The sequence below is a fragment of the Salvelinus alpinus genome, chromosome 37 (assembly GCF_045679555.1).
Source record: "Salvelinus alpinus chromosome 37, SLU_Salpinus.1, whole genome shotgun sequence".
NCBI lineage: Eukaryota > Metazoa > Chordata > Actinopteri > Salmoniformes > Salmonidae > Salvelinus > Salvelinus alpinus.
Window position 1 is genome coordinate 18549031 of NC_092122.1, and position 261882 is coordinate 18810912.

A 261882-nucleotide genomic window follows, 5' to 3' on the forward strand; every position below is an offset into this window, starting at 1 on the left:
CTCACTCAGTAAAGACAGTACTGTAGCTGTTTACCTCACTCAGTAAAGACAGTACTGTAGCTGTTTACCTCACTCAGTAAAGACAGTACTGTAGCTGTTTACCTCACACAGTAAAGACAGTACTGTAGCTGTTTACCTCACTCAGTAAAGACAGTACTGTAGCTGTTTACCTCACTCAGTAAAGACAGTACTGTAGCTGTTTACCTAAAACAGTAAAGACAGTACTGTAGCTGTTTACCTCACACAGTAAAGACAGTACTGTAGCTGTTTACCTCACACAGTAAAGACAGTACTGTAGCTGTTTACCTCACTCAGTAAAGACAGTACTGTAGCTGTTTACCTCACACAGTAAAGACAGTACTGTAGCTGTTTACCCCACACAGTAAAAACAGTACTGTAGCTGTTTACCTCACACAGTAAAAACAGTACTGTAGCTGTTTACCTCACTCAGTAAAGACAGTACTGTAGCTGTTTACCTCACACAATAAAGACAGTACTGTAGCTGTTTATCCTACACAGTAAAGACAGTACTGTAGCTGTTTACCCCACACAGTAAAGACAGTACTGTAGCTGTTTATCCTACACAGTAAAGACAGTACTGTAGCCATTTACCCCACACAGTAAAGACAGCACTGTAGCTGTTTACCCCACACAGTAAAAACAGTACTGTAGCTGTTTACCCCACACAGTAAAGACAGCACTGTAGCTGTTTACCCCACACAGTAAAGACAGTACTGTAGCTGTTTACCCCACACAGTAAAGACAGTACTGTAGCTGTTTATCCTACACAGTAAAGACAGTACTGTAGCCATTTACCCCACACAGTAAAGACAGTACTGTAGCTGTTTATCCTACACATTAAAGACAATACTGTAGCCGTTTACCCCACACAGTAAAAACATTACTGTAGCTGTTTACCCCACACAGTAAAAACAATACTGTAGCTGTTTACCTCACTCAGTAAAGACAGTACTGTAGCTGTTTACCTCACACAATAAAGACAGTACTGTAGCTGTTTACCCCACACAGTAAAGACAGTACTGTAGCTGTTTACCTCACACAGTAAAGACAGCACTGTAGCTGTTTACCTCACACAGTAAAGACAGTACTGTAGCTGTTTACCCCACACAGTAAAGACAGTACTGTAGCTGCTTACCCCACACAGTAAAGACAGTACTGTAGCTGTTTATCCTACACAGTAAAGACAGTACTGTAGCCATTTACCCCACACAGTAAAGACAGTACTGTAGCTGTTTATCCTACACAGTAAAGACAGTACTGTAGCCATTTACCCCACACAGTAAAGACAGCACTGTAGCCGTTTACCCCACACAGTAAAAACAGTACTGTAGCTGTTTACCCCACACAGTAAAGACAGTACTGTAGCTGTTTACCCCACACAGTAAAGACAGTACTGTAGCTGTTTATCCTACACAGTAAAGACAGTACTGTAGCCATTTACCCCACACAGTAAAGACAGTACTGTAGCTGTTTATCCTACACAGTAAAGACAATACTGTAGCCGTTTACCCCACACAGTAAAAACATTACTGTAGCTGTTTACCCCACACAGTAAAAACAATACTGTAGCTGTTTACCTCACACAATAAAGACAGTACTGTAGCTGTTTACCTCACACAATAAAGACAGTACTGTAGCTGTTTACCCCACACAGTAAAGACAGTACTGTAGCTGTTTACCTCACACAGTAAAGACAGCACTGTAGCTGTTTACCTCACACAGTAAAGACAGTACTGTAGCTGTTTACCCCACACAATAAAGACAGTACTGTAGCTGTTTACCCCACACAGTAAAGACAGTACTGTAGCTGCTTACCCCACACAGTAAAGACAGTACTGTAGCTGTTTATCCTACACAGTAAAGACAGTACTGTAGCCATTTACCCCACACAGTAAAGACAGTACTGTAGCTGTTTATCCTACACAGTAAAGACAGTACTGTAGCCATTTACCCCACACAGTAAAGACAGCACTGTAGCTGTTTACCCCACACAGTAAAAACAGTACTGTAGCTGTTTACCTCACACAGTAAAGACAGCACTGTAGCTGTTTACCCCACACAGTAAAAACAGTACTGTAGCTGTTTACCCCACACAGTAAAAACAGTACTGTAGCTGTTTACCTCACTCAGTAAAGACAGTACTGTAGCTGTTTACCCCACACAGTAAAGACAGTACTGTAGCTGTTTACCCCACACAGTAAAGACAGTACTGTAGCTGTTTACCCCACACAGTAAAGACAGTACTGTAGCTGTTTATCCTACACAGTAAAGACAGTACTGTAGCCATTTACCCCACACAGTAAAGACAGTACTGTAGCTGTTTATCCTACACAGTAAAGACAATACTGTAGCCGTTTACCCCACACAGTAAAAACATTACTGTAGCTGTTTACCCCACACAGTAAAAACAATACTGTAGCTGTTTACCTCACTCAGTAAAGACAGTACTGTAGCTGTTTACCTCACACAGTAAAGACAGCACTGTAGCTGTTTACCTCACACAGTAAAAACAGTACTGTAGCTGTTTACCCCACACAGTAAAGATAGTACTGTAGCTGTTTACCTCACACAGTAAAGACAGTACTGTAGCTGTTTAACCCACACAGTAAAGACAGTACTGTAGCTGTTTACCCCACACAGTAAAGACAGTACTGTAGCTGTTTATCCTACACAGTAAAGACAGTACTGTAGCCATTTACCCCACACAGTAAAGACAGTACTGTAGCTGTTTATCCTACACAGTAAAGCCAGTACTGTAGCCGTTTACCCCACACAGTAAAGACAGCACTGTAGCTGTTTACCCCACACAGTAAAAACATTACTGTAGCTGTTTACCCCACACAGTAAAAACAATACTGTAGCTGTTTACCTCACTCAGTAAAGACAGTACTGTAGCTGTTTACCTCACACAGTAAAGACAGCACTGTAGCTGTTTACCTCACACAGTAAAGACAGCACTGTAGTTGTTTACCTCACACAGTAAAGACAGTACTGTAGCTGTTTACCCCACACAGTAAAGACAGTACTGTAGCTGTTTAACCCACGCGGTAAAAACAGTACTGTAACTGTTTACCCCACACAGTAAAGACAGTACTGTAGCTGTTTACCTCACACAATAAAGACAGTACTGTAGCTGTTTACCCCACACAGTAAAGACAGTACTGTAGCTGTTTACCTCACACAGTAAAGACAGCACTGTAGCTGTTTACCTCACACAGTAAAAACAGTACTGTAGCTGTTTACCCCACACAGTAAAGACAGTACTGTAGCTGTTTACCTCACACAGTAAAGACAGTACTGTAGCTGTTTAACCCACACAGTAAAGACAGTACTGTAGCTGTTTACCCCACACAGTAAAGACAGTACTGTAGCTGTTTATCCTACACAGTAAAGACAGTACTGTAGCCATTTACCCCACACAGTAAAGACAGTACTGTAGCTGTTTATCCTACACAGTAAAGACAGTACTGTAGCCGTTTACCCCACACAGTAAAGACAGTACTGTAGCTGTTTACCCCACACAGTAAAAACAATACTGTAGCTGTTTACCCCACACAGTAAAGACAGTACTGTAGCTGTTTACCTCACACAGTAAAGACAGTACTGTAGCTGTTTAACCCACGCGGTAAAAACAGTACTGTAACTGTTTACCCCACACAGTAAAAACAGTACTGTAGCTGTTTACCTCACTCAGTAAAGACAATACTGTAGCTGTTTACCTCACTCAGTAAAGACAGTACTGTAGCTGTTTATCTCACACAGTAAAGACAGTACTGTAGCTGTTTACCTCACACAGTAAAGTCAGTACTGTAACTGTTTACCTCACACAGTAAAGACAGTACTGTAACTGTTTACCTCACACAGTAAAGACAGTACTGTAACTGTTTACCTCACACAGTAAAGACAGTACTGTAGCTGTGCATCATGAATGAAGTGAGGGAGGAAATTTCTTTTACGGCCTGTTTTCTTCCTCAAGAGGTGTTTTTTCAAAGCATAATTTCCAGTAAGCAACAATTATCCCTGCACTGCAGCAGATCACACACACAAAGAGACAGAGAGAGAGATTAGGCTCAACCAACCATGGGGGTTTTACAATGGCTGAGAAAATGACAGGCTTGATATTGGGGCAGCGTGGTGGTACTGTAAACAGAGACTCTGAATGAGCTGATTTTCTACCACACAGATACACACAATGTCCAACTAATGGAGACTGGATTTTCTTTTGTCTTTGAGACTATTTGGCTATTTGCGTTGACATGATGTGCGGTTGGCAATTATGTTCTCTATTCAAAACACATGAATAGTTTCTAAAGCAGTGTGGAATCATCATCTGACTTGTGTGTTCTGTTAATGAAATGCTCTATATAATGGATTGAATTGGCCAGTATCACAAATTGAGCTGGCGTTCCTATTTGGACAGCTGTAGCCAAACAGTGCTCTATCTCCATATATGCTACTTCCTGTAGCATATGCTATTTGATACTCGGTGCAGGTCCTGGGCAATAGATGAAAACACATGAATGCACGTATGAACACACACACCACCATGTGGTACCACTTAGAGTGGTGGTTCCAATGTCACCTAAGTAACGCTAAGGCAAAACACACTGTGTTTTCATTCAGTCTATCAGCCATTTAAACTTCTGCTCCCCGACCCTGTCAATCTCTCAACACACACACGTTTACTGATCTTGTGTTTACTGGGAGGGGGGGACCCCGCCTCTGCTCCACTATCACCAGGTGTTTCAGTGTTCCTGTTGGAGGCCTGAGGAGAGAGCTAGATCTCAGATAAAGATGCAAAACAGCACGCTCACAGAGGTCAGGGACCTCTGCTCTCAACACAGCCGAACGTCAACAACAACTGGGTGTGACACGGCAGAAATGGAGCAGGACGCCGCAAAGACACACACACACACAGAGTGACTTGAGATTAGTCAGATATTTTCTATATACACAGACAATAATAAAAGTTGGGCTACATTCCCCTGTTCCACTGTCCTGTTTTACAAAATAGGCCTAAAGTCAAAGACTGATTGTTTGATACATCTCCTAGTTAATCTTGTTTAAATCTAAAAAGCTTTGAAATGCTTCATTCCGTCTCAAGTCGACCTAGTTCTAATTAAAATATAATTCTCAGGATGAATATGTTTAGGCAGTATGTGTGCATGAGTGTACATGCATGTGAACGCAAACACAAGCCAATGAGATGAAATCAACTCGAACTGCAAGTCAGTTGATATTTAAGGGGCCCGTGGCTGGGAAGCGCTAGGGGTTATTTTTACGAAAGCCATAGGTAACTCATCTGGCACGACAAGGCAACAGACCCTCAGGAGGGTTGAGTGTGTGTGTCTGAGGGGGAGACATGGAGGTGGGTTACAGGAGGGTGTAGGCACAGGTTAAACTCACACACCTGGCCTTATTTTGGAAACCAAAAGAAGGGACAGAAGACAGGGGCACTTTTGTGCTGAAGGGGGCTGTGAAATGCCATCAACTAGTCTACACTTTAGATACCCACGGACCTCCCGGTCGCGGCCGGCTGCGACAGAGCCTGGGCGCGAACACAGAGTCTCTGGTGGCACAGCTATCGCTGCGATGCAGTGCCCTAGACCACTGTGCCACCCGGGAGGCCCCACTTACAACCTCTTGATAATCGCATTAGCCAACATTAGCTCAACTGTCCCGTGGAAGGGACACCGATCCCGAAGAAGTTGACTGGCCTCAGATTGCGCTTCCTCAACTTCCTGGATTGAAAATCTTTGATTAGAAGAGATCTGTGTACTGTCACAATATTAAAGCAAAGAATGATGAGGGGCTCCAGACAATAACAACTTGGCATGCATCACTCTGAATAAGGCTAGTCAATACCAGGCACGAAATGGAAGCAAACAGGCCAAAACTGGGAAGCAGGCTCTCTATGTGAACTTTTTTGTTCTGGTGCACTTAAATGATTAGGACCCTGGAGTGTAGCACAGGAAAGACTGAGCCTAGCTTCCTGATGAAGACATCATAGCAGACACAGATGGACTCCAGGTTTCATACCACTGTGTGTTGCTACCAAGTGGAGTCCACATACTGTATGTACTTTAAGCTATAGCCAGTAGTTCCAGGAAGTAAATTCACAACTAATAATAGTCAGTCTGGAGCCCCCCTCCCTGAAAATAGGCTTAAAACTTTTTGTAACTCTTGGGACCAACCAAAACATACACTGGAAAAATGGAATTTTAAAAAAATCTGGAAAACTAATCTGATTGTTTGTAGAGCTAAGGACCCGCTGAGAATATGTCAGGAAGTGACACCATTTCATGGGGTCTGTGTTTCCATGAAATATGTTTTTGGCTGAGTTTCTGCTCCTAGAACTAAATAGAATGGGCTGAGTCCAGCAATCCAAATAAACCGATCACTGTCAATGTCTCCTCCAAGGCATGTACTTCACTCAACCTCCCCATTTGGACACCATAGCCAGACCACCCGACACATGACATGGAACAACACACTAGTAGAAATGTTGGCACAACGCTGAGGAAATGTTACTGGATGGGGCCCAAATGCAGAACCGCCACTAGGGAGATCGAACTGGAGCGTAATCCAACCTGTGTCTCACATGGGGACCAAGAAAACCGCCGGCGCGGTTCTATTTATGGGAAAAGACCGAACTGCTTCCCAGAAACTGCTTCCCAGTTCTGCTCTCACAACTTATTCAAGACAGTAACGCCATTATGGTCTCAGAAGTAAATAAATGGGACAAATGATTGTCTTGCCGCTGTCATGCCACATAGATCAGAGCAATGACTAATGAAACTCATCCACTCTGTCCTCCAAAATACATCAGTCATCAGTAACTCTTATGAATCCCTCTCGATCACTAGAGTCTATATTTAAAGATGCAGTCCAGGATCTTAAGCACAACAAATTCATAACGTATAGCGTCAAATGGATTCGTAACACATCATACAAATTGCACCAATAAATGTAATAATGTTTTTTGCAGGACGTAACATATATACAAAAATGGATAATGTAGTACAGAAGTTGATTGTGAGCACCACTTTCAAACCTACTGGCTGAAATTATATAAAGGTTTGAGAGCGCATCTTTAACTCACTTGCAAATGGGCAGATATTCACTATGGGCAGATATTCACTATGGGCAGATATTCACTATGGGCAGATATTAACTATGGGCAGATATTCCCTATGGGCAGATGTTCACTATGGGCAGATATTCACTATGGGCAGATATTCACTATGGGCAGATATTCACTATGGGCAGATATTAACTATGGGCAGATATTCCCTATGGGCAGATGTTCACTATGGGCAGATATTCACTATGGGCAGATATTCACTATGGGCAGATATTCACTATGGGCAGATATTCACTATGGGCAGATATTAACTATGGGCAGATATTCCCTATGGGCAGATGTTCACTATGGGCAGATATTCACTATGGGCAGATATTCACTATGGGCAGATATTAACTATGGGCAGATATTCCCTATGGGCAGATATTCACTATGGGCAGATATTCACTATGGGCAGATATTCACTATGGGCAGATATTCCCTATGGGCAGATATTCCCTATGGGCAGATATTCACTATGGGCAGATATTCACTATGGGCAGATATTCACTATGGGCAGATATTCACTATGGGCAGATATTAACTATGGGCAGATATTAACTATGGGCAGATATTCACTATGGGCAGATATTCACTATGGGCAGATATTCACTATGGGCAGATATTCACTATGGGCAGATATTCACTATGGGCAGATATTAACTATGGGCAGATATTAACTATGGGCAGATATTAACTATGGGCAGATATTCACTATGGGCAGATATTCACTATGGGCAGATATTAACTATGGGCAGATATTAACTATGGGCAGATATTCACTATGGGCAGATATTCACTATGGGCAGATATTCACTATGGGCAGATATTCACTATGGGCAGATATTCACTATGGGCAGATATTAACTATGGGCAGATATTAACTATGGGCAGATATTAACTATGGGCAGATATTCACTATGGGCAGATATTAACTATGGGCAGATATTAACTATGGGCAGATATTCACTATGGGCAGATATTAACTATGGGCAGATATTAACTATGGGCAGATATTAACTATGCCCAAATAGGGTTGTTATTTAATCTCCACTCTGTCACTGCTCTGAAAACATTGGATAGGTGACATTCATCTGGTGAGAATCCATCAAGCCTTTCATCTGTTAGCGGTCATGAAGGAAAAGAGAGCGAGAGGAAAGGAGGCCATCCAAGAGTATTGGAAAGTGGCTGCTAAGGAGTTCCACAATGAATGTAAAAATACCTTGTAGCCAAAGGGGAGGTCAATGGGGAACTAAATGTAACACCCTTGTCTGAAGGCACCATTCTGTTCTCCACGCACCCACGCACGCACGCACGCACGCACGCACGCACGCACGCACGCACGCACGCACGCACACACACACGCACAAACACACGCACGCACGCACGCACACACACACGCACCCACGCACACACGCACGCACGCACACATGCACGCACGCACGCACGCACACACGCACCCACGCACGCACGCACGCACGCACGCACGCACGCACGCACGCACGCACGCACACACACACACACACACACACACACCCACCCACGCACGCACACACGCACGCACGCACACACACACGCACCCACGCACACACACACGCACGCACGCACGCACCCACGCACACACACACGCACGCACGCACGCACGCACACACGCACACACACTAGAGCTGGGAAGATATACCAAAAATGATTGACACCGACCATACCGATCACTTATCGCAGGCATTTTGCTGATATCGTTCATTATGATAAGTAGCCTATACTATAGACATGTGAAGTTTGAAATGAAATAAGTTTGCTAATATAGGTTAATGGGACAAATGATGGCTACAACCATCAAACTAGTAGTAGTACTTTAAAGGATAATAAAATAAAACGGCAGTGCACATTGTTATAAATGTATAGTTCTATTTATCGTTATCGCATGAATTCAGGCAATTTATCACAATATGGATTTTTTTTTACATATCGCCCTGCTCTAAACGCACACAGATGTCGTTTCCAGGAATTATTAAGTAGAGGACAGTGGACACTAGCCTCTAAAACAGGGTTCACCAACTGGCAGTCAGTGAGTGTTTTTTTGGGCCCCTTAAGTTTTCAGAGCAATTTTAATTAAAAAATGTTATCTTCATTGTTGGACATAAAAGACTGTAAAAACCCCAATGAAATCAGCTCCAAGTGATTTTGGAAATCTGTTCCCAATATTCCCACGGATAGAGACACGTTATGGTATTCAAATGTAATCAAGGTTTTAAATTATTATATTTTAGTCAAATATTATATCTGTGTGGGCTTCCTGTGGTCAATTTGCAGTCTACAAATGATTTGTATTTATGTTCTGGCCCCCCAACCATTGGCGGTTAAATCTAATTGACGGTCCCTGTTCTAATACAAATACATGATGTATTGCTGCACTCTCTCCAGTCTAACCACTGACCATCTCCCCTTGCAGTTCCTCTTCTTGGTGAGGCAGGGGGAGCACCGAAAGAGGAAGTGAGGCAGTTTCTACTAGTAGAACTGCAGATGCTGAGATGGGGGATGGACAGGGCTATTTTCAGCAGGCCCTGAGCCACTTCAACTTCCTGACCCTGTTGTTTACATCTAAGGTAAAGTCGACTGGGAGACCAAAATGTCAGACGTCAATGAGATCTTTGTTCTGTGCATAAGAGTAGAGGCCTCTGTTTGTGTGTGTTTACGTGTGTGTGTGTTGTGTGGAGAGAGAGAGAGAGAGAGAGAGAGAGAGAGGTCAGAAATGTTCATGTGTCAAGAGGGCAGCACTCTGAAATGATTAGCGGGAAATTAGTGTAACTCTGTTAAAACCCTGGGTTTATCAGAAAAAAAAACTAAAAGGAACTTACGGGAATGATGTAGGGCCTAACCAGGATCAAAACACAACACATATGGTTTCCCATTGAGTGGGGAAAACAGTTATCTGCTAGCGTACTTCAAACACTATAACACATAGACCTGTGTGTAGCCTATATGCTACGGTTGCACTGCAGAGCGTGCATGTGCTTGCCTGACAGTGACACAATGCACATATGTGAACGTATATACACATGGTCACTCATTGATCTGGTGTGGGGCTGAGAGAGAATAAGCTGGGGCTGTGCAGAAGTCAGCAGAATCTCCCAGAGAAACACAGGGAGCATTAACACAGCTGGCTGAATCAGGGGCTTTGGAGGGCGTCACGTCTGAGGGAGAGGGGCAGAGGGGGAAATGGCAGAAGGGTGACGGGGTAGATAGAGGTGGAAGGGGTGGCGTAAAGGAAACATGAGTGGTATTAAGAGGTTGGGGAGAGAAGAGGCAATGGAGTTGGAAAAAACTGCCTTATGTTGTGATCAGGAGTCACATGTTTATTTTGCAAGCTACAGCACACAATGTTTTACAAAAGTAGGTTATAAAGGACCATAGAAATCAATTTGCTTCCTTTTTAATTTTTTGCCTAGGAACATCTGGTATCGTAGTGTCCCGATACTGGTACCATGCTACATGAATCCACTGCTGTTTAAGACATGCAAATACACTTGAAGTCGGAAGTTTACATACACCTTAACCAAATACATTTAAACTCAGTTTTTCACAATTCCTGACATTTAATTCTAGTAAAAATTCCCTGTCTTAGGTCAGTTAGGATCACCACTTTATTTTAAGAACATGAAATGTCAGAATAATTGTAGAGAGAAGGATTTATTTCAGCTTAAATTTCTTTCATCACATTCCCAGTGGGTGAGACGTTTACAAACACTCAATAAGTATTTGGTAGCATTGCCTTTAAATTGTTTAACTTTTGTCAAACGTTTCGGGTAGCCTTCCACAAGCTTCCCACAATTTTTTTTTTTTTGGCCCATTCTTCCTGACAGAGCTGGTGTAACAGAGTCAGGTTTGTAGGCCTCCTTTATCGCACATGCTTTTGCAAACTGTAGTCTGGCTTTATTATGCCGGTTTTGGAGCAGTGGCTTCTTCCTTGCTGAGTGGCCTTTCAGGTTATGTCGATATAGGACTCGTTTTACTGTGGATATAGATACTTTTGTACCCGTTTCCTCCAGCATCTTCACAAGGTCACTTGCTGTTGTTCTGGGATTGACTTGCACTTTTTGCACCGAAGTACGTTAATCTCTAGGAGACAGAACGCGTCTCCTTCCTGAGCGGTATGACGGCTGCGTGGTCCCATGGTGTTTATACTTGCGTACTTTTGTTTGTACAGATGAACATGGTATCTTCAGGCGTTTAGAAATTGCTCCCAAGGATGAACCAGACTTGTGGAGGTCTACAATTTAATTTCTGAGGTCTTGGCTGATTTCTTTTGATTTTCCCATGATGTCAGGCAAAGAGGCACTGAGTTTGAAGTTAGGCCTTGAAATACATCCACAGGTACACCTCCAATTGACTCAAATTATGTCAATTAGCCTATCAGAAGCTTCTAAAGCCATGACATCCTTTTCTGGAATTTTCCAAGCTGTTTAAAGGCACAGTCAACTTAGTGTATGTAAACTTCTGACCCACTGGAATTGTGATACAGTGAATTATAAGTGAAATAATCTGTATGTAAACAATTGTTGGAAAAATGACTTGTGTCATGCACAAAGTAGATGTCCTAACCGACTTGCCAAAACTATAGTTTGTAAACAAGAAATTTGTGGAGTGGTTGAAAAAATAGTTTTAATGACTCCAACCTAAGTGTAAGTAAACTTCCGACTTCAACTGTACATCTCTTACGTGTTTACAATAGGCAGTGTACAACCTACTGGTGGCAAATGGCATCATACACTTAAATAGGACGCACACTCAGCGGCACTCATAGGCCTAGTCATATACAGTAATAAACGTATCCCGTCACCATAAAACTAGACATGTGCCTCCTACAACAGATGATGCCTGCTAGCAACCCCAACAGCAGAGCCTCAAGGAAAGTAGTTTACAGGCAGACCATTAATAGGTCAATGGTGCCCCCTGTCTTACAATACTGCCTGGACGAGTTGTTAGGTCTGAGAGACACGTTTTTTAAACAACTAATAAGAGGCAAATCAGATCCAGTCTGAACTGTGCGATGTATTACGGAGTTGTAGTTTCCAACAGGCCAATGTTCTAAATAGTTTAGCGCATAAAACGTGGTAATTAACTACAATGACGATATTCCATTGTCTGATCTGGGTTTCTTTTATGCCTGCTACGGAAGAAGCAGGGGGGATATATAGAGCAGCTGTTGCTTCGCGAGGTATCTCTACCTGAAAATCCATGATCTAAGTGGTTTATAGTTGGTATTCAGCAGTCATAAAATTATGCCTTATTTACTTTGAATAACTACAAAATAGTGATTGTCAGACAGCATAGACAGAACATGGCAGTTAACCCACTGTTCCTAGGCCGTCATTGAAAATAAGAATATGTCCTTAACCTAGTTAAATAAAGGTAAAATAAAAATAAATACAAATATGCAGCAGTTCTAGAGATGAGATGACTTGGAATGAAATAAGTCATCAAATAAAACAAACGTAATATACACAACTGGAAAATGATTAAAGTCATGTGAATAATTATGGTTAATAAGTGATAAGCTGTAATGGGCAGTCAAAACTCACTACCACCATGGGACTTTTATTAATTGTTTGATTTTGTGTCACAGCATTCAACCCAAATAATCGAAACCCGTGATTTAAATAATTGAACCGAAACCGAATCGACCTCAAAAAGCACTAATCGCTCAGCACTAAGTGAGTCACAGGCCCATAACATGTCAAAATGTCGAAGAGAAGCCAAGTATTTGTTCCTTGCTTTTCAAGTGGGAGCAACAAACTGGAAAAATGTCGACCTTGAACAACCATAGCTTGAACAATATCATTAGCTAAGTTTTGTTACACAGTGGTTGTGGTTTGTTACTTGTGCATGTAAAAATAAACATGCCTATTTGCAACAACACTTTATTATGATTGACCAGCGACAAACATTGGGAGAAAAACACAATATGGAGCCAGATAGCTGCCAAAAGGTTGAACGTACGTATTGTTAGAATCATAAGAAAACCCATACTTAAATTGTTAAGATAATAAGAAAAACCATGCAGTAACCGTTAAATTAGATCTGTAAATGTTATAACTATGAAAATCAATTCTTACTTTACATCTTCCTTTACTCGCTTACAGATCTTTTTATACGTACAAACTTTTGTCAGGGATGTGGCATCCACAAAGGACATGAACTGAACGTAGCTAGTCGAACGTAGCTAGTCAATCAAGCAACTCTAGCCCAGACTTTAGAGTTGCTTTTCAATTTCCGGTTTAATTTTCCTAATAAAAGTTTAGAGCTTGTTGTAGAACGGCATTCGATAACGACGTTATACCAGTAGATGGCGTAGTATAGGCTTGGGCCTTCAGCAAATGACTTTAAAGATACAGAAGAGCCTTGTCTAGAATAACCGCCTGAGCTGCAAAATAGAAAGTTAATATGATTTAGGCCTATTCCCCAATCTAAATATGCCATGCTATGATGTGTTATTTAATGGCCATATAATCGCATAATTTATTTATAGCCGCGTAGTGCTACTGTAGTGATCATGTAACGCAGGTATTCCCAAACTGGAATGCCATCGGGGGTACGCCAAATATATATATTTTTTCCCCCACATTTTCAAACAGTCCATTTATATTTTCCAACAGGGCTATACATTTGGGTGAGGTTTTCTTCTCGCCTGAGTAGCCTCGTTTCACTGCCAAAAATAAAATGAAACCATCTAGTGTTCAGCGACATAACATCAATGTCAAATACAGGTAGCCCAATCACATTAACAGTTACTCTCTCGCAGGAATTCCACTAACGGTCCGTATGTAGCCAAACGTATCTACTGCTCATTCCATTTGCTAGAAAATTGATGAATTGTAAAAAATAAATAAAAAGTAAGGCCCGCGTCCATAGAGACACATACCAGCTCTACTGGTAGTACTACTACTACCAGTAGTACTACACCTGCACCGGTTGACGACACAAGTTGTTCTGCTTCCATGAGCACATCCAATGCTTGCAAAAGTAATTCTACATTTGTTTTTAGCCCAGCTAGCATGGACACTGACAGTTGTGAATCTGATGCAGCCGAAGAGCTATCTCACAACTCGATGACACCTTCACTCTTGCGCAGACATTTAGAAACAAAACATGCCAATTTGAAAAATAAACCAGTTTGTTTTTTGCGAGAATTAAAACAACTTTCGAGTAGTAAGACATGTATTAAAGCAACATATACCATTAATAAGAAGGTGCTAGAAGCATCTTATATGGTGAGCTACTGAGTAGCTAGGATAGGCAAGCTCCATACTATTGTGGAGGACTTAATTCTTCCTGCTGCCGCAGATATGGCTGGGACAATGCTGGGGGAAAGGCCAAAAAAACTATACAGACAGTGCCTTCATCAAACAACACTGTTTCACGACGCATCAGTGACATGGCAGGAGATGTTTTGAAACAATTACTGCTTCGCATACAAGCCAGTGAATTCTATACGTTACAGCTGGATGAGTCAACAGACATGGTGGGCCTGGCACAGTTCCTGGTATATGTCCGTTATGTTTATGGGAGGTCAATTAAGGAAGACATCCTCTTCTGCAAACTACTGGAAACCAGGACAACAGGAGAGGATATTGGACAACTTTGTATTGGACAGCTTTGTGACATCAAATGGACTTTGGTGGTCAAGATGTGTTGGTATCTATACTGATGGTGCAAAAGCCATGACAGGGAGACATAGTGGAGTGGTAACGCACGTGCAAGCAGTTGCTTCCGATGCCACTTGGGTACACTGCAGCATTCACCGAGAGGCTCTTGCTGCCAAGGGAATGCCTGACAGGTTGAAAGATGTTTTGGACACTACAGTGAAAATGGTTAGCTTTGTTAAAGCAAGGCCCCTGAACTCTTGTGTATTTTCAACATTATGCAATGATATGGGCAGCGACCATGTAACGCTTTTACAACATACAGAAGTGCGCTGGTTATCAAGGGGCAAAGTATTGACACGTTTTTTTTAATTGAGAGACGAGCTTAAAGTTTTCTTTACTGACCATAATTTTCACTTGTCTTACCGCTTGCATGATGACGAGTTTCTCACACAACTGGCCTATCTGGGTGATGTTTTTTCTTGTCTGAATGATCTGAATCTAGGATTACAGGAACTCTCCACAACTATATTCAATGTGTGGGACAAAATTGAGGCTATGATTAAGAAGTTGTAGTTCTTCTCAGTCTGGCAAACACAACATCTGAGAGTGCGCTGACCCTGGTGCTAGAGGGGGTACGCAGCTGGAGGTTGAATGTTTGAAGGGGTACGGGACTATAAAAACTTTGGGAACCACTGATATAACGGAATGAATCATACTTTTTCCAGTATTTGGGAGCACAGACTGTAGGCCTTACATTAGGCATTTTGACTGTTGTATTTGCTTAATTCCACCCTGTATTTAGGCTTGTTATAGCCATCTGCGTTGCACAACTCTATCACGCAGAGGCTATATCCATAACAATAAATGAGACAAAACAAAATATTAAGCATGGACTATAACCTGTCTTAATAGTCCTGCTAAATAGTCTTGAGCATTTGGGACCCCTTGGCTATCTACAGCCTATTCTTATTGCCAGATCTGTTTTCCCTATCCACCCCTGCATGTGCTTCAACTATTTTGTTTAACATTTATTTAGAGGTTATATGCTTACAAGTTGCAGGCTTATGTTTTATTTGGGTTGGCCTAAATTAAAGATTGAATTATTAAAGTGATCAGCTAAAGAACTTTGGAGAATGTATCTAATTTTGAATACACACATGGATTTCAATAAACAAATGGTTAAGACTGTTCTATTCTCTTTGATTTAGTTCCTATTGCAACTCAGACAAATGACTGAATGGATGGCATACTGACTGACTGAATGAAGGATGAATTAAATGTTCAAATATGTTGGAATGATGAGTTGCACGCATCATGCATGCTCTGCCTTTTATTTGGCTAGTAGACAAATAGGCCTACATTACAGTATGACTCTATGGCTGCATGGCTCCAGAAGGACATCTTCTGAGACTGAGCGGTGCTTTTCCGAAGGTGCTGTGGTGCAGCATGGAAATCACAACCTCTTGAATTGGGCAGCAGTGTCACGATGGAGGGGATAGCCTATACAGAGACTACCTAAGACCGCTGCAACAGAGTTATTGTAAAGGGTGGAAATAAGCTGATGCCAGATTTAGCCTAGGTTTAACCTCTCGCTTGTTAATTTCAAAATCCATATGTTCATGACACGATTCATATAAATCATGTCAAATTATTTTAAATTCATATTAACCCCTCCTACAGAATATGATTTGACAAGACTTTGATTGATGAAATACATTTCAAAATATTCTATAAAATAATATTTTGAGTGCCCATGCTGTAGAAACCTAGCAGACTGAAACTTCACTGTTGTAGACATAATACAGATAGCACTATCTAGACTTGCCCTGGCAAACACATCCATTACATTAGCTACCTAAATGTGAACTCAACTGACGAGTAATAGAGAATGGAGACTTAACTTGAAAATGTGCAAGATATCTTTCTGGTTTCCCTGTTCTTTTATACTGCGTTATGCTTGTTCACGTATCACTCCTCACAGGCCGTTTGGTGTACTTTTTTTTGTTGGTGAGATGAAACTGCCAAAACTCTGAAAGGTATTACTGTACATCAGAATTGCAACACAATATTTATTCATGCCTAAAATGTTAGTCCGTAGTCGTAACATGCCGTTTGTTCACAGATTAAATTTTACGTTTACGTTTCATGCATGGCTTTTCTTACGATCCTAACAATATACGTATGGATTTTCTTACGACGTTCAACCTTTTGGCAGCTATCTGGCTCCATAGACAAAGCACTCCCCAAATTGTTAAGAAAATGGCATATGCCTACAGTTGAAATATATTTTGCATCTTACCAGTGATTCTTCTGCTTTGTACATTGTTTTCACTGTCAAATGTATTGTTTTAATTATTTACTAGTTACAATGTTTTTGCTTGTCAACATGACACTTGAAAACACAAACTTTATTTTACAGAGGTTGGGCGCAAGGTCAGTAACATCACGTGCATGACCTGCAAGTGATCTGATTAGAGCGTTGTTGGCGTGGAAACCACACAGGTGTGTAGATGTGATGTGCATTGTGTACAAGTATGCATTCAAAATACATGCCAACAATAGCCACAGTCAGTCATATATTTAAGCAATAAGCCCCGAAAGCATGTGGTATATAGCCAATATCAGCTAAGGGCTGTTCTTAAACACGACACAACATGGAGTGCCTGGATACAGCCCTTAGCAGTGGTATATTGGCCATATAGCACCAACTCCTGAGGTGCCTTATTATAACAGCAAACTGGTAACCAATATAGTTAGAGCAGTAAAAATAAATGTTTTGTCATACACATGGTAGACGGTCTGATATACCACAGATGCTCAAACCACCCAGTTTATAATTCTTATTAAAAACCAGGTGGTAAATTATTGCTGACCTTTTACAAAGAGAATAGGGTATTTGGTTATTATATAATAGAATCACGACAACCTTGTGGAAGGTTCTTAGTTTAGAAACATTAGGCTATGTAGAAAAGACAGTGTCACAGTAACAAAACAGAGAGCTATATCTATTCATGCCATTTCCATCTGCAACATGGAGTATGATGCAACCTCCTGAAAACAAGCCAGATTGATGCAGATGACTATACTGACCAAAAATATAAAACGCAACATGTATCAATTTCAAAGATTTTACGGAGTAAAAGTTCATAAGGAATTCAGTCAATTGAAATAAATTCATTAGGCCCTAATCTATGGATTTCACATGACTGGGCAAGGGCCCTGTGGAGCCAGGTACAGCCAATCAAAATGAGTTTCCCCTACCAACAGGGCTTTATTACAGACAGAAATATGCCTCCGCACCCCCTCATACGACCACACAGGTGAAGAAGCCGGATGGACTCCTTTCAGCCCTAAAATCAAGTCAACTTCCTGCCAACATATAGGATTTAAGATGTTAAAGGCATTGAGAGAAATACTTACCAAATTCAGGACTTCTGTCTAAATAAATGTCACACATACAATGAAGACAGGTTGAGCTTTATTAATCATACTCATGAATGGTAAGTTGTTTGAAATGTTTCACGATACAGATGTAAGACATTGCAACAAAATGAGTCACAATTATCAGAATTGTTCCCCATTTAACTCCCTTGCAACAACAAATATGATTAACAAATCAGTAGTTTAGTAGAGATGCAGAAATAGGGAATATTACATAGACTGTCTATGGATTTGTAAGTCAGACAAGGCACATTGGTGGGATGAATTCCATTAAGAGCAGGAAGGGCACACTTGTTTTTGGAATGGCATCGATGGGGTATCGATTTGGCCTTTTCACTTCACTCAAGGTCTTCAAATGAAACCAAAAAACAGAACACAGATCTTTTTTAAAAGGCAATGTGGAGGATTCATTGTGTTAAAATATCTTGCCAATGTCAAGACAAAAGGGGAAATCCTTCAATGACTCCATAGACAAGTGGATGGGGGAACAGGTTTCAGAATAGCCTCCACAATCATATTGTGTTAGATTACATGTACTGCCCTAAATGCAAACAGAACTGGAACCAGGATTGTATTCCTGCCATTTGAGACCGAGGTGAGATGTTTCAGGCAACAAGAGTTTTACATTACACTCTGAAACGTGTGCTGCTTTCAGCACCAGCTGTTACCGTAGTTAAAGCACATGACATAATTGCCTATGCAAAAATCTCCCAATGGATTCAACTTCACACAGAACAGGAATTAATCCACTGTGTGGTGCAGCGGTCTAAGGCACTGAATCTCAGTGCTTGAGGAGTCACTACAGACACCCTGGTTCCATTCCAGACTGTATCACAACTGGTCGGTAATTGGGAGTCCCATAGGGCGGCGCACAATTGGCCCAGCGTCGTCCGGGTTTGGCCGGTGTAGGCCTTCATTATAAATAAGAATTTGTTCTTAACTGACTTGCTTAGATAAATAAAACCTCAAATGTATTATTTTTTATATATGTAGCTTACTCCATTCCAAGTGTGACAAAATGACAGCTGTGTTGAATTGTAGCTAATATGACCACAGCTAATGAACAGTGGTAGTGGTACTGAGACCGCTCATTGAAGATCCAGGGGGGACATGATGCAATGTGGCAAAAGCCAGCAGTAACTCAGCTAAAAGCTATGTGCTTCAGCCTAGGCAGTTCTTGCATTATATGATAAGAACAAAAAAGTCAGTCGCAATGAGGTAATCAAAGCTTTAGGAGAGCCAAGTGGAAGAGATGTGATGCAGAGTTAGTAGTCTTTAAAGTACACCAGAGATACTGGGGAAAGTAAGATCTAGCCACAAAATCAAAACCTAGTCATCTTTGTAACGTATCAATCTATTTCTTGAATGGTTTTTCCAAGGCTGTCAAGGTGCCAATAAAATCCCAAGTGATTTGTTTATCAAATCAGCAAAACCAGCTAAATATTTCCCTCAACTATCTATAGATTTTTACTGAAACACTTACGTACACGACCCCCATCCATGACCCCCAAGTCAAAATCCCCACTAACAAGCTTTAGCTATATGCTTCCTCATTCATTCCACTCCCAAACCACACAAAAAATAACAATTTAAAAAAAGACCAATCACTAAAGATAAAAAGCTATAATATAAATTCACTCTTAACAAGGATCTTAAGCCATATTGCTTTCCTAGATCTTATATTACAATACGGATGTTCAAAAGTTTGCTACTTTTTTCTAGTTCTATTTACAAATTTCACAGTGATCTTGGTACATTCTGCTGAATAACCAATAACAGGAATTTCTGCCATACCAGCTACCCTTCCATTCCTCTTTCTATAAATAGACAATACCTTGACACACACAAACACAGGAAGATACAAGGATGCTCCCTGACGTCAAACACTGATTGCTGCAAACATTGACAGCTGCAACGCAGAGGGACAGTCTCTAAAATACAAAGGCTGCGTTGGTGTTAGCATTGGGTGGAGGGAGGTTCCACCATTATTAGAGCCATCATAGGAAAGTCTGCAAGTATACTATTTTAAGAGAAGAATGGGAGACGCATCCAAAGGCGTGAAGGTGTCGGCTATGAAGGGAACTTTCGAGGGTTCAAGTGAAAAGATCACTCCTGTCTTTGGGGTATGCAGCCTTCCATCTCCAGCACCTCGGGCCAGCCCTCGTACTTGTTGGTGTCGGCGTTGTTCTTTATGTGCTGTAGAGGCAGAGAGAGGTTTTGGATGAGACCCAATGTCAGCATCCCAAATGGCAGCCTATTCCCTATATAATGCAAGTGTTTTGTGCACTACAAAGGGAATAGGGTGCCATTTGGGAAGCACAATGCATGGCCCCTCTTGTCTGATAAGGCTGTGTGTGTACCGGCACAGCGATCACAAACAATGTCCCAAGGACACATAAGGGAGGATGGAAAGTCAATATTGAAGGAGTGCCTGTTCACTCTGGGACAACATGTTCAAGGGTCAGATGGAAATGTATAAAGACAGTATTCTCAAAATTGTCTTCTCTGGTGTATCTCAGATAATGAAATCAATAGTTCAGAACGGTAAAGAACCAAACCTAAAATCATGGAGCGGCTGTGTTTTACATATCTTATAGAGCAATTTTGTTGTTTACAAACAAACGTCACGTTCGAGTGATTCACTCGTGCATTCTCGCGTCAAATAGCCCCGTTGCAGGATAGTTATACGCTGATGTCGGGACCTTGACAAACTGAACAGTGAGTGATGACCATGATCACCAGACTGATGACTAGAGCTATGCTCAACAAGTAGATTGTTCTGGCTTTATCTAGCTCCATTTGGGATATTTCACCTTGCCTCGCTAGGTAATCAATCCTCCGATGACATCTGTGACGTTGTAGACGAGGGGTGCTCAACTCTTGCCCTACAAGGTCCGGAGTCTGCTGGTTCTGTTCTACCTGATAATTAATTGCACACACACACACTGTGTCCCGAGCCTAAATCAGTCCCTGATTAGAGGGGAACAATGAAAAGATGCAGCGGGACTGGCTTGGAGGTCCAGAGTTGAGTCTGAGGGTTGTAGACGATGACATGTATGAACTGCATCTGGATGTCGAGCAACTCTTTATGACAGGGCTGGAAAATTAGTCTGTATTATGATAAATCATGACAAAGTTCCATCGGTTGTGCTCCACTGAAGCCATGATATTTCAACGGGGAGGTGAAAAAGTCCCATGTGAACAGACCAGAAAGAAAAAAATGTGAACAAACCAGGTTAAGGAGGATAAAGATTTAAAAGGGGGGGTTAAAGTTACCTGCTCAAAGGGACTCTTGGTCTTGATCCCTTTGCCTCCCACAAAGATCCAGTTGTCCCTGAAGCCTAATGTGCTGATGCTGGAACTGCCAAGTTCACCAATCATCTTCTTGGACTCGTCGTTCAGCCTGTGGACCGCAAAGCAGGGTCGTATTCATTTGTGCACACCGTAGCGAAACGTTTCACAGTAAAAATAAAACATTTCTTATTGGACAAGTTCAGGTAGTCCCTCCCCATTTGATAGTGAATACACAGCTAGAATGTCATGGAGAGTCTGTAGACTAGACACTTAAATATCTCTACCTACCACTCTTTCCTTTACTAGAACCTTTTCTCTTAGTCACCATTGTTATACATCAGTAATTGGTGACTACTCCTTTAATATCAGCAGTTATGGTGAAATTCATTTACATTTCCCCGCAGTCAGCTAATGGGTTTATTTAAGTGATAGTCATTTGTCTACAAGGGTTCAATTCAGTCCCTGGAGGAACGAAACAGATTGATCAAGACACAACTGAAGTATTTGCCTAAGCTTAAAATTATAATCTAAGAATTCATGGAGAAGTTAAATGCTGAATGTGTATCTTTTTTCAGTTAGGAACACCTACTTTGAGGCCGAATCGTCAAACGTGGCCATCATCACTACTGTTCCTTCTTCAATAGTCTTCAGGAATGTGATGAGCGTGTTGACATCTGCCCACACAACAAATACAAGACTGGTTTGCCTAGTCCGCCTGCCTAGTCAAGAGCACCATGACACGGAAACAACACAGGAAATCTAATTGAAACTAAGGCCTCACCTCCCGCCCACATGTCAAAGTAGTCTGTCTTGATGAGGTCCCCTGTCTTTCCTGTGGAGAACAAACAACTTGTTCACGACAAGGTAATGTACGCTCACAGGCTAACTCCTATCATGAATAGTACATGCATAGTAGTACATTAGTGAATAGTACATTCAACGACAATGGAAAGTACTGTTTACACTGAGTGTACAAAACATTAAGAACACCTCTTTCAATGACCGACTGACCAGGTGAAAGCTATGATCCCTCATTGATGTCACTATACTACTTCAATCAGTGTAGATGAACAGGAGAAGACGGGTCAAAAGGATTTTTAAGCCTTGAGACATGGATTGTGTATGTTTGCCATTTAGAAGGTGAATTTGCAAGAGGAAAATATTTAAATGCCTTTGAACGGGGTATGGTAGTAGGTGCCAGGCAGGCACACCGATTTGTGTCAAGAACTGCAACGCTGCTGGGTTTTTCACACCAAGTTTCCAGTGTGTATCAAGAATGGTCCACTACCCAAATGACATCAAGCCAACTTGACAACTGTGGGACCACATTGGAGTCAACATCCCTGTGGAACGCTTTGACACATTGTAGATTCCATGCCCTGACAAATTGAGGCTGTTCTGAGGGCAAAAGGGGGTGCAACTCAATATTAGGAAGGTGTTCTTAATGTTTTGTACACTCAGTGTGTATGAACAGCGGTATGGACGGGTTAGTATTGAAGTAGTTAACCAAGGCAGGGATGGGCAACTACAGTCCAGAGGGGCCATGTTGTATGCAGGCTTTTGTTCCAGCCCAGCACTAACAGCCATCTACGCATTCTACACATCCTCGAAGGACTCGAGCTGCCAATCCCTGAACAAAGTAAATGTTTCACACACCAGATGTCATTTTCAAATGTCATATTACTCACAGATGTAATCATGTAAAACAACCGATTTGACTACAAGGAGAAGTACTGTTTGTCTATGGTATGTAGCAGTGACAAGGCTGGTTTACCGTTAACCAGGGCGATGTTAATTCCTCTGCCCACGTTGTTCTTGACGCCACTCATCAATCTGAAAGGACAAAAGAAGCCTTGTGACAGTGAGCCTGCATCTATTTTATTGGGTACTTTGTGGTTAGGTTAGTCCCATCCTGGTCGTGTGGCTTTCTTCACCACTGTACTGAGACTTGTCACACCCTGGTCGTATAGCGTCGACACAAAAATAAATAAAAGCCTTATTCCTAACCAGACTTGATTCCCTTCAAGCAATGCCTGAGGAATTGGAATTCAATAACATGGATGCAGAATGCCACAAGAGTCAACAGTTAATTAAATAGAGGGTTAACAGTCAACAGGTTGCTTCAGGCATGTTTAAATTGAATCCCCACCTCAGTTACGAGATAGTTCATACCGGTCTACGCTAGTCTGTCTAGGAATCTATAAAATAAGAATAGAAATGCATCCTGTAGAACAGACATGGATAATTGTGTTGTAGAATATCCTATTGTGTCAGCCTTGCACTCTAGATATCTAGAATCTACCTGGCAATAGATGTTTACATTTTAGTCATTTAGCAGACGCTCTTATGCACAGCGACTTACAGTTAGTGCATTCATCTTAAGACAGTTAGGTGAGACAACCACATAAGTCGTAGTAAGTGCTGTAAATTCTTTCAAATAAAAGGTAGTAATCAGCAAAGTCAGTGCTAGTAGGAAAAGTCAAGTGCAAGGTTATTTGTGTGCGTGTGTGGGGGGGGATAAAACATGTCTTATTTAAAAATACTTTTTTCTAATTAGGCCCCTGCGTATAGGTTGAGAGGAGGTGGGTCTTTGATTGTACTGTTAATATGGGTTGAGAGGAGGTGGGTCTTTGGTTGTACTGTTAATATGGGTTGAGAGGGATGTGGGTCTTTGGTTGTACTGTTAATATGGGTTGAGAGGGATGTGGGTCTTTGATTGTACTGTTAATATGGGTTGAGAGGGATGTGAGTCTTTGGTTGTACTGTTAATATAGGTTGAGAGGGATGTGGGTCTTTGGTTGTACTGTTAATATGGGTTGAGAGGGATGTGGGTCTTTGGTTGTACTGTTAATATAGGTTGAGAGGGATGTGTGTCTTTGGTTGTACTGTTAATATAGGTTGAGAGGGATGTGGGTCTTTGGTTGTACTGTTAATATGGGTTGAGAGGGATGTGGGTCTTTGGTTGTACTGTTAATATAGGTTGAGAGGGATGTGGGTCTTTGGTTGTACTGTTAATATAGGTTGAGAGGGATGTGTGTCTTTGGTTGTACTGTTAATATAGGTTGAGAGGGATGTGTGTCTTTGGTTGTACTGTTAATATGGGTTGAGAGGGATGTGTGTCTTTGTTTGTACTGTTAATATAGGTTGAGAGGGATGTGTGTCTTTGGTTGTACTGTTAATATAGGTCTATCATGTCTCTTACATGTTGTCCTCCAGGCAGATTTTGGGACCCACAACACTGGCTGCTCCGCTGGCCATCTTAAAGGAGAAGTGTCCCTCAGGACATGGCTTGGAGAGGCCACACTTGTAGCGGTCCAGTCTGGTAGCTGTGAATGGAATTCCAAATAGAGTATACAATACCAACACACTTTAGCACCCCCCCCCCATCAAACACACACCCAATATCAGCGAACACGTACATATCTAGGCCCTGCAAACACAGTCTACTATTACACACACAGCTTGAATCTCTCACACGCACAATATAACTCACACACCTACAGAACAAGCCAGACTATTTACATAGGACTCAGCAGCTAAAGAACCAAAACACACAATAAAGGCCAGGTGGTAACTATACAATACACACAGATTAACTACTTAGCTCCTAACACTTAAGCATACATGGTAAGGTGTTGCCATGGTTTGTTAAGAGAAGATCAGCCCTGATTATCAAATACCATGGGGAGAAGAAAAAAAAAGAAATGTAACTTGATTGATTGCGGGAATCAGGAATTAGGTTAAAGTGATGAAACAGGAGAAGTTATTGAAGTATACTTACGGCCTTCCTCTACAGGCATAGACCCTGTTGTGGAGGGACAGAAACAGACAAGTTAGACTCAAGTTTCAGAGGTCTTTATGACATTAGCCTGTGAGCTCATGAGTTCCTTATTTAAGAAAGTTAAAACATTGAACTTTGCACAAAATCTGTCTATCTGGCCTTTTAGCATCCCACATCTCCATGTGAAATCAGATTTATCATTTAAAAAAACATGCCCTAGCAAATACTCTTCTACTTGCCGGTGAAACCTAAAACATTATCCCAGTTTGATATCCTGCTTGTGTACTCATTCAGATATCAGCTAAAATAAAAGCACATGGCTAGCTAGTTGGCTAAAGCCGGTTCTACCACTTCACAATAGCCTGGAATCACTGGTTATTACTAATAAACTAAACATTTTGAGAGGGTGGATTCTTGTTGTTTGGTTTACTGTTTGAACAGTCGCAGAGATTATATTTGGTTACAAATAGAAAATAGGCTACTTTAATGAATAACCTGTAGATCAGAACAAGGAACCGAGCGAAAACACTGCCCCCACGGCTGCGGAAGGAATGATAACGAGCGTCTCAATTTCCAGGTAGTACAAAAGTACGCCCGAATGCCAGAAAGTATTACAAGGAGCCACCCCTTTTGTGACGAAAAACAACATTGCGCTACGCACCTTCCGTCTCCGTAGTGTGTGAATTTAGCTTCAACCAGAGACTAAGGGGTGTCGTATGCAGACACAACAAAGCCTTCCTGTCTCCATAGTGTGAATTTAGCTTCAGCCAGAGACTAAGGGATGTCGTATGCAGACACGACAAAGCCTTCCTGTCTCCATAGTGTGTGAATTTAGCTTCAACCAGAGACTAAGGGATGTCGTATGCAGACACAACAAAGGTTCTTCTGAAGGCCTAAATTTAGAATCCCCAGTGAAGAATTAATAATCTATCTATTGACCGATGTATTCGAAATAATAGCCTTTGAAACTAAGTGATTTCTCTTTGGAATTCCATTCAAGATCAGGCAATAGATTGATATGCACAGTTACAACACTGGAAAACACCTGTAACCAAACTCACCAAACACATTCCCCAAATTGAAGTCCATATTAATTTCCAGCAGCTGGAAGGCAAGGAAAACTGCCAGGAAAAAGACCGAAACCAATGCAGCCAACTTCAAGATGCCTGAAGGAAATTAGACACATAGACCAAAGAAAGAGAATGAAGAGATCAATAGACAGAGGGAGAGAGAGAAAATGTAACACCATTTTAACACCATGCCTAATACGTGTGTGATGTCAGATAAGGTCTCTGATGCTAACAGAGAAATTCATTTTCTTGGTGACCTGAACATTGACTGGTTATCTAGTTGTCCTCTCAAGAGGAAGCTTCTTACTGTGACTAATGCCTGTAACATGACCCAGGTTATCACTCAACCAACTAGTGTAAACCAATAGTGTTGGATCTGTGACATCCACTTGTATTGACCCTATCTTCACTAATGCTGCAGAGCTTTGCTCCAAAGCAATATCAGTCCCCATTGGCTGTAGTGACCATAACATTGTGGCAATAACAAGAAAAGCCAAAAGTACCAAAGGTAGGGTCTAAAGTTATGTATAACAGATCATACAAAATGTTCTCAGGACTCTTGTTTAAGATGAAAAACATTTGTTGGCTGATGTGTATAAGGAGGAGGAACCAGATGCAGCACATGGAGTATTTGTAAAATTATTCTTGCCAATTGTTGACAAGCATGCACCTGTTAAGAAACGGAGAACTGTTCGAGCCCCCTGGGTCGATGAACTGAAAAATGGTATGGTTCAAAGAAATGATGAAGAAAAAGGTGACAAACAATTCAGGCTGCTCAGCTGATTGGTTGACATACTGTCAATTGTGACATTTTGTGGCTCAATAAAAAAATTACAAAATAAGAATATTACTAAAAACAAGATAAATTGTTGGGAAAATATTTTGGATCACCTTAAGTTACATTATGGACAGAAACCCCAATTAAATCTACATCGTTCATTGATGTTGATGGGCCATTTTAGCAAAACCTTTTGATATAGCCAAATCATTTCAATGACTATTTCACCGGCAAAGAGGACAAACATTAGTCAGTTAAAACTTTAAACCACCATGTGTGTTGAAGACCTAATAATGAAAGAGCAGGAATGCCGTTCTGAACTTGGTCAAGTTATTGTGGAATAGGTGGAAAAACAGTTACCATCTATCAATGATAAGCCACCAAGTATAGACAACCTAGATGGGAAACTACTGGGAATGGTAAGACGGTATTGCCACCCCAACTTGCCATGTCTTTAACCAGGATTGTGTCCACAGGTGTGGAAGGAAGCTAAAGTAATTCTACTACCTAAAAATAGTAAAGCACCCTTTGCTGTCTCTAACATCCGCCCAGTCAGTGTGCTGACTGTTTTTAGTAAACTGATGGAGAACTGCGTTTGAACAAACGCAATGCTATTTTATAAAGACGACTTTCAGCATGCATATAGGGAAAGGCACTCAACTTGTACTGCAATGACTCATGACTGGCTAAAATAAATTGATTAGATGATAGTTGGAGCTGTATTGTTAGGTTTCAGTGAAGCCTTATGTTATTGATCATCATTTCTTATTGAAAAAAACTCACTTGGAATGGCTTTACGTCACCTGCCATCACACGGTTGGAGAGTTACTTATCCAACAGAAACCAGAGTGTTCTTCAATGGAAGCTTCTCTAACATCAGATATGTGCAATAGTATCCCTCAGGACAGTTTCCTTGGGCCGTCACTCTTCTCTATTTTAACAAATGATTTGCTACTTGTCTTACAAGAAGTTAGAATTAATTACTATGTATGCTGATTGCACACATCACCATCTACAGCCAAGGAGCTCACAGAGACTCTTAGCAAGGACTTACAGTCAGTGTCAGAATGGGAAATTACAATAATCTGGTGTTAAATTCATCTGAAACCAAAAAGCATTGTATTTGGTTCAAAGCATTCTCTTATACCTAAACTGGAGATGTGCATAAAGGTTGTGAACACTTGTAGTGAAATCCTGCACGGAGCCTTCACCGTGGGCTGCCCCTTTAAGAGCACAGCAGCAGTCAGGAGGGAGATAATAAAGATGGCTCTTCCGGCTCTGTATGGAGGCTCTCGGCCGGCGTGGCAGTTTTGACAGTGTGTTTAACTCTTTGCAGAAGTCTTGTTTATTTTCAGCGTGATTAGTTTGTAAAGTGTTGAAGTTAATCGCCGGTGTTAACGCTCTAGGTCGTGTTTGGAATCTTTGGGGACCGCTCCTGTCATTGATCGAATGGATTAGTAGCAACAGTGTTGCGAAGCTTTGACAAACAAACCATCAGGTGTATCAGACTGACAGACAGTGCAACTGCAAGCCTGAAGTCAACAGCTAACCCCCCACCCCCCCACTAATTTCCCTCTATCGCTCCAGCAAACGTATTTTTTCCCCCACTGCGCTCCCTTTGATGTTCAGTGTCGCTGGACTATTATTGCCCTGCCGGATGTATTTGGGTTGACATTTTAGTAAATTTTTAATTTCACCTTTATTTAACCTGGTAAGCTAGTTGAGAACAAGTTCTCATTTACAACTGCGACCTGGCCAAGATAAAGCAAAGCGACACAAACAACAGAGTTACACATGGAATAAACAAGCATACAGTCAATAACGCAATAGAAAAAAAAGAAAGTCTATATACAGTGTGTGCAAATGGCGTGAGGTAGACAAATAGTCCATATATGCGAAGTAATTACAATTTAGCAGATTAACACTGGAGTGATAAATGAGCAGATGATGATGTGCAAGTAGAGATACTGGTGTGCAAAAGAGCAGAAAAGTAAATAAAAACAATATGGGGATGAGGTAGGTAGATTGGGTGGGCTATTTACAGATGGACTATGTACAGCTGCAGCGATCGGTTAGCTGCTCAGATAGCTGATGTTTAAAGTTAGTGAGGGAAATATAAGTCTCCAGCTTCAGCGATTTTTGCAATTCGTTCCAGTCACTGGCAGCAGAGAACTGGAAGGAAAGGCGGCCAGTGACTGGAACGAATTGCAAAAATCGCAAAGCCCCAATCTGGCTTTGGGGATGACCAGTGAGCTGAGATAAGGCGGAGCTTTACCTAGCATAGACTTATAGATGACCTGGAGCCAGTGGGTCTGGCGACAAATATGTAGCGAGGTCCAGCCGACTAGAGCATACAGGTCGCAGCGGTGGGTGGCTTAAGGGGCTTTGGTAACAAAACGGATGGCACTGTGATAGACTGCATCCAGTTTGCTGAGTAGAGTATTGGAAGCTATTTTGTAGATGACATCACCGAAGTCGAGGATCGGTAGGATAGTCAGTTTTACGAGGGTAAGTTTGGCGGCGTGAGTGAAGGAGGCGTTGTTGCGAAATAGAAAGCCGATTCTAGATTTGATTTTGGATTGGAGATGTTTAATATGAGTCTGGAAGGAGAGTTTACAGTCTAGCCAGAAACATAGGTATTTGTAGTTGTCCACATATTTTAGGTCAGAACCGTCCAGGGTAGTGATGCTAGTCGGGCGGACGCGGACAGCGAACGGTTAAAAGCATGCATTTGGTTTTACTAGTGTTTAAGAGAAGTTGGAGGCCACGGAAGGAGTGTTGTATGGCATTGAAGCTCATTTGGAGGTTAGTTAACACAGTGTCCAAAGAAGGGCCAGATGTATACAGAATGGTGAGGTTAAAGTAAGGTTGCGTGACAGTTTATTGTTTATTATTGCTTGAACTGTATTGATTTTGTGGGGAACTATTGACATTTAGCAGAGAATATTTTTGGACATTTCAAAGCCTTTGTCTATGAACACACCCCACAAACCCATTTATACCCCTCCACTCCTCCACTGGGACTTAATACAGAATATTGCAAGTTCTCTAAGGTTAATGACTGAGTTCTTTGTCGTCAATTGTTTGTATGAAGTGGCCTTTGAATTGCTCTGCCATTATTCTAGTATGAGGTATTATTGGTGGGGTTACCCCTGTGATGTAACGTGTTTTAGATGGTGTGTCTTATCTTTTCTCTCCACTGGCTATCTGACAAACAGGCTACAATAGTCTAGGCAGTCTCCTGCTGATGTGTTGGTGTCTGGTAGTGCTACTCCATCCTACTCTTCTCCTTTCGGGAGGGTTAATACCTGCCTGGCGCCAGAACAAAATCTTCATCCCTCTCTAACAATACCGCTACACATTGAAGAAGCTGAACTCCTAGGAGTAACATTGGATGGTCAGTTATCATTGTTGTGAAGATGGTGAGCGGTACAGTATGTATGTTGTGGTATGTTCTGCTTTTTTGACACAAAGATCAACTGTACCAGGCTTTGATCTTGTCCCATAATATGGTCAGGTGCAGCAAAGAAAGACCTAGCAAAGCTGCAGCTGGCTGAAAACAAACGCCTTGCCTTTAACTGCACACACACAACATGATAGTCTTTCATGGTTGAGGAGAAGCTGACTACTTCTAGTCTAAGAAAAAAAATTTTTTTTGAAAATGCCTAACCATTTGCATACACTTCAAAATTACATACCCCAGACACACCACTATGGGTTTCTTCACGGTACCCAAACCAAAAACAGATTTTATGTGTCGCTCAGTTATGTATAGAAACATGTCATCGTGGAATGCTCTGCCACCAGAGGTTACTTAAGGTTACATTTAGAAACATATTGTATCACAGCACCTCACCTCTTTCTGAAGATCTCATTTAACTGTATTGTACATCAGAATGTATATATGAAGTGTGTAAATAGTATTTGCTGTCTATTGGAGTCTTTCTTTCACACACACACACCTCTTATTTCTATATTAAAGTCATATCTTATGTTGTTCTTGTCTATTACCGTTCTGTATTTTGTCATGTATTTGTACATGTTGTGTGGACCCCAGGAAGAGTAGCTGCTACATGAGCGGTAGCTAATGGGGTTCCTAATAAACTAAACAAGTAGGCTATAGGCATAGCTATGTTGTACTGTGATGAAGAATATGGTTTGTAGACAGAATAGCCAAGATAAACAATTGTCACACACTGACCCAAGTAAATGTGATAAAAGTTATGCTAATTGTCAGAAATACAGGTACCTATTATAGCAAAACCTACCTCCAGCTCTCATGTTGGTCCCAAGAATCTGCAGTGAGTGCAACACAATGTATGCCCCTGTTGAAAGACAAAGCAACATGTCAATATTCTCCAGTGTGGAGAGACATACAACGGGAGTGACAGTGGTTCGACAGTAAGGTTGACTAGCTAGTTAACTTTGGCTGGTTAGGTAGGATCATGTCACACTACTAGTTGGACATTAGCCTTCCCTCCTGGGTTTAAAACATGACTCACTAACTTAGCCATCTAACTGAGAACAAGGAAGACATGGTAGTTCATAATGGGACGTCTCATTAAATATTGCCAGGAATACATCCACAGCTAGAGGATTTTTGTTTTAGATTCCGTCTCTAACAGTTGAAGTGTACCTATGACAAATTACAGACCTCTACATGCTTTGTAAGTAGGAAAACCTGCAAAATCGGCAGTGTATCAAATACTTGTTCTCCCCACTGTATGTGAGAATGCTATTCATTGACTACAGCTCAGCGTTCAACACCATAGCACCCTCAAAGCTCATCACTAAGCTAAGGAAACTGGGACTAAACACCTCCCTCTGCAACTGGATCCTGGACTTCCTGACGGGACCGCCTCCAGGTGGTGAGGGTAGGTAGCAACACATCTGCCACACTGATCCGCAGCACTGGAGCTCCCCAGGGGTGCGTGCTCAGTCCCCTCCTGTACTCCCTGTTCACCCACAACAGCATGGCCAGGCACGACTCCAACACCATCATTATGTTTGCAGACGACACAACAGTGGTAGGCCTGATCACCGACAACGATGAGACAGCCTATAGGGAGGAGGTCAAAGAGCTGGCCGGGTGGTGCCAGAATAACAAGCTATCCCTTAACGTAACCAAGACTAAGGAGATGATTGTGGACTACAGGAAAAGGAGCACCGAGCACACCCCCATTCTCATCGACTGGGCTGTAGTGGAGCAGTTTGAGAGCTTCAAGTTCCTTGGTGTCCACATCACCAATAAACTAGAATGGTCCAAACACACCAAGACAGTCGTGAAAAGGGCACGACAAAGCCTATTCCCCCTCAGGACACTAAAAAGATTTGGCATGGGTCCTGAGATCCTCAAAAGGTTCTACAGCTGCAACATTGAGAGCATCCTGACCGGTTGCATCACTGCCTGGTACGGCAATTGCTCGGCCTCTGACCACAAGGCACTACAGAGGGTAGTGCGTACGGTCCAGTACATCACTGGGGCAAAGCTGCATGTCATCCAGGACTACTACACCAGGTGGTGTCAGAGGAAGGCCCTAAAAATTGTCGAAGCCCCCAGCCATAGACTGTTCTCTCTACTACCGCATGGCAAGCGGTACCGGAGTGCCAAGTCTAGGACAAAAAGGCTTCTCAACAGTTTTTACCCCCAAGCCATAAGACTCCTGAACAGGTAACCAAATGGTTACCCGGACTATTTGCATTGTGTGCCCCCAACCCCTCTTTTACACTGCTGCTACTCTCTATCTTATATGCATAGTCATTTTAACCATACATTCATGTACATACTACCTCAATTGGCCCAACCAACCAGTGCTCCCGCACATTGGCTAACCGGGCTATCTGCATTGAGTCCCACCACCCGCCAACCCCTCTTTTTACGCTACAGCTACTATCTGTTCATCATATATGCATAGTCACTTTAACCATACCTACATGTACATAGTACCTCAATAAGCCTGACTAACCAGTGTCTGTATATAGCCTTGCTACTCTTATTTTTAAATGTCTTTTTACTGTTGTTTTATTTCTTTACTCACTCACACACATACAATTGGTTAGAGCCTGTAAGTAAGCATTTCATTGTAAGGTCTACACCTGTTGTATTCGGCACATGTGACAAATAAACTTTGATTTGATCATGGATTACAGTAAATGGAGGGCCGAGCACATCACCATTCACATCGACAGGGCTGTAGTGGAGCAGGTCGAGAGCTTCAAGTTCCTGTGTCCACTCCACTAAGGATCTATCATGGTCCACACACCAACACAGTGGTGAAGAGGGCACAATCACTGGGGCCGAGCTCCCTGCCATCCAGGACCTCTATACCAGGCGGTGTCAGAGGAAGGCCATAAACATTTTCAAAGACTGCAGCCACCCAAGTCATAGACTGTTCTCTCTGCTACTGCACGGCAAGCAGTACCGATGCACCAAGTCTGTGTAACAGTTTAACTTTAGTCCGTCCCCTCGCCCCGACCCGGGCGCGAACCAGGGACCCTCTGCACACATCAACAACAGTCACCCACGAAGCATCGTTACCCATCGCTCCACAAAAGCCGCGGGCCTTGCAGAGCAAGGGGAACCACTACTTCAAGGTCTCAAAGCGAGTGAAGTCACCGATTGAAACGCTATTAGCGCGCACCACCGCTAACTAGCTAGCCATTTCACATCGGTTACATCTGGAACCAACAGGACCTGAACAGTTTATAACCCCAAGCCACTGCTAAGTAGTTAACCAAATAGCTACCTGGACAATCTGCATTTACCCTTTTTGCACTGACCGACTCATCACATACGCTGCTGCCATTGTTTTTTAAATCTATCCTGTTGCCGAGTCATTTTATTCCTAGTTAAATGTACATATCTACCTCCGTTATTGTTACTAATTGTGTATTTATTATTACTTTTCTGTTATTTCTCATGTCTTTCTCTCTGCATTGTTGGGAAGGGCCGTAAGTAAACATTTCTCTGTTAGTCTCTCAGGGCACGTGTCAAACTCATTCTATTAAGGTCACTAATTAATAAAGAACTCCTCTCACCTGGTTGTCTAGACCTCAATTGAAAGGAAAACCCCACAGACACATTCAGGGCAGCTGAATGAAAACGTCCTAGTTTGTACAATTAGTTAGCCAGCAGACCCGACCCGATTGCTCAGCTGCACTAAGGTTGGAGCCGGCGCGAGATATGGTTCGGAAAACATACCTCAATACAGGGATGGGAAATGCCTTGTAGTCCAAATTGTCATACCAAGAAGATTGAATGACTGCTATGTTGTCCACATGCGAGTTAGCAGGACAGCAGCCATTTTGGAACAATTTGGATTGAGGTTGCTAGCTACGCTTTCCAAACCTTATCTCACGCTGGCTCCAGTCTTAATCGACACCGGAAGTTATACATTTCAGCTTTAATCTACATAGGAAGCCTGTCCGACCCTGGTGCAGTTTAAACAATCGTGTCAGCTCTGTTGGCTACACAATTAGTTATGTGTTAGTGTTTGGCTAACATGTGTAGCGAGCTAACAGTAGTCAGCTAACTGTGCAAACTAGACATCAATTTTTCCGAATAAATTACCGTCCCCAAATAAGTAACGTTAAGGTATGGTTAGATTTAGCCATAACTAGCTAGTTATAGCGATTCACAATTTAGTTAGATTCCGTTAACAGTAGCTAGCTAGCCAACCCTATTCAAAATAGTTATATAAACCTGATTGCCCCAGCAGCAAGTCGATTTAATTGGCATGAGCTAAAAAAAAACTGCGAACGTTAGCAAGATAGCTGGCAACTTTACCTGAGAAACGCCACGGTTACAAGCCTTGCCTACACGATGACAGACTCTTCTTCCCTGTTTCAGAAAATCGCTATTTACTCTTCTGGTACTTCAATAATCTACTAAACATAAAGAACGACCAAACATCATTCTTCACCGCCACCTACTGTACTGGAGTGTGAGGCCATTCTCTTCATCTTGAATTCATAGCGGTCCGCAAACAAACGTTTAAGGTGCATACTGTTACGTACTGTCCTGAAGTTTGCGATGAATCACGGTCTACCTAGAAAATAAACAATAAATAAATACCTGCTAAAACCCATCCCAAGCCCCCGAATCCATTCAAATGTATCTATAACCTGCTGAAACAATCCACCATTAGAATTATTCAGCATATCAACAACATTGAAATAAGGGAATGCTATCTGTACTTTTCTAGGCAAAACCTTCTCAAACCTCAGCAGCACTGATACACGTTCACTTCTTTGACCCTCTTTCCTACTGAGCAAACTTTTGGCCTCAATCACTCTGCCTCCCTTCACATTTTCTTTAATATCAACTATGGACATAGATATTGGGGCCCCAGTGATGACTCCCCTCAACCTAGCATAAGCCCCAGGGATATGGCTTTTAAGCTTCATCCCAATAAGCTTTTCCATTTGCAGAATCTTCCTTTTCTGAGCCTGGCTACCACAAAATATTAGCAATTTACCGTTCCAATGAACCGGGATAGTTTGACTTCACCTATCTCTTTCTCCAAGGCATTGGTTAGTCGGATAGGGTGTAAATGAGGCCCTGTGGTATCTTCAAACACCATCACCACTTTCCACTCTGACACATTATGACTCTCGCTTCCAACCGTGGCCATCTTTATGCTTTCTTTCCTAGACGCTCCACTGCTTTCTGTATCATGATCTCTCTTCTTCCTGTGTGTCTCCACTACAGACCATTTCAGTCCTTGACCCTCATTCTCCCGCTCTATATAATCAGAACTGACACCCATATTGTCCTCATTCCAGCACAGCTGTTGCCATTCCAACCTTTTCTCAATTTCCTCCTTTTCATCCACGCTACTCGCTGCCATTTACAACCCGAACATGGCCATCTGTTCCTCTAATCTAGCTCTGTGTTTCCACCTACTGTTCTACAGTGTGAGTGAGTTCTATAACCGCGGGAAGCCCCTGATAAATACAAATAAAAAGTAATAATAGTATATTTTTATTTTACAAAATTAGTGAACTAGGCCTTTATTACTCCTGCATGAAAAATACTCCTCAGTTAAAGTCCCGCAATTAGAGCAACAAAGCTAATATTTGTGTAAATTGTAATTTGTTGGTGTCACTGAATAGGCTGATACCCAATTTCATGAACCCAAGATCCATAGGTAAGGCTGTACATTGCAATTTAAGTATGCCTCCTATGCAATTCTGAAGTCTATATACATCCACAGTGCGATTTCAACTGAATTTTATGTTTTGTGTTAAATTTTCTTTTGTTAAATGTATATACCAACATTATAAAACAACCTTGTATCTAGTCCAATTGTGGCATAATTCCACTATTTACATCCTTTGGCATCAGTTTCATTGGGGGACTTTTATTTTGAAGACAAACAGCCAATTTCACGTTTGTTGCTAGTGCTGTTGTTCATGACACAACACTCGAAGTAACATCAGCTCTAAAGGAGGGGCAAAGCATAGACCATTCGGGAGACGATATGCTGCACAGCGCCCTCTTGTGTGGGGAGAGTAGTTGAATGAAAAGTTCATCCTTCCTCCTGCATCCGGCAATCATTGATTATTATTACAAGATTGGACAAGTAAATGCAAGGGCACCATCACATGGCTTTTACCTTTCCAATTATTTCTAATCAACAAGGAAGGAATTATGCACTTTTAAAGAATTCAAACAGGGATTTCATTTGTGGGTGGTCCTGTCCAGAAAGAACAAGTGGAAGCCATCGGGTGGAGACCTAGTCCATAAGGCACATTGTACAGGTAAGCAATAAGGCAAAACAAAATCCATCTAGGAAGTAAAACAATTAAAGAACATAGACACTTTAGGTGAGGTGCTGACTAACAGAAGATAATCTATTCAAATACAAAACAAGTCGATAGTAATCTTTACTTGCTGTGGATCCACTCTACATGTCAAATCAATCATATGTTATTTGTCACATGCTTCATAAACAAGGGGTGTAGACTAACAGTGAAATGCTTACTCACTGGGCCTTTTCCAACAATGCAGAGTTAAAGATAAAGAAATAGAGAAATTAGGAATAAATTCACAGTGAATAACAGATAACAGTTGATTGTTCCTGCAGAGTAAATACAGAATAATTGAGGTAATCAGGCACTTTATTTCCATTACATCGCTATTCTAACATTACTGTGTTGATTTATTAGGAATGCACATTATTCAGGGCCTCATCAAAATACAGACTAGTGAACAGTGGTAATAACAATAATAATAATAATAATAAATATAGGCCATTTAGCAGATGCTTTTATCCAAATCGAGAATCGAACCCACTATCAATTGCGTTGCAAGCGCCATACAAAATTGTGCAAGTTGAAGACAGTGTTCTACACATAAATAATATCATCAGACAGAGACAAACTGTTAATTCATGAAATACTTAAAAACAGAGCAGTGAAACTTGAAGTAAACTCAATTCAACATCTATTCTACGTTGGTTCAACCAGTGCGTGTCCAGTGGGAAGTGTTCTTCGCTCAATAAATAGCTGGGGACATCTGCATACCATTTACATGACATCCGCAATTTGTTCCTTACAAACCCTAGACATCTATCCATTGAGATGCAACAGGTACGTAATACAACAAGTGGAATGCCATACATCCAAATGGCCAAGCTCTGGAGATCATCGTCAAGATATTTAATCTCATGTTGTTCATTCAATAAGATCCTACAAAACGGGGGGGACAACAGAGGGAAATTATCAATATTTTCCACATTACGTCTTGTAAATGGATCATTGTTCATTTAAAACAATGGACGGGTCAACATCACCATAACGTTGCTCTTAAATGCACAAGTTCACACATATTTTGCCTTTTGCTATGCACCTAACATGCCCTAAAAATCCTGAGTGCCTTTAGCCACCATGCTAAAGCTAATAACACTCACATCATCTGAATCCACTTGGAAGACTGATGTTCCGTTGCTACTGGCAACACTCTCTGGGTCGGCGGCAATGGAGCAGTCGTCGTCCTGAAGCTGCAGGACAGAGAAGCGATACGTTGGCGCCCTGTAGGGGGCGGAGCAGAGCCACAAAGAATGTCATTATTTAGGACCAGAACGGAAGCAGGCATTTCAATGTGCACTTGTACCTGAGCAGTGTGTCTGTGTTTGTGTGTGTGTGTGTGTGTGTGTGTGTGTGTGTGTGTTTGTGTGTGTGTGTGTGTGTGTGTGTTTGTGTGTGTGTGTGTGTGTGTGTGTGTGTGTGTGTGTGTGTGTGTGTGTGTGTGTGTGTCTGTGTTTGTGTGTGTGTGTCTGTGTTTGTGTGTGTGTGTGTGTGTGTGTGTGTGTGTGTGTGTGTGTCTGTGTTTGTGTGTGTGTGTGTGTGTGTGTGTGTGTGTGTGTGTGTGTGTGTGTGTGTGTGTGTGTGTGTGTGTGTGTGTGTGTGTGTGTGTGTGTGTGTGTGTGTGTGTGTGTGTGTGTGTGTGTGTGTGTGTGTGTGTGTGTGTGTGTGTGTGTGTGTGTGTGTCTGTGTGTCTGTGTGTCTGTGTGTCTGTGTTTGTGTGTTTGTGTGTGTGTGTGTGTGTGTGTGTGTGTATGCGTGTTTACTTGCATGCTCGTGCGCCTAAATGTGTATGTGGCTCACCTATTCCCATAGACCATTCTCCTTACAGTATAGACAGCAGCGGCAACAGCCACCAGAATGACAATCCCTAATCCAACACAAACTACGATCAACAGCATCTTCTCTCTCTGAAATACAGACATAGCATTATCATATTTCTGGTCATAATATTCTAAACGCTATAAACTTTTATCATGTGACGCATTGCATCATCTAATATGTGGGGCTGTATTGTCTGATGCGGAAGTACCCAGAGGGTGTGTAGGCTTTTGTTCCAGCACACCGCTGACACAACTGATTCAACTCATCAACCAGTTATCAAGCCATTGATTGATTGAATCAGGTGTGTTAGTACTGGGCTGGAACAAAACCCAGCTCACAATGTGTGACTCCCGAGAATGAAGAACACTGTTACATTATGCCCAGGTAAGTTACACCTTTCACACTGTGAGCAATAACCCAAGCACACACACACTCAAAGGAGACCCACACAAGAACTCGCAGATGCACACGCACACACACAGGTCACACTCACCGGGGTTTCAGAATATGGGCTGGCAGTGGGGGGCTGACTGGAGTTCCCACAATGACTGTTGACTGTTTCCTTTCTGCGCAGGGGAGTGAAACCTCCCTCACACTTATCACTGGGAACCTTACGGTACCTACACATGGAGACCACACGGTGAACTGTGTGTGTGTGTGTGTGTGTGTGTGTGTGTGTGTTTGGTTTGACTATCTTTGTGGGGACCACATTTCGCCGGTCCCCACAAGGAAAAAGGTTATTTTAGGCTTAGGGGTTAAGTTTAGGGTTAGGGATACAATTAGGGTTAGGGGTTAGGAGTTAGGTTTAGGAGTTCAGGTTAGGGGTTAAGGTTAGGGTTAGATTAAGGGTTAGGGTCAGGAAAAATAGGATTTTCAATGGGAATCAATTGTTAGGTCCCCACAAGGATAATAAAACAAATGTGTGTGTGTCATAATTACCCCGACGTCCTAAGCTCCTCCTCCTCTCCATTTAGACACACCTCCAGGGCGTGGTCTGCAGTGTCCAGTTGTCTCATACACTCTGAGCTGTTCTCATGACGATAGTAACCATAGTCACTGTTGGAAAGGACAGACACGTTAGGCCATTTCAACCACAGACACAGCAAATGCCTTGTTGGCAATGTTATGTTTGGGTCTGCGTTGACTCTGCCTTTGCCTCAAAGGCACAATTAGAGAAAAAAATGCTTTTTTTACTAGAAATGAAGCAACAGATTGTGCCTTTGAATGGACAACTCTCAACTTCTGGTTTCCTGTATCTGAATGTATCCCTGACTAGAGGGAGAGAAGTTTAGACTGGACCCCTGACAGTGTTTCTTACCATAGGTAGTCCTCTCTGGTGCAGGGGCAGGGGCTTTTCTGCCTGCTCACCACGTAGTCCCGTCCATTCCTGCAGACGGACAGCTTCCTCAGCCTCCTGAAGATCTCCTTATAGCCCAAGACACACCCCTCTGTGGCCAAGTCCCCGCCCTCTGTGGCATGGGCCAACCACTGAACATAGTCCTGGTTACCACCTATAGGAAACCAACGTTAACCAATAGAGAGAGACTATTGAGACATGCCAATTTTAGTATATATTTATCGATATCAGTATGTTCAATTCCGTTCCTAGTGACCCACAGGGGTGCACACCAAAGGTGGCTGGTGGGAGGATCTATAGGAGGGCGAACTCATTGTAATAGCTGGAATGGAATCAATGGAATGGTATCAAACACATCAAACATATGGAAACCACATATTTGACGACACTCTTTGGGTATTCTCACAATAGAAAGCTAGCTACTGTTTCATTCCTTGTGAAATGTCTGTTGTTGGTTTAATGATTATGATCCTTGGGGATATTATATTTGACAACAAACAAATGACTCACAGGGGGAATCTCAATCATCTTTCCTTGATTCCTTGTGACCACTCTCCTTCACCTCCTTCTCAAAAAGCATTGGAGGAGAAGATCCAAGGTTCCTCCCCTCAGACATTCTCCTCCACTGAGTTTTGACAAGGAGACGAGTAAACACAGGACACAAAGAATCAAGGAAATACAATTGAGATTCACCCACACTCTCTGGTGAGGAGACTCTGGAAGTCAATGGTGACCACAACCCACATGGGCTGGTGGTCGTCCTCGGGCCGGTAGCCCCACACGCTGATGTTCATGGTCTTGGTGCCCGGCTCGGATGTCAGGCCAGCGAAGAAGATGGGCTGCTCTGTAAAGTTGTACACCTTCCAACACTGGCCCTCATCTGTGGAGAACCTGGGGTGATGCACAATGACATACAGGGTCGTTTTCATTCGTGCACAGAGTCACAAAACGCTTTGCAACGGAAAACTAAAACGAGCCTTTCTTATTGGATAAAGTTAAGGTTGATTTCTTTCGTTTGGTGCCTAATGAATACGACCCTGTATAAACATCTGAATGTGAACGTGCAAGCACACACACACACACACACGCATGAAGTACATAGAATTAAAACACACACATACAGAGTTACCGGATAGTGGACTGCTTAGACACATTCACAGCCACAACTTCATAGGGAGAGAAGAGCGTATAGACACACACACACACACTCCAAAGTCAAACACAGACACACACACACACAACACTCAGAGGAGGTCGCTTGCATGCCATGGGTGGGGGTGTGAATAAAAAGCATCTTTCTTACACCCAATCTTTCTACATGCCACCGACTGTGTGTGTGTGTGTGTGCGTGTGGTGTTCAGTACTTGATGGTGTTGATTTGGCCGTCCATGGGGTGGGCCTCCACAGCCACGACGAGCCCCCCAGCATCCAGGATGCTGTAGTGATGGGGCCCCCTCAAGGAACCCCTCCACTTGTACCCCCCGTCATCTGACACGTACACGTCAGGCCGTGTTGACGAGATGGAGTCCCCCACACTGCCTGACCGGTCAAAGCGCAGAGGTCATAGAAAGGTCACACACATTCTGGGACAGCTAGAGGGTGGGGGATGTGTCCGAAAACATGTTCTATCTGTCAGTCATCCGGTCCCAAATTTCTCCTTACCCCTCCGTTTAGCCCTAACCCTCCAATGTTTTCTGACCTGAAGGGCCTGGATAGAGATAACCAGTGTAGTGGAGAAGCTTTCACCATACTGATCCCACATTACTGATATGCAAACATTAAATGCTAAGGGAACGAATTGGGACCGGGCATATAATAGTGCACTATATATGGGATCAGCTATTTTGTGGTGATGACCGAATTATTAGGGGGAGAAGAATTTCCGGTGTAGTCCATTCAAGATTCCCTACAATGCTAAATGTAGTGCACAACATCATGTACACTACGGTAATACAGAAGTATCACAATGCAACATGTAGTGCACAACATCCTGTACACTACGGTAATACAGAAGTATCACAATGCAACATGTCTGTGATATGTATGATTGACAGTTTGGTTACCGTGGGCGATGACAAGGCCAACGGCAGTGGGGTCAGAGAGAGGCAGCATGGGAGTGATGCCGTTGTAGCGACTGTGCTCACCGTGGATGTGCAAGTTACACTGTCACAAACAGAAACACACACACGCACACACACAAGAATCCAGTGTTCACAATCATATAATAAGCATCAACATACTCAACACACTGAATTGTCAGAGGAGGGAATGAAGTTAGTTCTCACATCATTTCTTGAATCCTCACCACACTCAACATTCTGGGGCTTGTTGAGGAGTGTCCACTCTCCCCCTCGGTTAAATGAAATGACTGTCCGAATGCGGCCGTCTGTCAAAAACAATACCCAGGAAAAAACGTTTTAGCTTGGATTAGTAATTGTCAGATTTTTTCCACTAAAGAATACATGCATTCACACTTCAATCAGCCAGTTGAAACCCCCCCTACAAACTACATGCATTTTATATTGGACAAGTTCAGGTATCAATCAATCAAATGGATTTATAAAGCCCTTTTAACATCGGCAGTTATCACTAAGTGCTTAAACAGAAACCCAGCCTAAAATCCCAAAGAGCAAACAATGTAGATGTAGAAGCACGGTGGCTAGGAAAAACTTTCTAAGGAGTTTTTCCTAGCCACCGTGCTTCTAGAATCTAGGAAGAAACCTAGAGAGGAACCAGGCTCTGAGGGGTAGCCAGTTCTCTTCTGGCTGTGACGGGTGTAGATTATACGAGTCCCTCCGCGTTTCGGACTGTTAATGTTCCTAAAGAATACGACCCAGATTGTGTTGATGCGTAGCTGCGTACCCTCCTCCAGTACGTTGGTGAGGTACACTCCTCTCATGGAGGTGACGTTGGTGAAGTCGCTCTTCCCTTCCCCACCAAAGAGGTGGCGCTCTAGAGACTTAGAGTACAGGATGCCCTGGTCATCTGACGTGTACACCGTCCCAAAGTAGCTTTCCTCTGGAGAATAGAAGACAGTAGAGTATGGTACAATAGAATAGAAAGTCAATAGAATCAAACAGTATAATATAGAAGGAATAGTCATTTATCATCTACTCTATCCCGACCCCATGAGACAACACACACACACACACGGATGGAAGAAATAGAGTATCTTCTGTAGGCTTGGGAACAAACCCAACTTTGCTGACACAGCCCTCTATGAGTCGGCATAGCGATAAGGGGCAGTAAACATCAATAAATGGTGTGAAGAAAACTCCTGACATCAAAGATGCAGAAACAACTTACGTCAGCACTTAGTGGTAAATAGTATGCATATGACCTTCTGGCCTTAAAATCCCTTTGTACCATGTGTTGCTGTGTGTGTGTGTGTGTGTGTGTGTGTGTGTGTGTGTGTGTGTGTGTGTGTGTGTGTGTGTGTGTGTGTGTGTGTGTGTGTGTGTGTGTGTGCCCTGATGCCCAGAGCTGTGTCAGCTGTTATTCTAGCCTATCAATGTGTCTGTCTACCTCTAACCTTCCCACACTCAGATAAAACCCCTCCTTCTTATCTCCTCCATTCAGCTGAATGGCACAAACGCCTCGGACCTCCACCCATAGAGACCTACAGCATGCACTGACGCAGAAGACACACACACACACACAGCCTGTATGATCAGATTATTTGTCAGCAATACTGAGAACTTGTGAAACCAGTCTTTCCTCTTTCTCTCTAACAAACTCAAGCTTTTCCATTGCAGCAAACAGGGTAGTAGAACTAAGACAGACATATCAGGGTTAGAGTTAGTAGGACTGAGACAGACATATCAGGGTTAGAGTGGTAGAACTGGAACAGATATATCAGGGTTAGTAGAACTGAGACAGACATATCAGGGTTAGTAGGACTGAGACAGACATATCAGGGTTAGTAGAACTGAGACAGACATATCAGGGTTAGTAGAACTGAGACAGACATATCAGGGTTAGTAGAACTGAGACAGACATATCAGGGTTAGTAGGACTGAGACAGACATATCAGGGTTAGTAGAACTGAGACAGACATATCAGGGTTAGTAGAACTGAGACAGACATATCAGGGTTAGAGTTAGTAGAACTGAGACGGACATATCAGGGTTAGTAGGACTGAGACAGACATATCAGGGTTAGTAGAACTGAGACAGACATATCAGGGTTAGTAGAACTGAGACAGACATATCAGGGTTAGTAGAACTGAGACAGACATATCAGGGTTAGTAGGACTGAGACAGACATATCAGGGTTAGTAGAACTGAGACAGACATATCAGGGTTAGTAGAACTGAGACAGACATATCAGGGTTAGTAGAACTGAGACAGACATATCAGGGTTAGTAGAACTGAGACAGACATATCAGGGTTAGTAGAACTGAGACAGACATATCAGGGTTAGTAGAACTGAGACAGACATATCAGGGTTAGAGTTAGTAGAACTGAGACAGACATATCAGGGTTAGTAGGACTGAGACAGACATATCAGGGTTAGTAGAACTGAGACAGACATATCAGGGTTAGTAGTGAGACAGACATATCAGGGTAGAGACTGAGACAGACATATCAGGGTTAGAGTTAGTAGAACTGAGACAGACATATCAGGGTTAGTAGAACTGAGACAGACATATCAGGGTTAGAGTTAGTAGGACAGAGACAGACATATCAGGGTTAGTAGAACTGAGACAGACATATCAGGGTTAGTAGGACTGAGACATATCAGGGTTAGTAGAACTGAGACAGACATATCAGGGTTAGTTAGTAGGACTGAGACAGACATATCAGGGTTAGTAGAACTGAGACAGACATATCAGGGTTAGTAGGACTGAGACAGACATATCAGGGTTAGTAGAACTGAGACAGACATATCAGGGTTAGTAGAACTGAGACAGACATATCAGGGTTAGTTAGTAGGACTGAGACAGACATATCAGGGTTAGTAGAACTGAGACAGACATATCAGGGTTAGTTAGTAGGACTGAGACAGACATATCAGGGTTAGTAGAACTGAGACAGACATATCAGGGTTAGTAGGACTGAGACAGACATATCAGGGTTAGTAGAACTGAGACAGACATATCAGGGTTAGTAGAACTGAGACAGACATATCAGGGTTAGTTAGTAGGACTGAGACAGACATATCAGGGTTAGTAGAACTGAGACAGACATATCAGGGTTAGTTAGTAGGACTGAGACAGACATATCAGGGTTAGAGTTAGTAGAACTGAGACAGACATATCAGGGTTAGTAGAACTGAGACAGACATATCAGGGTTAGTAGGACTGAGACAGACATATCAGGGTTAGTAGGACTGAGACAGACATATCAGGGTTAGTAGGACTAAGACAGACATATCAGGGTTAGTAGAACTGAGACAGACATATCAGGGTTAGTAGGACTGAGACAGACATATCAGGGTTAGTAGGACTGAGACAGACATATCAGGGTTAGTAGGACTGACACAGACATATCAGGGTTAGTAGGACTGAAACAGACATATCAGGGTTAGTAGGACTAAGACAGACATATCAGGGTTAGTAGGACTGAGACAGACATATCAGGGTTAGTAGGACTGAGACAGACATATCTGGGTTAGTAGAACTGAGACAGACATATCAGAGTTAGTAGGACTGAGACAGACATATCAGGGTTAGTAGGACTGAAACAGACATATCAGGGTTAGTAGGACTAAGACAGACATATCAGGGTTAGTAGGACTGAGACAGACATATCTGGGTTAGTAGAACTGAGACAGACATATTAGGGTTAGAGTTAGTAGGACTGAAACAGACATATCAGGGTTACTAGGACTAAGACAGACATATCAGGGTTACTAGGACTAAGACAGACATATCATGGTTAGTAGGACTGAGACAGACATATCAGGGTTAGTAGGACTGAGACAGACATATCTGGGTTAGTAGGACTGAGACAGACATATCAAGGTTAGAGTTAGTAGAACTGAGACAGACATATCAGGGTTAGAGTTAGTAGGACTGAGACAGACATATCAGGGTTAGTAGAACTGAGACAGACATATCAGGGTTAGTAGAACTGAGACAGACATATCTGGATTAGTAGAACTGAGACAGACATATCTGGATTAGTAGGACTGAGACAGACATATCAGGGTTAGTAGAACTGAGACAGACATATCAGGGTTAGTAGGACTGAGACAGACATATCTGGATTAGTAGGACTGAGACAGACATATCAGGGTTAGTAGGACTGAGACAGACATATCAGGGTTAGTAGGACTGAGACAGACATATCAGGGTTAGTAGGACTGAAACAGACATATCAGGGTTAGTAGGACTGAGACAGACATATCAGGGTTAGTAGAACTGAGACAGACATATCAGGGTTAGTTAGTAGGACTGAGACAGACATATCAGGGTTAGTAGAACTGAGACAGACATATCAGGGTTAGTTAGTAGGACTGAGACAGACATATCAGGGTTAGTAGAACTGAGACAGACATATCAGGGTTAGTAGAACTGAGACAGACATATCAGGGTTAGTAGAACTGAGACAGACATATCAGGGTTAGTAGAACTGAGACAGACATATCAGGGTTAGTAGGACTGAGACAGACATATCAGGGTTAGTAGGACTGAGACAGACATATCAGGGTTAGTAGAACTGAGACAGACATATCAGGGTTAGTAGGGCTGAGACAGACATATCGGGGTTAGTAGGACTGAGACAGACATATCAGGGTTAGTAGGACTGAAACAGACATATCAGGGTTAGTAGGACTAAGACAGACATATCAGGGTTAGTAGGACTGAGACAGCCATATCAGGGTTAGTAGGACTGAGACAGACATATCTGGGTTAGTAGGACTGAGACAGACATATCAGGGTTAGTAGGACTGAGACAGACATATCAGGGTTAGTAGGACTGAGACAGACATATCAGGGTTAGTAGGACTGAGACAGACATATCAGGGTTAGTAGAACTGAGACAGACATATCAGGGTTAGTAGGACTGAGACAGACATATCAGGGTTAGTAGGACTGAGACAGACATATCAGGGTTAGTAGAACTGAGACAGACATATCAGGGTTAGTAGGGCTGAGACAGACATATCGGGGTTAGTAGGACTGAGACAGACATATCAGGGTTAGTAGGACTGAAACAGACATATCAGGGTTAGTAGGACTAAGACAGACATATCAGGGTTAGTAGGACTGAGACAGCCATATCAGGGTTAGTAGGACTGAGACAGACATATCTGGGTTAGTAGGACTGAGACAGATATATCAGAGTTAGTAGGACTGAGACAGACATATCAGGGTTAGTAGGACTGAAACAGACATATCAGGGTTAGTAGGACTAAGACAGACATATCAGGGTTAGTAGGACTGAGACAGACATATCAGGGTTAGTAGGACTGACACAGACATATCAGGGTTAGTAGGACTGAGACAGACATATCAGGGTTAGTAGGACTGAGACAGACATATCAGGGTTAGTAGGACTGAGACAGACATATCTGGGTTAGTAGGACTGAGACAGACATATCAAGGTTAGAGTTAGTAGGACTGAAACAGACATATCAGGGTTAGTAGGACTGAGACAGACATATCAGGGTTAGTAGGACTGAGACAGACATATCAGGGTTAGTAGGACTAAGACAGACATATCAGGGTTAGTAGAACTGAGACAGACATATCAGGGTTAGTAGGACTGAGACAGACATATCAGGGTTAGTAGGACTAAGACAGACATATCAGGGTTAGTAGAACTGAGACAGACATATCAGGGTTAGTAGGACTGAGACAGACATATCAGGGTTAGTAGAACTGAGACAGACATATCAGGGTTAGTAGGACTAAGACAGACATATCAGGGTTAGTAGGACTGAGACAGACATATCAGGGTTAGTAGGACTAAGTCAGACATATCAGGGTTAGTAGGACTAAGTCAGACATATCAGGGTTAGTAGGACTGAGACAGACATATCAGGGTTAGTAGAACTGAGACAGACATATCAGGGTTAGTTAGTAGGACTGAGACAGACATATCAGGGTTAGTAGAACTGAGACAGACATATCAGGGTTAGTTAGTAGGACTGAGACAGACATATCAGGGTTAGTAGAACTGAGACAGACATATCAGGGTTAGTTAGTAGGACTGAGACAGACATATCAGGGTTAGTAGAACTGAGACAGACATATCAGGGTTAGTAGAACTGAGACAGACATATCAGGGTTAGTAGAACTGAGACAGACATATCAGGGTTAGTAGAACTGAGACAGACATATCAGGGTTAGTAGGACTGAGACAGACATATCAGGGTTAGTAGGACTGAGACAGACATATCAGGGTTAGTAGAACTGAGACAGACATATCAGGGTTAGTAGAACTGAGACAGACATATCAGGGTTAGTAGGGCTGAGACAGACATATCGGGGTTAGTAGGACTGAGACAGACATATCAGGGTTAGTAGGACTGAAACAGACATATCAGGGTTAGTAGGACTAAGACAGACATATCAGGGTTAGTAGGACTGAGACAGCCATATCAGGGTTAGTAGGACTGAGACAGACATATCTGGGTTAGTAGGACTGAGACAGACATATCAGGGTTAGTAGGACTGAGACAGACATATCAGGGTTAGTAGGACTGAGACAGACATATCAGGGTTAGTAGGACTGAGACAGACATATCAGGGTTAGTAGAACTGAGACAGACATATCAGGGTTAGTAGGACTGAGACAGACATATCAGGGTTAGTAGGACTGAGACAGACATATCAGGGTTAGTAGAACTGAGACAGACATATCAGGGTTAGTAGGGCTGAGACAGACATATCGGGGTTAGTAGGACTGAGACAGACATATCAGGGTTAGTAGGACTGAAACAGACATATCAGGGTTAGTAGGACTAAGACAGACATATCAGGGTTAGTAGGACTGAGACAGCCATATCAGGGTTAGTAGGACTGAGACAGACATATCTGGGTTAGTAGGACTGAGACAGATATATCAGAGTTAGTAGGACTGAGACAGACATATCAGGGTTAGTAGGACTGAAACAGACATATCAGGGTTAGTAGGACTAAGACAGACATATCAGGGTTAGTAGGACTGAGACAGACATATCAGGGTTAGTAGGACTGACACAGACATATCAGGGTTAGTAGGACTGAGACAGACATATCAGGGTTAGTAGGACTGAGACAGACATATCAGGGTTAGTAGGACTGAGACAGACATATCTGGGTTAGTAGGACTGAGACAGACATATCAAGGTTAGAGTTAGTAGGACTGAAACAGACATATCAGGGTTAGTAGGACTGAGACAGACATATCAGGGTTAGTAGGACTGAGACAGACATATCAGGGTTAGTAGGACTGAGACAGACATATCAGGGTTAGTAGGACTGAGACAGACATATCAGGGTTAGTAGAACTGAGACAGACATATCAGGGTTAGTAGGACTAAGACAGACATATCAGGGTTAGTAGGACTGAGACAGACATATCAGGGTTAGTAGAACTGAGACAGACATATCAGGGTTAGTAGGACTGAGACAGACATATCTGGGTTAGTAGGACTGAGACAGACATATCAGGGTTAGTAGGACTGAGACAGACATATCTGGGTTAGTAGGACTGAGACAGACATATCAGGGTTAGTAGAACTGAGACAGACATATCTGGGTTAGTAGGACTGAGACAGACATATCAGGGTTAGTAGAACTGAGACAGACATATCAGGGTTAGTAGGACTGAGACAGACATATCTGGGTTAGTAGGACTGAGACAGACATATCAGGGTTAGTAGAACTGAGACAGACATATCAGGGTTAGTAGGACTGAGACAGACATATCAGGGTTAGTAGAACTGAGACAGACATATCAGGGTTAGTAGGACTAAGACAGACATATCAGGGTTAGTAGGAATGAGACAGACATATCAGGGTTAGTAGAACTGAGACAGACATATCAGGGTTAGTAGGACTAAGTCAGACATATCAGGGTTAGTAGGACTAAGTCAGACATATCAGGGTTAGTAGGACTAAGACAGACATATCAGGGTTAGTAGGACTGAGACAGACATATCAGGGTTAGTAGAACTGAGACAGACATATCAGGGTTAGTAGGACTGAGACAGACATATCAGGGTTAGTAGAACTGAAACAGACATATCAGGGTTAGTAGAACTGAGACAGACATATCAGGGTTAGTTAGTAGGACTGAGACAGACATATCAGGGTTAGTAGGACTGAAACAGACATATCAGGGTTAGTAGAACTGAGACAGACATATCAGGGTTAGTACGGCTGAGACAGACATATCAGGGTTAGTAGGACTGAGACAGACATATCAGGGTTAGTAGAACTGAGACAGACATATCAGGGTTAGTAGGACTAAGTCAGACATATCAGGGTTAGTAGGACTAAGTCAGACATATCAGGGTTAGTAGGACTAAGACAGACATATCAGGGTTAGTAGGACTGAGACAGACATATCAGGGTTAGTAGGACTGAGACAGACATATCAGGGTTAGTAGAACTGAGACAGACATATCAGGGTTAGTAGAACTGAGACATACATATCAGGGTTAGTAGGACTGAGACAGACATATCAGGGTTAGTAGGACTGAGACAGACATATCAGGGTTAGTAGGACTGAGACAGACATATCAGGGTTAGTAGGACTGAGACAGACATATCAGGGTTAGTAGGACTGAGACAGACATATCAGGGTTAGTAGGACTGAGACAGACATATCAGGGTTAGTAGGACTGAGACAGACATATCAGGGTTAGCAGGACTGAGACAGACATATCAGGGTTAGTAGGACTGAGACAGACATATCAGGGTTAGTAGGACTGAGACAGACATATCAGGGTTAGTAGGACTGAGACAGACATATCAGGGTTAGCAGGACTGAGACAGACATATCAGGGTTAGTAGGACTGAGACAGACATATCAGGGTTAGTAGGACTGAGACAGACATATCAGGGTTAGTAGAACTGAGACAGACATATCAGGGTTAGTAGGACTAAGTCAGATATATCAGGGTTAGTAGGACTGAGACAGATATATCAGGGTTAGTAGGACTAAGTCAGATATATCAGGGTTAGTAGGACTGAGACAGACATATCAGGGTTAGTAGGACTAAGTCAGATATATCAGGGTTAGTAGGACTGAGACAGACATATCAGGGTTAGTAGGACTGAGACAGACATAGATGAGATGTACAGTTTCAGACACAATCGGTGCTGAGCAAAATACATGAGTAAACTTTCATGTTTAATCTAAAGACGGATCCATGTGGCTCATATGTCCTTTGTCTGTACTTGAAAAGCATGTGTGAGTGTGTGAGTTAGAATGTGTGAAAGAGAGAGAGGGAGAGAAATTGAGATAGTAACAGAGACTAGAGTGTATGCGTGTGACAGAGTGTGTGTAAGATGTGTGTGTTTGAGTGAGTTGCGATGACGTTCACTCCTTTCCTCTACAGTACCTCCTGGATTGTCCACATGCATGAAGATCATGTCCTCATCCCCATCCAGAACCGAGTAGAACTGGAAACACACACACATGTATACAGGTGAGAATATGAATCATTAACACATGTGTGCAACTGTTTGCGTTATTGTAATGCCTCCCCCAATTAGTTGCTTACATGAGTATGCATGCTTGCGTGTGTGTGTGTTGTGTGTGTGTGTGTGTGTGTGTGTGTGTTCTCCCATTTCTAAGCCGTTAACGTGAGAGAATATCTTTGTTTCTGTCTCGTCAGCAAGATACAGTTTGGGAGGGAGTTGAGGGAGAGAGAGGAGAGCAGGGGGTGGTATGTGTGTGTGTCTTTGTCTGTGGCTAGACCAGGTGTGTGCATCTGTCGTTACGTTATGTGTTGTAATTGAAAGTTGCCAAACGGTCTCCTCCTGATATGACCAAACGTCTTTCAAACCCCTACTTCCTCTTTCAAGAACTTCTAGACCAGACCCTTGGTGACAGTTACTGTATCTTGTAGTTACTTTGTCACAATGTGGTTTTTAATCTGTACTATGTCTTGTCAATTGTTGTGACAGATTCTTTACCGTGTACTTGACGAAATGCTGTCACCCTGATCTGGAATTTTGAGATATTTTAAAATGAATTTATGACAGAGGGACAGATAGAGGGACAGAGACAGAGGGAAAGGGGGAACAGAGAGACAGGAGAAGACAGGGACAGGAAGACAACAGTACAGAGGAAAAGGAGAGATGGAAAAGGGTAGGATTGTGGCGGTCATGAAATTTTGTCAGCCGGTGATTGTCAAGCAAATAACTGCCGGTCTCACGGTTAATGAACGTTATTAATTGTATTATTTTATAGTATGAAGAATACAATCGAACATAGATTCATAAAATAGAAAGGATCTTTTCTCCAAACGATATCAAAGGAAGTGCGCACATGCGGCTATTCTGTGTTGAGCGGTTAACAAAGAAACTGGTCCTCCTATATTCTTAATTTAGAGTTATTTATGCAACTTTAGTTGTGACACAAACGTTGGGCTATATGTTCAGATTTTTTATACATTCTAAGGCTGTATGATGCGACTCTAATATTGATCAAAAAAATAGTTGCATGAAAGGCATGAGCTCTTATTTGTTTCTTGTTCAAGCTACACACACTTCATCAGTCTCTCATTCACAATTTGACAAGCACTTGATAGTTTTCTCACCAGGCCTCAAATTTCCCGGCGGCATCCCCCTTGTGTGGACGTAATGCCCCCCCCAAAATCCTTGCCTTTGTGGCCAAAGTGGCCATTTGGCTGAAAATAATAATTATAATTCCCCTCTCCCAGCTGCCGTGCTCCGAAGCACCTCTCACTCACATGGTTCTCTCAGATATCTACATTTTTAATATCCAATGCCCGTCACGTGATCGCGTCCTTCTCACAGGCATTTCAGCTAAGAAGTAGGATACAAGTGAATGAAGACAGACACATCGGGGGACGCAACTCCGAATTCCCAAGGCCATATTGAAGATGTTAGAACTGTCCACTACTTTTCATCAGCCAATAAGATGAGTGGGCCTAACGAACAGCAGAACAATAGCCTATGTCAATCTACTATCCCCCATATGTCACGGATTCCCCGGTACTGCTGCCCTTCCGTGTACCAATTCCGGAGGTCTACGTCACCGACATCTAGGCGTCATTAAACTGTCTCATTACGCACACCTGATTCCAATTCCCCTGATTAGTAATTGTATATACAGTGGGGAGAACAAGTATTTGATACACTGACAATTTTGCAGGTTTTCCTACTTACAAAGCATGTAGAGGTCTGTAATTTTTATCATAGGTACACTTCAACTGTGAGAGACGGAATCTAAAACAAAAATCCAGAAAATCACATTGTATGATTTTTAAGTAATTAATTTGCATTTTATTGCATGACATAAGTATTTGATACATCAGAAAAGCAGAACTGAATATTTGGTACAGAAACCTTAGTTTGCAATTACAGAGATCATACGTTTCCTGTAGTTCTTGACCAGGTTTGCACACACTGCAGCAGGGATTTTGGCCCACTCCTCCATACAGACCTTCTCCAGATCCTTCAGGTTTCGGGGCTGTCGCTGGGCAATACGGACTTTCGGCTCCCTCCAAAGATTTTCTATTGGGTTCAGGTCTGGAGACTGGCTAGGCCACTCCAGGACCTTGAGATGCTTCTTACGGAGCCACTCCTTAGTTGCCCTGGCTGTGTGTTTCGGGTCGTTGTCATGCTGGAAGACCCAGCCACGACCCATCTTCAATGCTCTTACTGAGGGAAGGAGGTTGCTGGTCAAGATCTCGCGATACATGGCCCCATCCATCCTCCCCTCAATACGGTGCAGTCGTCCTGTCCCCTTTGCAGAAAAGCATCCCCAAAGAATGATGTTTCCACCTCCATGCTTCACGGTTGGGATGGTGTTCTTGGGGTTGTACTCATCCTTCTATTCCTCCAAACACGGCGAGTGGAGTTTAGAGCAAAAAGCTCTATTTTTGTCTCATCAGACCACATGACCTTCTCCCATTCCTCCTCTGGATCATCCAGATGGTCATTGGCAAACTTCAGACGGGCCTGGACATGCGCTGGCTTGAGCAGGGGGACCTTGCGTGCGCTGCAGGATTTTAATCCATGACGGCGTAGTGTGTTACTAATGGTTTTCTTTGAGACTGTGGTCCCAGCTCTCTTCAGGTCATTGACCAGGTCCTGCCGTGTAGTTCTGGGCTGATCCCTCACATTCCTCATGATCATTGATGCCCCACGAGGTGAGATCTTGCATGGAGCCCCAGACCGAGGGTGATTGACCGTCATCTTGAACTTCTTCCATTTTCTAATAATTGTGCCAACAGTTGTTGCCTTCTCACCAAGCTGCTTGGCTATTGTCCTGTAGCCCATCCCAGCCTTGTACAGGTCTACAATTTATCCCTGATGTCCTTACACAGCTCTCTGGTCTTGGCCATTGTGGAGAGGTTGGAGTCTGTTTGATTGAGTGTGTGGACAGGTGTCTTTTATACAGGTAACGAGTTCAAACAGTTGCAGTTAATACAGGTAATGAGTGGAGAACAGGAGGGCTTCTTAAAGAAAAACTAACAGGTCTGTGAGAGCCGGAATTCTTACTGGTTGGTAGGTGATCAAATACTTATGTCATGCAATAAAATGCAAATTAATTACTTAAAAATCATACAATGTGATTTTCTGGATTTTTGTTTTAGATTCCGTCTCTCACAGTTGAAGTGTACCTATGATAAAAATGACAGACCTCTACATGCTTTGTAAGTAGGAAAACCTGCAAAATCGGCAGTGTATCAAATACTTGTTCTCCCCACTGTATGTGTCCTCTGTTCACCTTTGTCTTGTGGGTTATTGTTCCCATGTCCGTTGGTCTGTGAGTACCTATGCCTTATTTCGGCTTTCGTGCTGTGTGTATTGTGCTCTTGTTATTACGGGTCTCGTCCCGTGTATTGTTGTGGATTTGTTATTACGGATCTCGCCCCGTGTAGTGTACTGCGGGTCTGGTCCCGTGAATTTATTAGAGGTTTTCCCTCGCTCTTTTGTTTGGGTTACATCCCTGTGTTTTTGTGTGTTTGTTTTGGGCTTCGTATTTTTGGGTGGAGTATTAAAAAAAAAGATTACCTATTCCTGCGCCTGTCAACAATCGTTTATACGACGTTACAGAATAACCAACCCTAAATGGAGACAGCGGGAATGGCCCGTCCGATGCTGCTGCAACTGGCCCGTCCGCCGCAACTTTGGCAGCTGCAACTGGCCCTGACCGACCCGCACCGCACCTCGAGGCCGGTGTCGTCGCGCTGCTAATGCAGCGTGTCAGGGGAGGGGTACTGCCCAGAGGAGCGGTGCTGGGTTCCTGCGGTGGACATCCTGGACGCTTCGCTGACCAGGGATTTTCACCACTAGCACACTTACCGACACGCACCGTGTCCTTGTGGTCGTCCTCGAGGCCGGTGTCATCCCGCTGCTGGTGCAGTGCGTCAGGGGGGTACTGTCACAGATTCCCCCGGTACTGCTGCACTTCCGTGCACCAGTTCCGGAGGTCTACGTCACCGGCCTCTAGGCGTCACTGAACTGTCTCATTACGCACACCTGATTCCAATTCCCCTGAAGTTTACATACACTAAGTTGACTGTGCCCTTTAAACAGCTTGGAAAATTCCAGAAAATGATGTCATGCTTTAGAAGCTTCTGATAGACTAATTGACATAATTTTAGTCAATTGGAGGTGTACCTGTGGATGTATTTCAAGGCCTAACTTCAAACTCAGTGCCTCTTTGCTTGACATCATGGAAAAATCAAAATAAATCAGCCAAGACCTCAGAAGAATATTGTAGACCTCCACAAGTCTGCTTCATCCCTGGGAGCAATTTCCAAACGCCTGAAGGTACCACGTTCATCTGTACAAACAATAGTATGCAAGTATAAACACCATGGGACCACACAGCCGTCATACCGCTCGGGAAGGAGACGCATTCTGTCTCCTAGAGATGAATGTACTTTGGTGCGAAAAGTGCAAATCAATCCCAGAACAACAGCAAAGGACCTTGTGAAGATGCTGAAGGAAACAGGTACAAAAGTATCTATATCCACAGTAAAACGAGTCCTATATCGACATAACCTGAAAGGCCGCTCAGCAAGGAAGAAGCCACTGCTCCAAAACCTCCATAAGAAAGCCAGACTACAGTTTGCAACTGCACATGGGGACAAAGATCGTACCTTTTGGAGAAATGTCCCCTGGTCTGATGAAACAAAAATAGAACTGTTTGGCCATAATGACCATCGTTATGTTTGGAGGAAAAAGGGAGAGGCTTGCAAGCCGAAGAACACCATCCCATCCGTGAAGCACGGGGGTGGCAGCATCATATTGTGGGGGTGCTTTGCTGCAGGAGGCACTGGTGCACTTCACAAAATAGATGGCATCATGAGGGGGGGAAATTATGTGGATATATTGAAGCAACATCTCAAGACAACAGTCAGGAAGTTAAAGCTTGGTCGCAAATGGGTCTTCCAAATGAACAATGACCCAAAGCATACTTCTAAAGTTGTGTCAAAATGGCTTAAGGACAACAAAGTCAAGGTAGTGGAGTGGCCATCACAAAGCCCTGACATCAATCCTATAGAACATGTGTGGGCAGAACTGAAAAAGCGTGTGCGAGCAAGGAGACCTACAAACCTGACTCAGTTACACCAGCTCTGTCAGGAGGAATGGGCCAAAATTCACCCAACTTATTGTGGGAAGCTTGTGGAAGGCTACCCGAAACATTTGATCCAAGTTAAACAGTTTAAAGGCAATGCTACCAAATACTCATTGAGTGTATGTAAACTTCTGACCCACTGGGAATGTGATGAAATAAATGTAATCTGAAATAAATAATTCTCTCTACTATTATTCTGACATTTCACATTCTTAAAATAAAGTGGTGATCCTAACTGACCTAAGACAGGGAATTGTTACTATGATTAAATGTCAGGAATTGTGAAAAACTGAGTTTAAATGTATTTGACTAAGGTGTATGTAAACTTCCGACTTCAACTGTATATGTGTCCTCTGTTCACCATTGTCTTGTCGGTTATTGTTCCCATGTCCGTTGGTCTGTGAGTACCTGTTCTTTGTTATTTCGGCTTTCGTGCTGCTTGTATTGTGCACTTGTTATTACGGGTCTCGTCCCGTGTTATGTTGTGCATTTGTTATTACGGGTCTCGCCCTGTGTAGTGTACTGCGGGTCTCGTCCTGTGTATTTCTTAGAGGTTTTACCTCGCTCTTTTGTTTGGGTTACATTCCTGTGTTTTTGTATACGTGTTTGTCTTGGGCTTCGTCCCCTTGCCACTCGCATCAAAAATACGTTTAAAAGCAATGGTGGCAACAGATCAGAACGTTTAGCTTAAAATGTTGATAAACTATTCGGCTATTTCTTCACATTATAAGCGCAGCAATGCGCACACGGCAGTAGGCTATAAGTGCGAACGTTCCAAAATGCAATCAATTAGCGAGAAAACTGTCCTTGAAAGTGACGTCAAATGTGATTATGCATACAATGCTGTATTATAAAGGTGCATTTTTATGGTGAAAATTATCTTCCGCAAACTTGAAACTCACGTGCAGCTTATATATGCCAGTTTGGCTCTATACCAGTTACAGAGCGGATTAATATGCCTAATTTTAGGAAGTTATTTGGCTACTTTAGTTACGATACAAACCTTATCAAAACATATAGGCCTATGGGCTAGGCTACATGAGGTGTGTGACTATGATTTGAAAAAGTCGCAAAAAAAGGCATGCACTGTTTCTTCCCTTACTTACTGCACAAGCTGGGCATCATTCACAACTGATAATATATCATTCACAAGTGATAGGCTTATATTGTCACCCATCAGACTATTGTTAATTTAATGTTGTCTTTACATACTAAATAATATGTCTGAAATTAGGTTTGATTTAGAATGGGCCATTATCATGCACCTGTCTCAGAACAGAGGCATGGGGAAATACTTAAATAGAAGACGCTTTTCCCATGGTTAATTTTCATGCCAGTCAGGTAGGCTATACTCCTGTTGTAAAGCAAAGCAATGTGCTTAATATTAGGCCATCAAAACTCTGTTTTCTCACACAATTGCATAGCCTATAGAAATGTTGCTCAACATGAACTCATGGGCCCTCGTGAAGTGTTTGATTCGATTTTTGATTACGTTTGCATTGATGTCAGAGTGATTAGATGGACAATAGAGTGCTAGTACCAGGCAGGTAGCAATTTTTGTAGACTACTAATGACCATCAGCAGCATCAGAGCTTGGAGAAGCCTAATTACCGTGACTAAACGGTCACGTGGTATTTGACTGCCGTCATTACTCATTACCGGTGTGGCGGTAATACGGTTAGCATAACAACCATAGACAGGGGACAATAGAATGAAGTGAGGACTGAGGGGACATAGTGGGGTACAGAGGGACATGACAGACAGACAGACAGACAGACAGACAGACAGACAGACAGACAGACAGACAGACAGACAGACAGACAGGAGCCTGTCCTACCTGCTCAGTGGAGGCGGAGGGGAGCTGGGCCTTGTTGAAGTGGTCCCCTTGGTCTGAGGACACATAGATGACACGTGGGGCTCCCTAGGAGAGAATCACTTAGTCACAACACAGATCTAACCAAGGCTCCCTGGAAGAGAATCACTTAGTCACAACACAGATCTAACCAAGGCTCCCTGGGAGAGAATCACTTAGTCACAACACAGATCTAACCAAGTAAGAACCACAATGTGGTGTAGAACTGGACCAATGAAAGGCAGAGTGAGTGGAAATAACACAGAATAACACAGAGTGTAAATTATTGTATATGTCAGCTTAAATGTTGATACCCGTGTGTGTTTGTGTGTGTGTGTGCATGTATGTGTACGCTTGCTTGCATGAGTATGCATGCTTGCGTGTGTGTGTGTGTGTGTGTGTGTGTGTGTGTGTGTGTGTGTGTGTGTGTGTGTGTGTGTGTGTGTGTGTGTGTGTGTGTGTGTGTGTGTGTGTGTGTGTGTTTGGTTGCATCAGTGTGTGTGTCTCACCAGTGTCTCTATGACTGAGGTGAAGAGGAAGCTTCCTACATAGCCGAAGGAGAAGATGCTGTGTGCCACGGTGGTGAACGTCTTCCCCAGGTCTTCTGTCCTCTTCAGGAACAGCTCTCCTCTTCTGTCTGCCTCCACTAACGACACAACACATTACTAGACCAGCGCCCAAACAGAAAAAAACGAACTTGTCGCTAATTTTTGGGTTTCAAAATGTTTTGCTACGGTGTGTACTAATGAATATGACCCTGCTCTCACCTGTTCCTTTGGGACTGAAGCTGAAGAAGAGAGTGATGCCGGAGCCCCTGGCAAAATAAGGAGAGAGAGAGAGACCCAGTTAATAATCATATTTATTACATTTTGTTACTGTTTATTACTTAGGGGCAAATCCTATAACTTACACTCAAGTAATTTTCACTTAAGTCTCCCATTGATTGATATCAATGCATGACTAAGTGAAAATGTGCCTTTAGTGACTTAACAAATAGGAGCTTCTCACGCCTACCAAACACCTATAGTTGCCACCAGACCTGGGCTAAACATTCCAATTCAGTCAAACAACAGACAACAGACTGTAGACGTGTGTGCTTTATGAGCTCTGTGGGTTTACTACACTGATGTATTGAAGTCAGTATTTAGATTGAACACGACACACCTCCTCTCTTTGTCTGGGCACGGCTGATCAAACTGAGCTTTGTGGTGTGTGTGTATGTGTGTGTGCCCCGTTTGTTCTCACCACGTGAAAGATTGTGTTCCTTCGTGAACCTTTGTCCACACAGCCCCAAAGTCCAGAGAAAGCCACAGGCCGCCCTGCAAGTGAGAAAAGCATAGGAGAATGTGTATTTAATGCTGGAATATGACCCGACCAAATTCCCATAGAAATGTGAGTTATAGATCGGTAATTCTAATTGAAAGCAAGTCTAAGAAGCGGTAGATCTGTTTTATCTGTGCTATTTCTATGCTTCCTGTTATTAAGTTTAGTTTTTGCGTCTTTTACTTTTGGTTTTGTACACCAGCTTCAAACAGCTGAAAATACTACATTTTTGGTTATGGAAAATATATTTCACAGCGGTTTAGATGGTACAATGATTCTCTACACTATACTTGTTTGTTTTGTCACATAAACTGAAATTAGGTTAACTATTATCATTTTTTCTACCAGGAAATGGCAGAGTGATTTTTACATATGGCACCTTTATGTATGTGTGTATGTGTGTGTGTGTGTGTGTGTGTTTGGGTGCGTATGTGTGAGGTGAGTGTGATCACAAAGAGATAAAGAGCATGTTTGTTTATTTACTCACATCTATGCTGATGACCACTAAGTACTCGGGATTCAAGAAGTGGAAGGTGATTGGCTGGGCCGGGTGAAAAGGCAGCTGAACAGACTTAAACGACACTCCGGCATCAGTTGAGGTAAAGATGACACCACCGGGGTTGTCCAAAACCGGTGTGTCTGCAGTCAGAATCACCTGTCAATCAGAACAAGCACCATCGGTGATGGGAGGTTGCCTTAACGTGCATCTCAATAGTCTAAACTGGCTTCCTCCCCTTGTCTTCTCTATTGTCTTCATATAAATCACCTCCCCCAACATAAAACTATGAGGCCTCATCCTGGGGTGTATTCATTAGATGCCAAACAGACAAAAACAAACTGCAACAGACCTGAATTTGTCCAATAAGAAGTGCTTGCTTTTGTTTCTGAACATTTTCCATTGCAAATTGTTTTGCTACGTTGTGCCCTAATGGATACCACCCTGTTGTGGTTGTTTAGGAGTAATGGGTTTGGTGGTTTTGTTGTTCTCACTGTCTAGTCTTCACACCAGTGTTCTGAGCAGCGTGACCACAGTGGCATGTGGAGGAGTGTTGAAACTGAGCTGTGGTGGCTCAAGCTGATTGGACAGCAAGAACCAAGACGGCTGACGTGTCTGCACATGCACGCCAGACAGTCACTAACACACACACATACACACAGACATGCAGACACACACACAGACTGTCATTCCTGCATGTACACTTGTGATCAGGCAGCTTACCTGTTGAGAGTTCCCTGGTCCAGCCAGAAGTCCAAATTCCTTCCTTATGAAGGTGTTGTTGATGAGATGAGAAATATCATGGAAAGACTTGCCATAGTCTGCACTGAGAGGGGAGTATAACAAGCCAAAATGTCAGAACACTGGCTCAATTCATCTAGAGACACAAACAGACAGACAGACATATTGCCACCATCCACTAACCTGCGGTACAATCGTGAAGAACCGCCCTCGAAGAAGGAATCTAGAGGAGCACTGATTGTAGACAACACCAAGATTACCTGGTGGGACACAAATTAACACTTGACTAAACTTCACCATAACTGTACTATTACCAGTTTATGCACAGTTAGCAATTCCCATTTATCCACTCAATCACTCACTCAATCAATCAATCACTCAATCAACAAATCAATAAATTAACCAATCACTCAATCAATCAATCAACCAAATTAAAAAACTGTTGTCAAAGGTTTAAAAGGTTTCCTCTATCCTCGTCCCCTTTCCTTTCCTTCATCTGCATCGATGTGAGAGAACTGGACAGGTGAAAGCAAATTCCCTGTAGGCATCTATCATGTTTCCTCACTGTCTGGTTACCGCAGGTGAAAGAGAGGAAACGATGGGAGGAAGCTACTCCAGCATACTGAGCTGCACCCCTTTCAGATGCACCCAATGAGTGATGATGACAATGAAGCTACATCCATCATCCATTAAGTGACGACCATACGTACTCCTGTCCCGTCTCCAACCCATGTGACAGTAAAACTGGAGCCATCGTCACCATGAAACCCTGTCTGAAGGGAGAGAGAGAAAGAGAAAGAAAGAGAGAGAAAGAGAGCGTGAAAAATAGAGAGAGAGAGAGAGACAGAGACAGAGACAGAGAGAGAGAGAGAGAGAGAGAGAGAGAGAGAGAGAGAGAGTGAAAGATAGAGAGAGAGAGAGACAGAGACAACGAGAGAGACAGAGACAGAGACAGAGAGAGAGAGAGAAACAGAGAGAGAGAGAAACAGAGAGAGAGAGAGAGACATAAGATGAGGGACAGTGTCTGACAGACCAACCAACCTGCACATGTCCTCTATGCTTATTGTTATTATTCAATGCATGGTTATTTTTACCCTTGGTTATTTGTGTTACTGTTGTCCAGTTGACAATATTGATTATTATTAATTATGTAAATATTGTAAATCTCCAAAGAAAGCTTTGGCACATTGTCACGTCATGCCAATAAAGCAAATTGAATTGAATTGAGAAAGAGAGCGAGTGAGACTCAACTTAATCTTTTTCGTCACATACACCCATAACACCACACCTTCAGAGCTGATGGACCTTATGACAACCCAAGTAGCCCTACCCTCAAAACTATCACACACAAAATCATTAATAAAGCAAGCATTAATCATCATGATGACATATTATGATACATTTCCATTTATTTATGCAATTGCAAAAGAAAACTGCGGTGTTGATGCTATAGTAATTGATAAAGTACGTCAAAAACAGCACTGACATAGCTCTCACCTCGTGTGTATTTTGATCCAACACCATGTGTTCTAATGGTGTGAGAGGGAGTTTACAAGCGGTGAAAGTGGGTCTTGGAGAAGCTGTGGTATCCCTCTCTGGCCGTGAGAGGACTTGGCGTTGGTCCCCATCTTGCTGAGTCTGATGGAAAGACACCGTTCTACGGTTTCGTTGCTCTTTGCACTGACCCCCCACACCCAGAAGAAGCAAGCATGCCCCACCGAGGACCAAAAGTCTCCAAGTCATTTTGATGTGGTGGGCTAAATAATGGTAAAGTCCCAAATCCCACAGTTCGGGTCATGTATGACAGACTAGCTAGCACTGCCTATTGCTTCAGGCGACAAATGACAAGTGTCGCACTTGAATGGCTGGGGGGCGGAGAGACACGTTTGACGAGTCATTTACCTAAAATCTGCTGCCAGTGGGTATATCAACGGTTGTTCGCCTCCATGCCGCATCCAAGTGATGTCCATACATATATATACTACAACACCTCTTTCATATCAGCCACTATAACGCCTTTGCAAATACTAATAGTAAGCTAAGCCTATAGCAGCCTATGACTCAATGTTAACGCTATAGTAGCTATAGGCTAAATTCCCTGTAGCATAACAAGTAATTTATGTATTACAAGTGTGAGAAAGGTATCTCCCACCATAGCAACATATATACAGTAGTCTGCAAAGTATTACTACATAGAACTAAGCAATCTGCCTAATAGATGTAATGTCATCAGCAACTATTTATGCGCTTCTCCCTTGTCCGGCACACAGTAAAACAACTGTTCCAACACCGCGAGATAGCGCAGTTGGCCTATAAGAGAACAGTGTAGCCACTCGTACCAATTCCTTTAGTGTTTTTTTTTTACAAGTTCACGTAGACCTGTTGTTTCTGATGAGTTGACTTGGCTAGAGAGAGAGAGGAGACTTAGTAACATTTACATTCAATAGGTCCCTCAGCGCTCAATAACATTTTTGAGGAGACCATCATTAGACAGGCAAGAAAGATCATATCGGACCTCACACGTGTACTGAACATTGAGTCCCAGCTGATGCAACCAGGAAGGTGTTAAAGGGCAAGATTTCTCGAAGTGGGGTCCGGGGACCACTGGCCAAATCTCAAAATACTATATATATATAGTATTTTGAGATTCACTATGCAAGGGCATTGTACAACATGATGTGACTAGTAGCACCAGTGGCTAATAGCCTGGTGCATTTAATTATTTTATATACATTTAATTATTTTATTAATATTTTATTAATATATATATATAAACTGGGTGGTTCGAGGCCTCAACACTGATTGGCTGACAGCCGTTGTATATCAGACCGTATACCATGTGTATGACAAAACATTTATTTTTACTGCTCTAATTACGTTGGTAACCAGTTTATAATAGCAATAAGGCACCTCGGGGTTTGTGATATATGGCCAATATACCACGGCTAAGGGCTATGTCCAGGCATTCCGCGATGCGTCGTGCCTAAGAACAGCCCCATATACCACACCTCCTCAGGCCTTATTGCTTAAATATATATATATATTATATGTATACACTACCGTTCAAAAGTCACTTAAAAATGTCCTTGTTTTCCATGAAAACATACATGAAATGAGTTGCAAAATGAATAGGAAATATAGTCAAGACGTTGACAAGGTTAATAAATAATGATTTTAAATTGAAATAATAATTGTGTCGTTCAAACTTTGCTTTCGTCAAAGAATCCTCCATTTGCAGCAATTACAACCTTGCAGACCTTTGACACGGTCAAGCTTCTCCCACAACAGCTCAATAGGGTTGAGATCCGGTGACTCTGCTGGCCACTCCATTATAGACAGAATACCAGCTGACTGCTTCTTCCCTAAATAGTTCTTGCATAGTTTGGAGCTGTGCTTTGGGTCATTGTCCTGTTGTAGGAGGAAATTGGCTCCAATTAAGCGCCGTCCTCAGGGTATGGCACGGCGTTCCAAAATGGAGTGATAGCTTTCCTTCATCAAGATCCCTTTTACCCTGTACAAATCTCCCACTTAACCACCACCAAAGCACCCCCAGACCATCACATTGCCTCCACCTTGCTTGACAGGTGGAGTCATGCACCACTCCTCCAGCATCTTTTCATTTTTTCTGCATCTCACGAATGTTCTTCTTTGTGATCCGAACACCTCAAACTTAGATTCGTCTGTCCATAACACTTTTTTCCAATCTTCCTCTGTCCAGTGTCTGTGTTCTTTTGCCCATCTTAATCTTTTATTTTTATTGGCCAGTCTGAGATATGGCTTTTTCTTTGCAACTCTGCCTAGAAGGCCAGCATCCCGGAGTCGCCTCTTCACTGTTGACGTTGAGGCTGGTTTTGCGGGTACTATTTAATGAAGCTGCCAGTTGAGGACTTGTGAGGCGTCTGTTTCTCAAACTAGACACTCTAATGTACTTGTCCTCTTGCTCAGTTGTGCACCGGGGCTTCCCACTCATCTTTATATTCTGGTTAGAGCCAGTTTGCGCTGCTCTGTGAAGGGAGTAGTACACAGCATTGTACAAGATCTTCAGTTTATTGGCAATTTGTCACATTCAATAGCCTTCATTTCTCAGAACAAGAATAGACTGACAAGTTTCAGAAGAAAGTCTAAAGAAGGCCAGTTTTATTGCTTCTTTAATCAGAACAACAGTTTTCAGCTGTGCTAACATAATTTAAAAAGGGTTTTCTAATTATCAATTAGGCTTTTAAAATTATAAACTTGGATTAGCTAACACAATGTGCCATTGGAACACAGAAGTGATGGTTGCTGATAATGGGCATCTGTACACCTATGTAGATATTCCATAAAAAAGCTGCCGTTTCCAGCTACAATAGTCATTTACAACATTAACAATGTCTACACTGTATTTCTGATCAATTTGATGTTATTTTAATGGACAAAAAATTTGCTTTTCTTTCAAAAACAAGGACATTTCTAAATGACCCCAAACTTTTGAACAGTAATGTACAGTGGGGAGAACAAGTATTTGATACACTGCCGATTTTGCAGGTTGTCCTACTTACAAAGCATGTAGAGGTCTGTAATTTTTATCATAGGTACACTTCAACTGTGAGAGACGGAATCTAAAACAAAAATCCAGAAAATCACATTGTATGATTTTTAAGTAATTCATTTGCATTTTATTGCATGACATAAGTATTTGATCACCTACCAACCAGTAAGAATTCCGGCTCTCACAGACCTGTTAGTTTTTCTTTAAGAAGCCCTCCTGTTCTCCACTCATTACCTGTATTAACTGCACCTGTTTGAACTCGTTACCTGTATAAAAGACACCTGTCCACACACTCAATCAAACAGACTCCAACCTCTCCACAATGGCCAAGACCAGAGAGCTGTGTAAGGACATCAGGGATAAAATTGTAGACCTGCACAAGGCTGGGATGGGCTACAGGACAATAGGCAAGCAGCTTGGTGAGAAGGCAACAACTGTTGGCGCAATTATTAGAAAATAGAAGAAAATAGAAGAAGTTCAAGATGATGGTCAATCACCCTCGGTCTGGGGCTCCATGCAAGATCTCACCTCGTGGGGCATCAATGATCATGAGGAAGGTGAGGGATCAGCCCAGAACTACACGGCAGGACCTGGTCAATGACCTGAAGAGAGCTGGGACCACAGTCTCAAAGAAAACCATTAGTAACACACTACGCCGTCATGGATTAAAATCCTGCAGCGCACACAAGGTCCCCCTGCTCAAGCAGGCGCATGTCCAGGCCCGTCTGAAGTTTGCCAATGACCATCTGGATGATCCAGAGGAGGAATGGGAGAAGGTCATGTGGTCTGATGATTCAAAAATAGAGCTTTTTGGTCTAAACTCCACTCGCCGTGTTTGGAGGAAGAAGAAGGATGAGTACAACCCCAAGAACACCATCCCAACCGTGAAGCATGGAGGTGGAAACATCATTCTTTGGGGATGCTTTTCTGCAAAGGGGACAGGACGACTGCACCGTATTGAGGGGAGGATGGATGGGGCCATGTATTGCGAGATCTTAGCCAACAACCTCCTTCCCTCAGTAAGAGCATTGATGATGGGTCGTGGCTGGGTCTTCCAGCATGACAACGACCCGAAACACACAGCCAGGGCAACTAAGGAGTGGCTCCGTAAGAAGTATCTCAAGGTCCTGGAGTGGCCTAGCCAGTCTCCAGACCTGAACCCAATAGAAAATCTTTGGAGGGAGCTGAAAGTCCGTATTGCCCAGCGACAGCCCCGAAACCTGAAGGATCTGGAGAAGGTCTGTATGGAGGAGTGGGCCAAAATCCCTGCTGCAGTGTGTGCAAACCTGGTCAAGAACTACAGGAAACGTATGATCTCTGTAATTGCAAACAAAGGATTCTGTACCAAATATTAAGTTCTGCTTTTCTGATGTATCAAATACTTATGTCATGCAATAAAATGCGAATTAATTACTTAAAAATCATACAATGTGATTTTCGGGATTTTTGTTTTAGATTCCGTCTCTCACAGTTGAAGTGTACCTATGATAAAAATTACAGACCTCTACATGCTTTGTAAGTAGGAAAATCGGCAAAATCGGCAGTGTATCAAATACTTGTTCTCCCCACTGTATATATATATATATATATATTTACATGTCATTATTTTAAGAATGTTACTAATAACAACAGATTAAACACATTTTTGCCAAGGGATCTGTGGATTAAGTTTAGAGTACAAGACATGTAGGCCTAATATTATGAATCTACAATTCAGGTTGGTAGCCCTGTCCTGCAGTCAAATGACTACTGGCCTCATGGGTGGAATGTTATTCATATTTTTCATAAATAAACATTTTTTTTTTTTTAACAACTGGTTTTGTTATATTTCAGTCTTCTGTGATGTATATAAAGTGTACTATTGTGTTGCAAACTCTAAATTCAATAGATTTCAACTCTATATCTGACATGGTACAGGTGTCTCCTTTTTTAAAGCCCATAACCATGTGTGTGAGTTGTATACTTTGGATTTCAAAGTAGATTTGTTTAAGACTGCCAAGAAATACTCTGTGACCCTGATTTAGCCCACTGCAGTAAAGGGTTAACCCTGGGCAACATGGGCATGGGAGGCTCACAGGGATATTGGTATCCACAGTACTCCATCAATTATCAATTATTTATTTTGTACATAAATGCACTGCACTTTTTGAATATTTTTTTATTTAACCTTTATTTAAGTTGGCAAGTCAGATAAGAACAAATTCTTATTTACAATGACGGCCTACCCCGGCCAAACCCAGGCGACGCTGGGCTAATTGTGCGCCGCCCAATGGGACTCCCAATCACCGCCGGTTGTGATACAGCCTGGATTCAATCCAGGGTGTCTGTAGTGACGCCTTAAGCACTGAGATGCAATGCCTTAGACCGCTGCGCTACTCGGGAAAAACTGCACAATGTGTGTAGAATTGCAGGATATTAGCTTTAAAGTTGGAAGAACAAAAAATCTCTCTGCCCCATGATAAAATGTGTAGAACTGCAGGAAATTAGCTAGAAAACTGCAAAATGTCCTCTCCGATGCCAGTAGGTGGGCCTTTAAAATGTTCCATCACAAGGCCTGAGACTTGGTTCGTCCAGCCATGTACAACACTGGGGTTGTGTTCTGATTATCAGGGGGGTCCCTTACAAATTTGCTATTACAAAAGGGTTCCACGGCCCAAAAAAGTTTGAGAACCCCTGTAATGCCGCAATGCAGGCTGAACAGATATAAACATTATTTTGTCCCCATGTCAATAGATTTTGTAAACAGCAGGGGAAACACAGAGGTTGATTAGGGAGATAGCAATAATGGACTGGAGCCTGGCATGTAGGACTTACATCATGTGGAACCTAAGTCACAGCCTTGCTGGCACGAACAACATGTTTTTGAGTGGGTGTATGATGGGGTGTTATTCTATGTATGTTGTGTCAATTGATTGTATGTATTTATGGGGAATCGGCAGCACTCTTTAATTGTCCAAGTCAAATTTCCCCTCTGGGACAATGAAGTATATCAAATCAAATTATATGCAAGATGAGAGAGCAACTTACATCTTAGATGCAAGGGCATAGTACAACATGTTGTGGATAGTAGCACATGTGGCTAATAGCCTGGCATAGAAGCATCGCATTTCAGTCAACAGTAGCATTGTATAATAGCCCCAGTGGCTAAAAAGACCAACCTAAAGACTATAGTGATTCTGAATGATGTAAAGGCCTACATCATTACAGAAGTTGGTCGATATGAAAATGATACATAAACTTTCATTGAACATTGAGAATAGTTAGACATCTACTTTGTCATGTTTTCTCATAATGTAGCATTTTCATTTTATTTTATTCTGTTTCCTGTGTGATCTGTGATGGAAAACACCTGTAGCCTATACTATACCCTATCTGATGCTGTGTGATCAGTGAAGCAGGTTACTCATGTTACTGTATATTTGAAAGCAAAGCTATGTAAGGATATGGCATCCGGCTTGGTTTCTCCTGCATCCTCATTCATTCATACAAAAAAAAGGGAGTGGTCAAAAGACAAGCAATCGTGTCTATTCATTTAATTGACAATAGCCTATAAAAGTGTTTATTCTTTACAACTTTTTTTATGACACAATATTACAATGCATGATGAACAGTCAATTAGTGCATAATGTAGCCCTTTTTCCTTTACCCTTCATGTGATCTTCAATATACAACAAATAGCCTACAAGATATAGGCAATACCATGTATACAGATGAGTACATTTTTGTCATTTAGCAGACGCTCCCATCCAGAGCGATTTAGCGTTTGCTAAATTAAGTAACTTGCTCAAGGGCACAGACAGATTTTCCCCCCTAGTTAGCTCGGGGATTCAAACCTGCGATCTTTCAGTTACTGCCCCAACGCTCTACCTGCTGCCCTACCAAGTATTAGTATAGTATAGAGTGGATAGAACTACATAGTAATAGCTGTCAATATGACCTCGTACTTTAGTAATAGCCTACTATAAACATCAACTAGGGTGTTCTTCAAACGTGCAAAACAAGTTAAACAACTCATCAAACCCGTAGTGACCTGTGTAAATCAAATCCCACGGCGCACAGACGTCCGTTCAACGTCTAGTTCTGAATTGCACAGTTCAACAAAAAATATCACCATGTCATTGGATTCAAGTTAAAAAAGAGAGAGTGCCCATACGTTGATGACGTTGCTGAAATCCAACGTCATCACATAGATTTTTCGGGGGTTGAAATGACGTGGAAACAGCGTTGATTCAACCAGTTTTTGCCCAGTGGGAGTGGTCATTTCAACCAGTTTTTGCCAAGTGGGAGTGGAACACCAACCAGTGAAAGTGAAAGCGAACCATGATGAAAGGCTCAGTAATATTTTGTAAAAAATCTGTGTACACATTTTACAGTGCAAGCAGTAATTGACAAACGAAAACATAACATAAGCCAAGCCTGTTCGTGTTAATTCTACTCCACATGATGTCCTCATCATGGTCCAATGCGTTTGGTACTCCCTGAACCTCTCGAATGGGTTGAAGACATCCGTATGTCAGTACTGCTGTCCAACTGTACATTTTCTGCAGGTTCCGCGTCTTGGACATACATGAGACCCCCAATTGAATCCACCATTCCCATCAGCGCGGCGAGGACAGTGAACGCTGTCCCGATCAAAAACATCTTCAAGACGTCTGTCATCATAGCTTCTCCAGTGAAATGGACGTGGTCTTGGGTTGGACAACCGCAGCGTCACCTTCACAAACAGACATACTATTAATTACATGTGTTTTGTTGTTTGTACTCTTTTCCATGTATTTTCCAAAACGTATACTAAATTACTATTACATAACCGGAAACGCAACCACACATTAACCGCGTGGTGGGAAAGTAGACTACCAAAAGGAACGCTGACAGAAACTGTTAAGTACTTACAATATGCCTGCCGATTTTAAACTTCAACTTGTGCTGAGTAGTTTAACTCCTGATCCAAGGTTGGCGTGGAAGACAGACTTTCCTTGCTAATGATGACACAGGCTTTAGATATTCCTCAAGTTTTCTTTACAACAGTAGAGGTAAATACGTTACTCTCCTCTTGATATCAGACGGCAATGTCAATGTCATGATGCATCGCAGCGCTCTCTTGCTTCAAAGCTTGTGTGTAATGACATCATCAAATAGATGGGAATTTCCAATTCTTGATACATAGGCCTGCAAATTATTTAATTTTAGTCTCTTTCACAGAAGATAACTCACGCAAGATGGCAGAAAAAGGCTACTGAAGTCTGATTGGACTTGGTTGGACTACTTGCCTGTGTGATGAGACAAGTGCTCTACATATTTTATATTTTGCCTATTCCCATCCCACCAAGAAATAAAATGATATAGCAGTTAAGAATGTAACCACCCTAGACTCTTTAGTTGTTTGACAATCCACTCAATAAGTAGCTCCGGGAAGTTAGGAGTTGTTGCACAATGCTTTCTTTCCCACAGTTCTGACACATTTAGCTTTAGGCTACTTTCTGTGTGCGTCAAAGAGAGTGATTACACATACATTAATATGTAATACTCTGTGGTTTGCTTTTACAGTACTATTGACATACACCCACACCCTCCTCTACCCCTTGAGTAACCTTTCGGCTTTCATATATAATCAGACAGATGTACACTGAAAAGGGGACTTCCACATTCGGCTGGTGATTTGGGTACTAGTTTCGCCCAGCAAATTTCACAATTTAAGCTTCAGCTTTCTGTAGAATCAAACAACCAATGAGTATTGTTGTAGGCCTGTCTCTTGCTATTTGCGGTCAGTCAGTCATACACTCTCATGTTTCTCCAAGGACTTGACATTGACCACAGGGAGCAAATGGACGGAAATTCACTGAGCTGCTAAAGGCACTCTGGGTAAAAGTTAACCAAGGATGGGACTTACTGGTTAAATAAAGGTTAAATAAACAAATCATATTCTGAATAATAGCATATAAATTATATGACTTGGCTTTTTTAAGGTCCCCCTTCAGGTCCATTTTTAAATGGGTCACATTGTTTTGTTTCTGGTCACGCCCACTGGGCAAAAACTGGTTGAATCAACGTTGTTTCCATGTAATTTAAACAACAAAACATTTAAATCGCTGATGTTGAATCAACATGGAAAACTGATTGGATTTGCAAAAAGTAATCAAAATAAAATAAGTTTTCCCTTTTTTCAACCTGTCCAATGACATGGTGACATTTTTAGTTCAAGTTGAATTCACGTTAGTTGACAACTCAACCAAATGTAAATAAAAACTAGACGTTGAAATGACATGCCCCTAGAGTGCCCCTGTCTATCCGTAAAAAATGAATACAAATTGTGCTGTCTGGTTTGCTTAATATAAGGAATTAGACTTTAGACTTTTAAGTAGTATTTTACTGGGTTACTTAATTTTTTACTTGAGTCATTTCCTATTAAGGTATCTTTACTTTTATTCAAGTATGACAATTGGGTACTTTTTCCACCAGACATAATATAGAACCCTACAAACTAAAACTAGTAACTGTATTAGTAGGCCTAACGGTATTTTCTATAGGATAGCTCTCCAAAGATGAGTCACATCATATTTAATATTCTTGAAGCTAACAAGGACCTGCCTAAATGACTATCGACATGTAGCACTCACGTCTGTAGCCATGAAGTGCTTTGAAAGGCTGGTCATGGCTCACATCAACACCATTATCCCAGAAACCCTAGACCCACTCCAATTTGCATACCGCCCTAACAAATTCACAGATGATGCAATCTCTATTGCACTCCACACTACCATTTCCCACCTGGACAAAAGGAACACCTATGTGAGAATGCTATTCATTGACTACTGCTCAACGTTCAACACCATAGTGCCCTTTCACCTTTATTTAACCAGGTAGGCAAGTTGAGAACAAGTTCTCATTTACAATTGCGACCTGGCCAAGATAAAGCAAAGCAGTTCGACACATACAACAACACAGAGTTACACATGGAGTAAAACAAACATACAGTCAATAATACAGTAGAAAAAATAAGTATATACAATGTGAGCAAATGAGGTGAGATAAGGGAGGTAAAGGCAAAAAAAATCAAATGTAAAGGCCATGGTGGCGAAGTAAATACAATATAGCAAGTAAAACACTGGAATGGTAGATCTGCAGTGGAAGAATGTGAAAAGAAAGATATAAATAATGGGGTGCAAAGGAGCTAAATAAATAAATAAATAAATACAGTAGGGGGAGAGGTAGTTGTTTGGGCTAAATTATAGATGGGCTATGTACAGGTGCAGTAATCTGTGAGCTGCTCTGACAGCTGGTGCTTAAAGCTAGTGAGGGAGATAAGTGTTTCCAGTTTCAGAGATTTTTGTAGTTCATTCCAGTCATTGGCAGCAGAGAACTGGAAGGCGAGGCGGCCAAAGGAAGAATTGGTTTTGGGGGTGACAAGAGAGATATACCTGCTGGAGCGCGTGCTACAGGTGGGCGCTGCTATGGTGACCAGCGACCTGAGATAAGGGGGGACTTTACCTAGCAGGGTCTTGTAGATGACCTGGAGCCAGTGGGTTTGGTGACGAGTATGAAGCGAGGGCCAGCCAACGAGAGCGTACAGGTCGCAGTGGTGGGTAGTATATGGGGCTTTGGTGACAAAACGGATGGCACTGTGATAGACTGCATCCAATTTATTGAGTAAGGTATTGGAGGCTATTTTGTAAATGACATCGCCGAAGTCGACGATCGGTAGGATGGTCAGTTTTACGAGGGTATGTTTGGCAGCAGGAGTGAAGGATGCTTTGTTGCGAAATAGGAAGCCAATTCTAGAATTAACTTTGGATTGGAGATGTTTGATGTGAGTCTGGAAGGAGAGTTTACAGTCTAACCAGACACCTAGGTATTTGTAGTTGTCCACATATTCTAAGTCAGAACCGTCCAGAGTAGTGATGTTGGACGGGCGGGCAGGTGCAGGCAGCGATCGGTTGAAGAGCATGCATTTAGTTTTACTTGTATTTAAGAGCAGTTGGAGTCCACGGAAGGAGACTGTCTGATTTGTAGGGGTCCAGATTTTGCAGCTCTTTCAGAACATCAGCTGACTGGATTTGGGAGAAGGAGAAATGGGGAAGGCTTGGGCGAGTTGCTGTGGGGGGTGCAGTGCTGTTGACCGGGGTAGGGGTAGCCAGGTGGAAAGCATGGCCCGCCGTAGAAAAATGCTTATTGAAATTCTCAATTATAGTGGATTTATCGGTGCTGACAGTGTTTCCTGTCCTCAGTGCTGTGGGCAGCTGGGCGGAGGTGTTCTTATTCTCCATGGACTTTACAGTGTGCCATAACTTTTTTGAGTTTGTGTTGCAGGAAGCAAATTTCTGCTTGAAAAAGCTAGCCTTGGCTTTTCTAACTGCCTGTGTATATTGGTTTCTAGCTTCCCTGAAAAGTTGCATATCACGGGGGCTGTTCGATGCTAATGCAAAACGCCATAGGATGTTTTTGTCTTGGTTAAGGGCAGTCAGGTCTGGAGAGAACCAAGGGCTATATCTGTTCCTGGTTCTAAATTTCTTGAATGGGGCATGCTTATTTAAGATGGTGAGGAAGGCATAAAAAATAAAAAAACAGGCATCCTCTACTGACGGGATGAGATCAATATCCTTCCAGGATACCCCGGCCAGGTCGATTAGAAAGGCCTGCTCGCTGAAGTGTTTCAGGGAGCGTTTGACAGTGATGAGTGGAGGTCGTTTGACCGCTGACCCATTACGGATGCAGGCAATGAGGCAGTGATCGCTGAGATCTTGGTTGAAAACAGCAGAGGTGTATTTAGAGGGCAAGTTGGTTAGGATGATATCTATGAGGGTGCCCGTGTTTACGGCTTTGGGGTGGTACCTGGTAGGTTCATTGATAATTTGTGTGAGATTGAGGGCATCAAGCTTAGATTGTAGGATGGCTGGGGTGTTAAGCATGTTCCAGTTTAGGTCGCCTAGCAGCACGAGCTCTGAAGATAGATGGGGGGCAATCAGTTCACATATGGTGTCCAGAGCACAGCTGGGGGCAGAGGGTGGTCTATAGCAGGCGGCAACGGTGAGAGACTTGTTTTTAGAGAGGTGGATTTTTAAAAGTAGAAGTTCAAATTGCTTGGGTACAGACCTGGATAGTAGGACAGAACTCTGCAGGCTATCTTTGCAGTAGATTGCAACACCGCCCCCTTTGGCCAAAATGTTGTAGTTAGGAATGGAGATTTCAGAATTTTTGGTGGTCTTCCTAAGCCAGGATTCAGACACGGCTAGAACATCCGGGTTGGCAGTGTGTGCTAAAGCAGTGAATAAAACAAACTTAGGGAGGAGGCTTCTAATGTTAACATGCATGAAACCAAGGCTATTACGGTTACAGAAGTCATCAAAAGAGAGCGCCTGGGGAATAGGAGTGGAGCTAGGCACTGCAGGGCCTGGATTCACCTCTACATCACCAGAGGAACAGAGGAGGAGTAGGATAAGGGTACGGCTAAAAGCTATGCGAATTGGTCGTCTAGAATGTCCTGAACAGAGAGCAAAAGGAGGTTTCTGGGGGCGATAAAATAGCTTCAAGGTATAATGTACAGACAAAGGTATGGTAGGATGTGAATACAGTGGAGGTAAACCTAGGTATTGAGTGATGATGAGAGAGATATTGTCTCTAGAAACATCATTGAAACCAGGTGATGTCATCGCATGTGTGGGTGGTGGAACTGAAAGGTTGGATAAGGTATAATGAGCAGGGCTAGAGGCTCTACAGTGAAATAAGCCAATAAACACTAACCAGAACAGCAATGGACAAGGCATATTGACATTAAGGAGAGGCATGCTTAGTCGAGTGATCATAAGGGTCCAGTGAGTAGTGAGGTTGGTTGGGGTAACGGCGATTCAGACAGCTAGCTGAGCCATCGGTAGCAAGCTAGCATAGGATGGAAGTCTGATTTTAGCCACCTCATGCGTTTCCGACAGTAGATTAGTGGGGTTCCGTGTGGTAGAGTGGATCAATCCAATTGGCAAAATAGATATAGTTATAGTGACCCAAGAAAAATTGTCCGATAGATAGACCTATTCAGATAGCAGCCGATAAGACAGCTAACGATTAGCGGGCCGCAGATGGGCGTTCAGGTAACGTCGCGACGGAGGGGCCAGTTTGGATAACTCCCTCGGGCAGATAATGTCGGTAGTCCAGTCGTGAAGGCCCGGTGGGGCTCCGCATCGGCAGTAAAATGGGTCCGGATAGGTGATTGTAGCCCAGGAGTGGCTGATGGAACTTTTCAGCTGGCTAGCTCTGGAATAATTGATGTGTGCTCCGGGATCGACGTAAGCCAATAGTCACACGGATAGCAGCTAGCTAGCTGCGAGATCCAGGTGTAAATGTCCAGAGCTTGCGGTTGAAATCCGGGGATATGGAGAGAAAAATAGGTCCGGTATGTTCTGGTCTGAGTCGCGTTGTACAAAACTGGCGATAGCTTTTCGAGCTAAAGGATAGCTGATGACCACAAACCGTGGTTAGCTGAATACTAACGTTAGCCAGTAAACTGGCTAGCTTCTGGCTAGCTTCTGGTTAGCTTCTGGCTAGCTTCTGGCTAACTTCTGGTTAGCTTCTGGCTAGCTTCTGGTTAGCTTCTGGCTAGCTTCTGGCTAGCTTCTTTTGTGGATTTCAGATTTGAGGTAAATAATACTTTTTAAAAAAAAATTGGTGAGGCGGGTTGCAGGAGAGTGTTTTGAAGTTGAGTTTTTGGAAAAGAAAATATATAAAAGATATGCAAAGAAAGATGTAAATATATATATACACGGGACACGACAAGACGAGGACAGAGGACGCCTGACTGCTATGCCATCTTGGGACGACAATCAATAAGCTAAGAACCCTGGGACTAAACACCTCACTCTGCAACTGGATCCTGGACTGCCTGATGGGCCGCCCCCAGGTGGTAAGGGTAGGTAACAACACATCCGCCAAGCTGAACCTCAACACAGGGGCCCCTCAAGGGTGCGTGCTCAGTCCCCTCCTGTACTCCCTGTTCACTCATGACTGCACGGCCAGGCACGACTTCAACACCAGCATTAAGTTTGCCGATGACACAACAGTGGTAGGCCTGATCACCGACAACGACGAGACAGCCTATAGGGAGGAGGTCAGAGACCTGGCCGTGTGGTGCAAGGACAACAACCTCTACCTCAACGTGATCAAGACAAAGGAGATGATTGTGGACTACAGGAAAAAGAGGACCGAGCAAGCCCCCGTTCTCAACGACGGGGCTGTAGTAGAGCAGGTTGAGAGCTTCAAGTTCCTTGGCGTCCACATCACCAACAAACTAACATGGTCCAAGCACACCAAGACAGTCGTGAAGAGGGCACGACAAAACCTATTCCCCCTCAGGAGACTGAAAAGATTTGGCATGGGTCCTCAGATCCTCAAAAGGTTCTACAGAGGCACCATTGAGAGCATCCTGACTGGTTGCATCACTGCCTGCTATGGCAACTGCTCAGCCTCCGACCGCAAGGCACTACAGAGTGTAGTGCGTACAGCCCAGTACATCACTGAGGCAAAGCTTCAAGTCTAGGTCCACATCCAATGGTGATGTGGCGCCAAGTCTAGGTCCAAGATGCTTCTAAACAGCTTCAACCCCCAAGCCGTAAGACTCCTGAACATCTAATCAAATGGCCACCCAGACTATTTGCATTGCCCCCCCCCCTCCCTCTTTTACACCTCTGCTACTATCTGTTGTTATAATCTATGCATAGTCACTTTAATAAATCTACCTACATGTACATATTACCTCAACTAACCGGTGCCCCCGCACATTGACTCTGTACAGGTACCCCCCTGTATATAGTCTCGCTATTGTTATTTTACTGCTGCTCTTTAATTACTTGTTAATTAAATTATTTCTTATTCTTATTCATATTTTTTTCTTTAAACTGCATTGTTGGTTAGGGGCTCGTAAGTAAGCATTTCACTGTAAGGTCTACACCTGTTGTATTCGGGGCGCAAGTAACAAATAAAATTTGATTTGATTTGACTAGGGAATGCCCAGACAAATGATTAGTAGCTTGTCCTCAGAAGGAATGTATGGAGGAAATCACAGGGGATATTGCATTAAAAGTCCATGACCACTAGATGGCGATGATTAACAGTAGAACACCAGGGCAGCAACCTGGGCCCGTTTTATAAGCGTCTCAGTGTATTAGGGAAAGGGGAATACCTAGTCAGCTGTACAACTGAACACATTCAACCGAAGTGTGTCTTCTGCATTAAACCTTTCTGAATGAGAGAGGTGTATTTAACAATGCCTCAGAGTAGGAATCAGGATCAGGTATCACTTTTGTCTTTCAGATCACAATGGATCAAATGATCAGGGACAGGGGTAGAGGACCTGCTCCTAGATCCGCACTCCAACTCTGAGACTCTTCATGAATACTGGCACAGGGGTGTCAAAGTCATTTCACTCAGATTACTATATTTCTGTTCCAGCTAATGCCAGCAGGGAAATATAGATGCGCATTGCGGGTAAAACGATGACAACCTAATGGCTGTGCTGTACAAAATAACCCACTGTAACACAATATACATTAAAGCAGTAACTCAACGAAAAATAAAATCGCCAACAACACATTTTAAATACTGTATTCAACGAGGCTATATTGCAGGGGAGGTTGGTGGGAGGAACGGGCTGGAATGGAATAAATGGAATAGAGTCAAACATGTGGTTTCCATATATTTGATGTTTTTGATACTGTTCCATTTATTCTATTCCAGCTATTACAATGAGCCCATCCTCCTATATCTCCTCCCACCAGCCTCCTCTGGTTGAGAGCTGATGGCCACAAGATGGTGGGCCATATTCAATGCCCTACATTAGACTATTCATGGTCAAAGCCGGCAAACATGAGGATCAAGCAGTGAATGTTTGGACAAAATGTTTGCGTCTAATGGCGATCCAGCGTACCAGTACTTGCATTGAGTTTAAAATTGCAGGGCTGCACATCTGCGTACTTTTCGCAACGTCGTTTTGCATCTTGCATTGCATGCATATGTAACTTAGGCTTTGAAAGATGTGAATGCCAACAGATAGGATTATGTCTAGAATAAAAAAGAATAAAGTGAATTTGGCAAAGTAGCCTAGTGTAAAGTAGCCTAGGGAGTATTCTGTGAAAAGAGAGCACTGTTCTATCAAAGTGGCTAAATGTGACATGAGTTAGGCAGGGGGACTCTATATTCAGGTCATCTGGTGGAGGATGTCCTCAGTCTACACACACACACACACACACACACACACACACACACACACACACACACACACACACACACACACACACACACACACACACACACACACACACACACACACACAGCTCAATGTTCTGCTCAATGAGTGTCCACACAAAGACTGGTCTCATACATTGAGTATACAAAACATTAAGAACACTCGCTCTTTCCATGACATAGACTGACTAGGTGAATTCAGGTGAAAGCTATGATCCCTTATTGATGTCACTATACTACTTCAATCAGTGTAGATGAACGGGAGAAGACAGGTCAAATAAAAAAATTTAAGCCTTGAGAAAATTGAGACATTGATTGTGTATGTGTGCCATTCAGAGGGTGAAAGGGCAAGACAAAATATTAAAGTGCCTTTGATTGGGGTTTAGTAGTAGGTGCCAGGTGCACCGGTTTGTGTCAAGAACTGCAATGCTGCTGAGTTTTTCACACTCAACAGTTTCCTCTGTGTATCAAGAATGGTCCACTACCCAAAGGACCTCCAACCAACTTGACACAACTGTGGGAAGTATTGGAGTCAACATGGGTCAGCATCCCTGTGGAACGCTTTTGACACCTTGTAGAGTCCATGCCTCGATGAATTGAGTCTGTTCTGAGGACAAAAGGGGATGGTGCAACTCAATATTAGGAAGGTGTTCTTAATGTTTTGTATACTCAGTGTAGAGTGGACGTAACAGTAAATGTAAATCCGGGGCACTCAAATTAGTATGATATGTTACGTTTGGTGTGGTTACATAAGACAGAAGGTTAATAACCTTTTACTGCAGTGGGCTAAATTAGGGTTGCACACAGTGACACACACTTTGAAACCAAAGTATACACCTCGCACACATGGTTATGGGCTTAAGAAAAAGAAGACACCTGTACCATGTACCATGTCAGATATAGAGTTGACATTTTGAGTTTGCATCCCAGTATTACACTTTATTTACATCACCGTCACGTCTATTCCCGCTAATCCCCTCTGGTATCAATCATTTTAACATCCGGCGCCGACACGAGATGGCCGCCTCGCTTCGCGTTCCTTGGAAAATATGCAGTATTTTGTTTTTTTATGTGTTATTTCTTACATCGGTACCCCAGGTAATCTTAGGTTTCATTACATACAGTCGGGAGGAACTACTGAATATACGATTAACGTCAACTCATCATCGTTCCTACCAGGAATATGACTTTCCCGAAACGGATCCAGTGTTTTGCCTTCCACCCAATACAATGGATCTGATCCCAGCCGGCGACCCTGTGCGACGCCGTAAAAGGGGCAAACGAGGCGGTCTCCTGGTCAGGCTTCGGAGACGGGCACATCGCGCTCCACTCCCTAGCATACTACTCGCCAATGTCCAGTCTCTTGACAATAAGGTTGATGAAATCCGAGCACGGGTAGCATTCCAGAGAGACATCAGGGATTGCAACGTGCTCTGCTTCACGGAAACATGGCTAACTCAAGAGACGCTAACGGAGTCGGTGCAGCCAGCTGGTTTCTTCATGCATCGCGCCGACAGAAACAAACATCTTTCTGGTAAGAAGAGGGGCGGGGGGGTATGCCTTATGATTAACGAGACGTGGTGTGATCATCATAACAACACACAGGAACTCAAGTCATTCTGTTCACCTGATCTAGAACTCCTCACAATCAAATGTCGACCGCATTATCTACCAAGGGAATTCTCTTCGATCATAATCACAGCCGTATATATTCCCCCCCAAGCAGACACATCGATGGCCCTGAACGAACTTTATCTGACTCTTTGTAAACTGGAAACCACACACCCTGAGGCTGCATTCATCGTAGCTGGGGATTTTAACAAGGCTAATCTAAAAACAAAACTCCCTAAATTCTATCAGCATATCGATTGTGCTACCAGGGCTGGAAAAACCCTAGATCATTGTTATACTAATTTCCGCGACGCATATAAGGCCCTCCCCCGCCCCCCTTTCGGAAAAGCTGACCACGACTCCATTTTGTTGATTCCAGCCTACAAACAGAAACTAAAACAACAAGCTCCCGCGCTCAGGTCTGTTCAACGCTGGTCCGACCAATCTGATTCCACGCTTCAAGACTGCTTCGATCACGCGGATTGGAATATGTTCCGCATTGCGTCCAACAACAATATTGACGAATATGCTGATTCGGTGAGCGAGTTCATTAGGAAGTGCATTGACGATGTCGTACCCACAGCAACGATTAAAACATTCCCAAACCAGAAACCGTGGATTGACGGCAGCATTCGCGTGAAACTGAAAGCGCGAACCACTGCTTTTAACCAGGGCAAGGTGACCGGAAGCATGACCGAATACAAACAGTGTAGCTATTCTCTCCGCAAGGCAATCAAACAGGCTAAGTCCCAGTACAGAGACAAAATCGAGTCGCAATTCAACAGCTCAGACACAAGAGGTATGTGGCAGGGTCTACAGTCAATCACGGATTACAAAAAGAAAACCAGCCCCGTCGCGGACCAGGATGTCTTGCTCCCAGACAGGCTAAACAACTTTTTTGCCCGCTTTGAGGACAATACAGTGCCACTGACACGGCCCCCTACCAAAACCTGCGGGCTCTCCTTCACTGCAGCCGAGGTGAGTAAAACATTTAAACGTGTTAACCCTCGCAAGGCTGCAGGCCCAGACGGCATTCCCAGCCGCGTCCTCAGAGCATGCGCAGACCAGCTGGCTGGTGTGTTTACGGACATATTCAATCAATCTTTATCCCAGTCTGCTGTTCCCACATGCTTCAAGAGGGCCACTATTGTTCCTGTTCCCAAGAAAGCTAAGGTAACTGAGCTAAACGACTACCGCCCCGTAGCACTCACTTCCGTCATCATGAAGTGCTTTGAGAGACTAGTCAAGGACCATATCACCTCCACCCTACCGGACACCCTAGACCCACTCCAATTTGCTTACCGACCCAATAGGTCCACAGACGACGCAATCGCAACCACACTGCACACTGCCCTAACCCATCTGGACAAGAGGAATACCCATGTGAGAATGCTGTTCATCGATTACAGCTCAGCATTTAACACCATAGTACCCTCCAAACTCGTCATCAAGCTCGAGACCCTGGGTCTCGACCCCGCCCTGTGCAACTGGGTCCTGGACTTCCTGACGGGCCGCCCCCAGGTGGTGAGGGTAGGTAACAACATCTCCAACCCGCTGATCCTCAACACTGGGGCCCCACAAGGGTGCGTTCTGAGCCCTCTCCTGTACTCCCTGTTCACCCACGACTGCGTGGCCATGCACGCCTCCAACTCAATCATCAAGTTTGCGGATGACACTACAGTGGTAGGCTTGATTACCAACAACGACGAGACGGCCTACAGGGAGGAGGTGAGGGCCCTCGGAGTGTGGTGTCAGGAAAATAACCTCACACTCAACGTCAACAAAACAAAGGAGATGATTGTGGACTTCAGGAAACAGCAGAGGGAGCACCCCCCTATCCACATCGACGGGTCAGTAGTGGAGAAGGTGGAAAGTTTTAAGTTCCTCGGTGTACACATCACGGACAAACTGAATTGGTCCACCCACACAGACAGCGTCGTGAAGAAGGCGCAGCAGCGCCTCTTCAACCTCAGGAGGCTGAAGAAATTCGGCTTGTCACCAAAAGCACTCACAAACTTCTACAGATGCACAATCGAGAGCATCCTGTCGGGCTGTATCACCGCCTGGTACGGCAACTGCTCCGCCCACAACCGTAAGGCTCTCCAGAGGGTAGTGAGGTCTGCAGAACGCATCACCGGGGGCAAACTACCTGCCCTCCAGGACACCTACACCACCCGATGTCACAGGAAGGCCATAAAGATCATCAAGGACAACAACCACCCAAGCCACTGCCTGTTCACCCCGCTATCATCCAGAAGGCGAGGTCAGTACAGGTGCATCAAAGCAGGGACCGAGAGACTGAAAAACAGCTTCTATCTCAAGGCCATCAGACTGTTAAACAGCCACCACTAACATTTAGCGGCCGCTGCCAACATACTGACTCAACTCCAGCCACTTTAAAAATGGGAATTGATGGAAACTATGTAAAAATGTACCACTAGCCACTTTAAACAATGCCACTTAATATAATGTTTACATACCCTACATTACCCATCTCATATGTATATACTGTACTCTATATCATCTACTGCATCTTGCCATCTTTATGTAATACATGTACCACTAGCCACTTTAAACTATGCCACTTTATGTTTACATACCCTACAGTACTCATCTCATATGTATATACCGTACTCTATACCATCTACTGCATCTTGCCTATGCCGTTCTGCACCACCACTCATTCATATATCTTTATGTACATATTCTTTATCCCTTTACACTTGTGTGTGTATAAGGTAGTAGTTGTGGAATTGTTAGGTTAGATTACTTGTTGGTTATTACTGCATTGTCGGAACTAGAAGCACAAGCATTTCGCTACACTCGCATTAACATCTGCTAACCATGTGTATGTGACTAATAAAATTTGATTTGATTTGATTTGGTGTTCGACGTCGCTGGTTTACTAACTACCGGTCCTGGCAACCATCATTACGTGCACCTGCGCTTCATCATGAGGCACACCTGGACTCCATTACCTCACTTATTACCTCCCCTTTATCTGGCACTACATTAGGTTCTCTCCCCAGGCAGTATTGTTTCTGTGTTTCATGTCAATACACTATTCCTGTGTTGTATCGTTCTTTGTTATATTAAACTTACCACCTGCTTCTCGACTCCCAGCGTCTGTTTCTACAGCATTAGTGGATTCCGGAACTTTACTGACCAGACTCTTGCCTCCTCTCTTAACATCACCTCATACCTGCTCTCCTCTCCTTTCCATGTTCAAGCCCTCGATAATCGTCCATTAGGTCCCGGGACCATCACACCAATCACCGACCCACTCACCCTCACCGTGGTCCATCCGTCAGGAGAACATTCCCTCCATCACCAGTGCACCAGCTCACAAGATCATCCTCGGCCTCCCTTGGCTTCAAAGCCATAAACCCACCATCTGATGGTCGGGGATGAAAATCATGGACTGGGCACCCGAATGCCGGAGGGCCTGCATTCCCATCCCCTTTGGTTCCACGTCGGTTGAGAGTCCTGTGGTTGCCCTTCAGCCCAACATCCCAAAGGTATACCAGGACCTGGGGAAGGTATTTTCCAAAACTTGCGCCACCTGTCTCCCTCCTCATCGCCCCTGGGACTTTGCCATTGACCTGCTTGCAGGCTCTGCGCCCCCACCCAGACACATCTACCCTCTGTCGGTGGTTGAAACCAAGGCCATGGAGGAGAACATCCATGAGGCGCTCCAACAAAGTTTCATCCACACCTTCTGCAGGCTTCTTCTTCATGGCCAAGAAGGATGGAGGGTTACGCCCGTGTATTGATTACAAGAGGACTCAATGACATCACCACCAAGTACCGTTACCCTCTCCCATTGGTGCCATCGAACAGCTCCGTGTGGCCCGGTTCTTTACCAAAGTGAACCTGCGGAGTGCATACAATCTCATCCGCATCCGGGAGGGAGATGAATGGAAGACAGCTTTTAGCACGATGTCTGGTCACTACGAGTACTTGGTGATGCCATTTGGCTTAGCCAATGCTCTGTCAGTGTTCCAGGCATTCATCAATGATGTGTTCCGGGATATACTCGGAAGCCAGGTGGTTGTGTATATCGACGACATCCTGGCTACCTTGGAGGATCACATCTCTCACGTCCGAGTAGTCCTGGAACGCCTCCTGGCTAACCAACTGTTTGTCAAGGCTGAGAAGTACCAGTTTCATCAGGAGGCTGTCTCCTTCCTAGACTACCAAATCAGCCCGCAAGGAGTGAAGATGGACGTCAAGAAGGTAGATGCAGTCAGGTTATGGCCAGTCCCAACCACCATAAACGGGTTACATAAACATTTTTGGGGTTTGCCAACTTCTAACGCCATTTCCTCAGGAGCTTTAGCTCCATCGCCGCTCCTCTCTCCTCAAGGGTGGTCCCGAAAGGTTGGTGTGGAGTCCCGGTGTACTAACCACCGGTCCTGGCAACCATCATTACGCACACCTGCGCTTCATCATGAGGCACACCTGGACTCCATTACCTCATTTATTACCCCCCCTTTATCTGGCACTACATTAGGTTCTTTCCCCAGGCAGTATTGCTTGTGTTTCATATCAAGATGCTACTCCTGTGTTGTATTGTTCCATGTTTGTTATATTAAACTTACCACCTGCACCTGCTTCTCGACTGCCAGCGTCTACGTTACAATCACAGAAGACTGAAATATAACAAAACTGTTTGACATAGAAAACACTGGATTTTTGTTGTAAAAAAATAAAATTTATAATAATTAATTATTATTAATAACATTCCACCCATGAGACCAAAGAGGGCACTTTTGATCACTGACTGCAGGAAAGGGGTACGGCCAACACCACCTTGCCACATACTGCACACGAGACCCATTATCATTATGGTAATACAGTGAATGCGTGGGGAGGGGGTCACACACACATGAGCGGAAGGGTCACAGAGTACAAATAATGGACTAAAGTGACCCAACTCCATATGCCATTGTGTGTGTGTGTGTGTGTGTGTGTGTGTGTGTGTGTGTGTGTGTGTGTGTGTGTGTGTGTGTGTGTGTGTGTGTGTGTGTGTGTGTGTATTTGTGTATGTGTGCTTTCGAGGTAAACAACACAGAGGGGCACAACGGAACTTGAATTGACACACATATCACATGGATAGCAGTGCGTAATTTCCACGAAAGTTTAGAGTAACAAGCGTGCTGATCTCACGTTAGGCTTCGGCTCCAGTGTTACCCTAGCTGTGAAAAGAGGGTTCCATGGAAAGGTTGACCGGAGGGGGTTGACTGGGGGGTTGACTGCACGGACAAGGATGGGGCGTTGCTATGCTCTCCACGGGCAGCATAAGAGGATTTTCCGTACTCGAGTCTGAACAACTGTCACAAACACTCAGTCACCTGTTCCTGATCCCTTTCAGACACCAGGTCTCGAGTGGGAGAAAGGGGTGATGGGGAGATACCTCTTTCTAGGTGGTACCTATTTCGTTCCCTTTCTCTTTCTCAGCCTCTTTCTCTGACATTGTTTTTAAAAAATGAAGAGAAGAGCACATTTAAGAGATGTTTTCCCCATTGCAACTTTCTGTCGACATATACAGTGCATTCAGAAAGTATTAAGACCCCTAGAATTTTTCCACATTTTGTTACGTTACAGCCTTATTCTAAAATGGATTAAATCATTTCCCCCCTTATCAATCTACACACAATACCCCATAATGACAAAGCGAAAACAGGTTTTTATAAATGTTTGTAAATTTATAAAGAATAAAAAACAGAAATACCTTATTTACATAAGTATTCAGACCCTTTGCTATAAGACTCGATATTGAGCTCAGGTGCATCTTTTTTCCATTGATAATCCTTGAGATGTTTCTACAACTTGATTGGAGTCCACCTGTGGTAAATTAAATTGATTGGACATGATTTAGAAAGGCACACACCTGTCTATATAAGGTCTCACAGTTGACAGTGCATGTCAGAGCAAATACCAAGCCATGAAATCGAAGGAATTGTCCGCAGAGCTCCGAGACAGGATTGTGTCAAGGCACAGATCTGGGGAAGGATACCAAAAAATGTCTGCAGCATTGAAGATCCCCAAGAACACAGTGGCCTCCGTCATTCTTAAATGGAAGAAGTTTGGAACCACCAAGACTCTTCCTAGAGCTGGTCACCTGGCCAAACTGACCAATTGGGGGAGAAGGGCCTTTGTCAGGGAGGTGACCAAGAACCCGATGGTCACTCTGACAGAGCTCCAGAGTTCCTCTGTGGAGATAGGAGAACCTTCCAGAAAGACAACCATCTCTGCAGCACTCCACCAATCAGGCCTTTATGGTAGAGTGGCCAGACGGAAGCCACTCCTCAGTAAAAGGCAGTTTACAAAAAGGCACCTAAAGACTCTCAGACCATGAGAAACAAGATTCTCTGGTCTGATGTGCAGATGTTTTTTAGCGGGAGGGACTGGGTGACTAGTCAGGATCGAGGGAAAAATGAACGCAAAGTACAGAGAGATCCTTGATGAAAACCTGCTCCAGACCGCTTAGGACCTCAGACTGGGGCGAAGGTTTACCTTCCAACAGGACAACGACCCTAAGCACATAGCCAAGACAACGCAGGAGTGGCTTCGGGACAAGTCTCTGAATGTCCTTGAGTGGCCCAGCCAGAGCCCGGACTTGAACCCGATGTAACATCTTTGGAGAGACCTGAAAAAAGCTGTGCAGCGACACTCTCCATCCAACCTGACAGATCTTGAGAGGATCTGCAGAGAAGAATGGGAGAAACTCCCTAAATACAGGTGTGCCAAGCTTGTAGCGTCATACCCAAGAAGACTCGAGGGAGGTTGCTTCAACAAAGTACTGTGTAAAGGGTCTGAATACTTATGTAAATGTGATAATTACATTTTTATTAGCAAACATTTCTAAAATGCTGTTTTTGCTTTGCAATTACGGGTTATTGTGTGTAGATTGATGAGAGGAAAACCATGTGAATCCTTTTTAAAATAAGACTGTAACGTAACAAAATGTGGGAAAAGTAAAGGGGTCTGAATACATTCTGAATGCACTGTATATGCCTACTATACAGTATTCACTATGTGGGGCCCATGCCGGAATTGAACCCACTACTTTGGTTGTTGCTATAGCTAGCTCCATGCTCCAGTCAACTGAGCCTTTAACATTCTATTCTGTAAGTTGTAAAACACTGTCGGGAAGATGTTAAGAGTACAGACCTCAAACTGTCGTATTTAAAGGTACATCCACACACAGTTTTTGGGAGCAGAATGGTTTGTACTGTGCATATACTGTAGATTGTACTGAACATTTGAGGCCTATTTCAGGGGCTATGTAAGAAGCTGTCACCCTTGTGTTAGCTATACTCTCTCCTGTGGTGCAGTGTGAGCACTGTTTGTATGTCCCTGAACCGGTCTGTGTCCAAGGCAAGCCAGGCATCCTCCTCAGGGCCATACTTTGGCACTATCTCAAGCAGTTTGTGGAATTATTGTATATTACTGTGGGTTTGTCCCACGGCCACACACACACACACAGACACACACGCACATTGGCGACAGTGCTAGTCTGTTTGGAGTGTGTTTAAGTGCCCTCTCTGCCTCCTGCATGTATCTCCTGCCCACTGTATTCTAATTCCCCAATCCTCTTTGTGAAAGCGACGTCTGCCACTGACAGAAAACAGGGTTAAGCTGTACGCAGAGAGAGATTCATAGAGCAGCACTCGACTGGACAAAAACACACTGAGTATCCCATTCTGCTTCTCCTCTATCCCTGCAGGCATTCTCTTTTTTTCTTTCTATCCACCTCTCCCTCCCTCTATTAGTCTAGGCCCTTTCTCTCTGCCATCTCACTCCTCCCATTCCCACCACAATCTCCCTTCAGGTCAGTGAGTATTAGTTCTCTCACAGGGGCAAGGGGAACGTTGGGACGGCGACGACTCCACGACGACAAGCCTCTCCGGCATCATTTCCACGACAACGCCATCTCGGCAGGAGCATTACCACGGTGACACCCTCTGCTGACACGCCTAGCGGACACTGTGGGTTGGTTAGCAGGTGCACCCTGCGCAGAGACGGGGGAGGGAGGGAGGGACATAACTATCTTACTTCTGTCTCTCTCTCTCATATCTCTCTGAGTATTTTTGTATCTGACCTGGGATTCGACAACAAGGTTGACGGTAAAGACAGCACTGGAGCTGTGAGACCAAGATAAGAATGTGTTGAACCAGAGAACGTGTTGTGTCTCTCACAAGTAGCTCTGTTTTTCAAACCCAGGTCCTCAGCTCCTTTGACTCGTCTGGTTGGTTGGCTGAGATCGTTCTAATTCTTTCTGTTCTGTGGGAATTGTTTTGAGCTGGTAGGCCGGTTCAGGGACACCTAGTCCCTACGTGACTTGAGTCCACTTGAGGGACGTCACCGACAGAAGGGTCAGAGGGCGACGGTGAGGTCACCGACCAGAGTGAGAGACTGGAGAAAGAGAGCTTGGCAATTGGACCCAACATGGAAGGGTACGGCTACGAACACTTTGGGGTGGATGGAGAGCGGGACAGCCACCAGATGGACTACCGGAGGATCGTAGGGGACACAGAGCTACCCCGTCCCAGCTCCAACCCCTCACCCCAAGACGCGGAGCACCTCTTCCCCCTCAGCCCCCATGGGCATGGGCATGGGCACGGGCACGGGCATGAGACGGCCGCACAGCGATACAGCGCCACCCGCATCCAGGCTGGCTTTGGCCCCGAGAGGTGAGTCGGGCAAAGCAAGATTATGGTTAAAGCTGTACTAGAGTATTACTTAGTGAAATAAACTGCCATCCATTTGAAAATAACAACATATTAGTGAAGGGCCAGGCAAAGAAGATTTTTAGATACTTGCTGAAATGTAGAATAGTTTTCTTGTGTAGCAACTCTGGAGCTGACTCATGTTGAAATCCAACCTGAGTTGGAGTTGACCACAGGGGGTTGGTGGCACCTAATTGGGGAGGACGGGCTCATGGTATTGGCTTGAGCCAATGGTATCAAATATATCAAACACGTGGTTTTAATGTGTTTAATGCCATTCCATTTACTCCCTTCCAGCCATTATTATGAGCTGTCCTGCCCTCAGCACCCTCCTGTGAGTTGCACCCCGTTTTGCCCTCAGAACAGCCTCAATTCGTCGGGGCATGGACAAGGTGTCGAAAGCGTTCCAAAGGGACGCTGGCCCATGTTGACTCCAATGCTTCCCACAGTCAAGTTGGTTGGATGTCCTTTGTGTGGTGGACCATTCTTGATACACACGGGAAACTGTTGAGCATGAAAAACCCAGCAGCGGTGCACTTCTTGAGACACTCAAACCGGTGGCCTCGCACCTACCAGCATACCCTGTTCAAAGGTACTTAAATATTTAGTCTTGCCCATTCACCCTCTGAATGGCACACAAACACAATCAATGTCTCAATGCTTAGAAATCCTTCTTTAACCTGTCTCTTCCCCTTCATCTACACTGATTGAAGTGGATTTAACAGGTGACATCAATAAGGGGTCATAGCTTTAACCTGGATTCACCTGGTCAGTCTATGTCATGGAGAGAGCAGGTGTTTCTAATTTGTTGTACACTCAGTGTATATTTGACTAGTGAGCATTCAAGCTGTAGCATTAGTTCCTCCCACTTCTTCTGACTACTTTTCATTACTCTGCTTTCACCATGGTTACAATATGTAAATACAGCCCATTGAGTAGTATCAGTTTACATAGCCCTGTGTTTAGCCTGGCTTGTAAATAACCTTGAAGTTAAATCTCCTTGTTAGCCCGTAATGAAGCTCTAGGACGCCTGTGTCTTATATGGTTTATGGCGAGTCATTCTGAGGGCGGCCCCTAAACACATTGAAAAGCTATGATTCAGTGGCGTACTCTGATACCAAAACAACAGAATCTGCCTCAAGGCTATTTTCGGAGTGGCAGGTCCCCCTTATGCCTTGCAGCTTGGGCAGCAGGTGGAGAGCTTAATGGGATCAGGTTTGAATCAATGCTTGAAATAGCCACCGGGTGTGACCCATATTGTGGGTGACCCACATTTAAAGCAATGAACTCACACACAGACACAGTACCCGCCAGATCACCTTGGTACTTGTCAAGGCTGGGAAGGCCCTCTGTGCTTTGCTTAGTACTGGAGGAGGGGCTCCTGGTATAGTGCCACACAGGGAGTAGGCCAAGGGACAATATACATCCCCATGATAAATGTACTTGGGGCGAATTCTGTTTTAATGCAGGGTGGATCACTAGTCACCATTACAAATGCATTTGGTTTTATTTGCTCTGAATATCTGTGTGTTGGTTGAGTGAACACAGCTACAGCAGTCCCACTCCATTTCATGCACAGGATCAAGAGTGCATGGGTTAGAATTCCCCAGGAAACAATGGTGAGAAGGAAGAACAAAACTCGCTTTATTGCGACATTGCTTGCGTGATGGTAGGTTGCAATTGTCTGTCAGTGACGACCGTCAGCCACTGATGGTATTGACAGCAGTGAGCTGGCCGTCCTCCTTTTACAAAAGTGTGTGCTTGTGAGGGTCTACTTCATCTGTCTGTGTATGTCTGTGTACGTGTGTGTGTGTGCTCCTCTTCCCAACCCTGAACCATCACAGACATGGGAGAGTGTGGAACTGTTCGGTACGCAATGCTTGTGGATTCACAGGTCAACATACAGCACAATAGGCCAAGCCTAAATAATTCAGTCTGATTCTCCCAAATCCGTCAGCTTGAATGCCAATGGTCTATTGGCTTTTGTGCTTTTATCATCTGAATGGTCTCGACAGATGATAAAGGAGGGGGCCATTCTCTCTTTCTGTTTTAAACAGTCTGTCCTGTATTTGAAAGTGAAAGTCATACGCCATGATATATAAGATAAGAAGGAGAAAATGAGGGTAAATTCCATCAATGTGTAGCCTCATCTACTGTCAATGTGTAAAATGTGATCTAGGCTATTTAAGGAGGTATGTAGCCTGGCTGGCTCTACTGGTCAGTTGAGATCAATCTAGACTAGAAAATGCCACTGTCATCCGTATAATTGGTTACTAGTAACTGGTTGCATGTGACTTGTAAATATGACAGTGGTGCTGTTCAGTTAATACCCCCAAACGTTGCACCTCACTGAACCATCTGAGAATAGTTGATTTGTGGGTTTTGTCAAAATACAAAAGTCACTTTAGATTGATAAGTAGATAAGCATTATAAAAGTTGATTTCTACACATTTTAATGATTTAAGATTCTTGATTGATCCTGATAATAGAAGCCCAAGGCCTAATATTCCAAAAACGGATGGTAGGAGGGCCTGCTGTTTGTGTGGTTATATGTGGGTTATACAATGATAATATATGGACATTGGCACTGCCAGACTACAGTGCCAATTTCCCTGTAGCCTAAATGCATGATTTTCTCCTCCAAAATATGTATGGTCTGCACTCTGCAGTGCAGATATTAAGTATATTACATAAATTACAAGGACATAATCTCACTAACCTGCAAAGTCTGTGATTGAGTTGAGATTTTTACCCTCGTGTTTTCGAATTCAATGAGCGCCCCACGTGGGAGGAGAGGGGATGTGACGCATCCATTTTCGACGCTTCTGCTAAAATATTATTCCTCATAACGCCGATACACTGTAGCAGCGACAGGCAATCAAATTTGGACCAGCCTCCCATCATCACTTGAGTTTGTAGTAGGGGAATTAATTGTGGCTTGGTTCCCTCCATAGTAGAGAAAGCACACTTTGCTTCCGCATTCATTTTGGACTTGCTAGCTAGCTACAGCTGGAAAGTTCGCATTTCCTTACACCTTCAACGTGGTCTGCTTCAAGAGGTAGAAAACGGGCTGGAATTGATTTTTTGTTTCACATTTTCTTAACGTAACTAACATTAGGTAACTGTAAGTAAGACTAAGAACGTGGTGAGGTGGCTAATTGCATAGAATACAGATCATCTTCAGTAATGAGTTGAAACATGTTAGTTAGCTTGCTAGCTGGCTACCGCTAGCTGACACATGCTCCTGCTGAATAACGCACGCACTCTGATAATTTTGACTTGCGTGGCAATAAATTAGATGGCTAATTTATAGTGCAGCTTTGGTGATAAAATACATTGCAAACGATATGTTAAAGACATGATTGCTGGAAATCTATAAATACTTAGGCTGCGGACAGTTGGCTAGATTCGTCATTAATCGTTAATATAGACATGTTTTATTCTCCCCGCATGTATTTTGTCAAGGCATTGTAACCATTGTTAGGTACTCAGCAGTACAGTAGCCAGTTAACGTTAGTAAGTGCTAGCGAACTACTGTAGCTAGGCATTGCTCACGGTTCCCTTTCAGCAGCTATCAGAACACTGTGTAGGTAGTGTGAATAAATATGTGCTTGAAGGAAACGTTTTTGCTGGACAGATCATTGTTTAACATGACTTATTAGCTCATAGTGTCGCTTGATGGCTGTTTTGTTTGCATGGACAGCCACCGCAAGCAATAAAGATAACATTAGTGTGCTCTATTTTCCTGGTGTTTATCCAGTAAATTGTAAAAAAAAAAAAAATAATAATGTATATCAAACATGAAAAAATGTAAAGCAACGTGTTTTATTTAAACATGTAGCTAACATTAGTGCTGCTGCTATTTTTGGCATGGATATTTACACAACAGTGCATGAAAGGGTTAATTTCGTGAGGCTATATTTTGCCAGCATGCCCCCTCTAATAGAAAGGTTTCTTATAGATGTTAGTGGGTCATCTACATTTTGAAAACGCATAGTCGTTAGTGCGCAGCGATCTGTGCTTGTGAGGTCGGTTAGGTTTCAGTTTAACTATTTAAAAAAGTCATGATTTCGGGTTCGATAATAACAACACATAATGAAACGGTGAATAAAATGTCCATGATGGTAGTGACTGTCATTACTGCTTATCAATTAACAATTTATTCACATTATTTTACTTCAATACAATATTTCAGTTTGGTATATTACGTTTGTTTTATTTGATGACTATTTCATGTCAAGTCATCTCACCTCTATAGAGCTGCTGTCTGACAAAATCACAATTTCAGTATTTCTTCAATGTAAACAGGGCATCCTTTTTTGACTGCTGAATACCAACTATCAATTTCAGGTAGAGATACTTTTGTGTATGTGGACACACCTTCAAATGAGCGGATTCAGCTATTTTAGCCACACCCGTTGTTGAGAGGTGTATAAAATCGAGCACACAGCCATGCAATCTCAATAGACAAACATTGGCAGTAGAATGGCCTTACTGAAGATCTCGGTGACTTTCAACGTTTCACCTCCATAGGATGCCACCTTTCCAATAAGGTAGTTAAATTTCTGCCTTGCTAGAGCTGCCCTGGTCAACTGTAAGTGCTGTTATTGTGAAGTGGAAACGTCTGGGGGCAGAAACGGATCAGCCACGAAGTGGTAGACCATACAAGAACACAAAGCAGGAGTGCTGAAGCGCATAGTGTGTAAAAATTCTGTCCTCGGTTGCAACACTCACTACCAAGTTCCAAACTGTCTCTGGAAGCAACGTCAGCACAAGAACGGTTCGTCGGGAGCTTCATGAAATGGGTTTCCAAGCCTACGATCACCATGCACAATGCCAAGCGTTGGCTGGAGTGGTGTTAAGCTCGCTGCCATTGGACTCTGGAATGATGAATCATGCTTCACCATCTGGCAGTCCGATGGACGAATCTGGGTTTGGCGGATGCCAGTAGAACGCTACCTGTCTGAATGTATAGTGCCAACTGTTAAGTTTGGTGGAGGATGAATAATTGTCTGGGGCTGTTTTTCATGAGTGGAGGCTGTTGTAGCAGCAATGTGTCCGTATAAATGCCCATCATTTTGGAATGAGATGTTCGACGAGCAGGTGTCCACATACTTTTGGTTGTGTAGTGTACCTCGTGAAGCAACTGCTCTCCTTTCAAACGAGCATTCTTGTCTCTTTAATGTAGCAAGCTAAAAGAAACACAGATGGACAAGTAGGCATGCAATGGATTATGGTCATTATAGGTAAATACCACGTTTTCCATGCGAAACTATGTAGAATATTGGCCTTTTGGAAACTACAACTCCCTACTACATCGAACAGTTCGGGCTTGATATCATTTGTCTCTAGAGAAACTGCGTTTTGGGTTAATCACTCAGCACTAATAGTCATTCACAGACGCAAAGCGTCATCACCTTTTAACCCTTCATCTATTGATGGCTAATTATATTTGAAAATGCATTGAATGTTACACTTGGAACGATGGCTACACTCTAATGCCTGCTTGTCATCCTTTTCATTTGACAGCATGGCTGATTTCCTGATCAGTGGTGGTACGGGCTATGTCCCAGAAGATGGACTCTCCGCACAACAGCTTTTCTCCGTTGGAGACGGCCTCACCTACAAGTAAGTTCAGTTCAACCACAATAAAAATGCCAAATAGAACCGTATTGTGCAAGTACGCTCTCGAACTGTCCAAACCTAAGCGCAGGCGATGATGGACGAGATGCGGGCGGCGCTTTGTAATGATGGCCAACACGTTTTGAATCGCAGATCTGCTCAACAACAGTCTGTTGTCGCTGATGGTCAAACGGCAGAAGAGCTATGCTCTAAAGGCGACGGGTTGACTTACAAGTGAGTAAAACGGTTGACTTTTCAACCATTTTGACACTATATACACTATACTGTAAAAACCTCTTGTCAACAAACGATGAGTTCATATAGGGGAAGCAAATGATTGTCCCATTAAAAATAGATTTGAATCAATAAGGTACCTTGTTGATGAATTTGGCAAAAGTAAAAACCACATTCGCCACCAATTGTATTGTAATTTTTAGCTGGCTGAGAAAAACACTGATCTATACGGATGAATGAGTAGGGCAGGGTGGTGGGGGTTGATTGCTTAACCTGATCTGCACCATAGGATGATATTTGCTTCCGGTAATGATATGGCTGCATCTTTAACTGCTCTGAAGAATCATAGTGCATGAACTGCTATTTGATTCTTTGAGACATTCAATCACTATCTAATCTATCTAGTAATGAAATCTGACTGCACTCATATCCTAAGGCCCTTTCTTTATCTGCTCATTTCATATTCACTTGTTTTTACTTTCACTGAATAACCCTCAATTCACTTTCACTCTGTTTAAAACGAACTTTCAACAAGCGAAGCATTGGGATGCCCCAATATGGCAGACGGTCATTGCATTGGTATGTTGCCACAGCAAGCTACTTCACTAATTTCACCCCTTTGCCCAAGACTGTTGCCCAAAACTCTGTGCATCGTTTTGCTTCTTGAACATACCTCTGGCTAGAGGACTTGGCAAAAATGACTAACTGCTATAAAATGCTTCCAACACTTACTTAAAATAGAGTAACATTCACATCCTTGTGTTGATGTTGTAGCCTATGTCTTCTGACTATATGTGGCTCTGTCCCAAATGGTACCCTGTCCCCTACATAGTGCATTACTGGAATAGGGTGCCATTCAGAACGCAACCTATGTTACAGATTAAATGGATACCCTAGGGCCTCCCAAGTGGTGCAGCAGGGCTCTGGCGAGCCGGGCGCCTGCAAGCTGACACGGTCGCCAGTTGTACGGTGTTTCCTCCGACTCATTGGTGCGGCTGGCTTCCGGGTTAAGCGAGCAGTGTGTCAAGAAGCAGTGCGGCTTGGCAGGGTCGGGTTTCGGAGGACGCATGGCTCTTGACCTTCACCTAAACTGAGCCCGTAGGGGAGTTGCAGCAATCGTACAAGACTGTAACTACCAATGTAATATCATGAAATTGGGGAGAAAAAAGGGGGTAAAAAAAAAAACATCAATATATTAAATGGATAGCCTGTTCATTCTAAACCGATTATGTGGCGTTTGTGAGACAAACAATATTTAGACAACAAGCAGGTACTACTCAACCATTTTGTTTCTTACAGTTTAACCCTAATTGCTCCTGTAAGTTGCGCTGGATAAGAGCATCTGCTAAATTACTAAATGTTATGGTTCAGACTTAACAACATCCACACAATAAGGGTATTCACTATTTACACTACACATTTGAATGGAGAGTTAGTCCCAGTTCACAGGGGTTAATTGATTAGGCAATGTATGTGTGTGTGATACCGGCGCGTCCCTCCACTCCTTAATGAAGCACGTCCTGCTTAAAGGCAAGGCAGAGCACATGACTAGCCCGAGGTACTGTCATGTGAGCGTCTCGGGGCACGGCATCAGAGGAAGTGAGGATGCCCTCCTTTGCACCACATCTGGGCCCATATTACCTGTATCATACAGCTGTGTCTCCACCATGGCAACCACAGACAACTGCCTCACAAACATGGCAACCCAGGGCGGTAGCGACAGTGGCTCAATCTCAATTCGTCTTTCCCTATCTCCTCGGCTCCTTTTTAACCGTATTAAAGGAGAAGGTTTAAAGTCACTCCCCTCTGACTTTCTTCTCCAATGTATTTTGAGAGGGAGTCGGGGAGAGAGGATGCAAGGAATCGAAGGCAAGATAAATTGAGAAAGCCAGATGTATTCTCACTGGCTCGAAGGCCTACTGGCTTTGAGGTGTTTGCTTACCTGTTGCTGCTGTAATCTGGCAGGCTTACTGTCCACACCAAAACACGCTGGAGCTGAATACACGCTCCCTTATGAAAGTGTTCGCCAGGGTGAGCTGAGATATTCTGTTGGGGTCTCAAGGCCATTTCACCAAGCTGGATCAATATTCTTTCAGCAACTCAACATTTTCTAGTACAGCAGACGACTGCTGCATGTTATTATCATATATTACCCCTGTCATAAAGAATTAATCAATGCAGTCATTTTTTGTCAATGGCTTCATGGGATGATTCCATGATGATGTCTTATGATCACAGCCACCTAATCATCCTCGGCTTCTAATTAGCCCCATTCAACCCCCTCATCTCTCCAACGCAATTCTCCCCCAGGACATTGGTGTAGAAGACAATGTATTCTCAATCCACTTACGTGGCAAAGGGACGAGAAATGAAAGATTACAATCGTGACATAATTCTACATGTGTAGTGCACTGCCTCTGCAGAAGTGTAGCGTAGAACAAGGTTATGAAGTAGTGCTATCCAGGCTGGTGTCAAAAATGTCTTGCATGAAATGAAGATGAATCAAGTCGCACCCAGCATTACTAGGGCCTGAAACTGTTTTCATAACAGATGTCATGCAATAGATATTTATACATTAATAGTATGCAAGACTAGACAGGTGAGTGCACTCTAAATCAGATCTACCCACTTTCTCTACTTAGTGGTTGAAGGGTCATAATAATGTCTAACTCGGGCAGTTTGTGGTTGTCTACACCACGGGTGTGGCCGAAATGGCATCATGCATTTGTCCACATTCAACATTCGAATGCAAACCATATTGAAAGGTAGCCAGTGTTGTCTTTGGTATTTAAAACCCTAATGTGTCACGTGTGCCAAGTCACACTCTAGTTAGTTCTTCTCGAATGCCGTATATAATTATTTCCTCCAGTGGACAAAACATACATTTGAACCTGGACAAAAAAACTATTTCATTGCGTTTAGGTGGAGTGCCATCTTCACAAGGGAAGTCCTAATCTAGGTCTTAGTCATCAAGATCCCATTTTCCACATATTTTCTGTTGCATTCTGGGTCAACCTGGCCGCTTAAGTATAGGTTACAGGTTAAACCCAAGTGACAACTGTAACTCGCATTCTGTAATGGAAATTGGTGGCAAAACTCTAAAATGGCTGCTTATCAACTGATCCAGTGACACTTTTTACCATTTAGCTCATGCTGGTTAGGAGTTGGTCTGGCTAGTGAGAGCTGATCCAGAATCAGCGGAGGTTTGTGGTTTCCTTAAATGCTGGCAGATGTTTTCCCCTCTGCCTCCCTGTCCCAGACTGTGTTTATGTTTGTGAGGTGTCTGGCGGTTGCAGGAGGACCCCTCCCTGTCCCGTTTGGTAGACATATTTTAGGCCCCATCTTTTCACCCACACAGGCGGAGGAGAGAGGGGAATGGTCTGACGGATGATAAAGGACAGGGGGCCATTTTCTCTTTCAGTTTTTGTTTCTCTCGCTCGCTCCTCCCGTTCTGATTTAGAGCCATTCTCTCCTGCTCTCCATCTTATTCTGGTTTTCACTTTAACCCCCATCTCTCTCTCAGACAAAGACTCACTTATTCGTCTCTCTCTGTCCAGTCTGTTTTCACACCCATCTGCCAAACCACCAGATCCACCCATCTGCGAAAAAGACACATCATCCTTCTTTCTCCGTCTCATTTGCTCTCTACCGCTCTCTCTCTGCCTGCCATTGTGTTCATACAGTCTAAGAAATTAAGTTGAACCCCAGATGATTTTGCTAAGCACTGGACTAACAGGGTGAGACAGTGTTTCTCTTTAGACTAGAGTACAAGGCAAAGGGAAGGGGCAGCTTGATCAGCGATCACTAGAGGGCGAACTTATGAGCGTACAATTTTTGGGATCAAGACATTTTCTATTAGTTCTTAACACAAACTCACGTGTAGTTTAGTTTATTCAAATTTATATCACAGGCAACTTTCGGGTCAGACTCCTCAACCATTGCGAGAACTAGTTTTCCCTATATCGTTACCAGGCTCGGTCGAAGTGGCAGTTCTAGGGGCTAATTTGCACATATTCCCCTTTTGGCTTTCAACACTTCCTGCTTTGGACCCAACTCCAACATGGTGGAGGTACTTGTTAACTGAAATTGGGTGGGGAAAAGGGTGAGGGGTTTTTATAGGCCACTTCTGACCCAGTGTCACCAGTTGGCTGGCAGTTGCATTGCATTTCACTGCACTATGAATCTTGTAGTCCTCTTGTCTTAAGCCATCTTTCTTTAGCCATGACAACCTGTGAACCTTGACCCCTGACCTCTTGCTCTGTCTGTCTTTCAGCGACTTCCTGATTCTGCCGGGCTTCATTGATTTTACCTCAGACGATGTGGTGAGTAGTCCTCTCTTCTCTGACTGTCAAGACCTTCCAGAAAGCTAAGACAATTCAATATGGGTTTTGAGCTACAGACTACCCTTCGACCTACCTTCAGCCTACTGTTCTGTTCATGTGCTCAATTCCACTGTTCCGAGACCCTCTTCCCTAGCCCAGTCCTCTTAAGTGTTCACCGATAGAGTAATGGGTAGGTAGGTGCAAGCCATACGATGAAGGCTGCTCTTAGCCTGTTGAACTTGTTAGTGTTCTCCAGTTTTTTACAGTTTTTTTCATATAACCTTTATATAACTAGGCAAGTCAGTTAAGAACAAATTCTTATTTACAATGATGGCCTACCTGGGAACAGTGGGTTAACTCCCTTGTTCGGGGGCAAAACTACGAAATAAAAAAACTACACTTTTTTACCTTGTCAGCTCAGGGATTCGATCCAGCAACCTTTCGGTTACTGGCCCAACGCTCTAATCACTAGGCTACCTGCCTCCCCAGACTGGTTCTTCCAGATCTCTGAAAACTACAGGGATAATGACTGGGTGCACCAAGGGGGAGCAGTATTGCTTCCTACACATTCCTTATTATTTCAGCAGACACTCCTTGCCAGAGCCACGTCTGAAACCAAAGCCTTTTTACAGTATGCTGTGTCCACACAGATGCACAAACCACCCTCTGCATTCAAAGCCAAAACCTAATTCTGTAATTGCAGCTTTTCCAAAAATACATTTTGCTCTCAGCTTCCTTCGTCATCCCTAACCTCCTAGCCACCCTATTTTTACCAAGATGGCCTCCCACGCCTGGTCTCTCTCTCTCTCCCTCTCTCTTTCTCTCGCTCTCTCTACACAGTTGTGCCTGGTTGGTTGCTCACTCTTCTCTCAGGGGATGATGTGAGCGTTAATCTCAGGCTTTATGTGAAATCCCCCTGCCCTTCTCTCTCGTCCATCAGGAGTTTTTCATCTAATTTCTATCTCTAATCTCCTTTTTTGTCCAGACTAGAACACAGCCTGTCTGCGTTGTTGCCGTGGTGTTGTGGGTACTCCGTAGGGTTGTAACCTGGCCTATTTTCTTGACTGTGGAGTCAGTCTCTGATAACTGGGACGAGGCTGTGTCTGTCTCTCAACTGTGAATACAGTCAAAGTTCATGCAATAATATTTGTTTAGACTGTATTCTAAAATAGACACCCCACCCTCTTCCACACAGAGGTGTTTTATAAGTGTGAGGTGGGCCTCTGTCTGGTGTTTCAATGTGCAGAGGTGGTCTCTCAATTTTAAAGGTTAGTAGAAGTTGGCAGTTGAGCTAACAAAATGGCTGCCAGTGTCCAGTCTTTTTCTTCACCCTCCCATTTCAGAAACACAATAGTTGGTATGGTAGTTTACATTTGCCAAAGATAAGGGAGGAAAGCTCTTGGTGTCATAAAATGCACGCTCTGGTTTTCTCATGGGTGAGGAATGCCATGTTTTCCCTCCCAGCTGAGAAGACCGTGGAAGTGATTTTTATTTATTTTAGAAAAGGGAACTTTCCCAGTGTGTTGGCAGATAGTAACAAGGTCACGGCCTGATTGTGCAAAAACATTTGTCACATGCATCAGTTTAGTCAAAGCAACATCGGTCTTGTCTCTCTGATGACAGATTTTAAAATATATTTTTAATTTTATTTAACTAGGCAGTTAAGAACAAATTCTTATTTACAATAACGGCCTAGCTCGGATGATGCTGGGCCAATTGTGCGCCGCCCTATGGGACTCCCAATCACGGCCGGATGTGATGCAGCCTGGATTCGAACCAGGGACTGAGATGCAGTGCCTTACACTGCTGCGCCACTCGGGAGCCCAGATAAAATGCACCTGATAATTTACGTTCAGTCCAGATGGCGGTCTGCTTTCCAGTTGCATGTCCTTTACTTGCTGTTGCCACTCTCGTCTGAGACTTTGAGACTCATCGTCCAGTCAGCCACTGAAAGCATGCTTGAGAGCGTGACCAAAAGCTGTCATATTCCTTAGGCCAATCCACAAAGGACAAACTTGCTTGTTGGAGCATGTATGCCCCCTAGTGGACAACTGAGAAAGCAACCTTTACCATTACAAGCAATGATGGTCAAGGTTCTCTTTTCTTCATGAAGTAAATACACTCTACTCTGTATTAGAAATGAATAATATTGAGTATATTTCCTCAGTGTGGACATTTACACTCACTGCAACAGATTGTAATACCTCAATTGAGCCGACCAACCAGTGCTCCCGCACAGTGGCTAACCGGGCTATCTGCATTGTGTCCCACCCGCCAACCCCTCTTTTACGCTACTGCTACTCTCTGTTCATCATATATGCATTTTCACGTTAACCATATCTACATGTACATACTACCTCAATCAGCCTGACTAACCGGTGTCTGTATGTAGCCTCGCTACTGTATATAGCCTGTCTTTTTACTGTTGTTTTATTTCTTTACTTACCTATTGTTCACCTAATACCTTTTTTGCACTATTGTTTAGAGCCTGTAAGTAAGCATTTCACTGTAAGGTCGACACCTGTTGTATTCAGCGCACGTGACAAATAAACTTTGATTTGATTTAATATTATCTAGTGTGCTGAGTGACTGATTTCCTGAACATGTTGTGGGTTATTGAGCCAAGATGTCCTCCTTACTTTCTCCACCAGGACCTGACCTCTGCCCTGACCAGGAAGATCACCCTGAAGACGCCTCTCATCTCCTCCCCCATGGACACAGTCACAGAGTCATCGATGGCCATCGCCATGGCGGTAAGACCTTGCCGCCTGACATGCGAGCCAGTAAAACATATATATGCGTGTTTTCTATGCTAGAAATTACTGTGCGCTTTCCACGTCAGTCACATTGGAAGTGTTTTGTGTTGCTGGGGGGGAAACATACCATAAACAGTATTGCGGCTCCCAAAAGTGATTTTTATTTGTCGGATGTTTTTGATGCCTTTAGCTCATGGGAGGCATCGGCCTCATCCATCACAACTGTACCCCTGAATTCCAAGCCAACGAGGTCCGCAAGGTTAAGGTAAGACCCCATAAATGCCTATGAAAACATTTACCCTTTGTAGTTAATGACTTGCATCATTTTATGTTGATTGGTATTAAATGGGTTGCAGTGCATCTATACACATGATGGTTTATTAACAGATATCTGTTGTTTGTCCAGAGGTTTGAGCAGGGCTTCATCACAGACCCTCTTGTAATGAGCCCGCGTCACACGGTGGGGGATGTGTTCGAGGCCAAGACTCGCCACGGCTTCTCCGGCATCCCCGTCACCGAGACTGGCAAGATGGGCAGCAAGCTGGTGGGCATCATCACCTCCAGAGACATCGACTTCCTCTCCGAGAAGGACCACAGCCGACCACTGGAGGAGGCCATGACTAAGAGGGAGGAGCTAGTGGTGGCCCCGGCCGGTGTCACGCTGAAAGAGGCTAACGACATTCTACAACGGAGCAAAAAAGGTGAGCCAGTCGGTACAGTCCACGTCTATTGTCGCCTGTTTTCTGGTACGTTGTTCTATTGTATAATCCTCAACTTATTATTGATGAGGTTTTCTTTGGTTTGCTGTACAAGGTCGTTTATGAACTGTTTGAGGTTAGATGGCAGAATTACTTGGTCACCTTTTAACAAAGTCTCTTCGCTCTCCCCCCACCAGGAAAGCTGCCCATCGTGAACGACAGTGATGAGCTGGTGGCCATCATCGCCAGGACAGACTTGAAGAAGAACAGGGACTACCCCCTGGCCTCTAAAGACTCTCGCAAACAGCTGCTGTGCGGAGCCGCCATCGGCACCAGGGACGACGACAAGTACAGACTGGACCTACTGATGCAGGCTGGGGTCGACGTGGTCGTACTGGTGGGTTTGAGGTTGGGGTTATGGTTAGGATCCAGATGGGGTTTAGGTTGGGATTCGGTTGCGGTAGGTGGGAGGGTTGGGTTAGGGGTTGACCTGCATGCAGTTTAGGTGGACATGGTGGTTAGGGGTTGACCTGCATGCAGTTTAGGTGGACATGGTGGTTAGGGGTTGACCTGTTCATGTAGTTTAGGTGGACATGGTGGTTAGGGGTTGACCTGTTCATGCAGTTTAGGTGGACATGGTGGTTAGGGGTTGACCTGCATGCAGTTTAGGTGGACATGGTGGTTAGGGGTTGACCTGTTCATGTAGTTTTGGTGGACATGGTGGTTCGGGGTTGACCTGTTCATGTAGTTTAGGTGGACATGGTGGTTAGGGGTTGACCTGTTCATGCAGTTTAGGTGGACATGGTGGTTAGGGGTTGACCTGCATGCAGTTTAGGTGGACATGGTGGTTAGGGGTTGACCTGCATGCAGTTTAGGTGGACATGGTGGTTAGGGGTTGACCTGTTCATGTAGTTTAGGTGGACATGGTGGTTAGGGGTTGACCTGTTCATGCAGTTTAGGTGGACATGGTGGTTAGGGGTTGACCTGCATGCAGTTTAGGTGGACATGGTGGTTAGGGGTTGACCTGCATGCAGTTTAGGTGGACATGGTGGTTAGGGGTTGACCTGTTCATGTAGTTTAGGTGGACATGGTGGTTAGGGGTTGACCTGTTCATGTAGTTTAGGTGGACATGGTGGTTAGGGGTTGACCTGTTCATGTAGTTTAGGTGGACATGGTGGTTAGGGGTTGACCTGTTCATGTAGTTTAGGTGGACATGGTGGTTAGGGGTTGACCTGTTCATGTAGTTATGGTGGACATGGTGGTTAGGGGTTGACCTGTTCATGTAGTTTAGGTGGACATGGTGGTTAGGGGTTGACCTGTTCATGTAGTTTAGGTGGACATGGTGGTTAGGGGTTGACCTGTTCATGTAGTTTAGGTGGACATGGTGGTTAGGGGTTGACCTGTTCATGTAGTTTAGGTGGACATGGTGGTTAGGGGTTGACCTGTTCATGTAGTTTAGGTGGACATGGTGGTTCGGGGTTGACCTGTTCATGTAGTTTAGGTGGACATGGTGGTTAGGGTTGACCTGTTCATGTAGTTTAGGTGGACATGGTGGTTAGGGGTTGACCTGTTCATGTAGTTTAGGTGGACATGGTGGTTAGGGTTGACCTGTTCATGTAGTTTAGGTGGACATGGTGGTTAGGGGTTGACCTGTTCATGTAGTTTAGGTGGACATGGTGGTTAGGGGTTGACCTGTTCATGTAGTTTAGGTGGACATGGTGGTTAGGGGTTGACCTGTTCATGTAGTTTAGGTGGACATGGTGGTTAGGGGTTGACCTGTTCATGTAGTTTAGGTGGACATGGTGGTTAGGGGTTGACCTGTTCATGTAGTTTAGGTGGACATGGTGGTTAGGGGTTGACCTGTTCATGTAGTTTAGGTGGACATGGTGGTTAGGGGTTGACCTGTTCATGTAGTTTAGGTGGACATGGTGGTTAGGGTTGACCTGTTCATGCAGTTTAGGTGGACATGGTGGTTAGGGGTTGACCTGTTCATGTAGTTTAGGTGGACATGGTGGTTAGGGTTGACCTGTTCATGCAGTTTAGGTGGACATGGTGGTTAGGGGTTGACCTGTTCATGTAGTTTAGGTGGACATGGTGGTTAGGGGTTGACCTGTTCATGTAGTTTAGGTGGACATGGTGGTTAGGGGTTGACCTGTTCATGTAGTTTAGGTGGACATGGTGGTTAGGGTTGACCTGTTCATGCAGTTTAGGTGGACATGGTGGTTAGGGGTTGACCTGTTCATGTAGTTTAGGTGGACATGGTGGTTAGGGTTGACCTGTTCATGCAGTTTAGGTGGACATGGTGGTTAGGGGTTGACCTGTTCATGTAGTTTAGGTGGACATGGTGGTTCGGGGTTGACCTGTTCATGCAGTTTAGGTGGACATGGTGGTTCGGGGTTGACCTGTTCATGTAGTTTAGGTGGACATGGTGGTTCGGGGTTGACCTGTTCATGCAGTTTAGGTGGACATGGTGGTTAGGGGTTGACCTGTTCATGTAGTTTAGGTGGACATGGTGGTTAGGGTTGACCTGTTCATGCAGTTTAGGTGGACATGGTGGTTAGGGGTTGACCTGTTCATGTAGTTTAGGTGGACATGGTGGTTAGGGTTGACCTGTTCATGCAGTTTAGGTGGACATGGTGGTTAGGGGTTGACCTGTTCATGTAGTTTAGGTGGACATGGTGGTTCGGGGTTGACCTGTTCATGCAGTTTAGGTGGACATGGTGGTTCGGGGTTGACCTGTTCATGTAGTTTAGGTGGACATGGTGGTTAGGGGTTGACCTGTTCATGTAGTTTAGGTGGACATGGTGGTTCGGGGTTGACCTGTTCATGCAGTTTAGGTGGACATGGTGGTTCGGGGTTGACCTGTTCATGTAGTTTAGGTGGACATGGTGGTTAGGGGTTGACCTGTTCATGTAGTTTAGGTGGACATGGTGGTTAGGGGTTGACCTGTTCATGTAGTTTAGGTGGACATGGTGGTTAGGGGTTGACCTGTTCATGTAGTTTAGGTGGACATGGTGGTTAGGGGTTGACCTGTTCATGTAGTTTAGGTGGACATGGTGGTTAGGGGTTGACCTGTTCATGCAGTTTAGGTGGACATGGTGGTTAGGGGTTGACCTGTTCATGTAGTTTAGGTGGACATGGTGGTTCGGGGTTGACCTGTTCATGTAGTTTAGGTGGACATGGTGGTTAGGGGTTGACCTGTTCATGTAGTTATGGTGGACATGGTGGTTAGGGGTTGACCTGTTCATGTAGTTTAGGTGGACATGGTGGTTAGGGGTTGACCTGTTCATGTAGTTTAGGTGGACATGGTGGTTAGGGGTTGACCTGTTCATGTAGTTTAGGTGGACATGGTGGTTAGGGGTTGACCTGTTCATGTAGTTTAGGTGGACATGGTGGTCAGGGGTTGACCTGTTCATGTAGTTTAGGTGGACATGGTGGTTAGGGGTTGACCTGTTCATGCAGTTTAGATGGAAATGGTGGTTAGGGGTTGACCTGTTCATGTAGTTTAGGTGGACATGGTGGTTAGGGTTGACCTGTTCATGCAGTTTAGGTGGACATGGTGGTTAGGGGTTGACCTGTTCATGCAGTTTAGGTGGACATGGTGGTTAGGGGTTGACCTGTTCATGTAGTTATGGTGGACATGGTGGTTAGGGGTTGACCTGTTCATGTAGTTTAGGTGGACATGGTGGTTAGGGGTTGACCTGTTCATGCAGTTTAGGTGGACATGGTGGTTAGGGGTTGACCTGTTCATGTAGTTTAGGTGGACATGGTGGTCAGGGGTTGACCTGTTCATGCAGTTTAGGTGGACATGGTGGTTAGGGGTTGACCTGTTCATGTAGTTTAGGTGGACATGGTGGTTAGGGGTTGACCTGTTCATGTAGTTTAGGTGGACATGGTGGTTCGGGGTTGACCTGTTCATGTAGTTTAGGTGGACATGGTGGTTAGGGGTTGACCTGTTCATGTAGTTTTGGTGGACATGGTGGTTCGGGGTTGACCTGTTCATGTAGTTTTGGTGGACATGGTGGTTCGGGGTTGACCTGTTCATGTAGTTTAGGTGGACATGGTGGTTCGGGGTTGACCTGTTCATGTAGTTTAGGTGGACATGGTGGTTCGGGGTTGACCTGTTCATGCAGTTTAGGTGGACATGGTGGTTCGGGGTTGACCTGTTCATGTAGTTTAGGTGGACATGGTGGTTAGGGGTTGACCTGTTCATGTAGTTTAGGTGGACATGGTGGTTCGGGGTTGACCTGTTCATGCAGTTTAGGTGGACATGGTGGTTCGGGGTTGACCTGTTCATGTAGTTTAGGTGGACATGGTGGTTAGGGGTTGACCTGTTCATGTAGTTTAGGTGGACATGGTGGTTCGGGGTTGACCTGTTCATGCAGTTTAGGTGGACATGGTGGTTCGGGGTTGACCTGTTCATGTAGTTTAGGTGGACATGGTGGTTAGGGGTTGACCTGTTCATGTAGTTTAGGTGGACATGGTGGTTAGGGGTTGACCTGTTCATGTAGTTTAGGTGGACATGGTGGTTAGGGGTTGACCTGTTCATGTAGTTTAGGTGGACATGGTGGTTAGGGGTTGACCTGTTCATGTAGTTTAGGTGGACATGGTGGTTAGGGGTTGACCTGTTCATGCAGTTTAGGTGGACATGGTGGTTAGGGGTTGACCTGTTCATGTAGTTTAGGTGGACATGGTGGTTCGGGGTTGACCTGTTCATGTAGTTTAGGTGGACATGGTGGTTAGGGGTTGACCTGTTCATGTAGTTATGGTGGACATGGTGGTTAGGGGTTGACCTGTTCATGTAGTTTAGGTGGACATGGTGGTTAGGGGTTGACCTGTTCATGTAGTTTAGGTGGACATGGTGGTTAGGGGTTGACCTGTTCATGTAGTTTAGGTGGACATGGTGGTTAGGGGTTGACCTGTTCATGTAGTTTAGGTGGACATGGTGGTCAGGGGTTGACCTGTTCATGTAGTTTAGGTGGACATGGTGGTTAGGGGTTGACCTGTTCATGCAGTTTAGATGGAAATGGTGGTTAGGGGTTGACCTGTTCATGTAGTTTAGGTGGACATGGTGGTTAGGGTTGACCTGTTCATGCAGTTTAGGTGGACATGGTGGTTAGGGGTTGACCTGTTCATGCAGTTTAGGTGGACATGGTGGTTAGGGGTTGACCTGTTCATGTAGTTATGGTGGACATGGTGGTTAGGGGTTGACCTGTTCATGTAGTTTAGGTGGACATGGTGGTTAGGGGTTGACCTGTTCATGCAGTTTAGGTGGACATGGTGGTTAGGGGTTGACCTGTTCATGTAGTTTAGGTGGACATGGTGGTCAGGGGTTGACCTGTTCATGCAGTTTAGGTGGACATGGTGGTTAGGGGTTGACCTGTTCATGTAGTTTAGGTGGACATGGTGGTTAGGGGTTGACCTGTTCATGTAGTTTAGGTGGACATGGTGGTTCGGGGTTGACCTGTTCATGTAGTTTAGGTGGACATGGTGGTTAGGGGTTGACCTGTTCATGTAGTTTTGGTGGACATGGTGGTTCGGGGTTGACCTGTTCATGTAGTTTTGGTGGACATGGTGGTTCGGGGTTGACCTGTTCATGTAGTTTAGGTGGACATGGTGGTTCGGGGTTGACCTGTTCATGTAGTTTAGGTGGACATGGTGGTTCGGGGTTGACCTGTTCATGTAGTTTTGGTGGACATGGTGGTTCGGGGTTGACCTGTTCATGTAGTTTAGGTGGACATGGTGGTTAGGGGTTGACCTGTTCATGTAGTTTAGGTGGACATGGTGGTTAGGGGTTGACCTGTTCATGTAGTTTAGGTGGACATGGTGGTTAGGGGTTGACCTGTTCATGCAGTTATGGTGGACATGGTGGTTAGGGGTTGACCTGTTCATGCAGTTTAGGTGGACATGGTGGTTCGGGGTTGACCTGTTCATGTAGTTTAGGTGGACATGGTGGTTAGGGGTTGACCTGTTCATGTAGTTTAGGTGGACATGGTGGTTAGGGGTTGACCTGTTCATGTAGTTTAGGTGGACATGGTGGTTAGGGGTTGACCTGTTCATGTAGTTTAGGTGGACATGGTGGTTAGGGGTTGACCTGTTCATGTAGTTTAGGTGGACATGGTGGTTAGGGGTTGACCTGTTCATGCAGTTTAGGTGGACATGGTGGTTAGGGGTTGACCTGTTCATGTAGTTTAGGTGGACATGGTGGTTCGGGGTTGACCTGTTCATGTAGTTTAGGTGGACATGGTGGTTAGGGGTTGACCTGTTCATGTAGTTATGGTGGACATGGTGGTTAGGGGTTGACCTGTTCATGTAGTTTAGGTGGACATGGTGGTTAGGGGTTGACCTGTTCATGTAGTTTAGGTGGACATGGTGGTTAGGGGTTGACCTGTTCATGTAGTTTAGGTGGACATGGTGGTTAGGGGTTGACCTGTTCATGTAGTTTAGGTGGACATGGTGGTCAGGGGTTGACCTGTTCATGTAGTTTAGGTGGACATGGTGGTTAGGGGTTGACCTGTTCATGCAGTTTAGATGGAAATGGTGGTTAGGGGTTGACCTGTTCATGTAGTTTAGGTGGACATGGTGGTTAGGGTTGACCTGTTCATGCAGTTTAGGTGGACATGGTGGTTAGGGGTTGACCTGTTCATGCAGTTTAGGTGGACATGGTGGTTAGGGGTTGACCTGTTCATGTAGTTATGGTGGACATGGTGGTTAGGGGTTGACCTGTTCATGTAGTTTAGGTGGACATGGTGGTTAGGGGTTGACCTGTTCATGCAGTTTAGGTGGACATGGTGGTTAGGGGTTGACCTGTTCATGTAGTTTAGGTGGACATGGTGGTCAGGGGTTGACCTGTTCATGCAGTTTAGGTGGACATGGTGGTTAGGGGTTGACCTGTTCATGTAGTTTAGGTGGACATGGTGGTTAGGGGTTGACCTGTTCATGTAGTTTAGGTGGACATGGTGGTTCGGGGTTGACCTGTTCATGTAGTTTAGGTGGACATGGTGGTTAGGGGTTGACCTGTTCATGTAGTTTTGGTGGACATGGTGGTTCGGGGTTGACCTGTTCATGTAGTTTTGGTGGACATGGTGGTTCGGGGTTGACCTGTTCATGTAGTTTAGGTGGACATGGTGGTTCGGGGTTGACCTGTTCATGTAGTTTAGGTGGACATGGTGGTTCGGGGTTGACCTGTTCATGTAGTTTTGGTGGACATGGTGGTTCGGGGTTGACCTGTTCATGTAGTTTAGGTGGACATGGTGGTTAGGGGTTGACCTGTTCATGTAGTTTAGGTGGACATGGTGGTTAGGGGTTGACCTGTTCATGTAGTTTAGGTGGACATGGTGGTTAGGGGTTGACCTGTTCATGCAGTTATGGTGGACATGGTGGTTAGGGGTTGACCTGTTCATGTAGTTTAGGTGGACATGGTGGTTAGGGGTTGACCTGTTCATGCAGTTTAGGTGGACATGGTGGTTAGGGGTTGACCTGTTCATGTAGTTTAGGTGGACATGGTGGTCAGGGGTTGACCTGTTCATGCAGTTTAGGTGGACATGGTGGTTAGGGGTTGACCTGTTCATGTAGTTTAGGTGGACATGGTGGTTAGGGGTTGACCTGTTCATGTAGTTTAGGTGGACATGGTGGTTCGGGGTTGACCTGTTCATGTAGTTTAGGTGGACATGGTGGTTAGGGGTTGACCTGTTCATGTAGTTTTGGTGGACATGGTGGTTCGGGGTTGACCTGTTCATGTAGTTTTGGTGGACATGGTGGTTCGGGGTTGACCTGTTCATGTAGTTTAGGTGGACATGGTGGTTCGGGGTTGACCTGTTCATGTAGTTTAGGTGGACATGGTGGTTCGGGGTTGACCTGTTCATGTAGTTTTGGTGGACATGGTGGTTCGGGGTTGACCTGTTCATGTAGTTTAGGTGGACATGGTGGTTAGGGGTTGACCTGTTCATGTAGTTTAGGTGGACATGGTGGTTAGGGGTTGACCTGTTCATGTAGTTTAGGTGGACATGGTGGTTCGGGGTTGACCTGTTCATGTAGTTTAGGTGGACATGGTGGTTCGGGGTTGACCTGTTCATGTAGTTTAGGTGGACATGGTGGTTCGGGGTTGACCTGTTCATGTAGTTTAGGTGGACATGGTGGTTCGGGGTTGACCTGTTCATGTAGTTTAGGTGGACATGGTGGTTCGGGGTTGACCTGTTCATGTAGTTTAGGTGGACATGGTGGTTCGGGGTTGACCTGTTCATGTAGTTTAGGTGGACATGGTGGTTAGGGGTTGACCTGTTCATGTAGTTTAGGTGGACATGGTGGTTAGGGGTTGACCTGTTCATGTAGTTTAGGTGGACATGGTGGTTCGGGGTTGACCTGTTCATGTAGTTTAGGTGGACATGGTGGTTAGGGGTTGACCTGTTCATGTAGTTTAGGTGGACATGGTGGTTCGGGGTTGACCTGTTCATGTAGTTTAGGTGGACATGGTGGTTAGGGTTGACCTGTTCATGTAGTTTAGGTGGACATGGTGGTTAGGGGTTGACCTGTTCATGTAGTTTAGGTGGACATGGTGGTTAGGGTTGACCTGTTCATGTAGTTTAGGTGGACATGGTGGTTAGGGGTTGACCTGTTCATGTAGTTTAGGTGGACATGGTGGTTAGGGGTTGACCTGTTCATGTAGTTTAGGTGGACATGGTGGTTAGGGGTTGACCTGTTCATGTAGTTTAGGTGGACATGGTGGTTAGGGGTTGACCTGTTCATGTAGTTTAGGTGGACATGGTGGTTAGGGGTTGACCTGTTCATGTAGTTTAGGTGGACATGGTGGTTAGGGGTTGACCTGTTCATGTAGTTTAGGTGGACATGGTGGTTAGGGGTTGACCTGTTCATGTAGTTTAGGTGGACATGGTGGTTAGGGTTGACCTGTTCATGCAGTTTAGGTGGACATGGTGGTTAGGGGTTGACCTGTTCATGTAGTTTAGGTGGACATGGTGGTTAGGGTTGACCTGTTCATGCAGTTTAGGTGGACATGGTGGTTAGGGGTTGACCTGTTCATGTAGTTTAGGTGGACATGGTGGTTAGGGGTTGACCTGTTCATGTAGTTTAGGTGGACATGGTGGTTAGGGGTTGACCTGTTCATGTAGTTTAGGTGGACATGGTGGTTAGGGTTGACCTGTTCATGCAGTTTAGGTGGACATGGTGGTTAGGGGTTGACCTGTTCATGTAGTTTAGGTGGACATGGTGGTTAGGGTTGACCTGTTCATGCAGTTTAGGTGGACATGGTGGTTAGGGGTTGACCTGTTCATGTAGTTTAGGTGGACATGGTGGTTCGGGGTTGACCTGTTCATGCAGTTTAGGTGGACATGGTGGTTCGGGGTTGACCTGTTCATGTAGTTTAGGTGGACATGGTGGTTAGGGGTTGACCTGTTCATGTAGTTTAGGTGGACATGGTGGTTCGGGGTTGACCTGTTCATGCAGTTTAGGTGGACATGGTGGTTAGGGGTTGACCTGTTCATGTAGTTTAGGTGGACATGGTGGTTAGGGTTGACCTGTTCATGCAGTTTAGGTGGACATGGTGGTTAGGGGTTGACCTGTTCATGTAGTTTAGGTGGACATGGTGGTTAGGGTTGACCTGTTCATGCAGTTTAGGTGGACATGGTGGTTAGGGGTTGACCTGTTCATGTAGTTTAGGTGGACATGGTGGTTCGGGGTTGACCTGTTCATGCAGTTTAGGTGGACATGGTGGTTCGGGGTTGACCTGTTCATGTAGTTTAGGTGGACATGGTGGTTAGGGGTTGACCTGTTCATGTAGTTTAGGTGGACATGGTGGTTCGGGGTTGACCTGTTCATGCAGTTTAGGTGGACATGGTGGTTCGGGGTTGACCTGTTCATGTAGTTTAGGTGGACATGGTGGTTAGGGGTTGACCTGTTCATGTAGTTTAGGTGGACATGGTGGTTAGGGGTTGACCTGTTCATGTAGTTTAGGTGGACATGGTGGTTAGGGGTTGACCTGTTCATGTAGTTTAGGTGGACATGGTGGTTCGGGGTTGACCTGTTCATGTAGTTTAGGTGGACATGGTGGTTCGGGGTTGACCTGTTCATGTAGTTTAGGTGGACATGGTGGTTCGGGGTTGCGGGCGGGTTACGGCTGGGTTTCAGTTCTAATTGGCAGTAGACCGTGGCACTGCAGTGCAGACATGACTTGTTTTCTCTGTTTCTGCAGGATTCCTCACAAGGCAACTCTGTGTATCAGGTCAACATGATCAACTACATCAAACAGAAGTACAGCGAGCTGCAGGTGGTGGGTGGGAACGGTGAGAGAGGAGCGCTGGGACAGGATTTCTCACTATATGGCAGTTTCAGATCTTTGAGGGGCTATCAAGATCAGTCTTGGGGGAAAATACTTTAGACACTTACACACGAAACCTTTTTTCCTGCCGTCTGATGATGTTGTGTTCTGTCTCTTGTAGTGGTGACGGCAGCCCAGGCCAAGAACCTGATTGATGCAGGAGTGGACGCTCTGAGAGTGGGCATGGGCTGTGGCTCCATCTGTATCACCCAGGAAGGTAGCGACCCCCTGATACTATCAACGTTACAGGATCAATTCACATCTGAATGCAGGAGAGGATTGTTGCTGGTTTTAAATTTCAACCCACTTGCGGAATTGACTGAGTTGAAATGGAATTGACCCAACCCAGAATGCTACACCTTGAGTGCAGTGTGCGATTTGGAATAGTAGTATTACGACTAAATGTTATGATATATGAGTGTAGTGATATTAAGTAGAAATGTGATAATACGTGTAGGATTCTCTACCCATAGCAGCTGGCTTTGGATCAGTTCTAATGTAAGGTCAACCGCTGAAGCTACACAGCAAAACTGGAGAAGGATCAGAGGAGCGAGTAACCAACCAAGATGCTACGCTGGTTGCTAGTCTCTGTCGTCATGGTGATTTATGAAGGCTCTGTTCTCGGTTACCATGGCGATGACTTTCTCCACAGCATTACTACGTTCAGTAAATGATGGCAAACGTTTTTCAAGCGCAAAACAAACATCCTTATTGGAAGAACTTAGACATATTCAATCATAATTTTTTTTTACTGAACACTTCGATTCTGATAATATTACTTCCGTAAAAAAAATCCATCCATCCATCGGGCCCAACCGAACATCGCCTGACTACACCGGTCATAGGATATGTTACCATGGTAAGGTGACGCATTTCCTGTCTCCGTCTCCCGTAGTGATGGCGTGCGGGCGGCCTCAGGGCACCTCGGTGTATAAGGTGGCAGAGTATGCTAGACGTTTCGGTGTGCCAGTCATCGCAGACGGCGGCATTCAGACCGTGGGCCACGTGGTCAAGGCTCTCTCACTTGGGGCATCCACAGGTACCTTTCATTCACTTATTAATGAATGTGTTCACTCTTTCATAGTCATGCATTCATTACCATTCACTCTTCTGTTGTCACTTATTCACCCATTCATTCATTCGCTTAATCCTTCATTAACCCCTTTTATAGCATGCAGTAGGTCAATGTGGTTAATTTCATAGGCTAGAATAGGTGTATAGCAGGGCTGTCCAATGTCGGTCCTGGAGGGCCCAAACACTTCTGGTTTTCATCCTCTCTTTCTAATCAGGGACCCATTCAGACCTGGGAAACCAGGTGAACCAGGTGAGTGCAATTAACTACCAGGTAGAACCAGAAACCAGAAGTTTTTCAGCCCTTCAGGAACAGAATTGAACAGCCCAGGTCTATAGTCTTACAGTATCTTGATGTCTTAGCGCTAGTTTTCTGTTTACCACTGTTGATCTCATGTCTATTCCTCTAATCCACTGTTGATCTCGTGTCTATTCCTCTAATCCACTGTTGATCTCATGTCTATTCCTCTAATTCATTCAAAGCTGATTTAAAGCTAATGTGAAGCTAATCAATGTAACAAAACACTAGCTGTACTGACAGTTAGTTGGAGAAATGCTTACCAACCAATGACCTTGAGTTATGACCTCTTCCGCCCCTCCCCAGTGATGATGGGCTCGTTGCTAGCGGCGACCACGGAGGCTCCGGGGGAGTACTTCTTCTCGGACGGCGTGCGGCTGAAGAAGTACCGCGGCATGGGCTCTCTGGACGCCATGGAGAAGAGCACCAGCAGCCAGAAACGCTACTTCAGGTAGGGAGGACATCACACACTAGAGCTGCAGCCCAAATCACATCCTATTCCCTGGCCTGTATAGTGCACTACTTCTGACCTGGGGCCATAGGGAATAGGGTGCCATTTGGGACGTAGACTAACTCTTGATCAGACACTAGAACTCATAGGAGGGTTGGAATGAAGACCAGGTTAACCAAGTTGTTGCACATCAACTGTTGCTGACCTGTTACTGCTAGACGTTCCGCTAACGGAACCCCTCGACAACATCTGGTGAAATGGCAGAGCGCTAAATTCAAATTAAATTACTATAAATATTAAACTTTCATGAAATCACACATGCAGTACACCAAATGAAAGCTACACTTGTTGTTAATCCAGCCAACGTGTCAGATTTCAAAAAGGCTTTACGGCGAAAGCAAACCATGCTATTATCTGAGAATAGCACCCCATCAAACAAACACAGACAATCATTTCAACCCGCCAGGCGCGACACGAAACTCAGAAATATAGATATAATTCATGCCTTACCTTTGACAAGCTTATTCTGTTGGCACTCCAATATGTCCCATAAACATCACAAATGGTCCTTTTGTTCGATTAATTCCGTCGTTATATATCCAAAATGTCCATTTATTTGGCGCGTGTGATCCAGAAAAACACCAATTCCAACTCGCGCAACATGACTATAAAATATCTCATAAGTTACCTGTAATCTTTGTCCAAACATTTCAAACAACTTTCCTAATACAACTAGGTATTTTTTAACGTAATTAATCGATAAAATTTAAGACAATTTAAGATAAACTGTGTTCAATACCGGAGGAAAACAAAGTGGAGCGTGCTTTCAGGTCACGCGCCTCTAACAAACAGTACACTTCACTCAACCCTCATTCTGAACAGGGCTACTTCTTCATTACACAAAGGAAAAACATCAACCAATTTCTAAAGACTGACATCTAGTGGAAGGGATAGGAACTGCCTTAGAATTCTAGATTCCCATAAAAAACCCATTGAAAAAGAGAGTGACCTCAAAAAAAAAATCCTGGATGGTTTGTCCTCGGAGTTTCGCCTGCCAAATAAGTTCTGTTATACTCACAGACATCATTCAAACAGTTTTAGAAACTTCTGTGTTTTCTATCCAAATCTACTAATAATATGCTTATCCTAGCTTCTGGGCCTGAGTAGCAGGCAGTTGACTTTGGGCACGCTTTTAATCAGGATGTGAAAATACTGCCCCCTAGCCCGAAGACGTTTTAATCGCTGATGAATGAAATTAATATTTTATGTCTGATTATATACATGTATTTATTGGTTTGTCCTTAATTCAGACGGTTCACATTGTGATACAATATATGACAAATGTAAGTCATTTTCTCAAAACAAATGATGCCAACTTTCCAGGGTTTAAGCTGCTCTCTGTGCTCTCATTTGAGAATTTTGCTGTCCATCAGCAGTGTCTAAACCGTCTCTGTATTCTGACTGGCTGATTCCACAGCAGTGTCTAAACCGTCTCTGTATTCTGACTGGCTGATTCCACAGCCGTGTCTAACCCGTCTCTGTGTTCTGACTGTTTGATTCCACAGTGAAGGGGACAAGGTGAAGGTGGCTCAGGGTGTGTCCGGCTCTGTCCAGGACAAGGGCTCCATCCACAAGTTTATCCCCTACCTGATCGCTGGGATCCAACACGGCTGTCAGGACATCGGCGCCAAGAGTCTCTCTGTTCTGCGGTGAGTTGTGTGTGAGGGAGAGGGGACCAGTGTGTGATCTCTGATAGTAGTGTGTGTGAGGGAGAGGGGACCAGTGTGTGATCTCTGATAGTAGTGTGTGTGTGTGTGAGGGAGAGGGGACCAGTGTGTGATCTCTGATAGTAGTGTGTGTGACTGAGTGATCTCTGATATTGTGTTTTTCCACAGCTCCATGATGTACTCTGGAGAGCTGAAGTTTGAGAAGAGGACCACGTCCGCTCAGGTGGAAGGAGGAGTCCATGGACTTCACTCGTACGTTGGACTCTGTCTCCCCCCCCCCCCCACACACACACACACACACACACAGTGGAATTTAAATGTGTGTAGCAGTAGATAGCCATGACTTTTCTATGACTGATAATGTTGACTTTCTCAGACATCAGTCCTCTTCCTCTCTCTGTCTTTCACCATAGATGTTCTGTTGTTCCATGTAAGTACATAGACCTGTGAAGTGAAGGGTGTGGCCTAGTGGAGGGCCCCACATAGCCATTTGCATGTAGAACAACTCTTCCCTTGTTTCTACATTGAAGGGCTAAGTTTGAGCTTCTTCTTGATTAAATGATCCAGGTGGGAAATGTAAATCTTACCTTTAGAGAAGTGCTTCCCATCTTGATGTTTGAATCTGGCAGCTCGCCTATAATGACGGCTAATATGGCGATGTGACGTTCCCCTTCAGATTATTATCTTGTTAGTGGGAGGAGGAGTGCTCGCCATTACGTATTTCATCTTTGAATGGGTATGAATTATGGGAAGCTTTGTTAGTCTCCTCTCTCTGTCCACTAGCCTCCTTCCCTCCTCTCCTTCCCCAGTTATCCATAGGCCGATACCCCTGTAATAAATGTACTGGCAAGATGATATGGGATTTGTCAACCTTTGTTTTATAGTTGAATCAGTATGATATTGCTTAGACAGATTGATAGCTGATGTAGTAGGAAAGGGTAATTGATAAGTTCTATCCAGTTGTTTTAGAGCTGGTAATAGGAATTGTTTGGTGTTTTAGGACAGGTAATAGGAATTGTTTTGTGTTTTAGGGCAGGTAATAGGAATTGTTCTGTGTGTTTTAGGGCAGGTAATAGGAATTGTTCTGTGTGTTGTAGGGCAGGTAATAGGAATTGTTCTGTGTGTTTTAGGGCAGGTAATAGGAATTGTTTTGTGTTTTAGGGCAGGTAATAGGAATTGTTCTATGTGTTTTAGGGCAGGTAATAGGAATTGTTTTGTGTTTTAGGGCAGGTAATAGGAATTGTTCTGTGTGTTTTAGAGCAGGTAATAGGAATTGTTCTGTGTGTTTTAGAGCAGGTAATAGGAATTGTTCTGTGTGTTTTAGGGCAGGTAATAGGAATTGTTCTGTGTGTTTTAGGGCAGGTAATAGGAATTGTTCTGTGTGTTGTAGAGCAGGTAATAGGAATTGTTCTGTGTGTTTTAGAGCAGGTAATAGGAATTGTTCTGTGTGTTTTAGAGCAGGTTATAGGAATTGTTCTGTGTGTTTTAGAGCAGGTAATAGGAATTGTTCTGTGTGTTTTAGAGCAGGTAATAGGAATTGTTCTGTGTGTTTTAGAGCAGGTAATAGGAATTGTTCTGTGTGTTTTAGAGCAGGTAATAGGAATTGTTCTGTGTGTTTTAGAGCAGGTAATAGGAATTGTTCTGTGTGTTTTAGAGCAGGTAATAGGAATTGTTCTGTGTGTTTTAGAGCAGGTAATAGGAATTGTTCTGTGTGTTTTAGAGCAGGTAATAGGAATTGTTCTGTGTGTTTTAGAGCAGGTAATAGGAATTGTTCCGTGTGTTTTAGAGCAGGTAATAGGAATTGTTCTGTGTGTTTTAGAGCGGGTAATAGGAATTGTTCTGTGTGTTTTAGAGCAGGCAATAGGAATTGTTCTGTGTGTTTTAGAGCAGGCAATAGGAATTGTTCTGTGTGTTTTAGAGCAGGTAATAGGAATTGTTTTGTGTGTTTTAGGGCAGGTGATAGGAATTGTTTTGTGTGGTTGTTATATTGTTGATTATCATTGATCACTGATTGATGGTATCATTATTGTGTTTTCACGATGCCCTCTCTCTCTGCAGTTACGAGAAACGACTTTACTGATGGAGGGGCCAGAAAGAAGCGGACTAGGGCCGCCCCCGACGCCCCCACCCCTGTTGTGACCAAACGTAACCGCCACATCTGACACCCACATCATCACTCTCCCTGCCGACACCCCACACACCCCACGGGAGAGGTCTGGGGGGAACACCTGCAAAACAAACACCATCACCTGGGAAACATGGGATTTTGCACTTACGAAGCGGAACATCAGGGTTTTCACCATAACCCCCTCCCAGAATACCGGTCCCCTTGGTGTGTGTGGGAGTTTGTTGAAGGAAGTATTTGATTGTGTGTGTGTGTGTGTGTGTGTGTGAGAGAGAGAGAGTGTGTGTGAGGACAAACTCAGTGAAGAAGGTGCTGTTGTGCCAACTTCCTCTTCCTGGTGAAACTGAGAGCCATATGCTGTCACCCCTCTGTATTCTTTGGGATCTGCTCGTACCGGCACCTCCACATCAGAAGCCACAAACATCCCAATCAAACTACATATGTGGAAAAACACTTGTCTTGCTACTCTGTGTGCAAGTGTATTGTGGCAATCCTCCTTTATCTATGTAGTTAGCTCTGTTTATGCAGAAAGATGTTAACTGCTCTGAGAAAAGTATTTTGTTCTGTTAAACTTCTGACTGTGATTCAACCGACAGACTCATTGGCTGGGACTATAGACTAGGTGACGTTCCCTCGCCGTAGTGGCCATGTCAAACCCCCCTTAGTCGACGTGAACCAATAAACTAGTGGCCTATCACAATGCTTCTAGTGTGTTGAGAGCACGGTCGGGGCCAAAAGATAGACATCGGCCATAGATCAAGGAACGTGTTTAAAACCACAGTGTCGGTCAACGATGGGTAATACGATCATCTTTTAGACTGGAATGAAACGAGTTTAGAGAGAATTGTTTGATTTAAAAGCTGTAAAGCAGGGTTCCCCAACTGGCAGCCCACGTGGTTTCATTTGGCCCAGTGAATAAATAAATAATTATTATGCTTGGAACAAAAGAGTGTAAAAACACCAGTTAATCAGAACCAAGTGATTTTTATTTTTGGAAACCTGTTCCCAAGTATTCCTACAGATAATACAGAGATGTGATCGTATACAAAATGTAAGCAAGGTTTGCAATGATTGTTTAAGTCATATTATATCTGTTTGGGCCTCCTGCGGTCAATTTGCAGTCTACAAATGATTTGTAATTATGTTCCGGCCCATCCACCCAGGAAATGGTCCGCGGCTGAATGTAGATGCCGATCTCTGCTGAAGAAAGTCCCAGTGGCTCTAAGGAGCATGAAGGCTTTTCATATGCATGCTTTTTAGTTTTTTAAAGCCTCAACACGGCTCTATTTATATTCCGCTTTTTTCTAATTCCGTACATACTGCCAAATGTATCAACATGCTCTCTGTGACACTTTGGTGTTATTCATACTTAAAGCCCAAATTAAAGCTATGAATCGCCAGCAGTGTAGTCCCTCGCTCCACCCCTGTCCCAGGTTGTGGCACCGATTGCTAGCAGCTTTGACCTGTTCTGATTACCAGAGTTATGCCTTGAAATGGGGTAGATGATGACCGCACACGACGGAAAGTCTTAAATTCCCGTAAGAACTGTGTTGTATGTGCATGGCGCTATACGTCCTCCTCACCCCCTTTCTCACTGTTTTGAGATACTGTATCTATATCATTCAGCTTATGTAGGAATAGATTTTTCTAAAGTTTTTCGTAAACAGATGTCCTTTTTGCCAGATGTTTTTTTTAGGATGTCTCTAAGCTGTAGGAGTGACTTTCTTTCCGTTTTGTGCTAATGTACTTTGCCCTACCGGGACCTCACTTGACTAACAGTGCTCTTACAGCTGACATGAATATTAAGTAAATATGTACATGAAGATGTATGGAGAGTTATATACCTGTATCCTGTTTGAAATGGTTGTTTGCCGTCTCCCACCTTTTAGTTATGAAAATCCCCACTGACTATGAAACAGGCCTTGTTTACAATGGGATTACAACAGAAACCAGTTGCTAATGCTGTAAAAAAAAATAAAGTCAAAATATGTTGATTTGTGGGTTGTTATTAAGGCTGGGAATTGCCAGGGACCTCAGGATGCAATATATTATCACGATACTTGTGTGCTGATACGATATGTATTACGATTCTAATGATTCTGTATGTATTGCGATTCAATGTTCCAAACATATTTCTCACCATATGTCTGTTGCAGAGGGACAAGAGTCATGAGTTTTGATCAGTCATGGAAGTAAAAGTGTTGAATACAAATTGTCTACCTTCCTTAAAAAGCTGGAGATCAAGCTATGAAGGAAAAATACTGGTGTTTTGGGGCAGGTACAGCCAACTGGTGCAAAAATAATATTGCCTTGTCAAAAATATCCCCAAATGTAACGATAGAAGATACGTTATACATGACCTGAAACTTGGTGAAAACAAAACATACACACTTAAATGTTGACATTTCTCTTTATTTAATCATGTTTTGAGTAAAGTTTTTTTAAACGTTAATAAAATATTAAGCGGCTCATAAAATGTACTGTGTGTCAGTCAGAAGTTAAAGCACAATAGTATCGGCGCTATTCTACCAGTATAGTTCACTGCTGCTCCACTACAATGTTGCTGTTAGTTCAAATCAAGCTTTCCTTTATTGGATGGATCTTAAAGCACATCTCTAACATGTCTAATTCTTGATGTAGAGGCTCACAAACAATATATTTTACTGAATTGAAACAACTTGGCATTGAATAACAATCTAACTCTATGAAAATGTGAAGTACATTTGTTTTATAAGTCCCGTGTAGCTCAGTTGGTAGAGCATGGTGCTTGCAACACCAGGGTTTGATTCCCACGGGGGACCAGTATGGAGAAGAAGAAAAAGTATGCACTCACAATCTGGATAAGAGTATGCTAAAATGTTAAAATAAGATTTCAGTAGTCGTTTATTAAGTGCTTATTTCAATCACAGTATTATTTATTTGAATGCAAAACGTTTTGTACAAATGTATTTTGCTTTCCTGTTCCCCTCTTGAAATGTACAGGAAAACGCAACTTTTATTAACGTATCAAACTTCATCATCCAATAGCAAATGTGAAAAAAATGTCACAAATTTCTCCTTGGCATGTGGCATTCTGTGCCACTTAAAAGACTCTTGTCAACATTCTCAAACAAACCTTCAGTTCATTTACTCAAACATTTTGCACTATTTTACCTTTCTTGACAATGAAGCCTAGCTCGTTGCTCCTTACAGATTGTCACGCCATCTTGAATCCTTCTTCACAACACCTTATTTCAGTCCAGTCCTCAGTCTTTAGCCCTTGACTGTTGAGAGCTCTGCCTACAGGTCAATTGTCTCACTGCAGATGCTCATCGCATCAATCTGTCTGCAGACATTGATGAACTCCTCTTGTACGGACCGGTCCGCTTCAGACTCTAGGTCAAGACTCTCCTGTGAGGCTGACCCCAGTGTGCGATAGTGTCTCTGCATGTGTGAGCCCTGGTGACTGGAGGCTGTAATGCGGCTTGAGCTAACGCCTAGGGATGGGGGTTGGGCGTGCCCCTCTGGGCTGGAACAGAGGACCAGAGAGGACCCCCCTAGTGAGGGTCTGTACAGGGAGCAGGAGGAGGAACTTCCCCTCCAGCGTTCTGGGGAAGAGCAGCTGGAGTTGGAGGACAGGGAGGGAGATGGTGGAGCACCCAGGATGGTGTCTCCCGCCATAGGTTGGTTTGGTAGAGGGGTTGGGGGCGGAGGGACCATCTCCACGCAGGAGGTCGTCCGGTACAGGCCTGGGGCGGCTGAGAGGGTCTCTCGAAGCACCTGGCCACCATTGGGCAGGGTGGACGTGGAGTAGGGGATGTTGAGTGACAGGTCACTGCAGCAAAAGGGTATCGGTCTGAAGAGGCTTATGGGAAAGAGGTCCTCGCTGAAGAGTGCCTCGTCAATACTACGGCGCAGGTTGATGGGCGATGGCGGCCGCAGGTCAGCCGTGGAGTCGCTGGTGAAGGAGGAACCCCCGGACGCCTCTCCACCACCCCTGTCCTCGGGCTTGCTGGAGCCAGGCAGATCCAAATTCAGGTCCAGGTCTCTGTAAGCCAAGGCCCGGTTGCTGTGGTACAGGAGGTCCAGGCCGTTCAAGCTGCTGCCTAGCCTTTCATCCACCAGCGTGTAGAGGGGCAGGCACTCTGTCTCCCCGTGCCCAATGTCGCAGATGGCCAGCTTCTCCTGCTGGCTCAGGGTCCACTGGTAGGTTCCCGGCATAATGGGCGACTTGATCGCCAGCAGCTCCGTCCAGCAGCTTCCAGGCTGGGGAAGGTGGTCAGAGCAGTAGATTGGCTGGGCCACCACCAGGGCTAGGGTGAGACAAACTCCGGCCTCACAAACCCTGCAGCTGAGCTGGAAGGTCCACCAAGGCCAGGGGCGGAACACATCTGCTCCTCCGGCGAGCCCCAGAGAGTGGAGCATGGCGTACAGCTGCAGCCCGGCGCAAGCCAGGCAGAACAGAGCCGAAAGGCACACTGTCGCAGCCGCACGGTCCCAGTCCCTGCTCTCTGCGAATGGACAGCGGTTGTATCGCTCAGCTGGCGTGGGCGAAGTGTTATTCAGGTGGTAAATGTGCTTTGAGTCCGCCCGTACGTAGCAGAAGAACACAAAATAGGCGACCGATAGAAAAGAAACCAGCGCCACAAACGCTCCCCGGGAGATGAGCGAGATGAAGAGGCAGAAGGGCACCCTCCTTTGGTAGAGCCTCAGCAGTGCGATGGGACCGAAAGCTGCTGCGAAGTGCAGCAACACCAGACAGGCCAGGAAACAGGGTCTCTGGAAGGCTGAGTAGGATAGCTGCATCCTGGAGCGCATGGAGAGGAGCAGGAAGACCAGGCCGAAGGCTGCAGTCAGGCAGGGGAATGGGGCTTCATAGAGCAGCAGGGAGGCCTCGGTGGAGGGCAGCCGGTCCTGGTGGCCGTAGGCATCGTAGAGGAGGGAGAAAGCCCTGGTACACCCTGCAGCCAGGAGGAAGACGCTGACCAGGGCGAAGTAGCCACAGCCGGAAGGGCAGCGCAGGGGCAGGCACAGCAGGTTGAGTGCCGAGGCCAGGGTCACCATGGCGAAGATGGAGCCCAGACCGTACACGTGTGCATCCCAGGCTAACCCCCAGGCGGCCATGGCGCTGTTCCAATCAGAGTGCAGGGATATGAACATGGGCCGGGCCAGAATCAGGAAGGGGTTATTTGATTGGTTAGCGGGGGGGGTGTTGGCGGTGGGGAGGACGTCAGAGGTGGTAGGCGGCGCCCAGGTGTCGGAGATGTTGCAGATTCCCGAACGTTCCTGATTGCAGTCTGGGAGGTAGGTGACTTCACTGCCCGTTGGGTCAGACAGCCAGTCTTCAGGATCAGGAAGGTTACCTGAAAAAAACATTGGGAAAATATAGAATTTCAATTTTGATTCCATAAAATGTTGATCGCTTCCTAAAAAAACAATTTGTCATGAGGTTTGACATGTGAAATCCACCTGTGGCCATCTGACCGTCCAAAATATAGATCAATACCATATGCAGCAGCGTCTATACAGCGCAATGCTGCACAGCCACATCTGTCCTCAGGATGCTGTTTTCTGATAACAGCATAGTAATAGAATTTACCAGCAGAGGGCAACACCCAAGAGAGTCCATCCTAAACAGGCACACATGAGAATACACAACGTTTACTCAACATTCGAGCCTAGACACCAATGGGCTGAGGGCCAAGTCTGCGAAAGCATGTATAAAAGGCAGAGGCTGCAAGGAGGCAACTTCCAACCGGACTGGGCCTAGAAAGGTGGGAAGAGAAAAGGGCAGATCAGTGGGGCCAGAAGACCACAGAGCTGGTTCCTTCTTTCTATGACATAAGCAGCCAGTGAACATCTGTTGTTTCCATACAAACATGGCTGACGATGATTGTATTATAAATGTTATATAGGGCACCGTGGGAGGAAATGGCTGTTTGTGGCTTGGTTTGGGACAGACTGGGAGTGTCCCTTTTTAAATTTTCCATGCGTGTATGTATGAACTCTGGCTTGGCTGCAAGACTCATCTGCACTGTTAAACGTATATGTTTATAAAGGCTACTGGTAAGATCAATGCATGGAAGATGACTTGGATGTGTACCTAGTAGTCATTACACACAAACAAATGCATCACGAATGGGCACCAGCGACGGTTTCCCTCGCACGGTTTTAGGCTCTTCCTTTTCAAAGCGAGCTTTACAGACTTCGCCTGCCAACATCTTACATCACGTCCATAATAGCCATTAGCCAAAGCATTATCCTCAATCAATGCCACTTCAGTAAAACAGATCAGCTAGGACATCAAACAGACCAGTGCGTACCCATTTATTTCCATGCTGCTCCTCACTCCTCCTATAGAAGAGGTGAAAACAGAGAGAAACAGGCCGAATTACATCTTGTATCCAGACACAGACACACAGCCTCATCAGTCATTCAAGCCCAGCCCTATCAGATATAATCTACAGGAGGTTGGTGGCACCTTGATTGGGGAGGACAGGCTTGTGGTAATGGCTGGAGCAGAATCAATGGAATGGTATCATTCCGTTCGCTCCGTTCCAGACATTATTATTATGAGCCGTCCTCCCCCAGGCTCCTTATTGGGCTACAGAGACGGGGACAAACGAGCAGGATATCCAGGTATACAGGGAGGTACTAGCAGTTACAGAGCTGCATGATTTGTAGGCTGATAGATGTAGAGTACCTTGTGACTGTGAAACGTCTGTCTGTGATAGTGGTGTGAAGTGGACTGTGTGGGTGATTTGAGTGATCCAAATGCAGTTTGGATGATAAAGAAGTGGCAAAATGAGAATACGTCATGTCGGGTGGTACATTGATTGCATGTTGGTATGCAACCTCGATTTATGTACAAACTTCTGTGCCACAAAACTAAGTCATGTATTTATACATTTAAGTTGTCCCTTTTCTCTTGTGATATGAGACCCTAGCTCCTCTGATTGTGTTGTGTGGTAGCTGTCTGTTTCCCCGTCTCAGTCCCAGACCCGTAATGGACTGTTTTGTTTGTGACGTCTCTTTTATACTGGTCCTGTTTCCTCCCTCGAAGACCACTCTTCTTTTCTCTTTCTCTGACACACACGCTCTCTCTTCCTCTCATAACCTCTACCCCATATTTTTGTGTCTCTCTCTTCCTCCTGCCTTGCCCCTTCTCACTCTCTCCCTGTCTAAATACATTGCCTGGCAAACGCTGGCTCAATTGAGCTCTAATGTGAATAGCTTTGGGTATGGTGTGCGTGCATGTGGCCCTGCAACCATATTGTGGATGCTGAAACACAAAACCCAGTGCCTTTTTCTCTCTGTTTAATGCAAGAGTGCTTCCTGTTAACATGGTGTGTTGTAGAAAGGTTGTCATTAAGACTGTATTCTCCACTTCCCATCAGCCTCGCTGGTCCCTCTCATTAGCCGACCAAAGAAACCTCTCCACTCTAATCAGGAAGGCCAACCCACAACACTGACTCCTGAACATTTCTATCAAAGACTGACTCGAGTGGCTGATCCTTTTAAAGAGGGGCTTTAACATAAACCTCGGCGCTGTTCTGCAGAGTACTGATTGTTTTCTTTTGGCACTCGTTTAGTCTTCATTCCGTGCTCAGCCACCGACTCCCGAGATGCAGTGTGAGTTGATGACGAAACCGTCAAGCTCTGGGAAATATGAACCTGAGTGAGCGATTTGTCTCGCGGCACGACATCACCATTTATATTTTACCTCTGACAGACGGTTACGAGACGGGCGACCGTGGCTTTAATCATGGCGCCAATGCGGTGAAATACTGACTGACAATGTTTTAAGAGGCTTTGTTTTTCCCTGATGCAGTGTTTTTTAATTAGGCACGCTGAATCTTTAATGGGCAGAAATGAAAAGCGGTTAAAGCGGTTCCACCGTGCATCGTTCCATGATGTTTCTCTATCTCTCTCTAGCCCTCTGTAGGATATAGTATACCCTAGCACAACATGGCTATTGATAAATTCCCTTTAAGTTTTGCACAGTTGCACATTTAATGAGTGTCCGTTCAGCTGAATATATAGCAGACTCTGCAGTTACAACAGTCTTGTACACGTCTAAAATCCACTGAGGTGAATCAGCACACTAACAGCTCTGACACAGCTTATTACTCAACTAATCTGGAGGGTGAACTGAACAATACATTGTATTTGTTCTGCCAGGGTTAGAATTACACTGGCTGCCAGGGGTTCTGGGCACTCCCATAACAAATCACTGCCCCTCCCCAAAAGCAATAACATGGCACCCCCATAGAATATTAGTGTTGGTTCAGCCCACTATTTTTCAGCCACCTGTATGAGTCAGTAACTCATTGGAACCATCCCTGATGATGACACCTACAGACAGTAGTTAAATTGTAATAATGTTATGATAAGAGGTGGTGCCTGATATGTTGCTTATCTGTCTGATATGTTGCTTATCTGTCACTAAAATATTCCTTTTGAAGATGGCTATTACTACAGGAGAGACGAGAAGCAGTGTCGTAACAATAATGATGTAATATTGTCATACCAGACACCCGCCTGCACAGTGTGGGAGATGTGGGCGGGGTAAAACACAAACAGGAAGCGCCAGGCGAGGCAACTGCCACTGATAAGTGCGGTCATGTTGTGACAGGCCAGTCGCTTGTTCCGCCCGTTTGTTTACTTTCCTAGGCGATGCCGTAGCTGCCCCGCGGGCACAGTGGAAAACGTGACTGGCGTTTCTGGACTAGAGCCAAGGGTTCCTGCCTGTCTCGCTCGGGTCAAATAATCGCCCATCGGAGCGTCCAGCAAGTCAGCCAGTCCGCCGGCCTGGATACCCGCCCCCGTTGGAATGTGGCCGTGTGACGGGGACAGCGAAGTCCGGTCCGTTCCATCGCGTGTTGGTTCCTAGTTATAGTCTACATTCCACTTGTGACAAACCCCTCAGGTTTACAGTCAGTAACATATATGGATGTCATGTCACTGCCCCCGATTCAATGCCAATGTATGTATGTATGTATGTATGTATGTATGTATGTATGTATGTAGACACCATCATCAATAACAAGCTACTTTACAATAGCTTGGGCAGAGATTTGTATAGATCATTAGAAAATAGAGAAAAATAAGGAAATTCCAACTCATCAGGTGCAGGACAGAAGGAACGTATTCAAGAAAAAGATGACCTGACGATGATCCAACCCGGATCAAAGTGTTGTATTTTTTGTGCGTCTGATTAAATCGCCATTGAAACATACCAGAGTTGCGAACATACTGTAAGGTTCCCATAGTTCAATAGAAGTTGAGCGATTAGTATCAGACTTACGTCAGACAAACTTTTACTATTTTAATGTTTCCATGGTGATGTATGTCTCCTACCTCAGTAGTTATGCCTTAAATGCCCAATGCATCTGTTTTTATCTCAATATCAAATCATTTCTGGGCAACAATTAAGTACCTTATTGTTATTTTTTTCGATAAAAATTTTACAAAAAAAAGAAACAAATTGCTTCTTAGAAAATACATATTTCTCAAGCAAGAATTTTGCTAGGACTATAGTAGTGGTCTGAGTGAGGGGCCTAAGCTTTATGGGAGGGATATGGAACCTCAAAACTAGCTGTTATTGGCAGAGAGGTTTAAAACTCTCTTTGTTATTGGTCTATGGTCGGCAGATAGCCTCAAGGTTAGTGTTGGGCCAGTAACAGAGCCGACAAGGAGAAAAGTCTGTCGCTGTGCCCTTGAGCAAGGTACTAATTGCTTCAGGGGCCCTGGCCGTGACCCCACTCTCTGTGGGTGTCTCAGGGAGAGTTGGGATATGCAAGAAACACATTTCCATTGTACACTTGTGTGTAACAGGACAAATATAAGCACCCCCAAATGATTATTAACTATTGCCTGTCGCCAGGCAGTCCAAAACTACATCCCAACTGAGCAGGCAGAAATCGCAGCCGGTCTTGTCAAACAAAGCTCTTACGTTAATACGGCATTATCAGCATTTTCACAATTTCACACTATTATTCCAACCTCATAGTGTGGAAATACAGGTAACTGACAAAATAATGGAACCACCAACATAAAGTGTCATAATAGGGCGTTGGGCCACCACGAGGCACCTGAACACCTTCAATGTGCCTTGGCAAGTTGGCGTAGATTCTACAAGTGTCTGGAACTCGATAGGAGAGACACCATTCTTCCACGAGAAATTCCATCATTCTGTGTTTTGTTGATGGTGGTGGAAAACACTGTCTCAGTTGCCGCTCCAGAATCTCCCATAAATGTTCCATTGGTTGAGATCTGGTGACTGAGACAGCCATGGCATATGGTTTACATGGTTTTCATGCTCATCAAACCATTCAGTGACCTGTGGATGGGGGCTCCACTCCCATCAGGATAGACATGATTCACCATAGGTTGAAGGTGATCACTCAGAATGGCTGTGTATTAATTGACAGTTACCTTGCCCTCTAAGGGATCGAGTGGACCTAAACCATGCTAGGAAAATGCACCTCACAGAGCCACCAGAACCTTCATTTACTCAAGGGTTTCCATTATTTTGACAGTTACCTGTATATATAAAACACAGGGAAATCACGTTATGACAGCACTGGGCCTTTAATACTCTTAATATTCCCCCCTTTTATTGATTTTCATCACATCAACTGATAGGTAAATAAGAACATCAGTGGTCATGAAGGAAATAGGAGGAAAGGAACCAGTTGAAGACTCTTTGGTCCAGGATCCCAGTGTAAACCTTGACACCTGACTGCAGAACTCAACTCCCACCGACATCCTCCCCTCCATCTTTCTAATTGGTCTCCTGTTGTCCCCCGCGTCAGGAAAATCCAAGGCTTCATTTAGCTTTCATCTGTTTTCCTTCACTTTCAATTTCACTGTCCTCAGAAAGGCAATTCAGCCGGAACGAGTGTTGGAGGAGCTGTCATGCACATTGAAGAGGAGAGAATTATATTTTGTGGTAAAATGGGTTGAGTGGAAAGATCTGATATGTTCCCAAAACTCCTTTACATCAACAGACCCTGGCCTGCTACAGTCCTACATAGGAACATGTTATGGACTAATTTGATCATTGTTAGGATATTTGATTTGCATGATAGGGAGGCAGCAAATTCTCTCTCTCACACACACAAGCCTCTGTGGTGACACGTCATCTGCAGTAGCACATTTAACTAGTCTATTTTTACTATTCGGCTGAATAGATCTGCTATTTCTGGGCAGTAATGTGGGTTACATCTGCTGCGGAGAAGTGGGTTTCAAATGAACTTCTTATTAACACATGATGAATCATTACTGACCAACCACCAGATGTTTCTACTTCCTCTCTACCTGGGATGTTCTTCTGAAAAGGGTTGCTGCTAATCAAACGAAGAGAGTGGAGAGAGAGGAGAGAGAGAGAGTAGAGAGGAGAGGAGAGAGAGAGGAGAGAGAGAGAGGAGAGAGAGAGGAGAGGGAGAGAGAGGAGAGAGAGAGAGGGAGAGTAGAGAGGTCCTTAGCTAGACTCCGGCTGGTAATTGTTCAACAACACGGTTCCAACCAACAGTCACCTCCCTTTGGAGGCAATTAGAGACTGTAGGAAGGGCTGAGGGAAATGTTTCTGCCTGGCTGCTGTGACTCTCAGACAGATTACAGCAAGTTTGACAGATTGTAACAGTAATAGGCTGCTTTGCTCTTCAAACTGACAGTGTGTTGAGCTAGATTGGGAAAGTAAGTAAGCGAGGAGTGATTGGAGGGCTTGTGATGCATTCAAGTGTGTGTGTGTGTGTGTGTTTCTAAGGCTGTGTGCGTGCGTATCTTTGTGTGTCCAGTATCTTATTTGTGTTTGTGTGATGTTAAGTGCGATCCAGTTACCTGTAATCAGTGGCTTTAACGTTGTCGTCGTAATGACTCCTGGTGGTGTTTGTATTTATTATGGATCCCCATTAGTTCCTGCCAAGGCAGCAGCTACCCTTCCTGGGGTTTATTATGGATCCCCATTAGTTCCTGCCAAGGCAGCAGCTACTCTTCCTGGGGTTTATTATGGATCCCCAGTAGTTCCTGCCAAGGCAGCAGCTACTCTTCCTGGGGTTTATTATGGATCCCCAGTAGTTCCTGCCAAGGCAGCAGCTACTCTTCCTGGGGTTTATTATGGATCCCCAGTAGTTCCTGCCAAGGCAGCAGCTACTCTTCCTGGGGTCCAGCAAAATTAAGGCAGTTATACACTTTTAAAAACATTACAATACATTCATAGCAGATTTCACAACACACTAAGTGTGTGCCCTCAGGCCCCTACTCCACTAAGGTGTATTTTATTTATTTTTTATCAGTTTGTTTTATATGATTCTACTGCTGGCATTAGTTACCTGATGTGGAAAAGAGTTCCATGTAGTCATGGCTCCATGTAATACTGCCTCCCATGGTCTGTTCTGGACTTGGGGACTGTAAAGAAACCTGTGGTGTCATGTCTTGTGCATAGATGTCTGAGCTGTGTGCTAGTCGTTTGAACAGACAGCTCAGTGTTTTCAACATGTCAATACCTCTAACAAATACAAGTAGGGATAAAGTCTGTCCTCCACTTTGAGCCAGGAGAGATTGACATGCATATTATTAATGTTTGCTCTCTGTGTACATCCACGGGCCAGACGTGCTGCCCTGTTCTGGGCCAATTGTAATTTTCCTTCCTAAGTCCCTCTGTGGCACCTGACCACACGACTGAACAGTAGTCCAGGTCGACCAAACTAGGGACTGTAGGACCTGCCTTTTTGATAGTGTTGTTAAGAAAGCAGAGCAGCGCTTTATTATGGACTGACTTCTCCCCATCTTAGCTACTGTTGTATTAATATGTTTTAACCATGACAGTATACAATCCAGGATTACTCCAAGCAGTTTAGTCACCTCAACTTGCTCAATTTCCACATGATTTATTACAATATTTAGTTGAGGTTTAGTGAATGATTTGTCCCAAATACAATGCTTTTAGTTTTTGAAATATAAAGGACTAACTCATTCCTGTGGTGTCCTCTCTACAGGATACACCACATCTTCATCCCCATCGTGCCGCTCCTCATCAGGCACCACTGAGGAGATAGAGTTACGCAATTCAAACTCTGAGACAATAGAAAACAACATACTGTAGGGTACAGTACTGCACATGACTTAAATCACGACCACTCTGAGATCGTTAGAGCAACACAGATTACGGGAATACTCTGTAATCTCCAGGTCGCCGAGAGAAAATGACACAGTTTAATCCTGAACTGGCGTGTCTTGGAAGGCAGTTGAGAGATCTGCATGGCAGAATGGGAGGAAGATTTCATAACCCAGATATGTCAAATGCATCCTTCTCTCATCCGTTTAGCCGTAGCCAGCCATCCGTGGTCCAGTAGCCGGGCCTGTGTAGTCTAATCACACTGACTTCTTCCTCTGTGTGTGTGTGTGCATGCGTGTGTGTGTGGATATGCATCCTGACCTGTTACGGCCTGACATCAATGTCTCTGCCACATCATCCATCTTACAGATGTAACAAGGGCAAAACAACGGCAAACTATTTCCATTTATCTCAAGTCAAAGCACTCATACAGAACAGACTGAACAGACTGAACAGAACAGAGACTGCCTTATTCTAAAGCCATCTCTCTCATTCTCTCTCACACGCTCGCTCCCTCTCTCCTCTCTCCTCTCTCTTCTCTCCTTTCGATGCATCTTAAGCACTTATCTAGTATCAGCGTACCACAACCCAAACTCTTAATTCTTAATCTATCGCCAGTCCTCCATTCTAAACCTCTTGGGCTAAAGGTCCATGCCCTGACAGACTGGGGTCTAAAGCAGAGCCCACCCATTCCCTGACAGACTGGGGTCTAAAGCAGAGCTCACCCATTCCCTGACAGACTGGGGTCTAAAGCAGAGCTCACCCATTCCCTGACAGACTGGGGTCTAAAGCAGAGCCCACCCATTCCCTGACAGACTGGGGTCTAAAGCAGAGCTCACCCATTCCCTGACAGACTGGGGTCTAAAGCAGAGCTCACCCATTCCCTGACAGACTGGGGTCTAAAGCAGAGCCCACCCATTCACTGACACACTGGGGTCTAAAGCAGAGTCCACCCATTCCCTGACAGACTGGGGTCTAAAGCAGAGCTCACCCATTCCCTGACAGACTGGGGTCTAAAGCAGAGCTCACCCATTCCCTGACAGACTGGGGTCTAAAGCAGAGCTCACCCATTCCCTGACAGACTGGGGTCTAAAGCAGAGCCCACCCATTCCCTGACAGACTGGGGTCTAAAGCAGAGCCCACCCATTCCCTGACAGACTGGGGTCTAAAGCAGAGCCCACCCATTCCCTGACAGACTGGGGTCTAAAGCAGAGCCCACCCATTCCCTGACAGACTGGGGTCTAAAGCAGAGCTCACCCATTCCCTGACAGACTGGGGTCTAAAGCAGAGCTCACCCATTCCCTGACAGACTGGGGTCTAAAGCAGAGCCCACCCATTCCCTGACAGACTGGGGTCTAAAGCAGAGCCCACCCATTCCCTGACAGACTGGGGTCTAAAGCAGAGCTCACCCATTCCCTGACAGACAGGGGTCTAAAGCAGAGCCCACCCATTCCCTGACAGACTGGGGTCTAAAGCAGAGCTCACCCAATCCCTGACAGACTGGGGTCTAAAGCAGAGCTCACCCATTCCCTGACAGACTGGGGTCTAAAGCAGAGCTCACCCATTCCCTGACAGACTGGGGTCTAAAGCAGAGCCCACCCATTCCCTGACAGACTGGGGTCTAAAGCAGAGCCCACCCATTCCCTGACAGACTGGGGTCTAAAGCAGAGCTCACCCATTCCCTGACAGACTGGGGTCTAAAGCAGAGCCCACCCATTCCCTGACAGACTGGGGTCTAAAGCAGAGTCCACCCATTCCCTGACAGACTGGGGTCTAAAGCAGAGTCCACCCATTCCCTGACAGACTGGGGTCTAAAGCAGAGTCCACCCATTCCCTGACAGACTGGGGTCTAAAGCAGAGCCCACCCATTCCCTGACAGACTGGGGTCTAAAGCAGAGCTCACCCATTCCCTGACAGACTGGGGTATAAAGCAGAGTCCACCCATTCCCTGACAGACTGGGGTCTAAAGCAGAGCCCACCCATTCCCTGACAGACTGGGGTCTAAAGCAGAGCCCACCCATTCCCTGACAGACTGGGGTCTAAAGCAGAGGCCACCCATTCCCTGACAGACTGGGGTCTAAAGCAGAGCCCACCCATTCCCTGACAGACTGGGGTCTAAAGCAGAGCCCACCCATTCCCTGACAGACTGGAGTCTAAAGCAGAGCCCACCCATTCCCTGACAGACTGGGGTCTAAAGCAGAGCTCACCCATTCCCTGACAGACTGGGGTCTAAAGCAGAGCTCACCCATTCCCTGACAGACTGGGGTCTAAAGCAGAGCCCACCCATCACTGCATCACTCTGTTGACCTCTGCACAGCTGGAGAGAGGCTGAATTATGAGGAGTGCAGATGTGGTGACACACACACTGGTATACACAGAGACACACAGGGCATCAATACACACACACACACACACACACACTGGAATACACAGAGACACAAGGGCATCAATACACACACTCACTGGTATACAAAGAGACACACAGGGCATCAATACACACACACCCACACAAACACTGGTATACACAGAGACACACATGGCATCAATACACACACTGGTATACACAGAGACACACAGGGCATCAATACACACACTGGTATACACAGAGACACACAGGGCATATATACACACATGGCATCAATACAAACACTGGCATACACAGAGACACACATGGCATCAATACACACACTGGTATACACAGAGACACACAGGGCATCAATACACACACTGGTATACACAGAGACACACAGGGCATATATACACACACTGGTATACACAGAGACACACAGGGCATCAATACACACACTGGCATACACAGAGACACACAGGGCATCAATACACACACTGGTATACACAGAGACACACAGGGCATATATACACACACACTGGTATACACAGAGACACACAGGGCATCAATACACACACTGGCATACACAGAGACACACAGGGCATCAATACACACACTGGTATACACAGAGACACACAGGGCATCAATACACACACTGGCATACACAGAGACACACAGGGCATCAATACACACACTGGTATACACAGAGACACACAGGGCATATATACACACATGGCATCAATACACACACTGGCATACACAGAGACACACAGGGCATCAATACACACACTGGTATACACAGAGACACACAGGGCATATATACACACATGGCATCAATACACACACTGGCATACACAGAGACACACAGGGCATCAATACACACACACCCACACAAACACTGGTATACACAGAGACACACATGGCATCAATACACACACTGGTATACACAGAGACACACAGGGCATCAATACACACACTGGTATACACAGAGACACACAGGGCATATATACACACATGGCATCAATACAAACACTGGCATACACAGAGACACACATGGCATCAATACACACACTGGTATACACAGAGACACACAGGGCATCAATACACACACTGGTATACACAGAGACACACAGGGCATATATACACACACTGGTATACACAGAGACACACAGGGCATCAATACACACACTGGCATACACAGAGACACACAGGGCATCAATACACACACTGGTATACACAGAGACACACAGGGCATATATACACACACTGGTATACACAGAGACACACAGGGCACCAATACACACACTGGCATACACAGAGACACACAGGGCATCAATACACACACTGGTATACACAGAGACACACAGGGCATCAATACACACACTGGCATACACAGAGACACACAGGGCATCAATACACACACTGGTATACACAGAGACACACAGGGCATATATACACACATGGCATCAATACACACACTGGCATACACAGAGACACACAGGGCATCAATACACACACTGGTATACACAGAGACACACAGGGCATATATACACACATGGCATCAATACACACACTGGCATACACAGAGACACACAGGGCATCAATACACACACTGGCATACACAGAGACACACAGGGCATCAATACACACACTGGTATACACAGAGACACACAGGGCATCAATACACACACTGGCATACACAGAGACACACAGGGCATCAATACACACACTGGTATACACAGAGACACACAGGGCATCAATACACACACTGGCATACACAGAGACACACAGGGCATCAATACACACACTGGCATACACAGAGACACACAGGGCATCAATACACACACTGGTATACACAGAGACACACAGGGCATCAATACACACACTGGCATACACAGAGACACACAGGGCATCAATACACACACTGGTATACACAGAGACACACAGGGCATCAATACACACACTGGCATACACAGAGACACACAGGGCATCAATACACACACTGGCATACACAGAGACACACAGGGCATATATACACACACTGGCATACACAGAGACACACAGGGCATCAATACACACACTGGCATACACAGAGACACACAGGGCATCAATACACACACTGGTATACACAGAGACACACAGGGCATCAATACACACACTGGCATCAATACACACACTGGTATACACAGAGACACACAGGGCATCAATACACACACTGGTATACACAGAGACACACAGGGCATCAATACACACACTGGCATACACAGAGACACACAGGGCATCAATACACACTGGTATACAAAGAGACACACAGGGCATCAATACACACACACACACACACACACACACACACACACACACACACACACACACACACACACACACACACACACACTGGCATACACAGAGACACACATGGACATCAATACACACACTGGTATACACAGAGACACACAGAGATCAATACACACACACGCGCTGGGTAGAGGGCTCTTGGATCAGAAGCTGACAGCTCTTATCCCTGTCAGGAGAGTATTATCTGCAACCCTCAGCAGGCTGATACAACCTCAGTTAACTATTCAACCCTACACTACTGTCTCACTATAGTTGATACAACCTCAGTTAACTCTATTCAACCCTACACTACTGTCTCACTATAGTTGATACAAACTCAGTTAACTCTATTCAACCCTACACTACTGTCTCACTATAGCTGATACAACCTCAGTTAACTCTATTCAACCCTACACTACTGTCTCACTATAGCTGATACAACCTCAGTTAACTATTCAACCCTACACTACTGTCTCACTATAGCTGATACAACCTCAGTTAACTCTATTCAACCCTACACTACTGTCTCACTATAGCTGATACGACCTCAGTTAACTCTATTCAACCCTACACTACTGTCCCACTATAGTTGATACAACCTCAGTTAACTCTATTCAACCCTACACTACTGTCTCACTATAGTTGATACAACCTCAGTTAACTATTCAACCCTACACTACTGTCTCACTATAGTTGATACAACCTCAGTTAACTCTATTCAACCCTACACTACTGTCTCACTATAGTTGATACAACCTCAGTTAACTCTATTCAACCCTACACTACTGTCTCACTATAGCTGATACAACCTCAGTTAACTCTATTCAACTCTACACTACTGTCTCACTATAGCTGATACAACCTCAGTTAACTATTCAACCCTACACTACTGTCTCACTATAGTTGATATAACCTCAGTTAACTCTATTCAACCCTACACTACTGTCTCACTATAGCTGATACAACCTCAGTTAACTCTATTCAACCCTACACTACTGTCTCACTATAGCTGATACAACCTCAGTTAACTCTATTCAACCCTACACTACTGTCTCACTATAGCTGATACGACCTCAGTTAACTCTATTCAACCCTACACTACTGTCTCACTATAGTTGATACAACCTCAGTTAACTCTATTCAACCCTACACTACTGTCTCACTATAGCTGATACAACCTCAGTTAACTATTCAACCCTACACTACTGTCTCACTATAGCTGATACAACCTCAGTTAACTATTCAACCCTACACTACTGTCTCACTATAGCTGATACAACCTCAGTTAACTCTATTCAACCCTACACTACTGTCTCACTATAGCTGATACAACCTCAGTTAACTCTATTCAACCCTACACTACTGTCTCACTATAGTTGATATAACCTCAGTTAACTCTATTCAACCCTACACTACTGTCTCACTATAGTTGATACAACCTCAGTTAACTCTATTCAACCCTACACTACTGTCCCACTATAGCTGATACAACCTCAGTTAACTCTATTCAACCCTACACTACTGTCTCACTATAGCTGATACAACCTCAGTTAACTATTCAACCCTACACTACTGTCTCACTATAGCTGATACAACCTCAGTTAACTCTATTCAACCCTACACTACTGTCTCACTATAGCTGATACGACCTCAGTTAACTCTATTCAACCCTACACTACTGTCCCACTATAGTTGATACAACCTCAGTTAACTCTATTCAACCCTACACTACTGTCTCACTATAGTTGATACAACCTCAGTTAACTATTCAACCCTACACTACTGTCTCACTATAGTTGATACAACCTCAGTTAACTCTATTCAACCCTACACTACTGTCTCACTATAGTTGATACAACCTCAGTTAACTCTATTCAACCCTACACTACTGTCTCACTATAGCTGATACAACCTCAGTTAACTCTATTCAACCCTACACTACTGTCTCACTATAGCTGATACAACCTCAGTTAACTATTCAACCCTACACTACTGTCTCACTATAGTTGATATAACCTCAGTTAACTCTATTCAACCCTACACTACTGTCTCACTATAGCTGATACAACCTCAGTTAACTCTATTCAACCCTACACTACTGTCTCACTATAGCTGATACAACCTCAGTTAACTCTATTCAACCCTACACTACTGTCTCACTATAGCTGATACGACCTCAGTTAACTCTATTCAACCCTACACTACTGTCTCACTATAGTTGATACAACCTCAGTTAACTCTATTCAACCCTACACTACTGTCTCACTATAGCTGATACAACCTCAGTTAACTATTCAACCCTACACTACTGTCTCACTATAGCTGATACAACCTCAGTTAACTATTCAACCCTACACTACTGTCTCACTATAGCTGATACAACCTCAGTTAACTCTATTCAACCCTACACTACTGTCTCACTATAGCTGATACAACCTCAGTTAACTCTATTCAACCCTACACTACTGTCTCACTATAGTTGATATAACCTCAGTTAACTCTATTCAACCCAACACTACTGTCTCACTATAGTTGATACAACCTCAGTTAACTATTCAACCCTACACTACTGTCTCACTATAGTTGATACAACCTCAGTTAACTATTCAACCCTACACTACTGTCTCACTATAGTTGATACAACCTCAGTTAACTATTCAACCCTACACTACTGTCTCACTATAGTTGATACAACCTCAGTTAACTCTATTCAACCCTACACTACTGTCTCACTATAGTTGATACAACCTCAGTTAACTCTATTCAACCCTACACTACTGTCTCACTATAGTTGATACAACCTCAGTTAACTCTATTCAACCCTACACTACTGTCTCACTATAGCTGATACAACCTCAGTTAACTCTATTCAACTCTACACTACTGTCTCACTATAGCTGATACAACCTCAGTTAACTATTCAACCCTACACTACTGTCTCACTATAGTTGATACAACCTCAGTTAACTCTATTCAACCCTACACTACTGTCTCACTATAGCTGATACAACCTCAGTTAACTCTATTCAACCCTACACTACTGTCTCACTATAGCTGATACAACCTCAGTTAACTCTATTCAACCCTACACTACTGTCTCACTATAGCTGATACAACCTCAGTTAACTATTCAACCCTACACTACTGTCTCACTATAGCTGATACAACCTCAGTTAACTCTATTCAACCCTACACTACTGTCTCACTATAGCTGATACGACCTCAGTTAACTCTATTCAACCCTACACTACTGTCCCACTATAGTTGATACAACCTCAGTTAACTCTATTCAACCCTACACTACTGTCTCACTATAGTTGATACAACCTCAGTTAACTATTCAACCCTACACTACTGTCTCACTATAGTTGATACAACCTCAGTTAACTATTCAACCCTACACTACTGTCTCACTATAGTTGATACAACCTCAGTTAACTCTATTCAACCCTACACTACTGTCTCACTATAGTTGATACAACCTCAGTTAACTCTATTCAACCCTACACTACTGTCTCACTATAGCTGATACAACCTCAGTTAACTATTCAACCCTACACTACTGTCTCACTATAGTTGATACAACCTCAGTTAACTATTCAACCCTACACTACTGTCCCACTATAGTTGATACAACCTCAGTTAACTCTATTCAACCCTACACTACTGTCTCACTATAGTTGATACAACCTCAGTTAACTCTATTCAACCCTACACTACTGTCTCACTATAGTTGATATAACCTCAGTTAACTCTATTCAACCCTACACTACTGTCCCACTATAGTTGATACAACCTCAGTTAACTCTATTCAACCCTACACTACTGTCTCACTATAGTTGATACAACCTCAGTTAACTATTCAACCCTACACTACTGTCTCACTATAGTTGATACAACCTCAGTTAACTCTATTCAACCCTACACTACTGTCCCACTATAGTTGATACAACCTCAGTTAACTCTATTCAACCCTACACTACTGTCCCACTATAGTTGATACAACCTCAGTTAACTCTATTCAACCCTACACTACTGTCTCACTATAGTTGATACAACCTCAGTTAACTATTCAACCCTACACTACTGTCTCACTATAGTTGATACAACCTCAGTTAACTCTATTCAACCCTACACTACTGTCTCACTATAGTTGATACAACCTCAGTTAACTATTCAACCCTACACTACTGTCTCACTATAGTTGATACAACCTCAGTTAACTCTATTCAACCCTACACTACTGTCCCACTATAGTTGATACAACCTCAGTTAACTCTATTCAACCCTACACTACTGTCCCACTATAGTTGATACAACCTCAGTTAACTCTATTCAACCCTACACTACTGTCTCACTATAGTTGATACAACCTCAGTTAACTATTCAACCCTACACTACTGTCTCACTATAGTTGATACAACCTCAGTTAACTCTATTCAACCCTACACTACTGTCTCACTATAGTTGATACAACCTCAGTTAACTCTATTCAACCCTACACTACTGTCCCACTATAGTTGATACAACCTCAGTTAACTCTATTCAACCCTACACTACTGTCTCACTATAGTTGATACAACCTCAGTTAACTCTATTCAACCCTACACTACTGTCCCACTATAGTTGATACAACCTCAGTTAACTCTATTCAACCCTACACTACTGTCTCACTATAGTTGATACAACCTCAGTTAACTCTATTCAACCCAACACTACTGTCTCACTATAGTTGATACAACCTCAGTTAACCTATTCAACCCTACACTACTGTCTCACTATAGTTGATACAACCTCAGTTAACTCTATTCAACCCTACACTACTGTCTCACTATAGTTGATACAACCTCAGTTAACTATTCAACCCTACACTACTGTCTCACTATAGTTGATACAACCTCAGTTAACTCTATTCAACCCTACACTACTGTCTCACTATAGTTGATACAACCTCAGTTAACTCTATTCAACCCAACACTACTGTCTCACTATAGTTGATACAACCTCAGTTAACTCTATTCAACCCTACACTACTGTCTCACTATAGTTGATACAACCTCAGTTAACTCTATTCAACCCTACACTACTGTCCCACTATAGTTGATACAACCTCAGTTAACTCTATTCAACCCTACACTACTGTCTCACTATAGTTGATACAACCTCAGTTAACTATTCAACCCTACACTACTGTCTCACTATAGTTGATACAACCTCAGTTAACTCTATTCAACCCTACACTACTGTCTCACTATAGTTGATACAACCTCAGTTAACTCTATTCAACCCAACACTACTGTCTCACTATAGTTGATACAACCTCAGTTAACTATTCAACCCTACACTACTGTCTCACTATAGTTGATACAACCTCAGTTAACTATTCAACCCTACACTACTGTCTCACTATAGTTGATACAACCTCAGTTAACTATTCAACCCTACACTACTGTCTCACTATAGTTGATACAACCTCAGTTAACTCTATTCAACCCTACACTACTGTCTCACTATAGTTGATACAACCTCAGTTAACTATTCAACCCTACACTACTGTCCCACTATAGTTGATACAACCTCAGTTAACTCTATTCAACCCTACACTACTGTCTCACTATAGCTGATACAACCTCAGTTAACTCTATTCAACCCTACACTACTGTCTCACTATAGTTGATACAACCTCAGTTAACTCTATTCAACCCTACACTACTGTCTCACTATAGTTGATATAACCTCAGTTAACTCTATTCAACCCTACACTACTGTCTCACTATAGTTGATACAACCTCAGTTAACTCTATTCAACCCTACACTACTGTCTCACTATAGTTGATATAACCTCAGTTAACTCTATTCAACCCTACACTACTGTCTCACTATAGTTGATACAACCTCAGTTAACTCTATTCAACCCTACACTACTGTCTCACTATAGTTGATACGACCTCAGTTAACTATTCAACCCTACACTACTGTCCCACTATAGTTGATACAACCTCAGTTAACTCTATTCAAACCTACACTACTGTCCCACTATAGTTGATACGACCTCAGTTAACTCTATTCAACCCTACACTACTGTCTCACTATAGTTGATACAACCTCAGTTAACTCTATTCAACCCTACACTACTGTCTCACTATAGTTGATACAACCTCAGTTAACTATTCAACCCTACACTACTGTCTCACTATAGTTGATACAACCTCAGTTAACTCTATTCAACCCTACACTACTGTCTCACTATAGTTGATACAACCTCAGTTAACTATTCAACCCTACACTACTGTCTCACTATAGTTGATACAACCTCAGTTAACTCTATTCAACCCTACACTACTGTCTCACTATAGTTGATACAACCTCAGTTAACTCTATTCAACCCTTCACTACTGTCCCACTATAGTTGATACAACCTCAGTTAACTCTATTCAACCCTACACTACTGTCTCACTATAGTTGATACAACCTCAGTTAACTCTATTCAACCCTACACTACTGTCCCACTATAGTTGATACAACCTCAGTTAACTCTATTCAACCCTACACTACTGTCTCACTATAGTTGATACAACCTCAGTTAACTATTCAACCCTACACTACTGTCTCACTATAGTTGATACAACCTCAGTTAACTCTATTCAATCCTACACTACTGTCTCACTATAGTTGATACAACCTCAGTTAACTCTATTCAACCCTACACTACTGTCTCACTATAGTTGATACAACCTCAGTTAACTCTATTCAACCCTACACTACTGTCTCACTATAACTGATACAACCTCAGTTAACTCTATTCAACCCTACACTACTGTCTCACTATAGTTGATACGACCTCAGTTAACTCTATTCAACCCTACACTACTGTCCCACTATAGTTGATACAACCTCAGTTAACTCTATTCAACCCTACACTACTGTCTCACTATAGTTGATACAACCTCAGTTAACTATTCAACCCTACACTACTGTCTCACTATAGTTGATACAACCTCAGTTAACTCTATTCAACCCTACACTACTGTCCCACTATAGTTGATACAACCTCAGTTAACTCTATTCAACCCTACACTACTGTCTCACTATAGTTGATACGACCTCAGTTAACTATTCAACCCTACACTACTGTCCCACTATAGTTGATACAACCTCAGTTAACTCTATTCAAACCTACACTACTGTCCCACTATAGTTGATACAACCTCAGTTAACTCTATTCAACCCTACACTACTGTCCCACTATAGTTGATACAACCTCAGTTAACTCTATTCAACCCTACACTACTGTCTCACTATAGTTGATACAACCTCAGTTAACTATTCAACCCTACACTACTGTCTCACTATAGTTGATACAACCTCAGTTAACTCTATTCAACCCTACACTACTGTCTCACTATAGTTGATACAACCTCAGTTAACTATTCAACCCTACACTACTGTCTCACTATAGTTGATACAACCTCAGTTAACTCTATTCAACCCTACACTACTGTCTCACTATAGTTGATACAACCTCAGTTAACTCTATTCAACCCTACACTACTGTCCCACTATAGTTGATACAACCTCAGTTAACTCTATTCAATCCTACACTACTGTCTCACTATAGTTGATACAACCTCAGTTAACTCTATTCAACCCTACACTACTGTCCCACTATAGTTGATACAACCTCAGTTAACTCTATTCAACCCTACACTACTGTCTCACTATAGTTGATACAACCTCAGTTAACTATTCAACCCTACACTACTGTCTCACTATAGTTGATACAACCTCAGTTAACTCTATTCAACCCTACACTACTGTCTCACTATAGTTGATACAACCTCAGTTAACTCTATTCAACCCTACACTACTGTCTCACTATAGTTGATACAACCTCAGTTAACTCTATTCAACCCTACACTACTGTCTCACTATAGCTGATACAACCTCAGTTAACTCTATTCAACCCTACACTACTGTCTCACTATAGTTGATACGACCTCAGTTAACTCTATTCAACCCTACACTACTGTCCCACTATAGTTGATACAACCTCAGTTAACTCTATTCAACCCTACACTACTGTCTCACTATAGTTGATACAACCTCAGTTAACTCTATTCAACCCTACACTACTGTCTCACTATAGCTGATACAACCTCAGTTAACTCTATTCAATCCTACACTACTGTCTCACTATAGCTGATACAACCTCAGTTAACTCTATTCAACCCTACACTACTGTCTCACTATAGTTGATACGACCTCAGTTAACTCTATTCAACCCTACACTACTGTCTCACTATAGTTGATACAACCTCAGTTAACTCTATTCAACCCTACACTACTGTCTCACTATAGTTGATACAACCTCAGTTAACTCTATTCAACCCTACACTACTGTCTCACTATAGTTGATACAACCTCAGTTAACTCTATTCAACCCTACACTACTGTCTCACTATAGTTGATACAACCTCAGTTAACTCTATTCAACCCTACACTACTGTCTCACTATAGTTGATACAACCTCAGTTAACTCTATTCAACCCTACACTACTGTCTCACTATAGTTGATACAACCTCAGTTAACTCTATTCAACCCTACACTACTATCTCACTATAGTTGATACAACCTCAGTTAACTATTCAACCCTACACTACTGTCTCACTATAGTTGATACGACCTCAGTTAACTATTCAACCCTACACTACTGTCCCACTATAGTTGATACAACCTCAGTTAACTCTATTCAATCCTACACTACTGTCTCACTATAGTTGATACAACCTCGGTTAACTATTCAACCCTACACTACTGTCTCACTATAGTTGATACAACCTCGGTTAACTATTCAACCCTACACTAGTCTCACTATAGTTGATACAACCTCAGTTAACTATTCAACCCTACACTACTGTCCCACTATAGTTGATACAACCTCAGTTAACTCTATTCAATCCTACACTACTGTCTCACTATAGTTGATACAACCTCGGTTAACTATTCAACCCTACACTACTGTCTCACTATAGTTGATACAACCTCGGTTAACTATTCAACCCTACACTAGTCTCACTATAGTTGATACAACCTCAGTTAACTCTATTCAACCCTACACTACTGTCTCACTATAGTTGATACAACCTCAGTTAACTCTATTCAACCCTACACTACTGTCTCACTATAGCTGATACAACCTCAGTTAACTATTCAACCCTACACTACTGTCTCACTATAGTTGATACAACCTCAGTTAACTCTATTCAACCCTACACTACTATCTCACTATAGCTGATACAACCTCAGTTAACTATTCAACCCTACACTACTGTCTCACTATAGTTGATATAACCTCAGTTAACTATTCAACCCTACACTACTGTCTCACTATAGTTGATACAACCTCAGTTAACTCTATTCAACCCTACACTACTGTCTCACTATAGTTGATACAACCTCAGTTAACTATTCAACCCTACACTACTGTCTCACTATAGTTGATACAACCTCAGTTAACTCTATTCAACCCTACACTACTGTCTCACTATAGTTGATACAACCTCAGTTAACTCTATTCAACCCTACACTACTGTCTCACTATAGCTGATACAACCTCAGTTAACTCTATTCAACCCTACACTACTTTCCCACTATAGTTGATACAACCTCAGTTAACTCTATTCGACCCTACACTACTGTCTCACTATAGTTGATACAACCTCAGTTAACTCTATTCAACCCTACACTACTGTCCCACTATAGTTGATACAACCTCAGTTAACTCTATTCAACCCTACACTACTGTCTCACTATAGCTGATACAACCTCAGTTAACTATTCAACCCTACACTACTGTCTCACTATAGTTGATACAACCTCAGTTAACTATTCAACCCTACACTACTGTCTCACTATAGTTGATACAACCTCAGTTAACTATTCAACCCTACACTACTGTCCCACTATAGTTGATACAACCTCAGTTAACTATTCAACCCTACACTACTGTCTCACTATAGTTGATACAACCTCAGTTAACTCTATTCAACCCTACACTACTGTCTCACTATAGCTGATACAACCTCAGTTAACTATTCAACCCTACACTACTGTCTCACTATAGTTGATACAACCTCAGTTAACTATTCAACCCTACACTACTGTCCCACTATAGTTGATACAACCTCAGTTAACTATTCAACCCTACACTACTGTCTCACTATAGTTGATACAACCTCAGTTAACTCTATTCAACCCTACACTACTGTCTCACTATAGTTGATACAACCTCAGTTAACTCTATTCAACCCTACACTACTGTCTCACTATAGTTGATACAACCTCGGTTAACTATTCAACCCTACACTACTGTCTCACTATAGTTGATACAACCTCAGTTAACTCTATTCAACCCTACACTACTGTCCCACTATAGTTGATACAACCTCAGTTAACTCTATTCAACCCTACACTACTGTCCCACTATAGTTGATACAACCTCAGTTAACTCTATTCAAACCTACACTACTGTCCCACTATAGTTGATACAACCTCAGTTAACTCTATTCAACCCTACACTACTGTCCCACTATAGTTGATACAACCTCAGTTAACTCTATTCAACCCTACACTACTGTCTCACTATAGTTGATACAACCTCAGTTAACTATTCAAAACTACACTACTGTCTCACTATAGTTGATACAACCTCAGTTAACTCTATTTAACCCTACACTACTGTGTCACTATAGTTGATACAACCTCAGTTAACTCTTTTCAACCATACACTACTGTCTCACTATAGTTGATACAACCTCAGTTAACTCTATTCAACCCTACACTACTGTCTCACTATAGTTGATACAACCTCAGTTAACTCTATTCAACCCTACACTACTGTCTCAATATAGTTGATACAACCTCAGTTAACTCTATTCAACCCTACACTACTGTCTCACTATAGTTGATACAACCTCAGTTAACTCTATTCAACCCTACACTACTGTCTCACTATAGTTGATACAACCTCAGTTAACTCTATTCAACCCTACACTACTATCTCACTATAGTTGATACAACCTCAGTTAACTATTCAACCCTACACTACTGTCCCACTATAGTTGATACAACCTCAGTTAACTCTATTCAACCCTACACTACTGTCTCACTATAGTTGATACGACCTCAGTTAACTATTCAACCCTACACTACTGTCCCACTATAGTTGATACAACCTCAGTTAACTCTATTCAATCCTACACTACTGTCTCACTATAGTTGATACAACCTCGGTTAACTATTCAACCCTACACTACTGTCTCACTATAGTTGATATAACCTCAGTTAACTCTATTCAACCCTACACTACTGTCTCACTATAGTTGATATAACCTCAGTTAACTCTATTCAACCCTACACTACTGTCTCACTATAGTGGATACAACCTCGGTTAACTATTCAACCCGACACTACTGTCCCACTATAGTTGATATAACCTCAGTTAACTCTATTCAACCCTACACTACTGTCCCACTATAGTTGATACAACCTCGGTTAACTATTCAACCCTACACTACTGTCTCACTATAGTTGATACAACCTCAGTTAACTCTATTCAACCCTACACTACTGTCTCACTATAGTTGATACAACCTCAGTTAACTCTATTCAACCCTACACTACTGTCTCACTATAGCTGATACAACCTCAGTTAACTATTCAACCCTACACTACTGTCTCACTATAGTTGATACAACCTCAGTTAACTCTATTCAACCCTACACTGCTGTCCCACTATAGCTGATACAACCTCAGTTAACTATTCAACCCTACACTACTGTCTCACTATAGCTGATACAACCTCAGTTAACTATTCAACCCTACACTACTGTCTCACTATAGTTGATATAACCTCAGTTAACTATTCAACCCTACACTACTGTCTCACTATGGTTGATACAACCTCAGTTAACTCTATTCAACCCTACACTACTGTCTCACTATAGTTGATACAACCTCAGTTAACTATTCAACCCTACACTACTGTCTCACTATAGTTGATACAACCTCAGTTAACTCTATTCAACCCTACACTACTGTCTCACTATAGTTGATACAACCTCAGTTAACTATTCAACCCTACACTACTGTCCCACTATAGTTGATACAACCTCAGTTAACTCTATTCAAACCTACACTACTGTCCCACTATAGTTGATACAACCTCAGTTAACTCTATTCAACCCTACACTACTGTCTCACTATAGTTGATACAACCTCAGTTAACTATTCAACCCTACACTACTGTCTCACTATAGTTGATACAACCTCAGTTAACTATTCAACCCTACACTACTGTCTCACTATAGTTGATACGACCTCAGTTAACTCTATTCAACCCTACACTACTGTCTCACTATAGCTGATACAACCTCAGTTAATTCTATTCAACCCTACACTACTGTCCCACTATAGTTGATACAACCTCAGTTAACTCTATTCAACCCTACACTACTGTCTCACTATAGTTGATACAACCTCAGTTAACTCTATTCAACCCTACACTACTGTCCCACTATAGTTGATACAACCTCAGTTAACTCTATTCAACCCTACACTACTGTCTCACTATAGCTGATACAACCTCAGTTAACTATTCAACCCTACACTACTGTCTCACTATAGCTGATACAACCTCAGTTAACTATTCAACCCTACACTACTGTCTCACTATAGTTGATACAACCTCAGTTAACTATTCAACCCTACACTACTGTCCCACTATAGTTGATACAACCTCAGTTAACTATTCAACCCTACACTACTGTCTCACTATAGTTGATACAACCTCAGTTAACTATTCAACCCTACACTACTGTCTCACTATAGTTGATACAACCTCAGTTAACTCTATTCAACCCTACACTACTGTCTCACTATAGTTGATACAACCTCAGTTAACTCTATTCAACCCTACACTACTGTCTCACTATAGCTGATACAACCTCAGTTAACTCTATTCAACCCTACACTACTGTCTCACTATAGTTGATACGACCTCAGTTAACTCTATTCAACCCTACACTACTGTCCCACTATAGTTGATACAACCTCAGTTAACTCTATTCAACCCTACACTACTGTCTCACTATAGTTGATACAACCTCAGTTAACTCTATTCAACCCTACACTACTGTCTCACTATAGCTGATACAACCTCAGTTAACTCTATTCAACCCTACACTATTGTCTCACTATAGCTGATACAACCTCAGTTAACTCTATTCAACCCTACACTACTGTCTCACTATAGTTGATACGACCTCAGTTAACTCTATTCAACCCTACACTACTGTCTCACTATAGTTGATACAACCTCAGTTAACTCTATTCAACCCTACACTACTGTCTCACTATAGTTGATACAACCTCAGTTAACTCTATTCAACCCTACACTACTGTCTCACTATAGTTGATACAACCTCAGTTAACTCTATTCAACCCTACACTACTGTCTCACTATAGTTGATACAACCTCAGTTAACTCTATTCAACCCTACACTACTGTCTCACTATAGTTGATACAACCTCAGTTAACTCTATTCAACCCTACACTACTGTCTCACTATAGTTGATACAACCTCAGTTAACTCTATTCAACCCTACACTACTATCTCACTATAGTTGATACAACCTCAGTTAACTCTATTCAATCCTACACTACTGTCTCACTATAGTTGATACAACCTCGGTTAACTATTCAACCCTACACTACTGTCTCACTATAGTTGATACAACCTCGGTTAACTATTCAACCCTACACTACTGTCTCACTATAGTTGATATAACCTCAGTTAACTATTCAACCCTACACTACTGTCTCACTATAGTTGATACAACCTCAGTTAACTCTATTCAACCCTACACTACTGTCTCACTATAGTTGATACAACCTCAGTTAACTATTCAACCCTACACTACTGTCTCACTATAGTTGATACAACCTCAGTTAACTCTATTCAACCCTACACTACTGTCTCACTATAGTTGATACAACCTCAGTTAACTATTCAACCCTACACTACTGTCCCACTATAGTTGATACAACCTCAGTTAACTCTATTCAAACCTACACTACTGTCCCACTATAGTTGATACAACCTCAGTTAACTCTATTCAACCCTACACTACTGTCTCACTATAGTTGATACAACCTCAGTTAACTCTATTCAACCCTACACTACTGTCTCACTATAGTTGATACAACCTCAGTTAACTATTCAACCCTACACTACTGTCTCACTATAGTTGATACAACCTCAGTTAACTATTCAACCCTACACTACTGTCTCACTATAGTTGATACAACCTCAGTTAACTCTATTCAACCCTACACTACTGTCTCACTATAGCTGATACAACCTCAGTTAACTCTATTCAACCCTACACTACTGTCCCACTATAGTTGATACAACCTCAGTTAACTCTATTCAACCCTACACTACTGTCTCACTATAGTTGATACAACCTCAGTTAACTCTATTCAACCCTACACTACTGTCTCACTATAGTTGATACAACCTCAGTTAACTCTATTCAACCCTACACTACTGTCTCACTATAGTTGATACAACCTCAGTTAACTCTATTCAACCCTACACTACTGTCTCACTATAGTTGATACAACCTCAGTTAACTCTATTCAACCCTACACTACTGTCTCACTATAGTTGATACAACCTCAGTTAACTCTATTCAACCCTACACTACTGTCTCACTATAGTTGATACAACCTCAGTTAACTCTATTCAACCCTACACTACTGTCTCACTATAGTTGATACAACCTCAGTTAACTCTATTCAACCCTACACTACTGTCTCACTATAGTTGATACAACCTCAGTTAACTCTATTCAACCCTACACTACTATCTCACTATAGTTGATACAACCTCAGTTAACTCTATTCAATCCTACACTACTGTCTCACTATAGTTGATACAACCTCGGTTAACTCTATTCAACCCTACACTACTGTCTCACTATAGTTGATACAACCTCGGTTAACTATTCAACCCTACACTACTGTCTCACTATAGTTGATATAACCTCAGTTAACTCTATTCAACCCTACACTACTGTCTCACTATAGTTGATACAACCTCAGTTAACTCTATTCAACCCTACACTACTGTCTCACTATAGTTGATACAACCTCAGTTAACTATTCAACCCTACACTACTGTCTCACTATAGTTGATACAACCTCAGTTAACTCTATTCAACCCTACACTACTGTCTCACTATAGTTGATACAACCTCAGTTAACTATTCAACCCTACACTACTGTCCCACTATAGTTGATACAACCTCAGTTAACTCTATTCAAACCTACACTACTGTCCCACTATAGTTGATACAACCTCAGTTAACTCTATTCAACCCTACACTACTGTCTCACTATAGTTGATACAACCTCAGTTAACTCTATTCAACCCTACACTACTGTCTCACTATAGTTGATACAACCTCAGTTAACTATTCAACCCTACACTACTGTCTCACTATAGCTGATACAACCTCAGTTAACTCTATTCAACCCTACACTACTGTCTCACTATAGTTGATATAACCTCAGTTAACTCTATTCAACCCAACACTACTGTCTCACTATAGTTGATACAACCTCAGTTAACTATTCAACCCTACACTACTGTCTCACTATAGTTGATACAACCTCAGTTAACTATTCAACCCTACACTACTGTCTCACTATAGTTGATACAACCTCAGTTAACTATTCAACCCTACACTACTGTCTCACTATAGTTGATACAACCTCAGTTAACTCTATTCAACCCTACACTACTGTCTCACTATAGTTGATACAACCTCAGTTAACTCTATTCAACCCTACACTACTGTCTCACTATAGTTGATACAACCTCAGTTAACTCTATTCAACCCTACACTACTGTCTCACTATAGCTGATACAACCTCAGTTAACTCTATTCAACTCTACACTACTGTCTCACTATAGCTGATACAACCTCAGTTAACTATTCAACCCTACACTACTGTCTCACTATAGTTGATACAACCTCAGTTAACTCTATTCAACCCTACACTACTGTCTCACTATAGCTGATACAACCTCAGTTAACTCTATTCAACCCTACACTACTGTCTCACTATAGCTGATACAACCTCAGTTAACTCTATTCAACCCTACACTACTGTCTCACTATAGCTGATACAACCTCAGTTAACTATTCAACCCTACACTACTGTCTCACTATAGCTGATACAACCTCAGTTAACTCTATTCAACCCTACACTACTGTCTCACTATAGCTGATACGACCTCAGTTAACTCTATTCAACCCTACACTACTGTCCCACTATAGTTGATACAACCTCAGTTAACTCTATTCAACCCTACACTACTGTCTCACTATAGTTGATACAACCTCAGTTAACTATTCAACCCTACACTACTGTCTCACTATAGTTGATACAACCTCAGTTAACTATTCAACCCTACACTACTGTCTCACTATAGTTGATACAACCTCAGTTAACTCTATTCAACCCTACACTACTGTCTCACTATAGTTGATACAACCTCAGTTAACTCTATTCAACCCTACACTACTGTCTCACTATAGCTGATACAACCTCAGTTAACTATTCAACCCTACACTACTGTCTCACTATAGTTGATACAACCTCAGTTAACTATTCAACCCTACACTACTGTCCCACTATAGTTGATACAACCTCAGTTAACTCTATTCAACCCTACACTACTGTCTCACTATAGTTGATACAACCTCAGTTAACTCTATTCAACCCTACACTACTGTCTCACTATAGTTGATATAACCTCAGTTAACTCTATTCAACCCTACACTACTGTCCCACTATAGTTGATACAACCTCAGTTAACTCTATTCAACCCTACACTACTGTCTCACTATAGTTGATACAACCTCAGTTAACTATTCAACCCTACACTACTGTCTCACTATAGTTGATACAACCTCAGTTAACTCTATTCAACCCTACACTACTGTCCCACTATAGTTGATACAACCTCAGTTAACTCTATTCAACCCTACACTACTGTCCCACTATAGTTGATACAACCTCAGTTAACTCTATTCAACCCTACACTACTGTCTCACTATAGTTGATACAACCTCAGTTAACTATTCAACCCTACACTACTGTCTCACTATAGTTGATACAACCTCAGTTAACTCTATTCAACCCTACACTACTGTCTCACTATAGTTGATACAACCTCAGTTAACTATTCAACCCTACACTACTGTCTCACTATAGTTGATACAACCTCAGTTAACTCTATTCAACCCTACACTACTGTCCCACTATAGTTGATACAACCTCAGTTAACTCTATTCAACCCTACACTACTGTCCCACTATAGTTGATACAACCTCAGTTAACTCTATTCAACCCTACACTACTGTCTCACTATAGTTGATACAACCTCAGTTAACTATTCAACCCTACACTACTGTCTCACTATAGTTGATACAACCTCAGTTAACTCTATTCAACCCTACACTACTGTCTCACTATAGTTGATACAACCTCAGTTAACTCTATTCAACCCTACACTACTGTCCCACTATAGTTGATACAACCTCAGTTAACTCTATTCAACCCTACACTACTGTCTCACTATAGTTGATACAACCTCAGTTAACTCTATTCAACCCTACACTACTGTCCCACTATAGTTGATACAACCTCAGTTAACTCTATTCAACCCTACACTACTGTCTCACTATAGTTGATACAACCTCAGTTAACTCTATTCAACCCAACACTACTGTCTCACTATAGTTGATACAACCTCAGTTAACTATTCAACCCTACACTACTGTCTCACTATAGTTGATACAACCTCAGTTAACTATTCAACCCTACACTACTGTCTCACTATAGTTGATACAACCTCAGTTAACTATTCAACCCTACACTACTGTCTCACTATAGTTGATACAACCTCAGTTAACTCTATTCAACCCTACACTACTGTCTCACTATAGTTGATACAACCTCAGTTAACTCTATTCAACCCAACACTACTGTCTCACTATAGTTGATACAACCTCAGTTAACTATTCAACCCTACACTACTGTCTCACTATAGTTGATACAACCTCAGTTAACTCTATTCAACCCTACACTACTGTCCCACTATAGTTGATACAACCTCAGTTAACTCTATTCAACCCTACACTACTGTCTCACTATAGTTGATACAACCTCAGTTAACTATTCAACCCTACACTACTGTCTCACTATAGTTGATACAACCTCAGTTAACTCTATTCAACCCTACACTACTGTCTCACTATAGTTGATACAACCTCAGTTAACTCTATTCAACCCAACACTACTGTCTCACTATAGTTGATACAACCTCAGTTAACTATTCAACCCTACACTACTGTCTCACTATAGTTGATACAACCTCAGTTAACTCTATTCAACCCAACACTACTGTCTCACTATAGTTGATACAACCTCAGTTAACTATTCAACCCTACACTACTGTCTCACTATAGTTGATACAACCTCAGTTAACTCTATTCAACCCTACACTACTGTCCCACTATAGTTGATACAACCTCAGTTAACTCTATTCAACCCTACACTACTGTCTCACTATAGTTGATACAACCTCAGTTAACTCTATTCAACCCTACACTACTGTCTCACTATAGTTGATACAACCTCAGTTAACTCTATTCAACCCTACACTACTGTCTCACTATAGTTGATACAACCTCAGTTAACTCTATTCAACCCAACACTACTGTCTCACTATAGTTGATACAACCTCAGTTAACTCTATTCAACCCTACACTACTGTCTCACTATAGTTGATACAACCTCAGTTAACTCTATTCAACCCTACACTACTGTCTCACTATAGTTGATACAACCTCAGTTAACTCTATTCAACCCAACACTACTGTCTCACTATAGTTGATACAACCTCAGTTAACTATTCAACCCTACACTACTGTCTCACTATAGTTGATACGACCTCAGTTAACTATTCAACCCTACACTACTGTCCCACTATAGTTGATACAACCTCAGTTAACTCTATTCAAACCTACACTACTGTCTCACTATAGTTGATACAACCTCGGTTAACTATTCAACCCTACACTACTGTCTCACTATAGTTGATACAACCTCGGTTAACTATTCAACCCTACACTAGTCTCACTATAGTTGATACAACCTCAGTTAACTCTATTCAACCCTACACTACTGTCTCACTATAGCTGATACAACCTCAGTTAACTATTCAACCCTACACTACTGTCCCACTATAGTTGATACAACCTCAGTTAACTCTATTCAACTCTACACTACTGTCTCACTATAGCTGATACAACCTCAGTTAACTCTATTCAACCCTACACTACTGTCTCACTATAGTTGATACAACCTCAGTTAACTCTATTCAACCCTACACTACTGTCTCACTATAGTTGATATAACCTCAGTTAACTCTATTCAACCCTACACTACTGTCTCACTATAGTTGATACAACCTCAGTTAACTCTATTCAACCCTACACTACTGTCTCACTATAGTTGATATAACCTCAGTTAACTCTATTCAACCCTACACTACTGTCTCACTATAGTTGATACAACCTCAGTTAACTCTATTCAACCCTACACTACTGTCTCACTATAGTTGATACGACCTCAGTTAACTATTCAACCCTACACTACTGTCCCACTATAGTTGATACAACCTCAGTTAACTCTATTCAAACCTACACTACTGTCCCACTATAGTTGATACAACCTCAGTTAACTCTATTCAACCCTACACTACTGTCCCACTATAGTTGATACAACCTCAGTTAACTCTATTCAACCCTACACTACTGTCTCACTATAGTTGATACAACCTCAGTTAACTATTCAACCCTACACTACTGTCTCACTATAGTTGATACAACCTCAGTTAACTCTATTCAACCCTACACTACTGTCTCACTATAGTTGATACAACCTCAGTTAACTATTCAACCCTACACTACTGTCTCACTATAGTTGATACAACCTCAGTTAACTCTATTCAACCCTACACTACTGTCTCACTATAGTTGATACAACCTCAGTTAACTCTATTCAACCCTTCACTACTGTCCCACTATAGTTGATACAACCTCAGTTAACTCTATTCAACCCTACACTACTGTCTCACTATAGTTGATACAACCTCAGTTAACTCTATTCAACCCTACACTACTGTCCCACTATAGTTGATACAACCTCAGTTAACTCTATTCAACCCTACACTACTGTCTCACTATAGTTGATACAACCTCAGTTAACTATTCAACCCTACACTACTGTCTCACTATAGTTGATACAACCTCAGTTAACTCTATTCAACCCTACACTACTGTCTCACTATAGTTGATACAACCTCAGTTAACTCTATTCAACCCTACACTACTGTCTCACTATAGTTGATACAACCTCAGTTAACTCTATTCAACCCTACACTACTGTCTCACTATAGCTGATACAACCTCAGTTAACTCTATTCAACCCTACACTACTGTCTCACTATAGTTGATACGACCTCAGTTAACTCTATTCAACCCTACACTACTGTCCCACTATAGTTGATACAACCTCAGTTAACTCTATTCAACCCTACACTACTGTCTCACTATAGTTGATACAACCTCAGTTAACTCTATTCAACCCTACACTACTGTCTCACTATAGTTGATACAACCTCAGTTAACTCTATTCAACCCTACACTACTGTCCCACTATAGTTGATACAACCTCAGTTAACTCTATTCAACCCTACACTACTGTCTCACTATAGTTGATACGACCTCAGTTAACCTATTCAACCCTACACTACTGTCCCACTATAGTTGATACAACCTCAGTTAACTCTATTCAAACCTACACTACTGTCCCACTATAGTTGATACAACCTCAGTTAACTCTATTCAACCCTACACTACTGTCCCACTATAGTTGATACAACCTCAGTTAACTCTATTCAACCCTACACTACTGTCTCACTATAGTTGATACAACCTCAGTTAACTATTCAACCCTACACTACTGTCTCACTATAGTTGATACAACCTCAGTTAACTCTATTCAACCCTACACTACTGTCTCACTATAGTTGATACAACCTCAGTTAACTATTCAACCCTACACTACTGTCTCACTATAGTTGATACAACCTCAGTTAACTCTATTCAACCCTACACTACTGTCTCACTATAGTTGATACAACCTCAGTTAACTCTATTCAACCCTACACTACTGTCCCACTATAGTTGATACAACCTCAGTTAACTCTATTCAATCCTACACTACTGTCTCACTATAGTTGATACAACCTCAGTTAACTCTATTCAACCCTACACTACTGTCCCACTATAGTTGATACAACCTCAGTTAACTCTATTCAACCCTACACTACTGTCTCACTATAGTTGATACAACCTCAGTTAACTATTCAACCCTACACTACTGTCTCACTATAGTTGATACAACCTCAGTTAACTCTATTCAACCCTACACTACTGTCTCACTATAGTTGATACAACCTCAGTTAACTCTATTCAACCCTACACTACTGTCTCACTATAGTTGATACAACCTCAGTTAACTCTATTCAACCCTACACTACTGTCTCACTATAGCTGATACAACCTCAGTTAACTCTATTCAACCCTACACTACTGTCTCACTATAGTTGATACGACCTCAGTTAACTCTATTCAACCCTACACTACTGTCCCACTATAGTTGATACAACCTCAGTTAACTCTATTCAACCCTACACTACTGTCTCACTATAGTTGATACAACCTCAGTTAACTCTATTCAACCCTACACTACTGTCTCACTATAGCTGATACAACCTCAGTTAACTCTATTCAACCCTACACTACTGTCTCACTATAGCTGATACAACCTCAGTTAACTCTATTCAACCCTACACTACTGTCTCACTATAGTTGATACGACCTCAGTTAACTCTATTCAACCCTACACTACTGTCTCACTATAGTTGATACAACCTCAGTTAACTCTATTCAACCCTACACTACTGTCTCACTATAGTTGATACAACCTCAGTTAACTCTATTCAACCCTACACTACTGTCTCACTATAGTTGATACAACCTCAGTTAACTCTATTCAACCCTACACTACTGTCTCACTATAGTTGATACAACCTCAGTTAACTCTATTCAACCCTACACTACTGTCTCACTATAGTTGATACAACCTCAGTTAACTCTATTCAACCCTACACTACTGTCTCACTATAGTTGATACAACCTCAGTTAACTCTATTCAACCCTACACTACTATCTCACTATAGTTGATACAACCTCAGTTAACTATTCAACCCTACACTACTGTCTCACTATAGTTGATACGACCTCAGTTAACTATTCAACCCTACACTACTGTCCCACTATAGTTGATACAACCTCAGTTAACTCTATTCAACCCTACACTACTGTCTCACTATAGTTGATACGACCTCAGTTAACTCTATTCAACCCTACACTACTGTCTCACTATAGTTGATACAACCTCAGTTAACTCTATTCAACCCTACACTACTGTCTCACTATAGTTGATACAACCTCGGTTAACTATTCAACCCTACACTACTGTCTCACTATAGTTGATACAACCTCGGTTAACTATTCAACCCTACACTAGTCTCACTATAGTTGATACAACCTCAGTTAACTCTATTCAACCCTACACTACTGTCTCACTATAGTTGATACAACCTCAGTTAACTCTATTCAACCCTACACTACTGTCTCACTATAGCTGATACAACCTCGGTTAACTATTCAACCCTACACTACTGTCTCACTATAGTTGATACAACCTCGGTTAACTCTATTCAACCCTACACTACTATCTCACTATAGCTGATACAACCTCAGTTAACTCTATTCAACCCTACACTACTGTCTCACTATAGTTGATACAACCTCAGTTAACTCTATTCAACCCTACACTACTGTCTCACTATAGCTGATACAACCTCAGTTAACTCTATTCAACCCTACACTACTGTCTCACTATAGTTGATACAACCTCAGTTAACTCTATTCAACCCTACACTACTGTCTCACTATAGCTGATACAACCTCAGTTAACTCTATTCAACCCTACACTACTGTCTCACTATAGTTGATACAACCTCAGTTAACTATTCAACCCTACACTACTGTCCCACTATAGTTGATACAACCTCAGTTAACTCTATTCAACCCTACACTACTGTCTCACTATAGTTGATACAACCTCAGTTAACTATTCAACCCTACACTACTGTCTCACTATAGTTGATACAACCTCAGTTAACTCTATTCAACCCTACACTACTGTCTCACTATAGTTGATACAACCTCAGTTAACTCTATTCAACCCTACACTACTGTCTCACTATAGCTGATACAACCTCAGTTAACTCTATTCAACCCTACACTACTGTCCCACTATAGTTGATACAACCTCAGTTAACTCTATTCGACCCTACACTACTGTCTCACTATAGTTGATACAACCTCAGTTAACTCTATTCAACCCTACACTACTGTCCCACTATAGTTGATACAACCTCAGTTAACTCTATTCAACCCTACACTACTGTCTCACTATAGCTGATACAACCTCAGTTAACTATTCAACCCTACACTACTGTCTCACTATAGTTGATACAACCTCAGTTAACTATTCAACCCTACACTACTGTCTCACTATAGTTGATACAACCTCAGTTAACTATTCAACCCTACACTACTGTCCCACTATAGTTGATACAACCTCAGTTAACTATTCAACCCTACACTACTGTCTCACTATAGTTGATACAACCTCAGTTAACTCTATTCAACCCTACACTACTGTCTCACTATAGCTGATACAACCTCAGTTAACTATTCAACCCTACACTACTGTCTCACTATAGTTGATACAACCTCAGTTAACTATTCAACCCTACACTACTGTCCCACTATAGTTGATACAACCTCAGTTAACTATTCAACCCTACACTACTGTCTCACTATAGTTGATACAACCTCAGTTAACTCTATTCAACCCTACACTACTGTCTCACTATAGTTGATACAACCTCAGTTAACTCTATTCAACCCTACACTACTGTCTCACTATAGTTGATACAACCTCAGTTAACTATTCAACCCTACACTACTGTCTCACTATAGTTGATACAACCTCAGTTAACTCTATTCAACCCTACACTACTGTCCCACTATAGTTGATACAACCTCAGTTAACTCTATTCAACCCTACACTACTGTCCCACTATAGTTGATACAACCTCAGTTAACTCTATTCAAACCTACACTACTGTCCCACTATAGTTGATACAACCTCAGTTAACTCTATTCAACCCTACACTACTGTCCCACTATAGTTGATACAACCTCAGTTAACTCTATTCAACCCTACACTACTGTCTCACTATAGTTGATACAACCTCAGTTAACTATTCAAAACTACACTACTGTCTCACTATAGTTGATACAACCTCAGTTAACTCTATTCAACCCTACACTACTGTGTCACTATAGTTGATACAACCTCAGTTAACTCTTTTCAACCCTACACTACTGTCTCACTATAGTTGATACAACCTCAGTTAACTCTATTCAACCCTACACTACTGTCTCACTATAGTTGATACAACCTCAGTTAACTCTATTCAACCCTACACTACTGTCTCACTATAGTTGATACAACCTCAGTTAACTCTATTCAACCCTACACTACTGTCTCACTATAGTTGATACAACCTCAGTTAACTCTATTCAACCCTACACTACTGTCTCACTATAGTTGATATAACCTCAGTTAACTCTATTCAACCCTACACTACTGTCTCACTATAGTTGATACAACCTCGGTTAACTATTCAACCCTACACTACTGTCCCACTATAGTTGATATAACCTCAGTTAACTCTATTCAACCCTACACTACTGTCTCACTATAGTTGATATAACCTCAGTTAACTCTATTCAACCCTACACTACTGTCTCACTATAGTTGATACAACCTCGGTTAACTATTCAACCCTACACTACTGTCCCACTATAGTTGATATAACCTCAGTTAACTCTATTCAACCCTACACTACTGTCCCACTATAGTTGATACAACCTCGGTTAACTATTCAACCCTACACTACTGTCTCACTATAGTTGATACAACCTCAGTTAACTCTATTCAACCCTACACTACTGTCTCACTATAGTTGATACAACCTCAGTTAACTCTATTCAACCCTACACTACTGTCTCACTATAGCTGATACAACCTCAGTTAACTATTCAACCCTACACTACTGTCTCACTATAGTTGATACAACCTCAGTTAACTCTATTCAACCCTACACTACTGTCCCACTATAGCTGATACAACCTCAGTTAACTATTCAACCCTACACTACTGTCTCACTATAGCTGATACAACCTCAGTTAACTATTCAACCCTACACTACTGTCTCACTATAGTTGATATAACCTCAGTTAACTATTCAACCCTACACTACTGTCTCACTATGGTTGATACAACCTCAGTTAACTCTATTCAACCCTACACTACTGTCTCACTATAGTTGATACAACCTCAGTTAACTATTCAACCCTACACTACTGTCTCACTATAGTTGATACAACCTCAGTTAACTATTCAACCCTACACTACTGTCTCACTATAGTTGATACGACCTCAGTTAACTCTATTCAACCCTACACTACTGTCTCACTATAGCTGATACCTCAGTTAATTCTATTCAACCCTACACTACTGTCCCACTATAGTTGATACAACCTCAGTTAACTCTATTCAACCCTACACTACTGTCTCACTATAGTTGATACAACCTCAGTTAACTCTATTCAACCCTACACTACTGTCCCACTATAGTTGATACAACCTCAGTTAACTCTATTCAACCCTACACTACTGTCTCACTATAGCTGATACAACCTCAGTTAACTATTCAACCCTACACTACTGTCTCACTATAGCTGATACAACCTCAGTTAACTATTCAACCCTACACTACTGTCTCACTATAGTTGATACAACCTCAGTTAACTATTCAACCCTACACTACTGTCCCACTATAGTTGATACAACCTCAGTTAACTATTCAACCCTACACTACTGTCTCACTATAGTTGATACAACCTCAGTTAACTATTCAACCCTACACTACTGTCTCACTATAGTTGATACAACCTCAGTTAACTCTATTCAACCCTACACTACTGTCTCACTATAGTTGATACAACCTCAGTTAACTCTATTCAACCCTACACTACTGTCTCACTATAGCTGATACAACCTCAGTTAACTCTATTCAACCCTACACTACTGTCTCACTATAGTTGATACGACCTCAGTTAACTCTATTCAACCCTACACTACTGTCCCACTATAGTTGATACAACCTCAGTTAACTCTATTCAACCCTACACTACTGTCTCACTATAGTTGATACAACCTCAGTTAACTCTATTCAACCCTACACTACTGTCTCACTATAGCTGATACAACCTCAGTTAACTCTATTCAACCCTACACTACTGTCTCACTATAGCTGATACAACCTCAGTTAACTCTATTCAACCCTACACTACTGTCTCACTATAGTTGATACGACCTCAGTTAACTCTATTCAACCCTACACTACTGTCTCACTATAGTTGATACAACCTCAGTTAACTCTATTCAACCCTACACTACTGTCTCACTATAGTTGATACAACCTCAGTTAACTCTATTCAACCCTACACTACTGTCTCACTATAGTTGATACAACCTCAGTTAACTCTATTCAACCCTACACTACTGTCTCACTATAGTTGATACAACCTCAGTTAACTCTATTCAACCCTACACTACTGTCTCACTATAGTTGATACAACCTCAGTTAACTCTATTCAACCCTACACTACTGTCTCACTATAGTTGATACAACCTCAGTTAACTCTATTCAACCCTACACTACTATCTCACTATAGTTGATACAACCTCAGTTAACTCTATTCAATCCTACACTACTGTCTCACTATAGTTGATACAACCTCGGTTAACTATTCAACCCTACACTACTGTCTCACTATAGTTGATACAACCTCGGTTAACTATTCAACCCTACACTACTGTCTCACTATAGTTGATATAACCTCAGTTAACTATTCAACCCTACACTACTGTCTCACTATAGTTGATACAACCTCAGTTAACTCTATTCAACCCTACACTACTGTCTCACTATAGTTGATACAACCTCAGTTAACTCTATTCAACCCTACACTACTGTCTCACTATAGTTGATACAACCTCAGTTAACTCTATTCAACCCTACACTACTGTCTCACTATAGTTGATACAACCTCAGTTAACTATTCGACCCTACCTACACCCACATGTTATACAACCTCAGTTAACTCTATTCAACCCTACACTACTGTCTCACTATAGTTGATACAACCTCAGTTAACTCTATTCAACCCTACACTACTGTCTCACTATAGTTGATACAACCTCAGTTAACTATTCAACCCTACACTACTGTCTCACTATAGTTGATACAACCTCAGTTAACTATTCAACCCTACACTACTGTCTCACTATAGTTGATACAACCTCAGTTAACTCTATTCAACCCTACACTACTGTCTCACTATAGCTGATACAACCTCAGTTAACTCTATTCAACCCTACACTACTGTCCCACTATAGTTGATACAACCTCAGTTAACTCTATTCAACCCTACACTACTGTCTCACTATAGTTGATACAACCTCAGTTAACTCTATTCAACCCTACACTACTGTCTCACTATAGTTGATACAACCTCAGTTAACTCTATTCAACCCTACACTACTGTCTCACTATAGTTGATACAACCTCAGTTAACTCTATTCAACCCTACACTACTGTCTCACTATAGTTGATACAACCTCAGTTAACTCTATTCAACCCTACACTACTGTCTCACTATAGTTGATACAACCTCAGTTAACTCTATTCAACCCTACACTACTGTCTCACTATAGTTGATACAACCTCAGTTAACTCTATTCAACCCTACACTACTGTCTCACTATAGTTGATACAACCTCAGTTAACTCTATTCAACCCTACACTACTGTCTCACTATAGTTGATACAACCTCAGTTAACTCTATTCAACCCTACACTACTATCTCACTATAGTTGATACAACCTCAGTTAACTCTATTCAATCCTACACTACTGTCTCACTATAGTTGATACAACCTCGGTTAACTATTCAACCCTACACTACTGTCTCACTATAGTTGATACAACCTCGGTTAACTATTCAACCCTACACTACTGTCTCACTATAGTTGATATAACCTCAGTTAACTATTCAACCCTACACTACTGTCTCACTATAGTTGATACAACCTCAGTTAACTCTATTCAACCCTACACTACTGTCTCACTATAGTTGATACAACCTCAGTTAACTATTCAACCCTACACTACTGTCTCACTATAGTTGATACAACCTCAGTTAACTCTATTCAACCCTACACTACTGTCTCACTATAGTTGATACAACCTCAGTTAACTATTCAACCCTACACTACTGTCCCACTATAGTTGATACAACCTCAGTTAACTCTATTCAAACCTACACTACTGTCCCACTATAGTTGATACAACCTCAGTTAACTCTATTCAACCCTACACTACTGTCTCACTATAGTTGATACAACCTCAGTTAACTCTATTCAACCCTACACTACTGTCTCACTATAGTTGATACAACCTCAGTTAACTATTCAACCCTACACTACTGTCTCACTATAGTTGATACAACCTCAGTTAACTATTCAACCCTACACTACTGTCTCACTATAGTTGATACAACCTCAGTTAACTCTATTCAACCCTACACTACTGTCTCACTATAGCTGATACAACCTCAGTTAACTCTATTCAACCCTACACTACTGTCCCACTATAGTTGATACAACCTCAGTTAACTCTATTCAACCCTACACTACTGTCTCACTATAGTTGATACAACCTCAGTTAACTCTATTCAACCCTACACTACTGTCCCACTATAGTTGATACAACCTCAGTTAACTCTATTCAACCCTACACTACTGTCTCACTATAGTTGATACAACCTCAGTTAACTCTATTCAACCCTACACTACTGTCTCACTATAGTTGATACAACCTCAGTTAACTCTATTCAACCCTACACTACTGTCTCACTATAGTTGATACAACCTCAGTTAACTCTATTCAACCCTACACTACTGTCTCACTATAGTTGATACAACCTCAGTTAACTCTATTCAACCCTACACTACTGTCTCACTATAGTTGATACAACCTCAGTTAACTCTATTCAACCCTACACTACTGTCCCACTATAGTTGATACAACCTCAGTTAACTCTATTCAATCCTACACTACTGTCTCACTATAGTTGATACAACCTCGGTTAACTATTCAACCCTACACTACTGTCTCACTATAGTTGATACAACCTCGGTTAACTATTCAACCCTACACTACTGTCTCACTATAGTTGATATAACCTCAGTTAACTATTCAACCCTACACTACTGTCTCACTATAGTTGATACAACCTCAGTTAACTCTATTCAACCCTACACTACTGTCTCACTATAGTTGATACAACCTCAGTTAACTATTCAACCCTACACTACTGTCTCACTATAGTTGATACAACCTCAGTTAACTCTATTCAACCCTACACTACTGTCTCACTATAGTTGATACAACCTCAGTTAACTATTCAACCCTACACTACTGTCCCACTATAGTTGATACAACCTCAGTTAACTCTATTCAAACCTACACTACTGTCCCACTATAGTTGATACAACCTCAGTTAACTCTATTCAACCCTACACTACTGTCTCACTATAGTTGATACAACCTCAGTTAACTCTATTCAACCCTACACTACTGTCTCACTATAGTTGATACAACCTCAGTTAACTATTCAACCCTACACTACTGTCTCACTATAGTTGATACAACCTCAGTTAACTATTCAACCCTACACTACTGTCTCACTATAGTTGATACAACCTCAGTTAACTCTATTCAACCCTACACTACTGTCTCACTATAGCTGATACAACCTCAGTTAACTATTCAACCCTACACTACTGTCTCACTATAGTTGATACAACCTCAGTTAACTATTCAACCCTACACTACTGTCCCACTATAGTTGATACAACCTCAGTTAACTATTCAACCCTACACTACTGTCTCACTATAGTTGATACAACCTCAGTTAACTCTATTCAACCCTACACTACTGTCTCACTATAGTTGATACAACCTCAGTTAACTCTATTCAACCCTACACTACTGTCTCACTATAGTTGATACAACCTCAGTTAACTATTCAACCCTACACTACTGTCTCACTATAGTTGATACAACCTCAGTTAACTCTATTCAACCCTACACTACTGTCTCACTATAGTTGATACAACCTCAGTTAACTATTCAACCCTACACTACTGTCTCACTATAGTTGATACAACCTCAGTTAACTATTCAACCCTACACTACTGTCTCACTATAGTTGATACAACCTCAGTTAACTCTATTCAACCCTACACTACTGTCTCACTATAGCTGATACAACCTCAGTTAACTCTATTCAACCCTACACTACTGTCCCACTATAGTTGATACAACCTCAGTTAACTCTATTCAACCCTACACTACTGTCTCACTATAGTTGATACAACCTCAGTTAACTCTATTCAACCCTACACTACTGTCTCACTATAGTTGATACAACCTCAGTTAACTCTATTCAACCCTACACTACTGTCTCACTATAGCTGATACAACCTCAGTTAACTATTCAACCCTACACTACTGTCTCACTATAGCTGATACAACCTCAGTTAACTATTCAACCCTACACTACTGTCTCACTATAGTTGATACAACCTCAGTTAACTATTCAACCCTACACTACTGTCCCACTATAGTTGATACAACCTCAGTTAACTATTCAACCCTACACTACTGTCTCACTATAGTTGATACAACCTCAGTTAACTCTATTCAACCCTACACTACTGTCTCACTATAGCTGATACAACCTCAGTTAACTATTCAACCCTACACTACTGTCTCACTATAGTTGATACAACCTCAGTTAACTATTCAACCCTACACTACTGTCCCACTATAGTTGATACAACCTCAGTTAACTATTCAACCCTACACTACTGTCTCACTATAGTTGATACAACCTCAGTTAACTCTATTCAACCCTACACTACTGTCTCACTATAGTTGATACAACCTCAGTTAACTCTATTCAACCCTACACTACTGTCTCACTATAGCTGATACAACCCTACACTACTGTCTCACTATAGTTGATACAACCTCAGTTAACTCTATTCAACCCTACACTACTGTCCCACTATAGCTGATACAACCTCAGTTAACTATTCAACCCTACACTACTGTCTCACTATAGCTGATACAACCTCAGTTAACTATTCAACCCTACACTACTGTCTCACTATAGTTGATATAACCTCAGTTAACTATTCAACCCTACACTACTGTCTCACTATGGTTGATACAACCTCAGTTAACTCTATTCAACCCTACACTACTGTCTCACTATAGTTGATACAACCTCAGTTAACTATTCAACCCTACACTACTGTCTCACTATAGTTGATACAACCTCAGTTAACTCTATTCAACCCTACACTACTGTCTCACTATAGTTGATACAACCTCAGTTAACTCTATTCAACCCTACACTACTGTCCCACTATAGTTGATACAACCTCAGTTAACTCTATTCAAACCTACACTACTGTCCCACTATAGTTGATACAACCTCAGTTAACTCTATTCAACCCTACACTACTGTCTCACTATAGTTGATACAACCTCAGTTAACTATTCAACCCTACACTACTGTCTCACTATAGTTGATACAACCTCAGTTAACTATTCAACCCTACACTACTGTCTCACTATAGTTGATACGACCTCAGTTAACTCTATTCAACCCTACACTACTGTCTCACTATAGCTGATACAACCTCAGTTAATTCTATTCAACCCTACACTACTGTCCCACTATAGTTGATACAACCTCAGTTAACTCTATTCAACCCTACACTACTGTCTCACTATAGTTGATACAACCTCAGTTAACTCTATTCAACCCTACACTACTGTCCCACTATAGTTGATACAACCTCAGTTAACTCTATTCAACCCTACACTACTGTCTCACTATAGCTGATACAACCTCAGTTAACTATTCAACCCTACACTACTGTCTCACTATAGCTGATACAACCTCAGTTAACTATTCAACCCTACACTACTGTCTCACTATAGTTGATACAACCTCAGTTAACTATTCAACCCTACACTACTGTCCCACTATAGTTGATACAACCTCAGTTAACTATTCAACCCTACACTACTGTCTCACTATAGTTGATACAACCTCAGTTAACTCTATTCAACCCTACACTACTGTCTCACTATAGTTGATACAACCTCAGTTAACTATTCAACCCTACACTACTGTCTCACTATAGTTGATACAACCTCAGTTAACTCTATTCAACCCTACACTACTGTCTCACTATAGTTGATACAACCTCAGTTAACTCTATTCAACCCTACACTACTGTCTCACTATAGCTGATACAACCTCAGTTAACTCTATTCAACCCTACACTACTGTCTCACTATAGTTGATACGACCTCAGTTAACTCTATTCAACCCTACACTACTGTCCCACTATAGTTGATACAACCTCAGTTAACTCTATTCAACCCTACACTACTGTCTCACTATAGTTGATACAACCTCAGTTAACTCTATTCAACCCTACACTACTGTCTCACTATAGCTGATACAACCTCAGTTAACTCTATTCAACCCTACACTACTGTCTCACTATAGCTGATACAACCTCAGTTAACTCTATTCAACCCTACACTACTGTCTCACTATAGTTGATACGACCTCAGTTAACTCTATTCAACCCTACACTACTGTCTCACTATAGTTGATACAACCTCAGTTAACTCTATTCAACCCTACACTACTGTCTCACTATAGTTGATACAACCTCAGTTAACTCTATTCAACCCTACACTACTGTCTCACTATAGTTGATACAACCTCAGTTAACTCTATTCAACCCTACACTACTGTCTCACTATAGTTGATACAACCTCAGTTAACTCTATTCAACCCTACACTACTGTCTCACTATAGTTGATACAACCTCAGTTAACTCTATTCAACCCTACACTACTATCTCACTATAGTTGATACAACCTCAGTTAACTATTCAACCCTACACTACTGTCTCACTATAGTTGATACGACCTCAGTTAACTATTCAACCCTACACTACTGTCCCACTATAGTTGATACAACCTCAGTTAACTCTATTCAATCCTACACTACTGTCTCACTATAGTTGATACAACCTCGGTTAACTATTCAACCCTACACTACTGTCTCACTATAGTTGATATAACCTCAGTTAACTCTATTCAACCCTACACTACTGTCTCACTATAGTTGATATAACCTCAGTTAACTCTATTCAACCCTACACTACTGTCTCACTATAGTTGATACAACCTCAGTTAACTATTCAACCCTACACTACTGTCTCACTATAGTTGATACAACCTCAGTTAACTCTATTCAACCCTACACTACTGTCTCACTATAGTTGATACAACCTCAGTTAACTATTCAACCCTACACTACTGTCCCACTATAGTTGATACAACCTCGGTTAACTCATTCAACCCTACACTACTGTCTCACTATAGTTGATACAACCTCAGTTAACTCTATTCAACCCTACACTACTGTCTCACTATAGTTGATACAACCTCAGTTAACTATTCAACCCTACACTACTGTCTCACTATAGTTGATACAACCTCAGTTAACTATTCAACCCTACACTACTGTCTCACTATAGTTGATACAACCTCAGTTAACTCTATTCAACCCTACACTACTGTCTCACTATAGCTGATACAACCTCAGTTAACTCTATTCAACCCTACACTACTGTCCCACTATAGTTGATACAACCTCAGTTAACTCTATTCAACCCTACACTACTGTCTCACTATAGTTGATACAACCTCAGTTAACTCTATTCAACCCTACACTACTGTCCCACTATAGTTGATACAACCTCAGTTAACTCTATTCAACCCTACACTACTGTCTCACTATAGCTGATACAACCTCAGTTAACTATTCAACCCTACACTACTGTCTCACTATAGCTGATACAACCTCAGTTAACTATTCAACCCTACACTACTGTCTCACTATAGTTGATACAACCTCAGTTAACTATTCAACCCTACACTACTGTCCCACTATAGTTGATACAACCTCAGTTAACTATTCAACCCTACACTACTGTCTCACTATAGTTGATACAACCTCAGTTAACTCTATTCAACCCTACACTACTGTCTCACTATAGCTGATACAACCTCAGTTAACTATTCAACCCTACACTACTGTCTCACTATAGTTGATACAACCTCAGTTAACTCTATTCAACCCTACACTACTGTCTCACTATAGTTGATACAACCTCAGTTAACTCTATTCAACCCTACACTACTGTCTCACTATAGTTGATACAACCTCAGTTAACTACACCCTCCACTGTCTCACACAACCTCAGTTAACCTATCAACCCTACTACTGTCCCACTATAGTTGTATACCTCAACCCTACCTAGTCCCCTACACTCGTACTCATCAACCCCTAGCCCACTTATCCCTCAGTACTCCACTATACTGTCACTAGTTGATACAACCTCAGTTAACTATATTCAACCCTACACTACTGTCTCACTATAGTTGATACAACCTCAGTTAACTATTCAACCCTACACTACTGTCTCACTATAGTTGATACAACCTCAGTTAACTCTATTCAACCCTACACTACTGTCTCACTATAGTTGATACAACCTCAGTTAACTCTATTCAACCCTACACTACTGTCCCACTATAGTTGATACAACCTCAGTTAACTCTATTCAATCCTACACTACTGTCTCACTATAGTTGATACAACCTCAGTTAACTCTATTCAACCCTACACTACTGTCCCACTATAGTTGATACAACCTCAGTTAACTCTATTCAACCCTACACTACTGTCTCACTATAGTTGATACAACCTCAGTTAACTATTCAACCCTACACTACTGTCTCACTATAGTTGATACAACCTCAGTTAACTCTATTCAACCCTACACTACTGTCTCACTATAGTTGATACAACCTCAGTTAACTCTATTCAACCCTACACTACTGTCTCACTATAGTTGATACAACCTCAGTTAACTCTATTCAACCCTACACTACTGTCTCACTATAGTTGATACAACCTCAGTTAACTCTATTCAACCCTACACTACTGTCTCACTATAGTTGATACAACCTCAGTTAACTCTATTCAACCCTACACTACTGTCTCACTATAGTTGATACAACCTCAGTTAACTCTATTCAACCCTACACTACTATCTCACTATAGTTGATACAACCTCAGTTAACTATTCAACCCTACACTACTGTCTCACTATAGTTGATACAACCTCAGTTAACTATTCAACCCTACACTACTGTCTCACTATAGTTGATACAACCTCAGTTAACTCTATTCAACCCTACACTACTGTCTCACTATAGTTGATACAACCTCAGTTAACTCTATTCAACCCTACACTACTATCTCACTATAGTTGATACAACCTCAGTTAACTATTCAACCCTACACTACTGTCTCACTATAGTTGATACGACCTCAGTTAACTATTCAACCCTACACTACTGTCCCACTATAGTTGATACAACCTCAGTTAACTCTATTCATTCCTACACTACTGTCTCACTATAGTTGATACAACCTCGGTTAACTATTCAACCCTACACCACTGTCTCACTATAGTTGATATAACCTCAGTTAACTCTATTCAACCCTACACTACTGTCTCACTATAGTTGATATAACCTCAGTTAACTCTATTCAACCCTACACTACTGTCTCACTATAGTTGATACAACCTCGGTTAACTATTCAACCCTACACTACTGTCCCACTATAGTTGATATAACCTCAGTTAACTCTATTCAACCCTACACTACTGTCTCACTATAGTTGATACAACCTCGGTTAACTATTCAACCCTACACTACTGTCCCACTATAGTTGATACAACCTCGGTTAACTATTCAACCCTACACTACTGTCTCACTATAGTTGATACAACCTCGGTTAACTATTCAACCCTACACTACTGTCCCACTATAGTTGATATAACCTCAGTTAACTCTATTCAACCCTACACTACTGTCTCACTATAGTTGATACAACCTCAGTTAACTCTATTCAACCCTACACTACTGTCTCACTATAGCTGATACAACCTCAGTTAACTATTCAACTCTACACTACTGTCTCACTATAGTTGATACAACCTCAGTTAACTCTATTCAACCCTACACTACTGTCCCACTATAGCTGATACAACCTCAGTTAACTATTCAACCCTACACTACTGTCTCACTATAGCTGATACAACCTCAGTTAACTATTCAACCCTACACTACTGTCTCACTATAGTTGATATAACCTCAGTTAACTATTCAACCCTACACTACTGTCTCACTATGGTTGATACAACCTCAGTTAACTCTATTCAACCCTACACTACTGTCTCACTATAGTTGATACAACCTCAGTTAACTATTCAACCCTACACTACTGTCTCACTATAGTTGATACAACCTCAGTTAACTCTATTCAACCCTACACTACTGTCTCACTATAGTTGATACAACCTCAGTTAACTATTCAACCCTACACTACTGTCCCACTATAGTTGATACAACCTCAGTTAACTCTATTCAAACCTACACTACTGTCCCACTATAGTTGATACAACCTCAGTTAACTCTATTCAACCCTACACTACTGTCTCACTATAGTTGATACAACCTCAGTTAACTATTCAACCCTACACTACTGTCTCACTATAGTTGATACAACCTCAGTTAACTATTCAACCCTACACTACTGTCTCACTATAGCTGATACAACCTCAGTTAACTCTATTCAACCCTACACTACTGTCTCACTATAGCTGATACAACCTCAGTTAACTCTATTCAACCCTACACTACTGTCTCACTATAGTTGATACAACCTCAGTTAACTCTATTCAACCCTACACTACTGTCTCACTATAGCTGATACAACCTCAGTTAACTATTCAACCCTACACTACTGTCTCACTATAGTTGATACAACCTCAGTTAACTATTCAACCCTACACTACTGTCCCACTATAGTTGATACAACCTCAGTTAACTATTCAACCCTACACTACTGTCTCACTATAGTTGATACAACCTCAGTTAACTCTATTCAACCCTACACTACTGTCTCACTATAGTTGATACAACCTCAGTTAACTCTATTCAACCCTACACTACTGTCTCACTATAGTTGATACAACCTCAGTTAACTCTATTCAACCCTACACTACTGTCTCACTATAGTTGATACAACCTCAGTTAACTCTATTCAACCCTACACTACTGTCCCACTATAGTTGATACAACCTCAGTTAACTCTATTCAACCCTACACTACTGTCTCACTATAGTTGATACAACCTCAGTTAACTATTCAACCCTACACTACTGTCTCACTATAGTTGATACAACCTCAGTTAACTCTATTCAACCCTACACTACTGTCTCACTATAGTTGATACAACCTCAGTTAACTCTATTCAACCCTACACTACTATCTCACTATAGTTGATACAACCTCAGTTAACTATTCAACCCTACACTACTGTCTCACTATAGCTGATACAACCTCAGTTAACTATTCAACCCTACACTACTGTCTCACTATGGTTGATACAACCTCAGTTAACTCTATTCAACCCTACACTACTGTCTCACTATAGTTGATACAACCTCAGTTAACTATTCAACCCTACACTACTGTCTCACTATAGTTGATACAACCTCAGTTAACTCTATTCAACCCTACACTACTGTCTCACTATAGTTGATACAACCTCAGTTAACTATTCAACCCTACACTACTGTCCCACTATAGTTGATACAACCTCAGTTAACTCTATTCAAACCTACACTACTGTCCCACTATAGTTGATACAACCTCAGTTAACTCTATTCAACCCTACACTACTGTCTCACTATAGTTGATACAACCTCAGTTAACTATTCAACCCTACACTACTGTCTCACTATAGTTGATACAACCTCAGTTAACTATTCAACCCTACACTACTGTCTCACTATAGTTGATACGACCTCAGTTAACTCTATTCAACCCTACACTACTGTCTCACTATAGCTGATACAACCTCAGTTAACTCTATTCAACCCTACACTACTGTCCCACTATAGTTGATACAACCTCAGTTAACTCTATTCAACCCTACACTACTGTCTCACTATAGTTGATACAACCTCAGTTAACTCTATTCAACCCTACACTACTGTCCCACTATAGTTGATACAACCTCAGTTAACTCTATTCAACCCTACACTACTGTCTCACTATAGCTGATACAACCTCAGTTAACTATTCAACCCTACACTACTGTCTCACTATAGCTGATACAACCTCAGTTAACTATTCAACCCTACACTACTGTCTCACTATAGTTGATACAACCTCAGTTAACTATTCAACCCTACACTACTGTCCCACTATAGTTGATACAACCTCAGTTAACTATTCAACCCTACACTACTGTCTCACTATAGTTGATACAACCTCAGTTAACTCTATTCAACCCTACACTACTGTCTCACTATAGCTGATACAACCTCAGTTAACTCTATTCAACCCTACACTACTGTCTCACTATAGTTGATACAACCTCAGTTAACTATTCAACCCTACACTACTGTCCCACTATAGTTGATACAACCTCAGTTAACTATTCAACCCTACACTACTGTCTCACTATAGTTGATACAACCTCAGTTAACTCTATTCAACCCTACACTACTGTCTCACTATAGTTGATACAACCTCAGTTAACTCTATTCAACCCTACACTACTGTCTCACTATAGTTGATACAACCTCAGTTAACTATTCAACCCTACACTACTGTCTCACTATAGTTGATACAACCTCAGTTAACTCTATTCAACCCTACACTACTGTCCCACTATAGTTGATACAACCTCAGTTAACTCTATTCAACCCTACACTACTGTCCCACTATAGTTGATACAACCTCAGTTAACTCTATTCAAACCTACACTACTGTCCCACTATAGTTGATACAACCTCAGTTAACTCTATTCAACCCTACACTACTGTCCCACTATAGTTGATACAACCTCAGTTAACTCTATTCAACCCTACACTACTGTCTCACTATAGTTGATACAACCTCAGTTAACTATTCAACCCTACACTACTGTCTCACTATAGTTGATACAACCTCAGTTAACTCTATTCAACCCTACACTACTGTCTCACTATAGTTGATACAACCTCAGTTAACTCTATTCAACCCTACACTACTGTCCCACTATAGTTGATACAACCTCAGTTAACTCTATTCAACCCTACACTACTGTCTCACTATAGTTGATACAACCTCAGTTAACTCTATTCAACCCTACACTACTGTCCCACTATAGTTGATACAACCTCAGTTAACTCTATTCAACCCTACACTACTGTCTCACTATAGCTGATACAACCTCAGTTAACTATTCAACCCTACACTACTGTCTCACTATAGCTGATACAACCTCAGTTAACTATTCAACCCTATACTACTGTCTCACTATAGTTGATACAACCTCAGTTAACTATTCAACCCTACACTACTGTCCCACTATAGTTGATACAACCTCAGTTAACTATTCAACCCTACACTACTGTCTCACTATAGTTGATACAACCTCAGTTAACTCTATTCAACCCTACACTACTGTCTCACTATAGCTGATACAACCTCAGTTAACTCTATTCAACCCTACACTACTGTCTCACTATAGTTGATACAACCTCAGTTAACTATTCAACCCTACACTACTGTCCCACTATAGTTGATACAACCTCAGTTAACTATTCAACCCTACACTACTGTCTCACTATAGTTGATACAACCTCAGTTAACTCTATTCAACCCTACACTACTGTCTCACTATAGTTGATACAACCTCAGTTAACTCTATTCAACCCTACACTACTGTCTCACTATAGTTGATACAACCTCAGTTAACTATTCAACCCTACACTACTGTCTCACTATAGTTGATACAACCTCAGTTAACTCTATTCAACCCTACACTACTGTCCCACTATAGTTGATACAACCTCAGTTAACTCTATTCAACCCTACACTACTGTCCCACTATAGTTGATACAACCTCAGTTAACTCTATTCAAACCTACACTACTGTCCCACTATAGTTGATACAACCTCAGTTAACTCTATTCAACCCTACACTACTGTCCCACTATAGTTGATACAACCTCAGTTAACTCTATTCAACCCTACACTACTGTCTCACTATAGTTGATACAACCTCAGTTAACTATTCAACCCTACACTACTGTCTCACTATAGTTGATACAACCTCAGTTAACTCTATTCAACCCTACACTACTGTCTAACTATAGTTGATACAACCTCAGTTAACCCTATTCAACCCTACACTACTGTCCCACTATAGTTGATACAACCTCAGTTAACTCTATTCAATCCTACACTACTGTCTCACTATAGTTGATACAACCTCAGTTAACTCTATTCAACCCTACACTACTGTCCCACTATAGTTGATACAACCTCAGTTAACTCTATTCAACCCTACACTACTGTCTCACTATAGTTGATACAACCTCAGTTAACTATTCAACCCTACACTACTGTCTCACTATAGTTGATACAACCTCAGTTAACTCTATTCAACCCTACACTACTGTCTCACTATAGTTGATACAACCTCAGTTAACTCTATTCAACCCTACACTACTGTCTCACTATAGTTGATACAACCTCAGTTAACTCTATTCAACCCTACACTACTGTCTCACTATAGTTGATACAACCTCAGTTAACTCTATTCAACCCTACACTACTGTCTCACTATAGTTGATACAACCTCAGTTAACTCTATTCAACCCTACACTACTATCTCACTATAGTTGATACAACCTCAGTTAACTATTCAACCCTACACTACTGTCTCACTATAGTTGATACGACCTCAGTTAACTATTCAACCCTACACTACTGTCCCACTATAGTTGATACAACCTCAGTTAACTCTATTCAATCCTACACTACTGTCTCACTATAGTTGATACAACCTCGGTTAACTATTCAACCCTACACTACTGTCTCACTATAGTTGATATAACCTCAGTTAACTCTATTCAACCCTACACTACTGTCTCACTATAGTTGATATAACCTCAGTTAACTCTATTCAACCCTACACTACTGTCTCACTATAGTGATACCTGGTTACTATTCAACCCTACACTACTGTCCCACTATAGTTATATAACCTCAGTTAACTCTATTCAACCCTACACTACTGTCTCACTATAGTTGATACAACCTCAGTTAACTATATTCAACCCTACACTACTGTCTCACTATAGTTGATACAACCTCAGTTAACTCTATTCAACCCTACACTACTGTCTCACTATAGTTGATACAACCTCAGTTAACTATTCTATACCCCAGTCAACCTTTCCTACACCTACTGTCCCACTATAGTTGATACAACCTCAGTTAACTCTATTCAACCCTACACTACTACTCAACTCAGTTACTCTTTCAACCTACATACGTCTCACAGTTATACAACCTCAGTTAACTCTATTCAACCCTACACTACTGTCCCACTATAGTTGATACAACCTCAGTTAACTCTATTCAACCCTACACTACTGTCTCACTATAGTTGATACAACCTCAGTTAACTATTCAACCCTACACTACTGTCTCACTATAGTTGATACAACCTCAGTTAACTCTATTCAACCCTACACTACTGTCTCACTATAGTTGATACAACCTCAGTTAACTATTCAACCCTACACTACTGTCTCACTATAGTTGATACGACCTCAGTTAACTATTCAACCCTACACTACTGTCCCACTATAGTTGATACAACCTCAGTTAACTCTATTCAATCCTACACTACTGTCTCACTATAGTTGATACAACCTCGGTTAACTATTCAACCCTACACTACTGTCTCACTATAGTTGATATAACCTCAGTTAACTCTATTCAACCCTACACTACTGTCTCACTATAGTTGATATAACCTCAGTTAACTCTATTCAACCCTACACTACTGTCTCACTATAGTTGATACAACCTCGGTTAACTATTCAACCCTACACTACTGTCCCACTATAGTTGATATAACCTCAGTTAACTCTATTCAACCCTACACTACTGTCTCACTATAGTTGATACAACCTCGGTTAACTATTCAACCCTACACTACTGTCCCACTATAGTTGATACAACCTCGGTTAACTATTCAACCCTACACTACTGTCTCACTATAGTTGATACAACCTCAGTTAACTCTATTCAACCCTACACTACTGTCTCACTATAGTTGATACAACCTCAGTTAACTATTCAATCCTACACTACTGTCTCACTATAGTTGATACAACCTCAGTTAACTCTATTCAACCCTACACTACTGTCTCACTATAGTTGATACAACCTCAGTTAACTCTATTCAACCCTACACTACTGTCCCACTATAGTTGATACAACCTCAGTTAACTCTATTCAATCCTACACTACTGTCTCACTATAGTTGATACAACCTCAGTTAACTCTATTCAACCCTACACTACTGTCCCACTATAGTTGATACAACCTCAGTTAACTCTATTCAACCCTACACTACTGTCTCACTATAGTTGATACAACCTCAGTTAACTATTCAACCCTACACTACTGTCTCACTATAGTTGATACAACCTCAGTTAACTCTATTCAACCCTACACTACTGTCTCACTATAGTTGATACAACCTCAGTTAACTCTATTCAACCCTACACTACTATCTCACTATAGTTGATACAACCTCAGTTAACTATTCAACCCTACACTACTGTCTCACTATAGTTGATACGACCTCAGTTAACTATTCAACCCTACACTACTGTCCCACTATAGTTGATACAACCTCAGTTAACTCTATTCATTCCTACACTACTGTCTCACTATAGTTGATACAACCTCGGTTAACTATTCAACCCTACACCACTGTCTCACTATAGTTGATATAACCTCAGTTAACTCTATTCAACCCTACACTACTGTCTCACTATAGTTGATATAACCTCAGTTAACTCTATTCAACCCTACACTACTGTCTCACTATAGTTGATACAACCTCGGTTAACTATTCAACCCTACACTACTGTCCCACTATAGTTGATACAACCTCGGTTAACTATTCAACCCTACACTACTGTCCCACTATAGTTGATACAACCTCGGTTAACTATTCAACCCTACACTACTGTCTCACTATAGTTGATACAACCTCAGTTAACTCTATTCAACCCTACACTACTGTCTCACTATAGTTGATACAACCTCAGTTAACTCTATTCAACCCTACACTACTGTCTCACTATAGCTGATACAACCTCAGTTAACTATTCAACTCTACACTACTGTCTCACTATAGTTGATACAACCTCAGTTAACTCTATTCAACCCTACACTACTGTCCCACTATAGCTGATACAACCTCAGTTAACTATTCAACCCTACACTACTGTCTCACTATAGCTGATACAACCTCAGTTAACTATTCAACCCTACACTACTGTCTCACTATAGTTGATATAACCTCAGTTAACTATTCAACCCTACACTACTGTCTCACTATGGTTGATACAACCTCAGTTAACTCTATTCAACCCTACACTACTGTCTCACTATAGTTGATACAACCTCAGTTAACTATTCAACCCTACACTACTGTCTCACTATAGTTGATACAACCTCAGTTAACTCTATTCAACCCTACACTACTGTCTCACTATAGTTGATACAACCTCAGTTAACTATTCAACCCTACACTACTGTCCCACTATAGTTGATACAACCTCAGTTAACTCTATTCAAACCTACACTACTGTCCCACTATAGTTGATACAACCTCAGTTAACTCTATTCAACCCTACACTACTGTCTCACTATAGTTGATACAACCTCAGTTAACTATTCAACCCTACACTACTGTCTCACTATAGTTGATACAACCTCAGTTAACTATTCAACCCTACACTACTGTCTCACTATAGTTGATACGACCTCAGTTAACTCTATTCAACCCTACACTACTGTCTCACTATAGCTGATACAACCTCAGTTAACTCTATTCAACCCTACACTACTGTCCCACTATAGTTGATACAACCTCAGTTAACTCTATTCAACCCTACACTACTGTCTCACTATAGTTGATACAACCTCAGTTAACTCTATTCAACCCTACACTACTGTCCCACTATAGTTGATACAACCTCAGTTAACTCTATTCAACCCTACACTACTGTCTCACTATAGCTGATACAACCTCAGTTAACTATTCAACCCTACACTACTGTCTCACTATAGTTGATACAACCTCAGTTAACTATTCAACCCTACACTACTGTCCCACTATAGTTGATACAACCTCAGTTAACTATTCAACCCTACACTACTGTCTCACTATAGTTGATACAACCTCAGTTAACTCTATTCAACCCTACACTACTGTCTCACTATAGCTGATACAACCTCAGTTAACTATTCAACCCTACACTACTGTCTCACTATAGTTGATACAACCTCAGTTAACTATTCAACCCTACACTACTGTCCCACTATAGTTGATACAACCTCAGTTAACTATTCAACCCTACACTACTGTCTCACTATAGTTGATACAACCTCAGTTAACTCTATTCAACCCTACACTACTGTCTCACTATAGTTGATACAACCTCAGTTAACTCTATTCAACCCTACACTACTGTCTCACTATAGTTGATACAACCTCAGTTAACTCTATTCAACCCTACACTACTGTCTCACTATAGTTGATACAACCTCAGTTAACTCTATTCAACCCTACACTACTGTCTCACTATAGTTGATACAACCTCAGTTAACTCTATTCAACCCTACACTACTGTCCCACTATAGTTGATACAACCTCAGTTAACTCTATTCAATCCTACACTACTGTCTCACTATAGTTGATACAACCTCAGTTAACTCTATTCAACCCTACACTACTGTCCCACTATAGTTGATACAACCTCAGTTAACTCTATTCAACCCTACACTACTGTCTCACTATAGTTGATACAACCTCAGTTAACTATTCAACCCTACACTACTGTCTCACTATAGTTGATACAACCTCAGTTAACTCTATTCAACCCTACACTACTGTCTCACTATAGTTGATACAACCTCAGTTAACTCTATTCAACCCTACACTACTGTCTCACTATAGTTGATACAACCTCAGTTAACTCTATTCAACCCTACACTACTGTCTCACTATAGTTGATACAACCTCAGTTAACTCTATTCAACCCTACACTACTGTCTCACTATAGTTGATACAACCTCAGTTAACTCTATTCAACCCTACACTACTGTCTCACTATAGTTGATACAACCTCAGTTAACTCTATTCAACCCTACACTACTATCTCACTATAGTTGATACAACCTCGGTTAACTATTCAACCCTACACTACTGTCTCACTATAGTTGATATAACCTCAGTTAACTCTATTCAACCCTACACTACTGTCTCACTATAGTTGATATAACCTCAGTTAACTCTATTCAACCCTACACTACTGTCTCACTATAGTTGATACAACCTCGGTTAACTATTCAACCCTACACTACTGTCCCACTATAGTTGATATAACCTCAGTTAACTCTATTCAACCCTACACTACTGTCTCACTATAGTTGATACAACCTTGGTTAACTATTCAACCCTACACTACTGTCCCACTATAGTTGATACAACCTCGGTTAACTATTCAACCCTACACTACTGTCTCACTATAGTTGATACAACCTCAGTTAACTCTATTCAACCCTACACTACTGTCTCACTATAGTTGATACAACCTCAGTTAACTATTCAATCCTACACTACTGTCTCACTATAGTTGATACAACCTCAGTTAACTCTATTCAACCCTACACTACTGTCTCACTATAGTTGATACAACCTCAGTTAACTCTATTCAACCCTACACTACTGTCCCACTATAGTTGATACAACCTCAGTTAACTCTATTCAATCCTACACTAGTGTCTCACTATAGTTGATACAACCTCAGTTAACTCTATTCAACCCTACACTACTGTCCCACTATAGTTGATACAACCTCAGTTAACTCTATTCAACCCTACACTACTGTCTCACTATAGTTGATACAACCTCAGTTAACTATTCAACCCTACACTACTGTCTCACTATAGTTGATACAACCTCAGTTAACTCTATTCAACCCTACACTACTGTCTCACTATAGTTGATACAACCTCAGTTAACTCTATTCAACCCTACACTACTATCTCACTATAGTTGATACAACCTCAGTTAACTATTCAACCCTACACTACTGTCTCACTATAGTTGATACGACCTCAGTTAACTATTCAACCCTACACTACTGTCCCACTATAGTTGATACAACCTCAGTTAACTCTATTCATTCCTACACTACTGTCTCACTATAGTTGATACAACCTCGGTTAACTATTCAACCCTACACCACTGTCTCACTATAGTTGATATAACCTCAGTTAACTCTATTCAACCCTACACTACTGTCTCACTATAGTTGATATAACCTCAGTTAACTGTATTCAACCCTACACTACTGTCTCACTATAGTTGATACAACCTCGGTTAACTATTCAACCCTACACTACTGTCCCACTATAGTTGATATAACCTCAGTTAACTCTATTCAACCCTACACTACTGTCTCACTATAGTTGATACAACCTCGGTTAACTATTCAACCCTACACTACTGTCCCACTATAGTTGATACAACCTCGGTTAACTATTCAACCCTACACTACTGTCTCACTATAGTTGATACAACCTCAGTTAACTCTATTCAACCCTACACTACTGTCTCACTATAGTTGATACAACCTCAGTTAACTCTATTCAACCCTACACTACTGTCTCACTATAGCTGATACAACCTCAGTTAACTATTCAACTCTACACTACTGTCTCACTATAGTTGATACAACCTCAGTTAACTCTATTCAACCCTACACTACTGTCCCACTATAGCTGATACAACCTCAGTTAACTATTCAACCCTACACTACTGTCTCACTATAGCTGATACAACCTCAGTTAACTATTCAACCCTACACTACTGTCTCACTATAGTTGATATAACCTCAGTTAACTATTCAACCCTACACTACTGTCTCACTATGGTTGATACAACCTCAGTTAACTCTATTCAACCCTACACTACTGTCTCACTATAGTTGATACAACCTCAGTTAACTATTCAACCCTACACCACTGTCTCACTATAGTTGATACAACCTCAGTTAACTCTATTCAACCCTACACTACTGTCTCACTATAGCTGATACAACCTCAGTTAACTATTCAACCCTACACTACTGTCTCACTATAGTTGATACAACCTCAGTTAACTATTCAACCCTACACTACTGTCCCACTATAGTTGATACAACCTCAGTTAACTCTATTCAACCCTACACTACTGTCCCACTATAGCTGATACAACCTCAGTTAACTATTCAACCCTACACTACTGTCTCACTATAGCTGATACAACCTCAGTTAACTATTCAACCCTACACTACTGTCTCACTATGGTTGATACAACCTCAGTTAACTCTATTCAACCCTACACTACTGTCTCACTATAGTTGATACAACCTCAGTTAACTATTCAACCCTACACTACTGTCTCACTATAGTTGATACAACCTCAGTTAACTCTATTCAACCCTACACTACTGTCTCACTATAGTTGATACAACCTCAGTTAACTATTCAACCCTACACTACTGTCCCACTATAGTTGATACAACCTCAGTTAACTCTATTCAAACCTACACTACTGTCCCACTATAGTTGATACAACCTCAGTTAACTCTATTCAACCCTACACTACTGTCTCACTATAGTTGATACAACCTCAGTTAACTATTCAACCCTACACTACTGTCTCACTATAGTTGATACAACCTCAGTTAACTATTCAACCCTACACTACTGTCTCACTATAGTTGATACGACCTCAGTTAACTCTATTCAACCCTACACTACTGTCTCACTATAGCTGATACAACCTCAGTTAACTCTATTCAACCCTACACTACTGTCCCACTATAGTTGATACAACCTCAGTTAACTCTATTCAACCCTACACTACTGTCTCACTATAGTTGATACAACCTCAGTTAACTCTATTCAACCCTACACTACTGTCCCACTATAGTTGATACAACCTCAGTTAACTCTATTCAACCCTACACTACTGTCTCACTATAGCTGATACAACCTCAGTTAACTATTCAACCCTACACTACTGTCTCACTATAGCTGATACAACCTCAGTTAACTATTCAACCCTACACTACTGTCTCACTATAGTTGATACAACCTCAGTTAACTATTCAACCCTACACTACTGTCCCACTATAGTTGATACAACCTCAGTTAACTATTCAACCCTACACTACTGTCTCACTATAGTTGATACAACCTCAGTTAACTCTATTCAACCCTACACTACTGTCTCACTATAGCTGATACAACCTCAGTTAACTATTCAACCCTACACTACTGTCCCACTATAGTTGATACAACCTCAGTTAACTCTATTCAACCCTACACCACTGTCTCACTATAGTTGATATAACCTCAGTTAACTCTATTCAACCCTACACTACTGTCTCACTATAGTTGATATAACCTCAGTTAACTGTATTCAACCCTACACTACTGTCTCACTATAGTTGATACAACCTCGGTTAACTATTCAACCCTACACTACTGTCCCACTATAGTTGATATAACCTCAGTTAACTCTATTCAACCCTACACTACTGTCTCACTATAGTTGATACAACCTCGGTTAACTATTCAACCCTACACTACTGTCTCACTATAGTTGATACAACCTCAGTTAACTCTATTCAACCCTACACTACTGTCTCACTATAGCTGATACAACCTCAGTTAACTATTCAACTCTACACTACTGTCTCACTATAGTTGATACAACCTCAGTTAACTCTATTCAACCCTACACTACTGTCCCACTATAGCTGATACAACCTCAGTTAACTATTCAACCCTACACTACTGTCTCACTATAGCTGATACAACCTCAGTTAACTATTCAACCCTACACTACTGTCTCACTATAGTTGATATAACCTCAGTTAACTATTCAACCCTACACTACTGTCTCACTATGGTTGATACAACCTCAGTTAACTCTATTCAACCCTACACTACTGTCTCACTATAGTTGATACAACCTCAGTTAACTATTCAACCCTACACCACTGTCTCACTATAGTTGATACAACCTCAGTTAACTCTATTCAACCCTACACTACTGTCTCACTATAGCTGATACAACCTCAGTTAACTATTCAACCCTACACTACTGTCTCACTATAGTTGATACAACCTCAGTTAACTATTCAACCCTACACTACTGTCCCACTATAGTTGATACAACCTCAGTTAACTCTATTCAACCCTACACTACTGTCCCACTATAGCTGATAAAACCTCAGTTAACTATTCAACCCTACACTACTGTCTCACTATAGCTGATACAACCTCAGTTAACTATTCAACCCTACACTACTGTCTCACTATGGTTGATACAACCTCAGTTAACTCTATTCAACCCTACACTACTGTCTCACTATAGTTGATACAACCTCAGTTAACTATTCAACCCTACACTACTGTCTCACTATAGTTGATACAACCTCAGTTAACTCTATTCAACCCTACACTACTGTCTCACTATAGTTGATACAACCTCAGTTAACTATTCAACCCTACACTACTGTCCCACTATAGTTGATACAACCTCAGTTAACTCTATTCAAACCTACACTACTGTCCCACTATAGTTGATACAACCTCAGTTAACTCTATTCAACCCTACACTACTGTCTCACTATAGTTGATACAACCTCAGTTAACTATTCAACCCTACACTACTGTCTCACTATAGTTGATACAACCTCAGTTAACTATTCAACCCTACACTACTGTCTCACTATAGTTGATACGTCCTCAGTTAACTCTATTCAACCCTACACTACTGTCTCACTATAGCTGATACAACCTCAGTTAACTCTATTCAACCCTACACTACTGTCCCACTATAGTTGATACAACCTCAGTTAACTCTATTCAACCCTACACTACTGTCTCACTATAGTTGATACAACCTCAGTTAACTCTATTCAACCCTACACTACTGTCCCACTATAGTTGATACAACCTCAGTTAACTCTATTCAACCCTACACTACTGTCTCACTATAGCTGATACAACCTCAGTTAACTATTCAACCCTACACTACTGTCTCACTATAGCTGATACAACCTCAGTTAACTATTCAACCCTACACTACTGTCTCACTATAGTTGATACAACCTCAGTTAACTATTCAACCCTACACTACTGTCCCACTATAGTTGATACAACCTCAGTTAACTATTCAACCCTACACTACTGTCTCACTATAGTTGATACAACCTCAGTTAACTCTATTCAACCCTACACTACTGTCTCACTATAGCTGATACAACCTCAGTTAACTATTCAACCCTACACTACTGTCTCACTATAGTTGATACAACCTCAGTTAACTATTCAACCCTACACTACTGTCCCACTATAGTTGATACAACCTCAGTTAACTATTCAACCCTACACTACTGTCTCACTATAGTTGATACAACCTCAGTTAACTCTATTCAACCCTACACTACTGTCTCACTATAGTTGATACAACCTCAGTTAACTCTATTCAACCCTACACTACTGTCTCACTATAGTTGATACAACCTCAGTTAACTCTATTCAACCCTACACTACTGTCTCACTATAGTTGATACAACCTCAGTTAACTCTATTCAACCCTACACTACTGTCTCACTATAGCTGATACAACCTCAGTTAACTATTCAACCCTACACTACTGTCTCACTATAGTTGATACAACCTCGGTTAACTATTCAACCCTACACTACTGTCTCACTATAGTTTATACAACCTCAGTTAACTATTCAACCCTACACTACTGTCTCACTATAGTTGATACAACCTCGGTTAACTATTCAACCCTACACTACTGTCTCACTATAGTTGATACAACCTCAGTTAACTCTATTCAACCCTACACTACTGTCTCACTATAGTTGATACAACCTCAGTTAACTCTATTCAACCCTACACTACTGTCTCACTATAGTTGATACAACCTCAGTTAACTATTCAACCCTACACTACTATCTCACTATAGTTGATACAACCTCAGTTAACTCTATTCAACCCTACACTACTGTCCCACTATAGTTGATACGACCTCAGTTAACTCTATTCAACCCTACACTACTGTCCCACTATAGTTGATACAACCTCAGTTAACTCTATTCAACCCTACACTACTGTCTCACTATAGTTGATACAACCTCAGTTAACTCTATTCAACCCTACACTACTGTCTCACTATAGCTGATACAACCTCAGTTAACTCTATTCAACCCTACACTACTGTCTCACTATAGCTGATACAACCTCAGTTAACTCTATTCAACCCTACACTACTGTCTCACTATAGTTGATACGACCTCAGTTAACTCTATTCAACCCTACACTACTGTCTCACTATAGTTGATACAACCTCAGTTAACTCTATTCAACCCTACACTACTGTCTCACTATAGTTGATACGACCTCAGTTAACTCTATTCAACCCTACACTACTGTCTCACTATAGTTGATACAACCTCAGTTAACTCTATTCAACCCTACACTACTGTCTCACTATAGTTGATACAACCTCAGTTAACTCTATTCAACCCTACACTACTGTCTCACTATAGTTGATACAACCTCAGTTAACTCTATTCAACCCTACACTACTGTCTCACTATAGTTGATACAACCTCAGTTAACTCTATTCAACCCTACACTACTATCTCACTATAGTTGATACAACCTCAGTTAACTATTCAACCCTACACTACTGTCTCACTATAGTTGATACGACCTCAGTTAACTATTCAACCCTACACTACTGTCCCACTATAGTTGATACAACCTCAGTTAACTCTATTCAATCCTACACTACTGTCTCACTATAGTTGATACAACCTCGGTTAACTATTCAACCCTACACTACTGTCTCACTATAGTTGATACAACCTCGGTTAACTATTCAACCCTACACTACTGTCTCACTATAGTTGATATAACCTCAGTTAACTATTCAACCCTACACTACTGTCTCACTATAGTTGATACAACCTCAGTTAACTCTATTCAACCCTACACTACTGTCTCACTATAGTTGATACAACCTCAGTTAACTATTCAACCCTACACTACTGTCTCACTATAGTTGATACAACCTCAGTTAACTCTATTCAACCCTACACTACTGTCTCACTATAGTTGATACAACCTCAGTTAACTATTCAACCCTACACTACTGTCCCACTATAGTTGATACAACCTCAGTTAACTCTATTCAAACCTACACTACTGTCCCACTATAGTTGATACAACCTCAGTTAACTCTATTCAACCCTACACTACTGTCTCACTATAGTTGATACAACCTCAGTTAACTCTATTCAACCCTACACTACTGTCTCACTATAGTTGATACAACCTCAGTTAACTATTCAACCCTACACTACTGTCTCACTATAGTTGATACAACCTCAGTTAACTATTCAACCCTACACTACTGTCTCACTATAGTTGATACAACCTCAGTTAACTCTATTCAACCCTACACTACTGTCTCACTATAGCTGATACAACCTCAGTTAACTCTATTCAACCCTACACTACTGTCCCACTATAGTTGATACAACCTCAGTTAACTCTATTCAACCCTACACTACTGTCTCACTATAGTTGATACAACCTCAGTTAACTCTATTCAACCCTACACTACTGTCCCACTATAGTTGATACAACCTCAGTTAACTCTATTCAACCCTACACTACTGTCTCACTATAGCTGATACAACCTCAGTTAACTATTCAACCCTACACTACTGTCTCACTATAGCTGATACAACCTCAGTTAACTATTCAACCCTACACTACTGTCTCACTATAGTTGATACAACCTCAGTTAACTATTCAACCCTACACTACTGTCCCACTATAGTTGATACAACCTCAGTTAACTATTCAACCCTACACTACTGTCTCACTATAGTTGATACAACCTCAGTTAACTCTATTCAACCCTACACTACTGTCTCACTATAGCTGATACAACCTCAGTTAACTATTCAACCCTACACTACTGTCTCACTATAGTTGATACAACCTCAGTTAACTATTCAACCCTACACTACTGTCCCACTATAGTTGATACAACCTCAGTTAACTATTCAACCCTACACTACTGTCTCACTATAGTTGATACAACCTCAGTTAACTCTATTCAACCCTACACTACTGTCTCACTATAGTTGATACAACCTCAGTTAACTCTATTCAACCCTACACTACTGTCTCACTATAGTTGATACAACCTCAGTTAACTATTCAACCCTACACTACTGTCTCACTATAGTTGATACAACCTCAGTTAACTCTATTCAACCCTACACTACTGTCCCACTATAGTTGATACAACCTCAGTTAACTCTATTCAACCCTACACTACTGTCCCACTATAGTTGATACAACCTCAGTTAACTCTATTCAAACCTACACTACTGTCCCACTATAGTTGATACAACCTCAGTTAACTCTATTCAACCCTACACTACTGTCCCACTATAGTTGATACAACCTCAGTTAACTCTATTCAACCCTACACTACTGTCTCACTATAGTTGATACAACCTCAGTTAACTATTCAACCCTACACTACTGTCTCACTATAGTTGATACAACCTCAGTTAACTCTATTCAACCCTACACTACTGTCTCACTATAGTTGATACAACCTCAGTTAACTCTATTCAACCCTACACTACTGTCCCACTATAGTTGATACAACCTCAGTTAACTCTTTTCAATCCTACACTACTGTCTCACTATAGTTGATACAACCTCAGTTAACTCTATTCAACCCTACACTACTGTCCCACTATAGTTGATACAACCTCAGTTAACTCTATTCAACCCTACACTACTGTCTCACTATAGTTGATACAACCTCAGTTAACTATTCAACCCTACACTACTGTCTCACTATAGTTGATACAACCTCAGTTAACTCTATTCAACCCTACACTACTGTCTCACTATAGTTGATACAACCTCAGTTAACTCTATTCAACCCTACACTACTGTCTCACTATAGTTGATACAACCTCAGTTAACTCTATTCAACCCTACACTACTGTCTCACTATAGTTGATACAACCTCAGTTAACTCTATTCAACCCTACACTACTGTCTCACTATAGTTGATACAACCTCAGTTAACTCTATTCAACCCTACACTACTGTCTCACTATAGTTGATACAACCTCAGTTAACTCTATTCAACCCTACACTACTATCTCACTATAGTTGATACAACCTCAGTTAACTATTCAACCCTACACTACTGTCTCACTATAGTTGATACGACCTCAGTTAACTATTCAACCCTACACTACTGTCCCACTATAGTTGATACAACCTCAGTTAACTCTATTCAATCCTACACTACTGTCTCACTATAGTTGATACAACCTCGGTTAACTATTCAACCCTACACTACTGTCTCACTATAGTTGATATAACCTCAGTTAACTCTATTCAACCCTACACTACTGTCTCACTATAGTTGATATAACCTCAGTTAACTCTATTCAACCCTACACTACTGTCTCACTATAGTTGATACAACCTCGGTTAACTATTCAACCCTACACTACTGTCCCACTATAGTTGATATAACCTCAGTTAACTCTATTCAACCCTACACTACTGTCTCACTATAGTTGATACAACCTCGGTTAACTATTCAACCCTACACTACTGTCCCACTATAGTTGATACAACCTCGGTTAACTATTCAACCCTACACTACTGTCTCACTATAGTTGATACAACCTCAGTTAACTCTATTCAACCCTACACTACTGTCTCACTATAGTTGATACAACCTCAGTTAACTATTCAATCCTACACTACTGTCTCACTATAGTTGATACAACCTCAGTTAACTCTATTCAACCCTACACTACTGTCTCACTATAGTTGATACAACCTCAGTTAACTCTATTCAACCCTACACTACTGTCCCACTATAGTTGATACAACCTCAGTTAACTCTATTCAACCCTACACTACTGTCTCACTATAGTTGATACAACCTCAGTTAACTCTATTCAACCCTACACTACTGTCCCACTATAGTTGATACAACCTCAGTTAACTCTATTCAACCCTACACTACTGTCTCACTATAGTTGATACAACCTCAGTTAACTATTCAACCCTACACTACTGTCTCACTATAGTTGATACAACCTCAGTTAACTCTATTCAACCCTACACTACTGTCTCACTATAGTTGATACAACCTCAGTTAACTCTATTCAACCCTACACTACTATCTCACTATAGTTGATACAACCTCAGTTAACTATTCAACCCTACACTACTGTCTCACTATAGTTGATACGACCTCAGTTAACTATTCAACCCTACACTACTGTCCCACTATAGTTGATACAACCTCAGTTAACTCTATTCATTCCTACACTACTGTCTCACTATAGTTGATACAACCTCGGTTAACTATTCAACCCTACACCACTGTCTCACTATAGTTGATATAACCTCAGTTAACTCTATTCAACCCTACACTACTGTCTCACTATAGTTGATATAACCTCAGTTAACTCTATTCAACCCTACACTACTGTCTCACTATAGTTGATACAACCTCGGTTAACTATTCAACCCTACACTACTGTCCCACTATAGTTGATATAACCTCAGTTAACTCTATTCAACCCTACACTACTGTCCCACTATAGTTGATACAACCTCGGTTAACTATTCAACCCTACACTACTGTCCCACTATAGTTGATATAACCTCAGTTAACTCTATTCAACCCTACACTACTGTCTCACTATAGTTGATACAACCTCAGTTAACTCTATTCAACCCTACACTACTGTCTCACTATAGCTGATACAACCTCAGTTAACTATTCAACTCTACACTACTGTCTCACTATAGTTGATACAACCTCAGTTAACTCTATTCAACCCTACACTACTGTCCCACTATAGCTGATACAACCTCAGTTAACTATTCAACCCTACACTACTGTCCCACTATAGTTGATACAACCTCAGTTAACTCTATTCAATCCTACACTACTGTCTCACTATAGTTGATACAACCTCGGTTAACTATTCAACCCTACACTACTGTCTCACTATAGTTGATACAACCTCGGTTAACTATTCAACCCTACACTACTGTCTCACTATAGTTGATATAACCTCAGTTAACTATTCAACCCTACACTACTGTCTCACTATAGTTGATACAACCTGAGTTAACTCTATTCAACCCTACACTACTGTCTCACTATAGTTGATACAACCTCAGTTAACTATTCAACCCTACACTACTGTCTCACTATAGTTGATACAACCTCAGTTAACTCTATTCAACCCTACACTACTGTCTCACTATAGTTGATACAACCTCAGTTAACTATTCAACCCTACACTACTGTCCCACTATAGTTGATACAACCTCAGTTAACTCTATTCAAACCTACACTACTGTCCCACTATAGTTGATACAACCTCAGTTAACTCTATTCAACCCTACACTACTGTCTCACTATAGTTGATACAACCTCAGTTAACTCTATTCAACCCTACACTACTGTCTCACTATAGTTGATACAACCTCAGTTAACTATTCAACCCTACACTACTGTCTCACTATAGTTGATACAACCTCAGTTAACTATTCAACCCTACACTACTGTCTCACTATAGTTGATACAACCTCAGTTAACTCTATTCAACCCTACACTACTGTCTCACTATAGCTGATACAACCTCAGTTAACTCTATTCAACCCTACACTACTGTCCCACTATAGTTGATACAACCTCAGTTAACTCTATTCAACCCTACACTACTGTCTCACTATAGTTGATACAACCTCAGTTAACTCTATTCAACCCTACACTACTGTCCCACTATAGTTGATACAACCTCAGTTAACTCTATTCAACCCTACACTACTGTCTCACTATAGCTGATACAACCTCAGTTAACTATTCAACCCTACACTACTGTCTCACTATAGCTGATACAACCTCAGTTAACTATTCAACCCTACACTACTGTCTCACTATAGTTGATACAACCTCAGTTAACTATTCAACCCTACACTACTGTCCCACTATAGTTGATACAACCTCAGTTAACTATTCAACCCTACACTACTGTCTCACTATAGTTGATACAACCTCAGTTAACTCTATTCAACCCTACACTACTGTCTCACTATAGCTGATACAACCTCAGTTAACTATTCAACCCTACACTACTGTCTCACTATAGTTGATACAACCTCAGTTAACTATTCAACCCTACACTACTGTCCCACTATAGTTGATACAACCTCAGTTAACTATTCAACCCTACACTACTGTCTCACTATAGTTGATACAACCTCAGTTAACTCTATTCAACCCTACACTACTGTCTCACTATAGTTGATACAACCTCAGTTAACTCTATTCAACCCTACACTACTGTCTCACTATAGTTGATACAACCTCAGTTAACTATTCAACCCTACACTACTGTCTCACTATAGTTGATACAACCTCAGTTAACTCTATTCAACCCTACACTACTGTCCCACTATAGTTGATACAACCTCAGTTAACTCTATTCAACCCTACACTACTGTCCCACTATAGTTGATACAACCTCAGTTAACTCTATTCAAACCTACACTACTGTCCCACTATAGTTGATACAACCTCAGTTAACTCTATTCAACCCTACACTACTGTCCCACTATAGTTGATACAACCTCAGTTAACTCTATTCAACCCTACACTACTGTCTCACTATAGTTGATACAACCTCAGTTAACTATTCAACCCTACACTACTGTCTCACTATAGTTGATACAACCTCAGTTAACTCTATTCAACCCTACACTACTGTCTCACTATAGTTGATACAACCTCAGTTAACTCTATTCAACCCTACACTACTGTCCCACTATAGTTGATACAACCTCAGTTAACTCTATTCAATCCTACACTACTGTCTCACTATAGTTGATACAACCTCAGTTAACTCTATTCAACCCTACACTACTGTCCCACTATAGTTGATACAACCTCAGTTAACTCTATTCAACCCTACACTACTGTCTCACTATAGTTGATACAACCTCAGTTAACTATTCAACCCTACACTACTGTCTCACTATAGTTGATACAACCTCAGTTAACTCTATTCAACCCTACACTACTGTCTCACTATAGTTGATACAACCTCAGTTAACTCTATTCAACCCTACACTACTGTCTCACTATAGTTGATACAACCTCAGTTAACTCTATTCAACCCTACACTACTGTCTCACTATAGTTGATACAACCTCAGTTAACTCTATTCAACCCTACACTACTGTCTCACTATAGTTGATACAACCTCAGTTAACTCTATTCAACCCTACACTACTGTCTCACTATAGTTGATACAACCTCAGTTAACTCTATTCAACCCTACACTACTATCTCACTATAGTTGATACAACCTCAGTTAACTATTCAACCCTACACTACTGTCTCACTATAGTTGATACGACCTCAGTTAACTATTCAACCCTACACTACTGTCCCACTATAGTTGATACAACCTCAGTTAACTCTATTCAATCCTACACTACTGTCTCACTATAGTTGATACAACCTCGGTTAACTATTCAACCCTACACTACTGTCTCACTATAGTTGATATAACCTCAGTTAACTCTATTCAACCCTACACTACTGTCTCACTATAGTTGATATAACCTCAGTTAACTCTATTCAACCCTACACTACTGTCTCACTATAGTTGATACAACCTCGGTTAACTATTCAACCCTACACTACTGTCCCACTATAGTTGATATAACCTCAGTTAACTCTATTCAACCCTACACTACTGTCTCACTATAGTTGATACAACCTCGGTTAACTATTCAACCCTACACTACTGTCCCACTATAGTTGATACAACCTCGGTTAACTATTCAACCCTACACTACTGTCTCACTATAGTTGATACAACCTCAGTTAACTCTATTCAACCCTACACTACTGTCTCACTATAGTTGATACAACCTCAGTTAACTATTCAATCCTACACTACTGTCTCACTATAGTTGATACAACCTCAGTTAACTCTATTCAACCCTACACTACTGTCTCACTATAGTTGATACAACCTCAGTTAACTCTATTCAACCCTACACTACTGTCCCACTATAGTTGATACAACCTCAGTTAACTCTATTCAATCCTACACTACTGTCTCACTATAGTTGATACAACCTCAGTTAACTCTATTCAACCCTACACTACTGTCCCACTATAGTTGATACAACCTCAGTTAACTCTATTCAACCCTACACTACTGTCTCACTATAGTTGATACAACCTCAGTTAACTATTCAACCCTACACTACTGTCTCACTATAGTTGATACAACCTCAGTTAACTCTATTCAACCCTACACTACTGTCTCACTATAGTTGATACAACCTCAGTTAACTCTATTCAACCCTACACTACTATCTCACTATAGTTGATACAACCTCAGTTAACTATTCAACCCTACACTACTGTCTCACTATAGTTGATACGACCTCAGTTAACTATTCAACCCTACACTACTGTCCCACTATAGTTGATACAACCTCAGTTAACTCTATTCATTCCTACACTACTGTCTCACTATAGTTGATACAACCTCGGTTAACTATTCAACCCTACACCACTGTCTCACTATAGTTGATATAACCTCAGTTAACTCTATTCAACCCTACACTACTGTCTCACTATAGTTGATATAACCTCAGTTAACTCTATTCAACCCTACACTACTGTCTCACTATAGTTGATACAACCTCGGTTAACTATTCAACCCTACACTACTGTCCCACTATAGTTGATATAACCTCAGTTAACTCTATTCAACCCTACACTACTGTCCCACTATAGTTGATACAACCTCGGTTAACTATTCAACCCTACACTACTGTCCCACTATAGTTGATATAACCTCAGTTAACTCTATTCAACCCTACACTACTGTCTCACTATAGTTGATACAACCTCAGTTAACTCTATTCAACCCTACACTACTGTCTCACTATAGCTGATACAACCTCAGTTAACTATTCAACTCTACACTACTGTCTCACTATAGTTGATACAACCTCAGTTAACTCTATTCAACCCTACACTACTGTCCCACTATAGCTGATACAACCTCAGTTAACTATTCAACCCTACACTACTGTCTCACTATAGCTGATACAACCTCAGTTAACTATTCAACCCTACACTACTGTCTCACTATAGTTGATATAACCTCAGTTAACTATTCAACCCTACACTACTGTCTCACTATGGTTGATACAACCTCAGTTAACTCTATTCAACCCTACACTACTGTCTCACTATAGTTGATACAACCTCAGTTAACTATTCAACCCTACACTACTGTCTCACTATAGTTGATACAACCTCAGTTAACTCTATTCAACCCTACACTACTGTCTCACTATAGTTGATACAACCTCAGTTAACTATTCAACCCTACACTACTGTCCCACTATAGTTGATACAACCTCAGTTAACTCTATTCAACCCTACACTACTGTCTCACTATAGTTGATACAACCTCAGTTAACTCTATTCAACCCTACACTACTGTCCCACTATAGTTGATACAACCTCAGTTAACTCTATTCAACCCTACACTACTGTCTCACTATAGCTGATACAACCTCAGTTAACTATTCAACCCTACACTACTGTCTCACTATAGCTGATACAACCTCAGTTAACTATTCAACCCTACACTACTGTCTCACTATAGTTGATACAACCTCAGTTAACTATTCAACCCTACACTACTGTCCCACTATAGTTGATACAACCTCAGTTAACTATTCAACCCTACACTACTGTCTCACTATAGTTGATACAACCTCAGTTAACTCTATTCAACCCTACACTACTGTCTCACTATAGCTGATACAACCTCAGTTAACTATTCAACCCTACACTACTGTCTCACTATAGTTGATACAACCTCAGTTAACTATTCAACCCTACACTACTGTCCCACTATAGTTGATACAACCTCAGTTAACTATTCAACCCTACACTACTGTCTCACTATAGTTGATACAACCTCAGTTAACTCTATTCAACCCTATACTACTGTCTCACTATAGTTGATACAACCTCAGTTAACTCTATTCAACCCTACACTACTGTCTCACTATAGTTGATACAACCTCAGTTAACTCTATTCAACCCTACACTACTGTCTCACTATAGTTGATACAACCTCAGTTAACTCTATTCAACCCTACACTACTGTCTCACTATAGCTGATACAACCTCAGTTAACTATTCAACCCTACACTACTGTCTCACTATAGTTGATACAACCTCGGTTAACTATTCAACCCTACACTACTGTCTCACTATAGTTTATACAACCTCAGTTAACTATTCAACCCTACACTACTGTCCCACTATAGTTGATATAACCTCAGTTAACTCTATTCAACCCTACACTACTGTCTCACTATAGTTGATACAACCTCGGTTAACTATTCAACCCTACACTACTGTCCCACTAGAGTTGATACAACCTCGGTTAACTATTCAACCCTACACTACTGTCTCACTATAGCTGATACAACCTCAGTTAACTATTCAACCCTACACTACTGTCTCACTATAGCTGATACAACCTCAGTTAACTATTCAACCCTACACTACTGTCTCACTATAGTTGATACAACCTCAGTTAACTCTATTCAACCCTACACTACTGTCCCACTATAGCTGATACAACCTCAGTTAACTATTCAACCCTATACTACTGTCTCACTATAGCTGATACAACCTCAGTTAACTATTCAACCCTACACTACTGTCTCACTATGGTTGATACAACCTCAGTTAACTCTATTCAACCCTACACTACTGTCTCACTATAGTTGATACAACCTCAGTTAACTATTCAACCCTACACTACTGTCTCACTATAGTTGATACAACCTCAGTTAACTCTATTCAACCCTACACTACTGTCTCACTATAGTTGATACAACCTCAGTTAACTATTCAACCCTACACTACTGTCCCACTATAGTTGATACAACCTCAGTTAACTCTATTCAAACCTACACTACTGTCCCACTATAGTTGATACAACCTCAGTGAACTCTATTAAACCCTACACTACTGTCTCACTATAGTTGATACAACCTCAGTTAACTATTCAACCCTACACTACTGTCTCACTATAGTTGATACAACCTCAGTTAACTCTATTCAACCCTACACTACTGTCTCACTATAGTTGATACGACCTCAGTTAACTCTATTCAACCCTACACTACTGTCTCACTATAGCTGATACAACCTCAGTTAACTCTATTCAACCCTACACTACTGTCCCACTATAGTTGATACAACCTCAGTTAACTCTATTCAACCCTACACTACTGTCTCACTATAGTTGATACAACCTCAGTTAACTCTATTCAACCCTACACTACTGTCCCACTATAGTTGATACAACCTCAGTTAACTCTATTCAACCCTACACTACTGTCTCACTATAGCTGATACAACCTCAGTTAACTATTCAACCCTACACTACTGTCTCACTATAGCTGATACAACCTCAGTTAACTATTCAACCCTACACTACTGTCTCACTATAGTTGATACAACCTCAGTTAACTATTCAACCCTACACTACTGTCCCAATATAGTTGATACAACCTCAGTTAACTATTCAACCCTACACTACTGTCTCACTATAGTTGATACAACCTCAGTTAACTCTATTCAACCCTACACTACTGTCTCACTATAGCTGATACAACCTCAGTTAACTATTCAACCCTACACTACTGTCTCACTATAGTTGATACAACCTCAGTTAACTATTCAACCCTACACTACTGTCCCACTATAGTTGATACAACCTCAGTTAACTATTCAACCCTACACTACTGTCTCACTATAGTTGATACAACCTCAGTTAACTCTATTCAACCCTACACTACTGTCTCACTATAGTTGATACAACCTCAGTTAACTCTATTCAACCCTACACTACTGTCTCACTATAGTTGATACAACCTCAGTTAACTCTATTCAACCCTACACTACTGTCTCACTATAGTTGATACAACCTCAGTTAACTCTATTCAACCCTACACTACTGTCTCACTATAGCTGATACAACCTCAGTTAACTCTATTCAACCCTACACTACTGTCTCACTATAGTTGATACAACCTCGGTTAACTATTCAACCCTACACTACTGTCTCACTATAGTTTATACAACCTCAGTTAACTATTCAACCCTACACTACTGTCTCACTATAGTTGATACAACCTCGGTTAACTATTCAACCCTACACTACTGTCTCACTATAGTTGATACAACCTCAGTTAACTCTATTCAACCCTACACTACTGTCTCACTATAGTTGATACAACCTCAGTTAACTCTATTCAACCCTACACTACTGTCTCACTATAGTTGATACAACCTCAGTTAACTCTATTCAACCCTACACTACTATCTCACTATAGTTGATACAACCTCAGTTAACTCTATTCAACCCTACACTACTGTCCCACTATAGTTGATACAACCTCAGTTAACTCTATTCAACCCTACACTACTGTCTCACTATAGTTGATACGACCTCAGTTAACTATTCAACCCTACACTACTGTCCCACTATAGTTGATACAACCTCAGTTAACTCTATTCAACCCTACACTACTGTCTCACTATAGTTGATACAACCTCAGTTAACTCTATTCAACCCTACACTACTGTCCCACTATAGTTGATACAACCTCAGTTAACTCTATTCAACCCTACACTACTGTCCCACTATAGTTGATACAACCTCAGTTAACTCTATTCAACCCTACACTACTGTCTCACTATAGTTGATACAACCTCAGTTAACTATTCAACCCTACACTACTGTCTCACTATAGTTGATACAACCTCAGTTAACTCTATTCAACCCTACACTACTATCTCACTATAGCTGATACAACCTCAGTTAACTCTCTTCAACCCTACACTACTGTCTCACTATAGTTGATACAACCTCAGTTAACTCTATTCAACCCTACACTACTGTCTCACTATAGCTGATACAACCTCAGTTAACTCTATTCAACCCTACACTACTGTCCCACTATAGTTGATACAACCTCAGTTAACTCTATTCAACCCTACACTACTGTCTCACTATAGTTGATACGACCTCAGTTAACTCTATTCAACCCTACACTACTGTCTCACTATAGTTGATACAACCTCAGTTAACTCTATTCAACCCTACACTACTGTCTCACTATAGTTGATACAACCTCAGTTAACTCTATTCAACCCTACACTACTGTCTCACTATAGTTGATACGACCTCAGTTAACTCTATTCAACCCTACACTACTGTCTCACTATAGTTGATACAACCTCAGTTAACTCTATTCAACCCTACACTACTATCTCACTATAGCTGATACAACCTCAGTTAACTATTCAACCCTACACTACTGTCTCACTATAGCTGATACAACCTCAGTTAACTCTATTCAACCCTACACTACTGTCTCACTATAGTTGATACAACCTCAGTTAACTCTATTCAACCCTGCACTGCTGTAACTTATCATCAAGACTGGTATGATTCACATGTTGTTATGGTAAGATAGTATGGAGTGTATTGTTGACATTGTGTAATCACTAAGTTCACACAGAGTGCTCGATCACTGCACTGTTTTTGGTGTGCAGGTCTAAGAGTGTTCCTCTTGCGTTAGCGGTAATTAGCATGAGTAACGAGCTCTGCACAAAGCGAGAGGGGGACAGTTAACGAGAGGCTGGTACTCCCACTACACACAAGTGCACATCCTTAGGATTGGCAGAGTTCTGTGCTTACTCCCAAACCCCCAGGGTGCGAAGAAGGGAATGCACACACAATATTTTCTCTCTCTTTCTCTTTCTCTCTCTCTCTTTCTCTTTCTCTTTCTCTCCTGCACCAGAACACAGAGAGGAGCAGGGCTATTAGAACTGTACTCACACTGCTGATACCATTTTGTCTGGTCATCACAAAGTTACATAAACCACTATATTAGCACCTCACATGGAAGATACTGGTGATCAGTTAATGTTGGGGATAATGAGAGAAAGATGGGGAGAGAGGTGGGGTGGTGGTGTTGAGGGCTGTTATCATCTTATCCTCATGAATATATATCACATTGTGCCTACGTTCTTATAAGCATAGCTTGTTGTATCCATATCATTTCCTGCTTAGTTATTACCTTTACCTGAACTGATCTGTTCTTACGTTGATTGCCTCTAGGTTCTAATGTCCATCTGTCTGTTAGCAGTGCTAAGGTTTATCCCTCTCTCCACTCTTAGAGGACATTTCTAATGTGTGTATAATGAGTGGCAGGATTATTTATAGATCTTGTTTGTGTACCCTCTTGACTTGGTTTTCTCTCTCTCTGTGTGCGTGTGTGTGTCAAAGTTCATATTTTTAGGTGCGATTCGCCACAGCTCCAGTATTAAAAGGATCTGGCTCAGTTGCATGGTTGAATACACAACCATACACGGAGAGGGAGACGGAGAGAGAGACGGAGAGAGAGACGGAGAGAGAGACGGAGAAGGAGACATATACTGTATATAAAGAGAGAGAGATATATACACTGCTCAAAAAAATAAAGGGAACACTTAAACAACACAATGTAACTCCAAGTCAATCACACTTCTGTGAAATCAAACTGTCCACTTAGGAAGCAACACTGATTGACAATAAATTTCACATGCTGTTGTGCAAATGGAATAGACAACAGGTGGAAATTATAGGCAATTAGCAAGACACCCCCAATAAAGGAGTGGTTCTGCAGGTGGTGACCACAGACCACTTCTCAGTTCCTATGCTTCCTGGCTGATGTTTTGGTCACTTTTGAATGCTGGTGGTGCTTTCACTCTAGTGGTAGCATGAGACGGAGTCTACAACCCACACAAGTGGCTCAGGTAGTGCAGTTCATCCAGGATGGCACATCAATGCGAGCTGTGGCAAGAAGGTTTGCTGTGTCTGTCAGCGTAGTGTCCAGAGCATGGAGGCGCTACCAGGAGACAGGCCAGTACATCAGGAGACGTGGAGGAGGCCGTAGGAGGGCAACAACCCAGCAGCAGGACCGCTACCTCCGCCTTTGTGCAAGGAGGAGCACTGCCAGAGCCCTGCAAAATGACCTCCAGCAGGCCACAAATGTGCATGTGTCTGCTCAAACGGTCAGAAACAGACTCCATGAGGGTGGTATGAGGGCCCGACGTCCACAGGTGGGGGTTGTGCTTAGAGCCCAACACCGTGCAGGACGTTTGGCATTTGCCAGAGAACACCAAGATTGGCAAATTCGCCACTGGCGCCCTGTGCTCTTCACAGATGAAAGCAGGTTCACACTGAGCACATGTGACAGACGTGACAGAGTCTGGAGACGCCGTGGAGAACGTTCTGCTGCCTGCAACATCCTCCAGCATGACCGGTTTGGCGGTGGGTCAGTCATGGTGTGGGGTGGCATTTCTTTGGGGCGCCGCACAGCCCTCCATGTGCTCGCCAGAGGTAGCCTGACTGCCATTAGGTACCGAGATGAGATCCTCAGACCCCTTGTAAGACCATATGCTGGTGCGGTTGGCCCTGGGTTCCTCCTAATGCAAGACAATGCTAGACCTCATGTGGCTGGAGTGTGTCAGCAGTTCCTGCAAGAGGAAGGCATTGATGCTATGGACTGGCCCGCCCGTTCCCCAGACCTGAATCCAATTGAGCACATCTGGGACATCATGTCTCGCTCCATCCACCAACGCCACGTTGCACCACAGACTGTCCAGGAGTTGGCGGATGCTTTAGTCCAGGTCTGGGAGGAGATCCCTCAGGAGACCATCCGCCACCTCATCAGGAGCATGCCCAGGCGTTTTAGGGAGGTCATACAGGCACGTGGAGGCCACACACAGTACTGAGTCTCATTTTGACTTGTTTTAAGGACATTACATCAAAGTTGGATCAGCCTTTAGTGTGGTTTTCCTCTTTAATTTTGAGTGTGACTCCAAATCCAGACCTCCATGGGTTGATAAATTTGATTTCCATTGATAATTTTTGTGTGATTTTGTTGTCAGCACATTCAACTATGTAAAGAAAAAAGTATTTAATAAGAATATTTCATTCATTCAGATCTAGGATGTGTTATTTTAGTGTTCCCTTTATTTTTTTGAGCAGTGTATATAAAGAGAGAGAGAGAGATATATATATAAAGAGAGAGAGAGAGTGATATATATATATAAAGAGAGAGAGAGAGAAATATATATAAAGAGAGAGAGAGAGAGAAATAAAGAGAGAGAGAGAGAAATAAAGAGAGAGAGAGAGAAATAAAGAGAGAGAAATAAAGAGAGAGATATGAAGAGAGAGAGAGAGAGATAAAGAGAGAGAGAAATAAAGAGAGAGAAATAGAGAGAGAGAGAGAGAGAAATAAAGAGAGAGAGAGAGAGAAATAGGAGAGAGAGAGAAATAAAGAGAGCGAGAGAGAGAAATAAAGAGAGAGAGAGAAATAAAGAGAGAGAGAGAGAAATAAAGAGAGATATATAAAGAGAGAGAGAGAGAGAAATAAAGAGAGAGAGCGAGAGAGAGAGAAATAAAGAGAGAGAGATAAATAAAGAGAGAGAGAGAGAGAGATAAATAAAGAGAGAGAGAAAGAAGAAATAAAGAGAGAGAGAGAAATAAAGAGAGAGAGAGAGAGAGAGAGAGAGAGAGAGAGAGAGAGAGAGAGAGAGAGAGAGAGAGAGAGAGAGAGAGAGAGAGAGAGAGAGAGAGAGAAATAAAGAGAGAGAGAGAAATAAAGAGAGGGATATTACACAGATCCACAAAGAATTTGAAAACAAATCCAATTTTGATAAACTCCCATATCTACTGGGAGAAATTCCACAGTGTGCCATCACAGCAGCAAGATTTGTGACCTGTTGCCACAAGAAAAGGGCAACCAGTGAAGAACAAACACCATTGTAAATACAACCCATATTTATGCTTATTTATTTTAACTTGTGTGCTTTAACCATTTGTACATTGTTACAACACTGTATATATATAATATACCATTTGTAATGTCTTTATTGTTTTGAAACTTCTGTATGTGTAATGTTTACTGTTAATTTGTATTGTTTATTTCACTTTTGTATAATATCTACCTCACTTGCTTTGGCAATGTTAACACATGTTTCCCATGCCAATAAAGCCCCTTGAATTGAATTGAATTGAATTGAGAGAGAGAAATAAAGAGAGAGAGAGAGAAATAAAGAGAGAGAGAAAAAGAGAAATAAAGAGAGAGAAATAAAGAGAGAGAAATAAAGAGAGAGAGAGAGAGAGACAGGCCGTGAGAAACCCTAGAGACTTCCACAGAGGAATGTTTCATCAGATCTCTGACACCATGCCCAGACGCGCGCGTCCGCCATTGTGCACAAATAGATTTTGTCGCCCTACACCAAACGAGATCACGACACGCAGGTTGAAATATCAAAATATATTAATTTGGGGAGAGGTCGGAAAGCATTAAACATTTATGTCAATTTAGCTAGCTTGCAGTTGTTAGCTAATTTGTCCTATTTAGCTAGCTTGCTGTTGCTAGCTAATTTGTCCTATTTAGCTAGCTTGCTGTTGCTAGCTAATTTGTCCTATTTAGCTAGCTTGCAGTTGTTAGCTAATTTGTCCTATTTAGCTAGCTTGCTGTTGCTAGCTAATTTGTCCTATTTAGCTAGCTTGCTGTTGTTAGCTAATTTGTCCTATTTAGCTAGCTTGCTGTTGCTAGCTAATTTGTCCTATTTAGCTAGCTTGCTGTTGCTAGCTAATTTGTCCTATTTAGCTAGCTTGCAGTTGTTAGCTAATTTGTCCTATTTAGCTAGCTTGCTGTTGCTAGCTAATTTGTCCTATTTAGCTAGCTTGCTTGCTTGGGGGATTGAAAGAAAAACTGAGGTCGGTTGGTCAGTCGTGATAATTCTATGAAAGTTTAGATGCCAGTCACCACATAAAGTCCAAAGAAGAAAAAGCCTGGAAGGAGGAGAGATGACTAGAAACAATTCGGTTGATCATTTTATGTGTGGATTAATTGTCAGAGTAGAGGATCTTGTGCATTTCAGGTAAAATAACAACTCAACGTTTATATCCCAGGACAAATTAGCTAGCAACAGCAAGCTAGCTAAATAGGACAAATTAGCTAACAACTGCAAGCTAGCTAAATAGGACAAATTAGCTAGCAACAGCAAGCTAGCTAAATAGGACAAATTAGCTAGCAACAGCAAGCTAGCTAAATAGGACAAATTAGCTAACAACTGCAAGCTAGCTAAATAGGACAAATTAGCTAGCAACAGCAAGCTAGCTAAATAGGACAAATTAGCTAGCTTGCAGTTGTTAGCTAATTTGTCCTATTTAGCTAGCTTGCTGTTGCTAGCTAATTTGTCCTATTTAGCTAGCTTGCTGTTGCTAGCTAATTTGTCCTATTTAGCTAGCTTGCAGTTGTTAGCTAATTTGTCCTATTTAGCTAGCTTGCTGTTGCTAGCTAATTTGTCCTGGGATATAAACGTTGAGTTGTTATTTTACCTGAAATGCACAAGATCCTCTACTCTGACAATTAATCCACACATAAAATGATCAACCGAATTGTTTCTAGTCATCTCTCCTCCTTCCAGGCTTTTTCTTCTTTGGACTTTATGTGGTGACTGGCATCTAAACTTTCATAGAATTATCACGACTGACCAACCGACCTCAGTTTTTCTTTCAATCCCCCACGTGGGTATTACCAATGAGAGGATGGCACGTGGGTATCTGCTTCTATAAACCGATGAGGATATGGGAGAGGCAGGACTTGCACCGCGTTCAGCGTCACAAATAGAACTGACTTCTATTTTAGAGCTTGGCAACGCAGATGCTTGCGAGCGAGCAGTGTGGGTGCAATGATTGAATAACATGTATGTGTACATTTATTTTGCAACGCTCGCACACGCGATACGAGCGGTGTGGTCAGCATGTGAGACTTCACCCTCCAAGGTGCATGATGTCAGGCAGTCCAATTGACCCTTTGCTAAGCCCTGCCTCAACTTTTGGGGCAACCAATCGCAGCACTCCAATGGATAGCAACTGTCGTTGAGTCCGACACCTCGGACTCACGTTTAAATCTCATGAAAGCCAGTGAGGCCTGTGGCAAAAAGTGACCGTGTTCTTTAGAAAAAGGTTAACCCTAAACCTAACTAACTGAACAGTGATTCCTGAAATGCAGAGCCAGTTGATGGAGTATTTTTCAATTCCGAAATTATACTTTTGTTATATTGTTTGCTAGCTCAGCTGATTAGTTAGCTCTGTCTGATTAGCCACCAAATTATGATATTGCTAGCTAGCTAGCCACTTAATATAACTTTGTTTTCTCAAAATGTCTGTTAGCTAGCTAAGTTAGCAATGCTATGAATACAACTTTCATCTGCTGCCGACATCAGGATACTAGATCACTATACTAGATCACTATACTATAGCACTATACTAGAGCACTATACTAGAGCACTATACCAGAGCACTATACTAGATCACTATACTAGAGCACTATACTAGAGCGCTATACTAGAGCGCTATACTAGAGCACTATACTAGAGCACCATACTAGATCACTATACTAGATCACTATACTAGAGCACTATACTAGAGCACTATACTAGATCAATATACTAGATCACTATACTAGAGCACTATACTAGATCAATATACTAGAGCACTATACTAGATCACTATACTAGAGCACTATACTAGATCACTATACTAGATCACTATACTAGAACACTATACTAGATCACTATACTAGAGCACTATACTAGATCACTATACTAGATCACTATACTAGAGCACTATGCTGGATCACTATACTAGATCACCATACTAGATCACCATACTAGATCATTATACTAGATCACTATACTAGATCACTATACTAGATCACTATACTAGAGCACTATACTAGATCACTATACTAGAGCACTATACTAGATCACTATGCTAGATAACTATACCAGAGCACTATACTAGATCACTATACTAGATCACTATACTAGAGCACTATACTAGATCACTCTACTAGATCACTACACTAGAGCACTATACCAGAGCACTATACCAGAGCACTTTACTAGAGCACTATACTAGAGCACTATACTAGAGCACTATACTAGAGCACTATACTAGAGCACTATACTAGAGCACTTTACTAGATCACTATACTAGAGCACTATACTAGAGCACTATACTAGATCACTATACTAGAGCACTTTACTAGAGCACTATACTAGAGCACTTTACTAGATCACTATACTAGAGCACTATACTAGACCACTTTACTAGATCACTATACTAGATCACTATACTAGATCACTATACTAGATCACTATACTAGATCACTATACTAGAGCACTTTACTAGATCACTATACTAGAGCACTATACTAGAGCACTATACTAGAGCACTATACTAGATCACTTTACTAGATCACTATACTAGAGCGCTTTACTAGATTGCTATACTAGAGCACTTTACTAGATCACTTTACTAGATCACTAAACTAGAGCACTATACTAGAGCACTATACTAGAGCACTTTACTAGATCACTAAACTAGAGCACTATACTAGAGCACTATACTAGATCACTATACTAGAGCACTTTACTAGATCACTATACTAGAGCACTATACTAGAACACTATACTAGAGCACTATACTAGAGCACTTTACTAGATCACTATACTGGAGCACTGTCCTAGAGCACTATACTAGAGCACTATACTAGAGCACTATACTAGAGCACTAGTTAGCTCCAAAAGAGGTTATAGCTTTGACTGCATGCTGACAGTGAATTCCGAGCCATTCAGTGACTAGCTACACGACAAACATCATTTTACCAGGTTCCTGTGAAGCACTTGTAATTAAAGTCCACCACAACATACTGTACCCAAGAGCTTCCTGATGGGGTAGTGTGTGTTTAATTTCATTGTGTATTAGAAACACAGCGTGAGATCATTGTGATGGGATTTCGCCAGTGGTTGATCAGGCAGTATAATTCTGCTCTCACTTCTGCCAGCATACACTATTTAATCTCCATCACACACACACACACACACACACACACACACACACACACACACACACACACACACACACACACACACACACACACACACACACACACACACACACACACACACACACACACACACACACACACACACACACACACACACACAGAGCTTAGAGTGATGAGAAATAGAAGCCGGTAGGATAGGAGGGTGAAGAGAGGCAGACAGTCATATTAGGTTTCATTAAAACTGGATATAGCTACAATACCTCATCCTCCAATTTCCTGCCCTTCCCACTCTTGCTCAATGCAATCAGAATATTGCATCACTGTGCACAGGCTTATTTGGTTAGTTTTGTAGACTTCATACTAATGGGGTTACGTTGCATTCTCTAAATGCATATTTCAATGAGTATTAGTAGTAACCTTGGGTGATGAAATGTGTGTGTGTTTGCCTGATCAATAGTCTACTCCCTCAATTTACATTTTGGACCAAACAAACACATGAGCCTAGCGATGCACAGGATGGCAACGGCTAATCAGGGTTACCGTGGTAACACAGTGGTGGCATGTTAGCCGACGATGTCGGCTCTACCGCTGGGTTCAAGTAATTTCCCCCGAGCTGCCGTGCTTCAAAGTAGAAACACAAACAGGCTAAACCACGCAGGTTATTAAAACATGCGGGTTGAATCACCTCGGGGTTGCTTCGTTCGTGGTCTATTTGTGATTGAAGAGATTGACCATACTGTACTGCATTTCCGACCCCGGCTGACCTCCACGGTCTGATTTGCCATTGGTGCTTTTAAGAGCATCTAAATGAAATCAGCCACGGTTCAAATCACATGGTTGATGTGAAAATAGATCTAGCTATATATGTGTGTAAAACCACTAATCAATCCAACCATTGAAATTACATTGGTTCAAGGCCTCCCGAGTGGCGCAGTGGTCTAAGGCACTGCATCGCAGTAACTACCTGTGCCACTAGAGATTCTGGGTTCGAGTCCAGGCTCTGTGGCAGCCGGCCGCGACCGGGAGACCCATGGAGCGGTGCACAATTGGCCCAGCCTCGTCTGGGTTAGGGGAGGGTTTGGCCTTGTTCCATCGCGCACCAGCGACTCCTGTGGCGGGCCGGGTGCAGTGCACGCTGACACGGTCGCCAGGTGTACAGTGTTTCCTCCAACGCATTGGTGCGGCTGGCTTCCGGGTTAAGTGGGCATTGTGTCAAGGAGCATTGCCGCTCGGTTGGGCTGTGTTTCGGAGGACGCACGGCTCTCGACCTTCGCCTCTTCCTAGTCGGTACGGGAGTTGCAGCGATGAAACCAGACTGTAACTACCAATTGGGATACCAGGAAATTGGGGAGAAAAAGAGCTAAAAAATATATATAATTATACATTGGTTCTGCTATAAGTCCTACGGCTGTGTTGTATGGTATCTACAGTGCCACTGTATCATATGCAGGTAGTTATGGAGTGTGTATGGTTTAGTCTTGCCACACCCCATTAGTGTTGATGGTAATGGTAATGTAGCGACAGGTAAAGGTAAAGGGGTAATCTGTTTGGGGGGAAAATGAGTGGAGATGGTGATCTGAAGCATTGCCGCGATGGGTTTAAAGAGACTAATTTATCATCCCCCACACCTCCTCAGCCACAACCCCCCTTCTCCTCCTTTACTCAAGCCTTTCTTTACCCCCTCCTCCACTTCCCTCCTCTTATCTCATAAGTGACCTCTCTTTGGAGTGTGTCTTTGAGATAGGCATAGTGTTACCGTACACACACATACACACACCCGTCAAGGACGAAGGTGACACAACAAGCGTATTCTGAATCAATGGAAGCTCATTGGTTTTGGTTGTGATTTGCACGTCTCCAACAGTGAAAAGCTGTACCTTACTTACACCTTTCTGAAACAGAAGGCTTTGACGGGTGGACATTCTCCTTCATACCCGAGGGATAGGGGATAATGTATTATAGTACCGGATGTCCTGCACTCTTTTCACATTTGAATCTCCGCTGGGGGTGTTTGGCGACGTAGGAGGTTCACTTGTTTTGTCGCTGCAGGATTCTGCACAAGACAAATGCATAGATTGTATCTGCACTGGAACAGAACGAAATAGCAGAGTTCTCTCCCTCCTCAGTTTTCATCCCTGCTTTGATAATCACCAGCATCATCCCTACAGAGACATTTTAGCCCTCCACAACAACCCTCGCAGGAGGAGGGAAGGAGGGGTGGAGGGAGGGAGGGTAGACAGGGAGAGGGGGAGCCTAAATGACGAGGCACATGTTCAGCATCCATGAACAGGGGATGTGGAGGAGAAAGGAGTGGATGGTCCCATAGGATTGGGGTTTGCTGTTGGAATACTGATACAGACCACAGAGTATTCCCTCCTACACTCTTAGAACAAAAAAGGTGCTATTTAAAACCTTTTTCGGCTGTCCCAATAGGATAACGCTTTGAGGAACCCTTTTTGGATCCAGGTAGAACCATTTTGGGTTCTATTTAGAACCCTTTCCACAGAGGGTTCTACCTGAAACCAAAGGTGGTTTCTCCTATGGGGACAGCCGAAGAACCCTTTTGTACCTTCCATCCAACCGGTTGACTTTATCTGCACACTGTCTGTCACACCGTACAGAAACCGCACCAGAGCAGAACACAGTCATAATAGTAACTAAACAGCAGCCCTGGACACAACACAGTCATAATACAACACAACACACTGCTATATTTAACATAGAGGACATCTAGATGAATGCATCAGTGTACTGATTCAAAATAAGAACACACACAAATACTTACCAGATCCAAATATTACACATGACCAAAAATATCCTAAAACACTGCGTACTACCACAGCTATCCCTAGACATAACGAACGAAACAAAAGCTGCCAATGGGATTCTCCTCCAAAGTTGTGCTCATGCCCAGACACAACAAAAGTAAACTATTCTTCTCACTATCGCTCATCCGTATATTCATCACAGATAATCAGTCCCTCAGGATTGTTGCTGATATTTGCAGGCTAAGATGCTTGATTTAGCTGCAGCAATTCTGACATTCTGCACGGATTCTGTCTTTTATTGTGAAACAGTGCTGACGAGGGGAAATGTTTGTTGACGTGTCGGTTGATTGAACCATATTATGCAGTAAATGTACGGTGATTGGTTGAAATTGTGTGCCTTCTTTTTGTACTGCGGCGATGGGTCAGTGTTATGTGATAATATTGCGATGATTCAACTGTTTTATGCGAAAATAGTGCAGTGATTGGTCAAATTTGCAAGCCCTTGCATTATATGCAGGGAATTGTTGATTTTTCCAAAAGATTTGCGATCGCGGAATCCTGTAGGGACTGATTGATGGCATGTAAAGTGGCAACATAAAAGGGGTTACGGGGGTTATGCACCAACGATATGCTTATGCTCTCTATTATCATACATTGTTTGCTGTTAGTAATGGTGTGCTGAAAGTGACAGAAATGTGTAATAATGATGATAATTGCATAAATTCCAGTGCATAGATATTTGCAATAGTAGGTAGGCCCCTTTACCATTCTCCTGTGACACTGCCTTCTGGTTGGCCATAATCGTCTCATCATTGTATCACCTGACCTTTGACCCTCCTATGATTGATGCGCCTGTACGGGAGGGGCTTCCTGAGGTTTATTATAAATACAGACTCCAGACAGAGCCAGCGTCGCTACAGTGGCGGTGGGGGTTGGTGCCGGGCTACGGGTACTCCCTCAATGTCATGTGAAAGTGATACTAACCACCCCCCCTACACTACCTCTCTCTCCTCCCCCACCCCTTCAGGCACAGGGGAGCGTTCCAATATCATCTGTTTAGAAAAATAAAACCACTGCATAATTTTTAGGGTCTGTTCTAATGCGGTGGAATTGAGTCTTTCCTTCCTTCCGATCTTCCTTCCTTGGAGTGATCATGTATGATAGGGACATGATAGGGTAGGGGACAGTGTGGTTTCCACTACTTTGCTTTCACCAAGTGATTATCTCAAGGAAGGAGAATAATAAAGATGCAATAGAGATGTAAGTATTTGAACTAGGACTTGGGCTATATTAGCTAAAGATAAGTTTGTGGCGACTCATGGCTGCCATTTCAGAGATGCCATCCATCATTCACTTTCTTCAGCCTTTTTCTTGAACAGACTGAAGACCCCCATTTGGTTTGAATGATTGATCACATCCATTGATTGTCATTTAGCCTGCCCATCACTAATACTAAATCAATATGTCTGTTGATGTGTTGGAGACTTACCTCCTGGTGTTGGTGAGTTAACCCTTAGTGTTCTATCCTCTGTCCTGGTGGTGTTGTTTGCTCCCAGTTGTTCCTCCACAGGCCCTGCTTTGGCCTCGGAAAAGCCCAGGTCTGGTGAACTGTGACTGGGCTGAGTTTCGGTGACCGGGGCCTCTTTAGTTCCAATGTCGGTGCTTACGGTCGAGGCCAGACGTCTTGTGGTGACCCTGGTTTGTGGGGACGTGGGTGGGGTGCCAGAGTCAAAGGGTTGTCTGGTCAGTGTGGTCTCTACCTGTGTTGGGTTGACGGTGATCCTTGGTGGAGTTGTGACCAGGGTTGTGGGGACTGTGGTTTGTGGGGACGTTAGGTGTGGGACAGAAGCTGTGAGAGGGTCACTCTGGGGAACTAGTTCATTTTGGATCTTCGTTTCCTTGGGGAAAGATTTAGTGGTGACACTCCAACTGTGCTTTGGCGTTTGGGCCGTTTCTGGTGACAGGTATGCGTGTATTATTGTCTGTGGCAGAATGTTTGTGCTGGTGAGACTATCAGAGGATATATCAACCCCCTGTGACATAGAAATAGAGGATATGGAATCTAAGACAGCGGTTATTGAATCTAAGATATCTTGGGTGTTTGGTTGTGTGCTCTTGTTAGGAGTGACTGTCTGTGGGTTTGTTACTGTTCTTATCTCAGTGGAACTGGGGTGACTTTCATTCCAAGAGGTGATGGTGGAGGACTGAGGGCTTTTATTAATACTCTCCTCCACAGACCCTGAATGTCCCGGGGAATTCTCAGGCTCCGTTCGTCCCTCTGTTGGTCCCTCTGTTGGTCCCTCTGTTGGTCCCTCTGTTGGTCCCTCTGTTGGTCTCTCTATCAGTCTCTTTGACAGCTCCTTTGTTGGTCCCTCTGATGGTGTGGTCCTTTGGGGCCCTGCATTCTTAGTCTGTGACTTCCCTCCAAACGGGTTGAGAAAAGAAAACGGAAACGACGGCACCGCCGGGAGTGATGGGAACATGGACAAGCTGGGCTGCTTTGGCAAGGACAAGCCTGACCAATAGGACTTACTGGCAGGCGGTCCTGTCGGCTTCATAAGATCCACCTCTTCATCCGCAAACACCGTCGTGTGGAGAAGAATGGCGAGGAGAGAGCACCATAAGCACAAAGACATCATCCGGCGAAGATGATGCATGTTGGCGACAGTGAAGCGGAGCGGTTAGTTAGGCACCGGTCACATGCCGTCCTCCATTCCCCGAGCCCCCTAGGCCACGTTGGCTCGCTCTCCTGTGAAGTGACCTAAAAGACAGATGCACACAGGGCATTGAGTGACATACTTTCACTTTGTCACAGTACAGTTAGTTTGACTTAATACAAGGATATGTGTTGTTGAGACGAAATGTGTCTGCTGGCTTGTTTTTGCTGTAGAGGTTATTTAAAGGGGACGTTTCTGCTCTGTTTCATTTTGTGCTTGACCTGGTTTTTGTCTGTTTTTCCAGAGAATATAATATCACATGTTGATGAAATTGTGCGACCCATAATACAGCAGGGCAGCCATTAAAATGGACTGCTGAAGTTAGCAGACTGGGAAAATGTTGTCCACCACAAATCGCCACAAGAACGACGGTATTATTGGACACATATACTTAGTGGTTTCAGATTCTGCGGTCAGTATTTGTGTTAGGAAGTTATGTGTCATTCATATGTATACTTGGTAAGAGTCTTGGGACAAGCAAACATGAAATATACTTCTGACCAATCACAAAAGAGACTTTCCAGATGTCATGTATTTTCTCAGCACTTTAGTTAGCGCTAACTTTTACATAATGTGTGTGTGTGTGTGTGTGTGTGTGTGGGGGGGGGGGGGGTCCGTCCTCTGTATAGAAATGGAAGGGGAACTCTTTTCTTGGAGGGGAGGAACGGGTGGTCTAAAGTCTCTGCCCAGTTGCCTCAGTGAAGAGATTGGAGCACCGATGGAATTTTCCATTGAGAACAACCTGAAGTTGTGTCTCAACCCACCTCCCTCCAACTCTCCCTGCTTTCTTTCATTCCCACTTTGATTTGTTCTTTAAAACGGGGACAAACCCTCTGCTTGAGTAGGAGTGTGTTTTCCTGTAGTGAGATAATAACATCAGTATTCAAGACAATCAGCCATTTACTCTCTCCTGCTCTTCATCTAGCTCTTTCCTTCTTTCACTTTCCCTGCAAATATATTCCTCTGCTTTTTCATTTCTCACCCCTTTTCAGTACCTCCCCCTCTATCTCCTTCACTCCTTTACACCTCTCCATTTATTTCCCCATACCTCTCTCTCTGTTACTCTGTCCTATGCTATATCTCTCTCTGTTACTCTGTCCTATGCTACATCTCGCTCTCTCTCTGTTACTCTGTCCCATGCTACATCTCTCTCTCTCTCTCTGTTACTCTGTCCTATGCTATATATCTCTCTCTCTGTGACTCTGTCCTATGCTACATCTCTCTCTCTCTGTTACTCTGTCTTATGCTACATCTCTCTCTCTCTGTTACTCTGTCCTATGCTACATCTCTCTCTCTGTTACTCTGTCCTATGCTACATCTCTCTCTCTCTGTTACTCTGTCCTATGCTACATCTCTCTCTCTCTGTTACTCTGTCCTATGCTACATCTCTCTCTCTCTGTTACTCTGTCCTATGCTACATCTCTCTCTCTCTCTCAAGTGTAGCTCATAACACAAACATATCAATCACCTTTTAATAGCACTATCCTAGGCCTGATCTCTCTGCAGGACATTCAGGGACTTGACCCTGTCTCTGTGCCCCATGTAGTGTTGACCTTAGTGGGCCTCACTACCTCTCTGAGCCTGCCTGGGGGTAGTTGGCTGGATACTGAGGCATGAGTAGTGGTGCTGAGGGGCACACTCAGAAACATACAACTGCCCACACATTACTGCCTTCTGTGTATATGCTTGAAATACATTTACATTGAGGAATGGTTGTACTTAGAGACCCACCCACGTCCACCCACATACATAGTCATGAGTGTGTGCAACACACACACACACACACACACCAAAGCCCCCAAGACGTTAAAACCTTTTGCCAGAGTTAGTCAATTCTTGGTGTGTTACAGAAAGGCAAATAAACGGTACTTATTGCCGTCTTTGTAGAAAATTTAGATATTTGTTGTGACATTCCGTTCTTCAGAAGAAACACATTGCCTTTTTAGTTTCACGCTAAATAAACCATTCCAATTAGCTATTAAGCTTGAGAAAAACACTGATTGGGGTTTTGTTCAATTTGACACATATTGATCAATTATTTACACAAGGGGGATTATGCATAATTTAACTTGGCTAACATTCTCAAATTTCACTTCCCTCACTATCAATTACACAGGCATGCCAGCTCCCTGTTTCAGTCAGAAGATTACCTGACTAATTAGTGTCTATGCCTTTCATAGAGAGCAGAGTTAAATATACCCCCCCCCCTTCACCCACATGGTACATCCCTAATAAGCCTATATAGGAAGATAGACAGCACACTTTCAGATAACAGGGGGTTGGAGTTCTCAGTTATCCTCACACATAATCATTCGATTATTCTATGATATTATCTACATGTCTACCATCCTGCCATGTGAAAATTGTGTATGTCTCACAACTGTCAACTGCATAACACTTAAAACACAGGAAATCAATATTTGAATTTTTGTTTGCCTCCGTTTAGTCCTCTGTGAGCAATCAACTCGTCAGTTGTAAAAATGAAATATGTATGTCTGTTAGGGAGCCCTCTGTCTTTCCTGACATGCAGCAGAACAAGTGGAAAGAGAGAATGAGAGAGAGTAATAAAATAAGATAAACGTGTCTGTGGGAAAATTTACAAGCCTTCTCTTTCTTCACTGGTGTTTTGTTCCACTGCACCTGACAAAGACAGGTCCTGTCCCACTGCACTGTGCTCAATGGAGCAGAGAGAGAGAGAGTGAGAGAAGGAGAGAGAGGGTTGGAAGTCACGTCACGACGGGGATATAGACGGAGAGCGAGAGAGAGGGTGAAATATAGATAGTGGAAGGAGAGGAGATATATAGAGAGAGAGACAGACATGTTGCATTCTGACTTCATGACAGTCCACTACCTCCTTTCTATTCTCTCTAATGCTTCACTCAGTCTATCGCTAAATCTCTCCTTTTGTGTGTGTATGTGTGTGTTCGTGCGTGTATGTGTGAGGCGTGCACTTCCATACGTGTGCGTGTACCCTCACCCACTCTCTTAACCACCACCCATCACCATGCCAATCACATCACATCCTCAAACATACTATTCCCCATGAGGATTATCAGCATTATTCTGTCATTTACATTCATCTCCAGGACAATGGCTTTAGTGGTCTGCTGTGTGACCGCGAGGATAGAGATGGATATCTGATTGGAGACCGGTCCTTCAACAGCCTTTTAACACTAATGAAGTGATTTTAAATTAAGAATATTGGTTAGGTTTATGAGAGAGAGAGAGAGAGAGAGAGGGGCTGAAGGGTGTCCAGTGAATTAGAGGTGTGGACTCTTGTCCTCCCTATAGGGTTTAAATGGATTTCTGCTGGATTTGAGAGGATTCCCAAATGGAGATGACTTGACTCTGGGCGACACCACTTATGTTTAACAGGTTGACCATAGTCTCATGAAGGCACAGGGATTGATGTTTCACACTCCTTGGTAATGGACTGATGTTCGTGCACGTCTCAGATTTGCTAAAGTGTGTGTTTGTACAGTGCCTTCAGAAATAATTCAGCATGAGCGAGTTGGAGAGTGAGGAGGGCTATATTAACGAAGCCCTGACACCCCAGTCTCTATGGCTTCATCCTATCTAGCTCACTTCACTGGCCTTGGGTCTGGACAGGAATGTCAATAAAACAGACTGAATCAAACTGGCCACGTCATCTTTAGCTGGTACGGATTTATTCAGTCATGTAGGTGGCCGACACTTCATTTGAAGGTAAAAACATTATTATCTGAAAGTATTAAGATTAAGACTAGTCTTGGACTAAAAAGTGCTTTCCGTGGAGAATCTCCATTGCGAATCCTTTTTGATCCCAGACTAGGCTTGATCTGTGTCTGGAGAAGCGTCCCTATGGGTAATACTCCTGCTTTCCTTCCTGGTGATTGTTGAGAAATAATGAGACATTATTATCCAGAATTTTATCCTACATTTGACTGAATATTACGATTTTTCCTCAGTATTTCACAGTACAGTATCTGTCTAATATTTGCATACTAGTACACTTCATTTATTGTATAAGTATTTCATAATGATCAAATATATTATTCTAAAAGCTAGACTATTTCAAAACAAAACATTTCACGTTTGCCCTGATCAGTTCAATCAATGATTGTATCCAAGTATGAAATGGCTTCTTCAGGACCATGTTTTACATTGTTACTCAGATAATGATCTAGACGTAAAACAAGGGGGTCCATACTAAAGTCTGGCAACCCGGATGTTGTTGACGTAAAACAAGGGGGTCCATACTAAAGTCTGGCAGCCCGGATGTTGTTGACGTAAAACAAGGGGGTCCATACTAAAGTCTGGCAGCCCGGATGTTGTTGACGTAAAACAAGGGGGTCCATACTAAAGTCTGGCAGCCCGGATGTTGTTGACGTAAAACAAGGAGGTCCATACTAAAGTCTGGCAGGTCGGATGTTGTTGACGTAAAACAAGGGGGTCCATACTAAAGTCTGGCAGCCCGGATGTTGTTGACGTAAAACAAGGGGGTCCATACTAAAGTCTGGCAGCCCGGATGTTGTTGACGTAAAACACGGGGGTCCATACTAAAGTCTGGCAGCCCGGATGTTGTTGACGTAAAACAAGGGGGTCCATACTAAAGTCTGGCAGCCCGGATGTTGTTGACGTAAAACAAGGGGGTCCATACTAAAGTCTGGCAGCCCGGATGTTGTTGACGTAAAACAAGGGGTTCCATACTAAAGTCTGGCAGCCCGGATGTTGTTGACGTAAAACAAGGGGGTCCATACTAAAGTCTGGCAGCCCGGATGTTGTTGACGTAAAACAAGGGGTTCCATACTAAAGTCTGGCAGCCCGGATGTTGTTGAGGTAAAACAAGGGGGTCCATACTAAAGTCTGGCAGGTCGGATGTTGTTGACGTAAAACAAGGTGGTCCATACTAAAGTCTAGCAGCCCGGATGTTGTTGACGTAAAACAAGGGGGTCCATACTAAAGTCTGGCAGGTCGGATGTTGTTGACGTAAAACAAGGGGGTCCATACTAAAGTCTGGCAGCCCGGATGTTGTTGACGTAAAACAAGGGGTTCCATACTAAAGTCTGGCAGCCCGGATGTTGTTGACGTAAAACAAGGGGGTCCATACTAAAGTCTGGCAGCCCGGATGTTGTTGACGTAAAACAAGGGGGTCCATACTAAAGTCTGGCAGCCCGGATGTTGTTGACGTAAAACAAGGGGTTCCATACTAAAGTCTGGCAGCCCGGATGTTGTTGAGGTAAAACAAGGAGGTCCATACTAAAGTCTGGCAGCCCGGATGTTGTTGACGTAAAACAAGGGGTTCCATACTAAAGTCTGGCAGCCCGGATGTTGTTGACTCAGAGTGAGGATCTACAACCATCTAATTTTCCACATCACTGCTTGTCTTTCTGAAACCAAGCTAACCAATGTTTGGCTGTCATTTTAGGAAAATACCTGGTGTTGTATGTCATTGAAGCTTGAATGCTTCATAGTCCAAATTGAGGTAATTTCATTCCAACTTCAAATCCAATCCATGAGTCAGATAAAATCTTAATTGAAAATAATGGTAAACTCTCCTATTTCTACAGGGTCAGTTGAATTGAGTTGAGGTGGAGTTGACCCCAGCCTGCAGATGCAGTATGTCAGAGAATGGATTTGGCATTGCCGGGCAGTCACGGTCAATAGTCCCCAGTGGTTATTGACTGTGACCACTCCTGTGTTCCTGGATGGTTGTCCAGGCTAGGATCCAACAGGTCTGAAACACGACTGCCCAGGTCCAAAGGAGTCAGAGTCATGGCAGCTAGAGGAGACAACACCCCCCTATTTCATCCAGTGGTACTTCAATCTGATCAGGTGTCGCACTAAAATGAACAACTAAACATCTTGCCATCTGTGGTCTATCAAATCGGATCATGACAGAAATTTGCTCGATTAACATTAGTATCTAAGTAAGAACAGAAGCTGTTTATACTCCCCAAAGAGTTATATTACATCTCAGGTATTCACCTAATCTGAATACCGTTCCCCCATGACGTATTCAACCATTCAACCTGCTCGATCATAGATCCTATGTTCATCCAGCCTTTCTCTGGTATCCCATTTCCCCCCTGCCCTTACTACTGACAGAGTGAACTATAGCCTACCTGCCTGTGAATACCTAGTTATTAGAACATCACACCAACGTTAGTTTTAGCCTTTGAGTCAATGAATGTGACGAACCTGCCTATGACAAGCGTCACCCACTCAGACACCAGCGTTCCACTGACTAGCTTTGCCATGGTGACGACCGTAGCAAAAGACGTCTTGCTAATCCCGTGATGTGACGGGCTTTAGTGGTCTGCTCTGCTGCTTTTACCAAAGTGCTGCTACCGCTGATCCTAATGGTACATATGTGCTTTACACACACACACACACACACACACACACACACACACACACACACACACACACACACACACACACACACACACACACACACACACACACACACTATAGAGGTGGAGGATGTTTGTATAGACTCCAATACACACGACTATAGTATTCACTGGCTCACATGATGACATGAACGCCATGAATTTCTACAGTATACATACACGTTCATAAATTCATCAGAATGTACACACACACCTATGTGGACAAGCAATCCCAGGCATACAGTAACACAGGCACACACACTGCTGACCATGGCTGTGCTGCAGATTTAGCCCAGAATGATTCCGTCCCTCCTCCTGATGCTAGTCAAACAGCCTCAGCTGCTGCCTCCGTGTGTGTGTGTGTGTTAATGTATGCCTGGGATTGCTTGTCTACACAGGTGTGTGTGTGTGTCTACCTATAAAGGCTGTAATAGAAGAGTGTGTGTCGTGTCATCTGGAGAGATTGAGCAGCTGAATCCACACCCTCAAATGTGAGCTTGTAGAAATTGTGTTTTTCTGTAAGAGTGAGAGAGTCTACCTATAAAGGCTGTAGAGGAAGAGTGTGTTGTCTCGGTGACGGTGTGTGTGTCAATCTCTAACAGCTCTTTACCCCTTTTCTCTATACATGAGGATCATAAACTACACACACAAGCACACACACACACCATCGAAAGTGTTCAGAATGAAAAAGAGCCACTCACCCACCACACGTGAAAGGGAAGAGATTGTGAATCCACTGAATCCAGCAGGGAGCTGCAGCAGAGGACCGTCTCCCTGTGTGTGTGAATGTGTGTTCCAGGCACTCACTCTCTCACTCTCTCACTCCCTCCTATTCTCTCTCTTCTATTCTCTCTCTCACTCTCCCTCTCGTACTCTTGTTGGCTCCCTCTCTCTCATTCTCTCTCTTCTTGCACACTCTCCTCTGTCAGCCTCTCTTCTCCCTCCCTCTTTCTCTCCCTCCCGTCTCTCTTTCTGCCCCTAACCCCCTGCATAAGTAGTCCAGCGTGAAGCTCTGTGACAATGCCTGTGGTCACACCTCACTGAGCAAATTGTTCATTAGGAGAGTCTCTCTACAGTGTGGACACTGGCCACTAGATAGTTAGACGGGCAAGAATGTCTAGTACACTCAATCCCACACAACAGACACAAATGTATTAGCAAGCTAATGTACATGCACACACACTTTGACAGTGTACAGTCGTGGCCAAAAGTTTTGAGAATGACACAAATATTAATTTCCACAAAGTTTGCTGCTTCAGTGTCTTTAGATATTTCTGTCAGATGTTACTATGGAATACTGAAGTATAATTCCAAGCATTTCATAAGTGTCAAAAGCTTTTATTGACAATTACATGAAGTTGATGCAAAGAGTCAATATTTACAGTGTTGACCCTTCTTTTTCAAGACCTCTGCAATCCGCCCTGGCATGCTGTTAATTAACTTCTGGGCCACATCCTGACTGATGGCAGCCCATTCTTGCATAATCAATGCTTGGAGTTTGTCAGAATTTGTGGGTTTTTGTTTGTCCACCCGCCTCTTGAGGATTGACCACAAGTTCTCAATGGGAATAAGGTCTGGGGAGTTTCCTGGCCATGGACCCAAAATATTGATGTTTTGTTCCCCGAGCCACTTAGTTATCACTTTTGCCTTATGGCAAGGTGCTCCATCATGCTGGAAAAGGCATTGTTCGTCACCAAACTGTTCCTGGATGGTTGGGAGAAGTTGCTCTCGGAGGATGTGTTGGTACCATTCTTTATTCATGGCTGTGTTCTTAGGCTGAGAAGCAACCCCACACATGAATGGTCTCAGGATGCTTTACTGTTGGCATGACACAGGACTGATGGTAGCGCTCACCTTGTCTTCTCCGGACAAGCTTTTTTCCAGATGCCCCAAACAATCGGAAAGGGTATTCATCAGAGAAAATGACTTTACCCCAGTCCTCAGCAGTACAATCCATGTACCTTTTGCAGAATATCAGTCTGTCCTTGATGCTTTTCCTGGAGAGAAGTGGCTTCTTTGCTGCCCTTCTTGACACCAGGCCATCCTCCAAAAGTCTTCGCCTCACTGTGCGTGCAGATGCACTCACACCTGCCTGCTGCCATTCCTGAGCAAGCTCTGTACTGGTGGTGCCCCAATCCCGCAGCTGAATCAACTTTAGGAGATGGTCCTGGCGCTTGCTGGACTTTCTTGGGCGCCCTGAAGCCTTCTTCACAACAATTGAACCGCTCTCCTTGAAGTTCTTGATGATTTGATAAATGGTTGATTTAGGTGCAATCTTACTGGCAGCAATATCCTTGCCTGTGAAGCCCTTTTTGTGCAAAGCAATGATGACAGCACATTTCCTTGCAGGTAACCATGAATGACAGAGGAAGAACAATGATTCCAAGCACCACCCTCCTTTTGAAGCTTCCAGTCTGTTATTCGAACTCAATCAGCATGACAGAGTGATCTCCAGCCTTGTCCTCGTCAACACTCACACCTGTGTTAACGAGAGAATCACTGACATGATGTGTCCTTTGTGGCAAGGCTGAAATGCAGTGGAAATGTTTTTGGGGGATTCAGTTCATTTGCATGTCAAATGGGGGACTTTGCAATTAATTGCAATTCATCTGATGACTCTCCATAACATTCTAGAGTATATGCAAATTGCCATCATACAAACTGAGGCAGCAGACTTTGCGAAAATTTATATTTGTGTCATTCTCAACACTTTTGGCCACAACTGTACTCTATTGAACATAATCAAGCATGCATGCACACACACACACACACACGTTATGTTCTTCTATCCTCGTGGGGACCTAAAATTAATTTCCATTCAAAATCCTATTTTCCCTAACCCTACCATAACCCTAACCTTAACCTGTAACCCAAACCCTAAACCTACTCCTAACCTTAAACCTAACCTTAATTGAAAACCTAACCCCTAAGCTTAAAATAGCCTTTGTCCTCATGGAGACATGGGAAATGTCCCCACGAGGGAGCATTTTTACTTGTTTTACTATCCTTGCAGGGACTTTTGGTCTGCTATCCAGTTTCAAACACACACACACACACACCACACTAAACCCTCACATTATGTCATGCCTCCAGGTCTGTGAAGTTCACCTTTGACATGATTCAGAAATGTCCATTTCTCAAACTCTGGCCGACTTATCTTTGATGCCAATCTGAGATGTCCAATCAGAAATGTCATTGTGAAGCCCAACATTCCCCAGATGATTGTTTCTGTCCCGTCTGTAGATCCTCAGGAATTTACTAAATATAGAAACAATCAGAGGTTCACAGCCCAAGGAAGCATAATTTCCTGAACAGCCAGGTCTCCTCCATGCTGAATTCCTTCCCGGTTCGGTCCCTTTTGACATATTATTGTCTCAATAACGGATTTGACCTTGAGCCACCTTTCTATTCTTACCACTTGACCTGGCGTGATATGAGGTGCTAGTTCTATTCCAGTTATGGTAGCGGCTTTGAGGTCTCCTAAAAAATGGCTATGCTGATTTGTATTGTTGAATAATACCCCTTGAAGTTGAATAGTACGACACATTAATTGTGTTCACTAGTTCAGGCTAATCTGTTGTGCCATACAAAACATTACAGGTAATTGTTCAACATGAACCGTTTCAGCTTTTATTAGCTAGTTCTAGTCGCTACTGTTGAACAGTTTGATTGAACAATCCAGAATGTTAACGTTAGCTAACGTTCCACAGACCTATACCTTGTTGAACGCACTACTGATGAACATCAAATTAATTGAGCATTCCAAATGGTATATCCAACATGGCCGCCAGCCCACCCACCACTGAACGTCTGTGAGGGTGAGGACATCTTTGATGTTGCTGTCTATTGAGGTATGAGCTTTCGTGTCTAGGTATAACTGTGACCTGTATGCTCTAGTCGGCTGGCCCTCGCTACATATTCGTCGCCAGACCCACTGGCTCCAGGTCATCTATAAGTCTATGCTAGGTAAAGCTCCGCCTTATCTCAGCTCTCTGGTCACGATAACAACACCCACACGTAGCACGCGCTCCAGCAGGTATATCTCACTGGTCGTCCCCAAAGCCAACACCTCCTTTGGCCGCCTTTCCTTCCAGTTCTCTGCTGCCAGTGAATGGAACGAATTGCAAAAATCGCTGAAGCTGGAGACTTATATTTCCCTCATTAACTTTAAACATCAGCTATCTGAGCAGCTAACCGATCGCTGCAGCTGTACATAGTCCATCTGTAAATAGCCCACCCAATCTACCTACCTCATCCCCATATTGTTTTTATTTACTTTTCTGCTCTTTTGCACACCAGTATCTCTACTTCCACATCATCATCTGCTCATTTATCACTCCAGTGTTAATCTACTAAATTGTAATTATTTCGCTACTATGGCCTATTTATTGTCTACCTCCTCACACCATTTGCACACACTGTATATAGACTTTATTTCTTTCTATTGTGTTATTGACTGTATGCTTGTTTATTCCATGTGTAACTCTGTGTTGTTGTTTGTGTCGCACTGCTTTGCCTTATCTTGGCCAGGTCGCAATTGTAAATGAGAACTTGTTCTCAACTAGCTTACCTGGTTAAATAAAGGTAAAAAAAAAAAAGAAAAGCTCCATCTCTTCATTAATTCATATCTAATATTCGTAACAAAATAATACGAGTCTGCCTCCCCCAAACTCTCCTTTCTGATAGTGCCGTAATACAAATCCTAAGTAGTACAAGCAGCTTCAAAGGGGCTTGATTTTAAACATCACACAGCTGTTATGTAGACCTCCTGTGCAGAGCATGTTAATGGTAACCAGGGGCTCAGCAATGGGCTCCCAGCCTGCGGTCCCTGGTGGGGTGAAAATGTAATATTTCCCATGAGGCCGTAGTAGTCTGCGTTGGAAGTTTCAGCTTCTGTCTAGAGCGATCTAGTCAAACAAGCATTGATCTGCCTGTGTGTGTGTGTGTGTGTGTGTGTGTGTGTGTGTGTGTGTGTGTGTGTGTTTAGGCCTACACCATGGCTCTAACAACGATCATAATCCAATCCCAACACACATCTACAGTATGTACAGTATGAAGATGTATTGAACAGTTGACCAAGGCACTGACTTTCTGTTATGGGATTTTTGTGAATAATGACTAAAATATGTATACATTTGACTTAGAATTAAACAGAATGAGAACGCTACAGAATACTACTATGTTACTGTATGAATGAATCTTATTATAATCATAATGCTGAATGTAATGTGTTCCTTGTTAGAAAGAATGGGTTTATCTTCAGACAGGCTTGAATGATGTGTCTACCCAGGGAGGGGAAAGACCTTGGGTTGGTGGCAGATTATTTAACAGGTGGCAGACAGTGATGAGAATGCTAACTGTACTGCCATTGTATCTGAGAGGAGGATGGACATTAAAACCTATGACATCATCTTTATTATATAACCTGATGTAAATTGTACTATGATCAGTACTCTCGAGAATAAACGCTATTGATTGATTGATTTTGAGACTGGTTTCTGTCCATTTTATGCTGATAAGTATCTTATAAATTCTTATGTATGGGCAGAGTGTTTTAATTGAATTGGTTGATAAACACATAGGAATTAAATTCCTTTAACACTTTCTGAAGACAACAACATAACCCATTGACACACAATAACCTTTGCTGAGATATGGAAGTCCCCTTTGGCCTATGTATGTTCTTGTGATTGGTATCTGATGGAGTTGTTGTGCGTGTCGGGGGGATTCTACTGCCCGACAATGACTGGTGTCTTTAGAACAGAGGAGGTAGACAGGCGTTTTCCCCAGAGAATAGGCAGTGTGTGTGTGTGTGTTCACTCTCTCTCCGACCCGTCCCTAGGCTCCTTGCATCCGGACACTATAAAACAATGGCGGCCTGTGAGGTTCATAAAGTTGCTTTGTTTGAAGGAAACAATGGAGTCGAACAGTCCATATTAGCTGTGCCATCTATAGCTCCACTATAGTTCCACTGCCCCTTCCCCCTGTTCCTTTTCTTACAATACAGGATAACATATGCTTTTGTAATGGAACTATTTCAGTAGTGTTATGATGCTGTTGAAGTAGGTCTGTTTTTATGTTATCATTCTGTTGTTGTTGTGGTCTAGAAGGGTAAGGTGTGTGTGTGTGTGTGTGTGTGAGTGAGAGAGCGAGAGAGAGAGATGGGGAGAGAGAGATAACATACAGAGGAAGAGAGAGATGTGGAGAGAGAGATAACATACAGAGAAGAAGAGAGAGATGGGAGAGAGATAGAGATAACATACAGAGAGGAAGAGCGAGATGGGGAGAGAGATAGAGATAACATACAGAGAGGGAGAGAGAGATGGGGAGAGAGAGAGATAACATAGAGAGGGGGGAGAGATGGGGAGAGAGATAGAGATAACATACAGAGAGGGAGAGAAGGGGAGAGAGATAGAGATAACATACAGAGAGGGAGAGAAGGGGAGAGAGATAGAGATAACATACAGAGAGGGAGAGAGAAATGGGGGGAGAGATAGAGATAACATACAGAGAGGGAGAGAGAGATGGGGAGAGAGAGAGATAACATACAGAGAGGGAGAGAGATAGAGATAACATACAGAGAGGGAGAGAGAGATGTGGAGAGAGATAGAGATAACATACAGAGAGGGAGAGAAGGGGAGAGAGAGAGAGAGATAACATACAGAGAGGGAGAGAGATAGAGATAACATACAGAGAGGGAGAGAGAGATGTGGAGAGAGATAGAGATAACATACAGAGAGGGAGAGAAGGGGAGAGAGATAGAGATACCATACAGAGAGGGAGAGAGAAATGGGGAGAGAGAGAGATAACATACAGAGAGGGAGAGAAGGGGAGAGAGATAGAGATAACATACAGAGAGGGAGAGAGAAATGGGGAGAGAGAGAGATAACATACAGAGAGGGAGAGAGAAATGGGGAGAGAGATAGAGATAACATACAGAGAGGGAGAGAAGGGGAGAGAGATAGAGATAACATACAGAGAGGGAGAGAGAGATGGGGAGAGAGAGAGATAACATACAGAGAGGGAGAGAAGGGGAGAGAGAGAGATAACATACAGAGAGGGAGAGAAGGGGAGAGAGATAGAGATAACATACAGAGAGGGAGAGAAGGGGAGAGAGATAGAGATAACATACAGAGAGGGAGAGAGAGATGGGGAGAGAGATAGAGATAACATACAGAGAGGGAGAGAGAGATGGGGAGAGAGAGAGATAACATAGAGAGGGGGGAGAGAAGGGGAGAGAGATAGAGATAACATACAGAGAGGGAGAGAGAAATGGGGGGAGAGATAGAGATAACATACAGAGAGGGAGAGAGAGATGGGGAGAGAGAGAGATAACATAGAGAGGGAGGGAGAGATGGGGAGAGAGAGAGATAACATACAGAGAGGGAGAGAGATAGAGATAACATACAGAGAGGGAGAGAGAGATGTGGAGAGAGATAGAGATAACATACAGAGAGGGAGAGAAGGGGAGAGAGATAGAGATAACATACAGAGAGGGAGAGAGAAATGGGGAGAGAGAGAGATAACATACAGAGAGGGAGAGAAGGGGAGAGAGATAGAGATAACATACAGAGAGGGAGAGAGAAATGGGGAGAGAGAGAGATAACATACAGAGAGGGAGAGGGAAATGGGGAGAGAGATAGAGATAACATACAGAGAGGGAGAGAAGGGGAGAGAGATAGAGATAACATACAGAGAGGGAGAGAGAGATGGGGAGAGAGAGAGATAACATACAGAGAGGGAGAGAAGGGGAGAGAGATAGAGATAACATACAGAGAGGGAGAGAAGGGGAGAGAGATAGAGATAACATACAGAGAGGGAGAGAGATGGGGAGAGAGAGATAACATAGAGAGGGGGGAGAGAGAGAGATAGAGATAACATACAGAGAGGGAGAGAAGGGGAGAGAGATAGAGATAACATACAGAGAGGGAGAGAGAGATGGGGAGAGAGAGAGATAACATACAGAGAGGGAGAGAAGGGGAGAGAGATAGAGATAACATACAGAGAGGGAGAGAGAAATGGGGAGAGAGAGATAACATACAGAGAGGGAGAGAGAGATGGGGAGAGAGATAGAGATAACATACAGAGAGGGAGAGAAGGGGGGAGAGATAGAGATAACATACAGAGAGGGAGAGAAGGGGGGAGAGATAGAGATAACATACAGAGAGGGAGAGAAGGGGGGAGAGATAGAGATAACATACAGAGAGGGAGAGAAGGGGGGAGAGATAGAGATAACATACAGAGAGGGAGAGAAGGGGGGAGAGATAGAGATAACATACAGAGAGGGAGAGAAGGGGAGAGAGATAGAGATAACATACAGAGAGGGAGAGAGAGATGGGGAGAGAGAGAGAACATACAGAGAGGGAGAGAAGGGGAGAGAGATAGAGATAACATACAGAGAGGGAGAGAGAAATGGGGAGAGAGAGATAACATACAGAGAGGGAGAGAGAGATGGGGAGAGAGATAGAGATAACATACAGAGAGGGAGAGAAGGGGGGAGAGATAGAGATAACATACAGAGAGGGAGAGAGAGATGGGGAGAGAGAGAGATAACATACAGAGAGGGAGAGAAGGGGAGAGAGATAGAGATAACATACAGAGAGGGAGAGAAGGGGAGAGAGATAGAGATAACATACAGAGAGGGAGAGAGAGATGGGGAGAGAGAGAGATAACATACAGAGAGGGAGAGAAGGGGAGAGAGAGATACCATAGAGAGGGGGGAGAGATGGGGAGAGAGATAGAGATAACATACAGAGAGGGAGAGAAGGGGAGAGAGATAGAGATAACATACAGAGAGGGAGAGAGAGATGGGGAGAGAGAGAGATAACATACAGAGAGGGAGAGAAGGGGAGAGAGATAGAGATAACATACAGAGAGGGAGAGAGAAGTGGGGAGAGAGAGATAACATACAGAGAGGGAGAGAGAGATGGGGAGAGAGATAGAGATAACATACAGAGAGGGAGAGAAGGGGGGAGAGATAGAGATAACATACAGAGAGGGAGAGAAGGGGGGAGAGATAGAGATAACATACAGAGAGGGAGAGAAGGGGGGAGAGAGAGAGATAACATACAGAGAGGGAGAGAAGGGGGGAGAGATAGAGATAACATACAGAGAGATGGGGAGAGAGAGATGTTCTTATGTGCATGTATGTTCTAATGTACTGTGTGCAAGTGTATGTGAGAGTGTGTGTACTGGTATACGCTTAATTGTGTGTATACGTATGTGTTATAATCAGGGCTTCAAATAAACTTTTTGGTCCATTAGCCACTGTGGCAAGTACCAGCCAAAATATTTTTGGGGTGCAATAATTACACCAAAACACAAAGAAAATTGATGAACATGCTTTGTAATGTTTCTAAAACAATAAATGTATTACTAGTAAGAAGTAACTAATGTGGTATATTTAAACAATAACGCATGAGGGGATGTGGCATATGGCCAATATACCATGGCTAAGAGCTGTTCCTACCCACGACACAACACAGAGTGCTGGACATACTACGGCTTTCAGCCAATCAGCATTCAGAGCTCGAACCACCCAGTTTATAATGTTTAATTACATGTTTTGTGACCTGTGTCTTTTAACCAAAATATCACAGATGAGACAAAACATTTCACCTACCGCCTTTAAGGTCGGGAGGTTACTGTGGCAGCGCGACTAGAGTCATGTTTGTGGCTGTGAGTTTCAGTCTGACTAGTAGAAGCGTGGTCTTCTCTTCCCTAGCATTTAAAACTCAAACATAGAAAAACAACCTAACTTGTGAACAAAACATTGTAAATAGCCGAGAAACACAACAACAAAGTCTCACTTCAGTAGACTTTCGTTTCAAGTAAATTAGACCAATTTTTATGCATGTGCGCAGCGCTTCTAAAAATGAATGTCACTCAGCTCTTCACGTGCGCACAGCCAGGCAGTGTTGCAGCGCGAACTGCTACATAGGATTCGTAGTTCTTTGACTTTGTGCGATTAATTGACCAGCTACGAAACAAAACGGCAGAAATACTTTGACAGCAGCATTTGCTTATTTATAAAACCCTGTTAGGCCTCACTCCCCCCTATCTGAGATATCTACTGCAGCCCTCTTCCTCCACATACAACACCCGTTCTGCCAGTCACATTCTGTTAAAGGTCCCCAAAGCACAAACATCCCTGGGTCGCTCCTCTTTTCAGTTCGCTGCAGCTAGCGACTGGAACGAGCTGCAACAAACACTCAAACTGGACAGTTTTATCTCAATCTCTTCATTCAAAGACTCAATCATAGACACTTACTGACAGTTGTGGCTGCTTTGTGTGATATATTGTTGTCTCTGCCTTCTTGCCCGTTGTGCTGTTGTCTGTGGCCAATGATGTTTGTACCATGTTTTGTCCTGCTACCATGTTGTGCTGCTACCATGTTGTTGTTATGTTGTGTTGCTACCATGCTGTGTTGTCATGTGTTGCTGCCTTATGCTGTTGTCTTAGGTCTCTCTTTATGTAGTGTTGTGTTGTCTCGTTGTGATGTGTGTTTTGTCCTATATTTATATTTTATTTATTTTTTATTTTGAATCCCAGCCCCCATCCCCGCAGGAGGCCTTTTGTTAGGCCATCATTGTAATTACGAATTTGTTCTTAACTGACTTGCCTAGTTAAATAAAGGTAAAATTAACATTTATTTTACTATAAATGTGATCATACTTGACTATTTCTATTCACAAATGCGAGTGAAATGGACATTTTACCCGCCAATGCCAAAATCTGGTGGGTGTTAATTTTTTATTTAAACCCTGGTTATAATGCATTCTAGTAGCAGGTAGCAGATAGCTGGTAGATGCTGTTAGATGGCCAATAGATGACTTTGGTGGCCATACTGATTTCCATTGGAGTGACAAGATACAGAGGGATACCTCACGGGTATACACACTATTCACTCATTGAAGGACACCGAACATTCTATATTGAAAACCTCAAATCAGGCGATTATGCTCACTTTTGAGGATGAAATGACATCTACAGTACATGGATTTTGACAGTGCTTGACTTGGACAGGAATAGGTGCTGGTATTCATGTTGGATGCTGGTACTGTTGATATTTAGGTGCGGGAGCTCCACAATACGTTTGAGCTAATATTCTATAAGAGGAAGAGGATCTCAAGCAGTAGAATATTTGGGTGCCGGTACTCAGCTCCGGTGAGCTCCTGCCCAAGTCAACCACTGGATTTTGAGGATGGCATTTAAATATAATTTAATTGATTGATTAATTGATTGAAACACAAATGACACCCAGTTTTTGGCAGTACAGGAATGCAAGTGTAATGAGTCTATTCCTGTGGGATGTTGCCTGATCAATGAGTGTATGTTTAATACATTAGGTTGTATAGCCCAGGGGGATTAGACAGACTGTTCCATATGAATGATAGGTGATCGATAGAGCAAGAGAGGGGACATTGTCACGTTCGTCATAATGATGAGACCAAGGCGCAGCGAGAGTAGAGTTCCACATCATTTTAATAAACTGAAACTCACCTAACAAAACAACAAACAACCAAACGAAACGTGAAGCTGCGGATGTGCACTAAGGCAACAATACATAGACAAGATCCCACAACACAAATGAGGAAAATGGCTACCTAAATATGATTCCCAATCAGAGACAACGATAAACAGCTGTCTCTGATTGGGAACCATATCAGGCCAACATAGACATACAAAAACCCCATGACATACAAAAACGAGAGTACCCACCCTAGTCACACCCTGACCTAACCAAAATATATAGAAAAACAGAGATATCTAAGGTCAGGGCATGACAGACTTGTCATAGACTGGAGAAAGAGGGATCTAGTTATTTGACAAATAGAGATTGGAGTCTGTACAGAGAAGAAGGGAGAGATACAGAGAGTGAAAAGCCAAATGAGAGGAAAGGGGATGAGAGAGACAGGCTGAAAGAGAAAGGAAAATAGGTAGAATGTTGCATAGAGAGAGAGAGAGATCCGCTCACCAACCAAGAATTCACAAAATGGGACAAACACCAAACTGAGACTCTGCATGCAGAATTCTGTTAAAATATTCTGTGTACAACGTAAATCACCAAATAATGCATACAGCTCAGAATTAGGCAGATTAATTAATTATCAAAAACCAGAAAAGAGACGTTCAATTCTACAACCACCTAAAAGGAAGAGATTACCAAACCTTCCATAACAAAGCCATCATCTACAGAGGGGTGAACATGGAGAAGAGTCCCCTAAGCAAGCTGGTCCTGGGGCTCTGTTCACAAACACAAACAGACCCCACAGAGCCCCAGGACAGCAACACAATTAGACCCAACCAAATCATGAGAAAACAAAAAGATAATTCCTTGACACATTGGAAAGAATTAACAAAAGAACAGAACAAACTAGAATGCTATTTGGCCCTAAACAGATAGTACACAGTGGCAGAATACCTGACTACTGTGACTGACCCAAACTTAAGGAAAGTTTGACTATGTACAGTCTCAGTGAGCATAGCCTTGCTATTGAGAAAGGCTGCCGTAGGCAGACCTGGCTCTCAAGAGAAGACAGGCCATGTGCACACTGCCCACAAAATGAGGTGGAAACAGAGCTGCACTTCCTAACCTCCTGCCCATTGTATGACCATATTAGAAACATGTATTTCCCACAGATTACACAGGAAAGAAAGGGATAGAAATAGAAAGCAGGAAGCCACAGTGGAATCTCCACACCCCTCTGTGGGTGGACCCTCTAGCCAAAGAATAGAGAGGGGAAATGTTCTACCTCTCACCCCTCTCTTTCTCAACAATAGGGGCCATGGAGCAACAATGACTGCTGGGGAAAAAAGTATAGTTGAATATGCGACAGCAACATTGGGTGGTCTGGGCTGAAGGGGAGGGGGGGCTGAGGGGAGTCTGGGGGGAGTGGCTGGGGGGTGTGTCTGTGTGTGGTTGTTGTTGGAGGGTGTGTGTGTGAGGTGGGGTGAAGGCACGAGGAGGGCACTTCTGGGGCATTGCCCAGGGGGACTAGGAGGTGTTTTCTGGGACTCTGACATTTATCTGCCTGACTGCTCCTGAAAGTGATCCTGCTGAGTCTGGCACAGGAAATCTCAGGCTTTCCAAACACACACCAACGCCACGGAATAACAACACACACACACAGCCAAACTGACAACACACCTACACACACACAGCTCCACTGGAAACAGACACACAAGCAAACTGACAACAGACATACACACACACACAGCTCCACTGAAAATATACACTGACAACATACACACAATCCAACTGACAACAGACATGGCCCTGGTGCAAACCCAATGAGTAGAGTGATAAAGTGGGATGGGGGTTTTGAGGTACATGGGACCCTCCTCAGCTAAGGCACAAAATAAACCTGTAATTAATGGTAATATTATTAGCTCATTACATATGTTATAACCAATTTCAATATATTCTTATAGTAGTAAATTATCTCAAAATGAAGTATAACAATGTATGTCAATGGTTTTAACATAATGGAGCTAATTACATCATCATTGATTAAAGGTTAGACAAAGAGGGATTTTCTTTCCTTAGCAACAGTAACTAAGGGCTTGGTGTTTTTCTATGGAAATTAAGAGGTTGGGTGTGCCCAGGTAGCTATATTTAAAAAAACATTCTATAATGAGTTGAATTAATTCAGTTTCACTTGCTTTCATAGCAGCGGAAAGAGTATTGCATTTGGACATGACTACCTGTGTGCACTTCATTCTGATGTGAGTTTAGACCACACACACACACACACACACACACTGGGCTCGGTCAAAAGCCTGCATACCTTGTGGGTCCCTAGGACCAGAACTGAACAACAACAATTCTACCAATGATGAGACATACACCTTGTTTAAATCCCCTAAAAATGCAGTAACCCACCCTCCTTTCCTTAAGGTAATGATAGGATAAGTGAATACTAAGTCTCCACTCCTCATTACTTTACGAAAGGAGAAATCCTTTTTTATATTTAAACTAGGCCTGAACTTCCACTTTGACGACAATTGACAGTAATGTACTTGGTGTCTGACACCATCATGTGGCAGCAGAGGGAATGGCTTTGGTATGCATCTAGAACAGTACAAATACTTTTCTCCATGTCTGCTAACAATCCCTCATCATGACCAATAGAATAACACACCGGAACAGCCTCATGTACTGCGCTGTGTGCATACTGTCGTGTTATTATCTACTTTTGACGACAGAAGGTCAAATCAGGTGACATGACAGAGGCCTACTTTTCCAGTTGACCCCTCAGCACAGATCTGCTGTCATACTTGGCAGGAAACCGTCATACTTGGGGCGGCAGCGTAGCCTAGTGGTTAGAGCATTGGACTAGTAACCGAAAGGTTGCAAGTTCCCTCATCATGACCAATAGAATAACACACAGTAACAGTCCCAGTAACAGTCCCTGAGCTGACAAGGTACACATCTGTCGTTCTGCCCCTGAACAAGGCAGTTAACCCACTGTTCCAAGGCTGTCATTGACAATAAGAATTTGTTCTTAACTGACTTGCCTAGTTAAATAAAGGTAAAAAATAAAATTAAAATACTTGGCAGGAAGAGGCTGTTCTTTTCAAATATTTGCCTCTGTCGAACAGCCAAGCGAACAAACATGCCTTTTCGTACAAGATTGGCGCGAGCCCGATGCCATTTGTGAAACTATGATAAATAGGTTATCGATGTACAATTATTTACAAGGTAATGATGACAGTTCAAACAGTACTAAAATGCAACGGAAAGACAGGTCCGATAATATTATTTCTGTCCGTGGACCGTGACAACAGACCTGGGCTCTCGTGACATTTAACGGCAAACGGCAATGCGCATGTGAATATGCAGTTCAGTTTGTTTTTGCGCGCCCACTAGGTGAAACGAAGGGCACGAGCAAAACCAGGACACGGAATGGACTGGGGCGGCGCAGAATCGAATGAACTCAGGATCTTGAAAGTTGTGGTTATTTCCAACCCTACCGAGTTCGTTTATAACGGACGGTTCGATGAATGATCGAATCTATTAAAGAGGTTAATTCACAGAAAGAAGCCCGTGGAAGTTGGGCAGATTTTCAACTGCTATGAGGATTCTCAAATTCTTCATGGGGTACAGTTGCAGAACGCTATGAACGCTGCCTGCTGTGTGACGTTGGCTTTGTTTGAAGAAGTTGCGTGAAACTGGGTATGTTGAAATGACAGATGCTGAGCTATTTAACCATTTAATTATTTGCCTAATATAAGTTATTTGGCATAAAGTAGTAGAGCATATTAACAAATGTCTGTTTCTGATCAAAATGGACCTGTATTTGTGTTTTTATTTAACCTTTATTTAAGACTGCTACATGTCACCACATGGACAGGCTACACCCTTGGTTGTGTTGTTGAACTGTCCTAAGCTTAAAACGTTTATGTGAACTGTCTGAAGTTTACAAAATGTATATATATTTTTTGCTTTTTTGAGGTCTAATACAGTCCAAGGCAGGGCACAGACCTTTTGGGGGGCATGTGCTATAAAAACGGGTCACCCCCAAAAAAGGTTTCCCACAACCGCAGTCACAGACTGTTTGAGCAATTATTACAAGAAAAAGTGGAAAGCAGCTATACAACCAAATAAGTCTGTATCTGTAGACTACTATCTACACCCTCTAACCAAATGAGTCTGTATCTGTAGACTACTATCTACACCCTCTAACCAAATGAGTCTGTATCTGTAGACTACTATCTACACCCTCTAACCAACTGAGTCTGTATCTGTAGACTACTATCTACACCCTCTAACCAACTGAGTCTGTATCTGTAGACTACTATCTACACCCTCTAACCAACTGAGTCTGTATCTGTAGACTACTATCTACACCCTCTAACCAACTGAGTCTGTATCTGTAGACTACTACCTACACCCTCTAACCAACTGAGTCTGTATCTGTAGACTACTACCTACACCCTCTAACCAACTGAGTCTGTATCTGTAGACTACTACCTACACCCTCTAACCAACTGAGTCTGTATCTGTAGACTACTACCTACACCCTCTAACCAACTGAGTCTGTATCTGTAGACTACTACCTAGGTACTCCCAGAGGAGTACCTAACCAAATGAGTCTGTATCTGTAGACTACTACCTACACCCTCTAACCAAATGAGTCTGTATCTGTAGACTACTACCTACACCCTCTAACCAAATGAGTCTGTATCTGTAGACTACTACCTACACCCTCTAACCAAATGAGAGTCAAGCCTGATCCCCATAAGATGGATCCCACAACCTTACATGTGTGTCTGGGTGCACATGACTGTGTACGTAGGGTATACATTCATTTCATTTGAGGTATATTGGTTATGCCTCAAGTGAATTTCAGATTTTTTTGTTTTGCTCATATTTCCTGGCCTGGTCCCAGATCTGTTTGTGGTCTTGCCAACACCTGTCATCGTCAAGCCAAACATGACAATGAGTGACAAAGAGTTGGCATGATGGCACAGACTGGCACTCAAGCAGTTTTCTCCCTCTGTAACTTAACTTCCAATCCTGCTCTAATTCTTTCCCCATTTCCTTCACCACAGTAACTTCCACTCTGGGTCAGACATGTCTGTGATAGTGGGAGCGGGGCGGTTCATAGCCCAGAGGGTTACCAGAAGCATCACCTACTACTACACCAGCCGGACACCAGGGGGCGATATCCCATCCCCCTCGCCTCCCACCATCTCCCCCACCTCCTCCCATCTAGACACTCCTCTTCCCTCCCCCTCGTACTCCCTCTCCACCCCCTTGCTCCCAGACTTGCCCTCTCACCACGACGTTTCCTCAGTTCTCACCCATTCCGCTTTGGATGTACCATCCCTCTCTCCATCCTCGCCCTTCTCCCACCGTCCCCTCCTCCTCCTTTTCCCGTGGCTTGGCGCCTGACCGGGGGCCATGGTGAAGTACCGGGACCTCTATCTGGAACGCGGCCTGGACATCCTATCGGTGGAGAGCACTGTGTGGCACTTCCTGTGGCCTCACTGGGGCTGGAGTATGGGGCCGAGGCCCTGGAGCTCCTTGACGACCCGTGTTTCAAAGGTAGCCCCCTTCTGGTCCACGCCTTCTCCATCAGCGGGTACACTTTCTGCCAGCTTCTCAGCCAGATGGTCAGGGAGCCACACAAGTACCCAGGCCTGGCCCAACGGGTCGTAGGACATGTCTATGACAGCCTGGTGATCGGGTCGCTGGAGCATATGGCTACATGTGAGAGAGAGGGGAAGGAAAGGAGGTAGGATTGTCGGTTTGGATTATTACTCTGAGAAAGGAGAGTTATCTGTTACTGAGACGGTGTGTGTATGGGTTAGTTTGTGTGTGGATGTGTGACAGAATTTTTTTTGAAATGTAATTAACCTTGACTGGTAAATAAAATAACCTGTGTGTGCCTCAGGCCTGGGCAAGACCCTGTTCCCTCATATCGAGCCCCTGGTGCGATACACCGCTCTGCTCTACTTCTGGCTCTTCAAGTCCCAGACGGTGCACTACTACGACAACGCAGTCCAGGTCTTCTACAACAGCCCCGTCACCCTTCTTCCTCTGTGAGAACGACGCGCTGTGCGACCCCGTCGCCATGGAGGCGGTCCTCGACTTCTGGAGGAAGCGGGGCGTTGCTGTGGAAACCAGGAAGTGGAAGGAGTCTGTGCACGCTGCTCATCTACGCTGTCACCCAGAGGAGTACCTCTCCACGTTAGAGACATTTTTTTACTCGCTCAACATCGCCCCCCTCAGGGCTAAGATGTAAATGGCTCATGTGCTAATCACAGTGTGGTGTTTGATAATTCAATAAAGCCTGCATACTCATGCTCCAACACAAATGCTTATAACACATGTTATAACATAGTATAACATATTGTAGTCATGTAGCAGAAACTTTTATCCATAGAAACTTGGTTGACACCTACCCAGCATATGGGTCAGGAGGGAATCTAACCCACAACACACAAGTTTTACTTCCCTGTTGCTATAATAACAACATATCCAAACCTAACTCCTAGCATGTGTTTTGACTGTGTTACGTATTATTATCTATTTGTACAGATATAGAATCTTAATTTGACCAGCATTGTCATAGCAAAATAATTAATGTTTAGTCCATAATGTTTCTTGATCAGTAGTCAGGCTATTAAAAGTTGGCAACATTAAAAGTGCAGTACTGTTAATAGAATTGTGTTAGTGTGGGTTTTCTGTGAATGTATGTAAATCACGAAGCTCATCTTCATTTCCTGCGGTACAGGAAAATTCTCAGCAACAGAAGTGATCAAACTAAGTTACTATATCTGTATGTGAGCTTACACAATATTGTCTATGACACAGTCCATATGCACCAGATAAGGCCAAGGTCACTATCTTTAAGGTGAAACACATGACGGACACAACTCACTATACGTTGATTTGCAATAATGAATTATTTAGTATTTGATTGTAATTGTTTTTACATGAGTATATATTCATTCTCAATAGCTGGTGATAGGGACTGCAGTGGAAGAGAGAGGGAGAGGAAACATTTTGAAGATGAGGAGGAATACAGAAAGAATGAGGGTGAGGGTAACAAGAAAGGAAAGAATTAGAAAAGAAACACAGGAGATAGGGAAGAGATAATATGAGGTGGAAAAAGAGAGAGAGAGGCTACTGAGATGTCAAGATGAGGTACTGTATATGGAAACCTCTTCAGTCACAGAGAACCAGGACCTGTTCTGGAAGTAGTTCATGCTTGTCAATTCAATGAGTAGTGAGTGACAAACACAATCTGTGGGAGGTTTTCTTATCAGGCATTTCCGTTATATGTTGCATATTCAATCTAGTTTGCATTAAACTTTTGTCTGTTTTGGTCTCAGAAAACAGAGTTGTTTATGAGGAGTTAAAGGCTTAACTTGTGGTGAGGTATCTTGGCCAAGGGTACATCCTGTGAAATCCCATCCCCCGTGATATTGACTGCACACACCCCAGTAGGCATATGTTTGCACTTGAGGAACAACCTATGCCTAACCTCTGGCACCGGCACAAAGAGACTTTGAACCATACATAAATATAGGCACGTGCACGTGTAACGGGGTAGAACTGTTGATATTGTGAACGTAGCCTTGTTGGGCTGTCCGTCCCAGGTGTGGCTCATTGTTGATTAAGGGTGTGACCCACAGTATTTAAGTCAGCTCTGTTTGTTCAGTCAGGGGTTCCACTTTACTACGTTAAGGTCGGTATGCCTTGGGTGTTTGGGAAATCCTGACCTAGACTTCAGGAATAGTATTTTGTATATTTTTCCCACGTTACACACAGTAAGTGTGCAGAAAGAAGACTGAATAAGGATAGAAAATAAACTAATGGGTCAAATAGTATCAGAATAAAATAGACTGTTAGATGCATGAACACTGTTTGTTACAACTGGTAAGAGCATTTTGATTATTCTGTACGTAAATCCAAGACACTCCATTTAGTATGACATGTCATGTTTAGTATGGTTGCATAAGACAGATGGTTACTTAGGGCAAACATGAAAGTAGGGTAGCTGGATGGGTGGGCGTATAACATAAACGTCTAGCAACCCAAATGTTGAGAGTTTGAATCTCATCCCAGACAACAAACATTTTAGCTAATGATCAACTTATTCCTCCCTATTTGACCTATATATTGTGTATGTATTGATATGTAGGCTGTGTGTGCTGTTTTTAAATGTATGTAGTTCTGTCCTTGAACTGTTCTTGTCTATGTTGTGTATTATGTCATGTTTCATGTTCTGTGTGGACCCCAGGAAGGGGGATAAGACCTCTTCAGAGGACCACCACTACAATGGAGGCTACAAGACCTCTTCAGAGGACTACCACCAGCCCCTACGATGGAGGGTACAATACCTCTTCAGAGGACTACCACCAGCCCCTACGATGGAGGGTACAATACCTCTTCAGAGGACTACCACCAGCCCCTACGATGGAGGGTACAATACCTCTTCAGAGGACTACCACCAGCCCCTACGATGGAGGGTACAATACCTCTTCAGAGGACTACCACCAGCCCCTACGATGGAGGGTACAATACCTCTTCAGAGGACTACCACCAGCCCCTACGATGGAGGGTACAATACCTCTTCAGAGGACTACCACCAGCCCCTACGATGGAGGGTACAATACCTCTTCAGAGGACTACCACCAGCCCCTACGATGGAGGGTACAATACCTCTTCAGAGGACTACCACCAGCCCCTACGATGGAGGGTACAATACCTCTTCAGAGGACTACCACCAGCCCCTACGATGGAGGGTACAATACCTCTTCAGAGGACTACCACCAGCCCCTACGATGGAGGGTACAATACCTCTTCAGAGGACTACCACCAGCCCCTACGATGGAGGGTACAATACCTCTTCAGAGGACTACCACCAGCCACTAAGATGGCGGGTACAAGACCTCTTCCTAGGACCACCACCAGCCCCTACGATGGAGGGTACAAGACCTCTTCCTAGGACCACCACCAGCCCCTACGATGGAGGGTATGAGACCTCTGGACGTCTTCATGCTTATCAACTCTATGAGCATCAGGCCAAAAGGATTCTGCACGGATGTTGTCTTATCATGCGTTTCTAGAATCTGTTGTAATTATTTGTTATAGCTGTGGATACCAATGTTTTGTAGCAGGCTTATGGGAACAAGGAGCGCGCTAGCCAGGTACTGGTGGAAGAGAAGATCCGGAGAAGAAGTGGTGGATCGGCCACACCATCCGAACGCCCCCTTTCCAACATCACCAGGCAAGCTGTATCCTGGAACCCACAAGGGAAAAGCGCATACGGAATTAACACCTGGAGGTGAGAGATGAAGGAAGACACAAGGGAAACCAGCATGAGGTGGAACCACAGGAGGTTGGTGGCACCTTAATTGTGGAGGACGGGCTCGTGGTCATGCCTGGAGCGGAATAAGTGGGATGGTATCACATACATCAAACACGTGGTTTGATGACATTCCATGCAGCCATTATTATAGGCCGTTCTCCCCTCAGCAGCCTCCACTGTACTGTGGAATGAGAAGAATACTGCCCAGAACAGTGTGATGGAGAGCAGCCTCCACTGTACTGTGGAATGAGAAGAATACTGCCCAGAACAGTGTGATGGAGAGCAGCCTCCACTGTACTGTGGAATGAGAAGAATACTGCTCAGAACAGTGTGATGGAAAGCAGCCTCCACTGTACTGTGGAATGAGATAAGAATACTGCCCAGAACAGTGTGATGGAAAGCAGTCTCCACTGTACTGTGGAATGAGAAGAAGAATACTGCCCAGAACAGTGTGATGGAAAGCAGCCTCCACTGTACTGTGGAATGAGAAGAAGAATACTGCCCAGAACAGTGTGATGGAAAGCAGCCTCCACTGTACTGTGGAATGAGAAGAAGAATACTGCCCAGAACAGTGTGATGGAAAGCAGCCTCCACTGTACTGTGGAATGAGAAGAATAATACTGCCCAGAACAGAGTGATGGAGAGCAGCCTCCACTGTACTGTGGAATGAGAAGAAGAATACTGCCCAGAACAGTGTGATGGAGAGCAGCCTCCACTGTACTGTGGATTGAGAAGAATACTGCCCAGAGCAGCCTCCACTGTACTGTGGATTGAGAAGAATACTGCCCAGAGCAGCCTCCACTGTACTGTGGATTGAGAAGAATACTGCCCAGAACAGAGTGATGGAGAGCAGCCTCCACTGTACTGTGGAATGAGAAGAAGAATACTGCCCAGAACAGTGTGATGGAGAGCAGCCTCCACTGTACTGTGGAATGAGAAGAAGAATACTGCCCAGAACAGTGTGATGGAGAGCAGCCTCCACTGTACTGTGGATTGAGAAGAATACTGCCCAGAGCAGCCTCCACTGTACTGTGGATTGAGAAGAATACTGCCCAGAGCAGCCTCCACTGTACTGTGGATTGAGAAGAATACTGCCCAGAACAGAGTGATGGAGAGCAGCCTCCACTGTACTGTGGATTGAGAAGAATACTGCCCAGAACAGTGTGATGGAGAGCAGCCTGCACTGTACTGTGGAATGAGAAGAAGAATACTGCCCAGAACAGTGTGATGGAGAGCAGCCTCCACTGTACTGTGGAATGAGAAGAAGAATACTGCCCAGAACAGTGTGATGGAGAGCAGCCTCCACTGTACTGTGGAATGAGAAGAAGAATACTGCCTGGAACAGAGTGATGGAGAGCAGCCTCCACTGTACTGTGGAATGAGAAGAAGAATACTGCCCAGAACAGAGTGATGGAGAGCAGCCTCCACTGTACTGCTCGGCCTCTGACCGCAAGGCACTACAGAGGGTAGTGCGTACGGCCCAGTACATCACTGGGGCTAAGCTGCCTGCCATCCAGGACCTCTACACCAGGCGGTGTCAGAGGAAGGCCCAAAAAAATGTCAAAGACCCCAGCCACCCCAGTCATAGACTGTTCTCTCTACTACCGCAGTGCCAAGTCTAGGACAAAAAGGCTTCTCAACAGTTTTTACTCCCAAGCCATAAGACTCCTGAACAGGTAATCAAATTGCTACCCGGACTATTTGCATTGTGTGCCCAGAGCAGCCTCCACTGTACTGTGGATTGAGAAGAATACTGCCCAGAGCAGCCTCCACTGTACTGTGGAATGAGAAGAAGAATACTGCCCAGAGCAGCCTCCACTGTACTGTGGAATGTACACCCCCTCCCCTCCCCTCCTTTTACGCTGCTGCTACTCTCTGTTTGTCATATATGCATAGTCATTTTAACTATACATTCATGTACATACTACCTCAATTGGGCCGACCAACCAGTGCTCCCGCACAGTGGCTAACCGGGCTATCTGCATTGTGTCCCACCCGCCAACCCCTCTTTTACGCTACTGCTACTCGATGTTCATCATATATGCATAGCCACTTTAACCATATGTACATACTACCTCAATCAGCCTGACTATCCCCATGTGGTCATGTGTCTATCTCTTGGCTGCAGACACCACAGTTGGCATGGGTTTACAGTTGAGGAACGACCTGTGCCTAGCCCCTGGCACAAAGAATCACACACTCATGCGTGCCCACACTCTCTCTCGCTCACGTAGCAAATAAGAGAAGGACAGGCTGAAAGGACTGTGCAGACAGGAGAGGTGAATAAAGATCAAACAGAAGCCAATGGGGTAAATAGTTAGACTGTTAGATGCATAAACACTAGATGGGTCCTGCTCTCTCTGCTGTCTCCTGAAGTCCACAATCAGCCCCTTCAGTTTGTTGACTTTGAGGGAGAGGGTATTTTCCTGGCACCACTCCGCCAGGGCCCTCACCTCCCTGTAGGCGGTCTCGTTGGTGATCAGGCCTACCACCGTTGTGTCGTCTTGATGATTGAGTTGGAGACGTGCATGGCCACGCAGTCATGGGTGAACAGGGAGTACAGGAGGGGGCTGTGGTTTATGCTGATATACCCAGTTCCTCTGCCAAAATTAAAGCAAATAGACACGTTAAGAAATTAGAGAAGTATTAGGAAATTAAATTAAAACTTTAGTTCCCACAGTATCAAATACATCTAATCCAATCTAGTGTCTAATCCAAAGGTCAGTTAAGAATAATGTGTGCGTGTGTTTAACCTACATTTCAATGACTTTCCAGCATGTGCCTCACACTGTGTTCGCTACACCACCATAAAATACTCAGAGCTGCGTGTTTGTATTGTTCCCATCGTTGCAGCAAGGATTGGAGCATCGATATGTTCTCTTGTTTGTCAGAGATAAATTAGACATTTAAATAAATGTGAAATTCAACCTTAAGGTTCAAGGTTTTTCTGTGTAGCTAACTAAGTTCAACAACTGGGGCTAATACGTGGTTAGTGGGTGTTATGTTTGTTCTTTATATAATGACAAACCGGGGCGTAGGTTTAACTACTTTTAATGAACATATACTTCACCTAGAAAACTCCATGTTTAGCCATGCAAGGCATTCTTTAACCATCTCCCGCGCCCGCATAGCCTGCTGGGTAACGTAGTCTAAATGTTATTAACACATAACAACACATCTTCTTTCCTTTAAAAGAAAACGACTTTTCTATGTAACTACACATGTCACATCACATTTGTTTACTCAACCTGCATAACATGCAATTTTCAATAACACATATTTCTTTCCCCCCAATTTTCTTTTTCCTTAAAAATAATATATATATTTTTCAACTAAATATAGTCTGTCCAACAATACTCTATTGTGGCTCTATTTCTTTTCACATTAACAAAACATTCAGTCCAGGTAAGTGTCTTGCACTTTTGTTGTGTCGCTGTTTTTGTTTGTCTTTCTGTTTTTCCTTTGCGAGTTTGACATGGATGGGTAGGTTGGTTCTGATGCGACGTCCCATCAACATTTGTGCAGGTGAAAGTCTGTTCTGCAGCGGTGCGCTGCGGTAGTTCAGATTTTTTCGGAAATCCTCCTTTCCATCTTGTGTCTTTTTCATCAGACCTTTGACAATTTTGTAGTAGGGTCTGTTGGGTACTGGATGAGGCATTAGCGGCTCTGCTTGCTGCTTTGGCCTGTAGGTCAAACACAGTTCACATGAAGCAGTGGTCTGGCTGATTTCCTGGTTCATTCTTGGCCAGTACATTACTTCTCGTGCTCGTCGTTTGCATTTGTTCTCACCCAAGTGGCCCTCGTCTATTTTCTGTAGCATTTCTTTGCGTAGTGTCATGGGAATGACAATCTTGTTGCCTTTGAACACTATGCCATCCACAACGGTGAGCTCTGCTCTGCACATCCAGTAGTCCTGTATTCTCCTTGGACAGTTGTTTTTCTGTGCAGGCCATCCTATCAGTGTTGTTTCTTTCAACTCTGTCATTGTTTGGTCAGCTGCGGTCTCTCTTTTGATCTGCTCCATTCTCTCAGAAGACACAGGAAGTGATGCTACGATCATGTCGACGTAGGCCTGAATCTCAGTGTTTTTCTGTGTGTCGAAGCTCTCCTTCTTGTCGACTGCTCGAGAAAGTGTCGGCGGCGAACATAAACTTTCCCGGGGTATAGATCATCTTCACATCATACTTTTGCAGTCTGATCAACATTCTCTGGATTCTCATTGGACAATCATTCAGTGGCTTAGACATGATTGACACCAATGGTTTGTGGTCGGTTTCTACTTCGAAATATCGTCCGTAGACGTATTGGTGAAACCTTTCGCAAGCATATGTGCTTGCCAGTAGTTCTTTCTCTATTTGTGCATACCTCGTCTCTGCGCCTGTCAAGGCTCTGGACGCATAAGCGACGGGTTGCCATGTGTCGTCATGCTGTTGCAGAAGAACTGCTCCCAGGCCAAACTGTGACGCGTCTGCAGAAATCCTTGTGCTTTTCTCTGGATCATAGAACCTGAGCACTGGCTCTTCTGTGATTGTCTTCTTTAGGTTTTTGAAGCAGTTTTCCTGTTCATGGGACCATTCCCATTCATTTTTCTGTTCCAGAAGACATCTGAGTGGAGCGGACTGTGCTGACAGTTGAAGTATGAACTTTGCAAGGTAGGTGATCATGCCCATGAAGCGTCTCACGTCGTCCTTGTTCTTCGGGCGCTCCATGTTGTTGATGGCTGATGTTTATCTCGGGTCTGGTTTGACTCCGTCCTCTGAAAGTACATCTCCCACGAAGGTAAGTGTTTTCACACCAAACTCGCATTTGTCCTTGTTTAGTTTTAGGTTGACTTTCCGTGTCAGGTCCAGCACTTGTCTCACTCTCGCATCGTGTTCTTCTTTTGTGGACCCCCAGACGATGATGTCATCCATCATAGTCTCCACTTCTGGAATGTGCTCGAAGATCATGTGGATTGTCTTGTGGTAGACCTCTGGCGCTGAGAGAATCCCATATGGTAGACGAAGAAATCTGTACCTGCCCTCAGGTGTGTTGAATGTGCATAGCCTTGAGCTTGCATCATCTAGCTTCATTTGCCAGAATCCTGATGAGGCATCAAGCTTACTGAACCACTTTGCTCCAGCAAACTGCCACATTATCTCTTCTCTGGTTGGCAACTTGAAATGCTCTCTCTTGATTGCTTTGTTGAGATCTCTCGGGTCTAGACATATCCTGAGATCAGCGTTCTTTTTCACCACAATAACCAGTGAGCTTACCCAGTCTGTAGGTTCATCCATTTTTGTGATGACATCCATCTTTTCCATGCGTCCGAGTTCCTCGTTGAGCTTTTTCCTCAGTGCAAATGGAACTTTTCTGCATGCATGCACAACTGGAGTAATTTTGTCATCAGTACATATTTTGTGTTCTCCTGGTAAACATCTAAGACCCTCAAACACATCCTCATACTCAGCCAGTAATGATTCTTGGTCATTTTCAGTCTGTGATGTCACTACATACACTCTTTTCAACAAATTGAGCTTTTCACATGCAATGATTCCTAGAATAGGCTGTACACTCTTTTCCACAATCAGCAGCTGTGCTCTGAACTGTTTTCCTTTATGCTGTAAAGTTACTATGCAGCTACCTTTGACTGGTATGTTCTCCCCAGTATAACCAGTAACCTTCATTTTCACCGGGTGTATTTTGCTCTTCACCTTCAGTGTTTTGTAGTCATCCAGCGATAACAGGTTTACCTGTGCTCCAGTATCAAGCTTGAATGGTATTATAGTTTCACAGTCAATGGCACAATCCATTCAGCATTTACTGCATTGCATATTTCCACAGAAACAACAAAGAATTCTTCCATCTCCTTGACTGTGTGAACCTTTTTCTTTGTAGCCTCAGCTTTGCAGCATTTTGAGAAATGATTATTTTTCCCACAGTTACATGATTTGCCATATGCAGGGCATTTTTTTTGGCTTGTGGAAAAAATCCACATTTTCCACATGTAGTGTTTTGATTTCTCTCTTTTGCTTGTTTTTGTTTTGTAAGGCGTTGTATGTATTGCTCCTCTCTTTTTATTTCATGCACTGACGTCCCTGCACAGCTCTTTAGCTTGTGCTCTGGTGGTTTCAGCTGCTCGACACATATTCACTGCTTTATCCAAAGTTAAATCTTTCTCACGCAGCAATCTCTCCTTGAGTCCCTTATCAAGTATGCCACAGACTATCCTGTCCTTCACTAGTGAGTCTTTCAGATTTTCGAATTCACACGTTTTGCTCAGTGTGTTCAGCTCAGTCAAATACTGGTCAAAACTGACTCCTTGTTTCTGATCATGAGAGAAAAACTTGTATCTCTCAAACGTGACGTTCTGGCTTGGTACAAAGTACTCCTCAAATTTTGCCATTAGCACAGTCAATGTCAAGTTTGCCTCGTCTTGCTGAAAGCTATTGTAAATGTCCAATGCATCCTCTCCAATAACATGCAGAAAAATGGAAGCTTTCAATTTGTCATCATCTCCCCCTGCACCACTGGCTGCTAGGTAGATATTGAATCTCTGCTTGAAACGTTTCCAATTGTCAGCTAAATTGCCTGTTAACTGCATAGGAGTAGGAGGACTAAGCCTATCCATGACGGAGATCAGGAACAGTGTCAATTTCTCTTACTTCACAGTATGTTGCTCATCAACTTGCTCGTCAACAGATTCCAATGCAGCCTCGCTCTCGCTGCTGTCACTCTCGCTGCTGCGGCTCGTTGTCCTCGCTCTTGCAAGCTAGCATCTTCGACTACTCACGTCACTTGACTTGTGGTAGAATGTTCAATTTTCGTCGCGGAAATTTGCAGAGTTACTCCTTTCTTTTCTCTGTCTCGTCATAGCGACTACCAATCTGACACCATGTTATGGTTGTTCCTTATATAATGACAAACCGGGGCGTAGGTTTAACTACTTTTAATGAACATATACTTCAGCTAGAAAACTCCATGTTTAGCCATGCAAGGCATTCTTTAACCATCTCCCGCATAGCCTGCTGGGTAACGTAGTCTAAATGTTATTAACACATAACAACACAGTGGGCATCTTGTGTATTTACATCTGTAATCAAAGTTCCTTGACCTCACACAGATGTGTGCTGCCTTCGATGAATTACCGTAGTCCTATCAAAGATGGTGGATAAATTAAGAGTTTACTCAGGCCGTTTACCATTGGAGGCAAGTCAGTAACGATCTACTTAACCGGGTGTGTCTTGCATAGACAATAAGCAGACTCTTACATTTTGAGGCTAAGAGAAAATTTCCTACCCTTCTACACTTTTTGCCACGAGACAGGGAAGAAAATGTGCTTTTTTATAGCTCATCTCATGCTTTCGTTCACATTTTGTCATCAGGCTGAGAGAAATCTTAGCAGTTTTAAAGCTAATATCCTGCTATTCTACACATTTTGCTATCATATGCTATCTGGGGGCTCCCCGACCTCCAGAGGAGCCCCAACCCAAAGACCCAGGGCCACATGCCCTGTGTGCCCGTTCAGCAATCCGTCCCTCACAATATGTACTTAGGCACTGATAGGATATGTATTGCAATTCTCACAATTCTATATGTAATGTGATACTCACGACACTAGCTCCCTCAACTCTTTTAATGACCTCCACATAGGACATCCAATGGACCGCCCTAACTTTTGACACTTCAACCTCATGGAGTGCCTACTCTTGACATCCACTTCTGCCATGATCCACGTCAGCCATCAACCAACACTTCTGTTTCCTCTAACTATTTAGCTTCATGTAAAGTTGAGACTTCAAGCTTTGACCCGGACCAGGCACTTCTATAGTCCGGGTGTTTAATAGTGAAAAACGTGACAAGGTAAACCATGCAATTTGGTACAAACATTCCTCGGGTGATATGAAAACATCCCAGAAGGGGTGCGCATTATTTCAAACTTAATCAGGAAGTGACTTATTGTGAAAATTCAAAATGGCTGCCACAATAGCTGCTATTTGACCATAAAAACGGTTATATTGCAGATAAAAGCATGCAATTTGGTACAAACATTCCTCAGATGACATTAAAACATAGAAGCGTTGCTCATTGCAAACTTAACCACAAATGACTGGCAATGTACTGTAGATGCTAATTAATCCATAGTCATGTTTAAAATTACTTCAGTGAAATTCTCATAACATAACATGAAATTGAGTCATACTAGATCAAATGTATTCTGTAAATTCTGATTAGTGGTGAAAATAAAAGACTTAGGAACCTGGCCCACATGTACCAGTATAATGGCCTAATGCAGTGCATGATAGTCCAGCATCCTGGCATTGACACTTCTGAGAACAGAAGGCCTAATTTTTGCAGCCACACCTCAGGAGTTCTCTGTAAGCTTTGGCAGCCTCTGGTAAGAGTGTCCACAAAGGTGTCCAGGAATCAACTTTTTAGCCAATCCAAAGGTCCAAATCAAACTTTCTGGTGTAGATGCCGATTGGATGGTTTTTAGACTTGTTGACCAAATGCTCATTTTGTACACTGCTCCGTTTGAATGTTGCAGCAGTGCAGCCTGTGTTGAGGGGATGTTCTCCATTGAGAATGACTTCTTAGAGAAGAGTTCCTGGTTGCTGGTTGTCTTGTCATAGAGGACACAGGTGTATCTCTCAATCAATGTGAAAGTGGACGATTCCAGATCAAGAGGTTGAAATGGTTTTGCTGACATGTAAATGAAGGCTTCAGTCACCTCTATCACCCTTTCATGAACCTGTTTGTATCACAACCTGTGTATGCGTTGAAAGCTGGCGAAGCCAAACTTGTGCATTCTAAGCTTCTCGCAAATGGTGTTTATAGAAATCTCCTAGTAGTTTTTACCCATATCAAAAGTAACCCACAGCTTTATGGCTCGCTAATCCTTGATAAGATGGAAGAAAAGCAAGGAGGACAATGATGTCTGTATCCACTGTTCCAATGATAATGGTCTGTGCACCCTTTTTAAGGTAATCTATGAAGGCATATTCTTGGCACACACCTTCTGTGTCAACATGCTGAAAAGCTCCTGTTTGTTAGTAGGATTTCTGAGAAAGTCATAGAATTGACATGGAAGCTTGTTTTTCCCCCGCTTCTCTCCCATTGAGTCTGTTAGACTGTCTGTGTCCCATTCAATATCGATTCTACTGCTGTTTTTCAACTGGTGCTCTACCAAAAGCAGGAAGACATTTGATTGCAGAATTGGAAACTTGGTGGATAGGCAAGGAATGAATAATAACAGCTCCATCAATGATTTTGGCAGCAAAAGAAGAGGGCACAGGTGTGTAGGAATCTACATTTACATTTACATTTAAGTCATTTAGCAGACGCTCTTATCCAGAGCGACTTACAAATCTACAGCGATCAAGTCTAGCAGATCAGATTTTTGTGTTGGCAGGTTAGACATTCTGTTATTTGAAAGGGTTGGAGGAAATAGTTTATTCTCATGAGAGAGAAACTCATCCAGGTTTCCATCACATAACTTGTGGCTGAAAGTGTACAATCACTTTTTTATGCTGATACTGTAATTGCTTTGCCTGTTTTGTGACTGACTTTGCCTTATACTTTTGAAGCTGTGGTATATTATTCCTCTTAAGGGATGTGTTCTGATCAATAATTACTTCCTTGAGATATTTCTGATATTGCGGAATGCCTCGTTTTTTTCAATGTTGTGGATAGTGCTAATGACATCTTTGCTTGCACAACTGTGTGTATCCAAAACGAGAAGCTCTGGACATTATCTAAGACTAGACTACCCATGCTTGAAATATTGTTGTACAAGCTGGCAACTTGTTTTTTTTAAATGTTTGCTGGTGTGATGAACTTTGCTCGTGTTGAAGATTTCATGTTGAAGGGGACACTACATTAAAAAGCTGGGCTTCAAAATCAACCAGTAGTCTGGCCTGCTCAGGTCCTGCTATCATCTATCTCCAGAAGGCAGTGGGGTTCTCTGTTATACCAATGGCTCCCCCTGTACCTTTTAATTAATAGCTCACTGTTTTGCTCATGGGCTTAATTGGTCAAGCAACATGCATGAGAAATTGTTTTGTGTATTTGCTAGTACCCAGAGGTCTGAGAATTATTCTCTGATGTTAGCTGCAAGAGCTTTCAAGTCTCAAATGTAGATAGGAATCCACTTTGCATAATTTGTTCTGTCCAGTGCAAAGAACCATGCTGCCAAGGCCTCTAATGTTAACATAAAGACCCAAATCTCTAGTTCTGTGTTCCCGGACAGAAATCATCACAAGTCTCTAAATGTAATAACAATCCCACTGGGCACAGACGTCAATTCAATGTCTATTACACGTAGGTTCAACGTAATTTAATTGAGATGACGTGGAAACAACGTTGATTCAACCAGTGTGTGCTGTGGTGGAAAATGACTAACTAGGCTTTGTCTATTCTGTATTAAATAGTACCCACAAAACACCAGTCTCAACATCAACAGTGAAGAGGCGACTCCGGGATGCTGGCCTTCTAAGCAGAGTTCCTCTGTCCAGTGTCTGTGTTCTTTTGCCCATCTTAATCTTTTCTTTTTATTGGCCAGTCTAAGATATTGCTTTTTCTTTGGAACTCTGCATAGAAGGCCAGCATCCCGGAGTCGCCTCTTCACTGTTGACGTTGAGACTGTTTATTTGCAGGTACTATTTAATGAAGCTGCCAATTGTGGACTTGTGAGGCATCTGTTTCTCAAACTAGACACTCTAATGTACTTGTCCTCTTGCTCAGTTGTGCACCGGGGCCTCCCACTCTTCTTTCTATTCTGGTTAGAGCCAGTTTGCACTGTTCTGTGAAGGGAGTAGTACACAGCGTTGCACGAGATCTTCAGTTTCTTGGCAATTTCTCGCATGGAATAGCCTTCATTTCTCAGAAGAAGAATAGACTGACGAGTTTCAGAAGAAAGTTCTTTGTTTCTGGCCATTTTGAGCCTGTAATCGAACCCAGAAATGCTGATGCTCCAGATACTCAACTAGTCTAAAGAAGGACAGTTGTATTGCTTCTTTAATCAACACAATCGTTTTCAGCTGTGCTAACATAATTGCAAAAGGGTTTTCGAATGATCAATTAGGCTTTTAAAATGATAAACTTGGATTAGCTAACACAATGTGCCATTGGAACACAGGAGTGATGGTTGCTGATAATGGGCCTCTGTGCGCCTATGTAGATATTCCATAAAGAAAATCAGCCGTTTACAGCTACAATAGTCATTTACAACATTAACAATGTCTACACTGTATTTCTGATCAATTTGATGTTATTTTAATCAACCAGAAAATGTGCCTTTCTTTCAAAAACAAGGACATTTCTAAGTGACCCCAAACTTTTGAACGGTAGTGTAAGTAACACAGAAATTGAATTCGAAATACTGTTGGGAAAGGGATGCATTGTCTTTAAGACAATAGGTGAGATTTCAGGATTTACTCACTTATATGAAATCGTCTTACCGCAACAAAGCTATGGCAGACACAATAGAGCTGAGTGTCATGAAAGCCACACCTTCATTTACAGTTGAAATCGGAAGTTTACATTCACCTTAGCCAAATACATTTAATTCCTGACATTTAATCCCAGTAAAAAGTCCCTGTTTTAGGTCAGTTAGGATCACCACTTTATTTTAAGAATGTGAAATGTCAGAATAATTGTAGAGAGAATGATTTATTTCAGCTTTTATTTCTTTCATCACATTCCCAGTGGGTCAGAAGTTTACATACACTCAATTAGTATTTGGTAGCATTGCCTTTAAATTGGTAAACTTGGGTCAAACTTTTCGAGTAGCCTTCCACAAGCTTCCCACAATAAGTTGGGTGAATTTTGGCCCAATCCTTCTGAGAGAGCTGGTGTAACTTTCTAGGCCTCCTTGCTCGCACACGCTTTTTCAGTTCTGCCCACACATTTCTATAGGATTGAGGTCAGAGCTTTGTGATGGCCACTCCAATACCTTGACTTTGTTGTCCTTAAGCTATTTTGCCACAACTTTGGAAGTATGCTTGGGGTCATTGTCCATTTGGAAGACCCATTTGCGACCAAGCTTTAACTTCCTGACTGATGTCTTGAGATGTTGCTTCAATATATCCACATAATTTTCCTTCTCCTGCAGCAAATCACCCCCACAACATGATGCTGCCACCCCTGTGCTTCACGGTTGGGATGGTGTTCTTCGGCTTGCAAGCATCCCCCTTTTTCCTCCAAACATAATGATGGTCATTATCGCCAAAACAGTTTTATTTTTGTTTCATCAGACCAGAGGACATTTCTCCAAACAGTACAATCTTTGTCCCCATGTGCAGTTGCAAACTGTAGTCTGGATTTTTTATGGCGGTTTTGGAGCAGTGGGTTCTTCCTTGCTGAGCGGTCTTTCAGGTTATGTCGATATAGGACTCGTTTTACTGTGGATATAGATACTATTGTACCTGTTTCCTCCAGCATCTTCACAATGTCCTTTGCTGTTGTTCTGGGATTGATTTGAACTTTTCGCACCAAAGTACATTCATCTCTAGGAGACAGAACGCGTCTCCTTCCTGAGCGGTGTGACGGCTTTGTGGTTCCATGGTGTTTATACTTGCGTACTATTGTTTGTACAGATGAACATGGTATCTTCAGGCGTTTGGAAATTGCTTCCAAGGATGAACCAGACTTGTGGAGGTCTATAATTTATTTTATTTTTTCCCCCCATGATGCCAAGCAAAAAGGCACTGAGGCCTTGAAATACATCCACAGGTACACCTGCAATTGACTCAAATTATGTAAATTAGCCTATCAGAAGCTTCTAAAGCCATGACACCATTTTCTGGAATTTTCCAAGCTGTTTAAAGGCACAGTCAACTTAGTGTTTGTAAACTTCTGACCCACTGGAATTGTGATACAGTGAATTATAAGTGAAGTAATCTGTCTGTAAACCATTTTTGGAAAAATGACTTGTGTGATGCACAAAGTAGATGTCCTAACCGACTTGCACTCAGTTTGTAAACAAGAAATGTGTGGAGTGGTTGAAAAACAAGGTTTAATGACTCCAACCTAAGTGTATGTAAACTTCCGACTTCAACTGTACCTTGGCCATTGAGCAAGTACACTAATGTTGATGGCAAATTGGTGAGCCTCGTTTATTTATTCCAAGGCCTATTTAGAAAATCTATATAATTATTGGATCAAAGGGTGACTTGGGGATAACACTCAGTCAGGGGTGTTACATGAAGAGATTGAAAATAAGACTGTGTCAATGCATTTGGCATAAAAACAAATCCAAGCATCAACCACTATTATGGATGGCTATTTTCAAGACAAAACATGTTACATTATATGAACAAGACATGTTACATTATATAAACAAGACATGTTACATTATATAAACAAGACATGTTACATTATGTAAACTAAGGTACCTTGTGGTCTCTCATGTAGGTATTGGGGCCCAGTTGTAAACCACACTGCTCTCATCCCTCTGAAATGAAACACACAACTGTTTAATAGGCCTGTATAACATGCTTCCATAGTTAATGAATGAATGAATCCACTAGTCAGTGAGTGTGAATAGCAGTGTTGCCACTCTGACTATGATGCCTTCAGCAGTGTGAAACATGAGGATGCGGTCGCACCAGGAGGGGCAGCGATTGTTCATTTACTGGTTTAGTGTAGTCCTCACTGTAGGGGTAACTGACAGACACACACATATGGCCAGCAGTATCACTCCTCCACCAGTTGTTATAGGGACAGGGCTGCTACGGATGGATGATGCCTACCTGGGTGGAAACATGATTTCATGATCAGGCATGAGAGATCTTTCCCTGATGAGAGAGACCATTCCTCTTCACTGCCAGAGTGATCCTCATTTAATGCGATGGCAGCCCAGTTATCAGCTATTAGGGACGGACTTTGTTATAGGTGTAAGATGGCACAGTGATGCCATCTGTTGGTAAATGCTAATTACTGCAACTGCAGTGTTTTTACCGGTGTGCTTGGATACCCGGATGAATTGCAATGTACTGAACAAGACTGGTTACTCGCATCAATGCCTCTGTCTCGTCATTTAACATGCAAACAGACTTGTCCAAATTGGGAGAGGATGAGGGGTTAGCGGAGGAAGAAGGGATATGGACTAATTTGAGGGTTGCACAAGTTAGATAGACTGACAACTGAATCTCTAACCGATTTATTGCAGTTATTAAATCAAATCAAATGATTTGCTTGCTCAATGCATTAGCTTAGTTCTGAAGGAAACATAGTGTCCGTTTTAGGAGTGATGCCGACTAAATAATAAATAGTCTATTAGTGGTGTGAACGTTTAAATATTAAAACGTTTAAATCAAGCTGGGATCATCCCAAGAAACATCCCTAAACGAAAAACAATGTTTGTTTCCCCCCCAAAATAATAGAAATAAGCCTAGGCAACAGTACCACCAAGTGGCTGTCGCCTACCACTGAACGTCTACGACTGACATGTCTAGAGCCATCGCGCGCATGTTTATTTTGTACGTCCACACCAGACACGATCAGGACGCGTAGTTGCTAGATCATTTGTCCTGTGATATACACATTGGGTTGTTTTCACCTGTAATCCACAAGATCCTTTTTTTCTGGATCTTTGTAGAATTTGGACTCATTTTGAGTCACACAAAATCGTGTGTTCTCTACTCTGAAAATTAATCCACAGATAAAGGAGGAAGACTCCTTCAGCAGTCTTCTACTGTGGACTTTATATGTCTGCTGGCAACCAACTTCAAAGTGCATTACCACCACCAACTGGGCTATCAACTTCTCAGTATTTTGTTTAATTATGTGTTATTTATTACATCATTAGCCCAGAACATTTTTTGTGTTATTACATACAGCCGGGAAGAACTTTTGGGTATCAGAGCGGCGGTAAGCAAATTTGAGGAAAACGTTACCGAAGTTCTATCAACACATTGTAGTACTCGCACTGCTAAAATACACAACCGCTGCTACTTCTGGAATGCCTATAAGGCCCTCCCCCGCCCTCCCTTCGGCAAATCTGACCACGACTCCATTTTGCTCCTCCCTTCCTATAGGCAGAAACTCAAACAGGAAGTACCCGTGCTAAGGACTATTCAACGCTGGTCTAACCAATCGGAATCCATGCTTCAAGATTGTTTTGATCACGCGGACTGGGATATGTTCCGGGTAGTGTCTGAGAACAACATAGACGAATACGCTGATACGGTGACTGAGTTTATCAGGAAGTGTATAGGAGATGTTGTACCCACTGTGACTATTAAAACCTACCCTAACAAGAAACTGTGGATAGATGGCAGTATTTGCACAAAACTGAAAGCGCAAACCATTGCATTTAACCATGGCAAGGTGACTGAGAATATGGCCCAATACAAACAATGTAAATATTCCCTCCATAAGGCAATCAAACAGGCAAAACATCAGTATAGAGACAAAGTGGAGTAGCAAATCAATGGCTCAGACACGAGACTACAAAGGGAAAACCAGCTACTTCGCGGATACTGACGTCTTGCTTCCAGACAAGCTAAACACCTTCGTCACCCGCTTTGAGGATAATACAGTGCCACCGACGCAGCCCGCTTCCAAGGACTGTGGGCTCTCCTTCTCCGTGGCCAATGTGAGTAAGACATTTAAGCGTATTAACCCTTGCAAGGCTGCCAGCCCAGACAGCATCCCAAGCCGCATCCTCAGAGCATGCGCAGACCAGTTGGCTGGAGTGTTTAAGGACATATTCAATCTCTCCCTATCCCAGTCTGTTGTCCCCACATGCTTCAAGATGTCCACCATTGTTCCTGTTCCCAAGAAAGCTAAGGTAACTGAACTAAATGACTATCGCCCCGTAGCACTCACTTCTGTCATCATGAAGTGCTTTGAGAGACTAGTCAAGGATCATATCACATCTACATTATCTGACACCCTAGACCCACTTCAATTTGCATACCGCTCAACAGCTCCACAGACGATGCAATCGCCATCGCACTGCACACTATCCCATCTGGACAAGAGGAATACCTATGTAATAATACTGTTCATTAACTACAGCTCAGCATTCAACACCATAGTACCTTCCAAGCTCATCATTAAGCTTGAGGCCCTGGGTCTGAACCCCGCCCTTTGCAACTGGGTCCTGGACTTCCTGATGGGCTGCCCCCAGGTGGTGAAGGTAGGAAACAACACCTCCACTTCGCTGATCCTCAACACTGGGACCCCACAAGGATGCGTGCTCAGCCCCCTCCTGTACTCCCTGTTCATCCATGACTGCGTGGCCACGCACGCCTCCAACTCAATCTTCAAGTTTGCAGACGACACAACAGTGTAGGCCTGATTACCAACAACGACGAGACAGCCTACAGGGAGGAGGTGAGAGCCCTGGGAGTGTGGTGCCAGGAAAATAACCAACATCAATAAAACTAAGGAGCTGATCGTGGAATTCAGGCAACAGCAGAGGGAGCACCCCCCTATCCACATCGATGGGACCGCAGTGGAGAAGGTGGGAAGCTTCAAGTTCCTCGGTGTACACATCACTGACAAACTGAAATGGTCCACCCAAACAGACAGTGTGGTGAAGGAGGCGCAACAGCGCCTCTTCAACCTCAGGAGGCTGAAGAAATTTGGCTTGACACCTAAAACCCTCACAAACTTTTACAGATGCACAATTGAGAGCATCCTGTTGGGCTGTATCACCGCCTGGTACGGCAACTGCACCGCCCGTAACCACAGGGCTCTCCAGAGGGTAGTGAGGTCTGCCGAACGCAGCACCGGGGGCAAGTTTACCTGCCCTCCAGGACACCTACAGCACCTGATATCACAGGAAGGCCAAAAAGATAATAAGGACAACAACGACCAAAGCCACTGCCTGTTCACTCCTCTATCATCCAGAAGGTGAGGTCAGTACTGGTGCATCAAAGCTGGGACTGAGAGACTGAAAAACAGCTTCTATCTCAAGGCCATCAGACTGGTAAATAGCCACCACTAGCACATTAGAGGCTGCTGCCTATATACATAGACATTAAATCACTGGCCACTTTAATAATGTTTACATATTTTGCATTACTCATCTCATATGTATATACTGTATTATATTCTATTCTACTGTATCTTAGTCTATGCCGCTCTGACATTGCTCATCCAAATATTTACATATTCTTATATCCATTCCTTTACTTTAGATTGTGTGTATTGTTATATATTACTTGTTAGATATTACTGCACTGTTGGAGCTAGAAACACAAGCATTTCACTACACCCGCAATAACATCTGCTAAACACGTGTATGTGACAAGTAAAATTTGATTTGTAAATAAGGTATTTCTGTTTTTTAATTTTTAATACATTTCAAACATGTCTAAAAACCTGTTTTCACTTTGTCATTATGGGGTATTGTGTGTTGATTGATGAGAAAAGTAATACTTTTGTCCATTTCAGAATAAGTAACGTAACAACATGTGGGAAAAGGGAAGGGGTCTGAATACTTTCCGAATGCACTGTAAGGTTATGCGTAAGAACGCAACTGCACTGAAATTAATAGCCTGATTCAATGCGATTCTCCTGAATAAAAAATATAAAAGTTGATCTGTTAAGCTGTTAGGTCTGAATAGACCCATACAGCTTCCATTCCGATTCTATCTTTTTGGTCTTTTGCTATAGGCATTCCAAATTGCGGAGCATTTAACAGACACAATCACTGTCACCATGCAATCCTTAGACTATCAATTTCTGCGGAGATGTCTTATGGTTAAAAGCAGGGCTTGAATTGAGAATATAGGCCTACCCCTTGTTTGATCAGCCTAAGAAAAAACTATGATCCAGACTATATATAGCGATCTAGGCTATAACAATGATTAACTCCACGATTATTTCTACATAGTCTACTAGCCTATCGAAGGTCTAGTACAGCCTCAACATGGGCTCTTGTTAGGTCTAAAGGCTTATGAAAACATTCACTTTTAAATGAAAAGCAAGTCTCATTATCACACAGAAAATATGGTTGTTTTATTAAACCGGGAAACTTGTGGAGAACTGGGAACTGGGGGAAAAAACGAGGTCAAATCATGCCATCAGTGATTTTCAGGTCAGAAAGTCAGAGAAAGATGAGTTTTTGAATTGACCGTTCAAAACTATTTTTCCCAGTCAGAGCTAATTTCTTTCTGAGTTCCTAGTTGTCTTCAACGCACTGAAGTCGGAAGTCAGAGATTGCCGAGTTCCCAGTTGTTTGAATGCGCCACTAGATACCTAGGCTACCTCTTATTTCTGAATAGGGCTCCTTCCAAAAAAGAAGCCCTTGTGTCCATATTGATTTGAGACATAGGCATATCTACACAGTAACGGTGGCTGGCTGCAAATCAACTAGCCTAATAATTATTTAATTGATAATAAATGCTTCACAGAGTTCATGGAACAAACATATCACAACATCAACTGTTCAGATGAGCCTGTGTGAATCAAGCCTTCATTGTCAAATTGCTGCAAAGAAACCACTACTAAAGTACACCAATAAGAAGTAAAGACTTGCTTGGGCCAAGAAACACGATCAATGGACATTAGACCTGTGGAAATTTGAGATTTTTGGTTGCAACCACTGTGTCTTTGTGAGATGCAGAGTAGGTGAATAGATGATCTCTGCATGTGTGGTTCCCACCGTGAAGCATGGAGGAGGAGGTGTGATGGTATGGGTGTGCTTTTCTGGTGACACTGTCTGTGATTTATTTAGAATTCAAGGCACACTTAACCAGCATGGCTACCACAGCATTCTGCAGCGATATGCCATCCCATCTGGTTTGTGCTTAGTGGGACTATCATTTGTTTTTCAACAGGACAATGACCCAAAACACACCTCCAGATCGTTAAAGGGATATTTGACAAAGGAGAGTAATGGAGTGCTGCATCAGATGACCTGGCGTCCACAATCACCAGACCTTAACCCAATTGAGATGGTTTGGGATGAGTTGAATAGCAGAGTGAAGGAAAAGCAGCCAACAAGTGATCAGCTTATGGAAAAGCATTCCAGCTGAAGCTGGGTGAGAGAATGCCAAGAGTGTGCAAAGCTGTCATCATGGCAAAGGGTGGCTACTTTAAAGAATCTAAAATCTAAAATATGTTTGGTTGCTACATGATTCCATATGTGTTAATTTAACGTTTTGAATTCTTCACTATTATTCTACAATGTAAACCCTTGAATGAGTAGGTGTGTCCAAACTTTTGACTGGCACTGTATACATATGTATATGTTTTACATATATATATAATCTAATGAGGTTAGATCTATAAACGTGTTTTATTCCAGTAGGGGAGCCTAAAGATAAATAATCCACTTGGTTAGAGAGAAATTGTAATCTGTTTTTTAAAATTTTCTTGTAGTGAGTATG

At 42.5% G+C, this 261882-nt stretch overlaps 5 protein-coding genes, 1 long non-coding RNA gene and 1 pseudogene across 15 annotated transcripts; 2 read left to right on the forward strand and 5 right to left on the reverse strand.

Annotated features, from left to right (window-relative positions):
* Nucleotides 1-18255: 18255 nt before the first annotated feature.
* fam3c (FAM3 metabolism regulating signaling molecule C) lies at nucleotides 18256-35090 on the reverse strand. Of its 3 annotated transcripts, none has more exons than XM_071386277.1 (10): nucleotides 34941-35090; nucleotides 31423-31479; nucleotides 26368-26472; nucleotides 25307-25330; nucleotides 24728-24851; nucleotides 23300-23358; nucleotides 22307-22357; nucleotides 22115-22199; nucleotides 21508-21634; nucleotides 18256-20427 (listed from the first exon to the last, which is right to left on the reverse strand). In XM_071386277.1, the coding sequence occupies exons 2-10, from the start codon at nucleotides 31433-31435 to the stop codon at nucleotides 20338-20340; spliced, it is 678 nt and encodes a 225-aa protein (XP_071242378.1). In that variant the 5' UTR covers nucleotides 31436-31479; nucleotides 34941-35090; the 3' UTR covers nucleotides 18256-20337. The 3 variants fall into 3 exon arrangements, with proteins under 3 accessions (XP_071242378.1, XP_071242381.1, XP_071242379.1); XM_071386280.1 differs by lacking the exon at nucleotides 34941-35090 and adding an exon at nucleotides 34857-34880; XM_071386278.1 differs by lacking the exon at nucleotides 34941-35090 and adding an exon at nucleotides 34356-34491.
* A 2168-nt stretch (nucleotides 35091-37258) lies between these two features.
* Nucleotides 37259-63200, reverse strand: LOC139565808 (sortilin). The gene is made up of 21 exons (XM_071386390.1): nucleotides 62776-63200; nucleotides 61989-62051; nucleotides 61462-61538; nucleotides 61261-61363; nucleotides 60529-60696; nucleotides 59964-60037; nucleotides 59486-59532; nucleotides 59228-59364; nucleotides 58704-58787; nucleotides 51645-51705; nucleotides 43005-43160; nucleotides 42428-42528; nucleotides 42206-42305; nucleotides 41507-41681; nucleotides 40840-41033; nucleotides 40104-40296; nucleotides 39725-39841; nucleotides 39279-39405; nucleotides 38765-38871; nucleotides 38068-38188; nucleotides 37259-37846 (listed from the first exon to the last, which is right to left on the reverse strand). Exons 1-21 carry the CDS (start codon nucleotides 63019-63021, stop codon nucleotides 37832-37834), a joined length of 2466 nt encoding a protein of 821 aa, XP_071242491.1. The 5' UTR covers nucleotides 63022-63200; the 3' UTR covers nucleotides 37259-37831.
* Nucleotides 63201-69326: 6126 nt separating this feature from the next.
* On the reverse strand, nucleotides 69327-71194 carry LOC139565854 (uncharacterized). Its single transcript, XR_011672987.1, has 2 exons — nucleotides 70700-71194; nucleotides 69327-70520 (listed from the first exon to the last, which is right to left on the reverse strand). It is a non-coding gene; the product is annotated as an uncharacterized lncRNA (long non-coding RNA).
* Nucleotides 71195-89030: 17836 nt separating this feature from the next.
* Nucleotides 89031-119037, forward strand: LOC139565982 (inosine-5'-monophosphate dehydrogenase 1b). 6 transcript variants are annotated; one of them, XM_071386744.1, is made up of 15 exons: nucleotides 89047-89340; nucleotides 94906-95004; nucleotides 95152-95232; nucleotides 99506-99554; nucleotides 102206-102307; nucleotides 102501-102575; nucleotides 102717-103011; nucleotides 103206-103405; nucleotides 113213-113303; nucleotides 113460-113555; nucleotides 114234-114377; nucleotides 115014-115158; nucleotides 116724-116867; nucleotides 117054-117137; nucleotides 118944-119037. In XM_071386744.1, exons 1-15 carry the CDS (start codon nucleotides 89096-89098, stop codon nucleotides 118963-118965), a joined length of 1872 nt encoding a protein of 623 aa, XP_071242845.1. In that variant the 5' UTR covers nucleotides 89047-89095; the 3' UTR covers nucleotides 118966-119037. The 6 variants fall into 6 exon arrangements, with proteins under 6 accessions (XP_071242846.1, XP_071242845.1, XP_071242847.1 ...); XM_071386746.1 differs by lacking the exon at nucleotides 89047-89340 and adding an exon at nucleotides 92172-92434; XM_071386747.1 differs by lacking the exon at nucleotides 89047-89340 and adding an exon at nucleotides 92230-92500.
* A 2369-nt stretch (nucleotides 119038-121406) lies between these two features.
* On the reverse strand, nucleotides 121407-222541 carry LOC139565981 (proline-rich transmembrane protein 4-like). Of its 2 annotated transcripts, none has more exons than XM_071386741.1 (3): nucleotides 222430-222541; nucleotides 214127-215398; nucleotides 121407-124352 (listed from the first exon to the last, which is right to left on the reverse strand). In XM_071386741.1, the coding sequence occupies exons 2-3, from the start codon at nucleotides 215292-215294 to the stop codon at nucleotides 122290-122292; spliced, it is 3231 nt and encodes a 1076-aa protein (XP_071242842.1). In that variant the 5' UTR covers nucleotides 215295-215398; nucleotides 222430-222541; the 3' UTR covers nucleotides 121407-122289. The 2 variants fall into 2 exon arrangements, with proteins under 2 accessions (XP_071242842.1, XP_071242843.1); XM_071386742.1 differs by having other exon boundaries at nucleotides 222434-222522.
* Nucleotides 222542-238308: 15767 nt separating this feature from the next.
* On the forward strand, nucleotides 238309-239728 carry LOC139565727 (uncharacterized; annotated as a pseudogene).
* Nucleotides 239729-242091: 2363 nt separating this feature from the next.
* LOC139565729 (uncharacterized) lies at nucleotides 242092-249561 on the reverse strand. Of its 2 annotated transcripts, none has more exons than XM_071386233.1 (2): nucleotides 249202-249561; nucleotides 242092-245157 (listed from the first exon to the last, which is right to left on the reverse strand). In XM_071386233.1, exon 2 carries the CDS (start codon nucleotides 244068-244070, stop codon nucleotides 242721-242723), a length of 1350 nt encoding a protein of 449 aa, XP_071242334.1. In that variant the 5' UTR covers nucleotides 244071-245157; nucleotides 249202-249561; the 3' UTR covers nucleotides 242092-242720. The 2 variants fall into 2 exon arrangements, with proteins under 2 accessions (XP_071242334.1, XP_071242333.1); XM_071386232.1 differs by having other exon boundaries at nucleotides 245628-249561.
* Nucleotides 249562-261882: the final 12321 nt, after the last annotated feature.

Excerpts from the sequence above, each read along its gene's own strand:
- fam3c (XM_071386277.1), bottom strand. Across the intron at positions 23,359-24,727 it reads ATCTGCCTGGAGGACAACAT|ATTGATGAGTGGCGTCAAGA; the intron begins GTAAGAGACATG and ends TTGTCCTTTCAG. Across the intron at positions 20,428-21,507 it reads CCAAGAGTCCCTTTGAGCAG|CACATAAAGAACAACGCCGA; the intron begins GTAACTTTAACC and ends CTGCCTCTACAG.
- LOC139565808 (XM_071386390.1), bottom strand. The coding sequence starts at position 63,021 with ATGACTTGGAGACTTTTGGTCCTCGGTGGGGCATGCTTGCTTCTTCTG. Across the intron at positions 43,161-51,644 it reads GCATGTGGACAATCCAGGAG|AGGAAAGCTACTTTGGGACG; the intron begins GTACTGTAGAGG and ends TCTATTCTCCAG. Across the intron at positions 41,682-42,205 it reads TGGCCTTGTCATCGCCCACG|GCAGTGTGGGGGACTCCATC; the intron begins GTAACCAAACTG and ends TTGACCGGTCAG.
- LOC139565982 (XM_071386744.1), top strand. The coding sequence starts at position 89,096 with ATGGAAGGGTACGGCTACGAACACTTTGGGGTGGATGGAGAGCGGGAC. Across the intron at positions 113,304-113,459 it reads GCAGGTGGTGGGTGGGAACG|TGGTGACGGCAGCCCAGGCC; the intron begins GTGAGAGAGGAG and ends TGTCTCTTGTAG. Across the intron at positions 115,159-116,723 it reads AGCCAGAAACGCTACTTCAG|TGAAGGGGACAAGGTGAAGG; the intron begins GTAGGGAGGACA and ends TTGATTCCACAG.
- LOC139565981 (XM_071386741.1), bottom strand. The coding sequence starts at position 215,294 with ATGCATCATCTTCGCCGGATGATGTCTTTGTGCTTATGGTGCTCTCTC. Across the intron at positions 124,353-214,126 it reads TAACTCACCAACACCAGGAG|GTAACCTTCCTGATCCTGAA; the intron begins GTAAGTCTCCAA and ends TGTTTTTTTCAG.
- LOC139565729 (XM_071386233.1), bottom strand. The coding sequence starts at position 244,070 with ATGGCAGGCAGCTTAGCCCCAGTGATGTACTGGGCCGTACGCACTACC.